Raw genomic sequence first — 220,107 nt, 5'->3', positions numbered from 1 at the left:
GAGTGCGAGTTGGTTTTGGAGTATGAAGAAGATCAAGAAGATATGAAGGTGCAAGATTGTGGATAGCTTTAAATGTTAGAAGAAGAATTTTATACTTGATACGAAAATTAATGGGAAGCCAGTGTAGCTGTTCCAGAACAGGTGTAATATGATGGATAGAGGGAGTACGAGTGATAATACGGGCAGAAGAGTTTTGAACGAGTTGCAGCTTATGAAGGGTTTTGTGAGGAAGCCCAATAAGAAGAGAATTACAGTAGTCAAGCCGGGAGGTTACTAGACTGTGAATAAGAGTGGTGGTAGATTGAGTGGTGAGAAAGGAACGAAGCCTATTGATATTTCGAAGGTGAAAGTATGCAGCCCGAGTAACATTATTTACATGTGAGGTAAAAGAAAGGGTACTATCAAAGATGACACCAAGACTCTTAACCTGAGATGAGGGAGCTATGAGAGATTCATCAATGGAAATAAGAAAATTCGAAAATTTGTTAAGCACAGTTTTTGTGCCTATAATGAGAAATTCTGTTTTATTGCTATTTAGTTTAAGAAAATTTGCTGAAAACCATGATTTTATTTCAATGAGACAATCAGAAAGAGCAGATGGAGGGAGTTTGGAATGTGGTTTTGTGGAAAGGTAGAGCTGGGTGTCATCCGCATAGCTATGAAACTTAACCTGATGTTTATGAAAAATATGTCCAAGGGGTAAAAGGTAAGTAATAAATAACAAAGGGCCAAGAACAGAGCCCTGGGGAACACCAGAGGTAACGGAAACTACAGAAGAGGTGAATGATTTTAGTTGAACAAACTGTGTGCGATCAGAGAGATATGAATGAAACCATTTCAGAGGCGTGTTGGTGATGCCAATAGTGGAAAGCCTGTCTAAAAGAATATCGTGGGAAATTGTATCAAAAGCTGCACTCAGATCAAGGAGAAGGAGGATGGATAGTAAACCAGAATCAGCTGCTATAAGCAAATCATTTGTGACTTTTAATAGAGCTGTTTCAGTGCTATGAAATGGGTGAAAACCAGATTGGAATTGTTCATATAGATTATTGCCAGACAAGTGGATATGAAGTTGAGCAGCAACAACTTTTTCCAAAATTTTAGAAACGAAAGGAAGATTAGAAATAGGACGAAAATGATTAAGGTTGTTGGTATCCAAACCTGGTTTCTTTAGAATTGGAGTTACAGCAGCTGTTTTGAAAAGAGAAGGAACAACCCCAGTGGTAAGGGAAGAATAGCTTTAGCAATAGTGTCTTTATAGTGAGACATATGTTCTGAGTACATTTCCTTGTGGACAGTAAGGCCAGTTCTTCTGAAAAGTCTCTCAAGCTGTCGTCCTTTTGCTTTTAATTGCCTGAGAAAAGGAGTGAACCAGGGTGCAGTAACAGTCCTAGTCTTAACTGGATCAAAAGTATTCAACAAATTATGGAGACTATTATTGTACTGAGAGGCCAAATTATCTGGAGTGGAACAGCTGTCAGCCCTAGGAAGACTTGCAATGCTTAAAGACAAGTTGTCCAAATTAATGTCTTTGATTTTCCGGAATGATATTACGTGAAGATTTTGATTTGAAGAGAGGAAGATCAACATTAAAGGACAGTAACAGATGATCAGTACATGGAAAAAAGTCTGCTTTGAGGTTGCCTGGAGAGACACCTGAACAACAGATTAAATCCAAAGTATGTCCTTTAATATGTGTGGGAAAATTCACATGTTGCTGCAGTGCGAAGCTATCCAGACAAGATGTAAATTCTTTAGCAAGGTTGTTGTGAACATCATCCATGTGAATATTGAAATCCCCCACAAGAATTATATTTGGTGAAAGAGTAGTTATTTCATTCAAAAAAAGCAGCAAAGTCAGGGATAAAATCCTTGTTAAATTTTGGTGGTCGATATACAGTGCTGATAATAGTTGGCGTAGAAATAGAATGGTGTCGTTGAGTGCAATAAAGTCATTTTGTTGCTGCCATGTTTCGGTCAAACAGAGAAAATCAATCTTGCGATTTGCAAGAAGATCCTGCACAAGATGCCCTTTACTCGTAAGAGAGCGGATGTTAAGAAGACCGAAACTGACAGTGCTGTTGTTGCTTGGTCTGGTAGCCGAGTTAGCCGAGTTAGCCAGGTTCGCCAGCACACGCTGACCGGCGCGGCGACCGGCGTTCCTTGGTGGGCGTCGAACAGCTGACCATAATGACTTTATATCACTTGATTTATTAAACCAGAAGTTCCGCCGAGAGCCACAATGAATATATTTCCGCCTAGGCAGATATAAGATGTCCGGATGAGCAAGCAGTACAGGAGGTATTGAGTCATATAAACACGGACGGAAACTCAAAAGTTCAGCAGCAGAGTATTGAAACAGTACTGCGGACTGTACAAGATGCAGTACAGTCCAGGCAAGTACAAGCCATAAGCAATAGATCCTCATTGTAGTCTATGCAGTGTATATGATGTTAATTATTGTTATCGGGGAGAGCAGCGGCAGCCAAGACGCGCCAGCGTTCACTCAGACCCGTGATGTGATCCCTTGTCCTGGTTATTTTAGTCTTCAAAAGAATGTCATTCCTAGTAACGGAGTCAGACCCGCTCCTTCTCTAATATAAAAGTTTTTGTATGTTCAAATGTTGTTCAAAAAGGAGCACAAATTAACACATTTTATGTTACAGCTTTATTCCAAAATTTTACAAACAATAACCCATAATGGCAATATGAAAGAAGTTTGTATAAAATCTTTGCAAATTTAGTAAAAAAAAAACAACAACAACAAAAAAAAATCACATACATATGTATTCACAGCCGTTGCTCAAAATTTTGTTGAAGCATCGTTGGGAGCATTTACAGCCTCAAGTATTTTTGAGTATGATGCTATAAACTTGGCACATGTATTTTTGCACAGTTTCTCCCATTCTTCTTTGCAGGACCTCTCAAGCTCCATTAGGTTTGATGGGGAGTGTCAGTGCACAGCCATTTTCAGATCTCTCCAGAGATGTTCAATCGGGTTCAAGTCTGGGCTCTGGCTGGACCACTCAAGGACACTCACAGAGTTGTCCCATAGCCATGTCTTTGTTATCTTGATTGTGTGCTTAGGTTCATTGTACTGTTAGAAGAAATATCCTTTGGGCCAGTGCGCTCTGGAGGATATCAAGGATATCCTGTTGCTGAAAAACATCCCCACAGCATGATGCTGCCACCAACTAGCTTCGCTGTGGTGATGGTATTGGTCAGGTGATGAGCAGTGCCTGATTTCCTCCAGACACGACGATTGCTATTCAGGCCAAAGTGTTCACATTTTGTTTCATCGTAGCAGAGAATTTTGTTTCCCACGGTCTGAGTGTCCCTTAGGTGCCTTTTGGCAAACTCCAGGTAGGTCATCATGTGTCTGTTACTGAAAAGTGGCTTCTGTCTTGCCACTCTACCATATGGGCCTGATTGGTGGTGTGTGGCAGAGATGGTTGTTCTACTGAAAGTTTTTTCTCTCTGAAAGGGAAATGCTGGAGCTCTGTCAAAATGACCACCCAGTTCTTGTTCACCTCCCTGACAAAGATTCTTTTCCCCCAATCGGTCAGTTTTCAAAGGCAGCCTGCTCTAATAAGGGATTTGGTGGTTCCAAACTTCTTCCATTTAAGGATAAAGTTTGGAACCACCAGAACTCTTCTTAGTGCAGGCTGCCTGGGCAAGCTGAACGATTGAGGGAATTTTTTTGTACCCTTTCCCAGATCTGTACCTTGATACAATCTTGTCTCGGAGATCTACAGACAATTACTTGGACTTCATGGCTTGGTTTGTGCTCTGACATGTACTGTTAACAGGGGGACTTTATATAAACAGGTTCATGCCTTCAAAATCATGTTAAAACAAATGAATTTACCAAAGATGGACTCCAATCAAGTTGTAGAAACATCTCAAGGATGGGCAGGGATCAGTGGAAACAGGATGCACCTGAGCTCAAATTTGAGTCTCAGGGCAAAGGCTGTGAATACTTAAATATAGTGTTATTTTTTTAGTTTATTATTTTTACTAAATTTGCAAAGCGTTTAAACAAACAAAGTTCAGGCTGACGCTAGACACACTGTTGCAATGCACCGACATGAGTCAGTTTCACGTCCCCTCACTTGAAAAGTTTACATTTAAGGTTGTCGATTGGCCAAAGTGGATATACCATTCCAAAAGAGGTCACATTGCTTTGGTTTGGAAACCCAGGCAGAAGAAAGTAAAGTAAAACCATTTGCTTCAGAATCTTATCATGACCAAAACACTTTTAGTCACACATTCTGGAGGGTCTGTAGGGGGTTGTGTCAGGTGGATGATGTGTTGATCTGGGGAGCAACACAGGGTGAGCATGATGATATTTTGAAGATGGTGCTATCACACCTGCAGGAGCTCCCACTGCTGCATGAACCTTACAACGACTATGCATGAGGCTAATGAGGTTCTCCTTCAGAATCTCTCATGTGGCTGGCAAAGACATTGAAACTGCAGGTGTTCTGTCAAGAGCTCCTGTCAGTGACATGGTAGAAGGGTGGAAAGAGGAGGAAATCATCCCATATGTTGACTGTCTCATGAGAAGCTTACCATATACTGAAAAGAGGCTCATGAAAATCCAAACACCCCAGGATAGCTACACCATCCTCCAGCAGCTGAAAAAGTAATACGCAGAAGAATGGCCAGATAAGTTCTGTATAAGAAGAGCTTTTCAGCCTTACCTGCCATTTTCAGGTGAGCTCATAGTTCACAATGGTCTGCTGCTTTATTGTAGTCAAACAGTGATTCCGTCATCACTCAGAGAAGACTTTCCCATCTGCATGAGGGCCATCTGGGGATAACTAAAAGCAGAGAGAAAGTTAAGCAGTTTGGTGGCTGGGCCTGAGCAAAGAGCTAACAAAAATTATAGAGGCCTGTGACATTGTTGCCCGGGAGAGAACAAACTTTAGGGAAATGTTGGTACCTACTGAATTTCCTTCAAGTATGTGGTCAACAGTAGAAGCATATCTGTTCCAGATAGAAAACGCACAATATTTAATCATTGTGGACTATTTTTAAAGTGGACAAGATGACATTCACAACATCAGAAGCTGTAATTGACTATCATCCTAGCTAAAAGGCCCAGAAACAAACTGTGGTTGATTGTCTCAGCACACTTTTTCAGGTGTCCCATAACGTGCAATGATTTATGGGACACCTGAAAAAGTGTGCTGAGACAACCGACCACAGTTTGTTTCTGGGCCTTTCAGATAGTTTGCGCAGGACTGGACATGTAACTTCCAGTCTGCAGAGAAACAGAGAGGCTGTGAGTTCAGTTAAGAGACTTCTCAAGAAATCCACAGACCCTTACCTCCTTCTCATGGCCTACCATGCTGCTCCACTAGTGAATGGATACAGTTCCTTACAGTACACAGAACTCATTGGGAGGAGATTCAGAATGTTCCTGTCATTCCATGTCAGCGCAACCCAAGTGGTGCAAACTTGAAGATGCTGAAAACCACAGAACAGAAATACGGACAAAAACTGCAACCTGGAGATCAGGGGTGAGTCTAGGATATGCTTAAGAGAGGCACAGCTGTATCATCAGCAGACATACCAAGTTCGGGCAGCCTACCCAATAACCCAGAAATAGCAGAACAGAAGAGTGGATTGCAAAAGATCTTTTGAAAAGACTATTTTTTTGTTTTGAATTGTTAATTGATTATCAGAATCAGATGAGAATCAGAATGATTCTTATTGCCAAGTATGTTTTCACATACAAGGAATTTGTTCTAGTACAGAAGCTCCACAGTGTAAACAGAATGGCATTGACAAGACATGAACATATATATATATAATATAAACAGTTGTATGTACAGTGGAAAAATGTGCAAATTCAAATATAAACATGTAAATTGAAATATAAATAAGTAAGTATGTGTTTTAAGTAAGAGCAGGAGAGCAGGGGGTTCTCCTGAAGTCCACCATCATCTCCACTGTCTTGAGCGTGTTCAGCTCCAGGTTGTTAAGACTGCACCAAACAGGCAGTAGTTCAACCTCCAGTCTGTAAGCAGACTCGTCACCATCCTGGATGAGGCAGATCAGTGTGGTGTCGTCTGCAAACTTCAGGATCTTGAAAGAGGGGTCATTAGAGGTGCAGTCATTTGTGTACCGGCAGAAGAGCAGTGGGGAGAGGACACAACCCTGAGGAGCGCATGTGCTGATGGTGCGAATGCTGGATTTTAGTTTTCCCAGTCACACTAGCTGCTGCCTGTCTGTCAGAAAGCTGGTGATCCACTGACAGACAGAGGAGCTCACAGAGAGCTAGGTTAATTTGGGCTGGAGGAGTGATGGGATGATGGTGTTAAAAGCAGACCTGAAGTCCACAAACAGGATCCTGGAATAAGTCCCTGGTCTGTCCAGATGCTGCAGAACATTATGTAGCATACACTTAATTTTTTCACTGTGTTTTTAACACAGCTTTATCCTGAGTTCAAATGTTTACATCAGCACAGGCTGAAAAGCTCACGTAAAAAGTTTTTTTTTTTTGTGGTTGTATAAGAAACATTTGTAATCTGATCATTGATTTTCATTCATTCATTTTCTACCACTTATCCGACTTCTTGGGTCACGGGGAGCCTGTGCCTATCTCAGGCGTCATAAGGCATCAAGGCAGGATACACCCTGGACAGAGTGCCAAGCCATCGCAGGGCACACACACTCTCATTCACTCACACACACACTCACTCATTTTCTACCGCTTTATCCATTTACATTTACATTTACATTTACATTTACAGCATTTGGCAGACGCCCTTATCCAGAGCGACGTACATAAGTGCTTAAATCTCTAACACTGAATACATTAATGCTGGTTCACTAGGTTACATACTTAAGATACCATGAGTTTAAAACATTTGTTCAAAGTTACAATGAAAAAGTGTCAAAGTTTTTTTTTTTTTTTTTTAAATGCAAAGGATAAGGAAAGAAGTGCTAGTTGAAGTGCTTCCTGAATAAGTAGGTCTTCAATATATCCGAACTACCTCGGGTCACGGGGAGCCTGTGCCTATCTCAGGAGTCATCGGGCATCAAGGTAGGATACACCCTGGACGGAGTGCCAACCCATCGCAGGGCAAACACACACTCTCATTCACTCACACACTACGGACAATTTTCCAGAAATGCCAATCAACCTACCATGCATGTCTTTGGACCGGGGGAGGAAACCGGAGTACCCGGAGGAAACCCCCGAGGCACGGGGAGAACATGCAAACTCCGCACACACAAGGCGGAGGCGGGAATGGAACCCCGAACCTGGAGGTGTGAGGCGAACGTGCTACCCACTAAGCCACCATGCCCCCCCACTCACTCACACACACACTACGGACAATTTTCCAGAGATTCCAATCAACCTACCATGCATGTCTTTGGACCAGGGGAAGAAACTGGAGTACCCGGAGGACCCCCGAGGCACGGGGAAAACACTCAGAGATCAAGGTGGAGGCAGGAGTTGAATCCCCAACCCTGGTGGTGTGAAGCAAAGGTGCTAACCACTAAGCCACGGTGCTCCCCTGTAATCTAATCAGTGTTAGAAAAATCATAAGCTATAGTAAGTTATAAATTTTGATATTGATTCTAACAATTGAAGTTGAGGCATTGTGACATGTTAAATATTTCAGTATAGGAAATAATCTATACAGATTTTAAATTGTTCCTATTGCTATCCATGCACCCCCAAGGAAAATTCCTTTACTTGAAAGAGGAATGTGGTATTAGGTGAAATACTGTATATACCCATCCTGGAATGCAAGTTGTGCCTTTAAGTGGAGGGTCCTGATTGGCATTGTTGTTTTGTCAGCAGTCAGCATGAACTTAAGGAAAGACAAGAATTATTTCTAATCAGGAGAGATTGAAGGAATTATTCTGTTAGTTAGGTGTGCACATAATTAATATCTGGAGGCTTATTAGTGGACACCAGACAGACACGTCACATATGATTCATCTGTGCTCCTTTTTTTTTTGACCCGTGAACAACACACAAAGATCCTACCTGGGTACTGTACACAGGTACATCTTAATGAATTAGAATGTCATGGAAGTTCATTTATTTTAGTAATTCAATTCAAATAGTGAAACTTGCGTATTATATAAATTCAGTACACACAGACTGAAGTAGTTTATGTTTTTGGTTCTTTTAATTGTGATGATTTTGGCTCACATTTAACAAAATATTACAAAATATGGTCACATGCCAATCAGTTAATCAACTCAAAACACTTGTAAAGGTTTCCTGAGCCATCAAAATTGTCTCTCAATTTGGTATTTCACTATTTGAGGTAAGTTAAAAAAAATACAATATTGTACCTACTGAATTTGATAGATCTCAATTACTTTCTTTCTCATTTTTTCCTGAATTTCTTTGGCTCTTGGCATGATGTGTAGCTTTTGAGGATCTTTTGGTGTACTTCACTTTGTCAGTCATGTCTATTTAAGTGACTTCTTGATTGCAAACACGTTTGGCAGTATTCATGCCTGGGTGGTGCAAGTGAATTTGATCTCAGGTGTAATAATCCACAGTTAAATTATGTTTTTTTTTTCTGGGTTTGTTTTCCTAAATAATAAAAACCTTCATTTAAAAACTGCATGTTGTGTTTACTTCTGTTATCTGTGACTAATATTTAAATTGGTTTGATGATCTGAAACATTAATGTGTGACAAACGTGCAAACAAATACAAAATCAGGAAGGGGACCGACACCTTTTCACACCAGTGTAAGTATAATTGTTCCTTTTGCTTATAACATCTGTAGCGATTTTGGCTCGCGAAGCAAGGTAAATATTTATAAGCAACTATAACGTGTTATAGTGACTTCCAAATATTTTAACCTAAGTTGAAATTAACGATACTGGAATTAACGTTACGCTTATTTGGTCTGTTCTTCTGCCGAACAGGCCGTGTAACCTTTATTAATTCTATGAAGGCGGTATCTTCCAGGCCAAGAAAGATTCGCTTTCCTTTTACTGTATACCGTAATTTAAATTAAATTAACTCAATAGAGCATGTAGTTCAGACCAGATATTGCAGGTACCTTAATTTGTGAGCGAGACTCAGAGACAAATCACCTGTGGCTCAAAATTATGACATTTAATGAATGAGACAAACACAACATAAAACTAACTACACAAACAAACAAAAGAAATAGGGAAAACGAAAATGAAAATAAAATAAAGCAAAAGAAATTAAAATTGGGGAAAGGGAGGAAGAGACTGGAAAGAAGAAACTAGAGAAAGGAAGGAAAGGAGTGGCAAGCTTAGACTTCAAAATTAATCACACCCTAACTGGGAAATCGTCACAGAAACTTAAATTCACCTTAGGATTCAATGAAAGATTCCTACTTAAAATTACGCATCTAAATTGGTTGGTAGAGGAAACGGTTACTTGCATTGGCTTACTGCACAAGAGTCCGGATGCAACAGAGAAATCTCTGAAAAGTCAGTTAGGGTGGGGTCAGACGTTCTTCCAAGTTCTCCTGAAGATCAGAGCAGTTGTCGTTCTTGGAAGTGAAGCTTGCTGGAACTTCGTTGAAGGAAGATGGAGTCGTCTTGAAGCTGTTCCGAAAGTCTGACCACGGATTAATGGTGTTTCTGACAATTTAAAGGTCGCGAACTCCACCCATCTTTGGGAAGATGACCAATACTTCGGTCAGGATTTTGAAGGGAAAAACTCCCTTTGTTTCAGGTGTCTGTGGGTGTGGTTTAGCTATCAAACTTTTAGATGACTTTAAAGTTTGATCCAGGGTGTATTAAGATGGTATGGTGCCTTTCGTGCTCAAATAAAATACACCAGTGCTTGAAAAATGAGTAACCGTTAATTTTGTGGTCATTTGGATACTAAACATGAAGGGTAATGACGGTATGAAGGCAGCGGTACATTACATACATAGATCATTAATCAAGGCAAAGATAAAGGCAAAGAAACACAAATGAAACATAAACAAGATGCACTTTCATTAGGGAAGTAAAAAGAAAACGATAGCTTCGTATACATTCTGGCATCAGACCTTAAAGGGGCATACGGCATTAGAACATTAACATGCCATGATCAGTAAGATATGATGATAGAGTATAACGGATTTTAAAATACAATGTTGTTTTCTGACACATGAATAAAATACACCCTTGTCAGGAAATTAAGGAGCAAATCATTTTAAGTCAGGCAAGCCTTAAAAGAAGAAACACATTACAAAAAGGGTTATAAGAATGAGAACCTTAGAGTACCTTATCTTCAGGTTTTATTAGTAAACGGAATGTCTCATTGTGTTGTGTGTGTGTGTGTGTGTGTGTGTGTGTGTGTGTGTGAGAGAGAGAGTTCTGTTTGCAGGCCCCAATGAGCCGCATGGGGTTATCTGGTCTTTGTGGAGACTCCAGACATTCTGGAGCCAGGTGTGGGTGTAAAACTGGGTTGCTCATCGGTTAATTGAGGAGTAGATGTAGAAATTTAGGGTGCCTGGGACATGTAATCTAAAATGACTGGTACAAGACGCTACACATCTGTACAATTTATTATAAAACTGATATGTTTAGATTTATTAAAGCATACCATTTGCAATGATGCCCATATTTATTATGTTGACCATATTTCAAGTTCACGTTCAAGTTTTGCTTTATATCAATCTTCCACATTTTCAGTACATACAGAGAATTGAAATTGCATTACTTTCAGTCCCAAGGTGCATGTGTGTGTGTGTGTGTGTGTGTGTGTGTGTGTGTGTGTGTGTGTGTGTGTGTGTGTGTGTGTGTGTGTGTGTGTGTGTTTGTGTGTGAGTGTGTGAGTGTGTCCTGCCTTGATGCCTGGAATAGGCACAGGCTCCCTGTGACCCGAGAAGTTCGGATAAGCGGTAGAGAATGAATGAAATTCAATAAAGCAGCACAAGGCATATGGCAGATAAAGTGCAAGTGCAGATGAACAGACCAATGTTACACAAAGTGACTGGTGCATGTCATCATATGTTAGTGGGAGAGGGAGTGGAAGGACCTGTGGGTGTGGGGTCTGGAGGGGTGGGGTGGGTTTATAGATCTATGCTGCCTGGGGCAGAAAAGGGAAGGGGGCAAGTTCGGGAGTGAGGCATTTGAATGTCATTCCAAAACTTAGTGTCATTACTCCCATAGCTTGAGTGTTAAAAAATTGGTTTGAGCATGCCAAAAGGTACATGAGCAGTTTGGGAAAAGTATAACCTGACTGGTCACATGACAATTTATCTTTAAGCTTATATTTTAAAATCAGTATACCCTGTCCTAAAATCATGGAACTGGTATCTTTAGATTCACTGAGGCATACAGAGTCAAATTTCAAACTACGTTAACCATTTGTGGGATCAGTGATTTTGAATTGTGTGTTAAGATGTTGTATTTCACAAATACACTGAAGTACTATTATGAAAGTGGCAAGGGCCCTGCAGGATCACATAGCCAGGAGGTCAGCGAATGGATAGGGGTGGGGCACGACAGGTTTACCACCATAATTTCCTTAAACCATGGAGAGAGGTGGGCCCTGTGGCTTTGCTTTTTCTGGAGAGGCAGGACTTGTGTGCATATGTCAATTAAGTGGGATAGAACTGGTTTACTCAAATGACTGTACTTCATGATTGCCTGCTCAGAATTACTCACTGAAAATAATAATATGTTCAAAGACGCTGTCTTTATGTGGTTCTATGTGTTCATGCAGATCTATCCCAGCAGAATGCACCACCAAGTGATGAGACTAGAAGCACCACATCTCTCCGTTTCACATGTATAACAGGTTTGCTCTCCTCAGTGAAGCACCTGCTGAGAAACCTGAAAGAACTCTTGATATAGCATGTTAAAGCACGTGAAATTAGCTCAGCCTTTAGGGGCTCCAGCAGCACTGGTTGGTGTATTCCGGGAGCCAGGGCACCGGACATAGTAGGTAATCTTAGGGTCTTAGGCAAGCATAGGTACTTGAAGGTAGTTTTCCACATATGAGCTAACGGTATACACCTTCGTCAGTCAGAGATTACTAAGAGTAATATTGTAGAGGTGTGTAAATTAGTGAAGGTGATGTCCGATGCTGTAGTATGCTCTGGCCCCATCCCAATGCAGTGTGGCGATATAGCTTACAGCAGGTTATGGTCGCTGAACTGCTGGATGTCCAGGTGGTGCTCCGAAAACAACATGGGCCTCATAGATAACTGGTGCACTTTTAAGGGCAAGTCTGACCTGTTAGGAGGGACGGTGTCCATCCCACACGGGTAGGTGCTGCTCTCATTTATTGGAGCATAGCACATAGATTAAGAACAGGCCTAGTTAATCAGTGACAATCCAGAGCCAGGGTCAGGGAGCAGACAAGAAGGCTAATCCGACTGTCTGCTAACTGCAGTGAGTCGTCACCCAGGGTTCACAATATTGAGACTGTGTCTGTTTCCTGAGCTAAACAAAAAACTATAAATACTCAGAAAATCTTAGTAACCTTATTAGCATAAAATTAGATCATAGTGAATGCACAGCCAGCACTTTTGAGCTAAAGCTAGGACTGTTAAATATCAAATCTCTTGCATCTAAAACTCTTATGGCTAATGAATTGATTACTGATCAGAAGTTTAGTTTTCCGTGTTTAACAGAAACATGGATCAAACCGTTTGTTGCATTAAATAAAGCTTGTCCACCCGGTTATATCAGCCACACCTAACAGGCAGGGGAGGAGGTGTCACAGTTATTCATGTTGATAATCTTGATGTCAAGCAAGAATCTAGACACATGTTTAACTCATTCGAAGTACTTTACACACACACACACACACACACACACACACACACAAATATATATATAGCCACAAAGATCAGTCTACTGAGTTAGTTTCTCTTATTGTTATTTAAAGATCTCCTGGACCATATTTTGAATTCCTTTGTGAATTTGCAGATTTCATTTCAAACCTAGTTGTTTCTTTAAAATAAGCAGTAATTGTTGGATACGTTACTATTCATTTTGATAAGTTAGAAGATCATCTGAGAACAGCAATTGTTTCCATCTTAGTTTCGGTAGGCGTTAAGCTGAATGTAATAGGAGCCACTCATAATTAAGGTCACACTCTTGATCTTGTTTTAACCCTCTGAGTAAATATAGAAAATATAGTCACAGTGCCTCAATCAGAAGCTTTCTCTGACCATTATCTCATGTCAGTATTTATCAGTACATTATCAGTATTTTGATTAGCATGGAAGGAAAGCCTTCATAGCTACAAAAAATCTCTTCGTGTTGCTAGGTCAGTGTATTTCTCTAGCCTTATCAAAGATAACAAAAAATAATTTTTAATACTGTAGCAAAATTAACTATGAATAAAAACATTGTTAGAAAGTGCACACCATCTATTTGTAGCAGTAATAACTTCATGAGTTATTTCAATGGAAATATTGATAACCACAGGCATAAAATTCAGACAATTATACCAAACAAATTGATACTGTAGATAACATTTCTGTTTTTGATCAGTATTTAGACCATTTTAATCCCCTTCAAGAGACTGACTTATTTTTACTGATTTCTTCTTTAAAATGATCAACCTGCATACTGGATCCCTTACCCACTTGTTTCCTTAAACAGATAGTAACAGTAGCTATCCAACCCATTCTAAAGATAATAAATTCTTCCCTTAGCACTGGCTATGTGCCGAAATCTTTTAAGCTAGCAGTTATCAAACCTTTAAATAAAAAACCTGACCTTGACCCGACCCAGCTGTCCAAATATAGACCAATATCAAACCTCCCCTTTATCTCCAAGATCCTAGAAAAGGTTATAACTCAGCAGTTATGCTTATACCTACATATGAATAATAATAATATGAAATGTAACAGTCAGGATTTTGGCCTCATCATAGCACAGAGACAGCACTGGTTAAAGTTATAAATGACCTGCTACTGGCTTCTGATCAGGGTTGTGTCTCTGCTAGTTGTACTTGATCTTAGTGCAGCTTTTGATACCATTGACCATTCTATACTACTTGATAGGCTAGAACAGGGGTCGGCAACCTGCCGCAAGTGGCTCTTTCATCCCTCTGCTGCGGCTCCCTGTAGATTTGGAAAATAAATATTTAATACATTTTTTTTATTTTTTTAGTTAGTTTTTTAAAAATGTAATTCTAAATTCTAAGATTATGATGCTCTTGTAACATTAAAATAAACCGTGTTTAATTTGTTTGTCCCTCAAAACATGCGTCATAACTGCTGACTTTGGTTTGCTGCAGCCGGCAAGTTAAAATTTTGATGTAATGAATACGAAGAAGACTCAATTAGACATTTAACATTTTATTTGAAAGTAATGTTCAACCCAGCTTTTTTTTGTTAAGGTTATATCAAACTGTTCAAAATATTTTTGTTTGCCTGCAGAAATAAAATTTTGTTTACTCGGTAGCAGTTCATTGATTTCATAAATGCAACACACTACAGTTTTTCTATACTTTCCATAAAGGTAAAAAATATATATGTAATATATAAAGATATATGCAGTGTTATCTTCATTTTAGATGTCAAATAAGTTTTGTGGCTCCCTGTGTTTTTTTTTTCTGTGGGAACGAGTCCAAATTGCTCTTTGAGTGTTTAAGGTTGCTGACCCCTGGGCCAGAACATGTTGGTGTTAAAGGGACAGCTCTGTCCTGGATCGGGTCTTATTTGTCAGATCGATATTTGTTAGTAGACCTAAATGGTGACCACTCAAAACAAACTAAGGTAATGTTCGGTGTTCTGCAAGGTTCTGTTTTAGGCCCATTGCCTTTCTCCCAATATATGCTAACCCTTGGTGCAATTATTCATAATCATGGTATTGGCTTCCATTGTTATGCTGATGACAAGCAGCTATATGTTTCAGCTAAGTCAGATGTGAGTCACCATTTTAATAAGATTGAAGATTGTGTGAAGGACATTGGACAGTGGATGCTTACTAACTTCCTCCTGCATAATTCGGATAAGACAGAAGTGCTTTTACTAGGTCCACAGGCAGCCAGAAGTAAGCTTTCTGATTACAGAGTAACTCTGGATGGTCATTCGGTTACATCATGTACAGCAGTAAAAGTCCTCGGTGTGATTATTGATACCAGTCTCTTATTTGAAGCTCACATAAATAATACCACAAGGGTAGCCTTCTTTCATCTCAAAAATATTGCTAAGATACGAAATTTGATATCATTACATGATGCAGAAACACTAGTTCATGCATCGGTTACCTCTAGGTTGGATTACTGTAATGCTTTACTGTCTGGATGTACCAGTAGGAGCATAAACAAGCTCCAGTTAGTCCAGAACGCCACAGCTAGAGTCCTAACCAGAACCAGAAGATATGAACACATCACCCCTATCTTAACCTCATTGCATTGGCTTCCAGTCAAGTTTTGCATCGATTAAAAATACTATTATTAATCTATAAAGCACTTAATGGTCTCACGCCAATGATCCATCACACCTACTTTGATCAAAAAGTGCAGGCTATTTGGTAGTACCTCAAGTAAAAAAGGCTACAGCAGGGGCAGAGCTTTTACTCACAGAGCCCCAGAGTTATGGAACAGACTTCCAATTAGTGTTTGGGACTAAGACACAGTCTCGGTATTTAAAGGTAGGGTATTCGATGTTTTTCCAGCTTTCCAGCACTGGAGAGAACTGAAGGAGTTATTGACTCGGGAAACTCAAATCTGTGAATATGTGGCCAACTTTACTTAAGTCACCACGGTTGCTTAGGTTACGTATGTATGTGTGGGCGGAGCTATCATTACAGAGGTGGGACCCATTTGGGTTAGGGGCGTGTTTGTTTTGGTGATTTCAAATGTCAACACTGGCTTTCAAACAAAGGAGTCCCTACCATTAAGTACTAGACTATATAACTGCCTGACACAACATTGGCATGACAGTCTCCGAGGGCTTCGGTGGCTTCGAGACACTGGCTGACCAGTGTTAAAAATGTTAAAATTTTGCAGAAGAAATCAGTGAAATTAAGTCAGTCTCTTAAGGGGGAGTAAAAGGTTCTAAGTACTGATCAAAAACATAAATATTATCTATGGCTTTATCTATCAATTTGTTTTGGTATTAAATTAATGGCCTGAATTTTCTGCTTAATTTATCAACTGAAATGAAATTGATCAATTTATTAAAAACAAATAAATGGCTTTTTGACTTTTGGCTGTTTTTATTCCATTTTAATTTTGCTACAGTATTTAATAAAAAATTTGGATTATTTTTATCTTCAATTAGGCTGGAGAAATACACTGATCTAGCAGCACGAAGAGATTGTTTTGTAGCTAAGAAGGCTTTCTTTCCATGCTAATCAAAATACCGATAATTTAGTTTGACGGCATTTTCATTCTAATTTCATAGCTGATCGTTTTAAAGTTTGTCTGTTGTCATTGTACCATGGTGCAAGTTTTTTCTCTCTAATTACTTTCTTTTAAGTGGAGCTACAATATCTTGGGTGAAATGAAACACTGACTCTAAATGGTCAGTGACCTGATCAAGTTCTGTGGGGTCAGATAGTGATCCAAATATCGATGGTAATTCTGGGAGACTGTTGGTAAATTTCTCTGCAGTAGCAGATGTAAATGTACGTTTAACACGGTGATGTAGCAAATTGCAAATATTGTGTCTGAAGCCCAATTTAAAAGAAATGAGAAAATGGTCTGTGATAGCTTCTGATTGAGGCACTGTGACTATATTTAATTCGAGGGTTATAACGAGATCAAGAGTGTGACCTCCATTATGGGGGGTCCTATTACATTCTGGTTAACCCCTACCGAAACTAAGATGGAAACAATTGCTGTTCTAAGAGGATCTTCTAACTTAACAAAATGAATAGTAACGTATCCAACAATTACTGCTTTGTCTAAAAAACAACTAGGTTTGAAATGTAATCTGCAAGTTCACAGAGAAATTCAGAATATGGTCCAGGAGGAAACCTACAGTAGCCAAATCAATGTGTATGCCAAAGCTATGTCTTCTGGAATCAGCTGTTAAGTAACACTGGGCACAAAAGACGGAATGCCCAATGACTGTAAGCTGCATATCTGAATAAGCTGCATATCTTTTGTGCCTATTGGAGAACATTTTGATACAACTGAATTAATCCAGTCGCTCTTAAATTTTGAAGTGGTCATAAACTGTTAATATGAGCAGGGGACAAACAGCCAGCAACTTGTAACAGGGCCATCTTCCCATTAGTAGTTGAGCTTGTGACAGACCCTCAGTTGGTATAGATCTGTAGGTAAGGAGTGCAAGATGTTTGTTTTCTGCTTTAATCCAAAGTTTCTTAACAGTCTGGACTCATATCAGGCTCTGTCTGATAATGAGAATGTTATCCATGACACTTATGGCACCACTGATGCCTTCAAGCATTTCATGTATTATATGCCACTTTGCCACTGAGCACATTTTCTTGTGAAATTGTCCACTATCACTAATTCTTCTATGACAGTATTACTGTATTTGATAGAAAGATCTACTGCAGCTACATATTTTAGCTTGTGCTTAGAGTATGTCTGAGGTACTCAAGCACAATGTACATTTTAATTTCACAAATATGCATCAGTAGCTACACAAAGTCAATGTATTACCATTTCCTCCAGTATCTATTTATCTGAATGGCACTTTCCAGAACAAAATTTTCCAAGTTTTGTGCAGCAAACTTAAAAAAAAAAGAAAAGCTAGCAAACTTTATTTGTCTCTTATAAGATCTGCAAAAGATTATGGAAGTATAGCATATGGTTCAACAAGCAAAACAATTCTGGAAAAATTTGAGCTGGGGCAAGCATCTAGAACCTTCTCTAAAAGTACCCTGCAAGTGAAAATGGGAGGAATGCCATTAGAAGGATGTAAGCAACTAAAAATGGTATAATAAAGCATCATTTAGGCAGCATATGAAATTATCTACGGGTTGCCGTGCCGTGCACAGCACGGAAGTCAAAGTGACCACTAGGGGATGACCCAGAAACAAGCTTCAATTCATCTTTAAAGCATCAAATCCTCCAAAAACACGAAAACCTATTTACCTAGTAAAGTTTATACTCTCAATATTTTTTTAAGCCCACACACAAAACATAATATGATTCACAGCCTTCATACTATTAGAAAAATGTTTTGGACAAAACTGACCTAGGTGGCGCTAGACCAGTTTTTCCCTTACCTTTAGACGTGTCCCTTTCTTCACTGGGGTAATATATTCCAAAACAAATAATCCACAAAAATCCACACAGGTCCAAGGAATTGAAATCTGTAAGCCTTTTAAGCCTTTTGTGGTCGCGCCGCAAATATTCCGTTAGTGTTCTGAAAACTGGAAACAGTAGTGCGCCATCATCTTGTTTTGCCGCTCTAACTTCTCATTGGGGTATTCAAAAATTCTAAATTTACGTCATATTTATAGCCCAGGTCCTAACAAATCAAACAAGCCCTCATTTGAGCCAATCGGTGCTTGTATGGCAGAGATAGACGGCTGAGAAGACAATGATGGCATGACATCATTTTTTGGGAACCCGCCTTTGACTGACAATTACTCCTTCCAATAGCAATGAAATGGGCCAGGACCTATACAGCTCTTTAGCCAATAAGCAGACGATTCCAACGATATGCGACATGCCGTGTGTTCTTTGGCAGTGTCTGCATGAACAAGCTGCGCAGAAGAATTCTTGCGTAATCCTTGACCTTTTGTCCCTCTCACAGCTCAGGGTGTCAAGTTACAGGCCTGTTTTCACACCAGAGTGATAGAGAGAGAGTCTCTGCTTGTTTATGGCCTTTCAGACTGAGCATGCAGCCTTTTAATTCAAAGTTATACAGTAAACAAGTACACAAAAACGCTGCACCAGACGACCATGGCCGTAGAAAAATATTCATATAAAATCCAGTTTTGAGTCTTTTGACTTGAATTTTTTTTTGGTGAAAGCCAAGACATGTGGCTATGACCCTCAGGTGTTATTTGGTCCCTAGTATGTTCCAGAAAAATAAGATTAATCAGTTTATCAGGTAAACAACCCAGGCGGAAATGAAAACCTTCCATTCTAGCCTCTGTAACTTTGTGCCAGTAAGGCCTAGAATCAATTTCTAGAAACTAGTTTCTGAAACTAGAGAATCTCTTCTTTCCAATGAGACCAGGCTCACCCCTTTGTGTCAAAGTATGTGGGAGCTGTACCATTTTTTGTTGGGTAAGTCATGTAGGCGAAAAACATGCAATAGGGGGCGAGATCCTTAAATCATTATAAATTATAGTCATACATGTCTAGTGTCGGCAATCCCATCTTGGATGTTGGTAATGCCTATTATTAAGCATTTATTGGTATTTATAAATAGTAATTTATAACAATATAAGTAAAGAAATACAGAGATAAGACAAAATATATACAGATGGCTCAAAATATCTTGAATCTAAGAAAACAAGACTAGCAGTATTTATACATTTGTTTTTAATGAATTTTTTTTTACAGCTGAGCATTTGGGGGTTAAGGGCCTTGCTCAGGGCCCATGCAGAGGCAACTTGGTGAACCTGGGATTCAAACTCACGATTTACCGAGCAATAGTCCACCGCATAACATAGCATGTCTTTCATCTTCTCTGCACACTCTCCTTACCTGCTGTTCCTCCCAGCTCTGCACACCTGTTCCTTATGTGGGCAGAGCTGGGAGGAAAAACAAGGGCAGGGCAGACATGTGACACAGAACAAAAACAAACGCACATAGCCAAAGTCCGGGCTGGATCCTGACAGAATGCTTTCCTGTACTTCCGTGTTCCACTGTTTCCTTAAATTATTGAACTTCTAGATGACACACCCAGCACCCTCCTACCCATCTTTCTGATCACTTCCTCTGTAGTTTCCCAGTCATCTGGAAGCTCCTCTGGCCACCCAAAGCCTGTCTCAATCTGAATTCCTTATGACATTCTTCATTTTTCAACTTCCACCACTTGGTCTTCTTTTCTGTCTTTCTTCTCCTCTTCTTCCTGACCACCAGAGACATCCTACACATAACCATCCAATGCTGTCCGGCTACACTCTCTCTTACCACTACTTTGCAGTCACTAATCTCTCTCAGATTGCTTCATCTACATAGAAAGTATTCTACCTGCATACTTATACCTCCACTCTTATGTAGCTCTATGTTACTCTCCCTTCTGGAAATAAGTATTAACTACAGCCATTTCCATCTACTTAGCAAATTCCACCACCATCTGTTCTTCTAGGTTCCTTTACTTAACACCAAACCTGCCCATCACTTCCTATTCACCTCAGTTCCCCTCACTAACATGCCCACTGAAGCCTGCTGGAATCACTACTCTCTCCCATCTGGGAATACTCTCTATCACCTTTCTTCTCTCTATCATGTCTGCCAGCTCTCTACCTTTCCCTGTCATTGTACCAACATTAAGAATCCCTATTCTCAGACCTATACTCAATAGTTCAATTTCCGCTAACACCCTGTAGGTCAACAGCACTGTTCGTTGTTAACCTGGGCCTCGATCAATCTGGTATGGAATAGAATTCACACTGACGACTCACATGTTTAAATTTAGCATGTTTTACACCGAATGCCCTTCCTGGCGCAACCCACTATATTTATCCGGGGCTTGAGACCAACACAGAAGTCACTGGCTTGCAAACCCTGTGGCTAGATTAGTATTTAGACCAATACATGAGGTAGTTATTAAATAGAGAATAGAGAAATAGAGATAATTTATCTGCATTTATTGTCAGGGCCCTATAATGGTTTTATAGAAAGAACAGAACAGAACAGAAAAGAAAAGAAAAGAAAATAAAAGAAAAGAAAAGAAAAGCAGTAACATGTTGAGATTCTTTGTTCACTTTCAGCCAAAACAGAAGCAGAATTATTAGGAAAGCTCTGATTGTCAGGTGACACGAGGTAAAAAACGGACCCAAATGCAGGATAGCTAAAATAAACGGGGATTTATTAACAAAAAACACGACATGAAGACACGACAAAACAACCAGACTTGAAGACAATAGGATTCCCCGCTGCACAAGGCAACGCGGCTCAACTAAATAATGCTGATAATCATGACACATGATGGACAGGTGTGCAGAGGCTGGGAGGGAAAAAGGACAAGGGTGGGGCAGACACGTGAATACCAAACATAAACAAAAGGCACATGGCCAAAGTCCAGGCTGAGTCCTGACAGTACCCCCCCCTCGAGGCGCGGCTCCCGACGCGCCAATCTGTCCTGACAGTCCCGACGGGGTCCAGGAGGAGGGAGCAAGGCACACGGCGAGGCAGGTGGCGGGAGCAAGGCACACGGTGAGGCAGGAGGGGGGAGCAAGGCACACGGCGAGGCAGGAGGGGGGAGCAAGGCACACGGCGAGGCAGGTGGGGGGAGCAAGGCACACGGCGAGGCAGGTGGGGGGAGCAAGGCACACGGCGGTGCAGCCAGAGAGGGCCGAGCGACGTCCACAGCCGAGCTAGAGGGCCAAGCGACATCCACAGCCGAGCTAGAGGGCCGAGCGACGTCCACAGCCGAACAGGAGGGCCGAGCGACGTCCACAGACGAAAAGGAGGGCCGAGCAACGTCCACAGCCGAACAGGAGGGCCGAGCGCAGCCCCGACGCACCGCGGCCAGACCCACCTCTTGGGAACCAGGAAAAGGGGAGGGAGGACGGGGAGAAAAAAAATCCTCCACAAAACAGAAAAGTCGACAAAAATAAATAAATAAATAAATAAAAAATTCATGGAGCAAAACACGGGCCTGCAACACCCCCCGCAGACAGGAAGTGGGGCGGCGTCCTCCACGGAAACCGGATGTGAAGCGACGCCCCCCACCGGACAGGTGCGGGGTGATGTCACAGGACACCGAAAAAAAACAAAAAACAAAACTCGGGCTGGTGACATGGCCCGCAAACAGGAAGTGAGGCGGCATCCCTGGCGGAGAAACCGGAAGCGGAGCGGCATCCCTCACCGGAAAAATGCGGACCGATGTCACCAAAACCGCGATGTCCAGGGAAAAAAAATCCCATAAGAAAAAATAAATAAATGCTCCCAAACGGCTGCTGCTATCCTGCTGGGTCCTGGTCTGGCGGAATCCTTCTGTCAGGTGACGCGAGGTAAAAAACGGACCCAAATGCAGAATAGCTAAAATAAACGGGGATGTATTAACAAAAAACACGACATGAAGACACGACAAAACAACCAGACATGAAGACAATAGGATTCCGCGCTGCACAAGGCAACGCGGCTCAACTAAATAATGCTGATAACCATGACACATGAGGGACAGGTGTGCAGAGGCTGGGAGGGAAAAAGGACAAGGGCGGGGGAGACACGTGAATACCAAACATAAACAAAAGGCACATGGCCAAAGTCCGGGCTGAGTCCTGACACTAATAGAATCATGGCAATACCTGTGGAATAAGGAGGAGATGGACAGGCAATTTTACAGAAATCCAAAGGTAAATCCAAAATTATGAGACTGAATTTATGAGTTGAGAAGACTTAGTAATAACAAGAAACAGAATCACACATATTGAATTACATGGAAACCTTTAAAGAATCAAAAACATCCCCCTAGATTAAGTTGACTTTGTGGAAATGCTGAACAAATTGTACTGCACTGTACTACATATAACAGTAAACATTTAACAGATGAGCACATATAACAGTAAACAGTGTTAAGTGTTAAAAAAATATTTTTAAAAAAAAATTAACAAGTAAGCAGCAAGGGATAGAACAGAAAAGCTTTGATAAATTTCAATCTTAAAGAAACAGGAAATTATACAAGAATATAATTGTAGTTAATTTTAATTATCACTATTACAAGATTATTAGGGCCCAAGCACCGACTGGTGCGAAGCCCTATTGTTTTTGCTCGGGTTTATTAGGACCCGAGCAAAGACTGGTGCGAAGCCCTATTGTTTTTGCTCGGGTTTATTTATTTATTTATTTATTTATTTATTTATTTATTTGCACACATTGGCCAATTGGGGTCCCTTAACATGCTCGAAAACTCTTGAAATTTTGTCACACACGTCAGAGTCGTGCGACGCTAGGCTCGGGCAAAGGTTCGAATACGGGCGTGGCAGGGGGTCTCTGTTGTGCCCCCTGAAATGCAAAAACAAACATTTGTGCACAGATCGGGCAATTATGTACGCACATGTATGAGAGTTGGTACGCATATAGATCTCATTGACCCGAACAACTTTCGTGCTCTAAACTATGAGCTCCACCCAACAGGAAGTCGGCCATTTTGGATTATTTCATAATTGCATGCGGTGAACTTTTAAATACTCCTCCTAGGACATTCTTGCGATTGACACCAAAAGTGGTCAACATGATGCAGAGACGTTGCACTTGCTAAATTGTGAAGGGATTTTTGATATCTCGAACGGTGCTGCCATGGCGAGGCGACTAATTTATGGCGAATTCAGAGAAACAGGAAATGTCTAATATCTAAAGCAAAAAATGTCTTATTGGGATGACACTCGGTGTGTATGTTCGGTCAAGGATTCCGATCGCATTGATGTGCCTATTGTGAATCTCGGACATAGCGCCACCAACAGGCACCAGGAAGTGTGTCAGTCACAATAGGAGCATGTGGTGAACTTTTAAATACTCCTCCTAGGACATTCATGCGATTGACACCAAAAGTGGTCAACATGATGCAGAGACGTTGTACTTGCTAAATTGTGAAGGGATTTTTGATATCTCAAACGGTGCTGCCATGGCGAGGCGACTAAGTTATGGCGAATTCAGAGAAACAGGAAGTGTCTTCTATCTAAGCCAAAAAATGTCTTATTGTGATGACACTCGGTGTGTAAGGATTCCGATCACATCGATGTGCTTATTGTGAGTCCTGGGTATAATGCCACCAACAGGCCCCAGGAAGTGTGTCAGTCACAAAGGTGGATTTTTTTCACAGTTGTATGCAATGAACTTTTAAATAGTCCTCCTAGGGAATTCATGTGATTGACATCAAACGTGGTGAACATGATGTCGAGACATTGCACTTGCTAAATACTGAAGGGATTTTTGATATCTCGAACGGTGCTGCCATGGCGAGGCGACTAAGTTATGGCGAATTCAGAGAAACAGGAAGTGTCTTCTATCTAAGGCAAAAAATGTCTTATTGTGATGACACGCGGTGTGTATGTTCGGCCAAGGATTCCGATCGCATCGATGTGTTTATTGTGAGCCCCGGGTATAGCGCCACCAACAGGCCCCAGGAAGTGTGTCAGTCACAAAGGTGGATTTTTTCACAGTTGCATGCAATGAACTTTTAAATACTTCTCCTAGCGGATTCATGCGATTGAATCTAATGCGAAATTGTGAAGGGATTTTGAAGACGATCTCAAACACCGTTGCCATGGCATCGTGTCAAAGTTATAATCTTATTTCAGGCATATTTAAGGCTTTTGGCATGCTTAGATTAACTTGAAATTTGACACATACATCACATTCGTTGGCTGTTAAGTGTGGACAAAAAGGTCGGACAAAGGTGTGTCTTTTAAGTGGCTCACTAGCGCCCCTGTTTGTCTAAAATGTGGGGTTTCATTTACCTACAGTCCCCAAATGGGTCAGTAACAACATAAAATAGTGCACTGATATTTACCCACTTGATGCACTTGCCCACCGTGCAGAGAGTTGGTACGCATATAGATCTCATTGACCCGAACAACTTTCGTGCTCTAAACTATGAGCTCCGCCCAACAGGAAGTCGGCCATTTTGGATTATTTCATAATTGCATGCGGTGAACTTTTAAATACTCCTCCTAGGGAATTCATGCGATTGACATCAAACGTGGTGAACATGATGCCGAGACATTGCACTTGCTAAATCGTGAAGGGATTTTTGATATCCCGAACGGTGCTGCCATGGCGAGGCGACTAAACTATGGCAAATTCAGAGAAACAGGAAGTGTCTTCTATCTAAGGCAAAAAATGTCTTATTGTGATGACACACGGTGTGTATGTTCGGCCAAGGATTCCGATCGCATCAATGTGCTTATTGTGCACATTATAATTATGGCATTATCCTCTCTAGGGCTATTGTGCAATACCTAGGGTGTAGAAGTCATATATTTTAATTACTCTTTGTAGTGCACATACCTAGAGAGAAGAGAGGCCTTTGGGATTTTGACAGTTTTTAAACAAGATCTTTAAATCGAACAATGCCCAGTATTGTTGGTGCCTGTAATGGACTGTGGAGACTTTAAAAAGAGATGGAAAACACTTTCTCGTGGAGGAACAAAGGCATGTGTGTTAAAAAGAGTTGGAACTCATCTCTCTCCTTCCACCAAGAAACTTTATTCTTTAAGGAAGACTAATTAAAGTAATTTATATTTGTGAAAACAGCCACTGTTCACATGAACCGCACTGTACATATTGTTTATACACCTGTATGTATTAAACTTTGCTACACCATGCAGTTTCATGTTGCTGTGCATTTTAATTATTTTAGTGTCTAATGACTTATGCAGGGTGCGGAGTATAAAATGTACATGTATATTATGTAAGTATGTAATATTTGAGTCATCAGAACAATTACTTTAAAAAAATCAAATAAATAAGACATCATGATTGACCAGCAGATAGAAATATATGTTTACTGCTTGTGGTTGCAAAAAGCACCATATATCCAAAACCCAGACACTGCTTGTTCAGTAAGTCGATTGTTATATTCACTACACACAAACACTGTGGCATTAGTTTAATTCCACATGCAAAAAATGTAATCTACCTGGCTTCTCCCATTCAGAAATGTGTCCTTTGCATTTTCTCCCATTGTAATATTCATCTGTTTTCTCTCAATGTAATATAAGTCACAATAATCAAGTTCAACTAAATAAGAGCTAGGGAATAAACACAAATAAAAAAAAGACAAATTGCATTTCACATAAATTTTATGAAAATAACACAAACATCTGCTTAATTTTAATTTGTGGGGTCCGTGGTGTTCACATTATAACATTGTATATCTTATAAAGTAAACACTTACTCTACTCAACTTCCATATAATTGCAAGATTTAGAACACAAACTGATACTGAAACTAAACATTCAGTGAGTAACTCACATCCTGTAGTGACTTGACCCTTAGTCCTTAGTCAAAAATAGCCTTCACCCAATAAGTGATAAAGTTTGACTATGGCATCTGGAACAAACAAAATAAAAATGTATCATATCAAAGATCAGTGGCTGTTTGTGTATGTATTTGTAATGGGAAAAAAACAAGCTTTATAATTGGTGAAGGCACATACTCATAACCCACACACCCTGAACCCAGTGAACCTGTGCCTCCCTGCCCTGGAAAAGTCCAGTCTATTTCAGCAGAACTTTTACAGTTATATTCACAGCCAGCAGATCAGAGTGTTTGTGTTTAAAATTGGATTGCTTAGTGGATTACTGTCAAAAAAGGACTTTTTATTGGCAAAACAAAATTGCCATAAACTCTCAGATTTACAGATATGAAGGAAACCAGCCCTAAAATCCAGCCATGACAACAAATTTGTTTTTGCTGGTGTACAGGAGGTTTATTCTGTTACAAACATCCAGAATGATGGGTGAACAGACTGAGCCATAGACCCAGTTTTATGCAAGTGGCTTTTCTGGCTTTGTATGTTGGCAAATGTCATGTAAATATTGATTTTAATGTATAAAAGCAATAAGCAATGTCATTTATATAGTTAATTTATATTTAGCCAGGTTATCCATTCTTCATGTCATGTTCATTTTTCCAATCACAGGTACAGAACAGTTAAAATTGAACAGCAAATCTCTATTATGACACCAGGGAGAAAAGAGACACGTTTTCCCCTGTGCTTAATCAGGGCTTTTTATAAAATTGTAATTAGTAGTAAACACCAATGTGACAAGCACAAACAGTGATGCTGGTGATTTTTTATTGGCTTTTCCATTCATATTAGAAAAATATTTTCTTGTTTGATCCAGAGAATTATATGGCTTCTGGTTAAGCATTCTGAAATATTTATTAGAACTCCTACACGAATGCACACACACATTCCAGACATCCCAAGTGTTATGGAAGTTCCGGGAGTCTCTCGCATATTGATAGCTGCTCCCTGATGCCTGCAAATTAGTTAAAATCTCCCGGAATCTAGAGAGAGCGAGCAAGAGCGCACATGCGCGACATAGACAGAGAGCATCCTGATTGGCCTGTTTCGGAATACCTTCCGGAATTGAGTTTTTTGCAGGTTAGGAGGGATGTCTGACATTCATGCACACACCACCAGCATATAACACTATCAAAAAAACGAGCAGAAGTTGGCGTGCTCATCACCAGACCTCACCTGTCTCTCAACTAAACTCCCAAACATGACTGCTTTTATGTACGCACATGTACGAGAGTTGGTATGCATATAGATCTCATCGACCCAAACAACTTTCGTGCTCTAAACTTTGAGCTAAATCAGTATCAGTTTGTGTTCTAAATCTTGCAATTATATGGAAGTTGAGTAGAGTAAGTGTTTACTTTATAAGATATACAATGTTATAATGTGAATAACACGGACCCCACAAATTAAAAATAAGCAGATGTTTGTTATTTTCGTAAAATTTATGTGAAATGCAATTTGTCTTTTTTTTATTTGTGTTTATTCCCTAGCTCTTATTTAGTTAAACTTGATTATTGTGACTTATATTACATTGAGAGAAAACAGGTGAATATTACAATGGGAGAAAATGCAAAGGACACATTTCTGAATGGGAGAAGCCAGGTAGATTACATTTTTTGCATGTGGAATTAAACTAATGCCACAGTGTTTGTGTGTAGTGAATATAACAATCGACTTACTGAACAAGCAGTGTCTGGGTTTTGGATATATGGTGCTTTTTGCAACCACAAGCAGTAAACATATATTTCTATCTGCTGGTCAATCATGATGTCTTATTTATTTTATTTTTTAAAGTAATTGTTCTGATGACTCAAATATTACATACTTACATAATATACATGTACATTTTACACTCCGCACTCTGCATAAGTCATGAGACACTAAAATAATTAAAATGCACAGCAACATGAAACTGCATGGTGTAGCAAAGTTTAATACATACAGGTGTATAAACAATATGTACAGTGCGGTTCATGTGAACAGTGGCTGTTTTCACAAATATAAATTACTTTAATTAGTCTTCCTTAAAGAATAAAGTTTCTTGGTGGAAGGAGAGAGATGAGTTCCAACTCTTTTTAACACACATGCCTCTGTTCCTCCACGAGAAAGTGTTTTCCATCTCTTTTTAAAGTCTCCACAGTCCATTACAGGCACCAACAATACTGGGCATTGTTCGATTTAAAGATCTTGTTTAAAAACTGTCAAAATCCCAAAGGCCTCTCTTCTCTCTAGGTATGTGCACTACAAAGAGTAATTAAAATATATGACTTCTACACCCTAGGTATTGCACAATAGCCCTAGAGAGGATAATGCCATAATTCTCTTCAATACACTACAATAAAAGCCTGGCATTTTATTAGACACAAAAATAAGGCACAGATGGAAGGAAAACAAACAAAACAAACAAAAAAAAAAAACTTAAAAAAAAACAAAATTATCTATCAGCACACCAGTTTAATTTTGGCTTTACAACTGCTGAAACAAAAGCTCAGCACATGTATTGGGACACTATACAAGTTTTTGCTGAAATACAGACATCTAACATCATGTCAACATTCGTATGGTTTATTACTTAAGACTTGTAGAGTATGATACTTTTAGTGCAATATAAAGATATCAAACAGTACCTTTGATTAGCCATAGATTAAAACAGTTTTATGTTTAATTATTTAGTGTTCTAACATTAAGGTCTGCATTGTTGTGACTCTGGATGATTAGAGGAGAAAATAAATATATATATATATATATATATATATATATATATATATATATATAGATATATATATATATATATATACACACACACACACACACACACACATATATATATATATATATATATATATATATATATATATATAAATCAGCCATTTGTGGAAATATGGGGCTGTTTTTCTGAGAACAGTTTTCTAATTGTATAATGGGGCAAAAATCTTTTTAAATATAAATAAAAGACTATTTCAAAACATTAGCTTCCCAACCTTGCCCTATACATTTTAGTGTTTTCCCTTAAAACATTTTCAACTTAAAAAGTGCTGACAATTACATTAGTTGAATCAGCTGTGTTGAAAGCAAACACTATAATGTATAGGAGAAGGAGAAGTAGTGCTTTTACACATACAGTATCATCAGATACACATTTTAATACAGGATCGAAATATCTCTGGTTATTTAAAATCTAATGATGTGGTTCAAGAAAAATGTTCCTCTTCTTTTTCATAAAAAAAAAATCCTGGAATAAACCTTCGCACAAAGAAAGAAATACTCACAATCCTGCTAATGGCTGAAGAAAAGACAAATGAGTGAGGCACTTCCAAGCTTCCAAATCACATCACATTTTGTTCATTTAGTAGTCCACAGGACTAACACTGTTTCACTCCATTAAACTAATTTTAGCCCCAAAAGACCCAGAAATCTCAAGAACATGGAAGCTTGAGCTCCACTTACAGGATCATGAGTTCAGAAAAATAGAAGGGGACTGGTGACCGGTAAATGTCTACAAGCACTGAGGACAGAATCACGTCTTTCTGTTCCAGTTTAGATCAGGGCTGGGCTTTGTGGGTTCAGTGCTTCTGTCCAGGGGTGAGAGAGACTCAAGCGGGGATTTCTGTGCCTGAGGAGAGCGCGGGTCCAGCAGCGGAGGGGGTTTGTCTGGGTGAAATGGCCGGTAATGATCATGCCCCGGAACACCGCGATGATCAGGCATTCTACGGAAGTCTTGATTGTAACATCCTCCACCACCTGCCTGGTGGTAATTTGCAGAGCGGTAATCATCTGAGCGTCTTCTCTTCGCGTCTAGATGCCTGGAGAAGAGATAAGGGGGATTAAGATATTTTCTATAGTCTATATAATGGTTTTCCCAGTATAACTATTCGATGCTTATTTATTTACCTACCTACCTACCTACCTATCTATCTATCTATCTATCTATCTATCTATCTATCTATCTATCTATCTATCTATCTATCTATCTATCTATCTATCTATCTATCTATCTATCCTAATGATAATGTTCACTGTCTCTGTGAAAGTATTATATCTGTCCATATTCTTTAAAAGATCAGAATATCTTAAAATTTATACATACATTCACAAGACATTTTAAGCGTCAGCATCTGATTACAGACTTTGATTAGGCTTATACTAGGCAAACAATGCAAAGAACTGCCCAACAATATACTTTTTTTTAATTAAAAAATAAATGCATAATGCAAAGTCTAGCTTTTTTAGTCTAAGTTATTTTATAATGATAATGATCTATCAGCAAAGTCTTTCAATGTGTTTAATGTTGCTTAAAAATTAAACTTAAATCCTGACTTATTATCAGAGGTATTTAAGGAAATGTTTCATACCTGTCGTAATAGTCACGGTGAACACGGTGGTCTCGATCATTGCTATACTGATCATACACCCGCTTACGGGCGGAGCCTGGGTTCCGGAAGCCACAGCTGTGGTACAAGTCTGTGTGTGCCCGCCGGTTGCTATAGTGATGCTCTTTATACCTGTGCTGGTCGTAAGGGTAATGGCGGTCACCTTGCCATGGCTGGTTACTGTTTCCTGGGTAGTTATATTTACGTTCCCTTTGCCAATCACCCCGATCTGCGAAAGAAGCATAATTCATACCATTGCACTTAGGAAAATGCAAACACTTTATATAGAATTCAGATACACCAACGCAAACTATTCTAAAGTAAAATTTAGAAACTTTCTAAAGAAAAAAGAACAATACTGGAAAACAAACATTTTGCATGATTTATAGCACCCTCATATTCAATTCTAGACCCAGCTTATCCAGCAGACAATCAGATCAGATTATTCAGTCTTGTTCTTGTTCATTAGTTGTCACAATCTTTAGAGAACTGGCTCTTTTACTGGTTGTAGGACTCACGGTGGTGTGAGTGAGATGGGGGTCCTGTTGGGTGATTTTGTGGTGGGTGTGATTTCGATGAAGGTTGTGTGCCAATAGAGTCCCGACTCGATCCAGAAGGTTCTGGACGAAACAGCTTCTTTTTGGTTGGGTCATCTTTTTTCTTGTGCTCTTTCTAAAAGTAAAGCACAAAGTGTAGTATATGAGCAATGGACAAGTTTATTGTGATAAAAAATGAAGTTCCTTCAAGTTAGATAGATCATGATTAGAAAAAACAAACGAACATTAAGGCCTTGTAACTAATATCAAAATCTTTAAAAACAGGGATTACAAGTGACCGTCAGATTTTTACATCACTTACAAATAAAGTTGTAAATCAGATCCATAAAGCTAAAGCAAATTTCTTTATTGAGATAATTAAAGGGACAAATGGAAATGGAAAATTAATATGGGAAAATTTAAATGATCTGTTAGGACTGCAACTTCAAGTTAATGGTATGCTAACTGATAATTTAGACCTTATCGTCACTTATTGTCAATAGCTTTAACAGATTCCTTATTAGCTCAGTTGAGGATCTGACAATGCATTTTAAATGCCCAGACATCCCATATAAGCCTCTAGATGCTAATAAACCAATATTTTAGACAAGTTCTAAAATTTTAGACATATAGCTGTCCCTGACATCATAAAAATAATTTCATCTCTAAAATGTTCAAAAGCCAGAGATACTTTTGGTTTTACTAATGATCTTTTAAAACTCCACAAAAAATGCTCTTGCAAGCCCAATTGCACACCTGATAAATCAATCTATAAAACAGGGAATAGTGCCCTCAACATGGAAGACAGCTAGGGTTATCCCAGTCTTTAAGGCCGATGATAAAAGAATAGCAGAGAATTTTCGCCCAATAAGCATTCTACCAATAATTTCAAAAATAGCTGAAAAATGGGTTGCCTCACAGTTAATTGAACACTTAAACTTGGTGATACCCCTCCCCATCCAATTCGCAAACACCACTCTACAGAAACGGCTACTTTTTTGAAAATTTAAAAAAGCCTGTTAGACCAGGGCGGCTTTGTAGGGGCTGTTTTTCTAGATTTGAAACGAGCTTTTGATACCATTAATCATAATGTGCTTCTTGCTAAATTGACTTATTTTAATTTCTCTGAAAGAGCACATTGTTGGATGCAATCATATTTGTAAATCATTTTCTCATTGGATGTCTGTTCATAGTGGCCTTTTAACTTCGATGTGACTGCTGTTTACTGTACTTAGTCTTTGTTGTTCTGTGTAACATGTCTACATGCATGTTGTGTTTGTAAGTAATTTGTATTTTGTGTTTTAGGATACCTGCCTTAGGACAACGGATGAGATTTAGTTATTGTGCTAATTCCGGCATATTTACACTGATGCTCATTGCTGATTCGTTGATTAATGTGCACTGTCCTAATTTAAAAAAAAAAAAAAAAAAAAAAAAAAAAAAACCTACAGTGATAATTACAGTAATAAATAGTTACAACTGCATATTTTCCCCACAGACTTACCGCCTCCTCTTGGGAGCGCTTCTTTTGAGCCATTTTGTATAGCCTGTGCAGTTTCTTAGCTCCAAACTCCGTGAATTTAGACACAAAGATCCATAGATTTCTAGATGAAAGTTGGAAACGAGCAAATTCAGAATAACATCTTCAGTGGAACAAGGTGTTAAAGTCATATAAATCACTAGCTGGCACTACATATTCATATATATGTATATATAACACACATATACACACACACATATACATATATATATACATATATACATATATATATATATATATATATATATATATATATATATATATATATACATACATATACATATATATATATATATATATATATATATATATATATATATATATACATATACATATATATATATATATAAATATATATATATATATATATATATATATATATATATATATATATATATATATATATATATATATATAAAATTGACCTGGAGTAATGGAGTAACAATTTATAAAAAATATTTATGCAACAGACTCAGTGTTCATTTTGGAGAGACCTGCGCCAGGTTTTGACATGTTCTGGGTCATTGTAGGCTTTAAGGCACTCTGTGATTCGGTCTCCAATCTTCAACAGGCAGGCACGTGTGTGCTGCAGCTGTTCCTGCACTGACAAACCTTCATCAGGCTTATCCAGCTGTTTAAGAGCCTTCTTGACAGGCCTCATCCGCTCTTTACACTAAACACACAAAGGTTAAATTGTTTTGTTAAATTGCCCTTTAACAGAAATGGGATGCGTTTCTTTGAGCGAGGGAAAAAAAAAGCTTTATTGAGCTATTTCATAATCTCGTCACAGTAGCCTGTGTAAATTCTGCCATTTTTTAGTTTAATAAATAGAATTTAAGACCATATGCCATTTACAAAAGACTTTTTAATCCAATCAAGTTTAAGAATTTTTAAGGAACTGTAGAAACCCTGGATAAGTAACGTATAAAAATAACCACAAAGAAAAAGACAGAGACAAGGGAAAGACTCACAATACTGAAGGTTTCCTGGTCCAGCTCATCATCCTCCTCTCCAATAGGAACTGGGTCACTGCCTGCTGTAATGTGCACAGGGCCCTGAGCTTTCTTGCCTTTCCCTCCTGATTTAGTCTGAAAAACAAATCCCCAAAAACAAGACAACTCTGCTAGGTACATACGTTTTTCAATCTAGAGAACCTTAGTAATTCATATGTTAAAGAAGAATTCTTACAGTTGAGCTTAAAAGTTTGCAAACCCTAAAATTGTTGAACATTTTCATTTATATGGAAAATATGACTGATAATGTAAAAGAATATTTTCTTAATTAAGGACAGTCGTCAAATGAAATAATTATCAAATAGTTTTTTTTTTACTCCTTTTAAAAAATTATAATTGAAATCACCTAAACAACCCTGATCAAAAGTTTACATATCCTTGAATGTTTGTGCCTTATAAATACACAGGTTGAAAACAGAGGCATAAATAGCTATATTAAAGGGAAATTTCCACACCTCTTTCTCCTTGTAATTGTAATTAGTGTCTGTGCATAAATAGCCAGTGAGTTTCTCAGTTCATGAGATGATGCACTGACTTGGCTGTATTCTGCAGCATCGGGAAGACAAAAGTACTGCCAAAGGATCTGCGTAATGATGTAGCTTAAAGGTAGGGTTTTTGAAAGCCAATGTTGACATATAAAATCACCAAAACAAACATGCTCCTAAACCAAATGGGTCCCACACCTGTACTGATAGCTCTGCCCACAGATACATACGTAACCCAGACAACTAATGGAAAGAAATGTGTCTATCATACCTGAAGGGAAGAACAATACGATTGCAGATAAACAAACAAGCAAAAATGACACACAAGCATAATCATGCAAAGGACAGCATATATTAGTTCTGTGAAACAAAGCAAAACCAGCGTTACTCACCAATCGAGAAGGAAAAATCAACCTCGGCGACTTAAGTAAAATTGGCCGCATATTCACAAATTGGAGATTCCCGAGTCAATAATTGAATAACAGCTAATGTTTAACATTAGCTTTCTGCTAATAATGTCAGACATGCGCACATGCAGAGATGTTATTCTGAATTTGCTCATTTCCAACTTTCATCTAGAAATCTATGGATCTTTGTGTCTCTCTTCGCCCATATTGACAAGACCCACCCATTTCTGCTCATTGGCTACACGTTTGTTTTGGTTTTTGTTTAGTTTTCGGCCCGAAACGGATATTATAAAATCTCACCACTTGAAAATGCCAGTCAGTACTGTTTAAACTCTGATAAAGAGGTGGGAAAAAAATTTGTTCTGTTGATACTAAGCTTCAGTCAGTTAGACCAATAAAGATTTTACACACTGCTGACAGAAGAATTGTTCAGGACTGTAAGAAATTACAAATTGTATGCACCTAGGTTACACTCCAAGATACACATTGGAAAGAGTTAATTCTAAAAAAGGCTTAAGTATCACAAGGTAATATGTTTAGAACTCTAAATGAATAAACTTTGATGATTTACATCATGCTGGACATCAAGGACCGCCACTAACAAAGGGTATGTGACCATTTGGGTGATAACTGTAAAGGTGTACATGGCCATGATTAACATTTAAAGACATCTGGCTAGATTATGTGTGACCCTTCCATTTGGGAGACACTCAATTCTTACACTCAATACACATTTAAAGGGAAACCCCATTTGAACTACAAAGAAGAAAAACAGTATAAAATGCTTGAGCAGGATTTGTCCTGCGTTGTTCTTGACTCAGATGAACCCAAAATACTTTATCTATTTTGTCATTGCTACGTTGGAATAAACTTCTTGTTTTTCATTAAGATCTTTGCCCTCATCTTTTTATTTTCTTATGTTTTATTTCTTACAGGACACCAAGAAAAACCTGTAGCACAATAAGGAGGAACTTGAACACCAACGACCTGCATAATCGAGTTACCAGGAGAAAGCCTTTACTGCACCAATGCCACAAAAAGGCCAGCATTCAGGATACCAGGCAGCACATAGACAAGACTTACAGCTTCTGGAGCAGAGTCATTTGTAGTGATGAGACGAAAATTAAACTTTATAGTCACAACCATAAATGCTATAAAGGTTCACAGTCACATGTTCACTCAATATCATTGAGCCACTTTGAGATCTCAAATGTGCAGTTTGTGCAAGACAACCAAAACATTTACAGAAACTGGAGGAATTTTGCCAAGACGACTGGGCAGCTATACCGCTTGAGAGAATTAAAGACCTCATGTCCAACTATTACAAAAGACATGCATGCCATCATTGATGCTAAAGGGGTTCAATAGATGATATTTAGAAGAAAAAGTATGCAAACTTTTGAACATGGATTTTTCCTTATGTTCTTTTTTTATTATGCTTTGTTTGATGATTGCTAAATTATGTCCTATAAGAAATTGTTTTGCCTTCTGACTCATAATTTCTTTAAAGGGGGGGGAGGGGCATGCAAACATTTGAGCACAACTGTATGTGTAAAGATAACTCAGGAAAAGCTGAAAACCTTTTCTTTCCTGAGCTTTGTGCGTTTTTTGTCCTTGTCCCCTTCTTTGTCTTTCTTTACAGAGCCCTGCTTCTCTTTGTTCTCTTTGTTGTCCTTCTTCTGTTTCTTCTTTGTGGGTTTTTTTTCAGCTTTTTCATCCTGGAACTCATGCAAACAAATTTTTTAATTTAATCTTTTCTTTAACAGACTGGTTGACAAACCTAACAGCAATTGCTCTCCAAATTGTACACTACACATTACAATGTTTTGTTTGCACTTCTGCTTTGATATGCTGCCTGCACATGGGAACATACCTTTACTTCGCCTTCCTCTGAAGTATGTTCAGAAAGATGAGGAGAGGAGATTTCACTGACCAGTTCTTCTTTTCGGATCCTGTCCTTCTTTACTCTAGGTTTTCTCTTCTTTACCTGGTAAACAAATCAATCGATAGACTCTTGATGGATTCTTAAGGAGGAATTCCTGTTAACTTACCGTAAATCCAGCTGTTTTTGTAACAAATAAGTAATAAATTACTAACATTACAGCTAACAAATTTTATTATTTATGTGTTATAAATGAATCTAAAAACACAACAGATTTTGTGCACTAAAATGTTGACATTTTAGAACTAGACACATTTTTTTTCTGTCAAGCTGCTCAAGCATAGTTCAGCATTAAAAATGGTAAAAATTCCCAGTCTATCAGGAATTGAGTCAGATTGTTACTGAGTACCATCACCAAGTTTTCTATTAGATTTGGTGTTTAAAAACTGATAAAAGGTCTGGTTTGCATACTAATATTTTTTTTTATTAGTAAATACCTTTGAAACAGTTGTTTTCTTATTATTATTTTAAGATATGGCCTGTGACAATAATCAGAATGGTATATAAAGTTTTAAAAAGAAACAGGGCATGTCAGTGTATTAAACACTGATATACATAACCTCACTAAACATTATACAGTTAGACTTAGAAATCTAACAGGATTATTTTTTTCTCTGACATACATGCAAACGTCTAGCAAATGCTGCTTTTACATTTTTTTAGTATATACAGTATCTCAGACGTGAGTACACCCCTCAGATTTTTTAAAATCCCCGGATAAGCGGTAGAAAATGGATGGATGGATGGATGGAAATCTTTTCATGTAACAACACTGAAGAAATTACACTTTGCTACAATTTAAAGTAGTAAGTGTACAGCTTGTATAACAATGTAAATTTGCTGTCCCCTCAAAATAACTCAACTTACAGCCATTAATATCTAAACTGCTGGCACCAAAAGTGAGTACACCCCTAAGTTAAAATGTCAAATTGCCCAAAGTGTCAATACTTTATGTGGCCAACATTATTTTTCAGCACTGCCTTAACTCTCTTGGGCATGGAGTTCACCAGAGCGTCACAGGTTGCCACAGGAGTCCTCTTCCACTTCTCCATGACAGAGCTGGTGGAGGATACCTTACGCTCCTGCACCTTCCATTTGAGGATACCCCACAAATGCTCAATAGGGTTTAAGACTGAAGACCTGCTTTGCCCTCAGCTTCTTTAGCAAGGCAATGGTCATCCCGTGGGTTTGTTTGGGGTCGTTAGCATGTTGGAATACTGACTGCCCAGTCTCCAATGGGAGGGGATCATCCTCTGCTTCAGTATCTCACAGTACATGTTGGCATTCATGGTTCCCTCAATGAACTGTAGCTCCCCAGTGCCCGGGAGCACTCATGCAGCCCCAGACCATGACACTCCCACCACCATGCTTGACTGTAGGTAAGGCACACTTGTCTTTGAGACCTCACCTGGTTGCTGCCAAACATGCATGACACCATCTGAACCAAATAAGTGTATCTTGGTCTCATCAGACCACAAGACATGGTTCCAGTAATTCATGTCCTTTGTCTGTCTTCAGCAAACTATTTGTGGGCTTTCTTGTGCATCATTAGAAGAGACTTCCTTTAGGGATGACAGCCATGCCGACCAATTTAATGCAGTGTGACAGGCTGACCACCCACCCCTAGAACCTTTGCAGCAATGTTGGCAGTATTCACATGTCTATTTCCCCAAACACAACCTCTGGATATGACACTGACCACATGCACTCAAATTCTTTGGTTGACAATGGCAAGGCATGTTCTGAGTGGAACCTGTCCTATTAACTGGTGTATGATCTTGGCCACCATGCTGAAGCTCAGTTTCAGGGTCTTGGCAATCTTCTTATAGCCTATGCCATCTTTATGTATATCAACAATTCTTTTTTTTTAGATCCATAGAAAGATCTTTGCCATGAGGTGCCATGTTAAACTTCCAGTGACCAGTATGAGAGAGTGAGAGCGATAACACCAAATTCCCCACACCTGCTCCCCATTCCCACCTAAGACCTTGTAACACTAATCAGTCACATGACACCATGGAGAGAAAATGGCTAATTGGGCCCTTTTTTTTATTAATTTAGAGGGGACAGCAAATTTAAACAGTTTTACAAGCTGTACACTCACTACTTTACATTCAGTGTTGTCACATGAAAAGATATAATAAAATATTTACAAACATGTGAGCGGTGTACTCACTGATGAATAGGCTATGGACAAGATATACAGTTTGGGTGCTATAGACATAATATACAGGGTGTTATATATTAAATTGACATAATATACAGGTGCTATTGAGTTCTATAAGGAGACAGCTCTTTTCCCAGAGGCTCCTGGAGCAGTGCTTGGTGATTTCAACCTCTCCTCTGACAAGCTTAAATCTTCTTCCTGACTCTTCTCGACTCATTTGCCCTGACACTCAACAGCTACATCCCCACACACAAAGGAGGCAAAGTCCTGGACCTGGTTTAACAATCGAAGAGAGCTATCATCAGAGAGAAAGTGGAAGAAATCACAACTTGATGCAGATCTTGATTCTTACCAAACACTCCTGGCCAAATTCTCCTAAGATGTGACTTCTGCCAAGAGATCCTTCTACAAGGAAAAGCTTGAAGCTTTGTCACATGACCACAACATCCACAACATATTCTCTTCTCTACTCAACCCCCCAGCTCCACCTTCTTCATCCTCCCTGACTGCAGAAGACTTTGCTTCTTTCTACCAAGAGAAGATTGCGGAAATCTTCCGGACCTTCACTTCAGCCCCAACTGCACTTACATCTCACAATATGGATTCCCCCACTCCTTTGTTGTCACATGTCTCAACTGTAGCAGCAGAAGAGATTTTACAACTCATCCAGTCCTGCAATCCTACCACCTGCCCATTGGATCCACTCCCTTCCACTATTCTCCAGACCATCTCACAAGACCTTCTGCACTTCATTACCATTATCATCAATAGATCCATAGCATCTGGTCAGGTACCAGCTACTTTCAAAAGAACAAGGGTTATTCCCATCCTAAAGAAACCTGCTCTGTATCCATCGGACATCAGTAACTACAGACCGGTATCACTTCTCTCGTTTCTTTCAAAAATTCTTGAATGCATTGTCTATAATCAACTGTCTCTCTCTCTCTCTCTCTCTCTCTCACAGAACAACCTCCAAGAACCCAACAAGTCTGGCTTTAAAGCAGCTCATTCCACTACATGTTGCTAGATCAGCCAAAGTGTCATCCGTCCTTATCCTCCTTGACCTTTCTGCAGCATTTGATATGGTCAACCACAAGACTGTCTTGTCCACCCTCAGAAGTCTTGGGATTTGCGGATCAGCTTGGGAATGGTTCGCTTCCTACCTGGAAGGACGCTCATATCAGGTAACATGGAGAGGAGTGACATCTGCCCCATGCAGTCTCTCCATTGGTGTCCCACAGGGCTCAGTACTTGGTCCTCTTCTTTTCTGCCGGTATACTCACTCTCTTGGTGAAGTTATTTCACCACATGGGTTCTCTTACCACTGCTATGCTGATGATATACAACTTCTCTTCTCTTCCCCACCCTCAGATAGCACAGCTTCTGATCGGATCTCAGCATGTCTGGCAGAAATTTCATCATGGATGACTGCTCATCAGTTCAATCCTAGCAAAACTGAACTGCTGTCCATCCCAGATGATTCATCCCCAGGTCATGATCTTGCTATATCCTTGCACAACGATCTGATCACCCCTTCAGCCACAGCTCGCAACATTTGGGTAACCATGGACAATCAACTGTCCTTTCCCTCTCATGTTGCTAATGTGACTCGCTCATGTTTAGTCTCAGTTTCTTCTCTACAACATTAGAAGGATTCTGCCATTTTTGTCCACACAGGCTGCTCAGGTACTTGTTCAGTCTCTTGTCATTTCTAGACTGGATTACTGCAACGCACTGCTGGCAGGTCTACCTATGAATGCAATTCGTCCTCTTAAAATAATCCAAAATTCAGCTGCACGGCTTGTTTTCAACCTGCCTAAGTTCTCGCATAACACTCCGCTGCTGCGATCACTCCACTGGCTTCCGGTAGTTGCACGCATCAGATTCAAAACACTGATGCTGGCCTACAAAGCCCTCATCACTCCTCACACTGCACCCCGCAACCTCCGATCTACCAGCACTACTCAACTGGTTCCACTATCTCTCAGGGTAAGAGGCAAGTATACTACAAGACTCTTCTCTGTTCTGGCACCAAGGTGGTGGAATGAACTTCCTCTAGGGGTCTGGACAGCCGAGTCACTGGCTATTTTCAAACGGCAGTTGAAGACCTACTTATTCAGGAAACACTTCAACTAGCACTTCTTTCCCTATCTTTTGCATTTAAAAATCAAAACAAAAAAACACACAACCTTTGACACTTTTTCATTGTAACTTTGAACAATGTTTTAAACTCATGGTATCTTAAGTACGTAACCTAGTGAGCGAGCATTAATGTATCCAATGTTAGAAATTTAAGCCCTTATGTATGTCGCTCTGGATAAGGCCACCTGCCAAACGATGTAAATGTAAATGAAGCAACTACCGGAATGAAGAGGAACAAACAGTCTATGGGCAGGGTGACAGGAATCTTTAAGAATGCTGCAAGCTAAACACAGACAGCATTTCTTTGGACATCCTCAATGGCTGGAAGTAAAGTTCCTGTGATGCGCTGGGCAGTTTTAACCACCCATTGCAGTGCCTTGCAGTCTGTGGCTGTATACTTCCCATACCAGACAGTGACACAGCTGGTCAGAATGCTCTCAGTTAAACAGCAATAAAAGGTCACCAGGATGGATGAAGACAGGTGATGTCTCTTCAGTGTCCTCAAAAAGAACAGGTCCTGGTGACCTTTCTTGACCAGGCTGGAGGTGTTAGTGGTCCAGGACAGGTCTTAAGAGATATGGATCCCCAGGCACTTGAAGCTGGAGACACATTCAACAGTGAACACATTAATGTGGATGGGGCTTGCATGTTTCCTCTCTCCCTCCTGAAGTCCATGAAGAGCTCCTTTATTTTGCTGGGGTTAAGGGCAGGTTGTTGTCAGCACACCATGTGGCCAGATTGTGGCCAGATATTGTACCTCTTCCCTATAGGCGGTCTCATCGTTGTTGGTTGATGAGCCTAATCACTGTGGTGTCATCAGCAAACCTGCTTATAGAATTAGATTCATCACAGGCCTGCAGTCATGAGTAAAGGGGGAATAGAGGAATGGGCTCAGTATGCAGCCCTGTGGTAAACCCATGTAAAGGGTGATGGTGGGACTGATGTGGCCTGACCTGACATGCTGAGGGTCTGTTGGTCAGAAAGTCCATAATCCAGTGACAGAGGGGGGTGTTGATGCCTAGATCCCAAAGTTTGGTGATTAACTTGTTTAAATGCATAATGCTTAATTATGTATTAAATGCTGAGCAAATGTCCACAAACAGCATTCTTGCATGTCTGTTGTTATTGTCCAGGTGTGTGAGCACAGAGTACAGCACTGAGGAGACTACGTGCTACTATTGCTGCCCTAGGGAAACTGATGTGGGTCCAATGTACGTGGCAGGCAGTTCTATAGGTGTGCCAGGACCAGTTGCTCAAAGCACTTCATAATAATGGGTCTGAGTGCTATTGGGCAGTAGTCGTACAGGCACATCGGGTTTGAGTGTTTCGGAACTGGAACGATGGAGATGGATTTGAAGCAGGTTGGCACAGTCACAGTCGAGCTGTTCTGCAAATGTTCTAAGCCCAGGGATTCCATCTGGTCCAGCAGCCTTGCATGCATTGGTCCTGCCCAGTGCAGCAGAGACATCAGAGAAAATGAGTGTGAGGGGTTGGGGAGTTTTAGAGGATCTCTTGTTCTGTATAGCCATGTTTCAGTGAAAATCATAGCATTACAGTCCATAAGTTGTATATCCATTTTTTTCACAAGGGACCGTACATTAGCAAAGAAAATGCTGGGTAAGGAAAGCCAGTGTGGTGTAAGCATTAGCCTAGCTTTTATCCCTCTGTGCTTCCCTCGCCACTCCGAGCACTTTCACCCCACCAGGTGAAGTGCGTATACTCCGGTGTAATGGAGGTGTCTGGGGTGAGTCGAGGATTGGTGATAAAACTGTCAGAATGGTGGAGAATGATATCAAAAATTTCTGTCAGATGTACAATGATGAAGTAAATCTGTTCTGTATGAACAGACTCAAAATGAGCAAGAAGATTACTGCAAAATCTGAAGAGTCTCCAAGCCTCACAATGCGTTTGTGCCACTAACTTGATGCCCAATGGCCTTGCTCAGGGTGGCAGGCAGCAGTGGCAGCCTGTTGAACCAGGGATTTGAACTCACAACCTTCCGGACAGTAGTCCAACACGTTCACCACTAAACTACCACATCCTGTTTTCATGTTATATATTATGTAACTATGTATCATGTAATATTCTGGAACTGCATATGAGCATCATCAAAGCAGAAGGAAGAGATACAAAGCCTAATTTCAAATTTACATTTATATTTATCCGTGAAATAATCAAGCTAGAGGCAAAAGTGGCAAGGAAAAACACTCTGAGACGATATGAGCAAGAAATCTTCAAATGAACCAGGATGAAAATGGAACCCTTCTTCATTTGGGTGACACCAGGGAGTATGATTAAATCATTTTCTTAATTTCCTCTAACCAGAAGCTTAAGTGAAATGCGTGGCATACTTTCAGCCTCACCAAAACCTGGTCATCAATGAAAAAAATGGTAGCCACATAGAAATGTAAACTTTGTGAGTGTCTGTGCAACAATTTCCGACTGACTACTACAGTCAGTGAAGTGGCAGAGACCATATCATCCGGTGAAAATTGTGGACACTTCGTCCTATGTCAAGAAAGACAAATCTGGGAGAAGACACTGTGGACATTCCTTCAAAGAAAGAATTATGAAAAAATAGTTTGTTTAGGAAGTTTGATAAACATGAGTCAGTTTGGACTTGGTCTCCAAGTTCACAATATGATCAAGCACCTGTAGGATGTGATTCATGTTAATACATTTTTATTGCTATCAAAATTTCAGAGTAGACAAAAATACTTCCTCTGGTACCTCTTAGTTTCCCTTGTCAGAGTGGATGTTGGATGTCCAATATTAAAGTAAAACTGTTCTGTAAGAACAGACTCAAAACAAGCAAGAAGATTACTGCAAAATCTGAGACTCAGCCTCACAATGCGCTTGTGCCACTAACTTGGTCTTGGTCATCCAAAGCGACTTAGAATTTACAACTTTTCAATTTATACAATTGAGCAGTTGATGGTTAAGGGCCTTGCTTGGTGAAAAGGTGATTTGAACTCACAACCTTTTGATCAGTACTCCAACAACTTCCACTGTGTGATCCATTTTAATATATTTTTACTGCTATCAAAATTTCAAAGAAGACAAATTACATTCTCTGGTGACTCTTAGCTTCCACCAAACAGATAAAGCCACAAATAATGTTCAAAACCTGATACCACTCACCTCTTCTTCTGCTTTGAATACATCTTTACTCTCCTGTTCCTTCTTTAGTACCTTCAACAAGTAATCGGCTCTCATTTGCAGCTGCTTTGCCTGTGGCTTTTTGTCAGGGTTGTCTGTAAGAATCTACACATAACAGCAGTTAGATCTGGCATGATGTAATATTAGCAGCATGCCTTAAGGCACCAACACATTTATCCTGTATTCTCATAATCATCTAGGCATGCAGATTAGGTCAGTTTAGCTAATCATAACTTGATTATGAGTAACAACCAGGCTGCTTGCACCTTGTCCAAAAGTTTCAGCTCGGGATCAGTCTTGATCTGGTCCCAATTACCATATCCATGCTCATAGATGCCCAACAGCAGATGTGTGTCATCCTGCACATCCCATTCTACATCAAAGTGTGGCATCTTCACACGACAGCTTAGCTGAAATCTAGAAACAGAAAGGACACAGTTAATTACTGCTGCAACATGTTACCCAGTGCTTTTTTTAACAAAAAATAATCTTATATTTGGATTCCTTAAACAAATAAAATTGGAAATGGTTTAGTAAGTTAAAAAGTTATTTTGAACATACTTGCTCCTCTCAACAGGATTAGAAGGCACAGCCTTGTGCAGAGGCTCAAAATCTTCCTCATGCTGGATGATGGATTTAGCATTTACCTGAACCCCAGAGATCTTGATGTTAATGCCACGCCTTTTTCCTGGCCCTTTAGCTACAAAGCAAACATCAAAAAACCTATGAATGAACACATATTCCTTTTTAATCATTTAAGATAATGAGTAAAGGTTACATTTTATTTCTATTACATATTTTCAGGTTTATCTGAATACAGACATGGCGAGAAGGCGACACAAATGAGGCAAGAGTGGAGGGCTCTACGCTAGCCAACCACCGCTACCTAGCCTCCTGCTAGCAAATGTGCGGTCCCTAAAAAAACAAACTGGACGAGCTATGAGCTAGGATTACAAATCAACGGGAAATCAGAGAGTGCTGCTCCCTGCTTTTCACCGAGACCTGGCTCTCATACAGAGTGCCAGAGGACGGCATTCAGCTACAGACTCACTCTGTTCACCGAGGCGACCGAGCCGTCCTTATTATCTACCAAGGGAATTTACTGCTGTGTTTTTGGCCGCAGTTTACATAACCCCCGTGAGCTAACTTTACGGCAGCACTCAGCAAACTCCATGACATCATCAGCGTGTTAGAAACGGCTCATCCTGATGCTGTTTTATTGGTGCTGGTGACTTCAACCAGTGTAGTTTACGGACTGTATTCCCTAAATACCACCGGCATTCCCACTCGTGATAAGAACATTCTGGACCATGTTTACAGCAACATACGTGGTGCATACAGGGCTGCACCCTGCCCCCACTTCGGACACTCAGATCACATCTCTTTGTTCCTGTACCCTGCTTACAGACAAAGACTGAAATAAGCACACCCTGTCACAAAACAGGTTAAACTCTGGACCCCAGAGACTGAGAGCACCCTGCAAGACTGTTTTGCTCTGACAGACTGGGATGTGTTTAAAGCTGCAGCCACTCTGGAGGACTCTTTCGTCAGTGTACAGGATGATGCTGAGTATGTGACTGGGTAACATCAGCACTTGTGTCGATAACATCGTGCCCACCATACAAATCAAGAAGTTTCCAAACCAGAAGCCCTGGATAAACAATCAGGTACGTCACATGCTCTGTACTCGCTCTCTTGCATTTAGATCAGGCAACGAGGCCGAGTACAAAGCTGCAAAGTATGGACTGAGAAAAGCCATCACAGCGGCCAAGAGGCAGTACAGAGAGAAGCTGGACAGCTGACTCGGGGCAGATGTGGCAAGGCCTGCAGCACATCACAGACTACAGGACCACCACCAACATCATCACCTCAACAGACAGCCTGCCAGATGACCTCAACAAATTCTACACCCGCTTTGAGGCCCCCAGCTACTCTGCAGAGGGGGGGCTCACACACACCTGGACAACCCAACCCCCCTCCCCTCCACCAACTGTCTGAACAACCCTGGTACACAAAGCTCTGATGAAGATCAACCCCCGCAAAGCAGCAGGACCAGACGACATTCCTGGGCGGGCCCTCAGAGCATGTGCCAACGAGCTGACTGATGTTTTCACCTTCATCTTCAACCTCTCCCTCAGCCAGTGCATTGTTCCTTCATGCTTTAAGACCACGACCATCATCCCCATGCCTGAGAAGAGCCCACACACCTGCCTGAATGACTACAGTGCCAGTGGCACTCACTCCAATCATCATGAAGTGTTTCGAGAGAGTGGTGCTGGCCCACATTCAGAGCAGCATACAAGACACTATTGACCCCCTGCAGTATGCCTACCGGCCCAAAAGGTCCACCTCCTATGCCATTGCTGCTGCCATCCACTAATTCCCTTTCTCATCTGGAAAATAAGTACTCATACCTAAGGATACTCTTCATCGACTACAGCTCCGCATTAAACACAGTTATCCCCCACAAACTGTCCACACTTGGTCTGCACCCGACCCTCTGTGACAGGCTCCTAGACTTCCTGACTGGCAGGCCTCAGTATGTCAGGATTGGTAACAGGACTTCAGCCAGTATCATCACAAACTTTGGAACTCCACAGGGTTGTGTACTCAGCCCCATCCTCTACACCCTGTTCACCTACGACTGTGTCGCCTCCCATAAGGACAACATCATCCTGATATTTGTGGATGACACTGCAGTGATAGGACGCATCGCTGGCAGTGACGAGGCAGCCTACAGGAGGGAGGTGGCCAGACTGGTGTCATGGTACGCAGACAACAACCTCACCCTCAACACGGACAAGAGGAAGGAAATGATAGTGGACATGAGAAAAGAGAGGAGAACGCATCAGCCACTGTTCATCCGGGAGCTTGAAGTGGAGAGGGTGAGCAACTTTAAATACCCGGGTGTCCACATCAGTGAGGACCTCACTTGGACACCTCACATCATGCAGCTGGCCAAAAAGGCCCAACAGCGACTGAGAAAGTTTGGCATGTCGCCCAAGATCCTCAGCAACTTCTACAGCTGCGTCATCGAGAGTGTCCGAACCAACTGCATCACTGTGTGGTATGGCAGCACTACTGTCATGGACCGCAGACGCCTGCAGAGAGTGGTGAAGACTGCGCAGAAGATCATCAGGACTCCACTGCCCTCTCTGCAGAGCATCTACCACCACAAAGTCCAAAGGAGAGCTGCTTCCATCCTCAAAGACCCCTCCCACAGACTGTTCACACTTCTACCCTCAGGACTGTTCAAACTTCTACACGGACTGTTCACACTTCTACCCTCAGGACGGAGGTACAGAAGTGTGAAATGCAGGACCTCAAGACTGAAGAACTCTTTCTTCCCCTCTGCCATCAGACTCCTAAACAGCTGACCGGAGTTTGCAACCATGGACATAACTGTTTACATGGACAAAACTGTCTACATTGAATTACATTTTTGCACATTCATTTTCTCAGAACTGCACTACCTCACCAAGAACTGCACTACCGCACTTTATTGCCTTATTTGGCGCTGCACTACCTCACTTCTTATTGCCTCTATTAAGAACTGTACCTCACCTTTATTGCTTTTATTGCTCTTATTTATTTTGCTCTTATTTTTATTCCATTTTATTTTTTACTTTACTGTATGACATTTAGTGTGGACAGCAAAGTAAGAATTTCATTGTGCAGGGAAACATGCTTTCTGTCTGTGCATATGACAAACACTTTGAACTTGAACTTTATCTTGTTTTTTATTTTTATACTTACATTTTACCATATATATTGCTATACTGATTTTGTTTATTTTCTAAATGGGTATTAAAAGATCTCACATGCTCTCTCTCTCTCACTCACACACCTTCAGTGGGGTTCTCCTTCATTTGTTCTTCATGCTCCTGTACTGCAGCTATGCAAGTGGTATGCACCAGCTCTCCGAGTCTCTTTAAATCTGCTATGGATTTGTCCACTAGTTCAGAGTCACGTGCGATGGCCTCCAACCTGGAAACAAGAGAATCAATCAGAACCACAAATTTATAATCAAGCATTAAAAGATAAAAAGGTAATATTTTTCATTTGTAAAAAAAATATTGAATGAAAATGTATTTTGCTTAAATTTTATATTTGCAACATTTAATTCTGTACTAGTGACACAAATAGCAATACCTTTCAAGTGGAGCGCCAAATTTCTTATAAGCTTTTATGAACCTATTGAAACAAAGCTGAATTTCAGTTTCATTATCATTAAATGACAGTTTGAAATACTCAGTGCTATTTTGATGAAATGTAACTGAATGTTACCTCCGAATCTCAGCATCTGTGAAGCCCTCCACATTGTTTTTGCGTGCACGTGGCCGGCCTCTCCGCTTGGGCTTCTTATCATCCTCACTTTCATCTGTCTCACTCTCTGAACCTGATGAGTGGCTCTTCAATTTGAGCTTCGAGCCAATATCACTGTCACTGTCATTTGCTTGTACCTGAGGAGAATGATAAACAGTGCAAGTGGAAGCATGCTGATACCAACTAAAAAGTATAATTAATTTTGTACATACTCAAAATAGGTCATATTATTTTAGGAAATATGTGTATTAAAAAATATCTTGCTGAGTAACCACCAAACAGTTGTCAGATCACATGGAAAAAACTACACATGCAACAATCAATAATAACACCTGCATAATACCCACAAGTCCTCTAAATATTTGATGTGGTACAGTATCTAGCATAAAGACATGCCAGACCAAGATCCTCCGAGTCCTGTTTGTCCCACTCACCCCACAGTGTGGCAAGATGCATAATCCTGCCGAAAAAACTGCTATACTACTGTCATTAAGGAATACAGTTGCATGAAGAGGTCAGCAACAACATTTAGGGTAGGTGATATCTGTCAAAGTAACACATGAACACCAAGACCTAAAAATAATCTATTTTATAACATTGCCCAGAACCATCACAATACCTCTTTCAGCAGTGTAAACTCTGACCACTTTGCGGCTACACAGCCCCATTTGCAGCAAGATTGCAATATATTGTGTTCTGACACCTTTACTTTATTTTTAACTTTTTATTCACGCTATATACATATTAATTAATCAGTGGCACAAGCACGTGCAGTAGCACGCAGCAACCACCCTGGATACAATATGGTGCTACTTTTGTTTTCCTTTTAGAAATCATGCAATAACCAAAACTTCATGTTGTTGTGTTGGAAAGGATTTGCGACCTTGGTTTGCTGTGGAAAGCAACCCTCCAGTCCTTTCCATCGCTGATACCGGTGACCAGGAGAGGGGACATTGAATGCAGTGTTCAAGGAAGCGGGTGCACATGCTAGGCTAAAAATAAACCCTAGCTGGCTGGCTCTCCCATCCATTCTACTTTCAAATGTTTACTGAACAATAAATTGCGCTACATCTGACTCGAACGCACTACACAGTGAGAGTTTAGAAACTGCTGCTTCTTCGTTTTCAAGGAGACATAGCTCAGCAACAGAGTTCAGGATGCTGCCATTCAGCTAAACGGGCTCACCTCGTTTAGTGACATGGTAGGTAAGGCTCGTGGTGGTAAAGTGTGTGTTTACATCAACACAGAATGGTGCAAGAGACTTTTAGATGCAGAATATTTTATTTACTTTTTTAAATAAATTATAAATAAAAGTACTTTTTCCCAACATCAGAGAGGCTCCAACAAAAGGCGATTCGGTCAACTTGGAGGGGTACATAGCATCAGTGACCAGCTACATTGGCAAGTGCATTGATGACGTGACTGCCCCAAAGACCATTACCACACACTCCAACCAGAAGCGGTGTATCAATGCTAAAGTGAATGTGCTGTTGAAGACTCGAGATCTAGCCTTCTGAGCAGGAGGCAGGGTGGCCCTTTGAACAGCAAGGGCCAAACTGTCCCGAGTCATCAAAGAAGCAAAGCGTGCACATGCCCAGACAATCCAACGCCACATCTTTAACATTTCCCTGAGCATCACTGTCATTTATACATGCCTTAAGACAACCACCATTGTGCCAAAGAATAGTCCCTTCGCACTCATAGCCATTATAAGACCCAGTTGCCACCCTCACTGGAACCCCTGCAGTTTGGGCGTCACCTAAGGTCGACTGAGGTGCCCTTGAGCAAGGCACCGAACCCCCAAACTGCTCCCCGGGCACCGCAGCATAAATGGCTGCCCACTGCTCCGGGTGTGTGCTCATGGTGTGTGCGTGTGTTCACTGCTGTGTGTGCGCACTTTGGATGGGTTAAATGCAGAGAACGAATTCTGAGTATGGGTCACCGTACTTAGCTGTATGTCACGTATGTATACTATGGTTATACATACTCTTCCCTCTATCATGGACATTTAATCAACATGCTGCATCCACAAAGACAACAGCAATGTGGATGACCCCACGCACCAGTATCGAAGCATTTGGGCCCTCATGACCAGACTGTGTAACACAAGCCATCAGACTCCTCAATAACTGAACTTAACTGTACTGAACACAACACACACATGCACACTCAACTGTATGGACTGCACTGACCTACAAAAATATACATACTCTTCCAATATACATCCATGTACATAGCACCAGCCATATCAAACTGTTTACATGCTGATTTTGCTTTTTTTGCACATGCTGTCTTGCACATTTCAGTCAATTGCTGTTTTGCACAATACAGTACCTCATAACTGCTGCTACTATATTAAGTGTTTATTCCAGTAAATCTTCTGTTTACTATAGAACATACACTATGTACACTGGTCAGTGCTGCTTTTGTGTAATGTCCTGTATTGTTTTAGGTTTGCACCAGGTTGCACAGATGCACTTTATGTGGCTAGGTAGGTAGCACCATGGTCCGGGAAAAATGGTCTCATTTCACTGTGTACTGTGTCAGATATATATGGTTGAAATGACAATAAAAGCTTCTTGACCTGACTTGACTAGTAGACCTGTGTGATTTGATAACACAGAATACACTCCTCTCCCTAAGTGGATCAAAGGGCCTGTTTGATAGTCAACAAATGTACATCCTTCAATAACTTTTGGTAGGTACTAACCACTGAATACCAGAAACCCCAAACATGCCCTGTCATTTTGTAAATACTCTGACCCGGTCTTCTAGCCATCCAAATTTGGCCCTTATCAAAGTCACTCAGATCCTCGTGCTTGATCATTTTTCCTGCTTCAAATGTGGGAATATATATTGTGCTGTGTCAACATTACCTATGAGTTTAGATACTAAAGAACGATATGAATAAAGATAAAAATTACAATTTGTGAATTTAGAAAAGTAACACAAGCTTTCATAAAGAAATGGGAAGGCCAACCTAAACTAAAACGGAGGAGTGTTAACCTAGGGAATTATTTATATAACTGAAATTATTTATATAACTGTATATATGGAAGAGAAAGCTTATACTTCAGATGACTTACTCTTTTGTTTGAGCTTCTGCTGCGGGGCAACATGTAAATGTCCTCCATCTCCTTCTGTTTCTCCTCCTCCTCCACCCGCTGCCTTTGATCTTCTGGAATTATCTCATCCCAGTTCCGCATGGGCCTCTGCTCAAGCTCTGGTGTGCTTTCATCCATGGTGAAGTTAGCCACCTACCAGAGCAAAAAGTTTTAAACTTTCAAAATACTTTAATTGGTCAAAACCCAGATAAATGTGGTAATATACCTTAAACTGGGACAAGAGTTCATCTGTGGCACTGGAACCTTGATCACTTTCCCTAGTTTCAGCTAGCCTCAAGATCTCATCAATGTCCATTTCCTAGAGGCAGAGTGAGGTGTAAATGTCAAGTATAATGTCATAAGTATAAATGTCTAAGCTAAAAAGCTAAAATGGTATTAACCAAAACAGGCATAGTAGAACTTTTTTTTGGTGTGAAGCTGACAATGATGGCGAGCAGGAGCAGTTTCGCAAACAATATTCAGAGGCACACTTTGGATGAGGTGCGAGAAACCTTTGGTCAGACATTTTAGCATAATGTTGCTTCCACCCCATTTTTAAATTATTAAGCATGTAAGAAATGTAAATGTAATAAATGTAAGAGCAGTCATGTCACAAAACACTAAGGCAAGCCCTTGAAAAGTGAGAGTAATCAGTACTCTGGTCTTTCACCAATATTTTTCCATTATTAGGCATAGTGTTAGTATTAGACATATTGAGTAATGTAGGACACTCAAACACAGGAAGAGATGACCCAAATATTGATCCCAAAAAGCCATCAAGAATTATTCAAGGCAGCTCAGACTGAGCATCCCAGACAATAATCTGATGACAAGGCAGCTAGGATGTGAAGAACAAAAACACTAAATCAACTCATCTTCTTTTTCAACTGGTATTGAGTATCAGCTGTTGAATCAGCCGGCCACTTTAAAGGCCCCTGTTGTCAAGCCCTCATGGAGTACGAGAAGCCCTGCAAGCAAGAGTTTTCTTCATTAAGTTATTATACTGAAACAAGCCTTGCAGCATTCTAGACATTATTAGGGAAACTGGGAGGAGGGACTTTTGATCAAGTTAAAATTAACCCTTGACTAAAAAACTAACTAATGAGTCTAAAACTGTTCTTGTTCGGTTTCCCAAAATCATATCTTAATCTCACTTTTGGTTGACTGCAGACTTGAGCCTCAAACCCATCTCTGTGGTCACCTCTTAAAAGACGTTGATGCTTTAATCCGCAGAGAGGAGGTCCCATTTCCAGTACCCTTCTCATTTGTCTGAGTCTCAAACAGTGGGGGAAGTTGGGCTCTGAAATTGCCAGTCTGCAGAAAGAGACCTGATATCCCCACATAACACTGCTACACTGGATGCTCCATCCTTCCTATGCTTTTTCTCATTCACCATAAGAAACAGGCAGGGGGTGGTACTGGTCTGCTGTTGATAAGGAGATGGTGTTTCAGACGTCTCCTCTTGTCTCATTTAACTACTTCTTCTTTTGTATTTCATGTTGTTCCAGTTACCTCTCAAATTAACCATGTCATAATTAATGTGCTTGCAAAGCAAATTCATATTCTCTTGCATACTTATTATTATTATTAATTTGCTTGCTAAAGCACATTCTTATTCTCTTGCATACTTATAATAATAATAATAATAATAATAATAATAATAATAATTATTATTATTATTATTATTATTATTCCGGACACTTTTTCGTCGCGTAACTTGTCCCGCAGCTTTTGTCCTAGACCCATAAATGAGGTGTCAAATCGACCGGCTCATTGAGGAGAGGTGTGCTATCTATTTTGTAAGCGATCAGAATTCCAGAATTCCCAGTATGGAAGTTCAAAGGGGTGTTTTTTCCCCATAGACTTGAATGGGGAATCTCTCTGTAGATGTGCTAACATCCAAAAGAGGGCAGCAGACACCAGTGAATCTGTCAGATCACACACCGTTGGAAGTACAGAACTAGGACGGAAGTACATTTTTCTGTCAGAAACGCGTTTTGGATTAAAGCGTTTTGGATTAAAAGGCTTACATATTCCAGTTCCTTAGACTCTTGGGGATTTTTTACAAGCATTTGTTTTGGAAAATATTACCCCAGTGAAGAAAGGTAAGCGCCGCCAATTTCCGGTGACTATCAACTTCGATTAAATTAGTATGATGGCTATAAATCATATTATGCTTTGTGTGTGGGCTTAATAAAATCCCGAGAGTCTAAGCTTTCAAACACTATAACATTTAACCGTGTATTTAATGCTTAAACCTAGTGCTGGGGTGACTTGGACAGCACGGCGGTCACATATGTTGTTGTTTCTGCCATTTGTATAACGTTTTGTTGTTTTCAATTATCAGTGTAGTTTTTATAAGTTTTTATTTCACTTTAAACTAATGCCCTTTTAAGAACATCAACGGCTCTTTTAAGAGCCACCCATTAATTAAAATTAAGCGCATTTTTTCTTTGTCTCCTCACATTACATAATTTTTTTTTTTTACATGATATGACACGTATATCACAAAAAATGATAAGAATGTCTTTAATATAATAAAGCTTAGGTACTATTAGACGCGCCATTCTTCACATTAGTGAATTAATACATAAAACCGCAAAGGCTTTCTTGTGTTCCTAGATGGCGTAGTGGATAGCGAATCCGTTTAGCATGCAGAGATTCAGGGTTCGAATCCACTGTCAGACAGTTTTTTTTTTTCTAAAACTTTATAATAAAGGTTCATTAGTTGACATTAGTTACCACATTACTTAACATGAACTAATAATGAACTGCACTTCTACAGCATTTATTCATTTTGTTCATGTTAATTTCAACATTTACTAATACATTATTAACACCTTGTTAACATTACTTAATATACTCTGAACTAACATGAACAAAGAATAGAAGAACTTTATTTTAACAAAGATTACTAAATACATTTATTGCTCATGGTTAGTAAATGTCAGTTAATACATTACGTTTGAACTAATGATCCTTATTGATCCTTATTGTAATGTGATTATATTTTTTCCAGTAGTTAATATACTGTGAACTAACATGCACAAAGAATAAACTTTATTTTAACAAAGATTACTAAATACAATATTTTATTGCTCATGGTTAGTAAATGTTAGTTAATACATTACATTTGAACTAATGATCCTTATTGTAATGTGATTACATTTTTTCCCAGTAAAATCTCTGATTGATGCTTTAGGTCAAGATCTTCATGGCGCTTGTTTCAGGAAAAGATAAATGGATTTTCAGGTGTGCTCTTTTGTTGCAGGTGAGAAACTAGTCTGCAAATATAACCATAGTAACTGTGTAGCCATACCCTAGCAACCATGTAGTGCACCATAAGAACCAGATTGAAATATAAAGAAGCCATATCTCAGTTACACAACATAGAACACTCAACACGATGAGGGGAACTGACGTCACGCGTAGCCCCGCCCCCAAAATAAGCGAAATCAAAAATTTAGCACAACATGGACATGTGACGTATCAAAACACTCAGCACGATGAGGGGAACTTGCCACGTGCAAGCACATTCACATTTTCTTTAGGAAATGTACCGTTCTAGTTATCATTTACTGTCCTACTGGTCCCCTAGGAGACGTCATGGAAGAAATGGCCACACCGCTTTCCCTTCCAACAGCACCCCTCTAGCAGTACTAGGTGATTTCTATCTCCACTCTGACAAGTTTCAGTCTTCTTCCTGTCTGATATTCAACAGCTGGCTCCCCACACACCAGGGAGCAAACGTCCTGGACCTGATATTCCACCTTTCTTTGCCCAGCTACAGACAGCTTCCCTACTTTAAATCTCTGATCACCACCTAGCATCCTTCACTATCACTCTCCCTATCCTACCTAAAACCAACTTATCCTACCTATAACCTACACTCCCTTCTTCTATAGGTTCTGGCACTCTTTCATTTCTTCCTGACCCTTTCTCCTCACTACCCTGTGGACTGCCACAGACACTTTCCTCTCCTCTCTTTACTCAACCATGGACCACCACTGTACTCCACTTTTTGTTCTGCTCCTTGGCTATCAGATATGATGAGCAGCAATCAAAGAGAGCTAAGATCAGCAGAGAGAAAGTGTAAGAAATCACAACTCGACGCAGATCTTGCCGCTTACCGTATACTCCTGGGCAAGTTCTCTTCAGCCAAGACAACATTCTCCCAGAAAAAGCTGAAAGCTTCTGCACAAGACCCTCATAAGCTCCACAACATCTTATCTTCACTCTTTAGCCCCTGGCTCTACCCGTTTCCTCCTCCCTGATGGCTGAAGACTTTGCTTCTTTTTAAAACAAGAAGATTAAAGAAAAACTGCCAGACCTCCACTTCAGCCCAGACTGCACCCACATTTCACAGGCCGGATTCCCCTAATCGTTCATTGTCACATTTCTCAATTGTAGCAGCAGAAGAGATTTTACAATTCATTCAGTCTTGCAATCCTGCCCACATGATCTACTCCCTTCCACTATGCTCTAAACCATAAGAACCTATGCTCTAACATCTGGTTATGTACAAACTACCTTTAAGACATCAAGGGTTATTCCCATCCTGAAGAACCCTGCTCTGGATCCATCAGACATCAGTAACTACAGACAGGTATCACTTCTCTCTTTTCTTTTAAAAATTATTGAACATATTGTATATAAGGGTGCTTTCACACCTATAGTTCGGTTCATTTGGTCCGGACCAAAAGCAAATAAATGATACATTGTAGCCTTTTGGCAGTTTTGGTTCCTTTTCACACCACACTGAACGTTCTGTTCCGCACCAGTTGAAACGAACCAAAATGCAGTCATGTGATAACATCCACATCACTCATATGCCACATGTCTTTGATCGTATTCCCTAAACTGCTTCTCGATTGGTCAGAATAAACGTGCGGGAAATTTCAACGAAACTCCGGAAGTAAACAAAAAGATGAAAATACAGCATACAGTACACCATGGAGAGACGACTGCTCACTGCAATTATGTTCGTGGTTGTAATCTACTACATCGCTTGTATACAGCATTCTATGCAAAGTCTTAATTTTCAGAATGAAGCGTGAATGTGACTTGAAAATATCATTTTAATGCACTGCAAACGGCGAAGACGCATCGCAAGAAACTTCCGAAAATATTGCCAACGACCCACTACGGCAGCTGGTTTAGTCCAAAATTCACAATACTTTTTGCAGTTAGGTCTATTCGATCCAGAGTTCGTTTGAAAGCGTACCGAGACCACCTCTTCAAGGAGGTCTCGGTACGCTTGTTTGGTCCGTTTTTGTGCGCACCAGAGTTTGAATGCTGCATTCTTACCTGCCCAAACGAACCGCACCAATCGAGCAATTGAACTCTGGTACGATTCAACCGAACTAAACAAGGCAGGTGTGAAAGCACCCTAAGAAACTTTATCTTGCATAAGAACTTCCAAGATCCAAACCTTGGAGAGCCCAGCGGCTTTAAAGCAGCATATTTCAGAAACTGCCCTTTTTCATCATCTATCCCCACCCTCCTCAAACTTTCGATAGAGTTTGATACAATTGGAGGATCAGCATCGGAGTGGTTTGCTTCCTACCTGGAAGGTCACTAATATTCAGGTAACATGGAGGGGATTAACATCTGCTAGACACAGACTCTCCACTGGTGTCCCAAAACCAGTTTATTCTCTTTCCCTAAACTGTTGGAGAACATTATTTATATTTATATTATTTCCTGTGTCACCCAAATGAGGATGGGTTCCCTTATGAGCTTGGTTCCTCTCAATGTTTCTCAGAGTTTTTCTCTTGCCACCAATGCCTATGGCTTACTCATTAGGGATTTTTTAATTATGTTCTATACTTCTGTAAAGCTGCTTTGAGACCATGTGAATTGTTAGAAGAACTATACAAACTAGAACGGTACATTTCCTAAAGAAAATGTGAATGTGCTTGCACGTGGCAAGTTCCCCTCATTGTGCTGAGTGTTTTGATATATGACATGTCCATGTTGTGCAAAATTTTTGATTTTGCTTATTTTGGGGGCGGGGCTACACGTGACGTCAGTTCCCCTCATCGTGCTGAGTGTTTTATGATGTGTAACTGAGATATGGCTTCTTTATATTGCAATATGGTTTGTAAGGTGCACTACATGGTTGCTAGGGTATGGCTGCACAGTTACTATGGTTATATTTGAAAAGCCATTTATCTTTTCCTGAAACAAGCGCCATGAAGATCTTGAACTAAAGCATCAATCAGAGATTTTACTGGGAAAAAATGTAATCACATTACAGTAAGGATCATTAGTTCAAATTTAATGTATTAACTAACATTTACTAACCATGAGCAATAAATTATTGTATGTAGTAATCTTTGTTAAAATAAAGTTTATTCTTTGTTCATGTTAGTTCACAGTATATTAACTAATGTTAACACTGTGTTAATAATGTATTAGTAAATGTTGAAATTAACATGAACAAAATTATTAAATGCTGTAGAAGTGCAGTTCATTATTAGTTCATGTTAAGTAATGCGGTAACTAATGTCAACTAAGGAACCTTTATTATAAAGTGTTAGAAAAAAAAATACTGTCCAAGGGTGGATTCGAACCGCGAAACTCTTGCATGCTAAACAGAATCGCTATCCTCTACTCCATTCAGGAACACGAGAAAGCCTTTGCAGTGTTATGTATTAATTCACTAATGTGAAGAATGGTGAGTCTAACAGTACCCAAGCTTTATTATATTAAAGTCATTCTTATCATTCTTTGTGATATACATAATTATGTAATGTGAGGAGACAAAGAAAAAATGCGCTTAATTTGAATTAATGGGTGGCTCTTAAAAGAGCTGTTGCTGCTCTTAAAAGGATATTAGTTTAAACTGAGATAAAAAATTATAAAAACTACACATAGTTGAAAACGACAAAAAGTTATACAAATGGCAGAAACAACATGTCAACTAATGAACCTTTATTATAAAGTGTTAGAAAAAATACTGTCCAAGGGTGGATTCGAACCGCGAAACTCTTGCATGCTAAACAGAATCGCTATCCCCTACTCCATTCAGGAACACGAGAAAGCCTTTGCGGTTTTATGTATTAATTCACTAATGTGAAGAATGGCGAGTCTAACAGTACCCAAGCTTTATTATATTAAAGTCATTCTTATCATTCTTTGTGATATACGCATCATATGTTTAAAAAATAATTATGTAATGTGAGGAGACAAAGAAAAAATGTGCTTAATTTGAATTAATGGGTGGCTATTATAAGAGCCGTTGCTGCACTTAAAAGGACATTAGTTTAAACTGAAATAAAAAAATATAAAAACTACACAGATAGTTGAAAACAACAAAAAGTTATACAAATGGCAGAAACAACAACATATGTGACCGCCGTACTGTCCTCAGCACGCCACCACTAGTTTTAAGCATTAAATCCTCTAAATACACGGTTAAATGTTATATTGTTTGAAAGCTTAGACTCTCGGGATTTTATTAAGCCCACACACAAAGCATAATACGATTTATAGCCATCATACTAATTTAATCCAAGTTGATAGTCACCTGAACTAGGAGGCGCATACCTTCAAACGTTTCCATTTCTTCACTGGGGTAATATTTTACAAAACAAATGTTTGTAAAAAATCCCCAAGAGTCTAAGGAACTGGAATATGTAAGCCTTTTAATCCAAAACACTTTAATCCAAAACGCGTTTCTGACCGAAAACTGTACTTCCGTCCTAGATCTTCAATTCCAACGTTGTGTGATCTGACAGATTCACTGGTGTTTGCTGCCCTCTTTTGGATGTTAGCACATCTACAGAGAGATTTTAAGAATTCCCCATTCAAGTCTACACACAAAGCATAATATGATTTATAGCCATTATACTAATTTAATCCAAGTTGATAGTCACCTGAACTACGCGGCGCTAGTCCAGTTGTTTACTTACCTTTAAACAATTCCCTTTCTTCACTGGGGTAATATTTTCCAAAACAAATGCTTGTAAAAAATCCCCAAGAGTCTAAGGAACTGGAATATGTAAGCCTTTTAATCCAAAACGCTCCCCTCACAAATATTACGTTTCTGACTGAACAAATATGTTTCTGACCGAAAACTGGAAACAGCAGTTCACTTCCGTCCTTTGTTTCGGCTCTCACTTCTCCTAGGAGGCTTATAAAACTACACTGAGGCGTCAGATTTGTAGTCCAAAACGCTTTAATCCAAAACACTCGCCTCACAAATATTACGTTTCTGACTGAAAACTGTAAACAGCAGTTCATTTCTGTCCTTTGTTGTGGCTCTCACTTCTCCTAGGAGGCTTATAAAACTACACTGAGGCGTCAAATTTGTAGTCCAGGGCCTAACAAATCAAACAAAAATCATGAAAATAGGGGGGAATCTCACAATATATATATGAAATGAACCTGAAAGCTCATCAATTCTAACTGTGAAATATAGCAACAAGCTTTAAAGACCTTTACTAGATCTTTACTTCCAACATTGTGTGATCTGACAGATTCACTGGTGTCTGCTGCCCTCTTTTGGATGTTAGCACATCTACAGAGAGATTTTAAGAATTCCCCATTCAAGTCTATGGGGAAAAAACACCCATTTGAGCTTCCATACTGGGCATTCTGGAATTACGATCGCTTATAAAAACTATAGCACACCTCTCCTCAATGAGCTGGTCGATTTGACACCTCATTTATGGGTCTAGGACAAAAGCTGCGGGGCAAGTTACGCGCCGAAAAATTGTCCGGAAGAAGAAGAAGAAGAATAAGTATGCAAGAGAATAAGAATGTGCTTTGCAAGCACATTAATAATAATAATAATAATAATAATAATAATAAGTATGCAAGAGAATAAGAATGTGCTTTAGCAGGCACAATAATAATAATAAGTATACAAGAGAATAAGAATGTGCTTTAGCAAGCACAATAATAATAATAATAATAATAATAATAGTAAGTATGCAAGAGAATAAGAATGTGCTTTAGCAAGCACAATAATAGTAAGTATGCAAGAGAATAAGAATGTGCTTTGCAAGCACATTAATAATAATAAGTATGCAATATAATAATAGTAAGTATGCAAGAGAATAAGAATGTGCTTTGCAAGCACATTAATAATAATAAGTATGCAAGAGAATGAGAATGTGCTTTAGCAAGCACATTAATTAATTGAAGTGAAAGATCTGATATCCCTTTTTTGGTCATGTCAGTTTCTTCTTTACAACATTAGAAGGATTCTGCCATTTTTGCTACTCAGGTACTCATCATTTCAAGACTGGACTACTGCAACTGATTTCTGGCAGGTCTACCTATGAACGCAATTTGTCCAAATTGGTAGTCTTTGGCCAAGTCTTTTTAGCACAAGTAGTGGGCCTAAGACATGCCATATTGCAGCCCAAACAATTAACAAACTGATCCACTCCTGTGATTCACTCTGGGTATGCAACAGTGAGGTTTTTAATATCTAGCGATATTAAGGACTTAAACTATGACATGTTTGACCAAACTCAGGTTTATTGGGTACGATGGAAGCAAGACGTCTTCAGGGCACAAATACTAATGCTTAAAGGTAAGTAACTTAAGCAGTAGCTGTTTTATCGTAACTCATTCACTGTACAATATAAACAAATGAGTGATATATAGTTTTGGTTCTTATTTTGTTATAATAATTTTTCAGAGAATGAAGAAGACATAGAGCAGGAGTTGTGTAAAGGCAAACGACTCCGGGTAGCAGCTCTTTAAAAAACATGGCCACCACATACTACTTGTTACTCGCTAAAAGAGAGAGCAGAAGCTAAGACCGAAAATGTGTGTTGTAAAGGTTATATTGTGTAACATTATTTGTGCACATGTGTAAATTACAGTGTGATGGCAAATGTCATTGTCCTATAAATATTTTAAACAAACTTATGAAGAAAGCCATGTAAATGGTAGGAATATCCAGAATGTTTTTCTTTATTAAAAAGTGAATTGCAATTCTCTAAAAAATTGTCTTGGTCTTTATTTAACTATGAATATGCACTAAGAAATGTGATATGTAACAAATGGGATTTGTTGTGGTCTTGCTGGGATTATACTAGCATCCAAAAGACAACATGTGTTGACCAGCACACCAGCATCCCAAGCTGGTCGGCCAGCACACCAGCATCCCAGGCTGGTTGGCCAGCACACCAGCATCCCAGTCTGGTTGGCCAGCACACCAGCATCCCAGTCTGGTTGGCCAGCACACCGGCAACCAGCACCTAATGCTGGACCAGCATACCACCATCCCAGGTTGGTCGGCCAGCACACCGGCAACCAGCACCTAATGCTGGACCAGCATACCACCATCCCAAGCTGGTTGGCCAGCACATCAGCATCCCAGGCTGGTCGGCCAGCACACCAGCAACCAGCAACTAATGCTGGACCAGCATACCACCATCCCAAGCTGGTCCCAGCATGCAAAACATACCTTATGCTGGACCAGCAATGCTGGGGTTTTTTTTAGCAGGGAAGTCCTTAGCCCTGTCTTTGTTTTATGTAGTACCATGGTCCTGGAGAAACGTTGTCTCATTTCACTGTGTAATGCAACAGCTATATATGGTTGAAATGACAATAAACTAAACTCAAGTCACTAATTTACTGATTTTTGTCTCAACAGAATCAGAGGAGACTTGTGCCTTCACTTCAATGACTTGTCAATTTAGACTCCATTCCTTTGATTTGGAAAACCCTGACACATTTTCAAACCAAAGATAAAGTGTACATTTAACAGTGTGTAGTGGATTTATAATTTTTTTTCCCAACAAATTAACATGCTTTATTAACAAGGCTGATATACACCTCTCAATCTCAGACAACAAAAGCACTTTTTCCCAGTGATATAGCCGTTGTTTTAAAGATTCAGTAGTTTGAAACATCAGCAACAACCAAAGCAACAACTTGGCAAAAAAAAAAATTGCAAAAAAAAAAAAAGATTGTTCCCAATTTGATATCATGTGATGAGATATATTTTTTAAATATAAATAAATGAGCAAGGTATCAGAATGATACCATACTTGATGTATCCCTAGTTTACACACAAAACACACAAATGGATACCTGTGGTTCTGATTCCTCCCCTTCAGGTTCTTTAAACAGATCCTCTGCACCAAACTTCAAGATAGCTGCCAGCTCCTCCTTGTTAAACGGATTTGAACTGGACATAGTTCAGATATAGTTCAGTACTTTATAATCTAAGTTATAAAATGTGCTATTCTTAATAGTTTGAATTTTTGTTATTGAACAAAATAAAATAATAAAATAAACAGCTCACTTTGAATTGCCCGAGTTGTTGTCTAGTATTGTCCTTCCAGTGGTATCCATTCTCTGTATGACAAGATGGTCAAGCACCATCTTCTTCTTTGCCCTTTCAATAATATCCTCCTCCACAGTTCCTTTCGTGACCAGACGATAAATATTCACCTAAAGAGGCAAATAATATACAAATGAGTGTACTAACACCCCCCAGTGTCTCTCTCAATAACGTGTCTGTGAGCTTAATGGCTAAGAAATATTACTTGTTTTTTCTGGCCAATTCTGTGAGCTCTGGCCTGGGCCTGCAGGTCATTTTGAGGGTTCCAGTCAGAGTCAAAGATGACCACAGTGTCAGCTGAGGCCAAATTAATGCCCAGACCACCGGCACGGGTGGACAAGAGGAAACAGAAATCCTAGAGAAGAGAAAAAGTAATCATTAAGTGCACAGTAACAGCTTAATGATATTAAATTAGTTAGAGGCTTTCTTCCTAGCCTTTCATTCATGCATTTTCCAAGCGTAAATCAAAGTTTATAAAAAGAACTGAAAAATCGCATTGCCACTTAAAACTGTGTGAAACAATATCCAGTACATACCTCAGAACCCTCTGCATTGAAGTGGTCAAGTGCTTGTTTTCGGAGCTCTCCCTTGATGGAGCCATCCAATCTCTAAACATATGGAAAATACGAGCCAATTAAAAAAAGGGGGGGGGGTGTCAACACCATCTTAGAAAGCCTCATATAACTAGAGTCTCAAATCACCCACTTTGTGAAGTTGGGGTATTTGTTCCCTAAATAATTGAAAATAAATAGATAAAATTGGGAAAAAAGTGGTATCGAATGGCAACTAATACAAGTGTTGCCCAGAACATTGATAGTGCACATTAAAAAATAACCAGTGGATACAAATAGAGCAAGTTTCAAGATATTTTTGCAAATCTGACACCTGAGTCTTACCAAAATTCAAAATCCAGCCCAAGTAATTCATTCATGATATAGAAAGTTAGATAACCAAAAAAAAAAAAAAAAAAAGGATTACTACAGACAACAATGGTTTGTCACACAAGTTCAAATTTAATCTACTGGAGAAAAAATTGAACACTATCCACAATGTTTTTTAATACCTGGAAAGGACAGCGTTTCATGGCCAGATAATCAGCTAAGATATCCAGCATACGGACCATCTGAGAAAATATAAGCACACGATTGCCTCGTTCTCTCAGTCTTGTTAGCAATTTATCCAACAGCACAAGCTTTCCACTGCCACGGACCAGTGCCTGCCCCGGAACAAAATGAGTTAAAATTAGAATAAACCTGAATAAAGTCTAAAATAATTTATGGATTTCAAGCAGACTGCCCTCCTAAGATTGTCTTACCTGCAAGTGCTCCTGAGGATTCTCATTTTCTCCCTCATCTGGGTGTTTGATAAGGAACCCATGATTACAGCATTTCTTCAGCTCCATGACGATGTTGAGGAAGCCTGAGGAACTGCCTCTGGTGCCTTTAGATAGGGCTTTGTAATTCCTTGTGAGAATCCACCTTAAATAAAAACGAATAAAAGAGAGCACAGACTAGATGAAATAAAAACTTAAACAGCCAAAAACAGCCATCAAATGCAAAACTTGTTTTTCCAGTGTATACAATGAAGGACCTACTTGTAGAACTGTTTCTGCTGGGCAGACATGTCCACACGGAGGATCTGCTCTACTTTGGCAGGCAGGGATTTCTCCACGTCCTTTTTTACACGACGCAGAAGGAAGGGCTCAAGCACTTTGTGCAAGCTCTGATAGCCATTGTCCCTGCCCTTACCATGCTCATCTTCAAAATCCTCCCACAACTCAAACCTGAAACAAAGCAAACACGAATGCATCAACCATCTAAACCTTATATTGACATTTAATTTGGATCAATTTCTTGACAACACACATTTTCTTTACAGTGTACGTAGACATTTTTCATGTAGCTAGTAAAACTATAACCTAGTTAAGAGCACCACAGAAGCAGAGCAAGACCTACTTGTCAGGCATAAGAAAGTGCAGGAGAGACCACAACTCTTTCAATGAATTCTGCAGTGGTGTTCCAGTTATAAGTAGCCTGTGGTTTGACCTGAAATCTATTAGTGTTTTATACAGCAGAGAGTCGTCATTCTTCAGCCGATGAGCCTCATCTACCCCAAGAAATGCCCAGTTTATGTTTCCCAAAACACTCTGCAGTAACAAGAACAAAAACTGACATGTTTTCAATGCATTGACAGGATACAGCTACAGTACCTAAATACATATAAAGGTGTGCAGCACTTTAGTGCAGAGAATAATATCTCTTATCACCTTATCCTTTAATAAAATTTCATATGTGGTCAAAAGTGTGTTGAACTTTATTCGTTTGGTCTGCTGGTGAATCCATTCATAATCACGAATCTATAAGATACAGAGATTGGGGGGAAAAAATCAGTTTAACAAAAAACATACATAATCGAATTATACACAAAACCAAGATCCATTTTGACATTCAAGTGCACTTTTACCGTCTTTCTGCTCAAAACATCCCCCAGATAGACCACAACATTCATATCAGGAGCCCAAGTACTGAACTCGCGCTGCCAGGAAGTTAGTGTGGAAAGGGGCACAACCAAGAGGAAGGGGCCATATAGCTGGTGTTGATGGAACAGGTAGGAAAGGAATGAAATGGTCTGGATGGTCTTCCCTAGGCCCATCTCATCAGCTAATATAACACTGTTACACCTAGACAACATGAGCAACAACATTAGCAATTGACACAGACAAATTAATGTGACAAATTGAGTGCCCTATTATATGTATGTATGTACAAATGTATTTTAAAAACATGTCAATGTTTGCTATTTTAAATGAAAGATTATTTATACATTAAAAAACACTAAAGCACATAATGTAACAGCCTTCATATAGAATATATCTCTAAACACTAGTGGACACCTGATCATCACACCCTTATGCGCCTGTTGAATATCCCATTCCAGATTTGGTCCCATCCTCTGTAGTTATAATAACCTCCAATCTTATAGGAAGGTTATCCACTATTTAAGTGTCTGTGTGAATGTGGCTGTGGTGATTTGTGCTCATTCTGCCAAAAAAAAAACATTAAAAGTTGGGCACTGATGTTGCACAAGAAGGCCTGGCATCAATGTTCCAAATAATCCCTAAAATACTCAGTGGAGTTAAAATCAGGGTTCTGTGGAGAACACTCAACTTCTTGCACACCATGAAAGGAAAACATGCACACTGGCACTGTAATACTGCAACAGGTTTGGAATAGGATTCTTGGTTTCAGTAAAAGGAAATCTAGACAGTTGTGTGCTACGTTTGTGTGCACCTGTTTGGGTAAAGCCCATATGTAGATGTAAAGGTCAGGTCACCACACACCATTAAGCAATATTGTTTAGATAATTTGAGAGTATCTTAAAAGTAAAAATGTTAAAGGTATTCATGGGGCAAAGGTTAAGTTACATATTTGAGGTAGATTGAACATTAAGGATGCTTAAAATTACACAAAAAATTGTTCAAGCGTTTAATTTAATAAGCAAATATAATACAGAAAGTATAATAAAGAAGTACACTTAAAATACCTGCACCAAGAGTGTGCAAGCCAGTTTAATCCATCTAACTGGTAGTCTCTCAGCTCCAGGTTCTCATCTCCAATATAAGAGGGCTGTTTCTTTAGAGCCACAAATCTTGGCCTCTGTTTTAACACCTTCAAGGAAGTTAAGAGAAAGAGAAAGTTAAGAAAAGACTCAATTCTGAACTTCCACAATAAAAGTTGATTAGATGCAAACTAAGCAGCAATTACCCATTTTAATAAGTTTAAGACTTTAATATTAAAGTCACATATTAATAACAGAAAAGCAGTGAAAAAAATGACAACTGATTTGAAAAATTGCTTAAATAAGCCTCTTACCTTACAGTCTTTGGAGGGCATAGTCTTCGAGACATTCCTGTTGTTGAAACTGTCTATGCAAGACTGGAACTTTATTCCTATTAGGGCACCATCTTCCCAAGTGCACTCTGCATAGGGCAGACCCATCCACTTACATAAGTACTCAGGTTTGTTAGACGTGGTCTTATGAGCTGCATCAAGGAAGGTAAATGGTCAAAAGGATTTGTCTAAGGGCATTAGTAAAAGTCACTTTTGTTTTTTTGATAAATCCAGCAAGCAATGTGCAAGGAGTAACTCTACTACAAACATGACTTAAATTCAAATTAGATCTAGTAATATGTAGTCAGCTCTGTGTTGTAATAAATCACTTTAGATTTTATGTTTCCTTCAAACTTTAGTAACTAGAACATAGTGAATTAAAGTGAAGTAAAACGTACTTACAGGGAAAATCAGAGGGCACCTGTGATTTCCCGGTTTTCATAGCTGTAGAAGTAATAAAGATGTTATTCAAAATTCAGTAATTAAAAACTGAGATATTCAGAAAAGTAAATCATTTAAACATAAGCTTTCATTCAAGAAGCACCTTGTGTACTTACCAATGACTCTCTCTACTATCTGAAACTGCTTGTTCAGATCAATGGTTAACTCTTGTTGGCAGTTGTAATATTCCAAATCCTCTGGTGAGGCTTTTTTCAACCTATGAGAGGCCAAATTCTGTCATTTAATTAAAATGTTGTAGACACTTGGAGGTTATATATACAAACAAGAATTATAATTTTAACATGACTATCCCATAATTTTAAAATGACTGAACCAAAGAAAAGAAATTAGAGTACTAACCATACTATAGTCAAATCTGACAGTTTTATGACATTCATAGACGAATATGCATGCTCAAATCTCCTTACCAAGCACTGAGCTCGTCATTTTTCTTCCTAAAGTTTTCCAGTTTTTTCATCCCTTTGGCCTTTTGCTGAGTGAGTGAGTCCACACTTTCCCATGTATTGTGGATATAGGACCATCCCTTCCATTTGATAAGAAACTGAGTTTCACCTTCTTCCTTGTCAGGATCAAAATCTGCCATAGGGTCCCCGTTGGCCATTACCGCATAGAGTGTGGTGGCTACTCCAGTAGCTGTGTAAAGGACAAACCTTCTCTTTTTAACAGCATCACAGCATTTATACACAGGCAAAAACAATGGTTGGACAATATTACACTATATGCTATAGTTTACATTTACATACTTATAAGTTAAATTAAAAAGTATTGCTGTTATAAAAACTCAAAAGAGTTTGGGAAGACGATAGTTTTATTGAAGAGATAAAATGTGTTCCTTTTTGGAAATGCATATAGTTGTAGTCAAGTTTCGACACAGGTTGCAGAATCTGCAAAATAATACTTAAAAATGTTCAATATGTATTTATTTATTACTGCCCTGGGTAAGCTATTTTACATAACAGGCAGTTCTATGTAGTCCACTTGACAAAAGGTAACATTCACAAAAACAGTTCAAAGATTTTAATACACTTGATGCTGAATACTGTTTTGTTACCAAGATGATCAATGACTGTTTTTAAGTTTTGTGATAGTTGTTCATGAGTCCCTTGATTGTCCAAATCAGTTTTCCCACCATTCTTACAAAAATACTCCAGGCACTGCAATTACTTTGCTTACCAGCACCCTCTGCATATTTGAATTGTACACTTGAGCAAAGCTCTGATGTTTAAAAAAGACGGAAGTTTCTCTGGTTAAGATATGCCAAATGCCATTAATTTTTATGTAATGCAATTCTTCTAGTTGAGCTGAGTTGTTTGATGTGGTGATTAGGTGATGATGGTGATATGATTGATAAGGTGAGGCAAGGATAATCTGGGCTATATTGCAAGGGAAGAATTACTTCAATGGCAAAACTGAGAACATCAGGCAGAAACTCCAGACTATTAAAACAAACAAACAAATAAAACAAACAATGAAAAAACAATTTGATAGCTAATCCTGTAGACAATGATAATCACGGTTTATGATTAGCACTTAGAATGGTTAACTCCCCATTGAGAGATCCATTTAATTTCACTGAGGATCCTGAGACATCTATCAGCTACACTTTGACTTTGCTTCATGAAATAGTTGGGCATACGAAGAGGAGATGCGAACTACATGCGGTGTTTGAGGACAACAACCTCCTCATCAATACAACATTTGTATATTTATTTACATTTGTAAACATTTGTAGATTGTATATTTATAAATCACACCCTCCATGTCAACCACATAAGGATGGGTTCCCCTTTGAGGCTGGTTCCTCTCCAAGTTTCTTCCTTTACCATCTAAGAGAGTTTTTCCCTTGCCACAGTCACAAATAACACTCATGAAATGTATCAGTCAGGATTTAGGCCGTACACCATAGAACAGATTTGGTTAAAGGGTAAATTACCTGTTATAGACCTATGATTTGTGTTGTGTCTTCTTGCTGGTGTGGCTTGGCCTTACTGAAGCATTTGGCACAAATGATCAAACTATGGGGCTTTTTTCTGCGTTTATGCATTTTCTGTGATCAGGGAGCTATCCGATCGCAAGAAGACCAGGTCTAAATGCCCTCTGAAACGTTTTCGAGACGGATATAAATCCGATCGTTCAAACCACTTCAGGAGGTGGTCGTAGACGCATTTCAGATGAAACTGGACAGGTGTAAATGAATGTGGTTGTTCAAGCCACATACGTCAGTGCTATACTCCTCCCAAACGGAAGTACGTCACTCGCAAGTGATCTTTCACCCAGGTGCATGGAACAGTTTTAACAAATCAGATAGCTGATCGGATCAGAGAAAACATATGAAGTGACCAGGTGTAAAAAGGCCCTTAATTACTTGATAGGCTAGAGCATGTTGTTGGTGTTATAGGAACAGCCCTTTCCTGGTTCAGGTCTAATTTGACTGATTATTATCAGTTTGTGGACGTAAATGATGACTTCTTTATGCATACTAAAGTTAAGTTTGGTATTCCACAAGGTTTAGTTTTAGGCACACTGCTACAATTATGGCATTCAGCGGATGCCCTTATCCAGAGCAGAGTACAAAAGTGACTTTGAAGTCTCTATAATTGAACACATCAGCACTGTTTCACTAGGTTCACTAGTTAGGGTTACCAACAACTTAGTACTTTAATTGTTTCAGGAGGTGAAATGTCTTCACCAGTGACTGAGCTGTTCACACATCTATGGAAACTTAATTCCACCAACTTGGTGCAGGAACAAAATAGAGTCTTACGGTACACCTACCTCGTACCCAGAGAGATCAGTCGAGCAGTACTTTTGTGTTTGTTTTTGTAAGCCCTCCCAACTACGTCTCTTCCCCGTGCTATTGGCTGGATGGGCATTTCTGGCAGATATTTAAACCTAGTCAGCGAGAGCTTCAGGAGGGAGCCAGTTTTGAAATGTTGTGAGTTGTGGTTTGAATGGCATGGAACATAGAAAGATGAAAAAGTTTTATTCTTGGACAAGAATCTGTATGCTCACTAGAGATGTTGCTCCATCATGATCTGGGATGCTTTTTCCTTCAATGGGAAAATGGAGATTCAGGTTGTGCAGAAGCATCAAACAGTGGCTGGCTATGTAGACATATTGCAGAAGGCATAGTTTTGACTGAGGGCCCTTGTCTGTGTAGTAATGGCTGGTCTTTCAACAGGAAAATGCTGCAATTCACAATGTCTGCCTGACAAAGGACTTCTTCCAGGACAATAACGTTACACTTCTGGACCATCCTGCATGTTCTCCTGATCTAAATCCCCTTGAGAATGTTTGGGGATGGATGGCAAGGAAGGTTTACAAAAACAGACATCACTTTCAGACTGTGGATGCCCTTTGTGAAGCCCTCTTCTCCAAATGGATTATCAACCAACCTCCAGGAAACAGTTGCATCAAGCATGCCAAAACAAGTGTTTGAAGTTATCAAAAAGAACAATGGGGCTATTCACTACAGAGTCCTTTTTTGACACTTCTAGTTCTGTTGTGGGCTTTTAGTTATGTTATGGGCATTTGTTCTTAAACTTTTGATCAGCTTTTGAACAGCCTGTTTGAGTTTTAAAGCCGTCTTTAATAAATTGCCAATTTCTATTTTTTTTGTCTCGCTCCTTTTTCTTCTTTTGACATTTTGAAGCAGTTCTTACAACATGGTTAAGTGCTACCAGTGTGAAATGCAAATACTGGAATGTTTTCCCTGGTCTTAAGATTTTGTTCGGGAATCTCTCTCTCTAATTTTTATATTATATATATATATAATACAATACATGCATGTTTATTACAGAATATCCCTGGTGCCACTCACTCCTTGTTAGCTTAGAGTAGCTAGATTGCTCAACTCCTCGAGCATGGGCAACAACAGGAATCAGGCAGTTAGTCAGTGAAATCAAAATTCTAAAAACATTCCTTAAAAGGAGATAAGGAACAAGGTGGTGATATACAAGCTTCCAACCTGTTTAATAATGGATACAATCCTGAAACAAGAAAACCTCACCTCCTTTCTTGCCAATCCTGGCATCCATGACTTTTTCAATGGTCTCACTGTCATCATCTTGCACATCTTCTGTTCCCTCTGCCATTTCAATCAGGTCATCAGAGTCTGTTTCAAAATCATGCTGGTCCTCCTTATAACTGCAGTCAATAGAAAATCACTTAAAAAAGCCTCCACAAATAATATAGCTAACATATCTTAAAGAAATGTATATACAGTTGCAATCAGAAATATTCAACCTCCAAAGAGTTTTAAGGATTTATGAAAAATCTTTTCAAAGTGTGGGATTCTGCTTTGGATGACTTCTTTATGAGTTAAGCGATGCATAAAATCAATGCAGAAAATGTATGATGTAGTATTTGTGTGTAACAGTATATTTAGTTAAGATAGCCATGTCACAATTATTCAACCTCTATATAATAGTTATTTTTAAAGATTTCTGAAAGTTTTTATGGCCTGAAGTGGAGCTGAAACATCATTAAGCCTTTGGGAACTCTATAACGATCCTTCATTTGCTTCAGCTGTGATGCATATACAGTATAAACCCCAACCATGAAGGTGTTCAAGGTGAGTTGCAATCATGGGAAAGACAAAGGAGCTTCCACAAAAGAGAGAGGAGATTATTTCATCACATCAACGGCCTTGGGTATAAGAAGATTTCCAAAATATTTAACATTCCAAGAGACACCATTGGGAGCATTATAAGGAAGTTAAAAACTTATTGAACAGCTGCAAACCTTCCTGGCCGTGGAAGAAAGCCCACAATTTCATCAAGGGCCCTTAGCAACTTAGTCAGGACAGCTAAGAAAACCCCAGTGTGACTGCAAGAAAGCTACAGGATGACCTGATAAGAGCTTGTACAAGTGCTATAAGACGTGCACCGAATAATTAAGGACTTCATGGCCGGACCACAAGACGCACTCCACTCTTAACCTCACGGAACATCAGGAGTCGACTAGAATATGCCAGGAGGAATTTGGAAAAAACTAGAGTTCTGGGAGACAGTTCTATGGACTGATGAAACCAAACTGGAACTTTTTGGACATATGGACCAGCGGTACATCTGGCGTGCAAAAGGTCAGGCTTGTGACCAAAAGAATACCATCCCCACGGTCAAGCACGGAAGTGGGTCATTTATGATGTGGGGCTGTTTTTCTGCAGCAGGAACTGGCGATCCTGATCATGTACCTGGCAACATGAATTCCCAGAAATACCAGGTCATTTTAAAGAATAACGTGATGCCTTTTGCTGACAAATTAAACCTTGGTGATCATTGTATCTTCCAGCAAGACAATGATCCCAAACACACATCCAAATCAACTAATGCTTGGTTGGGGAAAAGATGCTGGAGCGTCCTGAAGTGGCCTTCTCAGTCACCAGATTTCGATCCAATTGAAAATCTTTGGTTGGATTTGAAGAAGGCACGTGCAGCACGGTAGCCATCAAACATCACTGAGTTAAAGACTTTTGCATGTGAAGAATAGGCAAAGATTCCAATCGAGAGGTGTAAGATGCTTGTCAGCACTTATGGAAACCGTTTGTTAGAAGTTCTAAAAAATAAAGGACACTCCACAAGGTACTGAAAAAAAAAATGCGGCCTAGGGCTTTTGAGCCACATGCACCAAATTCGGATATGTCGGATAATCCCATAATGACTGCAGTATTGACATGAAATGTCCAAACCCTCAGTAGCCACTTTTTGCCAAAAGTATTGGCACCCCACCGGGTATTCTGGTGACGTCACTCGACACCACATGACATCACGTGTAGCCCCGCCCCCAAAACAAGCGAAATTGAAAATGTGCACAACATGGACATGTCCATCCATCCATTTTCTACCACTTATCCGGGGCCGGGTCGCGGGGGCAGCAGTCTAAGCAGGGATGCCCAGACTTCCCTCTCCACAGACACTTCCTCCAGCTCTTCTGGGGGAATACCGAGGCGTTCCCAGGCCAGCCGAGAGACATAGTCCCTCCAGCGTGTCCTAGGTCTTCCCCGGGGCCACATGCCCGGAACACCTCCCCAGGGAGGCGTCCAGGAGGCATCCGAAACAGATGCCCGAGCCACCTCAGCTGACTCCTCTCGATGTGGAGGAGCAGCGGCTCTACTCTGAGCTCCTCCCGAGTGACCGAGCTCCTCACCCTATCTCTAAGGGAGCGCCCAGCCACCCTGTGGAGGAAACTCATTTCGGCCGCCTGTATCCGGGATCTCGTCCTTTCGGTCATGACCCAAAGCTCATGACCATAGGTGAGGGTAGGAACGTAGATCGACCGGTAAATAGAGAGCTTCGCCTTGTGGCTCAGCTCTTTCTTCACCACAACAGATCGGTATATCGACCGCATCACTGCAGAAGATACACCAATCCGCCTGTCGCTCCATCCTTCCCTCACTCGTAAACGAGACCCCAAGATGCTTAAACTCCTCCACTTGAGGCAGGAACTCTCCACCAACCTGAAGGGGGCAAGCCACCCTTTTCTGACGGAGAACCATGTCCTCGGACTTGGAGGTGCTGATTCTCATCCCTGCCGCTTCACACTCGGCTGCAAACCGTCCCAGTGCACGCTGAAGGTCCTGGTTTGAGGAAGCCAGCAGGACATCATCATCTGCAAAAAGCAGAGACGAAATCCTGTGGTCCCCAAACCGGACTCCCTCCGGCCCCATACTGCGCCTAGAAATCCTGTCCATATAAGTAATGAACAGGACCGGTGACAAAGGGCAGCCCTGCCGGAGTCCAACATGCACCGGGAACAAGTCTGACTTACTGCCAGCAATGCGAACCAAACTCCTGCCATATAGGGACCGGACAGCCCTTAACAGAGGGCCCCGGACCCCATACTCCCAGAGCACCCCCCACAGGTCACCACGAGGGACACAGTTGAAAGCCTTCTCCAGATCCACAAAACACATGTGGACTGGTTGGGCAAACTCCCATGAACCCTCCAGCAACCTGGCGAGGGTATAGAGATGGTCCAGTGTTCTACGACCGGGACGAAACCCGCATTGCTCCTCCTGGATCCGAGGTTCGACTATCGGCCGGATTCTCCTCTCCAGTACCCTGGCATAGACTTTTCCGGGGAGGCTGAGGAGTGTGATCCCCCTATAGTTGGAACACACCCTCCGGTCCCCCTTCTTGAACAGAGGGACCACCACCCCAGTCTGCCAGTCCAGAGGCAACCTCCACGCGATGTTGCAGAGGCGTGTCAACCAAGACAGCCCCACAACATCCAGAGACTTGAGGTAATCAGGGTGGATCTCATCCACCCCCGGTGCCTTGCCACTGAGGAGCTTCTCAACTACCTCAGTGACCTCAGCTTGGGGAATCGACGAGTCCACAACTGAGCCCCCGCCCTCTGCTTCCTCAGTGGAAGACATGTCGGTGGGGTTGAGGAGAACCTCAAGCCAACCAGGCTCGATAGGACTCCTTCAGCTTGACGGCATCCCTGCATGGTCCAGTGAACATGGTCCACTCGGACTCAGTGTCTCCAACCTCCCTCGGGATCTGGTTGAAGCTCTGCCGGAGGTGGGAGTTGAAGATCTCTCTGATCGGAGACTCTGTCAAACGTTCCCAGCAGACCCTCACAGTACGTTTGGGTCTGCCAAGTCTGTCCAACTTCCTCCCCCGCCATCGGATCCAACTCACCACCAGGTGGTGATCAGTTGACAGCTCCGCCCTTCTCTTTACCCGAGTGTCCAAGACATACGGCCGGAGGTCAGATAAAACAACCACAAAGTCCTCCTTGAACCGCCACCTTATTGTGGTAGAGGGGTTTGCGTGCCTGAATGATCCTAGGAGCTACGTTGTCAGGTCCTGGGTGACAGGCCAGACAAAGAACGGTTCAAAAAACCCTTATGAGTAAAGTAAAATCAAGGTCCGTGACGTCGCTCGGTAAGGCGCAACCGGGGCCCCGCCCTGGAGCCAAGCCCGAGGTTGGGGCTCGCATGCGAGCGCCTGGTGGCCGGGTCTTGAACCACGGGGCCCGGTCGGGCTCAGCCCGAAAGAGCGACGTGGGGCCGATCTCCTGTGGGCCCACCACCTGCAGGAGAAACCGTAAGGGGCCGGTGCAATGTGGATTGGGTGGCAGTCGAAGGCGGGGGCCTCGGCGACCCAATCCCCAGACACGGAATCTGGCACTAGGGACATGGAATGTCACCTCGCTGGAGGAAAAGGAGCCTCCTGAGCTGGCGCGGGAGGTTGAGAGATACCGACTAGATCAGGAGTCGGCAACCCGCGGCTCCGGAGCCGCAAGTGGCTCTTTCATCTCTCTGCTGCGGCTCCCTATAGATTTGGAAAATAAATATTTTATTTAATTTTTTTATTTTTGTGAGTTAGTTTTTAAAAAAATGTAATTCTAAATTCTAAGATCATGATTCTCTTGTAACATTAAAATAAACCGTGTTTAAATTTTTTTTTTTTTTGGTCGCTCAAAATATGCGTCATAACTGCCGACTTGCGAAATCCGACACACAGAAGCAGACCCATTTTTGGTTTGCTGCAGCCGGCAAGTACATGCAGGGCGTTCAAGTGTCACGCATTGAGAGTGACAGTCATGCATTTGGGTCTTTTCTCACGCTCTCCCGCCGCGCATCATATTCTCACATATTCTCACGCTGTCTCTTCTGTGGAACCGGGCAGGAATCAAGCACATCTCAGTTCTTAGTCGAGCCTGACACTTATCAGCCAATAAAAAAAAGAGGCTACACAATAGCTAATCAGAAAATAGCACTATCGGGGAATGATTTAACGCAACATCCAATGAAAAAAAGCGAGGGGTTGGAGAGGTCATGCTTGCCTGTCTTCAAAACTTGAGAGCCCTGGTCATGAATATGAAGGACTCAATTATATATTAAACATTTTATTTGAAAGTAACCTTCAACCCAGCATCTTTTTTCTTAAGGTTAGATCAAACTGTTCACTGTTTAAGGTTGCCGACACCTGGACTAGATATAGTTGGGCTCACCTCCACACACAGCTTGGGCTCTGGAATCCAACTCCTTGAGGGAGGCTGGACTCTCTACTACTCTGGAGTTGCCCATGGTGAGAGGCGGCAGGCTGGTGTGATCTTGCTCATAGCCCCCCAGCTCAGCAACCATGTGTTGGAGTTCACCCGGGTGAACGAGAGGGTCGTCTCCCTGCGCGTTGGGTCGGGGATAAGTCTCTCATGGTTATTTGTGCTTATGGGCCAAATGGCAGTGTAGAGTACCCGACTTTCTTGGCGTGTCTGGAAGGGGTGCTGGAAAGTGCTCCGACCGGGGACTCCGTCGTTCTACTGGGGGACTTCAACGCTCACGTGAGCAGTGACAGTGACACCTGGAGGGGCGTGATTGGGAGGAACGGCCCCCCCGACCTGAACCCGAGTGGTGTTCTGTTATTGGACTTCTGTGCTAGTCGCAGTTTGTCCATAATGAACACCATGTTCAAGCATAAGGGTGTCCATTAGTACACATGGCACCAGGACACCCTAGGTCGGAAGTCGATGATCGACAACATGGACATGTGACATATCAAAACACTCAGCACAATGAGGGGAACTGCCCCACGGGTATTATGGTCACGTCACATGCTCATGTCCGCTCACCTCCAAAAGTATTGGCACCCTAGCGGTCCAGTAGCTTTCACAATCTTTCTGTCCACTCGCCTCCAAAATGCACCGGCCTTTGCGAATACTTGCACCGTCAAAACCAACATCAAAGGTTGTCACGACAAACTTTACAAAACTAGTTATTATGTTGGCTTTGTAGAAGCCAACATTCTGATTTCCGTTATAAGCTTATTATTATGTTGGCTTTGTAGAAGCCAACATTCTGATTTCCGTTATAAGCTTATTATTATTATTATTATTATTATTATGTTGGCTTTGTAGAAGCCAACATTCTGATTTCCGTTATAAGCTTATTATTATTATTATTATTATTATTATTATTATTAGACAAAAATGTATTTAAAAAAAATGCGGCCTAGGGCGTTCGAGCCACATGCACCAAATTCGGATATGTCGTAGACCCTGGTCTGAAGTTTGTTGCTTCTATTTTTCTAAGCGATCGGAATTCCGGCATTCCCGGTACGGAAGCTCAAAGTGGCCTTTTTCCCATAGACTTCCATTATAAACTTTTGAGGTTTATAACTCAGCAAGTTTTAGAGCGATTTACACCGAACTCGGACAGGTTCTTTAGGACCTTACTCCGGACGAAGTTTTTATTTAGGAGTTCCGACGGAATTTTCGGTTTTCCCGTAGTCGACGATCGAACATCCCATAGACTTGAATAGGGAATTCCGAAAAGTCCTCTAAGCTCTCACACACACAATACATCCAACATTAAGAATTGCATGTACTGTTCTATGCAGTATAATAAGTAGAATCCCATAATGACTGCAGTATTGACATGAAATGTCCAAACCATCAATAGCCACTTTTTGCCAAAAGTATTGGCCCCCCACCGGGTATTCTGGTGACGTCACTCGACACCACATGACGTCACGTGTAGCCCCGCACCCAAAACAAGCGAAATCAAAAATTTGCACAACATGGACATGTGACATTTCAAAACAGCACAATGAGGGGAACTGCCCCACGGGTATTATGGTCACGTCACATGACGTCACGTTATGTCACATGTAGCCCCGCCCCAAAAACAAGCTAAATTTAAAATTTGCATGACATGGACCTGTGACATATCAAAACACTCAGCACAATGAGGGGAACTACCTCACGGGTATTCGGATCATGTCACATGCTCATGTCCACTCACCTTCAAAAGTATTGGCACCCTAGTGGTCCAGTAGCTTTCACAATCTTTGTCCACTCGCCTCCAAAATGCACCGGCCTTTGCGAATATTTGCACCGTCAAAGCCATCAAAGTTTGTCACGACGAACTTTACAAATCTAGTTATGATTGCAACTGTATTTTTAAATATGCATAAAAATTTATAATTCAAAGCTATAATTGTTCTACTTCCTTTCAAGCTTGCTGCTTCACAAACAGACACTTAAACAAGTTAACCATGAATACAATACCTAATTTTAGTAGCTGCTCTTCGCCGTGTCTGTCTTTTTGGGGTATCCCCTTCTTCATCATCGTCATCTTCATCAGATGTTTCCTGCTTCCTCTGTTTCCGTCCCTTTTGAGACTGATGCTGCTTGGTTGAGGATGATTTGGGCTGTGGCCTAAAAGCAATCGATAAAGTAAACATGCAGAGCTTATTTTCAACCACCACTCTGGGTCACTTGTAAATTTTTGCTTCCCTATTGCCCTGTAGAATAGTGTAGTGACTCATCGGCCAGTGACATTGAAACAGCTTTCACACACTGTCAACAACAACAAAAAAAAAATATCAGAATTTTCACAAGTTACTAATTACAGATCTATAATACGTATGACCCAAGGCACTGTATTTAACCTGAATGTTCTGCTTTTTACTGCCCAGTAGTGTATGCCCCACTACTTAAATCATAATATTTTTTATTTAATAAAATACATACACTTAATTACCACTTTATTAGGTCTACATTTGCAATTACTCACTATAGGCACAAGAGTGTACACAGCCATGGTCAAAATGATCTCAAGATGTTTTACTGTTGGGATAACAACAAAGTGACTGATGGTAGACCTCACTTTTTATAGTTCTCAGCAGTACAATCAATGATGGCAGAATATCTGTCCCTGATGCTTTTTTAAAAGTGACTTCCTTGCCTCCCCTCTTGACACCATGCCATCCTACAAAATTATTCGTCTTACTGTGCATGCATATGCACTCAAACCTGCCTGCTGCTATTCCTGAAAATTAGTTAATATTTGTCTCATTTTCAAAATTCTGGCCACACCTGTAAAGCCCATCTATGGAAGTTTGCACTTTAAAATCCCATGCCATACCCATCTATAGCTTGGAGCTCAAGAAGAAAGACTGTAGGAGTCTATGATCTTATGTATAAAGAAGAGGGTGTTAAATTGCGTGTTAATCTGCCCTGTGTTGGATCTTTGGCAGCAGTTAAAAAAAGCTAGAGTTGGCTTGTGCTACATAGATCAGAGTAAGCCAAAAATGCAAGAAAATTGGGGAAGAAAAAATAAAATAAAATAAAAAATAAAATAAAAAATGGAAAATGTGAGAACCAATGGGTCAGTCATTAAAAAAACACTTAAACATGCCTGGTAATGTGAAAGTCAACATTAATACCACAATTATTGTACGTAAAATAGATGAAACTTAATACTACAGAGCTAGCAGAACAGAACATTATACCTAATCCTTGCAAACATCATGCACCAAGAATTAAGTCGCTTAGGTTAACTAACTAACTAACTAACTAACTAACTAACTAAATAACTAACTAACTAACAAATCTTTGACAGTATTTTTAACAAAGAATGGCTACTGAGAGGTATATGCTGATCCATGTATTCATACAAAGTTATTAACAAACATTGAGGAGCAAAGTATGAACACACTCTAAATTTGTCATTTTCATTTTTTAAAAATGTCTAGTTAGTCATTTTCATTACACTGAAAATGAAATGTTACCTTACTTATATATATATATATATATATATTAAATAACCCACCTGTCACAATGGTCACAACTATATTTAGAAACTACTGCTTATTACTTGAAGAGGAAGGCTGTAGCGTATTCCATCCAGTACATTTTAATTAATATTTAGATAATGAAGACATACAGTGGTGTGAAAAAGTGTTGGCTCCCTTCCTGATTTTGTATTTTTTTGCATGTTTTTCACAATTTAATATTTAAATTTGTTTGATTATTTGAAACATTAGTCAATTCAACCATTCAGGTGAGTCGTCACTGCGCTCTTGGGATAATTTTGGTCGGCCTGCCACTCTGGCAAAGGCTCACCAATGTTCCATATTTTGCCATTTGTGGATAATAGCCCTGACTGTGGTTCGCTGGAGTTCCAAAGCTTTAGAAATGCCCTTATAACCTTTTCCAGACTGAAAGATCTTAAATACTTTCTCTCTCATTAGTTCCCAAATTTCTTTGTATCTTGGCATGATGTGTAGTTTTGAAGATCTTTTGGTCTACTTACATTAAGTAGACATGCATGCCAAAAAAAATTAACACTTTCACACCACTGTATGCTTACCACAGTTCTACACTAGATTTACACATAATAATCATAGGCTTCAGATGATAGCATTGTTGTTTTGAATGGCTATCATTTTGTTTTTAGGAGCCAGGAGTCACAGCAGTAGAATGCATTTCACAGATCCACTTCAAATCCAATATGGTGCTATTCATGTCTTTAGCCTGACTTGGTAGCCTCATGGTACATGGGCACCAGAGAAAGCATTGCTCACACATTTGGACAATAAGGACCCATAAGTACAAAGGTTGTTCATAGACTTCAGCATTCAACACAATCATTCCTCAGCACCTGACTGAGAAGCTGAGCCTGCTGAGCCTGAACACCTTCTTCTGCAACTGAATCCTGGACTTTCTGAATGAGAGAGCTCAGTCAGTCCAGATTGGGAGCAGCATATCCAACAACACCACACCGAACAATAGGGCTTTTCATTTGCTTTCCACTCACATGCATTATTGAAACATTTTCATTAATAAATAATGGCTGGTTTATTTGATTGGATTAACCTTTTTACCCTATTTTTACTTAACCTATTTTTAGAACTTGGTGTGTTAATCTGATGATGTTTTGGGTCACATTTATGCAGAAATATAAAAATTCTAAAAGGTTTACAAGCTTTCAAGCACCACTATACCTGTATATAAACTGTGTGCACAATTATTAGTGAAGTGAAGTGAAGTTTTGGCTTTCTTAAGAGAATATGTATATGTACACCGTTATTAGGCAACTATTAGTGTGCAGAATTATTATGCAACTAAATGAAAAACAAAGATTTTCCCATCACACTTGTTTATTTTCACCTGTTAAAGTGAGAATAATAAACAAACTCAATTTACAAATAAACATATTTTTTTTTAAAAAACCCTCAGTGACCAATATAGCCAAGCTTCCTTTTGATAACAGTCACAAGCCTTCCATTCATGGAGTCAGTCAGTTTCTTGATCTGGTCAGAATCAACTTTTTGTGCAGCTGCAACCACAGCCTCCCAGACACTGTTCAGAGTGGTGTACTGTTTACATTAACTGTAAATTTCCTGCTTAAGAAGGACCCAAAAGTTCTCAATAGGGTTTAAGTCAGGTGAAGAAGGGGGCCATGTCATTTGTTTTTCATCTTTAAGGCACTTACATGTGATGGAGCGTTTGTCTTGCATAAAAATCAAAGTCTTCTTGAAAGTTGCAGACTTTTTCCTGTACCACTGCTTGAAGAAAGTGTCTTCTAAAAATTGGCAGTAGGTCTGCGAGTTGATCTTGAGTCAATTTTCAACCCGAAAAGGTCCAACTAGCTCATCTTTAATAATACCTGCCCATACCAGTACCCCACCTCCACCTTGCTGCCGTCTGAGTTGAAGTGGAGCTCTGTGTCCGTTAGTGATCCAACCACGGGCCCATCCATCTGGTCTGCCAAGAGTCACTCATCTCATCAGTCCACAAAACCTTTGAAAAATCTGTCTTAAGATATTTCTTGGCCCATTCTTTACATTTCAACTTGTGTCTCTTGTTCAGAGGTGGCCGGGTATCAGCCTTTCTTACTTTGGCCATGTCTCTGGCAATAAAGCTGATTCTGAACACCTCATACTTCGACACTCCAGGTAGGTTGCAGTTGTGGAATATGGCAGCACTGGAGGATAAGGGATTCCTGGTAGCATCAGGATGAAGATTCTTCTCAAATCTTTGGCGGTTAATTTGCGCCTTTCTTCTCGACACAATTCTTGCGAACCTGTTGACTATTTGCAACAAAACTTTTGATGGTTCTGTGATCACGACCCAAAATCTTAGATATTTCAAGAGTGCTGCATCGCTTTGAAAGACATTTTACAATTTTTGACTTTTCAAAGTCAGTTAAATCTCTTTTTTGGCCCATTTTTCCCAGAGGAGAAGAATCTGCCTAATAATTATGCACACCTTGACATAGGGTGTTGATCTCCTTAGTCAGATCTACCATGCTTATGAATAGACATTAGGTTATTTTCTGGATAATGCTCCATCTTTTTACACTAAACCCACCTTCAGCATAAAATTTCAGTGAACATTTGTCTTATTTTATCTTCTAGGATGCTGATGAATAATTAGAATTTGTCCTCTGTAGCACCACATAGTTAGGCCCCAGTGAAACATCAAGTCATAAATGACAGCTTAAGATGAACTTAAAATTAAAACATAAATGAAAGCATGCTTCTACATTTCATTAACAAGAATACCAAAAGGGTGCCAAAAACTGACGTTTTATAATAAATATTTCTTTTTGATAAAGCTGTTTTTTTTTTATTATACCAGAATTGTTGAATCATAAATACAAATTAACTAATTCAATTTATAATTTACCCACTAATATCAAGCATCAAGAAAGAATGTTGGTCGTGACAAGACAATGTGCTTCTATGCTCTTTATTAACAGTCAGATTAAAATGAAACATTTTTACCCATAAGATCCTCACTGTTGAAATTTCATGACAAGTGGAGATACTAATTGAAATTTTATGCATCATGCAAGAAAATAACTTAATTTTCTAAATTAAATTCTAATTAATGTTATTCTGAACTCAAGGGATTAATAAAATGATAGGTTGAAACTCTTCAATGAAAATTTAATCACAGAAATTTTTTCATTAAGGCCTGACCAAACTGCTCATTGTGTAATGTTACATGAGATGTCTGAAGGCCTAATTTCACTACATTCTTACCTTCTAACAGGAAGTCGTCTGGATCGAACTTTTTTCCCTTCCTGCTCAATCTCTGAACTGCTGGCTTCTTCCTCACCATCCTCTTCATCATTAGAGTCATCTTTCCAGGCATTTCTTTTAAGACAGAAATACCAAAAATATTCACCGGCTGGGTCTAGAAATAGCTTTAGCTATACTATTACACTGTTGAAGGACCATCATCATTCAGCAGCAACATAAAACAACTCTTGTGGACTGACTAAAAGTACTTACCACATGCATGTAGAAATCCTTATTACACAGAATGTATTAAACATCTGTCACCACTCTACTCACATTATATGTGGCCAAAGGTACCCAGACACCCTCTCTAATTAGTGGATGTGTCCATTTAATCAACACCTGTCATATTAAATTTACTAAATTAACTAACAGAAAATCATTAGCAGTGAACACAATCTGAGTGACTTTCTTCATGTTACCATCAAAGAAGATCTTTGCAACAAATCTGTTCTAAAGCTCTACAGCTTTCCTTTTAAATAATAATCAATGTTTTCAGTGTAAAATAAAACAGCCCATATGCAAAATAGGTAGAACTCCAAGAACATTCATAGAGCAGAAAAGGGATATTTTAAGAAATGGTTTGAACATGTAACTGGCAGGCACTGGAACATTTCCTTCTAGCTTTGGGCCCTAAGCTTTGCCTATGAAAACTACATTTGTTGTTTAAATGGATAAGCCAACATACAGGTAAAAAAAAAGGACAGCCATTTGGTAGTTGGATAAAATCAGGAAAATCTATGAGCGCTTTGGATAAGCATTGGATGATACAACAATCTGGCAATCTACCACAGGTGTACTAAAAAACAAACACTGAACAGCTCGGCCAAGCAAATCAATCATAATGTGGAAAAAGAAGAAATATGCTTATGACTTATTCAAGCTCAACTTTGACTTCAAATTATGTCTCCACCATGTTTCAATCACCAGGCATAATTTGATTGTGCATTTCGGCTAAGCATTTTATTTCACAATTTACAGCATAAAATTGTTGGCACCCTTCCATTAAAGAAAGAAAACCCACAATGGTCACTGAAATAGCTTAAAAATGACAAGTGTAATAATAATAATTATAATAAATTTACTGAAAATTGAGTTATGAAAATCAGACATTGCTTTAGAATTGCGGTATCAGACGCAGAACAAACAACACTCCACTGCAAAGTGTGTTTAAAGTCTGTTGCTAGCAAAGGTAGCAGTACGACTAATGTACTGCAGCACCTGAAACAGAGGCATGCTGTCGAGTGGGTTAGATGATGTGCACTGCAAAATGAAAAAGACTGCTTCAGCACAAGCACACCCACCAAAAAACAACCTACCGTCTTAGATTTACAAACTGTATCCAGTATAATAAGAAGGGGGCCCATTGGAAAGCGATCACGGATGCAGTCGCAATGTATATTGCTAAAGATATGGTGCCAATATATACTGTGGAAAAGCCAGGGTTTATTCACATGCTGAAAGTTTTGGACCCCAGGTATGTGCTACCAACCCGCAAATATTTGTCTGAAGTTGCCTTGCCTCAACTATGCCCCAAAGGGTTATCAGAATCCCAGAAGAGAAAATAAAACCAAAAAGTTAAAACTTATTTTGAACAATTTCTTTGCAATCTGCAGATTGATTTTTCAATAGGAGGGGGAAAATCAATTTAAATTGTAAATCAAAAAATCAATTAAAGTTTATTTGTATAGCGTTTTTACAATAGACTAGAATAGATTGTCTCAAAGCAGCTTTACAGAACAAACATAGAGCAGAAGGTAAACATAAGGAATAATAAAAGAAATAAGGAATAATAAAAGAAAAAGAATTAACAGAATAAAAATTCAAGATTATTATTAGATATATATAGTTCACAATGTATGTATTTATCCCCCTATGAGCAAGTCTGAGGTGACTCAGGCAGAAGTGGCAAGGAAAAACTCGCTTAAAATGGTAAAGATAGAAACCTTGAGAGGAACCGGACTCAAGGGGGACCCATCCTCATATGAGTGACACTAGGGGTGTGATTGTAATATACAGTCAAACAAATGTTGTATTGGTGTAAGGATCATGGACTTCAGATCTCCTTAGTATCACAGAGTCTAACTGGAGATGTCTCAGGATTCTTAGAGTCGGCCTCGGCTCAGTGGAGGTCCAAAGGCTTCGTCCCACAGAGGACGTTGGGAGCTGGTACAATGTCTGGATGCCTCGGGATGGGTACAAATAGAGAAGCATTGGAGGGGGAGGGGTCAAAAAAAAAAAGCGATTCAATTCTCCTCTTGTGGCCATGTCCAGGGAGGTTGGCTGCAGTCCCGTAGACCTTAAACTTCTAAATAATATGTGGAACTATAGTCACAGGAACATCAAGTTGCTTGGAGATGACTTAAGTTTAAGATGTCCCTATGATAATTTTTTTAGTCTTCTAAGGGTACCATAATTTTTGCCCCGGCCATTTTGATTAGTTTGTTTTTTAAATGCTTCTGTTGAACCACAATTCAAAAGAAATGTCTGCTTTTCATTAGTCAATGTTCAACAATTTTTTATTTATTATTATTTTTGTCAGTTTCAAGTTATTTCAGTGACCATTGAGGGTTATTCTTTCTTTATTGGAAGTGTACCAACAATTTTGTCCATGTGGGTATATCAGTCGAGCAGTGCTAGAAGATCTGAGGGAGCATGCTGCAATGTGAGTAGTGATAAGAGCTTTGAGGTAAGAGGGTGCTGGTTCATTTTTGGATTTGTAGGCAAGCATGAGTGTTTTGATTCTGATGCTTGCAGCTACTGGAAGCCAGTGGAGGGACCACAGCAGTGGGGTGGTGTCTGAACATGGGTATTTTCAATTATATGCAAAGGCTGAAATGCATTCAGATATTGACCTGTCAGCAGAGAGTTTAAGTAGTCCAGTCTCAAAATGGCAAGAGACTGAACAAATACCGGAGCAACCTGTATGGATAAAAATGGCCAAATCCTTCTGATACTATAAAGAAGAAACTGACATAAGCATGTCATGTTAGCAATAAGTGAGGAAAAGAATAGTTGATTGTCCATGGTTACCCCAAAGTTGTAAGCAGTGACTGGAGAGATCAGAGAGTATGAACAAATATACAGGTCTACAGAAGGTTATGTGCTGTAACAAAATATATGGTTAATACTATAAACAGTAATTTACAGATATGTATGATCTATGAATATAATATTCAAATGAATATATATGTACTATGAATATAATGTACAGATGCTGTTTTTTTTAGTTGGCTATTCCTACCAGAGGGCAGAAGTGAAAACAGTCCATGGGCAGGATGAGAGGAGTCCTTAAGAATGCTGCGAGCTCTACGCAGACAGCGTTTCTTGCGGATGTCCTCCATGGCAGGAAGTGGAGTCCCTATGATGCGCTGGTGTGGTTTTCACCACCTGCTGCAATGCCTTGCGTTGAGCAGCTCCCATACCACACTGTGACACAGCTGGTTAGGATGCTTTCTATTGCACAGCGGTAGAAGTTCACCAGGATATCAGAGGAAAGCTGATTTTTCTTTAGTGTCCTCAGGAAAAAGAGGTGCTGGTGAGCCTTCTTGACCAGGCTGGAGGTGTTGGTAGTCTAGGACAGGTCCGCCGAGATGTGGATCCCCAGGAACTTGAAGCTGGAAACGTGCTCAACAGCCATCCCCTTGATGGGGTTGTTGTCGTGCATGCCTCCTGACTCTTTCCTGAAGTCAACAAAGCTCATTTGCTTTGGAGGTGTTAAGGAGCAAGTTATTGTTATAGCACCATGTGGCTAGGTGCTGGATCTCCTCCCTGTAGGCAGTCTCATCATTGTTGGTGATGAGACCGATCACTGTGGTGTCATCTGCAAACTTGATGATGGAGTTTGATCCATTCACAGGCCTGCAGTCAGAGGTGAAGAGGAAGTAGAGGAAGGGGCTCAGCACACAGCCCTGTGGTACACCAGTGTTGAGTGTGATGGTGTTGGAGCAGATAGAGCCCAATTGAACCTGCTGGGGTCTGTTGGTCAGGAAGTCCATGATCCAGTTGCACGTTGTGGTGTTAATGCCCAGATCTACTAATTTGGCTATAAACTTGGATGGAATGATGGTGTTAAATGCTGAGCTGAAGGCAACAAACAGCATATGTGCATAGGTATTCTTATTGTCCAAGTGTGTGAGCACAGAGTGCAGTGCCATGGAAACTGCATCTTCTGTGCTCCTATTGCTGTGGTAGGCAAACTGGTGAGAGTCCAATGTGGATGGCAGAGAGTCCTTCGGGTGTGCCAGGACCAGCCGCTCAAAGCACTTCATGACAATGGGTGTCAGTGCTACAGGGCGGTAGTCGTTCGGGCACGTTGGGCTGGAGTGTTTTGACACTGGCACAATGGAGGTGCAATGAAAGTAGGAACAGCTGCTTGGGCAAGAGACAGGTCGAAGATGTCCGAGAAGACCCCAGCAAGCTGCACAGCACAGCGGCTTTGTGTACGCTGATCCGGCTCAGTGCATTGCAGACATCTGTGGAGGAGTGTGAGATTGGAGGGTGGTCAGCCGAGGTTTTGAACTTGGTGGCAGTCTCTCTGTTGTCTTTCTCAAAGCGAACCTAAAAGACATTAAGCTCATTCAAGAAGAGGACATCAGTGTCAACAGGGGTGGAGAGGGGGGATTTGTAATCACTGATGACCTGGATGCCTTGCCACATGTGTCGAGGGTCAGAGTTGGAAAAGTGCTCCTCTATCTTCCGCTTGTAGCAGTGCTTGGCCTCTTTGATGCCCCTCTTCAGGTTAGCTCTGGATGTGCTGTATGCCTGTGCGTCACCTGATCTGAAGGCAGTATTTTGTGCCTTCAACAGGAGGAGCACCTCCTTGTTCATCCATGGCTTCTGATTTGGGTATGTGATGATCTGTTTCTGAGTAGTAACACTGTCTATGGTGGTATTGATGTAATCCAGTACAGAGGTGGTGTAACAGTCAATGTCCATGTGAGTGTTGCTGGTTCCCTGAGATGCAAATGTACTCCAATCTGTGTGTTGAAAACTTTCCTGGAGTGTGAAATCTGCTTCTGCGGGCCAGACCTTCATGGTTCTTACTGATGGCTTCACTCGATTGATGAGGGGTGTGTATTTGGGGGTGAGGAACAAAGAAAAATGATCTGACTGTCCCAAGTGGGGGAGGGGGGTCACAACGTAAGCCCCAGCCATGTTTGTGTATACATGGTCTAAGGTTTGTTCCCTCTGGTGTGACAGGAAACATGCTGGTGATATTTGGGAGCACTGGTTTTAAGTTTGAGTGATTAAAATCACCCGCAACAATAAACACAGGTTCTGGATGAACAGTCTGTTGTTTACTGATGGCTGCATAAAGTTCTTTCATAGCAAGCTTAGCACCAGCATCAGGGGGGGGGGGGGGGAGATTGGGGTGTAAGCTGCAGTTATAATGGTAGAAGTGAACTCCTACGGTAGATAAAACGGTCTACATTTAACCGTGAGAAACTCCAGGTTAGCTGAACAATGTCACTCAACAATAACAGAGTTCGTGCACCAAGCTTTGTTAACATAAATGCACAATCCACCGCCTCCGGTCTTACCGGAGCCATCTAAATGTTCTATTCGCCTGGAGTGTGTGTCGTCCCGCTAGCTCAATAGCGTTGTCCGGAATGCCGCTGTGCAGCCATGTTTCTGTGAAAATCATCACATTGCAGTTCAATAGTTTCTTGTTGAGAGTGATGCTGAGTCGAATCTCCTCCATTTTGTTCACCAGCGAGTTAGATGCTGGGTAAAGAGAGCCGGTGTGGTGTTAGCTTTAGCTTAGCTTTCGCTCCACCACGAATCCCCCGCTTTTGTTTACGGTCTTGACGGCGCCTGCGAGCACTTTCGCCTAGACGGGTAGAGTGAGCGGCCTCGGGTGTTCTGGCTATCTCAGGTAGGAGTTGAAGATTGTCAATAAAACTGTCGGAAAGTCGCAAACCAATATCCAAAAGCTCATGTCGGGTGTACGATGTATAGGCACAGCTGTTCTGAACAAACAGACCCGATATAAGCAGCAGAAATACCGCAAAATTGCAGATTCTGGAGAGACCTTGAGCCTCGCGATGTGCTCACGCCGCTATCTTGGTCTAAGATCACCAGAAAGACACCAGAAACAAAACTGTAGACCTGCACCAGGCTGGGAAGACTGAATCTGTAATAGGTAAGCAGCTTGGTGTGAAGAAATCAACTGTGGGAGCTGAGAAATTATTAGAAAATGGAAGACATACAAGACCACTGATAATCTCCCTCGATCTGGGGCTCCACGCAAGATCTCACTCCGTGGGGTCAAAATGATCACAAGAATGATGAGCAAAAATCCCAGAATCACATGGGGGGACTTATTGACTGACCTGCAGAGAGCTGAGACCAAAGTAACAAAGGCTAGCATCAGTAACACTCTACGCTGCCAGGGACTCAAATCCTGCAGTGCCAGACGTGTCCCCCTGCTTGAGCCAGTACATGTCCCTGGCCATCTGAAGTTTGCTAGAGAGCATTTGGATGATCCGGAAGAGGATTGGGAGAATGTCATACGGTCAAATGAAACCAAAATAGAACTTTTTGGTAAAAATTCTACTTGTCATTTTTGGAGGAGAAAGAATGCTGAGTTGCATCCAAAGAACACCATACCTACTGGGAAGCATCGGGGTGGAAATGCTTTGGGGCTGTTTTTCTGCAAAGGGACCAGGACGACTGATCCATTTAAAGGAAATAATAAATGGGACCTTGTGGAGACTTACAGAAAACATTTGATCTTTTGTTATTGACCAAATACTTATTTTCCACCATAATTTGCAAATAAATTCTTTAAAAATCAGACAATGTGATTTTCTGGATTTTTTTTTCTCATTTTGTCTTTCATAGTTAAAGTGTACCCATAGATATATACACTAGATGTCGCCTTGTATAGGGTAGTACATTGGAACGAATGCGTCAATTGAGCCGCCATCTTGGTACAGGGGGACCCCCTCCTCTTAATGTATCAGCGTCAAAGGCAAAGAAATAAAATCACCATAAATCGTCATGAATGCAAGAACTTTCTAGTTTTTTTTGGTCATTCCAACAGTCAGACATGTATTTATAATTAAGTCCAGAGAAAAATTAAGGTTTTAATATTAAGATAATCTACTTTTTCACAATATAATGCATAGTGCTACTAGGTGCAAGTTTATTACTTACATTCTTCCACTTGAGTAAACTTCAAATGAACAATCACTACTTACCTTATAGACTACTGAATGCAACACTGCTACAATGGTGTGACTATACATGTTCATTTAAACTGTATTGGTTTATTAAATATGATACACAAAGCAATTTGCAGGTGGAAGCAAATCACAAATTTGAAAGGAACATAATGTGAAAGTTGAGGTGCCAAAGACTTCAATTTCTTATTTATTCCTTTCCCGCAATACTTTTGTAACATTAAATAAGTATGTAATAAAGTCACATAAACCAAAAAACAAAAAAGTTTGACTTTGAGGCTGAACTTGTGTTACACTGCCAACCTAACTGGTGACATCCTTCCAGGACTGTCAGCAGAGTTAACCATTTAAAAAAAAAAAAAAAAAAAAAAGTGTCCCTGCAACTTGTCCATGACTGACGTCTCTGTTTATCACTTGGGAATCTACAAACAGATTCAGATTCTGATTATTTTATTTAATGCCATGTCAGCAATCAAAAGCTATTTTCATGGCAAAAATTCAATTACAAAAAACCAAATATCATATAAATACAATAAAAACAAAACAAACAACAAGTCATATTATACATTTTTTAAAATTAACATAAAATAAAAAAATCCAAAACTTAATGTCATTAAATATGTCCTTAAGTGAAGTAACTTGATAAAAGAGCATTCTGCTGGTGTTAAGTCCAGGACAATCTAATAAAATCTGTTTGACAGACAAGGGAATCTTACAAAACATACATACAGTTGGGTCTTCACTTTTAAGCAAAAAAAGCATGGGTCAATTTTTATTGTCCTTATTAAGAGCTTCGGAATCTACAAACATTGTTGGTTTTCCTAACTGTCAAAAACTAATGGGTAACTAGCATGGATTAGCTGCGCTCATTAACCAAGGACTAAAACAAACCAACGTCACCAGAAATATAATTTTCTAACATTCAATATCATAAAAAACATTCTCACTTGTGAAATGTAATCCCCTGCTGTCTGTTTTTTATTTCTTTCGTTTGAACATCCAAACACAGTACAGAAGTCCAGCATCGTCCATGAATTTAAAGTACAAGAGCACTGTACAAAGACGGCGGCGGTTTTGATGCATTTTTAGGACCCCAAGGCGACATCTAGTTATCTATGAAGTGTACCTATGATAAATTATAGGCCTCTCTCATCTTTTTAAGTGGGAGAACTTGCACAATTGGTGGCTGACTAAATACTTTTTTGCCCCACTGTATCTATACAATCCAAACCAAATTCTAACAATATTCACATCCACTAAGGCAACTTTGACAACATAACTATGTTGGTTTACTAAATATCAGTAATGCCACTTGTCTTTTATTATAAAAACAGCAAATAATACTGAAAAAAAAACAAACAATACAAGCAATACAAATATAAGCACACACATGCTCCATTCTGTCTGTACTCACTCTTTCTTTTTCGGTCGTGAAACTTTTCTTTTGTGGCTTTCAGTCTCAGACTCACTGCTGCCCTGTAAAGGATTTAAAGAGACATTTTATGTTTTAGTTAACAAAATTGTAAAATTAGAGTGAGATTTTGGTACTCTAACCACAATACTTTCAAAAGAACAGTTCACCCTCTTGCAAGCAATAGCTTTTTTTATATCTATAAACAATAATGATATTTTATTTTTTGTTTATTTAAATTAAATTCTGCAATATTTCTTCAAAATGTCACTAAATGAATAGGATGCTGAAACAAAAACAGCTATTTTATATTGGTGCTGTAAAATCATTATTTAACATCACAAGCTTTTCAACCTTCTAGAACTAAAATATCCATGCATGTTTTTCCACATACAGTATGGTACCAATTGGTAAAAAAATCTTAGTCCAGATAATGAACAATACAGGACTAACAGAGGTCCAAAAACTATGTAAAAATCTCTATGTATATACATGCAGCCTAGATATACTACAGTAGAAACTAGTTTGTGGCATGAACAGTATGTAAATGAACAACATAACATTATGACTCATTTCAATTATAACTTCAACTTCACTTGCATTTTGATTAAACTTTAATTCATATGCCTGATTTACTAAATCTATTTCATCAACTACTTTTTGTTCATTTCAACCCTTTTTGAATAGCCTCTTCTACCAAATTTGTTAAAGGTTATAAAAAAAAACACTGTTGCAAAACACAACCTGTGGGTATCAAGCACAATTAAAAAATAATATCCCCAGTGACCAGTTCTTGCCTAGTTCCACAGAACACTAAAGAACCATAAATAAAAATGATTTGTGGCTGTAAAATGCCTGCTGAAATCTGAAATCTGCCTTATATACCAAAAATCAGAAACATAATTTTTGACAAAGAAAAGCAATTTGGACTTAACACCACCCATAATAAATGATCACATCCCAAGAGGTGCATCATGAGTTACAAATTCTTTACGTGTACAGCTTTGATTAAATTAAGCTCTGCCCAGAAGCATTGCCTATATGTGGAGGCCAGCTTTTAAAAATCTCAAAACATTTTTGATAATTATTTAGATTATCAAAGACTCTCAAAGGGGATAAGATCTGAACTACGAAATTATAAACACTTTTGTTTTTGCCCCATTTTTCATGAGGTGAACTCAAAGATCTAAGACTCTGTGTAAACAACTACCTCTAAACAACTGTGTAAACCTATTTCTCTCAAATAGTGTTCACAAATCTGTCTTAATCTGTGATAGTGAGCACTTATCCTTTGCCGAGATAATCCAACCACCTCACAGTTGTGTCACGTCAAGATGCTGATTAGACAGAATCATTATTGCACGTGTGCCTTAGGCTGGCCACAATAAAAGGCCACTCTAAAAATGTGCAGTTATCACACAGCACAATGCCACAGATGTCGCAAGTTTTGAGGGAGTGTGCAATTGGCATGGTGACTGCAGGAATGTTGCCCGTGAATTGAATGTTCATTTCTCTACCATAAGCCGTCTCCAAATGCGTTTCAGAGAACATCCAACCGGCCTCACAAACGTACACCAGCCCAGGACCTCCAAATCCAGTATAGTCACCTCCAAGATCATCTGAGACCAGCCACCTGGAAGGCTGCTGAAACAACCGGTTTGCATAACCAAAGAATTTCTGCACAAACTGTCTCAGTTCAAAACCATCTCAGGAAAGCTCATCTGCATACTCGTCGTCCTCATCGAGGCATTTTGAATGCACAGAGATACTGTGACGAGATCCTGAGGCCCATTGTTGTGCCATTCATCCTCGACCATCACCCTGTGTTGCAGCATGATAATGACCGGCCACATGCTGCTTGCACAAGTTGAAATCATCCCAGTTCTTGCATGGCCATCATACTCACCAGAAATGTCACCCATTGAGCATTTTTATGATGCTCTGTATTGGCATATACGACACTGTGTTTCAGTTCCTGCCAATATACAACAACGTCTCACAGCCACTGAAGAGGAGTGGACCAACATTCCACAGGCCACAATCAACAACCCTATCAACTCTATGTGAAGGAGATGTGTTGCTCTGCGTGAGGCAAATGGTGGTCACACCAGATACTAACTGGCTTTTGGACCCCCAATACAGTAAAACTGCACATTTAAGTGTGGCCTTTTATTGTGGCCAGCCTAAGGCACACCAGTGCAATAATCATGCTGTCTAATCAGCATCTTGATATGCCACACCTGTGAGGTGGATGGATTATCTCGGCAAAGGAGAAGTGCTCACAAACAGATTTTTTTTTTTAAAATTTGAGAGAAAGAGGCCTTTTGTGTTCAATGTCTTAGATCTTTGAGTTCAGCTCATGAAAAATGAGGGCACAAACAAAAGTGTTGCGTTTATAATTTTGTTCAGTGTATGTCACAGCCAATACACTTGTAAAAACAATGTCTCATGCTCCATGAAACACACATTTTAGTCAGAATCATGGTGTTGTCATCTTGGAAATTCTTTGAATATGTCATCAGGGAAGAAAAAAATCCATGGATGGAATAATCCTAGACATTCAGTAGATTTAGGTAGTCAGCTAGTCATTTTTGGGCGTTGAACCTAGAACTAGCCAACTGAAGACACCCCAGATCATAACACTGCTCCAACAGGCTTGTATAGAAAAGTTTATTATATATAAACTTTATGCTCCCTAGCAAACTGAAGCCTTTTTCTCTGATCAACCTTAGTAATAAAATTGGTTCAAAATGAATTAAATTCATTATTTTCCTCAGAATTCTACAAACAATATCCCATAATGACAACTTGAAAGAATTTGGTATCAAAAAATAATAATAATAGTAAAAATAAATAAATAAAATCACGAATTTAAATATTGAGCAATACTTAGGTACAAGTGTGAGTATGATGCTATATGCTTGACACACCTATTTCTGGGCAGTTTTTCCCATTCTTCTTTGCAGAACCACTCAATCTTCATCAGGTTGAATTGGAAGCATTAGTGCATAGACATTTTCAGATCTCTCCAGAGATGTTGGCTCTGGCTGGGTCACTCAAGGACACTGACAGAGTTGTCCCGTACCCACTCCTTATCATCTTGGTTGTGTGCTTAGGGTTGTTGTCCTGTTGGAAGATGAATCTTCACCCCAGCCTGAGGTTCAGAGCACTCTGGAGCAGGACTTCATCGAGAATGTCCCTTTACATTGCTGCATTCATCCTTCCCTCGATCCTGACTAGTCTCCCAGTTCCTGCCGCTGAAAAACATCCCCAGAGCATGATGCTGCCACCACCATGCTTCACTGTAGGGATGGTATTGGCCAGTTGATGAGCAGTGCCTGGTTTTCTCCAGACATGACACTTTTTCAGGCCAAAGAGTTCAATCTTTGTTTTATCAGACGAAAGAATTTTGTTTCTTAAGGTGTGAGAATCCTTCAAGTGACAAAACTGCCATCATGTGCCTTTTACTGTGGAGTGGCTTCCATCTGGTCACTCTACCATACAGGCCTGTTAGGTGGCATGCTGCAGCAATGGTTGTTCTCCAGGAAGGTTCTCCTCTGTCCAAAAAAAAAAAAAAAATTCTGAAGTTCTGTCAGTGACCATCGAGTTCTCTGTCTCGAGGTCCTTTTACCACGATTACTCAGTTTGGCCAGAAGGCCTGCTCTAGGAAGAGTTCTGGTGGTTCCAATCTTCTTCCATTTAAGGATGTGGAGGCTACTGTGCTTATTGGGACTATCAATGCTGCAGAAAGTTTTCTGTACCCTTTCCCAAATATGTGCCTCATTACAATCCTGTCTCAGAGAACTACACAATTCCTTCGACTTCATGCCTTGGTTTGTACTCTGTGGGAACTTATATAGACAGGTGTGTGCCTTCCAAATCATGTCCAATCAACTGGATTTACCACAGGTGGATTCCAATTAAGTTGTAGAAATATCTCAAGGAGGGGGGCACGGTGGCTTAGTGGTTAGCACGGTCGCCTCACACCTCCAGGGTTGGGGGTTCGATTCCCGCCTCCACCTTGTGTGTGTGGAGTTTGCATGGGTATTTTTAATAAATTTGCAAAGAAACGTCTATCACACTGTCATTATGGGGTATTGTTTGTAAAAAGTTTAAGTAAAATAACGAATTTAATCCATTTTGGAATAAGGCTGGAACATAAAGAAATGTGAAAAAAGTAAAGCACTCAATTTTTTCTGGATACAGGTAATGCAATCACACATCTCACCATGTGTACTTGATTGATCTGTATTAATTGGTGACCCAATTCAGCTCACTGAGTGAAAGGCTTCATTCCTCTTAGGTTCCTCTTAGGTTCAGATGACACCACATTGCTTTGATGTGCGACATTAAGATGTTTAATCAATTCCACCTATGTGAAGCTGATCGAAACTATCTACAGGTGGAATGCCCCTTATTCCCAATGTTTGTATTTGAGATAAATGAATGAAGATGGAGTTATGCATTGTGCTATGGTAATAGGAAAGTCCAGAGTGGTTCCTATTAAGTTTACTACCATCCCTAGATTAGAGCCAACATCCGCTGTTGTATTAGTTGCATAAAGCAATATCTTAAAAGAGAAGCTTGGCTTTACAGTCATTGATAAATACTTTTGATATTGATGCCTTTCATCCAGAAACATCCAGAGATCTTTCCAAAAAATCATCACATTACTAAAATAACATCAGCTCATTACCATCAGCAGATCAACATCAAGGGAAAGGTTTATCCATCAATGAAATCAGATCAAAAGTGTAATGAATTCCAGGGATCAACATATAGTTGCAGGATACTGTACATGCATCAGTGTGTTAACTGTTGGAAACTAAGACAATTACCTGAAGAACAGTGAAAGGCAGATCTGCCACCAGACTGTGGAGATCCTTCACCATCATTCACCTACTGTAGAATGAACCGTTTTGGTCCATTTTCCACCAAGAAAAGGCACAAGGTATTCAAGCAATACAGCCTTATTTCACGTCTTTCCTGTTGAGCTATTCACACTGAAATGTTAGAGGACATCAACAGCTGAATAAATTAATGGCTTTCATTCCTTTACTGCCATAAGAGGAGCAGTACAACGAATATGGTGTGACAAGGGAAGTAATTTAATTGGAGCTATGAACTAACTGAATGTTGTAATAAAGCAACTGGACTCTAGTCATTTTTGTCTGAGAAGCAGTGTGACTTCAGCATGAATGCTCCCCATGCAATCGATGTGGGAGGTGCTTGGCAGAGGCAGATTAGAACAGTAAGAAACATTGTACTCTCTCACTCTCATCAGGCAGTCTTGATGATGCCTCTCTCTGGATGTTTTTCTATGAAGCAATGGCTTTCACTCACAGTCGATTACTTGAGGGACCTAGGCAGTCTCCAACCATTAACGCCAAGTTAGCTAATTCCTATGAAGCCAGTAGCAGCATTACCACCTCCTGGCAGATTCATCAAAAAGGACCTGTATGCTTGTAAGTGGTGGCGTCAGGTTCAGTATATCACAAAGCAATTCTGGAGTCGTTGGAAAAGAGAGTCTCTCTCTAACATCCTGATCTGATAACGTTGGCATGCTCCAAGTAAGAATCTGAAGGTTGGTGACAGTCATGGAGAATAGACTTGTATGGATAGTAAAGATTTGTTTTGGAGACCAGAAGATTAAAAAGGCTGGACAATGTTATGGCAAGCCATCTGTCATCAAACAAGACAATAAAAGATTGAGAGTCACGAGTTTGATTTTGGACTGTTATTTAGTCAGGATGCACACTCATACTTATATGTTGCTCAAAAGTGCCTGGTTCCACAACTCAAGTTCCACATCTCAACACAGTTTCAGAAAGGTCATTATTTAAAATCACATCCTCTTGTGTTTCCAAGATGAAATTTGGTTCTCTTTAAGTCTCTTCTCAAGGTTTTTTCCTCATATCTTATAAGAGAAATTTTCCAGGCCACCATTAGCCCTGGCTTGCTAATTATGGATAAATATAAATTTTAAACTTTATGATTTTTATATTTCTGTAAAACTGCTTTAAGACAATGTCCACTCAAAAACAATATACATATACAATGTTATTGAATTGCGCTCAAAATAATGGACTTATTTTGTAATGTGTTCTCTGGCCAAGAAAGAGAAAAACCTGAGTGTTACCAGCATAGTTTGAGACTGTATTAGTGCCTATGCCATGGTAACTTGTTTATCTGTAACTTGCATATAGGACACCATTAAACCTAAGATATATACTAAGACAACCAAGCTTTTTAAACACAATGGTAAGCCACATTCTGAATGGTTAAAATCAATGACTACAATGGGAGATAGTGGTTCTATTAGAAAGGAGAACTAACATTTAATATCAATCAGCTGCTCAACAATGAATAAATACTAGGCACAACACTCTTGTATGCACAGAAGTCTTCTCAAATGTTTTCAAACCAAACATATGGTGTTTTTGACAACATATTTAAAGAGAGTCAAAGCGGAAAACCCTAGAAGTGGTTCTGACAATAAAAAGAGTAAAGCAGTGCAGACATCCCATCATATAGCAAAGCTCATACATTGCCCAAAACTAAAGAAATGCCATGATGTCTTAAGAAAATAAATCAGATTTCATGGTCAGATATTACAGCTGAAATAGGAAACAGGATGATGTCTCTCATCAACTGGTTAGACATATCCTGATTTGAGAATCCCTTGTATGCCCTACAGTTGGATTAATCTCCATATACTGCAAATCTTTCTAAACTACTTGCTTATTTAAGTTATGAATATGACAGAATTATAAGATTTTCTATTCTTTAATCCATTAAATCAATCAATTGCCATATTAAATATTTAAAATAAATTTGTCTGTGACCATGTCTCTAACACACAGAGGTAGAATGCTTTTTCTGAGCAGATTGATTGTCTCTTCAAATTATACAACAAAGCACAATGAAATGAATGAATGAATGAATGAATGAATGAATGAATGAATGAATAAATAAATAAATAAATAAAACAAAAAAACAATAAATAATAAAACTAACCATTTGTACCACCTTTTGAGTGGCTTGCAAACTTTAACATCTTGCATATTTTCCTTAAATAAAATAAAAATCCCAAAATAAATAAATAAATAAAAATTGGCATGTGGAGTAGGCTTATTTGCAAATCAAACTTTAAATTTGTCAGATATATTTGCCAAAATTATAATCAGCCTTGATTGCAAAACAAGGCTGATGGGCATCCAAGATTTGAAGAGTGAGCTGAGAGACTGCTTTCCAATTCCAGATGTACAGAAATCCTGGATTGAAAATCCCTTAATGAACCTGGGTAAAGAAGACATGCAAAGAGTGAGGTGTAAACACAAAGCAGCAATGCAGCCTTATTGACCCATCGTGTGATGGTTCTTTAAAATGAATCTTTTCACAGAAATCTTGAAAAGATTTTCACAGAAAACTTGGGGCAGTGAGTTGGACACTGGCCTGTCCGAATCTTTGTGGACAGGAATTATGGCTAGAATACATTCATTTTCCATTAATAGTAGACACCATATGATACAGTTTAAAGTCGTACACCGCCTTCACTACTCCAAATCCAGGCTACACAGTATTTCAGCCCAGTGTGACAGGTGAATTTCAGAAGGCATCCTGTCACACACGCACTGCTATACACTGACAGAATACTGGTCAGACAACCCCTCTTGGTTTTCTAATGGATATGGACATTAGTCCACATTCTGAAATAGCAATCTGTGGCTGTACTGAATGTACATTATGTCTGTCTAAAGCCTTACAAAATTCCTTGATGCTTGGCTTGAACACAGCCAAGAGACTCATTTTAACAGACTGAAATCTCATTCTCCCCATCTTTACAAAGTGGTTGACAGAAATGCTGTCGATTTTTCAGATTAATTAAGGTACACTGATTCTCTGGGAAAATTCAACCATATTTGGGGTATACAGCATCCATGATTGGATCCGGCAAATGGCACCTTGGTAAAACATTAATAAGCACACCTTACAACACACTGCTAAAAAATTATTAAGTAAATGACATTTAACTAAATTAGTTGTAATTCAAGAAGTGCTGCTAGATCAGCATCTCTCTTTATCCTAACTGAAGATAATGAAACTAATCCTGAACTGTTACTTAATACTAAATCAAAAGTAACAAGGAATAAACCACCACAAAAACATGCACACCATCAATACATGAGACAAAAGACTTCATAAATTACTTCTATGGCAAAATAGTAAATATCATGGCTCTGGGGGAGAAAAAAAAGTGATTGCTAACCCTTTAGACAGCTCCTTTGAAGCTTATGGACATATCATCCGGAAAAAACGAATGGCCTGAAAATGGCTGTGCACTGACACTACCCATCCAACCTGAGTTTGAGAGGACCTTCAAAAAAGAATGGGAGAAACTGCCCAAAAATGTGTGTATAAATATAAGTTTATAGCATCAGACTCAAAAAGACTTGAGGCTGTAATTGCTGTCAAATGTGCTTCAACAAAGTATTGAGCAAAGGCTGTGAATACTTATGTACAGTACATGTGATTTTTTTTATTTTATTTTTTATAAATTTGCAAAGATTTGAAACACACTTCTTGGACAGTGTCATTACAGCCTTTTATTTTTAGAATTTTAAAGAAAATAATTAATTGAATACATTTTGGAATAGGGCTGTAACATAAGAAAAATGTGGAAAAAGTGAAGTGCTGTGAATACTTTCAGGATGCACTGTATTTACAAATTACTTTATTTGCTGTAACTCAGATGAGGATCTGAGATGAGGACCCTTTTCAATCAGGTTTCCTTTAAGGTTTCTTCCTAATATTGTCTTATGAGATTTTCCTTAACACCTTTGCACCTTTGACTTGCTTGTATGAATTTATCATTATTCATTATTATATATTATCATATATCATTATTTATACAATTGTGCTAAAAAGGTTTGCATACCCTGAAAGACTGTTAAACATTTGCATCATCAGTCATATTTTCAAACAAATGGCAAAGAGTTTTTCTTATTTAAGGATAGTGGTCACGTGAAGTCATTAATTATCACAAAGTTGTTTGACTCCTTTTTAAAACCTAATAACTGAAATAACAAATAACCCTGATTAAAAGTTTATATATACTTGAATGTTTGGCCACATTATAAACACACAGGTTGACACACAGAGGTTTAAAAGGCTATTAAAGGAAAGTTTCCACACCTTTGGATCACTGTAATTGTAGTTAGTGTCTGTGCATAAATAGCTTTAGTGTTTAGTGTTTTTTTAGCTCATGAGATGATGCACTGAACTTGGCTGGATACTGCACCATGGGGAAGACAAAAGAATTTCCAATGGACCTGCGTAATAAGGTAGCTGAAATTTATAAATCAGTAAAAGGATATCAAGATAACACTGAAGGCGGGCTCACAAAAAGGCCTTCAGTATGACCATTATGTCTTCTGACCTCAACATCATTGAGCCACTTTGGGGGGACCTCAAACATGCACTTTGTGCAAGACAACCAAAAACGTATCTGGAACACATTAAGATCATGGAGTGGCCTAAGCAGTCTCTAGACCTTAATCCTAAAATCTGCAGAAGAAGCTGAGACCTCAGGCTGCCTCAAAACCTTTAGGATTTAGAAAGTATCTGTAAAGTAGACCAAAGGCCCTCCTGAGATGTACACAAATCTGGTGACCAACTACAAGAAACACCTGACCTCTGTGTTTGCCAACAAGGGTTCCCACTATTTATGGCCATACAGAAAAGAGAAAGACATCATTCTAAACTGCAACAGGTCTACTTCTACCTCCTGCCTATCATGCAAACTGCTCCATGGACGATGCCATTGCCACAACCCTTCATCGGGCCCTCAACCACCAAGATAAAGTACATACATAGGAATGCTGTTCATATACTTCAGTTCAGCATTCAACATCACTCAGCATCTGAGCAAAAAGCTGAACCTGTTGGGCCTGAACACATCCCTTTGCAACTGGATGCTGGACATCCTAAGTGAGAGACATCGATCAGTCCGGATCGGGAACAGCATCTCCAGCACCACCACATTGAGGCCTGAAGCCCCTCAGGGCTGTGTGCTTAGCCCACTGCTGTTCACTTTGCTGACTCACGACTGTGTAGCAATGCACAGTTCAAATCACATCAAGTTCACCAATGACCCGACCGTGGTGGGTCCCAACAGCAAAAACGATGAGTCAGAATAAAGAGGGAGATGCAACAGCTAACTTACTGGTGTAGAACCAAAAACCTGTCTCTGAATGTTGATAAAACTAAAGAGATGGTGGTTAACTTATGTAAAAAGCACAGAGTGACCACTATCCACTGAAAACACGCTGCATCTGCAAAGTCTGCAAATCATTGTGAATGATCCAACACACCACTCACACACTTCACCCTCATGCCATCTGAAAAAGGTAACAAAGCACATTCAGTCCCTCACAACCACATCTTTGTAACAGTTTCTTTCCACAAGCCATCACTCCTCAACAACTGAACTGAACTAAACTGAAATGAGCACAACACATTTACACATGTACACTCTTCCAATATACATCCATGTCTTCAGCTCCACCCACCCACGTTTACATACTTTTTTGCACACCGTCTTCGCTATCTTTGCACATGCTGTCTTGCACATTCAGTCAATTGCTGCTATTATGTTAAGTATACATTCCTATATTTTTGCACATCTACTGTAGAAAATTCAGTATGTACACTGGTCGATGCTATGGTGTATTGTCTTGTAGTGTTTGTTTGCACTGTCTTTTTACAATGGACTTTGTGTCAGGACTAACATACTTTTAGTCATTAACTCTTTGTTGTTCTATATAGCTCAGTTTTTGTTTAATGTAGTACCATGGTCCTGAAGGAATGTCGTCTCATTTCACTATGTACTGCATCAGCTATATATGGTTGAAATGACAATTAAAGCTTCATTGCTTGACTTGAAATGAGTATAGGTTTAAGGAAAAACACTAAATTCCATGTTCTGTTTTTAATTTAATACAGGTATAAAGAAAACATACAAATCATTCTGCATTAGCATTTGTCCAGCAGACCCATTGTGATTTTATAGCTTTTGGACTGGGTTATACTCAAATAACCCATTAAATAGAGATCATAGTGAACATAAAATGTGGATGGCTAACCTCTACCCCAATGTTTAGACGAGCAGGCTCCTGTCTGCTCCGATTGGACCTTCTGACACCATAAACATCTGGATGTTCCTCCCACATCTGACAAATAACAAAACAAAAGCACTGACTTCAAACAGTACAATAATTATAACTCAGTTACTGCAGATTTAATAGGATATCTAGCACAAAGTAAAATAAGCATCCAAATGCTGTTACACCAGGATTAATTTATTATGGTAAAAGCCTAATTTTATAATATATTTAATATAATTTGATATAACTAAAACCCTCGCCATCAACTGACTACTGCATAGGTTTTTCTCATCAGCACATTTCCACATATCCTTTACCTTAGAAGATGAAAGACAATTTTTTTAAATCACACAAAACAGTTCAAAAGTTTTCATATTTCAACTTGTTAAGATGTTACTCTGATGCAGGGAGGGTTAAGGGACTTAGGGCTTATTTTGGTTGCTAGGTAATGCAGTGTTCAGGGTCTAAACAATCTTCTGATCATTAGGTCAGAATCTTATGAGAGCCACCACTGCTTGCCATTATGGTCACTGGACTTGATGATGATACTGGATCACTGCTACAGGCAGTCCATGGATGCATAGGTCCAGAAGAGAGTCAAGAATTTCTGTAATTCATCAACTAAAAAGCTTTCTGTCTTGATATATTCTTGAAGCAGGGAGGGTCTCAATATTATCTCTAAGCAACACATCTTTAAAAAAAAAACAAAAAAACCACAATTTTGATGTCTTCCCTTACCTTTTTCACGTCGGCCAGATCTCGCTTTTTGACTCGTTTCTCTTTGATCTCTGCAATGGTCTGATGTGACTTTGACCCAGCGGATTCGCTGCCTGATTCAGAGCAGCTCTCAGACTCAGATGTGCTGTTCGACTCGGAATGCTGGGAGCATGCACGTTCGCTGCCTGGCTCACTCTCAGACTGGCTGCCCGACTCTGAGCCTGAATGATTTGACACCCCTGATGCAGAGTTGCTACATCAAAAAAGGCCACAGTCAGGATTCAGCATGACAAAAAATAATTCACATGGTCAGGGTGCAAGAATATGTATACTGTGCAAATCTCTAGACACTGAAGTAATCTGTGCTATGAATCTGTATTTATGAACATGAGTATTGTTTCATTCTAACATTAGGTATTAAGTAACATTAACATACGCAAGTATTCATTAACATGAAATGTCATTGTAGCATCTGGTACAAGTCATTTACATTCCAGGTCCCAGGCACCCTAAACTTCGGCATCTAATCTTCAATCAACCGATGAGCAACCCAGTTTTACACACACAACTGGCTCCAGAATGACTGAAGCCTACACAAAGACCAGATAACCCCATGCGGCTTCTCTGATTGAACTCATAGGGGCCCTCAACCAGGACACACACACACACACACACACACACACACACACACACACAACACAATGAGACATTCCTTTAACTAATAAAACAAGTAGATAAGATACTCTAAGATTCTTATAACCCTGTTGTAATGTGTTTCTTCTGTTAAGGCTTGCCTGTCTTAAAATTATTTGCTCCTTACTTTCCTGACAAGGGTGTATTTTATTAATGTGTCAGAAAACAACATTGTATTTAACATCAGTTATACTCTAATTACTGATCATGGCATGTTAATGTATACCTGTTCTAATGCTGTATGCCCCTTTAAGGTCTGATGTCAGAATGTATACAGAGCTATCGTTTTCTTTTTACTTCCCTAATGAAAGTGCATTTTGTTTTGTGTTTCATTTTGTTTCTTTGCCTTTATAAGAACACAATATCGTATTAAAATTAGTTACCCTTTGATTACTGATCTGTGTATGTAATGTACCGCTGCCTTTATACCGTCATTACCCTTCATGTTTAGTATCCAAATGACCACAAAATTATCGGTTACTCGTTTTTCAAACAATGGTGTATTTTATTTGAGCACGAAAGGTGCCATACCATCTTAATACACCTTGGATCAAACTTTAAAGTCATCTAAAAGTTTGATAGCTAAACCACGCCCACAGACACCTGAAACAAAGGGAGTTTTCCCTCCGAAATCTTGGCTGTAGTATTGGCCATCTCCCCAAAGATGGGTGGAGTTCGCGACCTTTAAATTGTCACAAACACCACCAATCCGTGGTCAGACTTTCGGAACAGCTTGGAGAGGACTCCATATTCCTTCAAAGAAGTTCCAGCAAGCTTCACTTCCAAGAACGACAACTATTCTGATCTTCAGGAGAACTTGGAAGAACGTCTGACCCCACCCTAACTGACTTTTCAGAGATTTCTCTGTTGCACCCGGACTCTTGTGCAGTAAGCCAATGCAAGTAACCGTTTCCTTTGCCAACCAATTTAGATGCGTATTTTAAGTATGAACCTTGTTTTGTGTCTTGAGGTGAATTTAAGTTTCCGGTGACGATTTCCCAGTTAGGGTGTGATTAATTTTGAAGTTTAAGCTTGCCATTCCTTTCCCTAATTTCTTCTTTCCAGTCTCTTCCTCCCTTTCCCCAATTTTAATTTCTTTTGTGTTATTTTATTTTCATCTTCGTTTTCCATATTTCTTTTGTTTGTTTGTGTAGTTAGTTTTATGTTATGTTTGTCTCATTCATTAAATGCCATATTTTTGTGCCACAAGTGATTGTCTCTGAGTATCGCTCACAAACTTAAGGTACCTGCAACATCGGGTCTGAACTACATGCTCTATTAAGTTAATTTAATTTACATTACGGTATAAAGTAAAAGGGAAGTGAATCTTTCTTGGCCAGGAAGATACCGCCTTCATAGAATTAATAAAGGTTACATGGCCTGTTCGCCAGACGAACAGACCAAATAAGTGTAACGTTAATTCCATTACCGTTAATTTCAACTTAGGTTAAAATATTTAGAGTCACTATAACGTGTTATAATTACTCATAAATATTTACCTTGCTTCGCGAGCCAAAATCGCTACATCATACAACACCAGATTCAGTGCAGCCAATACGGCATCACTATCTAAAATGGTATTAACTTAAATATTTTTGTGTTCTGATATTATCATACAAAATTACACAAACTTAATACAGTACCACAGGATTCTGTATTTTTAACCAAAGCCTTTTTTGCTACGTCATCTTATTTAAAGCTATAGGATTTGTAATAATATTTAGATTTTAGATAAAGAGTATCAGACCTGCCAACCTTTAAGCATTTTGTGTAGCAGATACACATTTAGACATCTAAGTACGCTGATACGATTTGCCTTTGAGTTCAACTGTCTGTGCATTTGCGCACCAGGCAATGCGCCTATGGGTGTAACCGCATTGGGCAGCAACCTGATGTGTTGGGGAAAAAAAGAATATTAAATAAGAGATGTATTGCAAGGAAAACAATATTTTATGCAAGTTTTTAAAGTGGATTCTAAAAATAATGTTTTTACAAATTGCTTGTTACCATTAATCCATATGCTTTGTAAACTGTGTTAATTTTTTTTTTTTTGCAGAAATGTTTTTTTTTTTGAAGAGTGAGGGAAAGTCAGGTAATTAAGACATTTTATCTAGGGCATATAAAAATGTTTTAAGTCTAAATGTGCGGTTTCTTTGGTTCTCCTCTTTTTTGCAGATTATTGCCGAGTTCAACCGGATCACAAGTAAAAACCTCAAGCAAGAATTCTTCTCAGCCCTAGATACACATACTTCTCGGTTTCTGGAAGTTTTCGAATCAAAGAAAGGCACAGCTGGAAAAAAGCTCTCGGAGTATCTAATGCAAATGAAGTGCAGTAAGTTTTTTTTTTTTTTTTTTTGAACAATAGTGTAAGTCCATTTGTCAACTTTAAAGTGATCTGTTTTCACTGTTGATCTTGATGTTTTATGTATTATTTGTTAGAACATATTTGTAAATAATAACTTAAACATTAAAAGGATAGGGAAAGGATCTCATTTTGTTACAAACCTGTATAAATTTCTTTGTTCTGAACACAAAGGAAGACATTTTAAGGAATGTTTGAAATCAAACCGATCATGGGATGGATGTAACCGTTTTACTAAAAAATACGTTGCTATTAAATGTTTCAATGATGCTTTTGCTGAAAAGGTCCAAATTATCACAGACAATTCTCACTGAAGCCCTGTTAAATGAAGCCCTGTTAAATTTAATTGTTACTTCAAGAACTAGTAACAGCACCTTAAGCAGTTTATATTTTTAAAAGGAACATGCACTTCTTTGCATTTGCAAGAATGTATTTTAATATTGCTTTTCTTTCTTTAGGACTGTGATATTGTTGCACATCAAGTATCGAAAGGAATTCTCACTGTGGTGCCAGAGGACAGCCTGATGTCTCCACAAGGTTTGTCATTGGAGGTCACTGGAGGTCACAGCAATAATCTTGGAGGGTGTGATAGCAATGGATGCAATTGAGAATGTTCCACATGCCATGTGTCATGTTTTTGGGCTGATCTATGCTTTAAACATGGAGTACCCTTCACAGCTTAAAAACACGAGTTCATTCAAAGGGTTTTTCTTTCCCTGGGTCACAAAACTCTCAAACCAAAACTGCAATCACTAAAAAACTTACTGTTTTAATGTGCTTTTGTGTTTCTGATGGCAGAAACAAGACCATGTTACTGTAGGTCTGTTGCATTTTTTTATTTTTTGAGTTTTAATCAGTCACCTGCCAACCTGGATACAAAACCAAAACTGATTCAACTAAAAGTTTTGTAGTCAAGAATTTGTTCAATATGGTTTTAATAGCAGAAAAGACTGTATTGGGTCTATTGTTGAACCTTGGGTGTTTTATCCAGATTGATGGGTGACTGATTAAAAATCTAAAAACCGGCAACTTAAAAAAAAATGAATCTGTTTTTGTTTCTGATGGCAGAAAAAGACCATGTTATTGTTGGTCTGATGTTGCACCTTGGGTGTTTATTCCAGGTTGATGGGTGACTGATTAAAAAAATCTGTTTTATTTAAAATGTTTACTGTTTGCAGAAATAAGGATTTGTTACTGTATGTCTTTTTTTTTGTCATACATTAACTTTGGGTATAAATCCTAGAAAAGCAAAACTGTAGTTGGTCAACTGTAATTTGTCAAGATTTGTTCTTTGTATTTCTGATGGCAGAAACAAGACCGTGTTGCAGTAGGTCTGTTAAATTTCTTGGCAGTTTTAATCAGATACCTACCAACCTGGATGCAAAACCAAAACCTTTAGTCAAGATGTGTTAGTAATAACAAAGATTTAGTCTTGTTTCTATTGTTGCATTTTGAGTGTTGTATCCAGGTTGATGGGTAACCGATTAAAACAAATCCCTATGCCCACAACTAAAAGAAAAAAAATCTGTTGTTTTAATCAGATTTGACCTGATGGCTGAAACAAGACTGTTGTTGTAGGTCTGTTACACTTTGGGTGTATAATTCTGTCATTCTGGATACAAACCCTAGAAAAAGCAAAAAATGCTGTAATTCCTCCGTAATTTGAGTTTTATTTAGTAAACCGTCAGCCTGGATACAAAAACCAAAACTGCAGTAACAACTTGTTTTTTCTGTTTTTCATACGTTTGTAACGGCAGAAACAAGACTGTAGGTCTGTATTTGCATTTTTGGGTGTTGTATCCAGGTTGATGGGTGACAAATCCTTATACCCACAACAAAAATGTGTTTTAATCATTTGTGTTTGTAGTAACACAAATGTTTTATTGTAGGGTTGAATTATTATAATAAAATTATTTTAGTCACCAGTACTTAATTGTACTTGGCAATTAAGTTTAGTCTACAAATACTATTTAATTTTACCAACTTAGAAGTAATACATTACTTTACTTATAAATTTAAGGCAATCGGTTTCCTCACTAAGTTAACTCAACTTATTACATTTTACAGTGTAGATCACATCTGATGGACATCAGATTTTTTTGTGAAAAGCAGGGAAATAGAAGCAGAAAGTAGAAATGATGAGGCAGGTATTATTATGATCAGCCAGTCAAAACCATAGTGAAGTCTAGAGTCTTGCATTATTGCTGAGAACATTATCACATGTATGTGTTGTCAGATATGAAGTTACTGTTTAGTTCATTAGATATAATTTATGGCAATACATAGAGTTGTTAAAATAGTATGCAGATATTATACACAAACGATCATGCACATAGGATGACGATGTGAGTGTCTGTTGTATGTGGCTTGCAGTTAGTAATACACATGATGTCAGATGAGGATACTGACAGAGAGGGAGAGGGAAGCAAATCTAAAAAGAAGCGAGTATATACCCCTCAGAAGTTCTTGACAAACTATCAGGATAAGAGTTCTTCATGGTCTACTTGTATGTTGAATAACTAGATATGGTGGTGAGTGAGAACTATGTGCTAAGTAAAAAGTTGTGAGGAGTGAGCATGTGAACTTCAACACTGTCCAGCAAATGTGCCTGACCTCACGCTGCAGTAAGTTGCTACTCAAAAAATGTTTCCAAGGTTGGCAGGTCTGGAGTATATAACATGGGATAAAAATATAATATGGTTAAAAATTAATTCTGTGGTTTATGGTGTTATTTTAATGCAGAATTTTAAAAAGTGACTTGAGCCAGAAAATACCCTAGCAGTTGAGAATCAGAGACCTTGCTCAAGGTTCCAATAAATGCAGCTTAAATTCACAAATTTATAAATCAATAACCCAATCTTAAACATCTTAACCACTTCTCATCTCAAAATAATAAACAATCCATGAGCACTAATCCTTCATCGGCCAGCTAAAAAGAGCAGAGGTAACTAGAACGGTTTCCTAAAGAAAATGTGAATGTGCTTGCACGTGACGTCAGTTCCCCTCATTGTGCTGAGTGTTTTGATATATGACATGTCCATGTTGTGCTAAATTTTTGATTTTGCTTATTTTGGGGGCGGGGCTACACGTGACGTCAGTTCCCTTCATCGTGCTAAGTGTTTTATGTTGTGTAACCGAGATATGGCTCCTTTATATTGCAATATGGTTCGTAAGGTGCACTAAATGGTTGCTAGGGTATGGCTGCACAGTTACTATGGTTATATTTGCAGACTAGTTTCTCACCTGCAACAAAAGAGCACACCTGAAAATCCATTTATCTTTTCCTGAAAAAAGCACCATGAAGATCTTGAACTAAAGCATCAATCAGTGATTTTACTGGGAAAAAATATAATCACGTTACAATAAGGATCATTAGTTCAAATGTAATGTATTAACTAACATTTACTAACCATGAGCAATAAATTATTGTATTTAGTAATCTTTGTTAAAATAAAGTTTATTCTTTGTTCATGTTAGTTCACAGTATATTAAGTAATGTTAACATGGTGTTAATAATGTATTAGTAAATGTTGAAATTAACATGAACAAAATGAATAAATGCTGTAGAAGTGCAGTTCATTATTAGTTCATGTTAAGTAATGTGGTAACTAATGTCAACTAATGAACCTTTATTATAAAGTTTTAGAAAAAAAAAAAACTGTCCAAGGGTGGATTCGAACCACGAAACTCTTGCATGCTAAACAGAATCACTATCCCCTATTCCATTCAGGAAGACGAGAAAGCCTTTGCAGTTTTATGTATTAATTCACTAATGTGAAGAATGGCATGTCTAACAGTACCCAAGCTTTATTATATTAAAGTCATTCTTATCTTAATTTGAATTAATGGGTGGCTCTTAAAAGAGCCGTTGCTGTTCTTAAAAGGACATTAGTTTAAAGTGAAATAAAAAATTATTAAAACTACACTGATAGTTGAAAACAACAAAAAGTTATACAAATGGCAGAAACAACAACACATGTGACCGCCGTACTGTCCACAGCACGCCACCACTAGTTTTAAGCATTAAACCTCTAAATACATGGTTAAATGTTATAGTGTTTGAAAGCTTAGACTCTCGGGATTTTATTAAGCCCACACACAAAGCATAATATGATTTATAGCCATCATACTAATTTAATCCAAGTTGATAGTCACCGGAAATAGGCGGCGCTTACCTTTCTTCACTGAGGTAATATTTTCCAAAACAAATGCTTGTAAAAAATCCCCAAGAGTCTAAGGAACTGGAATATGTAAGCCTTTTAATCCAAAACGCTTTAATCCAAAATGCGTTTCTGACCGAAACACACAGCACTTCTGTCCTTTGTTTTTGGCTCTCACTTGTCCTAGGAGGGTTAAAAAACTACACTGAGCCGTCAGATTTGTAGTCCAGGGCCTAACGAATCAAACGAAAATCATGAAAATAGGGGGCAATCCCACTATATATATATATATAAATATATATATATATATATATATATATATATATATATATATATATATATATATATATATATGTGAAATGAAACTGAAGCTCACTGTGAAATATAGCAACAAGCTTTAATAAAGACCTTTACACAGATTCACTGGTGTCTGCTGCCCTCTTTTGGATGTTAGCACATCTACAGAGAGATTCCCCATTCAAGTCTATGGGGAAAAAACACCCCTTTGAACTTCCATACTGGGAATTCTGATCGCTTACAAAATGGATAGCACACCTCTCCTCAATGAGCTGGTCGATTTGACACCTCATTTATGGGTCTAGGACAAAAGCTGCGGGACAAGTTACGCACCGAAAAGTGTCCGGAAGAATAATAATAATAGTAATAAGTATGCAAGAGAATAAGAATGTGCTTTAGCAAGCACATTAATAATAAGTATGCAAGAGAATAAGAATATGCTTTGCAAGCACATTAACTACAAGTTAAGCTCTTGAAAAATTTTGCTTTTATCTGCTACTCAAAAAATGACAGTCACGTTGACACAGAAACCCATACACACCAACAAGCTTGAAATTGACCCCCACAGAGCAAAAGCTACGAGTATTGCTTCATGTAATCCCTAACAGATTCAATGATATTAAGAGCAGGGCTCTTTGGAGACCAAACCACCATTTCTTGTGGCTCCTTTTTTCTCTCTACACTAAAGATAGCTCTTAATGACATTGTATATTTGGGGTCGTTATTCAGTTGAAGAAAGGGGTCTCCAATCTTATCCGGAAAGGGCCGGTGTGGGTGCAGGTTTTCATTCCAACCAAGCAGAAGCCACATCAGAGTCTACTAAAAGCCAAGAACAGCTGGTTAAACAGGTGGAATCAGGTGTGGCTTCTGCTTGGTCGAAATGAAAACCTGCACCCAGGCCGGCCCTTTGCGGATAAGATTGGAGACCCCTGATGTAGACAGTCGTTATTGTACCACTCTCCAACCCAATGAAAAACAATCTGCCTCTGGCTACAGGCAAATATTTAAAATTTAAAATGTTTACACACACACACACACACACACACACACACACACACACACACACACACACACACTTCAATGTTTCAGATCATCAGACAAATAAAAAAAAATATCAAAAGATATGTAAACACAACATGCAGTTTTTAATGAAAGTTTTTATTAAGGTTTCCCTTAATAAAAACTTTCATTAAAAACTGCATGTTGAGTTTACATATCTTTTGATATTTTTTTTTTGATATGTATATTGTGGGATCGCCCCCTATTTTCATGATTTTCGTTTGACGGCTCAGTGTAGTTTTTTTAAGCCTCAGGGGTCTCCAATCTTATCCGCAAAGGGCCGGCCTGGGTGCAGGTTTTCATTTCGACCAAGCAGAAGCCCAAGCAGAATATTATTATTATTATTATTATTATTATTATTATTAAGTATGCAAGATCACAAAATCCAAATCCACATGGCCCTGTGTGAAAAAGTGTGAAAATGATCCAAAACACATCAGCAAGTCCACCTCTGAATGGCTGAAAAACAAAACAAAATGAAGACTTTGGAATGGCCTAGTCAAAGTCCTGACCTGAATCCTATTGAGATGCTGTGACTCGAAAAAACCCTCCAGTGTGGCTGATTTACAATTCTGCAAAGATGAGTGGACCAAAAAGAGCTGTAACAGGCTTGATACAGCTTGATACAGGGTGGCCCAAACAGTTAGGTTTAGTTGCCAAGCACTTTTATCACACAGGGCTGTGTAGGTTTGGATTTTGTTTTCCAAAACAACAACAATAATAATAAAACCCTTCATTTAAAAACTGCATGTTCTGTTTACTTGTTTTATCTTTGACTAATATTTAAATTAGCTTGATGATTTTCTGCTTTTGGGACTTATGAAAAAGTGAACCCAATCAAAGAAATCAGACAAATATACTATACTTGGTCATTTTTTATTCCGTAAAATGTGAGCCTCTAGGTTTAGTATGTAATATCAAGGTCAAATTAGAGTCCATCTGATTTCAGTCAATGAGATGTCAAATAGGTCATAACTGTCCTATATTATTTAAAAAAAACCCAGATATATCAAGTCAATATACACTCCCTGACAAAAGTCTTGTCGCCTATCCAAGTTGAAGGAACAACAAATAATAACTTGACTTCTAGTTGATCATTGGGAATAAGAAGTGGCTTATATGAAAGGTGAAGGCCTCTAGATTACACTTATTTTACCAAAATAAAATCTTATCATGCCTTGATTTTTAATTATTTAATTAGGACAGAAAGATCAGACTTTGCTTAGACAAAAGTCTAGTCACTTAACAGAAATAATGTACAGTACTGAACATAGTCATGGTGCAGTGGAAAAATAATTAGTATTGTCCATGAGCTTGGAGGACTGCATCCATAGGTCTCGGCAATAACTTATTAATACAGTAATCTGGAATGGCAAAGAAAGCATTCTTGCAGGACTTTCAGAGTTCGTCAAGATTCTTTGGTTTCATCTTCAATGCCTCCTCCATCATCTTACCCCAGACATGCTCAATAATGTTCATGTCTGGTGACTGGGCTGGCCAATCGTGGAGCAACTTGACCTTCTTTGCTTTCAGGAACTTTGATGTGGAGACTGAAGTATGAGAGTATGTGACGTCACGTGAAAATTAAAAACTTGCACAACATGGACATGTGACATATCAAAACACTCAGTACAATGAGGGGAACTACCTCACAGGTATTCAGATCACGTCACATGCGCATGCCCGCTCACCTCCAAAAGTATTGGCACCCTAGCGGTCCAGTATCTTTCACAATCTTTGTCCACTCGCCTCCAAAATGCACCGGCCTTTGCGAATACTTGCACCGTCAAAGCCAACATCAAAGTTTGTCGTGACAAACTTTACAAATCCAGTTATTATGATGTTGGCTTTGTAGAAGCCAACATTCAGATTTTCGTTATAAGCTTATTATTATTATGTTGCCATTGTAGAAGCCAACATTCTGATTTCCGTTATAAGCTTATTACTATATTATTATTAGCCATAAATTTATTTTAAAAAATGGCAGATGTTGCTTTACTGTTAATGCTAATGGCTTTGTGAACCTACATTGGCATCCAAATGTGGCGAATCCAACATGTACTTGCAGCTCCATGTAATTTGTATATAGATAGGTTGTAATCGAGAAAGTACATATTTTATCATTAACACAGAAAAAAGTTAGCCTTAGCATGTAGCTACCTACTATCATGTGTCCTGATAATTTATCATATTGCGGTAAAGTAAAAGTGTATTAAACATTAGTATACTTAAGGTACATTATCTAACAGTAGCCCCTGATGCAAGCGATTCTTAAGTCTAGACCAGCAACGTTTTGGTGCTACTTAAGAACCACTTTTCCTGGTTAAGAGCTGGTGCTTTGGCTGTCGAAAAATAAAGAACTGGTAAATTAGGCTCTGGCTCCAAACCAGCACTCAAACTGCCTTTGTGGAAAAGGGGCATTTGTTTACTTTCAGAAATGATGTGAAAATCGGATGTTTTGGGTCATATTTATGCGGAAATCTAGGAATTTAAAAGTTTAAAAAACTTCAAGCAGCACTGTGTGTGTACACACATGTTTTTTTCATGAACATTGTAATCATTTTTGCTCAACAATAGCTAAAATTTCTGAGTCAACAATTAGGAACTATACAGGCTCTTGCTTTAAATGACTAGCACATCTGCGGCCACAGGACATCACTAGTCTCACACACTGCACTGGTGTGATTTTGATCCACCCTTTTTCCGGTCTCTTCCAGTTTGGTTTTGGCCTTAACGTTGTTGGAAAGGATATTCCAGATGTTTTTTGGGTTTAGATCGGGACCTTTTCATTATTTCAATGTTTTCAGCTTTAAGGGACTGCTATACCCGTTTTTCTGTGTGACAGGCGTCATCGTCGTGCATGAAAATTGTTGGATGATTGGGTGATGAAGGCAGGGAAGGAACCACATTTTGTCAAAGAAAAGTCAGGTAATAATTTGCATCCACTCAGTCATGCACCTGTATAAGAGGACAAAACTCCTGCTGCAGAAAATATCCCCCAAACCATGACCCATCCCCCTCTACATTTCACTGAATTCTTTACTCTCTGGGTTCAGTCTTTCCCCAGATCCACAAGGAACATAATTACTCATGTTTAGTCTAGACTTTTGATTCTTTCTGCTAATGAAATGTTTAGTCAATGCAGATTGGACTTTCAGTCCAAATTCTCTAAAGTGTTGAGACACATTATGATGAGACAGATCCTTACTCTGTGCAGAGCTGAACTGGTGAGCAGTCCAAGCTACAGTGCTGAACCAATTGCCTATTGAGATTCTCCACATTATACTATCCTCTCTTGCATTTGTCTTTCTTGGATGACCAGGCTTCTTTGGGGACTTGAATGAGTTTTTGATGTTGTAAAGATGCAATTTTCTAGAAATCGCGGATTTGGAACAACCTACTTCTCTTGCTATGGCTCAAAGGGTCATATGTTTGGCCTTCATATGGACAACCAGCGGTCAGTGGGTTTCAGTCATTTTAGAATGGCTAACCATCTTGCAAAGTGTTTTATGACAGGAAATGTGATTGTCATTTATTTTGAAACTTTTGGCTTTCCATAGTTGATTTACAGTCTAAGGCTACGCCCCTTTTTGTTTCACAAGGCGGGCACTCTGGCTAGCGCAGTTTTATATAGTGATATTCCTAATACGGCTAATGTTTTATGTATATTTGCAGCCCATCAGAAGAGGCAAAAGTTCTCACGTTGGTTGGTGAGATGTGTCTTTGTATTAAAGTTCACAAAAAAAAAAAACATCAGTAAGTCTTCATCCTTGTTCGGGGGGCATGCTACAGTAAGAACTTCATGTCAGTGTGCAACATAGAGCAGCGCGTGAACGCTAACAGCAACGGCACGGAAAATGGACGGCATGGAAGAGCAAACGCATAAGCTGCGAACCGAAATCCATGAAACTAGAGCTTTATTACTTCAAGGAGATATGGATAGCATGTTAAGACAGGAGTTAAAGAACGATATTGAATGCAAATAAAAACAATTAGCCGAACTTCATAAAATGGAGGCTACTAACGAGTCATCATTAACCAAGCATTCAGAGCAGCCTAGTGTGCCAACAGAGAAAATGCTAGCCTACCAAGAAGACGAATTGATTAAAAGGCACAAGAAACTGATGAGTCTCTATGCACAATGGAAAGGGCTAATCAGAACATCTAGAGAAAGCCTAAAGACTGACTTATCAGAGCACAAGTTGTGTGAACTGGCTGATGACATTGACAAATGGTTTGAACAACATGATGAAGGTGTACAATGAAATAAGGAAGCGTATTACGCCATCCCCTGACACAAGACGCAAAATGGACTCTTGTGAAGCAGTAACTAAGGACATTATGAAAATTTTTAATGAACATATAACGGCAATAGACGGTGATTTTGATGCACATAGAGAACGGCAGCGTCTTCATCAGCTAGCGTCACAACAGTACGCCCGCTCCATCTACGGTATCGCCTCGCAGTCCAGCATCGGTAAGCAGTCAAAATTGTCTCTAGGGCACATTCTTTCGCAGTGATGAAGAGGCATACAAGGACACATGGCAAAAGCTTGACCAACGATACGGTCCACCTTTTATTGTCCAAAGAGCTTTCAGAGACAAACTGGCAAAATGGCCTAAAATAAGCTCAAAGGATGCAGAAGGTTTAAAAGACATTTTCGGACTTTCTAAATGCATGTCTCCAAGAGACACCATACGTAAAAGGCCTAGAAATACTAAATAACTGTGAGGAAAATCAAAAGTTGCTGCAGAAAGTTCCTGACTGGCTGGCAGCCCGTTGGAATCGACAAGTAACAGTTTCACTTATGGAAGGCAAGGACTTTCCCTCTTTTAAGGACTTTGCACATTTTGTGGCACTTGAAGCAGAGATTGCATGCAATCAGGTTTCTTCTTCATATACTCTTCACTCACGCAGCTCATCCTATGAGAAAAGGAACACAAAGGACTTTAATCTAAACAGATCCACACAAGTCTTCACAACGCAGGCTACAGTACAAAACAACAAGGCGAGGACAAGCAACACAAAATTAAAAAGGTACCCTGCGCATTTTGTAAAGATGAAAATCACCAGTTGTCAAAGTGCCCTAACTTTTTAGATCAGCCCTTAGAAGAGAGGCGCACATACGTTAAGGCCAATAAACTGTGCTATGGATGCTTAAAGGTGGGCCATAACGCCAAAGATTGTCAACATCGCCACACTTGTGACATTTGCAAAGGAAGGCATCCCATTTGTCTGCACAATGACAATCACAAGGCATATGTAAGGTCTCGAAGCTCCGAAAACATCGCTCCGAGCACTCCAAATGAAACCGCGACAGTCACAGCTCTCAACGTTACTAAGGTGGGTCAATCAAGTAGCACATCAATGATTGTGCATGTATGGGTGTCTACTGTTCAGCGAGCATCTAAAGAGCAATTAGTTTACGCACTATTAGACACACAAAGTGACAGCACATTTGTCTGTAAAGAATTAAGCAAACAGCTACGAGCAGACACTCACCCTGTAAAGTTAAAGCTAACTATACGATGCTGGGTGTTCACTCTACTTTTAAGAGTAACAGAGTTTCTGGAATGCGTGTGAGAGTTTATGATTCAGACACTTGCATCAACCTACCCTCCTCATACACGAAAGACTTTATTCCAGTTAACTATGACAACATACCCACTATTGATACAGTGAAACGATGGCCTCATCTGACAGAAATTGCTGATAAGATACCACCTCTTTTGAGTTGTGATGTTGGACTCTTTATAGGGTTTAACTCTCCCAGAACTTTAGCTCCAAGACAAGTTCTATTAGGAGAGGGTGAGGAGCCACATGCCATCCGCACAGACCTAGGGTGCAGTATCGTTGGAGGCTCCACACCAGCGCTCAGTGAAACTCAGTCAAGTTTGTGTCATAGAATCACAATAAAGGAATTACCCCATTACTCCCATAGATGTTATTCATGTGCTAGAGTCAGATTTTAAGAACACAGAGGCAAGTGACAAAACAGTCTCACAAGAGGATCTCATCTTTTTGGACAAGCTTAAGGAGGAGATAAGAAAAAACAAACAAGGACACTGAGATGCCTCTACCATTCAGGCAAAGACCGCACTTACCTGACAACAGAAAGCTTGCTGAAATCAGACTCAAACACTTAAAGCGAAAGTTCAACAAAGATGAAAGGTACAAAAGAGACTACATAACTTACATGAATGACATTATTGAAAGGGGTGATGTCGAAGAAGTGCACAATGAAGGAAAACAAGCTGAACAATGGTACATTCCCTATCACGGCATATACCACCCCAAAAAGCCCACTAAACTACGCATTGTGTTAGATTGTTCAGCCAAATACAATGGTACAAGTCTAAATGATCATCTTCTCCAAGGGCCAGACCTGATTAACAATCTAACAGGCATCCTCCTTCGGTTCAGACAAAATCCTATTGCTCTAATGTGCAATATAGAGATAATGTTCCACCAGTTTCACTTTCAGCATTGCGACAGAGATTACCGGAGTTTTCTGTGGTGGAAAAACGGCAACACAGAGACACAGCCACGGGTATACAGAATGAAGGTGCATCTTTTCGGTGCGACATCATCCCCAGGGTGTGCAAATTACGGACTAAGGTATTTAGCTAAAGAACTCTGTCACACACACACACACCCGGCAGGATCGGAGTTCATGGAAAGGGACTTTTATGTGGATGATGGAGTCACAAGCACAGACACAGTTGAAAAGGCAATACAGCTCGCACAAGAAGCCACAGAGATATGCAAGCATGGAGGGCTCCATCTACACAAATTTATCTCAAATAGCCCTGCTGTTCTACAAAGCATCCCGCCATCTGAATGTGCAATAGAGACAAAAACAAAGGACTTAACATTCAAAGACATGCCACAAGAACGGGCCTTAAGCATCCAATGGAACGTTGAAAGAGACTGTTCCAGATTTGACAACACTTTAAAAGGACCAACCAGCAACACGTCGAGGCATCTTATCTACTGTTGCATCCATCTACGACCCCCTTGGCTTCCTTGCACCATCCTGCAGGAAATATGTCACCAAGGTATCAATTGGGACAACACCCTGCCAGAAACACTGAGGCCAAGGTGGGAGAGTTGGCAACGGGACTTTGCCAATTTAGACAAGGTAAACATAACTCGCTGTTACTTTCCTGCTAGTTTCGGAGAGCTTAAAGAAATAGAGTTGCGCCACTTTTCGGATGCGAGCAAGAGTGGTTATGGACAGTGCACCTATTTAAGAGCCAAAAACATTAGAGAGGAGATTCACTGTTCATTGGTAATAGCCTAAGCCCGTGTTCCTCCTACCAAGCTGACTACAATCCCTAGACTCGAGCTAATTGCAGCTGTAGTTTCAGTTTCAATTAGTAACATGTTGAGAGAAGAACTCTGCTATGCTCAAGTCAAAGAGTATTTCTGGACAGATTCTAAGGTAGTTTTGGGCTATGTAAACAACGAGGCATGTCGTTTTCATACCTTTGTAGCGAATATGGTCCAAAGGATCCGCCAACTTACAAGCCCTCAGCAATGGTTTTACATGCCATCTGAACCCAGCCGATATTGCATCTAGGGGTAAATCTATTGCTGAGATTCTCTCATGTAACTGGTTCACCGGCCCCTCCTTTCTTTGGGAGAGGGACCGTCCCTCAACACAAAGAGTAGAGCTGGAACTGTCTCTTGGAGTCAGAAAAACACAGACAATGTTAAACAAAGTTACAAAGACATTCAGCCTGGCAGAACGTTTGTCCAAGTTCTAGTCATGGTCCAGAGCAGTCAAAGCTGTAGCACGCCTCATAAGAAGGGTCAAGAAAGTCAAATCAGGTGCGCCGGCTACAGTGAGTGACCAAGAAAGTGCAGTACGCGTCATCATTCATGATGTACAAAACCAAACATATGGAAAGAAAATAAAACTATTAAACAAAGGAAAACAGCTCCCACATCACCACAAACTGTTCCCCTTAGACATAAGATAAGGACTGTCAGAAGTGTATTGAATACTACTCTATCACTTGCACATGGTAGACTAAATGATGCTTCAGTAAGGACTTTATTCTATGAAGCTATGGCCATAGTCAACATCGCCCACTGACTGTAGACAACCTTAACAACCCTGACAGCTTGGAACCACTTACCCCTAACCACCTGCTCCACATGAAATCCAGCACAACACTGCCCCCACCTGGTGCCTTCTTAAAGGAGGACCTTTGTGGAGCAAAGAGATGGCATTGTGTGCAGTTTTTAACTGAACAGTTCTGGTGCAGGTGGAGGCGTGAGTATCTACACAACATTATTGCTAGACAGCGCTGTCAGTCACCAAAAAGAAACCTAAGAGAAGGTGATATTGTGTTGGACATTGTTGACGGTCACCCAGAGGTGAATGGAGACTTGCCAGAGTCCTGGAAACTGTTTGCAACAAGGACGGACTCGTGAGAAGAGTGAAAATCTCCTTTGTAGATAAGAGACTGAATAACAAGGGTCAACGCAGTAATAAGCTTTCTAGTGTAGAGCGTCCTGTGCAAAAGCTAATTCTGATATTAGAATGTTCATAAACTAATTAAGAGAAATGTTTATTTCTTGTTGAAAATTCTTCATTGTAGTTATCTTGATAACAAAACTCAATCATTTGGAAGGAGTGTAAATAACCATAAGTATGTTTTATGACAGGAAATGCGAGTCATTTATTTTGAAACCTTTGGCTTTCCATAGTTGATTTACGATCTAAGGCTACGCCCCTTTTTGTTTCACAAGGCGGGCACTCTGGCTAGCGCAGTTTTATATAGTGATATTCCAAATACGGCTAATGTTTTATGTATATTTGCAGCCCCTCAGAAGAGTCAAAAGTTCTTACGTTGGTTGGTGAGATGTGTTTGTATTAAAGTTCACAAAAAAAAAAACATCAGTAAGTCTCATCCTTGTTCGGGGGGCATGCTACAACTGTGAAGGTTTAAGGTTGCTTGTGAGTGTTTCTGCTTATTGGAATTAAGAGATTTTAGTTTGGATTTTTTAGGGCCCGAGCACCGAATGGTGCGAAGCCCTATTGTTTTTGCTCAGGTTTATTATTATTAGGGCCCGAGCACTGAATGGTGCGAATCTCTATTGTTTTTGCTCGGGTTTATTATTATTATTATTATTATTTTTTTGCACACATTGGCCAATTGGGGTCCATTAACATGCTCAAAAACTCTTGAAATTTGGCACACACGTCAGAGTCGTGTGACACTAGGCTCGGGCAAAGGCTGGAATAAGGACATGTCAGGGGGGCTCTGTAGCGATCCCTGTAATGCAAAAACAAACATTTGTGCACAGATCGGGCAATTATGTACACACATGTGCACATGTGAGTACATGTGCGTACATACGAGGGTACGCATATAGAGGTCATCGACCCAAACATCATTCGCGCTATAAACCATGAGCTCCGGACCAACAGGAAGTCGGCCATTTTGGATTGTTTTATAAGTGCGTGCATGCGGTGAACTTTTAAATAGTCCTCCTAGGGAATTCATGCGATTGACATCAAACGTGGTGAACATGATGCCGAGTAAAATTTCATTTGCTAAATTGCGAAGGGATTGTTGATATCTCGAATGGTGCTGCCATGGCGAGGCGACTAAGTTATGGCGAATTCAGAGAAACAGGAAATGTCTAATATCTAAAGCAAAAAAATGTCTTATTGGGAAGACATGCAGTGGGTATGTTCAGCCAAGGATTCCAATCGCATCGATGTGCCTATCAGTCCACTGATATTTACCCACTTGATGCACTTGCCAACCAAGCATTGTTTTCTGGGAGACACCGTATAGCGATAAAAAAAAAACGTGCGAGGGCCCGCCATGGCTGCTTGCAGCTATATTTTTATATTAATATTATTTGCTTAGAATTTTCTAGAAGTTTGGAAAACTCGATATGCAGGTTTCTCCTTAACAACATAAAGAAAGATCTGTCCCCGTTCAGTCCCTTGTCATTTTTCAAGACGGAATTACTGACAATGCACCATGGTATTTATTAAATAATAATAATAAAAATTTTAAAAGGCACTGTCTTGTTTTCATACTGTACTAATAATTCCAACAGGGTATTTAGATTAATGGTCTTGCATTTCACTGAATTTCAATTATATGCACATTAAAGTATAGCTATTGTGACGGCAAAGCCTGCACCGCCGCAATAGTGTGGCAGTTTCCCGCTCCTCACGCTACACGGCGGAGGTGCTGAACGGACAGGACAGTGAGTAGGGCTCAGCCCTGTGGTGTTAGGAAGAGAGTGATAGCTGGACTAATATGTGTTTCTCCCTTGTTCAGAATAGGGATGGGCGATAAAATGATAATGATATGTATTGCGATAGACACGTGAATGATAGCGATAGAAAATGTGCTCGATAAAACATTTGATATTTTTTATCCTTCGTCGGAAGAAAAAAAAGGTTGCGAAGCAAGTTTCGTGGCATTAACAAAGGCAATCACTCTCTGGCAACCTTGCAACGTGATGACACGCTAACAGTGAATCATGTAAAAATATGTTTGACTGCACCATATTGTTGTCTCGTGCTGGTCTTTGACTGCACCATATTGTTGTCTCATGCTGAAAATGAGCGCCGCAGCGAGCGAGTGGCAATGAGCAAAGAGAAGAAACAAACAGGAAAAAATGACAGAAAATGTCCAAGGTTTGGGATCATTTCAAATCGAAACGTAAAGAAAACGCCGTGGCGTGGTGTCCATTGCAAGATCGAGCTGGCATGCCACAACAGCACGTCATTCCAAGTTCCAAGTTCCTGTCCATGTTTTTGCCTCTTAAATACCACAAATCATTCCAAGAAGACAGTAAAGGCTTATGTTATGCCCGAGTTGTAGATTTACAACTTGCATGACTTAAGCATGACTTAGAAGTTGCATGACTCAAAGGCAGTATTTTTGTATTATTATTATTTATTTATTTTAATGTATGCATTAGTTTTGATACTTTAAAAAAGTAATTTGAAAGTATTTTTTTTTGTTTTTGGATCTCAGAAAAGGGTTTATTTTAAGGGTTTGTTTGCATCTCAGAAAAGGGTTTATTTAAAACCCAGAATGATACCAGAAAGTACACTTAAATGTACTTACTTCTTCTCAGTCAACTTTGTCATTGTTCACAGTACAAGTACAGACAGAGAAACAATGGGTAATATCTAAATGTTTATTCGTGATAGAATATATTGTTGTATGCATTGTATACTATGCATTTAAAAAAAGTAAATTTTTCTAAAAAAGGAAACAGATTAGTTGTTCATTTTAAGAGACCTGTCTTATTTTCTCTTGTATATTTAATATTGCTCTTTAATTAAGCAAAAATACATTTTATCCGATTACTCAATGAAATTTTTTGGTAGAATACTCGATTACTAAAATATTCGATAGTTACAGCCATAATCTCAGTCTACCTCAGTTTTATTTATGTTTACAAAACACAGCACATATTTTAAAACACTTTATTCACCAGAAGGTGAAAAGCTAGTGAACTTCCTAGCACTAAATTCTCAGTTTTCTCCAGATATATATACACACTAGATGTCGCCTTGTACATGGCAGTACACTGGAACGAATGCGTCAACTGAGCTGCCGTCTTGTTACGGGGGACCCCCTCCTCTTAATGCATTAGCGTTAATGTAGGCAAAGAAATAATATCACCATAAATCGTCATGAATGCCATTTTCTAACTTTTTTTGATCGTTCCAAAGGTCAGACATGTATTTATCATTAAGTCCAGATAAAATTTAAGGTTTTGATATTAAGATAATCTACGTTTTCACAATATAATGCATAGTGCTAGTAGGTGAAAGTTTATTATTTACATTCTTCCACTTGAGTAAACTTCAAATGAACAATCACTACTTACCTTAGCCTACTGCATGCAACACTGCTACAATGGTGTGACAATACATGTTCATTTAAACATTTAAAATGTATTGGTTTATTAAATATGATACACAAAGCAATTTGAAAGTGGAAGCAAATCACAAATTTGAGAAGAACATAACGTGAAAGGTAGATAGTTGAGGTGCCAGACTGTTCAATCTTTTATTTATTCTTTTCCCGAAATATTTTTGCAACATTAAATAAGTAAAGTCACATAAACCAAAAAAAAACTTTGACTTTGAGGCTGAATTGCCAACCTAACTGGTGACATCCTTCCAGGACTGTCAGCGGAGTTAACTATTTAAAAAAAACAGAAACCTTACAGAGTTTCTCCCTGACACTTTTGCTCTGCAGTTGCAGAGTATGAATCTTTGAGACACGGTGTTGTCTCAGTTTATGAAAGGCACAGACAACCAGTGACATTAAGCTAAAGTGATGGTTGTCCATGCCATCTTGAGTCTCAACAACATGATCAAGAAGACCAAATATGTCCTCAGAGCCTACTTCTGCTTTCACAACTCTGTTTAAGAGAGACACTGGGAACTGATAGGCTGCTGAGTTGATGTTAGAGGCCCGTCGTATGCAGTGCTCAGCCAAGCGAATCACTTTAACAGTACCAAAAACACAATCATCATATAAATACAATAAAAACAAAACAAATATAAACAGCAAGTCATATTATAATTTTTTTTATTTACATAAGATAAAAATATCCAAACACTTTTCAGATATAATGTCATTAAATATGTCTTTAAGTGAAGTAACTTGATAAAAGAGCATTCTGCTTGTGTTAAGTCCAGGACAATCTAATAAAATATGTTTGACAGATAAGGGAATCTTACAAAACATACATAAAGTTGGGTCTTCACCTTTAAGCAAAAAAAGCATGGGTAAAAACTAAGGGGAAACTAGCATGGATTAGCTGCGGTCGTTAACCAAGGACTAAAACAAACCAACGGAACAAGAAATATAATTTACTAACATTCAATATCATAAAACACATTTTCTCACTTGTGAAATGTAATCCATTGCTGTCTGTTTTTTAGATTTCTTTCATTTGAACAACTTAGCACAGAAGTCCTGCATCATCCATGCATTTGAGGTAAAGGAGCACCGTACAAAGTTGGCGGCGGTTTTGACGCATTTTTCAGGACCCCAAGGCGACATCTAGTGTATATATATCTATGAGTTTATATTTAACACTTTGCACTATTTTATTACACTTTATTAAGCATTTCTTACATTTTCTTTCATTTTGCACCTTAAATGTTAAATTGCTAACTGTCCATTGTGACTTTAGACTCATGTTTACATTTTAATTATTTGAGTTTTCCTGGTTGTTGACATTTCTGTCTTAATAACTGAGGGGATTATGATCCGAGGAAGGTTAAGTTTAAAATAAAAATGTTTAAATGTAATATTTTTCTCCTGGTCCTTATTTTAAAGGGGTCATAAAAAGTATCAATAATTATCTATCGACCGATATGGAATAATGATATCATGATAAGGTTTTCAGCCATATCGCACAGCCCTAGTTCAGAATCATAATCAGAAAGATCTTTATTGCCAGGTATGTTTTCACATACAGAACAAATTTCTCGTATGTGAAAACATACCTGACAAAGTCCATCTTGTTAATCACAGAGCAACCACAGGACACACGCCAGAGCCTGCTAATGTTTGCCAGTTACCTGGGCACTGCCGCAAGCCTGCTCGGCCTCAAAACCTCCGCACAGCTCCCTGTCAGCCAGCCTCCAAGAAGCTACCCGTGACCGTACCACACCGTAACTCCCACGAAACATGCTCAATTATTTGAAATTCTGCTTAAATTGAAGAGCACTGTGAATAAATTGCACAAAGACTTGATCTGTACTTACACCTTGTGTGTTGTGTTCAGCCATTCAGAGGCTTAAGCATGACAATATTTATAATATTTTAGTATTTCAGCATATAGCCATTTATAGAGGGAAAAAAAGTTAAAAAATAATTTACTATTAGCTGACCATTTAAAATTCACCATGTATGTATAGCCAAAATTATGCATCATTTTATATGATATTAAATTATTTTAGACTGTCATTGTCAAGCATTGTTTATTTACAATTCATTAACACAGTAAACTCTATAAAGTTTACCTTGCACCCTGTATGTAGTTATGAAAATACGAAATTGGGGAGGAAATTAGTTGCACACAGTACTTCACACTGTATAGCATATTATTCTTTTTACATGTTGGAGTTTCTATATAAACTTCAGTGTCAAACATGCTGTCATATCAATTCAAGTGGCCTTTGCATTTCAGGTGCAATATTTTGCAGCCTTCACCAAGAATCTAAACATCACAAGGTTGTTGCCTATTGCATCATTGCATGCTGATAGTGTAAATTGAACCTTTTTTGCCCAAATTAAAAATCAATTAAAATTATTTAAATAAATAAATGGTATAGCTAATTTGCCTGTTTATTCTTTCTATGGATTTGAACAGTAATCTTAAAAGATAAATATACAAGTAAATAAAAAGTTTCCAAAGCCACAATCCATCATTGTAATTGTAAATTGTATATAATAATTGTATATTGTACACAGATTACTGGACATTTCTCACAGAACGTTTAGGCCCCAAAAAAGGGGTCAACTGCCAAAAAGATTTGAGTATCACTATCACAACAGTGGCTCTCTAACAGGATTAATTTAACTTATTTTAACCCAATGCAAATTAAAATTCCAGCTGAAAATCATGGCCTGTTTCAACGAAAATCTAAATCTCCTAATACATTACACTACTAATATATAGTACTAATGTTTATATATAGTATAGATATTGTACCAAATTTTTAAATGAATAAACATCTCATAACCAGGAAATATTACTCATCGAATAATATCAAAAGTGTAATAATTTGGAAGTACTAATATTTTAGGTTTAATATAATAGTTTCTAAAATATAAAAAAGTAATAAGTAATAACTAATTGCTTCAGTTTCATGGACAAAAATGATATTTAGCACACTGTGTGTCCCCATAGCAAGCACTGCAACTGCTGACAAAGCAGCTAAGAAGGACAGACTGTCCATATATGGTGCATGACGTCATAGGGGAGGTGGTGCTGGAGCTCTTAATCCCTCTCAACCATGAGTGGCTGCCTTGTTACTAGCCTGGAAAGGACCAATCAAAATTCAGCTAAATGAACTTCTGCCCTAGACAGTACTTCCTAGTTTCTCTTCCTGTAGTTCCATGCACCTTTTATGTAATTCTGTGCAACTCCGAGCTATGCAGCACAAAGCAAGAGCCATTTTGTGGTGCTCAAATGATCATTTAGCTATTTAATGATTAAGTTTATACATCAAGAAAATTTAATACATTTATGATATACAATATATAAGTTGTGATAAACTCATATCTTTTAAATACAATCATTTAATTTGTCATATGTCAAAACTAAATTATGTTTAAATTTAGAGATGCAGAAGAATGTGCTGAGAAAATGGCTGCCAAGAGCCTACTACCGCTCAAGGTCAAGCACCCGACCAATTGCTCTCTTCTTAGATACTAAGATGTCATGGTATAGATACTGTTTATTATACATAGGCACATACGCTGTGTAATAAAATGGATATAAATATACACAATAAATATGTGCCTATTTATAATGTAGCCACAATATCAAAGATCATACGCCACACACACAAATACACACTTTTTCCACACATATTCAAGTCGAAAATCTTTACTTATATACATTGTGTAATTCATTGAATAAAAAAACGATGTTTAAATGGTCAATATAAACCTAAATCAAGCAATAATTTAAATTACAGACTGATCCAGCTTGCATGAATTTCATCATTGCAACCCATAATGCAAGTAAGTAGTGTATGGCCCCCATGTGCCTGTATTCGTATCTGAAAATGTATAGGCATGTTCCTGATGACAGTCCTGGACAGTCTGTGGTGCTACTTGGTGGCTTCAGATGCTCTTGGATGAGGTTGGGTATTGTAATCCACCAGGAGGAACTCAGGGCCCACTGTACCTGTATAGGGTCTGACAATGGCTCTGAGGTTTTAATTCCAGTATCTAACAACAGTAAGAGCAGTAAGGGTACCACTGGCTAGCATGTGTTGGTCTGGACATTCCTCCCCAGATCGTTACTGACCCACCACCAAAACTGGTCATGCTGATGATGTGGCAGACAGCATACCGATCCCCCATACCATCTCAAGACACTTCCACATCTAACAGGTGTTTAGTGTGAACCTGCTCTAATCAGTGAAGAGAACAGGGCACCAGTGACCAACCTGACAATTCTGGCAACTCAGGCAAATGATAATTTAGGTGCACTGCACTGAACTATTAGCACAGATCCCACAAAAGGATGTCAGGCCTGAGATCATTATGTACTTATCTGCCTTTCTATAACCCTGTCCTGCTCTCCTCATGTAATAATCTGTCTCCCGGTATCTACACTATGCTCCTGAATATGGGATGAAAGACACACCAAACCTCCTTGTGACAGCATGCTCAGATGTGTCTTTCTAAAGGAGCTGGACTACCTGTGCAACCTGACTGGGTTGTAAGTAGAGTACAAGTAGTGACAAAGACAAAACACGAATATGAAGAGTGCAAATGTCTGTGGCCACCAGCTACAAACCCAGTCCATTTTTGGGTGGGTGTCTTGCTTCCCAGTGCACCTGTTGTGACTTTCATTTTGCTTCAAAGCAGGTGAACTGATTTACAATCGCTCATTCTTCTTATATAGAGAGATTGTGTTCTTAATTAGTTGAGCAATGCATTTGCAGTTCAAGTAAGATTTCTATGAACCTAGAAATAAGAAAAATATATTGATTTAAGAAAAAATCTATACATATTGCTACTATTTCATTATTTAATTATAATCACTGATTAGCTTAGGAAAACACTAGACTAAACATATATTCTATAGGATAGGGAACTTGGACTTGATATGTAACTTGGAGTTGATTTAGCGGAAAAACAGGATCCCTTATATATTTATCAACATCACTCAATGAGTCCTTTGTTTAATCTAGTTTACAGCATTCACATTTCTGCAGACGTATAAAACCAGCCTATATCAACTTCACACTGTGTTCCAACCTACATTGGGATTGCATATTATGCTGTAACATAGACCACTAAAATTATGCAAAACATGTTCTGTTTACCATTTTAATATACGTGCATTTTTAATTAAATAACCTGAAAAAGTTTTTATTTTACTTACAGAAATGTGTGTTTCCTTCAATCCATGTTTAGCATTATCTGTAGCAATGTCATGAACAGGAATTCATAATATTCCTTATTACCTAGTGAGGTGACAAATCTACAAACTTTGGGGTATAATGTTTTCAAACTGTCAGCTGCAGAATCTGAAATCTGCATTACTTTAAAAAGGATGAACTATAGCACTACAGCACAATTTATAGCAGCATACTGTACAGTTCAAATTTCAGTCATTCTATTGTTATAAACTAAATCCCCAAGACAACCCCTCAACCCCACCCCTACAATGTATAGGGGTTATGTGGGCAGGGGTGAATAAATGTAATATATAAAATAAATACTGCAGACTACATTTAATAAACATTTATTAAGTTGGTTAAGTTTGGATTTCTCCACATGACTCAACATGTAATGCACAGAAGTAAAAAGATCAAAAGACCCATCACCATGAGGTCTGAACAAGGACAATGTACAACTCCTTAACTGTACATTTAAAAAACTAAATCTTTACCGGCGAAACATACACTACATCTATATTTGTGTGCTCTTCCTAAAATGCATGCAAGAAAACTAACTAAATACCCATTGGTAGTGAGCAAAATTTAAAACAGTCATTAGAGTCTGACAGAATTATCTGTAAGGTAGGTATGAAAGGTATTGACTGGGTGCAGTGAAAACTTTTAGAAGTACAAAAACTATAAAACCTTAAAAAAGGTTCTCAAAATTCATCTCACTTTAAAAGGGACACTGACATTTCAAATTATGCAAAGGGTTAACTGTGTAATATTACTTGCATTATATTCCTTAAATATGCACACATCTTATTAAGTTTGGTCAATTTTGTTCCAAAGTATGTTCAATAAAAGAACAGCCAGAGATTTAAGACATATCAGTACAAAATGTGCATTGTCTAAGATCATTTGATAATAAGGCAAATGTCAATCTAAATCACTGTTTTGAGAACAAAAACTGTTTATATAGCACAAGTGGTGCAATGCAGTGCAATGTAATCAGACAAGGTCATAGCCCAAAAGAAATAAAAACGAGAACCCTTGTAATTTGACTGCATGTAAAATGTAGATATTGGATACACTGACCCTGTACACAGGCCTAAACAGATGAGATTCACTATTAGAAATGCCACAAAAAAAAAAATTCAGGGTGTGGCTTTTCAAGTATGCCAAGGTCAGTGCTGTGAAACCATACGATTTCATAGAAACTGGCTAAAATCATTGCACAGGTGACCAGCCATGCCTATCAAAGTAAACAACAAAGACAATACATGAAGAAAAATTCATGAAAACATGTAGAATCGTACCTCGAAGCATTGCTTTTAAGCGAAGCGTCGTCTCCTTCCTTCTTGTCGTTGTTCTTCAACATGTTTATATTGTTTGTGTGTTAAGGATGATCTTTAATCTATGTATTAAACTGTCTAAAGTTGAGAAGGGGTGAAACCATCATGCAAGTCCGATAAGTCCTGCTTTGCTTTCAGGACTGCAAAAAGTCTCCCGTTGCCTCGTAAGGAAAAAAACAAGCAACCTTGACACGCTTGGCGAAAAAAGCGTAAATTTAAAAAGAAATTATATGAGATAAAAAATGAGAACGAAATGATACCCTTTCGGTGTCACAAGCAACAAACGAGTTCAGACTTTTAATGCAATAGATCCCACATGCAAAAATTCTTACTGCGTCATCAGAACAAAGGACGACCGAAAACATCTTTAAGAATCAAAATAAAACCGATCGCACGTAAACCTGCAACGTAAACATACGTATTCCATAGACAGGTAGGGAAATGCATGAAGTGAGGAGTAACATCCACAGCCGGAATAAAAATATCGAACTTATTACTCCGTCAACGAAAAGAAAAATATACATAAATTTCGGCAAATCCAGATAATACAATTCGAAATATTACTTATAAGGAAAAAAAATCCGTAAAAAAAAAAAAAAAAAAAAAAGCAACAATGGCCTTTTGAATGGAGAGCCGAGTTTCTAAAGAGCCGCGCGCAGCGCACTAAAAATGGTGGACAGCCATGGCTGCCTGCGCGAGGCACAGAAAACAACGACTACGCTAAAGCAGTACACATTTTCTCGACGAAATAAAAGAGCAAAAATTACAGGGCGATATGTTAGCATTTACATACAACATTAATTAATATATTGTTTTAAAATATATGGCCGAATGCGAGAGCTAAAGTTTTAAAGAGAACTGTTGTCGACAAGCTCTACGGGTTCCCCTTCCCAAGGCTCATCCGCCATCTAAACCTCCTTCCCAGCTCGCGCAGGCTTTAGCCTTTGATTGACGTTCTCTCGATTTAACCCAGACTCAGGTGATGTACAATAAGGCCCACCCCTTTTATTTTATATAAAATCAGTCTTCGACGTATTCAGTCTATGTATTAAATGTACTCTTATACTCATTCATACACATTTTATTTATATATATATATATATATATATATATATATATATATATATATATATATATATATATATATATATATATATAATATTATAGATAGATAGATAGATAGATAGATAGATAGATAGATAGATAGATAGATAGATAGATAGAGAAAGAATGTGCAAGTGAGTAATCTTAAACTTTATTAATCTGTGTTTTCAGGGGATGGGAAAATTTCAGGACAGAATCACTTCCTGCTCAGACAGGAAATCAGACATTGGGAGCCATTTTAGAGCTTTGGACTGTGAAAGACACCATTTTAGGACATCTATACACAAGCTTGTCTTAAAAGACTAAAGCATTGTGAGCATAGTTTGTACCATTAAAAAATTATTATTTGCACAGCCACAAATATATTGTTTAAATACAGCGCTATAAATCTAAAAGGGACTATACTTTCTCAGGTGAGTCAAAATTAGATTTTAAAATTAAATAGTAAATTAAAAGTTTGTGATTGTAATGCAATAACTATATAAGAGGATTGTCAGAATGCAAAACAGAACTTTTTTTTAATTTGTGAAGACTTGCTAAACCATTATCCAGGTGAAAATGACAAACCTCAAAAACAACAAATATTAATCATAACCATTTTAATAAGAAAGCTTAACTCAGATTTTAAGACACATTTCCCCAATTAAATGAGAGAAAATCAATATCGTTCAAAACTATTTTTATTTAAATATTAAATGATGTATTCAACTTAGAATAATAATACAATTAATAGCTGAAAGAAAAAAACACCAACAAAATTGTCAAATAAGGGGGAATTAAACACATTTACCAGCAGAATACAACTGCAAAAAAAAGTTACATTAAAAACAAAACCAAAAAGTTATTTTGCAAATTCAAAATCAAAAATCAGAGCCGCCATCTTCCCGACAAAGCTGTAGTCTCCACTTGTTTGTCCAGTAGGGGTCTTAATGAAATCAAAAAGGAAAAGGGAAAACATGTAAGCCCCAAATGAATGTATCTACATAAAGCTTAAAATGAAAAATATTAGCTTGAAGATAATGTTACACTTGACTGAAAGTATACTGAATTACTTCTATCGGTCAATCCACTTGAATAAGGGTGGCTTGAATAATCTTTGTACAACAGTACTAGATCACCAAATCCCTTGAATGGAAACATTTTCACAGCAATATATTACATCCAGCCAATTCCGTATGTAATTTTAGGAATTTGCACCATACCTTATTCAAACAATGTAGTCTTGATCCAGTTTTACTAAACACCAATTACTAAATTCAACAAGATGCAACAACAAAAACAGCAAAAAACAAACACTTTCAACTAGCTTTTCATTGCTAGCAATCACTGCAGCTTGGAATTTAGCTTTATCCAATGAATATATTAATTCTTCTATCATATTATAACACACCTGGTTTGCGACATGTTGTGTGTAATTGGATTTAATAAATTATTTTCTATGAAGATTTTTTATATGAAGGGTCACTGCCATGATACTTAGTTAACAGTTACATAAAATTTCTGAAGACAGACCATGTCAAGTTTCTCAATGTAGTATGTGCAAGTGTTTCCAGTCATAAATTGTCAATGATCATAATTACTAATAACGTTGTAAAAACTTAAAATGCATTCTTATTTTGATAAAATGGATGTTTTATTCAGTATAAGACTACATTTATGGCATTCCTTAAACAACATTATCTGACTTTCATTTCATTGCTCAGGGGACCTGCAGTGGCAGATTGGTGGTCCAGTAATTCAAACTGTCTGCCTCCCGATCAGTAGTCCAACACCGTAAACACTGAGCTAACGTTTCTTAAATTTGCTATTTGAACATTAACACCTTATTTAAAAAAAATAAAATAATAATAATAAAGTTAAGTCATTAAGGTTTATTTAAGCTATATCTTTCCAGAATACTTGACTGAAATTTTATTTGTGTTATGTTTCCTAAGTTAAGTCAGTTAGCATATTTATTATAATAAGAGGTCATTTCAAAATAACATTTAAGACACAGATTTATTCCAATGTTGATATCAGATTTTCAGTAGGTTTAAATGTTTAAACATAGTTAAAGCATTTGGTGTCATTGCATGATCTTGCATCAAATGATAGGGGTAGCCTTCCACTAGTTTTTAAATTTACTTATCAAAACATTTGCCTGAATGACTGGTGTAACAAGTGCATGGACATCTTTGCCTGGACATACTTCTATCTACAAATTGTTATGGATTCAAGGTTTTATGATGTACACACTTTGGTCTGAAATGTTTAGATGAACCCCAATACAACAACAAACAAACTGGTGAAAGGGTTTGAACAATCAGCTACCCAAGCTTGTTCATCACAGAGAGTAAATGTATGACTATCTGGAACAGGGTAGCATCTGTGTGGTCCTAGGCTTATTATTTACCATACAACTGCTTGTACAAATGCTTGTGGTACCTTATGTTTTTTTTGGAAACTGCTAATTAGCAGGAACAGAACTTGTAGTTTTTTGGGGGTTTTTTTTTTGGTCTTGGAAAATTTGCTTGGATTCTTCCATTATATCAAAGGCAAATATGCACAGAAAGAGAGATTATAAAGGATGGGCATTTTTCAGTAACAAGTGCACTTCAATTTAATTCTGAATCACCACAATGTCTCAATTATAGGCTTACAAAATCATTTATGGACTCTTCTAGAATGTTTTAAGAAACAGTCAATTTAGTGTAAGTAAACTTCACTATAATCCTCATATAGTGAATTAAAGCTGAAATCAATGTCTCTATAGGATTGTTTTAAAATGACCTCTGTGAAATTCAAACTTATCAATTTATTATATACCTAATCAAAAATAAACATAGTAAAATGAAATGCATGAAAGAAAGGGAAATTAATTATCTATAGTCTAGTTGTATGTAATCTTTTGGCCTCAACTCAAATTATAAAATAGTAAAATTTAATAACGATAAAGCAATATGGTACTATAATTAAAGAGTAACATAACAGTTGACTATAATTTAAGTACCTGTTAGCACAAGTGTTGTGACAGTAACAATTCTGACTTTGTATATAATTAGGGCATATAATGTATACAAAACATTGTTTGGCTATTAAATGTAAAAAACAGGTGCCTGAGTAATTTTTACATTGGACTTGGATTATTTGGTTCAACACCCAAAAATTCATCACTAAATTCACAATATTTAGCCAATTACAGCCAAATTAACTTCCATTAGCATAAACTTCATAGGTCTTTTAATTAGTGTTAGCTGCTCATGAAGTTTTGAATTCCATTAAGTTAGATTCCCCCCACACCCAAAAAAAATCATAAAAAGAATATAAAATTCACAATTAGTTTTTTTTATTTTTTCCTTAACTGAAGCATGTCTACTTTTTCCTATGGTAGGTTTAGCAGAAACCACTGCCCTTTCCAACAACAGACATATGATGCAACAAGCCGCATGGACATGAACAAGAACAAAGACTTACCAAGCAGTATTCTTTTCCCAGCAATCTCATGACAACGCCCACAAACTGACAGATGCTAAGGGAAATAAAAAGCAATTACTCTCCGTTAGGCTGCTGAGAATGTAAGACTATATAACTTCAGTGACTAGGTTGTGTATTTGCAAACATAGTTGTCATGGGCTCGCAAGGGTGTCTACCTTAATTCTTGCATGTAATATGAGCATATTCAGTAAAGGGCAGTGCCACATTTACCAAACCAGAATTTACAAGAAACAAAGTAAAGGACGAATATCGCAGTGTGTTCTGTATTGAAACAGCAGTACTGCAACAACAGTGGACAACAGTGAGTAGCTTACAGTAGGGCTCAATTTTGGGCACCCCAGGTAAAAGTTTGAATTAATGTGCATAAACGGAAAAATCTCCAAAAGGCATAAAATTACAGATTAAACATGGTCAGTTAGATTTTAATTTCCATCATTTACACTTAATAACAAAAAATAAAATAACAGAAAACAAAGAAATGGTGTCTGCAAAAGTTTGGGCACCCTACAGAGTTTATACCTCGTACTGCCCCCTTTGGCAAGTATCACAGCTTGTAAAAGCTTTTTGTAACCAGGCAAGAGTCTTTCAATTCTTGTTTGAGGTATCTTCCCCCATTCTTCCTTACAAAAGTCTTCTAGTTCTTTGAGACATCTGGGCTGTCTGTCACGCACTGCTCTTTTAAGTGAGTGAGTAAGTAAGTAAAGTTTATTTATATAGCACCTTTCACAGATAAAATCACCAAGTGCTTTACAAAATAACAATAAAACTTAAATGTACAATAAAACAATCTTAGAGTAAAAAGAGAAATTTTAGAGAAGAAAAAACTTCAACTCTAAAATAATAAAACACACTACAATAGGGATGAAACCATAAAAGCCCAGTCAGCTAAAAGCTTGTCTAAACAAGTGTGTCTTCAGTTGCTTTTTAAAGGAATCAGCAGAATCAGCCACATGCAGAGACTGGGGCAACACATTCCACAGTCTGGGGGCCACAGACTTAAAAGAAAGATCCCCCCAAGTTTTAAAATGGGTTTTAGGGACCAGAAGCAGATTTTGACCTGATGACCTCAATGCTCTCGAAGAGCCATAAGGGGTCAACAGGTCAAAAAATGTACCCAGGAGCATTCCCATGAAGGGCTCTATAAGTGAGGACCAAAATTTTAAAATCAATTCTATATTTGATTGGTAACCAGTGAAGAGAGTATAAAACTTGTGTGATGTGAGATGATCTGCTGGTTCCTTCTTCTGTAGTCCAAACGTGAAGAGATAAACGCATGTATAATCATCTCTAAATCTACATTGGACAACATTTTCCTCATTTTAAAAAAACATTCCGTAAGTGATAAAAACAGCTTTTAACTATCTGTCCTGAATGTTGATCTAAAGACATGGATTGATTGCTTGTCTATATGTTCATTTGCAAACTTCAAACGCTGATTTTTGTGGTGAGGACATAGAGGTTTTCTTCTGAAGACTTTTCCATGAAGACCATATTTGTACAAGTATCTCTTATAATGGAATGGTGTACCACAACTCCAGTGTCTGCCAGATCTTTCTGGAGGGATCGTGCAGTTAAACTTGGGTTTTGACTTGCTTTTCTCACAATCCTGTGTGCTGTACTGTCTGATATTTTTCTTGGTCTTCCAGATCTTGCTTTAACTTCCACTGTTACTGATGACTGCCATTTCTTAATTACATTCCGAACAGAGGATATTGGCATCTGAAAACGCTTTGCTATCTTCTTATAGCCTTCTCCTGCTTTGTGAGTGTCAACTATTTTCAGTTTCAGTTTTCAAGACAAATGCTTAGAAGAACCCATGGTGCTGATTGTTGGGGCAAGGTCAGATGAGTCTGGGCATTTAAAAGCTTTGAGATTGACATCACCTGGTCTTTCCAAACGATGATTGAGAACAATTCATGACACTGTCAGGTCTCAGCTTTCCAAAGGGGGCGGTGCATGCTATAAAATCTGCAGGGTGCCCAAACTTTTGAAGACACCTTTTTTATTTTTTCAAAATGAGGGAAATAAAATCTAACTTTTTTTGACATATTATAAGAATGTTTAATCTGTAATTTGATGCCACTTTCAAGCCCCACTGTAGTTCACTGTAGTGCTATCGTCTGATGCCTAGCTTGCTGCTAACAATAGCAATAATCTAGCCAGCCATCATTTGTAATAAAGCCATTGTTCTATATGGAAAGGGACAGTTAGGCTTGGTTTATTCTTCTGCATCTAAACTGTATATTTGCAAACTTGCATAACCTCACCAGTGTCTTTATACTTGTATGTAATTTACATGTAATTGTAGGCAGGGCTACATCTACCAAACAAGGAATTGTTTTTCAGGAAAAACAACTATACTATAATAAGTTTACAAGTTGCAATAAAGTATTTTCCCACTTCAGCATGTTTGATGTGGAAAGTGGGGGGGGGGATTAATTCTTCAATGAAACCATGTAAATATGTAATCATAAAAAGGTACTACAACTGCATGTTTACTATTATAGGCCTGCTGGTGTGTCTACTAAGTGGCTTGAACTCACTAACACTGTTATTAAACTCAGTACAGTAACTAGCATTCTTACCAACATACATAGCTGGCAAGCTGACAATTAAATTCCTCATAAGAAGTTCATTTTTTCAAGTTGGGAAATCAGGTACATTAAAGTCAGACTGATTGGAGTAAGACGCAAGTGTTTCTTTTGTTAATTAACTGCAAAAAAATGTGAACAACAAAGAATGCACATCAGATTTGCTTTATATTTTGTTTTGAATAATTTTAATACCACTATAAATGTTGTCTTTATAAATACCATAATCAGACAATTTCTCTGTTTAACAAAATATGTCAGTTGTTGAAATGGCCAATTGAACTACAGTCAGGTCCATAAATATTGGGACATCGACACAATTCTAACATTTTTGGCTCTATACACCACCACAATGGATTTGAAATGAAACAAACAAGTTGCGCTTTAACTGCAGACTGTCAGCTTTAATTTGAGGGCATTTACATCCAAATCATGTGAATGGTGTAGGAATTACACAAGTTTGCATATGTGCCTCCCACTTGTTAAGGGATCAAAAGTAATGGACCAATTGGCTTCTCAGCTATTCCATGGCCAGGTGTGTGTTATTCCCTCAGTATACCAATTACAATGAGCAGATAAAAGGTCCAGAGTTCATTTCAAGTGTGCTATTTGCATTTGGAATCTGTTGCTGTCAACTCTCCAAGATGAGATCCAAAGAGCTGTCACTAACAGGGAAGCAAGCCATCATTAGGCTGAAAAAACAAAATAAACCCATCAGAGAGATAGCAAAAACATTACGTGTGGCCAAAACAACTGTTTGGAACATTCTTAAAAAGAAGGAACGCACCGGTGAGCTCAGCAACACCAAAAGACCCGGAAGACCACGGAAAACAACTGTGGTGGATGACCGAAGAATTATTTCCCTGGTGAAGAAAACACCCTTCACAACAGTTGGCCAGATCAACAACACTCTCCAGGAGGTAGGTGTACGTGTGTCAGTCAACAATCAAGAGAAGACTTCACCAGCATGAATAAAGAGGGTTCACCACAAGATGTAAACCATTGGTGAGCCTCAACAACAGGAAGGCCAGATTAGAGTTTGCCAAACAACATCTAAAAAAGCCTCCACAGTTCTGGAACAACATCCTATGGACAGATGAGACCAAGATCAACTTGTACCAGAGTGATGGGAAGAGGAGTATGGAGAAGGAAAGGAACGAAAGTATAAAAAAAAGTGAAAGTTTGATTTATGATTATTATTATATGTCCCATTACTTTTGGTCCCTTAACAAGTGTGAGGCACATATGCAAACTGTTGTAATTCCTACACCGTTCACCTGATTTGGATGTAAATCAAATTAAAATTAAAGCTGACAGTCTGCAGTTAAAGCACAACTTGTTCGTTTCATTTCAAATCCATTGTGGTGGTGTATAGAGCCAAGAATGTTAGAATTGTGTCAATGTCCCAATATTTATGGACCTGACTGTTTACTGACTGAGCACAGAGTTTCTGAGATGGGGAATCAGAGTAAATTGTATATAGTATCAGAGTAAATCCAGTAAATACATACTTAAATGCAACAAGCTATCCTGTGAACAATAGCAGGTAGTTTTATTATGCTAATATTTATTGTTTTAAATTATGTGAATTTGAATGACTAATCAAACATTCATATCATCTCCTACTGCTGTCTGACATCCACCTGAAATGCACAAGCATGTTGCACTTACTAATTTAATTATACAGATACACAAACAATTGTAAATTTGAGTATATTTGTATTTAAGTCTGGTTACACAGCACTTGCTTTTGAAACTAGAGTGTGATTCACATCAAGCCCAACATGAGTGTGTTATTTTTAACCCATGTTCCAGACAGTGTTCAAGCCAGACACAGTAGAAAAATGGCATGAAAGTATATATATATATATATATATATATATATATATATATATATATATATATATATATATATGGGAGTCCACAAAACCCAAGAAAACTTCTTGTTCTGTTCCTTGGCTGTCCTGTGTTGTGCAGCAATTGAAGAGAACTAACAGTACAGTATGTTCCTGGCCAAGCTCAGATGTGATTTCTACCAAGACGTCCTTCTACAATCAAAAGCTTGAAGCTTTTGCACAAGATCCTCATACGCTCCACATTTTCTCTTCATTGCTCAGCTCCCCCGGCTCCACTTGCCCCATCCTCCTTGATGGGTTAAGACTTTGATGCTTCCTTTCCCAATGAGAATATTGAGAAAATCAGCCAGACCTTCACTTCTGACCTTTCACTACATTTCACAGCCAAGATTCCACTATTCCTTCATTCACATTTTTCAACTGTAGCAGCAAAAGAGATTTTACAACTTGTCAATTCTCGCAATGCTACTGCATGGATCCAAACACTACCACTATGCTTCAGACCATCTCACAAAGACCTTCTGCCCTTCATCACCATGATCACAATAGATCCCTAACATCTGGTCATGCATCAACTACCTTAAATTTATTTACATCCTGAAGTAAGCTGCTCTGGCTGTAGTTATCACACTGTATCTACAGAATGGTATCACTTCTCTCTTTGCTTGGATACATTGTGTATAATCAATTGTCTGTCTCTTGCCGAACAACCTCCAACATACCAACCAGTCTGGCTTCAAAGCAGCACACAGAGACTGCCATTTTGGTGGTCTCAGAGAAACTACATGCTGCTAGACCAGCAAAGCGGTCATCTTAGTCCCCATCGTCCTCAACCTTTAGGCAGCATTTGATATGGTCAACCACAATACTCTCTTGCCCACCCTTAGGAGTCTTGGAATTGGTGGATCAGCATGGGAATGGTTTGCTTCCTACCTGGAAGGTCACTCATCAGGTCACATGGGGGTGCAATGGCATCTGCTTCACTCGCACTTTCCACTGGTGTCCCACAGGACTCAATACTTGGTCCTCTCCTTTTCTCTCTGTATACTCACTCTCTTGGTGAAGTTATTTCCTCACATGACACATTTCATTCTCCTTCCCTCCCTCAGATACTATGGCTTCTGCTGAACTCTCAGCATGTCCGACAGACATATTGTTGATGACGGCTCATCAGTTGAAACTCAATCCAGCAAAATTGAACTGCTGGTCATCCCAGGTGATTCATCCCCAGGGCAGGATCTTGCAATATCCTTACACAACATCTCCCCTTTGGTCATGGCTCACAACATTGGGATAACAATGGACAATCAACTGTTTTTCCTCGCATGTTGCTAATGTGACAATTTCATGTCCGTTTTTCTCGTCATTTTTATCCATACAGGCTGCTCAGGTACATGTTCAGTCTCTTGTCATTTCAAGACTGGACTATAGCAACTTGCTGGTGCCAGGTCTACATATGAACACACTTCATCCTCTGAAATGATTCAAAATGCAGCTGCCCAGCTTGTTTTCAACCTGGCTAAGATACCACATACCATTTGCTTGCCTACAAAGCCAAAACTGCACCTCGCTCCCTCAAAGCTACTAGCAGTGCTCCACCGGTCCCAACATCTTTTCTGTTCTGGCACCAAGGTGGTGGAATGAACTTGCCGCAAATGTCTGAACAGCTGAATCACTGGCTATCTTCAAATGACTGGTGAAGACCTATCTCTTCCTGAAACTTTTAAACTAGCACCTATTTTCCCTATTGGTTGTGTGTGTATATTGGGGAAAAAAGCTAACAAAAAACCCTGAACAAAGTTTTAGGTTGCTGGTATCTTAATCTGTAACCTAATTAACCAGTGTTAAAGAATTCCATAGATAGGGACTTCAAAGCAATTTTGTATGTAGCTCTGGATGAAGGATGATGTCAATCTTCATAATAACATACCATGATATCATTTATATTATATAAATAAATACTGTGTTGTTTAAATTTTATTTAATCTTGTGTGAAGTAAACATTAAATCTAGCTGGGCTTTTCCTTAAATTTCATCAAAAATGCTTTCAATACAATCTTCAAAAATGCACACAATATTTTTCTATAGTGATTTCAGTGTAACTGTTAGATATACACCTCATTTAATAATTTTAATGCCAGCCTACTCTCAAACAAAAAAATTTCTCTTTTCAATTAATGTTTTTAGTGATCACTTATAATTCTAAAAAGGTTCACATGCAGAGTCAGTACATTCAGTACACACTAATAACAAAAAAAAACTAAGCATTACTGCATCAGGCAGAAAAACAAAAACAAAAAAAAACAGAATAATGCTGCAAAATATCAAATAAATATCAAAATGTCTTTAAATTCAATGACAGATGTACTTGACAGCATAATGCAACTCCATAAGAGTTCATTAATTCCTTAACATATGTGTCTATAGGTCATTACCGTCTATAAGTAGTTAAATTAATCAGTCACAAGTTTAATACTTACACTGGAATCTTCCATTCATTCACGTCCTTTCACTTTGCATGTATGTGGAACAAATTCCTATAAGCATAAAAGTATAAAACAAACATTCAGTTATCATCTGTTCAGTTTGCCATAATGGTTGCAAAACAATAGATAACCACAATTTACACAACTTGTTAAAAAAAAAAAAAAGACACTTACATAGTTATATTATGGAACTAAGAATTCTTCCGTCATCTTTTTACCAGGGGTGTCTGCCTGTATAGAAGATTAGCAAATTAGAAGACAAGTTTATTTTTTTAATTGTCTTACCTATAGATAGACAAATATAGAACTGACAAACATTATACCAATGTTAATTAAGTGTAAATTTAATGTAATTACCCAACATAAGTTTACTTACTGAGGTTACATTAACATTGTAATATGTGGTATATTAACAAATAGAATTACACTCCCATCATCTGCAAGTGTTCATATACTTATTTTTAAATGTTAGAGAACATAAACCAAAGACACTGAATACAGTGCTATATACATTATATATGCACACATATACACACACATATACATATATATTTTATGTGGTGGCAAATAATTCAAATGGACGGTATTTTGTGTGTGGATAATGGAAGAAAAATATTGGGTAAGCTTTACTAGTAAAACATATGCATTTATTGTAAACAAATTTGTCACTTTATTTTTTACTTTTTATCTGGGGTCTAGAAATTAACTAAGTTATGTACAACCATTAAGCAGACAAAATTGAGACTAAAACAGTCTGAAATTGTTGAAGGAAATGGTGGTTTTCGGCACCACTAAGGGTTAAAAGCCAACACCCTGGTATTTCACATTGAAGAAAATTCTGAATAAACAGTAAAAGATAGTCAAGTCACATATTCTCCGCACATCTCCAAACATAGAAAGAGATATATTAAATAACTGTATATTTCTTGAATGAATACATAAAAATACAAGCAATTACATTCGCAGTGTTATTTGCATGATTACTTGCAGGTACATCTAAAGATTATATATATATATATATATATATATATATATATATATATATATATATATATATATATATGTTGTGTGTGTGCGTGTCTGTGTAAATATACGAATGCGTTCGTCTTTAAAGGCACATTCAAAAGTATAAAAGAAATGCCACTAATTTTAATTACAAGTGTTCATACTGATGACGCACATAAATACATTTTAAATATTTTGCTTTTAATTCGTTTTTTTTGTTTGTTGTTTTTTTTTTTGCTTGTTTTCACATTAAGTCCTGGCAAGGTCGTTCGTCCTTTCAAGGACAAAGCAGTCAAAATGCGTAGTCAATAAAAGTCTGCATTTTCTTCGTTGATGTACGTTATACATTCTCAACTTTCTTTCCAGAAGATGTTTTTGTTCTTATATTTCATCACATAGTTGCATAAAATATTGCACATTTAATCGACAGGAAAATATTTTCATGAATTTGCGCTGGCCCCATCATGGCCATTTTTTTTTTACAACGGTGAACCTTCTCTATTTCCACCATATTGGAATGCATTAAAAATCGTCTAAGGACGATCGTACACTCGGTAACAAATTCTTACCAAGGTCCAAAAGCGACGTCCAGCTTTGTCGTATGAACATAAATTCATCGTGTTTTTTTCGCAAAGTTTTAGTCATTTTATCACGGACCTGTAAACATCATCTGCTCGCTATTTCCCTTGGTCGCAGTCACTCTCTTTCCCCCGTTCTCCTTCTTCGTGCTCTCAGCCTGTGCTTTCTCCTATTTGAAAGGGCGGAGCATCTACTGGGACGTCAAGGGCTACAACTTCCTCTTACTGGGGCATTCTGGGTAGAAGAAGCATTTGCGTAGCTGATTTTATATTACTAAGTTTATATTGTATTGTAATGTAAACAGTAAATTGTAACAAATCGTATTGAAACATTGTTAATATATTGTTACTTGCTCTCTCTTCTATTTTTGCTCAAAATTTCATACACGCATCCGTTTCCTTAGTGTCGCGGGGCTCTCAAATTTTGAAGACAGGCAAGCGTGACATCTCCACCACACGCCCCCCACGCCCAAAAAAAAGTTGTTGTGTTTTGTAAGGATCACTGAACACACTTAACCAAATACAGAGCATTTGTTTAATTTCCATTTATTAATTTGTGTGTGTGTGTGTGTGAGAGAGAGAGAGAGAGAGAGAGAGGTTATGGCTTGTGTTATTTATTGTGTTTGTTGCCTTTTTGGACTCCTTTATCATTTGTAATGTTGCTCCCATTTAAAACAGTTTGGCTCAAGCCCAGCCATTTTTAGGGTCAGGATTGAAGACGTTTTTTTTCCATTGGTTGTAATCTTACCCAGATAGTGCTATTTTCTGATTGGCTATTGTGTAGCCTCTCTTTTTGATTGGCTGATAAGTGTCAGACTCGACTAAGATGTGAGTCGCGCTTGATTCCTGCCCGGTTCCATAGAGACAGCGGTGCGGACAGATACATTTTGGGCGCTGCGTCATATTAAATAGATGATAAATAGTCAAACAGTTTTTCTGCGTGAGAAATACGATGTGTGGCAGGAGAGCGTGACAAAAGACCCAATGCGTAACTGTCACTCTCAATGCGTGACACTTGACAGCTCTGGTGTCGTTTCCAAGTTGTTCGTTTGAGCCTCCAAACATTACAAGAAATGTTTACATGGCATGCAGATTAGGGGTGGTATAAATGTCTCAATTGGCCCATTGCTTCTCAACCAACAGCCCTTGGTTGAAATAGATGAAGTCTGGAACTCTGAAAAATATTCTGCCTGACAGTTTTTAAATTATCTATTGTGTATCAGAGTTATTAGAGAGAGGTTTTTGTAGAGGCACACTCTCTAGTGCCACATTTGGTAACACCACTGTATTTGAGTTTTATGAGCTGCCGAACTATAAAACGTAATTTAATTGAATTATATGTTGCTATAGGTGTTTATTCCATCCAAATATGACTATTTAGGGTTTGTTTTGGAATCTTAAATTTTTCTCTTGGAAAATGATCTCTATAATCCTTAAACACTAAAGGTAAGAGCAAATTTAGCGTCACAGCTGTTCGTTTTGTGTTTTTTTCTTTGAATATTGGTCAACAGTGATGATCCTTATACCAAGATTGTTTTTGTGACGACGTGACATACAGCTAAGTATGGTGACCCATACTCAGAATTTGTTCTCTGCGTTCCATCCAAAGTGCACACACACACACAGCAGTGAACACACACACACCGTGAACACACACCTTTGAGTAGTGGGCAGCCATTTATGCTGCGGCACCCGAGGAGCAGTTGGGGGGTTCAGTGCCTTGCTCAAGGCCACCTCAGTCGTGGCTGGCCCAAGACTCAAACCCACAACCTTAGGGTTAGGAGTCAGACTCTCTAAACATTAGGCCACGACTTTTTTGTGTTATGTAATGGATAATTACAGGAGTAAAATGTTGTACATACAACATGTTTACAAAGTTTTTCAGTCTGTCCATTTAACTGTGTAACATAGGTTTTGTGTTTTGTGTTGTGTTCTGGATTTCACTTCTTTTATTTTGTACTCTGTCTTGTATCTTTTTGTCTTGCTTCCCTTGCCCTCATGTTCTCTGGCCAAGATCACAGGGCAGTGGTGTCATGCATTGAGAGTGACAGTTACGCATTTCGGTCTTTTGTCATACTCTTCTGCCACACATTGTATTTCTCACACAGAAAAACATATTATTTATCCTATATTTAATATGCCACAGCGCCCAAAATGTATCTGTCCGCACCGCTGTGTCTTAGTTAACTTAGCTGTGTATTAGTCAAGAACCGGGCAGGGATCAAGCGCGTCTCCCCTGGAGTTATTAGTCAAGCCTGACACTTACCAGCAAATCAAAAAAAGAGGCTACACAAATAGCCAATCAGAAAATAGCACTATCTGATTAGATTTAACGCAACAACCAATGAAAAAAAAAAAACATTCATTAGCGACGGTATTTTCAATGGTCAGTTTGAACAAAACCTCAACATGAAACAGCTTGTCTCTGGATGATAATCATGACACTAAAAATGGCTGGGCTTGAGCTGAACTGTTTTAAATGGGACCCAACATTACAAATGATAAAGGAGTCCAAAAGGGCAAAAAAACACTTACAATAAACTTGTGCTGCACGATTAAAATCGCACAGGCTTGATATCGCGATTGCGATATGATTATATCGCAATCGCGATATCAAGCCTGTGCGATTTTATGAAATAAATAAATAATAAATAAATGCATGTGTGGACATGACAACCCATTCTCTCTGAAAGCTGTTTGCCTATTCCATACACTACACCGCTATCCGCTAATAAAAAAAGAAAGACCAGTGAGTTTCAGTTTTAAGGCAGTGGCACTTGTGGCGCGTATGGTCATGTCAGCGCGGAACGGGTGAAGATGGATGCCGAGCAGACGGACACTGAACTGGTGTCCAGAAAAAATGCTACCTCTGTTATATGTAGTGTTAATTTAGTCAGACGAGACGATACAAAATATGTTCGTCAACAACCTTTTTTTTCATGACTAAGACGAGACGATGACAAGACTGCACCGCTGTTCAAAAACGCTGACTAAGTCTAAATTAACATCCATTATTGTTGACGAAAAAAGTCGAGACGAAAATGTTTTGTATAAAATAAAAACGAAGATAAAATCTCTCTTCCTTTTCGTCTACAATTGTCTCTGCTTTTTCATCAGCTGTTACGCCTTTAAAATATTCAGAACGAGTTCGCGGCTTCGCGCTGTTGCTTAAGTTTACAGGTCTCATACGCCTGTGGCTGCAACACGAAACTGCTGTTGTATTGCTTCCGCTAAAGAAAATAGTGCGCTCTGTCTCTACGGATAGAATCCTGTGTGTCCATTCAAACACTCTGTTTTTCATGACAACGGTGTGTTATAGTTAGCAGCGGTCTGTTATCAAGAAATAAAATAGTGTGTGCGTTGAAAAAATTCGTCCACACGCCGCTCAAAAAAAAAAAAAAAAAGTCCTGAGCGCAAGTCCACCGTCTAGGCGGCTTTTTGTGTTAAATTATATTTCCTGTCGCTGCGCAGGCTCTTTTATTGTACATGACAGTTTATGTCCCGAAGACCGGTCTTTGCGGTCTTTAAAAGCAGTATAAATAAAGTAAAAAAATGTGATGTGCAGTCAAGTTCGAGTGTATGCACTGTTTAAACGAGTGTTCTCAACTTCCAACCCAGTCTCACGGCAGTTCGTGAGACTGGGCAACTTCTCACTGATACTTTTATGATTCGTGGAGTTTTGACAAGTTTTATAGCCTTGATATTGTTTCTTATTCAAAAGTGTTGACAGAAAAAACTCTTACCCCCAACCTGAAACCTCTTCCCACGCCCCTGTCAGAATCACATCATAATCAAAATTAATAATTAGGCTTAAAAGCAAATGTATATGTAAGGGAATCAAGTTTAACAATTACAACATGTAATATTGCTCCAAATATCATATAATCAATAATGGTATGTGCAATACCATGTATAACTTGCATTAAGTCGGTAATTTACTTTATATAATGTGTGTGTATACACACACACACACACACACACACACACACACACACACACACACACAGCATTAATGTGTTATTTTATATTTGAAAACGTTTTGCATTTGTTTGTTGTTGTTGCTAGTTTGAGTTTAGAAATACAAATTTCAGCATTATCAGCAATCTGTCTGTGCATTTTCCTTGAGAACCCAGCAAGTTGACTCATGATACCATTGGTTTATTATATCGCTATCGCAATCGCAATATTGACCTCAATAATCGCAATATGACATTTCCCCTAAATCGTGCAGCCCTACAATAAACAGCAGTCATAATCTCTCTCTCGCTCTCTCCCTCTCTCTCTCTCTCTCTCTCTCTCTCTCTCTCTCTCTCTCTCTCTCTCTCTCTCTCACACACACACACACACACACACACACAAATAAATGGAAATTAAACAAATACAATGTATTTGGTGAAAATGTGGTCAGTGATCCTTACCAAACACAACAACTCCCCGATTATTTATTTAATTATTTTTTCAAAACTTTATTTTATTTATTTATTTATTTATTTATTTATTTATTTATTTATTTATGTGGGGATGCTGCGGGCTTGGAGATGTCACGCTTGCCTGTCTTCAAAACTTGAGAGCCCTGAGATCATGTTCTGATTGGTTGTTGTTAGTCATGTGTACCTGTTCTCGTTTGTCATTGGGTCCCCATGTGTATTTAACCCTGGATGTTCTTTGTTGGTTGTTGTCCTTTATGGCTGTTATGTGTGTTTGTGTTTCTTGTTCCATTTTGTCACTGGGTTCCATGGATTACTTGCTATTGGAATAGTTGTTTTGGTGTGCTGGGTGTGTATATAAATTTTTTATGTTTGTAGAGTTATATGTTTATGAACCTGATTTAAATATTAAGCTCCTCCTTGCCCCCTCCTTGGTACCAGCAGCTCTCAGGTGGAAGGGGAGGAGATTTCAGTCAGTAGAGTGACAATCAGGTTTCCATGAATGCATTATTTTATTTAAAGAACAGAGATGTATCTGATGTTCATGCTGTGTGTTTGTAGAAGTAGATCATGGCAAAAACAAGGGAGATTTCTGAGGCTGTGAGAAAAAGAGTTATTGTTGCTCATCATGCTGGAAAAGGTTACAAAATCATCTTGAAAGAGTACAAATGGAGGAAATTTAAGACAATTGCTACCCTCAACCAACAGAAGAGGTCAACCAACAAAGATCACTCTAAAAGCAACACATGTAAAAGTTTGTTGTGTCCAAAAGGAACCCAGAGTAACTTCTAAGCAACTAAAGGCCTTTTTACTTTGGCTAATGTTAATGTTTGTGAGTCTGCCATCAGATGAACACTGAACGACCTTGGTGTACAAGGCAGAGTTGCAAGGAGAAAGCAACTACTCTCCAAAAAGAACATTGCTACCCATGAAGTTTGCTAAAGAACATGTGGACAAGGCAGAGGACTATTGGAAAAGAAAACTAGTGGAGGAATGAAACCAAAATGAAACCTTTTAGTGTAAAATGAGAAATATATGTATATATTTGTGACCCAAATATATTAAATATATTTTTCTTACTTACTAAGCACTGTGAATGTTTGTTTTAGGTTTCTTATGCGTGTTTATGCTTATTGGAATTAAGTGATTGTATATTGTTATTTTTGGTAATATTATTTGCTTAGTAGTTTCTAGAAGTTTGGAATATTCTACGGTAATCTAGTTAGTGGTGCTTGCTATGCAAAGCACAGTATTATTATCTAAACTACTTAATAGTGGTGCTTGCTATGCAAAGCATTATTATTATCTCACCGACTTATTAGTGTTGCTTGCAATGCAAAGCACACTATTACTATCTCACTATGGAGTGATTTTAGTACAAAATGAAAAAGGAATTGCAAATTTTATTTATATTAAATTATATTTGCAATTGCATTTCCTACTTGTCATTATAAAAACTGATATTATTCAAACACATAAATCCGTTTACGCAAATGCACAAAGTATGCCAAATTGCAAATGGAAAAGCAAAGTCCAAAGTCCATGAATTTCCTATGTATTTCGAGTTACAATTCTGCCATATTTAATCTCAATAGCAATTCCCCATTTGCTGTTTACTTCCTCTAGCATTGTGTATGGAGCCTGCCAAACTCAAATGCAATCACAAATCCTTTTGCATTTGCGTTTCCAATGGCTGCACTTAAACCTGTCAATCTGTCACAAACTACGAGCCGCCACCTGAGCGTCTCCATAGAGACGCGTCTCCGGAGTACTAGCGCGCTTCCAGACTACACCTCCCATCCACCACCAGCCCAGCTCATTTTCACCGCCACCTGTTTCGTATCCCGCTCCGACTACCACCGGTCCGCGCCTCGCCTTCCCAGAGAAGTTTAACGGCGATCTGGGAGGCTGTCGGGGTTTTTTGATGCAGTGCTCACTTTTCGTGGTGCAACAGCCAGCTCTGTACCCCACAGAGAACAGCCGCATCGCCTTCGTTTGTTCGCTGCTCACCGGCAAAGCACTGGATTGGGCCACCGCGGTGTGGGGAGAGAACGCCTTTCCGTTATTTGAGAGCTTTCTCATGCAGTTCTGTGCGGTCTTTGATCACTCCGTCACCGGAGAGAGAGCGGAGGAGCGCTTGCTGGCCACATCACAGGGCGATCGTACCGCGGCTGAATACGTACTGGCCTTCCGCCTCCGTCTCTGCCTCTACTGCGGTGAAGCTGGACACCGTCTACCAACCTGCCCGACCAGACCATCGCGAGGGCGACCCAACCTGGTGAGTCAAAGTTTCATCATTCCGCCGTCACAGAGCTGCGCTCAAATCCGCGTGCGCCTCCAGATTCGAGGAGAGAGTGTCAGTCTCTACACACTTATTGATTCGGGTGCAGCTGGAAATTTCATGTCATGGAGCTTCATTCGATCTCATGATGTTTCAGTAATACCGTGTGTGTCTCCTTTAGCAGTGGAGGCGATAGATGGAAGGCCACTAAGAGAGGGATGCATCACACACCTCACTGGAGATCTCAGCCTGCACATCACCAGCTGGGGCGACAGATGTTCCGACCGCCGGGACCCGGAGGAGCTCTGTCAGCTCAACACCACAGACGGCACACCGATATCCGCCACCATTCCCGTTCTACCACGTGAATACCAAGCCCTTGGGGTGGCGTTCAGTAAAACCAAAGCCTGCCTCCTCATCGTCCCTGTGACTGTGTCATCAACCTCCTACCTGGTGTAACGCCACCTAGGGGGAGAATCTTCCCACTCTCGCAACCAGAGGCCGCAGCCATGACTGAGTATATCCAGGAGGAGCTGAAGAAAGAGTTCATCTGCCCCTCTGTGTCTCCAGTGTCGTCAGGGTTCTTCTTCATCAAGAAGAAGGACAGGGGGCTCCAACCATGCTTATGACCCTCAACGACATAACCGTAAAGTTCAGATACCACCTTCCACTCGTACCATCAGCCCTGTAGCAACTTCGCCGAGCGCGGTTTTTCACAAAACTTGACCTCCGCTGCGCCTACAATGTTATCCGCATTAGACAGGGGGACGAGTGGAAGACCGCCTTCTCAACCCAATTAGGTCACTATGAATATTTGGTCATGCCGTTTGGCTTATCGAACAGTCCGGCGGTCTTCCAATCATTTATCAACAATGTTTTCCAGGACATGCTAGATCGCTGGGTGATCATTTACATCGACGACATCTTCATCTACTCTGAGAATGAAGAGGAACACGTCAAACACGTGAGGGCGGTGCTACAACGCCTCATCCGGCATCAGTTATATGTCAAAGCGGAGAAATGTGAGTTTCATCAGACCGCGACGGCCTTTCTGGGGTACGTTATTTCAGCTGAGGGGGTGGCCATGGATGACACCAAGGTGCAGGCAGTGTTACAGTGGCCCAAACCACAGACCCTCAATGCTTCATAGGCTTTGCCAATTTCTACCGCCGCTTTATTCGTGGCTTCAGCACCATCGCCGTGCCCCTCACCTCAATGACGAGAAATGCACCAAGCCACCTCACCTGGTCACCAGAGGCGCACTCTGCATTCAGCCAGCTCAAGGAGAGCTTCACCTCAGCACCTATTCTCCACCACCCTGATCCATAAGATGTTTCCCTACTGTTGCCTACTTTTCCCGCAAACTGTCTCCGACAGAGTGAAACTACGATGTGGGAGACGGTGAGCTGCTGGCCATGAAAGCAGCGTTCGAGGAGTGGCGGCACTGGTTAGAAGGAGCATGGCATCCCTTCACTGTTCTCACAGACCACCTCAACCTGGAGTACCTGCGCAAGGCCTGACGCATGAACCCATGCCAAGCCCGGTGGGCTATGTTCTTCACCCGGTTCCAGTTTTCAGTGACCTACAGACCGGGGAGAAAGAACACCAAGGCTGACGCCCTGTCACGACTGTATCGGGGGTTGGACCAACACGCCCACTGAGCCCGTCATCCCTGAGAGGCGGATCATCGCACCCATTCAGTGGGACATCGAGACCGAGATCGCCCAAGCCAAGGTTCTGACGCCGTCACCAGACGAATGTCCGATCGCCAAAACATATGTGCCTGAACATAATATACAACACAACACAAAATACAAGCCCGGCCTCCGGTCACCCTGGGATTACAGCCACGACCCACCTGGTCCAAAATAAGTTCTGGTGGCCAACTCGGACACCAACAAACATGTCCGAAGCTGCACGGCATGCCTAACGTCCAAAGCCTCGCACCAATGCCCAGCTAGCCTGTTACTACCACTCCCAGTGCCACAATAACCCTGGTCCCACATTGCCCTGGACTTTGTCACTGATCTGCCTCGTTCCAACAATTACACTACCATTCTAACTGTCATCGACCGGTTCTCTAAAGCCTGCCGGCTGATTCCGCTAGCCAAGCTCCCTACCGCCTTCGAGACAGCAGAAATGCTTTGTACCCACGTCTTTCGCTACTATGGTCTGCCCGAGGACATCGTCTCAAATCGAGGTCCCCAGTTCACCTCGCTATTTTGGAAAGCCTTCTTCGAGCGTTTGAATGTCAACGTAAGCCTCACTTCAGGGTATCACCCACAATCCAACGGCCAGACAGAATGCCTTAACCTCTTATGGACCTCCGCCTATATCCATTGTCCAACAAAAAGTGGTACAGCTCCCACATACTTTGACACACAGGGGTGAGCCTGGTCCCATTTGAAAGAGATTCTCTAGTTTCAGAAACTAGTTTCAGATTGATTCTAGGCCTTACTGGCACAAAGTTACAGGGGTTTGAATGCAGATTTACCTGTCCGCCTGGGTTGTTTTTCTGATAAACTGATTAATCTTATTTTTCTGGAACATGTTAGGGACAAACCAACAACTGAGAGTCATAGCCACATGTCTTGGCTTTCACCAAAAAAATTTCAAGTCAAAAGACCCAAAAATGGATTTTATATGAATATTTTTCTACGGCCCTGGTCGTCGGGTGCAGCGTTTTTGTGTACTTGTTTACTATATAACTTTGAAATAAAAGGCTGCAGGCTCAGTCTGACAAGCCATAAACAAGCATAGGCTCTCTCTCTATCACTCTGGTGTGAAAACAGGCCTGTAACTTGACACCCTGAGCTGTGAGAGGGACAAAAGGTCAGGGATTACGCAAGAATTCTTCTGCGCATCCAGTTCACGCAGACACAGGCAAAGAACATACGGCATGTCATATACCGTTGGAATCGTCTGCTTATTGGCTAAACGGCTGTATAGGTCCCAGCCCATTTCATTGCTATTGGAATTGTCAGTCAAAGGCGGGTTCCCAAAAATTAGGTCAAGCCACCATTGGCTTCTCAGCCGTCTATCTCTGCCATACAAGCACCGATTGGCTCAAATGAGGGCTTATTTGATTCGTTAGGACCTGGGCTATAAACGTATAAACGTATAAACGCTATGACGTAGACTTTTTGAATATCCCAATTAGGAGTTAGAACGGCAAAACGAGATGATGGCGCACTTCTGTTTCCAGTTTTCAGAACACTAACGGAATATTTGCGGCGCGACCAGAGCATTTTGGATTAAAAGGCTTACAGATTTCAATTCCTTGGACCTGTGTGGATTTTTGTGGATTATTTGTGTTGGAATATATTACCCCAGTGAAGAAAGAGACGCGTCTAAAGGTAAGGGAAAAAACGGTCTAGCGCCACCTAGGTCAGTTTTGTCCGAAATTTTTTTCTAATTGTATGAAGGCTGTGAATCATATTGTGCTTTGTGTGTGGGCTTAAAAAATTATTGAGAGTATAAACTTTACTAGGTAAATAGGTTTTTTCGTGTTTTTGGAGGATTTGATGCTTTAAAGTTGAATTGAAGCTTGTTTCTGGGTCATCCCCTAGTGGTCACTTCTACTTCCGTGCCGTGTACGGCACGGGGCCCGTAAGAGGTTAAACATGAATTCATCCGCTTCCTTCGTATGTACTGTCAGCACAAGCAGGACGAATGGAGCAAGTACCTGATGTGGGCCGAATATGCCCAGAATTCCCTAATTAAACCCACCACCGGCCTGATGCCCTTTCAGTGTGTCCTGGGCTACCAGCCTCCCTTATTCCCCTGGTCTGACACACCCACCGACCTGCCAGCCATCGATGAGTGGTTTCGCCGGAGCGGGGAAACGTGGGATGCAGCGCACCGACAGCTACGGAGTGCCGTCAGGGCACAGAAAACGGTGTTCTGATTTCCTGGTATTACTCTGTTTCCTGTTTCTGTCTCTTCTGTCTGCTTTCTGCCTGCCCCGACCTTTTGCCTGTTCTCGACTCTGATATTTGTACCTCTGCCCGTGATTATTGCCTGTCTGACCTCTCTTCTGATTATCATTAAACTAAGCTGCAAATGGATCCACAGCCGTATGCCTCCTCCTTACACAATCATTGGTGGTTATAGAATTACAGAAAGCCTTAACAATTAGCAGCATTAATAAAGTTGTTTTCACCAAACTCAGGGAAGCGAATGAAAGGCTTTCTGACTGCATTTTGAGACATCTGTTCTAGAGCTGCTGCAGCTGGGAGACTTTACCATTACACTGTGTTTGTTATTATTGATTTTAAAGGATCCTAACATCAATCAGAGGTATACTGAATAAACAAAAGTGAAATTCAGAAACAAGAATATATAAATTAAAAAGAGCAAAATATTACATAAATAACTAAAGTCAAGCAAAATGTGAAAATGTTTACAGATTGAAGTACATTTTACAGATTTTTTATTACTTTAACCCAACTATGTATTTAAATATTGTTGAATTTCTGCTTTTAAACTTTAAAATGTCTACCCCAATTTACATTTATAAATACTAAATTTAGAAAAAAGAATTAGCAAGTTAGTTAAGAAATATTCCTTATGATAACATTTGGCAAATTAGAAAAAGGCAAATAAAACATTTTTAAAGTTGGCAAGACATGGGGCAAGATATGTGTTTTTATTGGGGAATAGGAGAAAAAAATGCGACCAATTTCACATCAGTAGCATTTAAGGAGTATGCAGGAGGCTGAGGGCAGGTGTTTTTAAGATGAACCTTTAGACCAAAGGGAATAGCATTCATAACAACAGCATAGTCTTTTGGAGAAACTAGAATACTATATTTAGACGGTAATTCAGAATAGGCTGCCAACAACATTGTGTTAAAGTGTAAATAAATACCAGCGGGATTGACATATTCTATTCGGGCCGGCGGTCAACTGTGAATGATGTCATATCCAGATACAAACATGCCCCATTCTATAATCCAATAATATAATCCCAAATGGACTTTGCTTTTCCATTTGCAATTTGGCATACTTTGTGCTTTGCATAAATGGAAATGCAAACGGTTTGCATTTGTGTTTGAATTATGTCACAGTTTTCACACGGACAGTTAGAAAACACAATTGCAATTATAATTTAACAAATATATAATTTGCAATTCCTTTTAAATTTTCTCTGCAAAATGACTCCATATCTCACCAACTTATTAGTGGTGCTTGCAAAGCACATTATTAACTTCCCAACATCATTATTTGAGTGAGATTATACATGTGTTTCATGAATTAGTAGGTCTTTAACCGTCGTTTGAAAATAGCCAGTGACTCAGCTGTCCAGACCCCTAGGGGAAGTTCATTCCGCCACCTTGGTGCCAGAAAAGAAAAGAGTCTTGTAGTATACTTACCTCTTACCCTGAACGATGGTGGGACCAGTTGAGCAGTGCTGGTAGCTCTGAGGGTGCAATGTGCAGTGCTAGGAGTGATGAGGGCTTTGAGGTAAGAGGGAGCTGGTCCATTTTTGGCTTTGTAAGCGAGCATCAGTGTTTTGAATCTGATGTGTGCAGCCATCGGAAGCCAGTGGAGTGGGGTGGTATCTGAGAACCAGGCTGAAGTTGTGCAGCTTAATTTTGGATCATTTGCAGAGGACAAATTGCATTCATAGGTAGTGAGTTGCAGTAGTCCAGTCTTGAGATGACAAGGGAACCGCCTGTGTGGACAAAAATGGCAGAGTCCATGGTTACCCCCAGGTTGTGAGCTGTGACTGAAGGGGAGATAAGATCGTTATGCAGAGATATTGCAAGATCATGACCTGGGGATGAATCACCTAGGATGATCAGCAGTTCAGTTTGGCTAGGATTGAGCTTCAACTAATAAGCAGTCATCCATGATGAAACGTCTGCCAGACATGCTGAGATCCGAACAGAAGCTGTGGTAACTGAGGGTGGGAAACAGAAGATAAGTTGTGTATTATCAGCATAGCAGTGGTAAGAGAACCCGTGTGAGGAAATAACTTCATCAAGAGTGTAAGGGCTGTCTCTGTCAAATGTGCTGCTTTAAAGCCAGCCTGGTCAGCCATGACCAGGATGGCGGCGCGAGTACATAGCGAGGCTCAGGATCTCTCCAGAATCTGCAATTTTGTGGTATTTTTGTTGCTTATCTTGGGTCTGTTCATGCAGAGCAGCTGTGCCTATACATCGTACACCAGTTTTATTGACAACCTTCAACTTCTTCCTGAGATCACCAGAACACCAGTAATGATCGATCACACGATCGTAAACAAAGGTGGGGGAAGCGTGGTGCAGTGAAAGCTAAGCTAAAGCTAACACCACACTGGCTCTCTTTACCCAGCATCTTCATTGCCAATGCCACTGGTGAACAAAATGGAGGAGATTCGACTCAGCATCACTCACAGCTTGAAACTTTTGAACTGTAATGTGATGAACGGAAACACTGCTGCACAGCGGCATTCCAGACAAAGCTATTGAGCTAGCGGGATGACACAGACTCAGGGCGGATAAGACATTAGATGGCTCCGCTAAGACCGGAGGTGGTGGATTGTGGATTTACGTTCACAGCGTAAGTCTGTTAGTGCACAAACTCTGTTATTGTTGGGAGACATTGTTCAGCTAACCTGGAGTTTCTCATGGTTAAATGTAGACCGTTTTATCTACCGCAGGAGTTCACTTCCACCATTATAACAGCAGCTTACCCCCCCCCCCCAAAAAAAAGGCAGTGCTCCCCAAATTTCACCAGCATGTTTCCTGTCACACCAGAGGGAACAAAACCTTAGACAATGTATACATAAACATGGCTGGGGCTTACGTTGTGACCCCCCTTCCCCATCTGGGGCAGTCAGATCATCTTTCTTTGTTCCTCAACCCCAAATATGCACCCCTCATCAAGTGAGTGAAGCCATTGGTGAGAACCATCAAGGTGTGGCCCACAGAAGAAAATTTCACACTCAAGGAAAGGTTTCTACACACAGACTGGAATACATTTGCTTCTCAGGCCACCAGTGACACTCACATGGACATTGATTGCTACATCTCCTCTGTACTGGATACTACTCAGAAACAGATCATCACATACCCAAATCAGAAGCCATGGATGAACAATGAGGTGCACCTCCTGTTGAAGGCATGCATTACTGCCTTCAGATCAGGTGACACACAGGCATACAGCACATCCAGTGCTATCCTGAAGAGGGGCATCAAAGAGGCCAAGCACTGCAACAAGTGAAAGATAGGGAAGCATTTTTCCAACTCTGACCCTCGACACATGTGGCAAGGCATCCAGCCCATCAGTGATTACAAATCCTCCCACTCCACCCCCGCTGTCACTGATGTCCTCTTCTTGAATGAGCTTAATGACTTTTATGCTCGCTTTGAGAGAGACAACAGAGAGACTGCCACCAAGCTCAAACCCTCAGCTGACCACCCTCCAATCATACTCTCCTCCACAGATGTCTACAACGCACTGAGCCGTATTAGTGCACACAAAGCTACTGGACCAGAAAACATCCCTGGACACATACTCAGGGCATGTGCTGAGCAGCTCACTGGGGTCTTCACTGAAATCGTCACCTCCATTGTGCCAAAACACTCCAGCCCAACGTGCCCAAACGACTACCGCCCTGTAGCACTGACACCCATTGTCATGAAGTGCTTTGAGTGGCTGGTCCTGGCACACCTGAAGGACTCTCTGCCATCCACATTGGACTCTCACCAGTTTGCCTACCATACCAATACAGTAGGAGCACAGAAATGCAGTTTCCATGGCACTGCACTCTGTGCTCAAACACTTGGACAATAAGAACATTTACGCACCTATGCTGTTTGTTGATGTCAGCTCAGCATTTCATTCCATCCAAGTTAATAGCCAAATTAGTAGATCTGGGCATTAACACCTCCACTTGCAACTGGATTATGGACTTTCTGACCAACAGACCCCAGCAGGTTCGACCAGGCTCCATCTGCTCCAACACCATCACACTCAACACTCAACACTGGTGTAACACACACTTCCTCTTCACCTCCAACTGCAGGCCTGTGAATGGATCTAACTCCATCATCAAGTTTGCAGATGACACTACCGTGATCGGTCTCATCACCAACAATGATGAGACTGCCTACAGGGAGGAGATCCAGCACCTAGCCACATGGTGCAATGACAATAACTTGCTCCTTAACACCTCCAAGACAAAGGAGCTCATTGTGGGCTTCAGGAAAGAGACCACAAGCACACATGACAACATCCACATCATTGGGATGGCTGTTGAGCACGTTTCCAGTTTCAAGTTCCTGGGGATCCACATCTCAGCGGAAATGTCCTAGACTACCAACACCTCCAGCCTGGTCAAGAAGGCTCACTAGCACCTCTTTCTTCTGCACTCTAAAAAATGATTCATGGGGTTAGTTTGTAAAACTTGAAATAAACAATATTTTCAGCATAAAATAATTAAGTTTGTAATATGTACTTGTATTGATGAGTTGATAACTCATTTTAGTAAGTCTTTCAAAATTAAAATAAAGAATACTGTCTTAACTTAATTATATATCGATTTTGAACACACACTTTTACCTTCTCGTAAAAACAGAAAAATATTAAGTAAAGGCGGAATTTGCCCGGACGTGTTTTTCTGCCAGAGAAGGACTACTAGGAGCCGGAGAAACAGGAGAATCAAGGCTATATAGGTAAGTTAATATTTTTGCTTTGTTTTAATCTCAGCAGCTACCAACTGTATGCACAAAAAATCGTTGACTTAAGTAAAGTTGTCCGCAGATTCACAGATTCGATTTTCCCGAGTCAATAACTCCTGAGCTAAACGCTACACCTCTTTTCTCTCGTAGTAATGTAGTGAGGCGGCTACAACCGCGTTTTCCTCAAAATCAACTTTCCTCCACGGTGGACAAAATACATATAAACCTAAATATGAAACAAAATGAATGCGGCAAACTTTACTTAAGTAAATCATTGTAGTCACACACTAAACTGAAAAGACAGTTTGAGCTAAGCTAATTCATCGATTCTAAAGATAATAGACGTTTAGCTAGCTAGTGTGTTCAAAAAATTATGTTTTGTTTTACAGTGGCAGCTAATTGATGTTAATTGATATCGAACATGTTTAGTGTCGTCCGAATTTAAAGTTTACACTGGGTTGGTTAAGACTTACACACACACACACGCACACACACACAAACACACACACACACACACACACACAAACACACATATACACACACAAACACACACATATATGCATACATGCATATTCATACCTGCATACATACACACATACAGTATGTATACATACATACATACATACATACATACATACATACATACATAAACCTGTAACAAGTTAAATAGTTAACTAATAAGCAAGTTAATTTAAGCACAATACCTAACATGACAATGTGTGTGCACGCCATCTTTATCTGCTGTGACGTTTTCACAGTTGATCCATCTTGTAACCTTGTAAACCTTAAGCATTTTGTAAATTTGCCATTACAACATTTGAGTTTTTATTTTTCTTTTATACACAATCTGCAGCATTGTGTATGATGGTTAGGCAGCTGACACATTTCTTTAAGTTTGCAATTTTTCATGTGTAGTAAGTTTTAACTCCTAAGATTTAACTCATGTGTCTAATGTCCTGTTCCTTTCCTTGACTTAAAACACTGACATTGATTTTGATCTACTTAGGATGATGAGGTGCCACAAATTTTGACCCAGCCAACGCCAGTATTATTATTGAGGGAACGGAAGTCCTGCAAGACCTGGATGTATCCAGAGCCTGTGCCCCGCTAGGGCTGGTATATGCTCTTAACCTCAGCTACCCAAAGGAACTAAAAAATACTTTTGAGGTGTTTCAGAAAATAATTCTTGAGCTGGATGGTCTGAAAGCTAGGCCAAAGGTAATGTCTTTAAACAGTAAACTGTTGTATTCCTGAAATGTTACATGTAAAAGTTTTGCTGTGCATACACATACAGAAGCTATAATTTTGACAATTTTTTACATGAAGGTTACAGTGTTGTATTTGTTTGAGACTTTATGGCGGCTGTAGTTTATGTGATGAAGGTAAAATAAAAAAAAGGAAGAAAACTTTTAGTTTCAGCTAGGTGGACCCAATAAGCTGGCAATTGTGTCTGTTGTAGGAATTCATTTTCCATGTTCCTTGTGATTTATTGTTATTATTTTATTTTATTTTGTTCTGATATGTACCTACCAGAAAAATACTTGATACTTTACTTGAAAAAAATACTTTAGTCCTGGATAATTATCTTTTTGTCAAAGCATTGTTTTGTCAAAGCACTCTTCTTGTACATAAGTTGACATTGGTTTTATAATAAACCAGTTTCATCATAAAACTGGAAGTGCTGTGTTATTTCTCCTGACTGAAGTGAAATAAGTTACTTGTACTCAAAAAAATTAAGGTAACAATTTGCATGGACATATCTAAGTAGAATGGAATCAAAATAAAGAAGTTAGAATAGCTTAAATTATGTAATTTTACCACTTAATATCACCAAAACTTTGAAATTAAAATTAAGTTGTTTCAACTTAATTAAGCTCTTAGAGGTTAAGTCAAATCATGTTGGTTGTACTAAACAAATTGGGTTAGTCTAACTATAAAAGGTACATGAAATCTACTTAATAATGACTGAGTTGAAGCTACTTAAAAAGATGCATGCAAATTGTTACCTTAATTTTTTTAAGTTGAGCCAACGTTTTATTTTTTAGAGTGTGAGGACACTAAGTGTAGCTGTGTAGAAACTCCATATCTGGCATTACATGCATCGGATAAATGGTGCAGTTCCGTTCTGATGATTTTATTGAAAGCAGTTGGGTGATAACATCTTTGTATGGCAACTTCCTTAAGCCTTTGAAGACCATTTTTCCAATCCTCCCACCGTGAACATAATTCATCTGGAAGCTGATCATCCCATCCTATGCCTCTTCTACACAGTTTTTGCAGGATACACTTTCCCCACAGAATGAATGGTGAAACAAACCCTTGTGGATCATACAGGGAAGCAATGACTAAGATACCATGGTGAGTTGGTGGCTGATCTTTAAAGTTGATGTTGAATCTGAAAGTGTTTGTTGACCACTGAATTCCAAGTGCACATACACAATTTCCCTAAATTTTGGGCCATCTCATAAACTTGTCTCGAAAATCTCTTTGCAGTATATGGGATTCCCATATCTATCTTGCAAGACCTTCCAGGCACCTTGGTATTCATCCTCAGAATTTCTGTAGAAATATCCCTCCACCGCTTTGCGAGCTTCTCCAACAAGGTAGTTCTTAAGATACAACATCTTTTCACCAGGTGGGAGGGGCTTTTGATCAATAAGGGCCATGAAGGACAATTTCCAACCTATGAATTTCAAGGGATCGCCACCAAAGATGGTGGGTTCAGGAACAAGCAGTCGATGTTTGCTTAGTGAATCTGCTATCGCTTGAGCAAGAGCAACATTATCTTGAGATGGCTGGGCTTTATGCTTTTCACAGACTGCTTGCTGGGGTAAGAACAATTCAGCTTCTGGGTTTAGTCGAAATGTGGGTTCTGTCCTGTGTTCTGTACTTGCAACTGATGTAATGGTTTTCTTTCCTCTTCTGCATTTCGATCTCCCTTTGTTTTATTTCTGCAAGCATTTTAGTTTCACAAAGCTTCCAATCACTCTACATCTTATCAAGCTTCAATTGTTGATCATGGATTTCTTGCATAGCTTTAGCTTGTTCTCGTTTTGCTGCAAGTTTTGCCTCTGCATCAGCTCGTTTTCTTGAGATTGTGGAAGAAGTCTTTGATTGATTACAGGATCCATGTGATGACTCTGAAGTGACTGTGTTTGTTACTGTAAATTCAAAGATAGATCCATACGCATCTTTATTTAGCAATTGTCTCACTCTTTCCTTCACAAGCACTTCATTATAATCTTCATCTATTGTCTCCAGCAGTTTACTCACAAGATCACTGATCTCAGCGGTCAGTGCAGCACAAGCATCCATACGATTGACAATATCTGGAGATGTAGCATTGTTACGCAGTACTGGTTCATAGTGCTGATAGACTGAGTTTTGCTTGCTTTGAATGTCTTGCGGTATTCTTTCAAGATTCTCACATGAACAGAACATTTTCAGTCTCGATCTAGTCTCTTTTGCAGTCTCCTTCCAAAAGTTATAAGCCATATAGAAAGCTTTCTCTTTGCTTATTTCTACTGCTGGGAGTGACATCTCATTTATTTGTTTGACAATTCGTACAACAGTATCTTCCACGGCCTACTCTGCATTCACAGCTTCCATTATCGGGGAGAAACTTAAATAGTAAGTGATACCACTTTCATCAGACCTCTAGTATGCATGCACCCAAGAGATATTAGCAAGCAGGATAAATGCAAATACAAACAGCAGTATATGTATACAACATTCAAAGATTAGCTTGTAATAGAAATCACCAGAAAATGTCAGTTTTCACAATAGTTAACATTAACACAAAATGTAACTCTTTGAATACTCAATAGATTCAAGTTTCTTTGAGCAATGCATAAATTTTACTCAAAATAATGTATTTCAGTCTTTAAACTATACACGATAGATGTGTTGCATAGCATGAATTATTTCTTTCAACTTACACAGTTCAGGTAACTGAATGCAATATGATCTTAAACTCTCTTATAACTCTAATTCTCACTGTATCTGCGACGTAGAAATGACTAAACCGCCACCTGCCGTCCTTTGCTCTTTAAGGTTCTCCAATGACGTCACGACACCCAAGCCACTTGACTCGAAGAATGGCCATGCATGAAGACCATCTCATGAAGACGATGACAGCAGCGATGTAACAGATGCGTGGTTCCTTTAAGCGCCGAGTTTCACTGCAGCTGCCCATTGGTATCCATAAAAGAGACACAGAGAGTTTCCGATGGGTGCTTCGTTCTTTATTTCGCTCGCGAAGAGCGCCATTAAACTTTAGTTTGTGTAGCACCGTGAAACTACACAAAGAAACAACATAACAAATAAATACAACTCATATACAAAAAAATGCAATAAATAAAGTTCACATTTATGAACTTCTACCACTGCGCGATAGAAAGCATCCTGACCAGTCTGGTATGGGAGCTGCTCTGTTGCAGAGCACAGGGCATTGCAGTGGGTGGTGAAAACCGCCCAGCGCATCATAGGGACTCCATTTCAAGCCATGGAGGACATAAAGAAGAAACATAGTCTGCGTCGAGCTCGCAGCATTCTTAAGGACTCCTCTTATCCCACCCATAGACCGTTTTCTCCTTTGCCCTCCGGCAGGCGTTTCAGGTGCCTCTGGACCAGGACCAGCCGACTAAAGAACAGCTTTTTTCCTAGAGTTGTCTCTTTATTGAACTCTGCCCCTCGTTGATCCTACTGCCCTTCATACACTGTTACATCCACCTCACACTTCGTTATTGCACTAATGGACTGTTACACAAAAACTATGCTCATTTGCACACTTGCTCTTTTTTTGCATTGCTGCTCATCATTGCCTAACTTACCATTGTTCATATCCACCTGATTTCTGTTTATAGTAACAGCAATATATTATGTTCATAGTACATATCCTTTTGTATATTTCTGATTATAGTAATAGCCATATAGTTTGTTTATAGCACATACCCTTCTGTTAATTACACTTTATAGTAATAGCCATCTGTATATTAGTGTTCATAGTACATATATATTCATCTGTATATTATGTTCATAGTACATGTATATTCATCTGTATATTATGTTCATAGTACATACATGTAGCGATTTTGGCTCGCAAAGCAAGGTAAATATTTATAAGTAATTATAACGTTATAGTGACTCCTAAATATTTTAACCTAATTTGAAATTGACGGTAATGGAATTAACGTTACACTTATTTGGACTGTTCGTCCACTGAACAGACCGTGTGATCTTTATTAATTCTATGAAGGAGGTATCTTCCTGGCCAAGAAAGATTCACTTCCCTTTTACTTTATGCCATAATTTAAATTAAATTAACTTAATAGAGCATGTAGTTCAGACCAGATGTTGCAGGTACCTTAAGTTTGTGAGTGATACTCAGAGACAATCACTTGTGGCACAAAAGTTTAATGATTAAAGTTTAACGTTTAATGAATGAGACAAACACAACATAAAACTAACTACACAAACAAAAGAAGTAGAGAAAACAAAAATGAAAATAAAATACACAAAAGAAATTGAAATTGGGGAAAGGGAGGAAGAGACTGGAAAAGAAGAAATTAGAAAGGAAGGAAAGGAATGGAAAGCTTAGACTCAAAAATTAATCACACACTAACTGGGAAATCGTCACAGAAACTCAAATTCACGTTATGATTCAATGCGAGATTCCTACTTAAAATACGCGTCTAAATTGATTGGTAGAGGAAACGGTTACTTACGTTGGCTTGCGGCACAAGAGTCTGGATGTAATGGCGAAATCTCAGTCAGGATGGGGTCAGACGTTCTTCCTGAATGAAGATGGAGTCGTCTCTAAGTTGTTCCGAAAATCTGACTACGGATTGTGACAATTTAAAGGTTGCGAACTCCACCCATCTTTGGGGAGATGGCCAATACTACAGCCTGAGATTTTGGAGGGAAAAACTCCCTTTGTTTCAGGTGTCTGTGGGCGTGGTTTAGCTATCAAACTTTTAGATGACTTTAAAGTTTTATCCAAGGTGTATTAAGATGGTATGGCGCCTTTCATGCTCAAATAAAATACACCATCGTTTGAAAAATGAGTAACTGATAATTATGTGGTCATTTGGATACTAAACATGAAGGGTAATGATGGTATAAAGGCAGCGGTACATTACATACACAGATCAGTAATCAAAGTGTAACTGATGTTACTACAGTGTTGTGTTCTGACACATGAATAAAATACACCCTTGTCAGGAAAGTAAAGAGCAAATAATTTTAAGTCAGGCAAGCCTTAACAGAAGAAACACATTACAACAGGGTTATAAAAATAAGAATCTTAGAGTATCTTATCTACTTGTTTTATTAGTAAAAGGAATGTTGTGTTGTGTGTGTTGTGTGTTGAGGTTGAGGGCCCCTCTGGGCATGGGGTTATCTGGTCTCTGTGTAGGCTCCAGTCATTCTGGAGCCAGGTGTGTGTGACCCTGTGGAATGTAGCCCTCAATAAAATCGTAAAACTGGGTTGGTCATCAGTTGATTTGAAGAGTAGATGCCGAAGTTTAGGGTGCCTGGGACATGAAATCTAAATGACCCGTACCAGACGCTACATACACATCTGTAAATTACTGTTTATAGTAATAGCCATATATTTTGTTACAGCACTGTAACAAACTTCTGTAAATTCTAACTTCTGTAACTTCTGTAAATTTCAGTTTATAGTTATAGCCATCTGTATATTATGTTCATAGTACATACACATCTGTAAATTACTTCTATTTTTTTTAACATTTTATTTAACTTATTTAATGTAAACACTGTATATCCTCCACTTGCTGCTATTGCACTCTGGTTAGACCTAAACTGCATTTCGTTGCCTTGTACTTGTACATGTGTTATGACAATAAAGTTGAATCTAATCTAATCTAATCTAATCTTGGACATTGTTCTGTGAGAGATAGACAGACAGTTGAATATAGACAATGTCTTCAAGAATTTTTGAAAGAAGGGAGAGAAGTGATGCCGGTCTATAGTTACTGATGTCTGACCTATCCAGAGCAGGTTTCTTCAGAATGAGAATAACCCTTGCTCTCTTGAAGGTAGTTGGTACATGACCAGATGTTATGGATCCATTGATGATAGTGGTAATGATGGGCAGAAGATCTGGTGACATGGTCTGAGGAGGTTGAGGAAAGAATAGATGATGATGTGGAGCTTACGAGGGTCTTGTACATCTGAAAGCCAAGGAGCATAACAAGAAGTTTTCTTGGGTTTAGTGGACAGAGGGCAGAGAATGTCCATGGTTGAGGAAAGAGAGGAGAGGAAAGTGTCTGTGGCAGAGTCCAAGAGTAGTGGGGAAAAGGATTAAGGATCAGAAAGAGATGAAAGAGTGCCAGAAGCTACAGAAGAAGAGGAGCCGGACTGGAGGTTGCGGCGGGTAAGAGAAAGGTTGAAAGTTTGAGTTTTAGGTAAGGATAGGGAGACTGATGGCGAAGGATACCAGGTGATGATGGGAGATATGTAGTGGGGTAGAAGTCAGGTCTGTAGCTGGGGAAGGACAGGTGAAAACCAGGTCCAGGACATTTGCTCTTTTGTGTGTGGGGAAGTAACTGTTGAGCATCAGGGTCCAGAAGAGTCCAGAGGTTTAAGGAGGGAAGAAGATTTAAGCTTGTCAGATGGTAATTTGAAATTGCCAAGCAGTGTCAGAGGGGTGCTGTCAGAAAGGAAAGCACTGAGCAGTTTATGCATTTCTTCCAGGAAGTCTCTGAGAGGACCAGGAGGGCGGTAGACATCAATAATGACAAAGTTAATTGGAGAAGTACCTGATATGGTATGGAATTCAAAAGAGGGGATGGTTAAATGAGAAGAGGAGAGGTGTGAAACACCATCTCCTTGACAGCACAAGACCTGTACCGCCACCCCTGGTCATTTCTCATGGTGAGTGAGTGAGTAGTGGGAAGCTGAATCCAAGATAAAATTAGCTTTTGTCTGAACTTAGAGCCCGCCTCCAAGCTGACATATCACAAGGGTGATTTATACTTATAACTATAACTGTATTATCATCTACTTTAACCAAATCCTTCTAATTACACTATAATTGATATTGATGAAATAGTGAGAAAACTCCTAAGTCCTGGATGAGAATGAGCAAAAACTCCTTTATTGCAGTCAATCAGTCATCCATTCCATTGAGCTCAAGGAAAACAAAAATCACTAAGTCAAAAAAGAACAAATGAAAAACCCAAAAAAGCATTCACATGTAACCAACAACTTCTCCCTTGCAAAACAAAAGACCTGAAGTATCAGAAGAATGAAGGAGCTGCAGCATCCTAAAGATAGCTTCACTGTCCGAAAAAGAACTGCACTCCCCACGAAGTTTCCCCTCAATATATACCCTGGCACTTTCAGACAAGTTCCCATTATTTTTCAAAGTTGTTCCCTGAGGCCCCGCCTGATCATTTACATGCTTCTGAAATCCCCTTATTTCCCCGATTTACCTCATACGCCTCCTCAGTGACTTCCTATCCTGCCTTTCTGAATTCCCCTTATTTTCCAAAATCATCACCTGACCCTTACTCATATGCCCTTATATGGATTTTCCTTTCTTCTTGATTTCCTATTATTTTCAGCCTTTTTCTTCATTGTTAATAAAAAAATATGCTCAAGAGTGATTTGCTTCCTAGTCCTTTCATGACAGACGTTGTGTGGATTAATCTTTCTTCTGCTACAATGAGTAAGTTTTTCTCATTTCTTCTATTACTATTTTATATATGTTTACTGCTTATATGTTAATGATTATATGTTAACTTTATAAGTTTAACTATGTCATAAGTCCTTACTTCTACTTAGTTATATTGTATTGCTACTGTTGCTAAGCTTTGTTGCTACTTTGTATATCGCTGGAGTCCTTAATGTCGACTCTTTTAAGCCTTGCTAAATTTTTTGACCTTTATTATGATCTCAGTCTGGCCTTCAGACTGGGCTTGCTCATTGCATACTTTAAGCCTTAGTTCCTCTATTTCTTATCAAAGGCTACTCCTTTTTCCCTTAGATTCCCAACCCCAGGGTCAGCCAATCCGTTCTGGTCACACCATCTGGATTTCTTGGCCTACTCCCTATAGGAGGCCAGTTCCTGCTGAGGTTATGGCCAATTATCGCTGTTATCACCTGCATCATCTTACTCAGGAGTTCTGCTCTTTCCTGGAATGACTGTGTTCTCCTACACTCCCTGAGCAGCCTCTCATTCTCTATTACATTGTACAGATGCCTAACACCTCTGCCTCCTATCCTGGTGGATCAAAGGACACAAACTGATGGTTGTCCTCATGCTGAACCCTGTTGCCCTAGGCTGACAACTCCTGCCTCCCCTCCTCGTATCTCATCTCCTCCTTTTGCCTATATTCGTCCTCTTTCCCCCAATTTGGCTTATTCTCCCTCTAACTCTGAGCCTGGTTCCCCAGGTTTTGTCCCTTCTTCTCCTTCTCCCAGGCCTGGGTCCCCAGACTACACCCCACTTCTCCCAGGCCTGATAGCTCTGGGTCTCATTATTATTATTAAGTTCAGTTGTAATAAACTCCTTCTTTCCTTTTATACTTTCTGAGTCCTGCGTGGTTTATTTGTGCATTAGTTATATATCACCTTAATCTTATTATGACATCTGGGATCTATTCCCATGTATCCTATGATACCAATCATAATACTCTTAAAATATGATCCCTGCTTCTTTGGGGCACTTCTTATAGTGCAAAAATTTTTTTCACAACATCACTTTCCTTACTGGCAATTCCAGAGCTCACATACCACCACTGTTTGAGACTCACACAACAGAGGAGTGTAGATGATGTTACTGGAAATGTGACCTCTGCTCTGTAACTGTAACGGTCCACGTGTATGTCACACCTAAACCGTACACGATTAAATGGGGCACCACTCCCTAATACAGGTATTATACCAGAAAACAGACAGACACACCAATATAAACCAACCCAAGTGTATTATACAAAATTAATATTTACCAATATATTTACCAGCATCCATGGAAAAAGTGCACTTTTTTCTTTATCAATGAATATTTGTTCTATCTTGTAAACAAAATCTATTTACAAACACACATGCACTGTATGGACTGCACAGACCTACACCAAAATACACACACTTCTAATATATATCCATCAAACTCTTTACATGCTGTTTTGCATTTCAGTCGATTGCTCTTTTGTACAATCCTTTACAATATCTCAGGTAACTGCTGTTATAATACTGTGTTCATTCCAGTATTTCTGCACAAGAAATGTTTGTATTTACACTGGACGACACTGTTTCTGTTTATTGTCTTTTTTGTTTGCACCGACTTTTGTCCTGCACTGTCTTGTTTGTCTTGTTTGCACCAGGTTGACCAGATGCACTTTATGTGGCTAGGACTACTTACTAAGTCCTTAGCTCTGTCTTTGTTTCATGTAGCACCATGGTCCTGGAGAAACATTGTCTCGTGTCACTGTGTGCTGCAACAGCTATATATGGTTGAAATGACAATAAAAGCTTCTTGACTTGACTTGACTTTTGTTCTATTGTTATTTTGTAGTCATTGGTCAAATGGAAGTGGTTTTCTGGACCCAAGCAGGAGAAACAGCAACTCTATTTGAAATTTTAATGGTTAATTTGTTATTGCTGTTAATATGTTTGTTATAAATGGTCTGCATTTTTTTTAAATACATTTGATATTATATAATTACTACGGTACTTGGTCGGGACTACGTATGTTTGGAAGGGGACTACAGTTTTAATACTGATATTTGTATACTGAATTTGGAAATTATAACATATACTGTAAAAATGTAATAATTTACTAGTGTGTCAAAATACAGTAAGTGGCTGGAAATCCAGCTGCCAGTATTTTGCTATAAATTTAAAATTTTACAGTGACTGAACATTTTAGTATAACAGAGTTAAATATACCTCAATACACCAATAAGTAATTGGAGAGTAAACTAGAGAGTAAAATCAATCCTAACATCAAATTCACTTACAGTTTAACTTTTGCCCTGGAGAGTCAAAAACCCGGGTCTTGAAATAATGTCCTCTTCTTTACCAGTTGCTGCTGGTGAAGGTGGACAAAGTGCCGCCCATATATATATATATATATATATATATATATATATATATATATATATATATATATATATATATATGGATTGGAGGGTTTTCGATCATGAACCACCCTTTTGAGGTCATGCCAGAGTATCTCAAAAGGATTCGGGTCAGGACTTTGAATAGGCCACTCCAAAGTCTTCATTTTTTTTTTTCTTCAGCCATTCAGAGGTAGACTTGCTGGTGTGTTTTGGATCATTGTACTGCTGCAGAACCCAAGTTCGCTTCAGCTTGAGGTCACGAACAGATGGCCACACATTATCCTTCAGGATTTTTTGGTAGACAGCAGAATTCAATGTTCCATTTATCACAGCTCATCAAGTCTTCCAGGTCCTGAAGCAGCAAAACAGCCCCATCACACTACCACCACCATATTTTACAGTTGGTACTGTTTAATGTTCTTTTTCCTGAAATGTGGTGTTACTTTAAGCCAGATGTAATGGAACACACACCTTCCGAAATGTTTAACTTTTGTCTCGTCAGTCCACAGAGTATTTTCCCAAAAGTCTTAGGTATCATCAAGATGTTTTCTGGCAAAACTGACACGAGCCTTTATGTTCTTTTTACTCAGGTTCACCACTGTTCCACCAATGTTTTTGCCAGCTTTAGAAATGGCTTTATAAACTTTTCCAGACTGATAAATCTCAATTATTTCTTTCTCATTTGTTTCTGAATTTCTTTGGATCTCGGCATGATGTGTAGCTTTTGAGGATCTTTTGGTCTACTTCACTTTGTCAGTCAGGAATTAAGTGATTTCTTGATTGCGAACATCATAACAGTGATAATTTATTTTATTATAATTTTTTGAAAACAGGAAAACTCTGCTCTGAAAGCAGGAACTGTCATTAGTAGTGAACATTTTCTAAAGTCTGAAGTCATATTTGTTAAATATGACAATGAAATAATTATAATAATTGAGATGTGGTGGTTTCATATTTTGATTACTTAATTATTACTTAGTTTAATAACTTAAATGCTTGTTAAATATTGGAATTGAAATATTCTGGGGCCATTTATTAAAAACTGCTAATTTTTCTGTTGGTGCAAAAGCTTTGCAGTTTGTGGAGATTGTTATGACTCAGCCCGGACTTTTTTTGCATTTGTTTGTTTACGTTTCTCGTCACGTGTCTGCCCCGCCTTCGTCTGCTCCTCCCTGTCACCACACCTGCTCCTCATTGTGTCATCATTGTCTTTTGTATTTAAGTGTGCCACGTTGCCGATGGCAGCGCGGAATCTACTGTTGTCCTGTCCTGTCTTTAGTCCGTGTCCTGTTTAGTGTTTCTTTCGTTATTAAACCCTGTTTTGTTTTGCTATCCTGCGTCTTGGTCCGCTTCCTGCCCCGCGTCATGACAGAAGATTCCGCCGCACCAGGACCCAGCAGGATAGCAGCTTGGACCTGCTTATCGTGGGAGCATTTTGCGGTGAGGGACGCCGCTCTGCATCCGGTTTCTCCGCGGGGGGCGCCGCCTCACTTCCGAGTTGCGGGCCATGTCGCCAGCCCGAGTTTTGTTTTGTTTTTTCGGTGTCCTGTGACATCGCCCCGGTGGGGGGCGTCGCTTCACATTTTGTTTCCGTGGAGGACGTCACCCCACTTCCTGTTCGTGAAGGGTGTTGCAGGCCCGTATTTTTTGGATTTTCCCTCCCTCCCTTCTCGTTCCTGGTTCCTGAGAGGTGGGACTGGCTGCGATGCGTCGGGGGTGGCGCTCGGCCCGTCGGCTCGGCTGTGGACGTCGCTCGTCCCCCCTGCTCGGCTGTGGACGTCGCTCGTTCCCCCTGCTCAGCTGTGGACGTCGCTCGTTCCCCCTGCTCGGCTGTGGACGTCGCTCGTTCCCCCGGCTCAGCTGTGGACGTCGCTCGTTCCTCTCTGGCTGTGCCGCCGTGTGCCTTGCTCCCCCCACCTGCCTCGTCGTGTGCCTTGCTCCCCCCACCTGCCTCGCCGTGTGCCTTGCCCCCCTCTCACGGACTTTGTCAGGATTAGGATCAGAGTGCTCTGGCTGCTCCTCATTGTGTCATCATTGTCTTTTGTATTTAATCTACTGTTGTCCTGTCCTGTCTTCAGTCTGTGTCATGTTTAGTGTTTCCTTGACAGAGTTCAGAGACCGTGTCATGACAGAGTTCATGTAGAAGAAAAATATAATGAAAAACTGCAATGGAAGATGAGTTTCTGACTGATATCCCATCTTAATGATATGAATTTCACAGAGGCAGAATAAAAACTGTTTTGACCTCATGTCAACAGTGTACTAGCAAAAAAAACAGAAAGGACCAATATTGCTTCTCTGCAAACAGAGTTGACTGTCTACTGCAACATGTGTTCCTTTCCTGGAGAGGGTGATCAATCACACACGTTTTTTTCTTTATGGACTTTCAGTTCGGAGGAAATTTGGTAAGTGGTCCTCTAAGAATCAAATGTGAGTACCCCTGGTGTAGTGAATGTTTTCTATGAATATTTAATACCCCTTAACACTAAATTAGCAAAATGTATTAGCATAACAGTGTGTTACAGGTGTCAAAATTTATTTACAATACTTGTAGCACTTTAAACTGGTTACGTAAACATAATAATGAATTCACTATATTTCAGTGGCTTTCCCAGTAACATTATCTGAATCTAGCAGAACAGCTTTATGATGTAATAGAATGGGAGATTTTCGGTATGGAAATGTGGCTGAATAATATGCAGCAATGCAAGGCAATCCTGTCTACATAACGAAGAATGTTTGGAATCCATACTAAACCAATCCATGTTTAAAGCATGTCAAAAAAATAAAAAATAAAAAAAGAGTTTGATTTGTTTTCTTGTAACCACATGATCTGTGACATCAAAAGCTTTGGTTACACAGACAACCAGACAATTGCTTTTAAAATGTAAAAATTGACCATTTATAAAATTCTTTCCTATGTTCATTTGCACTCATTTCCTTATACATTGTGTAAGTAGTACATTAAGAATGATACATGATATACTAGTTATTTTTTATTGTTGTGGTTTTCAGACTACAAAGTGGTTGATTTAAAACATCAGTCAAGCAAAATATGTCTGGGTTCTCGGGGACGCAAAGACAGCTATTTGACCGTTTAACCAAAAGATGTCACTAGTGTGCACCATGTTGAAAAACTTCCAGTAATGAACCATTTCAGGCTATAATTGAGGGGAATGCTTCCGTGCTTTGCAAAGCTTCATTTTACCATCACTATCGGATGCCACCTGAATGTAAATAGCTTCAAATATTTGTATGTAGTGGCTTAAGCCACACACGACTATTTTTTGTCTTTTATTGAACATTTCTGTATTTTCTTTACTGCCACCCCTTTTGAAAAAAAAAAATTGACAAAATGAAAGTCGAAAAAGACTGGAAAATTAATAATTTTATTTTATATTAGCCCCATGTTAATAAAAAAACATAACACATTTATCCATGATTTATTCAAGTCCGTCTTTTAATTTCCTTAATGGTTTTTTCCCCATAAACCATGGGCAAAGACTTGTTTTATTCAAAGATTATATATATATATATATATATAAACCAAATAGGAGATGCTCTAGGTTTTTTACTTAAATCTTGAACATTTGATGAAAGCACATCATACAGAAAAACTCAAAAAAATCGTTTGGGAGGCTATAGCAAGATAAACAAAAACAAATATTAACAGCCATGTAATTTTAATCTTTAACCTCAGTTCTTGACAGTTACAAATATTTGGCATAAAAAGAAGTAACATGCTAGCAAAACTGGCTTGGGAGGTTTGGAACTGCCTTGATTTATCACGATGTCCTTGGTAGAGAAGGATTACTCCCTATGTACCAAAACAAAGAGTCCCAGCATGCATAGAACAGCATACTGTATAAAAACAAAATTCATTTTTAGAATGTGATGTCAAATAAAAATGCACTATACTACAATAATGTACTACTACAATATTGTTGCATCAAGATCAACAATACCTACCTTAAACTTAGGGTAGTCATTCATCAAAATTGTAACAATTCCTATGTAAGGCACAAATCTAATAAGGAAAAATTATTAGTAACAGTTGAACACCACATAAGAATGTTTGTATTAAATAAATAAACCTACCCTCTTGCCCTGCCCACCACATCCTTCTTCTCCAACCAATGCTGTCCCCTCTTGTATAGGCCTCGGTCATCCACAGAGTTATTATCTCCTTTTGTCAGGAACTTAATGTCCCCATTTTCCCTAAATAAGTCAAATACAACCAAGTTTAATTAAAATACAAACATTTAATGAACAAATAAATCAATTAAGAGTTAATTAAACTAATTTATCAAATAATTTACGGTACAATAATAATTAAATATTAGTCTTGGTAAATAATATTTTTTATACTTTAACATAAAACAACAAAAAACAAGATTTCATAAAATTTTACAGAAAATACAGACTTAACAGAAAAGAATGTAAACATGTATATAATGGCTCATAAATTAGATTTAGACCCGGGGCAAATCAGCAAACACAATCTAATGCATTTAGCAACTTAAAAAGGTATTTTTTTTTTTACCAAGTGGATCAGTGCCATTCTCCTTTTTCAGACATATATATATATATACGTATATATATATATATATATATATATATATATATATATATATATATATATATATATATATATATATATATATATATATATATATGTGTATATATATATATATAGACACGTATATATATATATATACGTGTATATATATATATATATATAAGACTGCAGAAAGAAGTGGACCATATCAAATGTTAAACTAGATTTGTAAGGTTCGTCACAACAAACTTTGATGTTGGCTTTGACGGTGCAAGTATTCGCAAAGGCCGGTGCATTTTGGAGGCGAGTGGACAGAAAGATTGTGAAAGCTACTGGACCGCTAGGGTGCCAATACTTTTGAAGGTCATCGGCCATGAGCATGTGACGTGATCTGAATACCCGTGGGGCAGTTCCCTTCATTGTGCTGAGTGTTTTGATATGTCACATGTCCATGTTGTGCAAATTTTTTATTTCGCTACTTTTGGGGGCAGAGCTACACGTGACGTCACGTGACGTGACCAGAATACCCGTGGGGCAGTTCCCCTCATTGTGCTGAGTGTTTTGATATGTCACATGTCCATGTTGTGCAAATTTTTGATTTCGCTTGTTTTGGGGGCGTGGCTACACGTGACATCACGTGACGAGACCATAATACCCGTGGGGCAGTTCCCCTTATTGTGCTGAGTGTTTTGATATGTCACATGTCCATGTTGTGCAAATTTTTAATTTTGCTTGTTTTTGGGGCGGGGCTACATGTGACATCACGTGACGTGACCAGAATACCCGTGGGGCAGTTCCCCTCAATGTGCTGAGTGTTTTGATATGTCACATGTACATGATGTGCAAATTTTTTATTTCGCTTGTTTTGGGGGCGGGGCTACACGTGACGTCACGTGACGTGACCAAAATACCCGTGGGGCAGTTCCCCTCATTGTGCTGAGTGTTTTGATATGTCACATGTCCATGTTGTGCAAATTTTTGATTTCGCTTGTTTTGGGGGCGTGGCTACACGTGACATCACGTGACGAGACCATAATACCCGTGGGGCAGTTCCCCTTATTGTGCTGAGTGTTTTGATATGTCACATGTCCATGTTGTGCAAATTTTTAATTTTGCTTGTTTTTGGGGCGGGGCTACATGTGACATCACGTGACGTCACGTGACGTGACCAGAATACCCGTGGGGCAGTTCCCCTCAATGTGCTGAGTGTTTTGATATGTCACATGTACATGATGTGCAAATTTTTTATTTCGCTTGTTTTGGGGGCGGGGCTACACGTGACGTGACCAGAATATCCGTGGGGCACTTTCCCTCATTGTGCTGAGTGTTTTGATATGTCACATGTCCATGTTGTGCAAATTTTTGATTTCGCTTGTTTTTGGGGCGGGGCTACACGTGACGTCACGTGACTTGACCAGAATACCCATGGGGCAGTTCCCCTCATTGTGCTGAGTGTTTTGATATGTCACATGTCCATGTTGTCCAAATTTTTAATTTTGCTTGTTTTTGGGGCGGGGCTACATGTGACATCACGTGACGTCACGTGACGTGACCATAATACCCGTGGGGCAGTTCCCCTCATTGATATGTCACATGTCCATGTTGTGCAAATTTTTGAATTCGCTTGTTTTGGGGGCGGGGCTACACGTGAAGTCACTTGGTGTCGAGTGACGTCACCAGAATACCCGGTGGGGTGCCAATACTTTTGGGAAAAAGTGGCTACTGAGGGTTTGGACATTTCATGTCAATACTGCAGTCATTATCGGATTCTACTTATTATACTGCATAGAACAGTACATGCAATTCTTAATGTTGGATGTATTGTGTGTGAGAGAGCTTATAGGACTTTTTGGAATTCCCTATTCAAGTCTATGGGATGTTCGATCGTCGACTACGGGAAAACCGAAAATTCCATTGGAACTCCGAAATAAAAATTTGGTCCGGAGTAAGGTCCTAAAGAACCTGTCCGAGTTCGGTGTAAATCGCTCGAAAACTTGCCGAATTACAAACCTCAAAAGTTTATAATGGAAGTCTATGGGAAAAAAGGCCAGTTTGAGCTTCCGAACCGGGAATGCCGGAATTCCGATCACTTAGAAAAATAGAAGCAACAAACTTCAGACCAGGGTCTACGACATATCTGAATTTGGTGCATGTGGCTCGAACGCCCTAGGACGCATTTTTTTTTAATGAAATTTTGTCTAATAATAATAATAAGAAGAAGAAGAAGAAGCTTATAACGGAAATCAGAATGTTGGCTTCTACAAAGCCAACATAATAATAATAATAATAATAATAATAATAATAATAATAATAATAATAATAATAAGCTTATAACGGAAATCAGAATGTTGGCTTCTACAAAGCCAACATAATAAGCTTATAACGGAAATCAGAATGTTGGCTTCTACAAAGCCAACATAATAAGCTTATAATGGAAATCAGAATGTTGGCTTCTACAAAGCCAACATAATAAGCTTACAACGGAAATCAGAATGTTGGCTTCTACAAAACCAATATAATAACTAGATTTGTAAAGTTTGTTTTGACAAACTTTGATGTTGGCTTTGACAGCGCAAGTATTCGCAAAGGCTGGTGATTTTTGGAGGCGAGTGGACATAAGGATCAGTGTTACTTTTGGAGGCGAGTGAACAGAAAGATTGTGAAAGCTACTGGACCGCTAGGGTGCCAATATTTTTGGAGGCGAGCGGACATGAGCATGTGACGTGATCCGAATACCCGTGAGGTAGTTCCCCTCATTGTGCTGAGTGTTTTGATATGTCACATGTTCATGTTGTTCAAATTTTTGATTTTCACATGACCTCATGTGACGTGACCAGAATACACGTGAGGCACTTCCCCTCATTGGGCTGTGTGTTTTGTTATACGAGATGTCCATGTTGTGATAATTTTTTATTTCACTTTTTTTGCGGGCGGGGCTACACGTGACTTCACGACACCAGAATACCCGGTGGGGTGCCAATACTTTTGGTGAAAAGTGGCTACTGAGGATTTGGACATTTCATGTCAATACTGCAGTCATTATGGGATTCTACTTATTAATATACTGCATAGAACACAGACAGAGAAGCTGTGCCTGAGCTCTGCGCATGCTGCGTGTGTGGGAGCATAGAGGAATTTTCAGAATTCCCTATTCAAAACAAAAATCAGAATGTTGGATTCTACAAAGCCAACATAACTAGATTTGTAAAGTTTGTCGCGACAAACTTTGATGTTGGATTTGACGGTGCACATATTCGCAACGGCCGGTGCTTTTTGGAGATGAGCGGACATAAGTGTCAGTGGTACTTTTGGAGGCAAGTGGACAGAAAGATTGTGAAAGCTACTGGACCACTAGGGTGCCAATACTTCTGGAGGCGAGCAGACATGAGCATGTGACATGATCCGAATATGCGTGAGGCAGTTCTCATTGTGCTGAGTGTTTTGATATGTCACATGTCCATGTTGTGCAAATTTTTGATTTTGATAATTTTGGGGGCGGGGCTACACATGACGTCACGTGACCAAAACACACATGAGGTACTTCCACTTATTGGGCTGTGTTTTGATATATGACACGTCCAAGTTGTGTAAAATTTATGAGTTCGCTTATTTTGGGGGCGGGGCTACACTTGACGTCACGTGAATACCCGGTGGGGTGCCAATACTTTTGGACAAAAGTGTATTGACTGGGGGCCAATACTTCTGGAATCATTGGATTGATAGTGTGGAGTTGATAGTTACATGTATTCAGTGTTGTAATGTAACGGTGTAAAAATACTTTGTTACTGTACTTAACTGGGGTCTAAGGGTATTTTTGGGCCTGGAGAAGTTTTGTCATACCCTGACATTTGTGCTTTTTTCAGTTGCTTATGAAGATATAAATGGCTAAAGTCTAATATCACTGTAATCAGCACAAACTGGACTACAATAATATGTGAGCAGCATGTATATGATTGTGTTTTTGAGAAAACAATGTTTATGCATGGTTAGTGAAAAATGAAAGATTATAAATCACTTGAATAAGGCCATAAAACACATACAGAATGTCGGTTCACAGGACTTTTGAGAACTGGATCTTGTATCCTAGTGTTTTTGCTTCAAAAATTATGTGAAAATCATCTTGTTTACTCACTCATAGAAAACAATATATTGATTTAAATTTTTTAAGACACTTTTTGTTTGAAAAGGGCATATGCGAGTAGGCGTCAACTATCGTGCATATTAATGTAATTCACACCTGAGAAGACAAAGGCCCGCATAATGAGCTGCATAATGAGCCTTTCAGGTAAGTGTGTAACTGAGAGAGGAGTTACAAGAAAGAATGTGAAGGCAAAATAAATGTGTATATTTTGTGTTTGTAGTTTATTTATAATATTTAACTAGTGCAAACAGTGCCAGACAAGAGATAAGTACTAAAAAAAATCCTAAAATCCACATAAAGTGCATGTGTGCCAGACAAGAGACCGAGCAAACAGACACTACTACAAGACAGATGCTTAAAATAAATAATAAAGTAACAATATGTATACAAGTAACAATATTGTATATGACCAATACAATATGGCTCTGTTAAAATCTTTAATGGAATCTTTAATGGAATCTTTTTTAATCTTTAATGGAATCTGTTAAAACTTGGTGCTTCTTATAGCATTGTTTTGGGAAATTGATCTTGTTTGCATAGCCTGCATCAGGTAATTTTCATATGAATGGCGCGCACGCGGTAGGTGGGATCACATTAGCGCTAATGAGGTCGAGACAGAAAAACTGTACCTCTCTTTACTTACATACAGATTACACAAAAAGACAATATCTTTCGATTTTAATTACCTTGTTTAAAAGTAGACATTTCAGGCTCTCATTAGACATATGTATCATGTTCGTGTGATATGATTCTAACGTTTTGCTGAATATCGTAGTTGGAGGAGCGGCTGCGCTGTTTAAGCGTTTCAGGACGCGCAGATGGGGAAAGTGCGCCGGCGCGCTCGTGAAACTCAGACAGCGCGGTTTAAAAGCATAGCTGCCTAGCATTCATCTGGCGAATCTCCACTCTCTATCCAACAAAACAGATGAACTCCTTCTGCTAACCCAGAAAAATAAGGATTTTTCGAACTCTGTTGCTCTCTGTTTCACGGAAACCTTGCTGAACGACTCTGTTCCAGACAGTGCGTTAAGTCTGCCGAGTTTTCAGCTCTTCAGAGCGAACCGCGATGCGGAATCAATGGGGAAATCATGTGGCGGCGGGACGTGTTAAAGAAGATGTGCTGTCCAGATCTTGAAACACTCTTCATTAACTGCAAACCGTTCTATTCGCCGCAGGAGTTTTGCTCGTTCATTCTGGTGAGTGTTTACATTCCACCGCAAGCGCACTTGAGCTCGGCCTTACAGACACTCGCTGATCTGATCACAGAGAGGGAGCAACAACACCCGGACTCTGTAGTAATAATTCTTGGGGACTTTAATAAAGCGATTCTCTCACGTGAATTGCCTAAATACAGACAGCATGTTACATGTCATGTCTCTCGGCTGGCCTGGGAACGCCTCGGTATTCCCCCGGAAGAGCTGGAGGAAGTGTCTGGGGAGAGGGAAGTCTGGGCATCCCTGCTTAGACTGCTGCCCCCGCGACCCGGCCCCGGATAAGCGGTAGAAAATGGATGGATGGATGGATGGATGGATGATACATGTCCTACCAGAGACAGGAACACACTGGATCACTGTTACACTACAATAAAGGATGCATATCAATCTGTCCCACAGGCAGCTCTAGGACTCTCTGATCACTGCTTAGTTCATCTGATACCGACCTACAGGCAGAAACTGAAATTAGCTAAACCTGCATTAAGGACTGTAAGAAGATGGACTAAGGAAGCAGAGCAGGATCTACAAGCCTGTTTCGCTCTCACGGATTGGACTGTTTTTGAAGCTGCTGCCTCCGACCTGGACGAGCTCACAGAGACTGTAACATCATACATCAGTTTTTGTGAGGATTTGTGTATTCCTACCAGAACTCACTTAACCTACACCAATAACAAGCTTTGGTTCACTGTGAAACTCCGCCAGCTCTGCCAGGAGAAAGTGGATGCTCACAGAACTGGGGATAGAGTCTTTTACAAACAGGCAAAATACACACTGGAAAAGGAGATCAGAGTGGCAAAGAGTAATTATTCCGAAAAATTACGGATTCAATTTTCCTCCAATGACTCAGCTTCAGTGTGGAAAGGTCTGAAAGCCATCACCAACTACACGACACCATCCCCCAGCACTGTGGTGAATCAACAACTGGCAGACGACCTGAATGAGTTCTACTGTAGGTTTGAAAAATCCCAATTCTCACCTTCTGTAACCCCCGAATCAGTCACACCTTCAATCCAGTTCAGTGAAGATGATGTGTGTCAGGTCTTCAGGAAGACCAAGAGAAGAAAGGCTCCAGGCCCAGACAGCATTTCACCAGCCTGCCTGAAAGCCTGTGCTGATCAGCTGGCCCCCATCTTCACGCGGATATTCAATACGTCACTGGAGCTGTGTGAAGTACCCTCATGCTTCAAAAGCTCCACCATCATCCCGTCCCAAAGAAACCCAAAATCACCGGACTTAATGACTACAGACCTGTGGCTCTAACATCTGGTTTTGGCTTATCTGATAGACATCATGGGACCCTTACTGGACCCCTGCAGTTTGCTTACAGAGCAAACAGGTCTTTGAATGATGCAGTCAATATGGGACTGCATTATGTTTTGCAGCATCTGGACAGAAAAGGGACTTATGTGAGGATCCTGTTTGTGGACTTCTCTGTGCCCTCCTCTGTCTGTCAGTGGATCACCAGCTTTCTGACAGACAGGCAGCAGCTAGTGCGACTGGGAAAACTCAAATCCAGCACCTGCACCATTACCTGGCGCCTCCCAGGGCTGTGTTCTCTCCCCACTACTCTTCTCCCTGTACACGAATGACTGCACCTCTAATGACCTCAGTGACCTCTAATGACTGCACCTCAGTCAAGCTCCTGAAGTTTGCAGACGACACCACACTGATCAGCCTCATCCAGGACGTCTGCTTACAGACTGGAGGTTGCGCGGCTGTCTGTCTGATGCAGCCTTAACAACCTGGAGCTGAACACGCTCAAGACAGAGGAGTTGATAGTGGACTTCGGGAGAAACCCCCTGCTCTTCCCCCACTAACCATCATGGACAGCATTGTCACAGCAGTGGAGTCATTCAGATTCCTGGGAACCACAATCTCCCAGGACCTGAAGTGGGACATTCACATTGACTCCATTGTGAAAAAGGCTCAGCAGAGGTTGTACTTTCTTCGTCAGCTGAAGAAGTTCAACCTGCCACAGGATTTGCTGAAACAGTTTTACACTGAGATCATCGAATCCATCCTCTGCACCTCGGTAACTGTTTGGTTCAGCTCGGCCACCAAATTCGACCTCAGAAGACTACAGAGGGTAGTCCGGACTGCTGAGCGAATCATTGGTACAACTCTCCCCACTCTTCAAGACCTGTACTCCTCCAGAGTGTGCAAAAGAGCAAAGAAAATCACCCTGGACCCCTCACATCCAGCACACTCCCTCTTTGAACTGTTGCCATCTGGTCGGCGCTACAGAGCCCTGAGCTCCAGAACGACCAGACATAGGAACAGTTTCTTCCCTCAAGCAATCCACCTGATGAACAATTAACACCATGGAACACACAACACATAATATTTGCACTATGTATACCTCAATTGCACATTTCATACTTGCACTCTGTACATACATGCATACATATTGTCTGAATGTTTGTTTACTTCAACTGCACATTTCACAATTGCACGTGTACATACAAATTGTATATATTGTATACTTATTTGCATATGTATATTTTGTATTTCGTTTATTTTAACTGCACATTTCACACCTGTAAATGTGTACATTCAATTTCATCTATACTACATATGTCATTCTGTTACACTGTGGAGATTATGTCACTAAAACAAATTCCTCGCATGTGAAAACATGCCTGGCAATAAAGCTGATTCTGATAAGTATTGGCAGAGTTATCAGTTCATGTTTGTAACGTGTTTCAGGAAGATGGTCAAGGAGACAGATGTCTGAATGCACACCCTGGTTATTTTCTTTATTTGCCAAAAGCACAGAGTTTTGTTGTTATTATGAAGGCAGTCAAATAAAAGTAGACACTTCACAGTTTTGAATGATGTATTACATGTATGTGTATGATTATGAATGACGGAGTATTTTAAGTGGATTTGACGTCGCGCCTTTGGACCCCAGAGGGTTAAGTAGAAATTTCACGTATCTGTACTTTACTTCGCTATTTAAATTTGTCACCTTTCACTTTTACTCCACTACATTTCCTAGATAAAATGTATACTTTTACTCCATTATATTTCCAATAAACATCTTCATTACTCGTTACTAAAAAATAAAATCAGAAGAAATGTGTGCGACAGCAATAAGGGAGGTTTGGCGAATCACTGCCCCTAGATTGCATTACGCATGTACGCACGCTCTACGGAGAAGCAGAGGCATGCGCAGCGTGCACGTGCAGTCAGAGCTGGAGGCATTTATCTATAATGGCAGCAACCAAAAGCAACCAAAAGCAGTGAAATGTCACTATTCTTTTTACCAGAGTTGATAGCACATACAAAATATTAATGCAATATCTATACTAAATGAAAATAACATTTATTGATATGGTCTTTGTCTTGTGAATATTTATTTATAAGATTTATATGCAAGGCACTGTATGTTGTTTTGCGATTTTGGTACCACATTGTTATTGTAAACAAACAAACAAATAAATAACCTATGAAATCAGAATTTTCTTAATTCTTGAGTGTGGGGCATACATACAATACTTGCTATCTTGTATAAGAAGCTGCACACTACACAAACTCTCTTGCTGGGGGTCATCATCTTTTCTTTCCTCAGCTCTCTGCATGAATATCAGCATCTCTGGCTAACATCTTGTTATAAATCACAGCTCATCAGCTGAAACTAAACACTAGTAAGATCACACCATCTGACACAGATGTTCAATGTTGAGCTAGTACAAGACAACCATCTAAGACACCATTCAATTTGTTTGTGCCTAAAATTGCTCATGCAGGCTCTACATTTCTTTGCGAATTCCAATCTGGCCTTCTGCTTCTTACTGTTGTAAAAAGATGTGTAAAAAAAACTTTAGTGACTATGATTCCTTATTATTATTATTATTATTATTATTATTATTATTATTATTATTATTAGGGGGTCAAGCACTTAAACACACTTGTTATTTTACCTTTACTTCTTCATCTTCATCCTTTGCCAACTGTGTCCCTAACAGCCCATAGAGATATTAGATAAAAAGTTATGAAATTTGGCACACGACCAATGCTCCAGCAACACCATCTGGTGAAAAAAATTCACTAATCACAACATCATTAGGAGATCATATTTTCCCATAAGAAGCCACATCAAGACTGATTCCTGAAATGCCTCCAACCTTTGCACTTCCCTCAAGGGCTCTTCTGCAACCTGCCCATGAGACTCTGCTGGGTACACATTCACTTCATTCACCATCCGTAACTAACTTCCCAAGAAATTCACTCGAGATCAACCATGCACAAGAGAAATTATGCTCAAAAAGATACAGCAAAAACAAGTTCACTTTCTTCAAATCCTCACCGAACTGTTCTATTTAATGGAAAGCTTTACAGCACCTCCATAGAACAAAAAGGCAAAATCGATGAATTAATCATTAGTTAACAGTGTTAGAAACTCAGGATTTTATTCAATATCTGTTTAGATGTTTATATTTTTTTGTGTATGTGTGTTGGATTAGTTTGTGTGTTAGAGTAGACAGATAAATTTTTGTTTTTAAGTGTCCTGTGACTCTGCTGACCTTGTTCTATGCTCATAAATTGTTTTTAATGATATCAGGATGTTATTGCTGTTCACCACAGAGATAATATTCCTCTTAAACTTAACATACATAAAGCTTAACTTATCACTGGACAAAGTGTTTATAACTTGTTGAAAAATTTAGCTTGTAAAATTTCCCCCACTGAGCTGATTTACAACTTTCACCTCAGAAATACTGCCAAGATATATTTTTTATTTAAGCAAAAGTCTGGATGAATGATGATGCATCAAAGGGTTTAATTAAATAAATGCTGCAGCAAAAGCAGAGATGTTGGCACTTTTGAAATACATATGTTTTGACACAAAGACAGTAAAAATTAGCAGCAAAGGATTTACTTACTTCTCATGAATTTTGAGCACTCTGTGGACAATAGGGATCTCTCTGCCCTCAATCCTGAACACCACAATTTCTCCAACTCTGATTGGATCTTCAACTCGATTTGTGAGAAATAGCAGGTCTCCTCTGTGAAATGCAGGCTCCATACTGCCACTGAATAAAAATGAAAAAAAAAAAAAAGCATTTTCCTCCCCCACAACAAGTATGTTGGGGTCAAAATACGATTTTAAAAAAATCATATACAGTGAATTCGGAAAGTATTCACAGTGCTTCACTTTTTTTCACATTTTGTTATGTTACAGCCTTATTCCAAAAGTGGTTAAATTCATTTATTTTCCTCAAAATCCTATAAACAATACCCCATAAAAGAGTTTGTTTGAAATCTTGCACATTTTTATTTCATTACTAAAAATCGTATGTACATAAGTACTCACAGCCTTTGCTCAATGCTTTGTTGAAGCACCTTTGGCAGCAAATACAGCCTAAAGCCTTTTGAGTATGATGCTACAAGCTTGGTACACCTATTTTTGGGTTGTTTCTCCCATTCTTCTTGGCAGGACCTCTCAAGCTCCACCAGGACGGATGGGGAACGTCAGTGCACAGCCATTTTCAGATCTCTCTAGAGATGTTAAATCAGGTTCAAGTCTGGGCTCTAGCTGGGCCACTCAAGGACATTCACAGTGTTGTTCTGATTACGTTCACCACATCCTACCACACCCACAGGCTTTACTCCCTTTTATACGTTAGCTAGAATGTTAACTAGAACGTTTCTGTCAACTTCCCAAACAGGCAAACATAAATTACTGGATATCAGCTATTAGCCCCATATTTTCAAATAAGCTTTTTACTGCAAATAACTGCCTGTCTACCTGATGACAAATGCATTTAAAACACGCTCATATTTAGAGTGTGTAGTTAATATTTGCATCATTAATGACTTAAGTGCCTCTCTCATCCACCCGCAAATCACCCGAAATAAATCAAAATGTAATTTTTTAATTACCCGACCCAACCCACCCGCGGATTATCCACAGCACCCGCAGATATAACCCCGATCTGTGCATCACTACTCTGTACATTGCTGCATTCATCTTTACCTTGATTATGACTAGTCCCTCAGTTGCTGATGCTGCCACCATTTCATTGGCCAGGTGATGAGTAGTGTCTGGTTTTCTACAGATATGGCGCTTGTTATTCAGGCCAAAGAGTTCAATCTTAGTTTCATCAGACCAGATAATTTTGTTTCTCACAGTCTGAGAGTCCTTCAGGTTATTTTTGGCAAACTTCCGGCAAGCCAATATGTGCCTTTTACTGAGGAGTGGCTTCTGTTTGGCCACTCTACCATACAGCCTGATTGGTGCAGTGCAGATAAATATGCAGAAATGGTTGTTCTTAAAGGTTCTCCTTTCTCCCCAGAGAAATGCTGGAGCTCTGTCAGAGTGACCATTGGGTTTTTATTCACCTCCCTGACTAAGCCCTTCTCCCCGATCGCTCAGCTCCAGGAAAAGTTCTGGTGGTTCCATACTTCTTCCAATTACGGATGATGGAGGCCACTGTGCTCATTGGGACCTTCAGTGTTGCAAAAATGTTGGACCCTTCCCCAGATCGGTGCCTCGATACTATCTTGTCTCAAAGGTCTACAGACAATTCCTTTGACTTTAACCACAAATGGACACCAGTCAAGTTGTAGAAACATCTCAAGGATGATCAGTGGAAAAGGATGTGCCTGAACTCAAATTAAGTGTAAAGGCAAAGGCTGTGTATACATATGTACACGTGATTTTTAAAAAAAATAAATTTGCAAAGATTTCAAACTACTTTCACATTGTCATTATGAGGTATTTTTTGTATAATTTTTAGGAAAGTAATTAATTTAATTCATTTTGGAATACAACTGTAACATCACAAAATGTGAAAAAAGTAAAGTGCTGTAAATACTTTCCAGATACACTGTATAATATTCTAAAAGTATATTTAGTTAGTTAATAATTTTAGACATGTTAATAAGGAGGAGAAGATGGTATAGGAACTAGGAGAAATTGTAAACAGAAAATCAGATTTGGAAGCTGGTAAAAATGTATCTAACTTTAGTCTCTTCACCTAGTTAGAAATAGGAGTGAATGCATCTATCATTAATGAAATCCATTGCACAAAAAACTGGGGATAGTTTGTGAGCAAAGGTGCCCTTACCCAGTATAGTGCTCCTAATAAATTGTTCAATGATGTATAAATGTACAAATAAATGAAGAAAAACAGCTGCTACTGTCTCCAGTATGTGTCCCTCTAGCACTCAATTAAATATCGTATTGTCCTCTGCTTGAGCATATTGTCATATTTTTGAAACAGTGGGTGATCCACTACCAAAGGGGTCATATTGTTGTTTAACATGTCTTTATGTAAATATCAGGAATTCTTATTTATTGTGTCATATGCATCTTTTGAGCTCAAACTGAAAAAACTTGTATAGCAAGTATAGTGATTGCACATTAATAAATGGTAAAGAGATTTCAACTATCTTTAAAACCAAAAATAAACAAGGAAAAAAACAAAGTAATTTGTTCTTAAATATACAGGGGTTGCACAATGAACCTGAAACGCTGGCAAATATAGGTTTAATTTTGAATGACACATAATTATTTCCCTAACTCCAGATTTATTCTTACAAATACATTTCATTTCAGTTATTAACTGAAAACATGTTGGGGTGTAATAACTGTTTAACAACTGAAACAAAATTGTATACACTGCATTCAGTCATCAGCATTGCCACTTTTGATGCAGAAGCAATATGAACCACAGTCCTCAAATGTATTTAAAGCAGTTGACAATTGACTTACCTGAGAACAACTACAATTGGGCTTTCACTTCCAGTCACAACCATCAGGCCTTTCCAAATCATCAAGGCTGAAGACACGATCATACCAAAATTCAGCACCTGGTAATACAACTGAAAGGCACATAAAGCTGTAAGTTATAGCCCTCTTAACATTGTTGCAGCTGATGGCAAAGATCATCGGCTAATCCTTTGGCATTCCACATATGGCACATAGTTATACACCACCTGGCTATAACTAAGCAAATAGGTAAGAGCCTTCCGTTGGATAATTACTGCAGTAATTAATATGTTTCTGCTGTAAACAAGTCACATAGCCCTAACTGATGCACATCATCTCATATCTTAAACACCCAGATAGGAAGACATCCGGTGGGTGTGAAAAAGATGTTACTCTGTTTAGAAGGGTATAATTATTGGCTTGCATTAAAATTAAAACTATTAAAATCAGGTAAAAACTGTCCAACACATTAAAACCTGGAATAATAATAATAATAATAATAATAATAATAATAATAATAATAATAATAATAATAAATCTTGAATGACTCACTTAAATCCAAGATGAATCACTTAAACATTTGGTGAAATCAAATTGTAGTAAACTATAGCAGAACTTATGGCTATATTTAATATAGAAAGTAAAAACTTTTCCACAAACACACTGTGAAGATGTGAGTTGTTCGAGAGTGATAGGTGCATCTGGGCGAGAAGAGAGGTGATGAAGTGATGCACCCATCATGCCTAATGCCTACCCTACAAGCTAGTGTTATGATCTGGGGTTGCTTCAGTTGGTCAGATCTAGGTTTAGCAAAATTATGTGCCTAAAAAATAACGTCACCTGACTATAATAAATTAACAGGTAATTCCATCAATGGATTATTTTCTTCCCTTATAGCATGGGCATATTCCAAAATGACTGCCAGGCTCAAATTGTGAAAGTGGTTCAGGGAGCATGCGACATCATTTTCATGTATGAATTAGCAACCACGGGGTCCCAATCTTAAACCCATTATGAATCTTTGGGATGTATTGGAATAGACTGTACTCAGCCTACCCACTCTCAAATCATCAACACAAGGTCTTGGCAAGAAATTAATGTAACTCTGGACCAAAAGAAATGTGACATTGAATAAGCGTATCGAAACGATGCCAAGGTGAATGCATGCCGTAACAAAAGGAAATGGGGGTCCAAGAAAGTATTAGGTTTTTTTTTATTTTGGCCAGACAGTGTATGTTAAGTTGTATACAAAGAAAACAAATAAGGCATTCAATCATCCATAATAATGCTCGTGTAAGGTAAGTAGTCGGCAAGCTTATTTTCTACTTCAAGCGAGGTTAATAATAATGTACTTTTTGCAACTAACCACCAATCATTTAAATAAATTCACTAACTTGTATCTAACAGAGAGCAGCAAGAAAACGCATGCATTGTACACAAGGGTTTAGATTTAGGCGCTGATCTGGTTAGCGATCTGCTGACGTGTTCTAAGCCATTCAGTGTATCAATACGCTACGCCGCAAACTAATCGCTTAGGTACTCACCTGGCGCTTATTCATTCGCCGAACATCGTCGAGAAAGTCTAAAGAGAGCATTTTGTCAAATATGTGTGTGTGTGTAATAAGTCTTATTATTTGTTGATATTCTCTCAAAAAATAACTAAATTATACTACTTCTATTACTGCGTCCAACTGGAGGTCGCAACTTGTAATTCCCAATATCCAAATTGTAAAAGCCAAAGAAAACGGTTCGCTTGAAATTTCTACTCGTTAACTTGTGAGAGGTAGCCTTCTTATCTACCAATTCCTTCCCCGTTGTTTTTTCGATTTCGCTGACGTCGAAAACGACGTCGTTGCAACCTGCGAATTACCACTTACGAGGTAACACAAATGCAGCATATCTCCTAGGAACGGATGACGACTTCCGGAGCGTCCGTTTTCAAAAATCTGACATAAGGGTCCGTTTTTACGTCTAAATATATTTAATACACATATTTATTAGAAAGAAAGAAAGAAATAAATAAAGAAAGAAAATAGGGAAATGTCTTTCCTAAATAACGGAAATGTTATACTTGGCAACAAGCCTATTATTTTATCTGGCGGCTCTGGAGAACAATTACAAAACAATAGTACAGCTGCAATTTGTATCCATTTATAGCACATTATTAGTTCAATCTGAATAACGAATTAGCGTGTAGGTGTCTTCAAAAAGATTACATTTAGTCATCTCATTTTGGATTTCATTTATTCTGAAAAAGTATTATCCATTTCATACAGAAAAGTTTAAAAATACTTTAAATGAAATGTAACCATAGCATGTCTGAGTGAACCTGTATTTGAAGACAAATTAGGTATTTCCACAACCTCAACATTGATTCCATCCAGGCTACACCATTAGCAGGTGTGTGTTTCTTACATGAAATAAAGCTGAATTTTGCACATAGATACCTACAGTAGATGTTGCCTTGGGTACGGGAGTTCATTGGAACGAATGCATCAATAGAGCCGCCGTCTTGGAACAGGGGACCCCCTCCTCTTTAATGCATAAGCGTCGATGTAGGCATAGGTCTAACGGAAATAAAATCACCATAAATCGTCATGAATGCAATTTTCTAGTTTTTTTGTTTCGTTCCAACGGTCAGACATGTATTTATCATTGAGTCCAGAAAAAAATTAAGGTTTTGATATTAAGATAATATACTTTTTCAAAATATAATGCATAGTGCTTGTAGGTCTAAGTTTATTAGTTACATTCTTCCACTTGAGTGAACTTCAAATGAACAATCGCTACTTACCTTAGCCTACTGCATGCAAAATTGCTACAATGGTGTGACAGATTCAGATTATTTTATTTAATGCCATGTAAGCAATCAAAGCTATTTTCATGCCAACAATTCAATTACAAAAACAAAAATATCATAAATACAATAAAAAACAAATATAAACAGAAAGTCATATTATATATATTTTTAATTAACATACAATAAAAAATCGTAAACCTTTTCAGGCATAATCTTATTAAATATGTCCTTAAGTGAAGTAAATTCATAAATGAGAACAAGCATCCCCTCAATGAACAAATATGGTTAGCAATTTCTCTTCCACATCCCCAATTTTCCTTAAAAATCCTGACCAACCGAGTGCTATAGAATTAGGTTAACAATTAGCGCAGGTGTTCTGATGACGTCACATGATGTCACGTGCAGAATCGTGACATTTCCACAACATACATGTTTGAGGCACTGAAAAAAAAAGTAACATTTAATTTTTCGTTTTCAAGTTTTTGCAATCAGTAGATTTTCATGTAAATTTTACACTTTAAAAATTAAATAAAATGTACTTAAGGAAGTTGAGAAAAATTAACAAAGTAAATAAGTACATGTAACATGGCCTGTTAAATTATGTTGAGTAGTATTTACTTACAGATCTGATGTAATTAATTGATACAATTAGGTAAAACTTTTCTCTTTTAATGAAATTTTACTTCTCTTATTCAGTGTTGTTAATTATTTTAAGTTAAATAAAACGAGTTACTGTTACAATATGACAATAGTACTGTGACAGTAAATGTGCAATCAAGAGTTATTTATTAAGATCTTCATTTTAAGGAATTATCATGCTCTTACAAATCAATGCTTAAAATTAAGAATAAATATTAACAGCTCAAGCGGCAGTAAAGTGCAATGACATTTTTGATTAAAAAAAGTTTGCTTAATATCCTAACTTACATGCAGAGGTGGGAAGTAACGGAGTAAAAATACTTCGTTACTGTACTAAAGTACATTTTTCTGGTATCAGTACTTTACTCCACTATTTATTTTTCGGACAACTTTTTACTTTTACTCATTACATTTTTACACAAATATCTGTACTTTTTACTTCTTACATTTTCAAAACGGACTCGTTACTTTTAGTATTATTACTTCTCATTGAGCGCTGTTTCCAGCCCATCATCCTATCATTGTGCGGCTTTTTCCCCATGTGACTGGTGTACTGTATTATTTACTGGCTATCAGACATAGACTAAGGATAGCGGAGCTAACAATGAGCAGCACGCCTACAAAAGGAATGGCTAATGTTAATTCAGAGGGAGTCACCGATGTTAAAATAACTAACAACGAGGACATTCCTGAACACCCATGGCCATATATGAGGGAGATGTTTGAAATAATCGGCGTCAAAAAGGATTCCTGGCGAATGCGTTGCGAATTGTGTCACCAGGGGCGGTTCTAGCCATTTTTTTAGGGTGGCTTCAGCCCCCAGTCTGTAATCTCAGCCACCCTAAAGCTATAAGTATAATGTTTACTTTCATAAATAAACAATAAAAATGACGTTAAAATGCAGGACATGTCGGCGATGGGAAAGAAATTTATTTATCAGTTTGATCCAAGAGCGATTTTTTTTACTTTGCTTTTACACGCGTGTGTTGTAGTCTTTCAAAGGTGCGTCTTCAGCTGTCTGCTTTATTTGAACAGAAAAGCACAGGTATGCGCAGCATGCACGCACAGTCAGAGCTGGAGGCGTTTATCCATAACGTTAATCGGCGGAAAGACACAAAGACGGCAACCAAAAGCAGTGAAATTTCACTATTCTTATTAGCAGAGTTGTCATAATATATAATATAGAACTCTTCTTGTTTTAAATTCTCACTGAGGGCTAAACCCCCTAAAGATGGAATCCTAGAACCGCCCCTGGTGTCAACCCAAAAAACACGAAGTGCTTAATTTAATTATGTTGGTTTTGTAGAAGCCAACATTCTGATTTCCGTTATAAGCTTATTATTATTATTATTATTATTATTATTATTATTATTATTATTATTATTATTATTATTATTATTATTATTATGTTGGCTTTGTAGAAGCCAACATTCTGATTTCCGTTATAAGCTTATTATTATGTTGGCTTTGTAGAAGCCAACATTCTGATTTCCATTATAAGCTTATTATGTTGGCTTTGTAGAAGCCAACATTCTGATTTCCGTTATAAGATTATTATTATTATTATTATTATTATTATTATTATTATTATTATTATTATTAGACAAAAATTTATTTAAAAAAATGCGGCCCAGGGCGTTCGAGCCACATGCACCAAATTCGGATATGTCGTAGACCCTGGTCTGAAGATTGTTGCTTCTATTTTTCTAAGCGATCGGAATTCCGGCATTCCCAGTACGGAAGCTCAAAGTGGCCTTTTTTCCCATAGACTTCCATTATAAAATTTTGAGGTTTGTAACTCGGCAGGTTTTCAAGCGATTTACACCGAACTCAGACAGGTTCTTTAGGACCTCACTCCGGACGAAGTTTTTATTTCGGAGTTCCGACGGAATTTTCGGTTTTCCCGTAGTCGACGATCGAACATCCCATAGACTTGAATACGGAATTCCGAAAAGTCCTCTAAGCTCTCACACACACAATACATCCAACATTAAGAATTGCATGTACTGTTCTATGCAGTATAATAAGTAGAATCCCATAATGACTGCAGTATTGACATGAAATGTCCAAACCTCAGTCGCCACATTTTGCCACAAGTATTGGCACCCCACCGGGTATTCTGGTGACGTCACTCGACACCACATGACGCCACGTGTAGCCCCGCCCCCAAAACAAGCAAAATCAAAAATTTGCACAACATGGACATGTGACATATCAAAACACTCAGCACAATGAGGGGAACTGCCCCACAGGTATTCTGGTCACGTCACGTGAAAATTAAAAATTTGCACAACATGGACATGTGACATATCAAAACACTCAGCACAATGAGGGGAACTGCCCTACGGGTATTATGGTGACGAAACGTCACGTCACGTGAGGTCACATGTAGCCCCACCCCAAAAACAAGCAAAATTAAAAATTTGCACAAAATGGACATGTGACATATCAAAACACTCAGCACAATGAGGGGAACTGCCCAACGGGTATTATGGTCACGTGACGTCATGTGAGGTCACGTGAAAATTTAAAATTTGCACAACATGGACATGTGACATATCAAAACATTCAGCACAATGAGGGGAACTGCTCCACGGGTATTATGGTCACGTCACGTGAGGTCACGTGAGGTCACGTGAAAATGAAATATTTTCTTTTCATCGATGTCAATGATGTGCAATCCACTAAGGGAGGTTGTTCTGCTGAGTGCAACATATGCCATGCCTGGTTCAAATATGTGCTTTAGAGATACAACAGCACAATCAGTTGTCATTCCTTGCACTTTATGGATGGTGCATGCAAAAGCAAGCTTCATGGGAAATTGCCTACGAATGCTTCCCTTTCTTTTCATTGGTTCCTCTGATCTCTCAATGTAAACAATGTTGTCAGGTCCATCGGTTGCTTTGTTGCGGTATTTCTGCCCAGCACTCACATTATCTAGATTAAGCCCAATTATTTGCACAAATGGAACACCGTCTCTGGTCTGAATTGTTATTTTTGCTACCTTACCAAATGTGCCATTAACCAGTCCATCTTCCACATCAACATTTCTGGTAAGCATCACACGTGCACCAATAGCAATCTGCAGTTTGTCATTGAGGTCGCCTTTATCTCCTTTAAATGGTGTAGCTTTCCTTTTCATTTGACCTGTGCATGGATCTTTCCTGTAATCGTCTGCATCGATTGTAATGATATCTGAAAAACGTGAAGATATGGCTGCTGTGTTGTGATTGTCCACCTCTTTATTGGTTGCATATATGTGTAATGCATCCGTGGGACACTCTTCACTGGAGGTCCTTATGACAGATTCTAACATGCACCTATCTGCATCAGCCAGGCTCTCATGCCTCTGTTTCACTCTCAGTCGGTTAAGCAGCTCAGCACATGCAAGATCATCTCTCTGTCTCATAATCTGTGTTAGTGTAATCATTTGAAAATTATCTTTCCAGAAGTCTTGCACATGGTCCTCATAGACACACAGTGGTTTTGCTTTTCTGGGGGGGGGAGGGGGGGTGTTAACTGTTGAAAGTCTCCCACTACAAGAACAGACATTCCACCGAAAGGTTTCTGGTTTCCTTTAATCTGTTGCAGTCTCCAATTCACATAAGCAAACAGCTGTTTTGACACCATAGATATTTCATCAATGATTAAAATGTATGCATTAGAAATGTCTGCCCTGATTTCATCCAAGCAGTTCCCCAGGCCTTGATAAGGAGGCTTTAAGCTTCTTGGGAGTTTCAGAAGACTGTGCAATGTTTTACCTGAGATATTAAAGGCAGCTGTTCCAGTGAATGCTGTTAGAAGTACAGTAGGCTTGGAAATATCCGTATCCTCTCTTATGCATGGATGTCTTCGCAATATTTTGGATGCCTCTGCATAAATAGATTTAATAACATGTGACTTACCAACTCCAGCTCCTCCATTCAGGAAATATAGAAACTGTTGTGGGTTTTCACCAGAAACACATCTTTTGCACCAGTCTCGCACCGCATAAAATATGGACGCTTGTGTTTGATTCAGGCTTTGGTACATTTTTCGAATCTGTTCAGGATTCATCTGGGGTGCTTCCTTTATTGGTATAGCTGTGTTACAAACAGAGGCAGAAACTGTGTAATCAGGAACGTCATCTTGTTCATTCACATCATCAGGATCATTTGGTTCACGTTTCAAAATGCTCTCCAATCGGATCAGTTCATTTGCTGGTGCCAGTGTAGCCCATGCATCCTCAATTGGGCCATTCTGCTCAAAATCCTTGATTGCATTTTCTATGGCCTCGTTATGTTTTTCATATTTTTTACGGTTTTCGTTTACAATTACACACACATGCTGCAGTTCGTCACTGTCAGGTAGTGTTACTGATGCACATGAATAGAATGATTCATAAGTTTGGAATCTGGAGGACTTCAATTGTGTATCTCTGCGATATGGCAGGTAAAGTTTTAAGAGTGTGCCATAGTACTTTTCTGGGGTTTTTTGCTGTGAGAAACGGGCGAATCGAATAACAGCAGGTTTTCCCCTTGTTCTTTTCTGTATGTATCCCATATTTTTTTGGAGAGGCAAAACATTTTTACTTCTTTTCTGCCCTGTATAAACAATGCGGTATTCACTTGCAAATTCGGCCATGCACATGTTCTCAAATTCAGGTCTTTTTGGCCTGGCCTTGTACTTGTCAGTCAGTCCGGTCATCCAGACATTCTCTACTTCAGGGTCCATGGTCTGTAAGTACTTCATTGGTAAGCTCATCTTCACAGAACTGTCATCAGTGGGTATAAACACAACAGCTCGTGATGATGATTTTAATTTCAGACTACATGTACGAGTGACTGCTTCTTGTGCGCTGACCTCTCTGTTCTTTGAATAAGCATTCATGACCTGCTTCATGTTCTCTCGCTCAGGCAGGTTATTTTCGCTAAAGCCTTTTATTACTCTTTTCAGGTGTTCACTCATCTCATGTTCAGCTTTGGAAATATACGAAAGAATGTACATTATACAGCTGTATGGGTTAAGAATGAACTGTATATCCATGTTTGCATTCCAAGCTCTTAGTAGCAACGGATTATAACAATTAACCCAGCAGTCTAGGGCCCGACTATTAAACTTGATGCAGACATAGACTTTACATAATTCTTATAGTCTGCATAAGTCATGTTTACTTTATTAAAGAGCTGTGTGGTGTTTTCAACACTTTGAGTTGGGTCATTCAGTAGATCCCACACCTTTTGAAGCTGTGATTTTGCTTTGCTTCCTCTGTTGAGTCATCATTGTCCTCATCAGAGTCATTTACAGGAGGAGGCCTGGGGCGGGTTATTATCGTCTTGTCCAATGGTGGCTTAGGAAATCCAAATCTGCAATGCTTATTGTTTTTTCTACAGGATTTGGAATGGTTTCGGCTGTGCATCTGTACTTCAGTTACAGTTCTATGCAGTTCTGGGTCTGTGTTTGGGTCTGGTAATTTGCATGAGATATATTTATCAATGAAATCACATACAACCTGATCTTCATCGACTTCAAACTCTGGAGCATCTTTCACCCAAAATAAGCAATGAATGTATGGAGAGCCACGTTGTTGGAACTCTACTCTGTAAAAAAAGTCAATAACCTCACCAATGGGTTGAGCAGGTGACATGATTAGGTCTCTCAATAAGGCTTCAAGACGTTTTTCAAACATCCGCATGGCTGTGACTGGGTTGCTTCTTAGGATTTCACATTTTTCTGGCCAGTCTAATTCGGAGAAGTTTACAGTTTTACCTTGTTGCGTTTTAATAGCTGTTATCACTTCTTTCCATCTCATCTCTGCAGCACTAAATGTACAGAAAAATGTGGGAGTGCCCAATTGTCTCAGCATAGCAAACAAATCATGGAGGGTTCTCTCCCAGTAAGCTGGTGTACCTCTTAGCGGTTGCATGAACCTTGTTGCCTCCTTATTTTGCACAAGCATTTGTAACTCACGCTTGTCCTTCAGCAATGAACAATTTATTTTGCGACCATCACGTGTCATGGGTTTTACTTTCCTCAACTGAATAGACATGCTAGATGTTGCTTGGTGCATTTCAGTCACAAACTGTGCAAAGAAGATGTAGTTTGTATCGCATGCACACTGATTATCAACAGAGAACAGCCTTGAATTAAAGTACCTGCTGGGGGAGACACCAGGACATCTGTCAGGCTCATCAAAGGTGTTTTTACCATCAGGAAATTGCACAGGAAATGCCATAGACTCCATTTTAGGAATTTTAAAAATGCTCTCAGGCCTGTTTCTTTCTGCTGGGGCTATGCAAAATATTCCGTCATCGTAAGACAACAATTGCTGACCAAGATCTGGGGGCTGAAGACATGTGTCCAAGGCAAAACCAGAGCGCTGTTGAGCAGTACTTTCAGTCTCATCACTTGAATCATTATGCTCTGCGTTCTCATTTTGGTTGCTACTGTCCGCCTCTATTGGTTCATCAGGTTCATTGCTGACATTAGACCCTGAATGCTCGTTAAACATTTCATCTGCTGAGAGTGCAGCATTAATTACAATATCTTTATATTCTGAATGGATTTCCTTTAGTTTTCTTAATGCAGACAAGACATTGTACATATTTACAGTTTGAAATTGATAGTGACCCTGATAGCACAGGCGCCTTTTCAGTTTCACTGTAAGCAATTGTGATTCGCTTCTGGGTCTGGGTAAACAATTCACTGTTGTTTCTACTTCGGACGAAACAGAAATGACAGGTCCTTTTATAGCTCTCTGTTGACCTTTAGGAAGTGTTATAACTTTAGCAAATGGGATATACTTTGCAATAATATGTCTTTCTAGAATATTCAAATCACAAAGTTCTGGAGGAATGGGAGTAAATTGAAGCTTATTGACCACAGCAATAGCAGGTAATCGACCATTCAAAAGTGTAGTGTGGCAGCTGTGACAGATCCATTCTGTTTTCCAGTTCTCAAAGACACACTCATCAGGACAATCTGAGCAGATATGAACATAACTGCCTGTCAAGCAACATGAAACAACAGTTGGATTTTTTTTATAGGTTTCACGACAACAACCACGCACTTGATTAGAGAAAAGTGCTCTAGCACAGCATGTGCAGACATAAGTTGGACCCTGTTTTATTACATCTCTAAAAATATTCAATGCCTTCAATGCATCTAGACTCAATTCTACACACTGACTATTTTTAAACATTTCTCTCTGCTTCCGAATATGATCAATTCTTTTGTATTTTTGCCGTATATATTCCACACATTGTATTTTATGAAGTAACTTCGGTGCAGATATCCTGTTTTGAGATTTGAATAACCAGTATTCCTTGTGACGGGCCCTAAAAAGTGCATCACAGTGATACAGTTGTTTAAACTTTTCCTTTCTTTGTCCATAGAACTTCAAATCATTTTTATACCTTATTGTAAATGTGTCTTTTTGCTTTTGCCTGAAAACTAGATCTCTGAAATATCTGTCAGTGATATACTGAATATGCTGCTCCTTATATTTAGCATTATTCCTGTAATTTCTAATAACATAGTTCTTTTGTCTATCCTTAAATTGCTCATCATTTCTGTACTTTCTAATAATATAGTTCTTTTGTTTCTCCTTAAATTGTTCATTATTCCTGTAATTTCTAATAACATAGTTCTTTTGTCTCTCCTTAAATTGCTCATCATTTCTGTACTTTCTAGTAACATAGTTCTTTTGTCTCTCCTTAAATTGCGCATAATTTCTGTAATTTCTAATAACATAGTTCTTTTGTTTCTCCTTAAATTGTGCATTATTCCTGTAATTTCTAATAACATAGTTCTTTTGTCTCTCCTTAAATTGCTCATCATTTCTGTACTTTCTAGTAACATAGTTCTTTTGTCTCTCCTTAAATTGCTCATCATTTCTGTACTTTCTAATAATATAGTTCTTTTGTTTCTCCTTAAATTGTGCATTATTCCTGTAATTTCTAATAACATAGTTCTTTTGTCTCTCCTTAAATTGCTCATCATTTCTGTACTTTCTAGTAACATAGTTCTTTTGTCTCTCCTTAAATTGCTCATCATTTCTGTACTTTCTAGTAACATAGTTCTTTTGTCTCTCCTTAAATTGCGCATCATTTCTGTAATTTCTAATAACATAGTTCTTTTGTCTTTCCCTGAATTGTTCATTATTCATGTATTTGCGGATTACACTTTTTTTTCTCTCTGTATTCTTCATTATATTTATAGCTGACTTTAATGGCTTGTTTATGTTTATCTCTGTAATCCAAATTAAACCAATACTTTTTCTTCATGGCTTGCTTTTGTTTTTCCCCATATTCAGGTTTTTTGTTATAATAATTTTTTATTTGTTGTATATTATTTGTTTGTATATCTGACATATTTTGTTTCTTCAGAATAGTCAGATTTTTGTCATAAACAAAATGACGTTGTGCTACATTTTTGGGCCAATTTTTACAGTATTCTTTTTGCTTTTGAGTCTTATTCAGTTTTTTCACATTTATGTTGTCAGAAGAGGCAGAGGCATCATGTACAGGAAACTTTGCATTATTAGACTTATCACAGTCTAGGGAGATGTGTGCAGAGTCAGCATGGTTGCTATGCTGGGATGTTTTGTTCACAAATGACAAAGGTAGTAGATCAAATTGTTCCTGATCGCTCAGTTGGAAACACCCTTGAAACAACAGTAGCAGTCTCTCTATCATTTCTTCTAAATGAAAAAAAGTTAACATAACAGCAGTACCTGAACTTTCATCAGTGCCATCTGATGTTCTACAGTGGGAATCAAAATAACCGAATCTCCCTAACTTATCTCTGAACACAGCGACACATAAGGCTCCACAAATCAGCAGTGCATCATTTACATCAGCTGTGAGACATTGCAGTGTATTTTTTAGGTTATCATACCCATCAATGGCTGGTGTATCTCTCAAAAATCCAAACCTCTGCGGATGTTTTACAATGTTGTAGCAATGTGCATTAGTCTCAATTGTGGTTGGTAGCTCATCAAAATTAAAAAAATTATCAACATATTGTCCTTTACTTTGCAAATTCTGTTGGACGCTAGTGTATAGAGCATCACCTTTCTGTAGAATGTGGTCTAAATCCAAACTATTTAGCTCATTACACTCATTGTGCACCGTAAGAAACATCAATGAATTGCAAGTACACTGCTGGCCTCTGGAGTAACTGCTGTACCTTGGATCGCTTTGACAGTGGGATGCTACAATAGACAAAACATATGGGTTTACATCATCCCCACCTGACTCACAGATGGTACCAGTACTCGTGTCAAACGAACCTTTTACTTTCCAGCGCTGTTTTGCCGATTCACTTCTCTTTCCTTTTCTTGGCATGTTGACTTGACAACACAGAGAAATCAAGGGAGAAAATGTAAATCACTTTGAATAAAGAAGTGTTATATATTTGATAAAGTTGACTTTACAAGTATTTGATAAACTAAACTTCAGAAATTGAATTAAAGGTAAATAACAAACAACTGACAATAATATAACTTTTAAATACAAACAGAACTGTGAGAATAACTGTAAATGGTACTCCCGGTTTCTTGCTTTCTGAAGATTCAGGTTTTTTATTTGAGGTTATGATTTGGGGTCAGAAATTCTGACAGATTATTGGGGTTTTTTTGGGTATTCGTGGGTGTTCTGGCCCTTAAGCGTTTTAAAGCTCTGCATGATGCATTCGTTTGTTTTGCGGATTTGCGTTTTGAATATTGCAGGTATGATTCATACCGCATACATTGCGGGTATATTGTGAGCAAGCAAGACAGCAAGCAGCAAGCGGAGCAGCAGCATTTTTTAGATGTTTGGGCCAGTCACCAGTATAGAAAAGAATATTAAAGCAAGGGTCAGAGAGCAAGATAAAGGTATTAAAAGCATGACACAAAAGGACAGACAAAGACAGAAAAAAACCAAGTTAATTTCATTTTTAAAAGCAAATTGACATACTAACTGATAAAATTAAAAATAAAAATACTGAATCACTAGCTGCAGTAAATGACAATTTCACCATATTGTACAGGACATTGAAAATTAAATGCACTACTGAAATCAGTGTTTCTAATATAACATATACTGTATTAATAAATGTTACTTACTCAACTTAGTAAACTGAACTTATCAATCATCATTTAATATGAACAATATAACAATAACAAATGGCTAAATGTATTAAATATGTTGTGGAAAAATACTTCTTACAGTGATTGGCAAAGACACCCAATCTGCAGAAAATAAAACAGTTATTAACAGACAAAGGCTTGTGTTCAAGTCTCAAACAAGGCAAACATAATTATAATAATTAATTAATAATAAAATATAAATTGATTTCAAAGGTGGCAGTAGCCGTTATTAATGTAAATAGAAGCAGCAAACACAGTTACTAATGCAACTGAATTTAATGTAGCTTTTAGGGCAAAAATAAAACAAGAAAAAAAGACAGAGACAGGTTACAAAAAAGTTTATATTTTCTATTGCAAATTTGTTTCTGATTATTAATATGTGAAATCTGAAAGCTTTACTTACCTCGAAATAAAACACAGCACAAAATCTAATAAAAAAACATTTTTATGAGTGAGCACAAATGTTAAGCACAATATTAATTAATTATTAATATTATTAAATGAACTACTAGAGGAAATAGACTACTATTCAATTCAATTCAATTCAAGTTTATTTGTATAGCGCTTTTTACAATAGACATTGTCTCAAAGCAGCTTTACAGAACATAAACACAGAGCAGAAGGTAAACATAATTAATGATAAAGGAATTAACGAATAATAAAAGAAATAAGAATTAACAGAATAAAAATTCTAGATTATTATTAGTTATATATAGTTCACAGTGTGTATGTATTTATTCCCCTATGAGCAAGTCTGAGGTGACTCAGGCAGCAGTGGCAAGGAAAAACTCCCTTAAATTGGTAAAGGAAGAAACCTTGAGAGGAACCGGACTCAAGGGGGAACCCATCCTCATATGGGTGACACTGGGGTGTGATTGTAATATACAGTCAGTTAAATGTTGTATTGGTGTAAGGTTCAAGGACTTCTGATCTCCTGAGTACCACAGAGTCTAACTGGAGATGTCTCAGGATTCTTAGAGTCGGCCTCGGCTCGGTGGACGTCCAAAGGCTTCATCCCACAGAGGACGTTGGGAGCTGGTACAGTGTCTGGATGCCTCGGGATAGGTACAAAGAGAGAACCAGTGGAAAGGGATTAACATATCTGCTGTTCATAAAATGTGCTGGTCTGATGTACTGGTGCATGATATTATGGGATGTATTATGTGTACGCCTGACTAAAGAGATGAGTTTTTAATCTACATTTAAACTGGGAAAGTGTGTCTGCGCCCCGAACACTATCAGGAAGACTATTCCAAAGTTTGGGAGCTAAATAAGAAAATGCTCTACCACCTTTAGTAGACTTAGATATTCTGGGAACTACCAGAAGTCCTGAGTTTTGTGATCTCAGAGAGCGTGAAGGATTGTAACGTGTTAGAAGACTAGTTAGATACATGGGAGCTAAACCATTAAGAGCCTTGTACGCAAGTAGCAGCAGTTTGTAGTCAATTCTAAACTTAACAGGTAGCCAGTGTAGAGATGATAAAATTGGGGTTATATGGTCATACTTTCTTGTCCTAGTGAGAACTCTGGCAGCTGCATTTTGGACTAACTGTAACCTATTTATTAAAGATGCAGGACAACCACCTAGTAATGCATTACAATAGTCCAGTCTAGAGGTCATGAACGCATGAACTAGTTTCTCAGCATCAGATACAGACAGGATGTTTCTCAGCTTGGCAATGTTTCTAAGGTGGAAGAAGGCTGTTTTGGTAGTATGAGCGATATGATTTTTAAAAGACAAGTTACTGTCTAATATAACACCGAGGTCTTTCACTGTCGAGCTACTAGTAACAGTACATCCCTCTAAACGGGAGTTAAGTTGTGAGAGTTTCTGTGCACTGGTTTTTGGACCTATGAGTAGTATTTCTGTCTTATCGGAGTTTAACAATAGAAAGTTGCAGCTCATCCAGTCTTTTATCTCTCTAAGGCACTGAGTTAATTTGGACACTGTGGCTATTTCATCTGGTTTTGATGAGATATATAACTGTGTGTCATCAGCATAACAATGGAAACTAATCCCATGTCTTCTAATAATGTTCCCTAATGGAAGCATGTATATAGAGAAAAGCAGAGGTCCTAGAACTGATCCTTGAGGGACCCCATAATTAACTGGTAGTAAACTGGAGGATTCACCATTTAATTCTACAAAATGGTATCGGTCAGACAGGTAGGATCTAAACCAGCTTAAAGCCTGACCATGAATACCTGTGTAATATTGTAAGCGATCTAGAAGAATGTTGTGGTCTATAGTGTCAAATGCAGCACTAAGGTCAAGTACAACTAATAGTGACATACAGTCTTGGTCCGAAGCTAAGAACAAGTCGTTTGTAACTTTAACCAGTGCAGTTTCTGTGCTATGATGGGGCCTGAAACCTGACTGAAACTCTTCAAGGATGTTGCTCTCCTGTAAGAAGGAGCTCAGTTGAATATACTATATATATATATATATATATATATATATATATATATATATATATATATATATATATATATATATATCTCATATTTCAAATATAGTTTTAACTTTTAACCTTCAACCTCTGGTTATGAATCTGATGAATTATTGGACCAGGGTGTTTTCCTGCATGGGTCCATAAAACCACTTCCATTTGAACAATGACTGAAAAATAGTCAAGTCAAGAAGCTTTTATTGTTATTTCAACCATATATAGGTGATTCAGTTCACAGAGACACAAAGTGTCTCCAGGACCAAGGTGCAACACAAAAAATGACATATAGCTACATAAAACAAAACATAAAAAATAACAGTTAGACTTAAGTCCTAGCCAAATGAAGTGCAATGTCCTAGCCAAAGGACAGTGCAAACAGACAAAAAAAAAGAACAAAACTACAATTCAAAAAAAAAAAATACACAAAAAAGTGCTGCCAGTGGGCATTATGTAGTAGCAGCATTTAAATGAGGTACTTATACATTTTGATACAATACTACAACAATTTGATGTGCAAAAACAGCAACCAAGATAGTGGTTGATTTGTACAGTTTGTTGTATGTGTGTGTGTGTGTGTGTGTGTGTGTGTGTGTGTGTGTGTGTGTGTGTGTGTGTGTGTGTGTGTGTGTGTGGTTGTGTTCGGTAACAGTTCAGTTCTGTTTGTTAAGAAGCCTGATGGCTTAAGGGAAAAAACTATTGCACAGTCTGGTTCTGAGGGCCCAAATGCTACAATACCTTTTTCCCTATGGCATAAGAATGAAGAGTATGTGTGAAGAGTGTATTCGGATGACATCACATGCTTGTATCCACTTCCCTCCAAATGTATTGGCACCCTAGTGGTGCACTAGCTTTCACATGTTTTGGCACCCTTTCTGTCCACCTGCCTCAAAAACTCACACATACCTTTCTGTCCACTCGCCTCCAAAAAGCACCGGCCTTTGCGAATACTTGCACCATCAAACGAACTTTACAAATCTAGTTATTATTATTATTCTTAGACAAAAATTTATTAAAAAAATGCGGCCTAGGGCATTCGAGCCACATGCACCAAATTCGGATATGTCATAGACCCTGGGCTGAAGTTTGTTGCTTCTATTTTTCTAAGCGATCGGAATTCCGGCATTCCCGGTACGGAAGCTCAAAGTGGCCTTTTTTCCCATAGACTTCCATTATAAACTTTTGAGGTTTATAACTCGCCAAGTTTTCGAGCGATTTACACCGAAATCGGACAGGTTCTTTAGGACCTTACTTCGGACGGAGTTTTTATTCCGGAGTTCCGATGGAATTTTCGGTTTTCCCATAGTCGACGATCGAACATGCCATAGACTTGAATAGGGAATTCCGAAAAGTCCTCTAAGCTCTCACACACACAATACATCCAACATTAAGAATTACATATACTGTTCTAAGCAGTATAATAAGTAGAATCCCATAATGACTGCAGTATTGACATGAAATGTCCAAACCCTCAGTAGCCACTTTTTGCCAAAAGTATTGGCACCCCACCGGTTATTCGGGTGACGTCACTCGACACCACGTGACGTCACGTGTAGCCCCGCCCCAAAAACAAGCGAAATCAAAAATTTGCACAACATGGACATGTGACATATCAAAACACTCAGCACAATGAGGAGAACTGCCCCACGGGTATTCTGGTCACGTCACGTGACGTCACGTGTAGCCCCGCCCCAAAAACAAGCGAAATCAAAAATTTGCACAACATGGACATGTGACATATCAAAACACTCAGCACATTGAGGGGAACTGTCCCATGGGTATTCTGGTGACGTCATGTGACGTCACGTGTAGCCCCGCCCCCAAAACAAGTGAAATAAAAAATTTGCACAACATGGACATGTGACATATCAAAACACTCAGCACAATGAGGGAAACTGCCCCACGGGTATTCTGGTCACATCACGTGACGTCACGTGTAGCCCCGCCCCCAAAACAAGCGAAATCAAAAATTTGCACAATATGGACAATTTTACTTCCATTATAAACTTTTGAGGTTTATAACTTGGCAAGTTTTCGAGCGATTTACACCAAACTCGGACAGGTTGTTTAGGACCTTACTCCGGACCAAATTTTTATTCCGGAGTTCCGACGGAATTTTCGGTTTTCCGTAGTCGACGATCAAACATCCCATAGACTTGAATGGGGAATTCCGAAAAGTCCTCTAAGCTCTCACACACACAATACATCCAACATTAAGAATTGCATTTGCTGTTCTATGCAGTATAATAAGTAGATACCCATAATGACTGCAGAATTGACATGAAATGTCCAAACCCTCAGTAGCCACTTTTTGCCAAAAGTATTGGCACCCCACCGGGTATTCTGGTGACGTCACTCGACACCACATGACGTCACGTGTAGCCCCGCCCCCAAAACAAGCGAAATCAAAAATTTGCACAACATGGACATGTGACATATTAAAACACTCAGCACAATGAGGGAAACTGCCCCACTGGTATTCTGGTCACGTCACCTGACGTCACGTGAAAAGTAAAATTTTCACAACATGGACATGTGACATATCAAAACACTCAGCACATTGAGGGGAACTGCCCCACGGGTATTCTGGTCACGTCACGTGACGTCACGTGAGGTCACGTGTAGCCCCGCCCCCAAAACAAGTGAAATCAAAAATTTGCACAACATGGACATGTGACATATCAAAACACTCAGCACAATGAGGGGAACTGTCCCACGGTTATTCTGGTCACGTCACGTGACGTCACGTGTAGCCCCACCCCCAAAACAAGCGAAATCAAAAACTTTGCACAACATGGACATGTGACATATCAAAACACTCAGCACAATGAGGGAAACTGCCCTACGGGTATTCTGGTCACGTCACGTGACATCACGTGTAGCCCCGCCCCAAAACATGCAAAATCAAAAATTTGCACAACATGGACATGTGACATATCAAAACACTCAGCACAATGAGGGGAACTGCCCCACGGGTATTCTGGTCACGTTACGTGAAGTCACGTGAGGTCAGGTGACGTCACGTGAAAATTAAAAGTTTGCACAACATGGACATGTGACATATCAAAACACTCAGCACAATGAGAGGAACTGCTCCATGGGTATTCTGGTCATGTCACGTGTAGCCCCGCCCCCAAAACAAGCGAAATGTAAAATTTGCACAACATGGACATGTGACATATCAAAACACTCAGCACAATGAGGGGAATTGCCCCACGGGTATTCTGGTCACGTCACGTGACGTCACGTGTAGCTTCACCCCCAAAACAAGCGAAATCAAAAATTTGCACAACATGGACATGTGACATATCAAAACACTCAGCACAATGAGGGGAACTGTCACACGGGAATCTGGTAACATCACGTGATGTCACGTGTAGCCCCACCCCCAAAACAAGCAAAATCAAAAATTTTCACAAAATGGACATGTGACATACCAAAACACTCAGCACAATAAGGGGAACTGCCCCACGGGTATTCTGGTCACGTCACGTGACGTACATGTAGCCCCACCCCCAAAACAAGCAAAATCAAAAATTTTCACAAAATGGACATGTGACATATCAAAACACTCAGCACAATAAGGGGAACTGCTTCACGGGTATTCTGGTCACGTCACGTGACGTCACGTGAGGTCACGTGACGTCACGTGAAAATTTAAAATTTGCACAACATGGACATGTGACATATCAAAATATTCAGCACATTGAAGGGAACTGCCCCACGGGTATTCTGGTCACGTCACGTGATGTCACGTGTAGCCCCGCCGCAAAACAAGCAAAATAAAAAATTTGCACATGGACATGTGACATATCAAAACACTCAGCACAATGAGGGAAACTGCCCCACGGGTATTCTGGTCACGTCACGTGACATCACATGTAGCCCCGCCCCGAAAACAAGCGAAATCTAAAATTTGCACAACATGGACATGTGACATATCAAAACACTCAGCACAATGAGGGGAACTGCCCCACTGGTAAAAAAAATTAAAAATTTGCACTACATGGACATGTGACATATCAAAACACTCAGCACAATGAGGGGAACTGCATCACGGGTATTCTGGTCACATCACGTGACGTCACGTGAGGTCACGTAAAAATTTAAAATTTGCACAACTTGGACATGTGACATATCAAAACACTCAGCACAATGAGGGGAATTGCCCCACGGGTATTCTGGTCACATCACCTGACGTCACGTGAGGACACGTGACGTCACGTGAAAATTTAAAATTTGCACAACATGGACATGTGACATATCAAAACACTCAGCACAATGAGGGGAACTGCCCTACGGGTATTCTGGTCACGTCACGTGACGTCACGTGAGGTCACGTGTAGCCCCGCCCCCAAAACTAGCGAAATCAGAAACTTGCACAACATTGACATGTGACATATCAAAACACTCAGCACATTGAGTGGAACTGCCCCACGGGTATTCTGGTCACGTCACGTGATGTCACGTGTAGCCCCGCCCCCAAAACAAGCAAAATAAAAAATTTGCACAACATGGACATGTGACATATCAAAACACTCAGCACAATGAGGGAAACTGCCCCACGGGTATTCTGGTCACGTCACGTGACATCACATGTAGCCCCGCCCCGAAAAAAAGCGAAATCTAAAATTTGCACAACATGGACATGTGACATATCAAAACACTCAGCACAATGAGGGGAACTGCCCCACGGGTATTCTGGTCACGTCACGTGACGGCACGTGATGTCACATGTAGCCCCACCCCAAAAACAAGCAAAATTTAAATTTTGCACAACATGGACATGTGACATATCAAAACACTCAGCACATTGAGGGGAACTGCCCCACTGTTATTCTGGTCACGTCACGTGACGCCACGTGTAGCCACGTGTAGCCACGCCCCCAAAACAAGCAAAATCAAAAATTTGCACAACATGGACATGTGACATATCAAAACACTCAGCACCTTGAGTGGAACTACCCCGCGGGTATCCTGGTCACGTCACGTGACGTCACGTGTAGCCCCGCCCCAAAACAAGCGAAATAAAAAATTTGCACAACATGGACATGTGACATGTCAAAACACCCAGCACATTGAGGGGAACTGCCCCATGGGTATTCTGGTCACGTCACGTGACGTCACGTGACATAACGTGAGGTCAAGCAAGGTCACGTGAAATATATTAATTTGCACAAGATGGACATGTGAAATTTCAAAACACTCAAAACAATGAGGGGAACTGCCCCACGTGTATTCTGGTCACGGCACGTGACGTCACATGATGTCACATGTAGCCCCGCCCCAAAAACAAGCAAAATTAAAAATTTGCACAAAATGGACATGTGACATATCAAAACATTTAGCACAATGAGGGGAACTGCCCCACGGGTATTATGGTGATGTCACGTGACGTCACGTGATGTCACATGTAGCCCCGCCCCAAAAACAAGCAAAATCAAAAATTTGCACAACATGGACATGTGACATATCAAAACACTCAACACAATGAGGGGAACTGCCCCACGGGTATTATGGTCACGTCACGTGAAGCCACGTGACGTCACGTGACATCACGTGAAAACAAAAAATTTGCACAACCTGGACATATGACATATCAAAACACTCAGCACAATGAGGGGAACTACCTCGCGGGTATTCGGATCACATCACATGCTCATGTCCTCTCACCTCCAAAAGTATTGGCACTCTTGTGGTCCAGTAGCTTTCACAATCTTTCTGTCCACTCAGTTCCAAAATGCACCGGCCTTTGCGAATACTTGCACCGTCAAAGCCCACATCAAAGTTTGTCGCGACGAACTTTACAAATCTAGTTATTATTATTATTATTCTTAGACAAAAATTTATTTAAAAAAATGCGGCCTAGGGCATTCGAGTTACATGCACCAAATTCGGATATGTCGTAGACCCTGGTCTGAAGTTTGTTGCTTCTATTTTTCTATGAGATCGGAATTCCGGCATTCCCGGTACGGAAGCTCAAAGTGGCCTTTTTTCCCATAGACTTCCATTATAAACTTTTGAGGTTTATAACTCGGCAAGTTTTCGAGCGATTTACACCGAACTCGGACAGGTTCTTTAGGACCTTACTCCGGACGAAGTTTTTATTTCGGACTTCCGACGGAATTTTCAGTTTTCCGGTAGTCCATGATCGAACATCCCATAGACTTGAATGGGGAATCCCGAAAATTCCTCTAAGCTCTCACACACACAGCATGCGCAGAGCTCAGACACGGCTTCTCTCTCTGTGATCCACACAGTATAATAATAAGTAGAATCCCATAATGAGTGCAGTATTTACATGAAATGTCCAAACCCTCAGTAGCCACTTTTTGCCAAAAGTATTGGCACCCCACCGGATATTCTGGTGACGTCACTCGACACCACGTGACGTCACGTGTAGTCCCACCCCCAAAACAAGCGAAATCAAAAATTTGCACAACATGGACATGTGACATCCGCTCGCAATTTTACATCTCTAATATAATTTGCGTCATGGTGGCCAAGTCTGGTCTCAATTCCATGAAACCCCTAGCAGTAGCATTTAAAAGTTTACCAGATGCAGCTGTCAAAAAATTCACCTTTGTGACTGACACACTTCCTGGGAGCTGTTGGTGGCGCTATACCTGGAACTCACAATAAGCACATCGATGCGATCGTAATCCTTCGCCGACCACCGCGTGTCATCACAATAAGACATTTTTTGGCTTAGATAGAAGACACTTCCTGTTTCTCTGAATGCACCATAACTTAGTCACCTCGCCATGGCAGCACCGTTCGAGATATCAAAAATCCCTTTGCAATTTAGCAAGTGCAATGTCTCGTCATCATGTTGACCACTTTTGGTGTCAATCCTATGAATTCCCTAGGAGGAGTACTTAAAAGTTCACCGCATGCAATTATGAAATAATCCAAAATGACCGACTTCCGGTTGGGTGGAGCTCAAAGTTTAGAACGTGAAAGTTGTTCGGGTAGATGAGATCTATATGCGTACCAACTCTGGTACATGTGCATACATAATTGCCTGATCTGTGCACAAATGTTTGTTTTTGCAATACAGGGGGCGCTACAGAGCCCCCTGCCACGCGTGTATTTCAGCCTTTGCCCAAGCCTAGCGTCGCCCAACTCTGACGTGTGTGCCAAATTTCAAGAGTTGTAGAGCATGTTAAGGGACCCCAATTGTCCAATGTGTGTAAATAAAAAAAAAAAAAAAAAAAAAAAATAATAATAATAATAAATATAGCTGCAAGCAGCAATTCCAGGTCAAGCCAGTCGGATGCGCTCAGAACATGTCACTGATGAACCATACCAAGTTTTGTAGTGATATGGCCTTGTTTTTAAAATCTCGTGGCCACTAGGTGGTGCTGTCAAGAAAGGTTGCATGCACCTTCAGGTCATGAGTATAATGACATTTACCAAGTTTTGTGTCGACACGCATAAGTTTTGTGAACATACAGCCTCACATCCATGTATGTTGCCATGGTATACAAGAAGGCATTGGTCTATCAAAAAGCTTTTGATAACTTTTTGTCTCGGGTGTCTCTAGATGCTACTTACCAAAGGACATGCAAATGGGACAAACGGTGTAGGAGGAGTTCGAAAAAGTAGGTTTCACAAAAAATTCAAAATAGCGGAAAGGTAATCATGACAAAAATGACGTCATATGGTGTATTCGAATCGGCATGAGCAAAGGATCCAAAATATGCAAGAACTGTGTCTCTAGGCCATAGGAGTCAGCAGTTATGAACATCAACATAATTGGATGTTTGGACTGTTGGTGGCACTAAAAGATTTGAGCTAGAAACACCAAAGTTGCTAGAGTAACTTCTAAGAATGGCCTCTACATGTGCGCCAAATTACATAACTTTAGTATGTACGGTTCTATGGGCTGCCATTGACTTCAATGGAAGAAAAGGAATAATAATAATAATAATAATAAATATAGCTGCAAGCAGCCATTCCGGGGTCAAGCCGATCATATGCGCTCAGAACATGTCGCTGATGAACCATACCAAGTTTCGTAGTGATATGGCATTGTTTTTAAAATCTCGTCACCACTAGGTGGCGCTGTCACGAAACGTTGCATGCACCCTCAGGTCATGACTATAATGACATATAGCAAGTTTCATGTCGACACGCATAAGTTTTGCGAACATACAGCTTCACGTCTGTTTTGGCGTGCTCGCCACCATGTATGTTGTCACGGTTTGGTATCGTTTGACTCAGCAAGCCTCAAGTAGTCTAACAACACCTCCTTCATGATTTTAGACTAAAGTTTGCAGTAGTTATAAGCGAAAATAGCTGTTTTAAAAATCTTGTGACCACTAGGTGGTGTTGTCACGAAACGTTGCATGCACCATCAGGTCATGACTATAATGACATACACCAAGTTTCGTGTCAACACGCATAAGTTTTGCGAAGATACAGCCTCACGTCTTTTTTGGCGTGCTCGCCACCACACAAAATGGCCGTCCGAAAACCGTTTGGTATCGTTTGAGTCGGCATGCCTCAAGGAGTCTAACAACACTCCCTTCATGATTTTAGACTCACGTTTGCAGTAGTTATAAGCAAAAAAAGCTGTTTTTAAAATCTCGTGGCCACTAGGTGGCGCTGTCACGAAACATTGCATACACCCTCAGGTCATGACTATAATGACATATACCAAGTTTTGTGTCGACACGCGTAAGTTTTGCGAAGATACATCCTCACATCTGTTTTGGCGTGCTCGCCACCATGTATGTTGCCACGGTATACGAGAAGGCATTGGTCTATCAAAAAGCTTTTTGTCTCGGGTGTCTCTAGATGCTACATACTAAAGGACATGCAAATCGGACAAACGGTCTAGAAGGAGTTCGTAAAAGTATGTTTTATGGAAAATTCAAAATGGCGGAAAGGTATTCATGACAGAAAGGACGTCATATGGTGCATTCGAATCGGCATGAGCAAAGGGTCCAAAATATGCAAAAGGTTTGTCTCTAGGACTTACGAGTCAGCAGTTATGAACATGAACATAATTGGAATTTGGACTGTTGGTGGCGCTAAAAGGTTTGAGCTAGACACACCAAAGTTGCTATAGTAACTTCTAAGACTGGCCTCTACATGTGTGCCAAATTACAAAACTTTCCTACGTACGGTTCTATGGGCTGCCATTGACTTCAATGGAAGAAGAGGAAGAATAATAATAATAAATATAGCTGCAAGCAGCCATTCTGGGGTCAAGCCGATCACATGCGCTCAGAACATGTCGCTGATGAACCATACCAAGTTTCGTAGCGATATGGCATTGTTTTTAAAATCTCGTCGCCACTAGGTGGCGCTGTCACAAAACGTTACATGCACCCTCAGGTCATGACTATAATGACATATACCACGTTTCATGTCGACACGCATAAGTTTTGCGAACATACAGCCTCGTGTCTGTTTTGGCGTGCTCGCCGCCATGTATGTTGCGACGATTTGGTATCGTTTAACTCAGCATGCCTCAAGGAGTCTAACGACACCTCCTTCATGATTTTAGACTAAAGTTTGCAGTAGTTATAAGCAAAAATAGCTGTTTTTAAAATCTTGTGACCACTAGGTGGCGTTGTCACGAAACGTTGCATGCACCCTCAGGTCATGACTATAATGACATACACCAAGTTTCGTGTCAACACGCATAAGTTTTGCGAAGATACAGCCTCACGTCTGTTTTGGCATGCTCACCACCACACAAAATGGCTGTCCGAAAACCGTTTGGTATCGTTTGAGTCGGCATGCCTCAAGGAGTCTAACAACACTCCCTTCATGATTTTAGACTCACTTTTGCAGTAGTTATAAGCAAAAATAGCTGTTTTTAAAATCTCGTGGCCACTAGGTGGCGCTGTCACGAAACATTGCATACACCCTCAGGTCATGACTATAATGACATATACCAAGTTTTGTGTCGACACGCGTAAGTTTTGCGAAGATACATCCTCACATCTGTTTTGGCGTGCTCGCCACCATGTATGTTGCCACGGTATACGAGAAGGCATTGGTCTATCAAAAAGCTTTTTGTCTAGGGTGTCTCTAGATGCTAGATACCAAAGGACATGCAAATCGGACAAACGGTCTAGGAGGAGTTTGACAAAGTAGGTATTATGGAAAATTCAAAATGGTGGAAAGGTATTCATGGCAGAAATGATGTCATGTGGTACATTCGATTCGGCATGAGCAAAGGATCCAAAATATGCAAGAACTCTGTCTCTAGGCCTTACGAGTCAGCAGTTATGAATATGAACATAATTGGATGTTTGGACTGTTGGTGGCGCTATAGGGTTTGAGCTAGACACACCAAAGTTGCTGTAGTAACTTCTTAGACTGGCCTATACATGTGTGCCAAATTACATAACTTTTCTACATACGGTTCTATGAACTGCCATTGTCTTCAATGGAAGAAGAGGAATAATAATAATAATAATAATAATAATAATAATAATAACAATAATAATAATAATAATAATAATAATAATAATAATAATAATAATAATAAGAAGAAGAAGAAGAAGAAGAAGAAGAAGAAGAAGAAGAAAACCGACAATAACAATAGGTGTCTACGGCCCTTCGGGGCTTGAACCCTAATAATAAGAAAACCGACAATAACAATAGGTGTCTACGCCCCTTCGGGGCTTGACCCCTAATAATAAGAAAACCGACAATAACAATAGGTGTCTACGCCCCTTCGGGGCTTGACCCCTAATAATAAGAAAATCGGCAATAACAATAGGTGTCTACGCCCCTTCGGGGCTTGACCCCTAATACTAAGAAAACCGACAATAACAATAGGTGTCTATGCCCCTTCGGGGCTTGACCCCCAATAATAATAATAATAATAATAAGAAGAAGAAGACGAAGAAAACTGACAATAACAATAGGTGTCTACGCCCCTTCGGGGCTTGACCCCTAATAATAAGAAAACCGACAATAACAATAGGTGTCTACGCCCCTTCGGGGCTTGACCCCTAATTAGAAAACCGACAGTAACAATAGGTGTCTATGCCCCTTCGGGGCTTGACCCCTAATAAGAAAAGCGACAATAACAATAGGTACACACTTTCTGGTGCCTGTTGGTGGCGCTATACCCGGTACTCACAATAGGCACATCAATGCGATCGGAATTTTTGGCCGAACATACACACTGCGTCATCACAATAAGACTTTTTTGCTTTAGATATTAGACATTTCCTGTTTCTCTGAATTTGCCATAACTTAGCCACCTCGCCATGGCAGCATCATTCGAGATATCAAATATTCATTCGCATTTTAGCAAGTGCAACTTCTCAGCATCATGTTGACCACTTTTGGTGTCAATCACATGAATGTCCTAGGAGGAGTATTTAAAAGTCCACCACATTCAACTGTTGTGACTGACACACTTCCTGGTGCCTGTTGGTGGCGCTATGTACGGGATTCACAATAGGCACATCAATGCGATCAGAATCCTTGGAAAAACATACACACCACTTGCCATCCCAATAAGACATCGGGTCGATGAGATCTATATGCGTACCAACTCTCGTACATGTGCGTAAATAATTGCCTGATCTGTGCACAAATGTTTGTTTTTGCATTACAGGGGGTACTACCGTTTACTACTGTTTGCAATTTCGCATTAGATTCAATTGCATGAACCCCCTAGGAGGAGAATTTAAAAGTTTACTGCATGCAGCTCTCAAAAAATCCACCTTTGTGACTGACACACTTCCTGGGACCTGTTGGTGGCGCTATACCCGGGACTCACAATAAGTACATCGATGCGATCAGAATCCTTGGCCGAACATACACACCGCGTGTCATCCCAATAAGACATGTTTTACTTTAGATATTAGACATTTCCTGTTTCTCTGAATTCGCCATAACAATGTTATCACAATGTCTTGGCATCATGTTCACCACGTTTGATGTCAATCACAAGAAATCCCTAGGAGGACTACTTAAAAGTTCACCGCATGCAATTATGAAATAATCCAAAATGGCCGACTTCCTGTTGGGCAGAGCTCATAGTTTAGAGCACGAAAGTTGTTCGGGTCGATGAGATCTATATGCGTACCAACTCTCGTACATGTGCGTACATAATTGCCCAATCTGTGCACAAATGTTTGTTTTTTCATTACAGGGGGCGCTACACTACAGAGCCCCCTGCCATGCCCATATTCCAGCCTTTGCCCAAGACTAGCGTCGTACGACTCTGACGTGTGTGTGCCAAATTTCAAGAGTGTTTGTGCATGTTAAGGGACACCAATTGGCCAATGTGTGCAAAAAAAATAAATAAATAAATAAAATAAATAAACCCAAGCAAAAACAATAGGGCTTCGCACTATCGGTGCTTGGGCCCTAAATATAGCTGCAAGCAGCAATGGCGGGCCGGAGCAATGTTTTTTTATCGCTATACGGTGCCTCCCAGAAAACAATGCACGGTGGGCAAGTGCATCAAGTGGGTAAATATCAGTGGACTATTTTACGTTGTTACTGACCCATTTGGGGACTGTAGGTAAATGAAACCCCACATTTTAGACAAATGGGGGCACTAGTGAGCCACTTAAGAGACACACCTTTGTCTGACCTTTTTGTCCACACTTAACAGCCGACAAATGTGATGTATGTGTCAAATTTCAAGTTAATCTAAGCATGCCAAAAGCCTTAAATATGCCTGAAATAAAAGTAAAATTTGACACGATGCCATGACAATGGTGTTTGAGATATCAAAAATCCGTTTGCAATTTCACATTAGATTCAATCGCATGAATCCTCTAGGAGAAGTATTTAAAAGTTCACTGCATGCAACTGTGAAAAAATCCACCTTTGTGTGCTTTAGATATTAGACACTTCCTGTTTCTCTGAATTCACCATAACTTAGTCGCCTCGCCATGGCAGCACCGTTCGAGATATCAAAAATCCCTTCCGAATTTAGCAAGTGCGTCTCGGCATCATGTTCAACACGTTTGGTGTCAATCGCATGAATTCCCTAGGAGGAATATTTAAAAGTTCATCGCATGCAATTATGAAATAATCCAAAATAGCCGACTTTCTGTTGGACAGAGCTCATAGTTTAGAGTGCGAATGTTTTTCGAATCGATGAGATCTATATGCCTACCAACTCTCGTACATGTGCGTACATAATTGCCCGATCTGTGCACAAATGTTTGTTTTTTCATTACAGGGGGCGCTACAGAGCCCCCCTGCCACGCCCGTATTCCAGCCTTTGCCCAAGCCTAGCGTTGCCCAACTCTGACGTGTGTGCCAAATTTCAAGAGTTTTCGAGCATTTTAAGGGACCCCAATTGGCCAATGTGTGCTAAAAAATAAATAAATAATAATAAATCCGAGCAAAAACAATAGGGCTTCGCACCAGTCGGTGCTCAGGCCCTAATTAGACATATTTAAATGTGTTTGTATTTATCCCCAATGATAAAGTCTGATGTGACTCGGGCAGCAGTGGCAAGGAAAAACTCCCTTGAATGGTAAAGGAAGAAGCCTTGAAAGGAACCAGACTCAAAGGGTAACCCATCCTCATATGGGTGACACTAGAAGGTGTGATTATATAGAAGTGATGTGAGTCAGTTTTTTAACTAACATTTTTATAATGAAAAATCAATTTTATAATGTATTAAAATGTGCTTTCTGGCTCAATAATTTTGCCAGATATGATGATTTTTTAGAAGAATTATTCAAAAGTGGATGATTGGATGATCTTTTTGTGAGCATAGATGAGGTCATTCTGAAGTGAGGCGGAATGTTTTTTTTTTTTAACTAACATTTGGAATTATTAAATTTATAATGGATTAAATTGTCTTCTGGTACAATTATATTGCCAGGTATGGTGACATTAAAGGGGAATTATTAAATAATTACACATTAAAACTGCTTTCTGTATAAATTATATTTCAGACATAGTGACTTTGAAGATTAATATCTTCGTAATTCTACAGTAAAATGATTTATTTTCTGGCGTGATATGTTGTGATATGTTCTCTACACAAATATAAACTGCCTAAAAGGCAGTTTATATTCTCTGTGTAGAGAACATATCACATCAACGCAGAAATTCTGGCGATCATAAACAAAAGCACGTGACAGGGGTGGTTGAGTGAATTCAAAGTCAGCGTCTCATTCTTCTTAACCTTTACAACAGATAAAATGTAAGTCTTTTTCTGTCTGCTACTCACACTGCATGAAAAACAAACAGAACACAACATATTAAATTTGGATACACTGTATCGATACTCTTATAAGCATTAACTTTAACACGTTTGCATTAAATCAAATTAAAGTGATGCAAACTCGTGTGTTTGCTGTAAGCGTAACACAATGGCTGCTGGCATAAAAGAACAAAACGGGTGCGTGCTACTTCCGCTTCGCTACTGCTCTGCTCACACATCTGTGAAATAAATCTGAAGTTAATGGGCGTGGTTAGCTTCAAATCAAAGACACATTCAACATGTGACACCACCGCGGTCGAATGAAGTGGTAACTTATACAAGTGACTGATTTATAAAGGTGTTCAAGCTCTGTTCAAGGACAACACTTTAAAAACATGGCTTGAAATATTTTTCGTCGGAGTCTTTTTTTATCTCGAGAGAAAATGTGCTTTTCGAAGATTTGGAACCAAACAACAAAGCGCTGTGAGGAAAGCTCCGCCGGGAAGAATTATCAGAACACCTGACCATTTTGAGCTGCTTGAAGATGGAAAGCGTTTTTGGAAAGGCGAGAGAGGGAAGCGCAATGCAGCGCTTCAGCCACAGCGGCAAGGCGCTTTTACCGTTGACCAGACAAATCCTGATAGTACTGTGGGAAAACGTTCGCTTAATGCTTCACGTCATCTGTTGCAGCCTTATGGCAGGTAAGGCAAATCTAACCGTAGGTTCGAATTTCAAAACTTTATTAAATCAAAATGTATTAAATAAATATGTAATAACGATAAACAGACAAAGATGGTCAGATATATAAATAGATTTATGGATGAATACATAAATACATGTATATTTGTTTTTGTCTGTCTTCAAGACTAAAACAAATATAGACTTGTACACTTGTACTGTACAAGTGTTTTTTCTTTCCACTTGTACAGTATTACATTTGCCAGGGATACACTTATAAGATGTGAATTCAGATTATTAATTCATGTACAACAGCTTGCATAACAGTGCAATTAATAATTTATCAAACCTGGGAATACATTTATTATTATTCATTTTTAGAAAAAAAAGTACAAACTTGTCTAATTTGGACTTTATTTAACAAGATCAATTTAATAAACTATATGTTACTTAAAATGTTACTTTATGTCCATATTTAAAGGTCTTTTGTTTGTTGCTAAGTTTTCCAGATGTTCAGATTTGAAGTTCACCTGCGCATCACAGATGACACAGGAGAACATATTCAGCACATGACGAATGCTCGTGGTGATACTGAAGGTTTACTACTGTCATCACTGTTTAAAAGTCCTCTGTCAAGGTTTAACAAGGATCCTTTTAACCTAAACACACATTCCAGGTCTGTTCTCTCCAGTCTTGTTAAAGATGATCTCTGCTGCTCACTGGTGGACGATTTAGTATCTCACGCAACTGAGTGTCTCAATGATAATGAAGATGTGTGTGCAGGCGAGCAGTTTGCCTGGAAGCACAGATTTGACTGGAAAGGCCTAGAGAGTAGAGTAGATGAAGAATGTATACAAAGTGTTCATGGGAAGGATGTTCATGAACAGAGTGATTCTTGTACTGGACTGGAATGTAATTTATCAAGGTTAACGCTGAAAAGTCAAAGTTCAGATAGCGAGTTCAGCTGGGGCAGCTCAGACAGTTCCTCCATAGATCGAGAGAACTGTGATGGGCTCTGGGATCTTCTTAGGTGTTCAAATGATCCCTACCACCCACTGCACTTCACAGCGTGTATATCCAGTGCAGTTACTAATAAACAGAGAACACAAGCTGGATCAAGTCAGCAAAGAAATGAGTTCCCATCAATGGCATCTAGTGTGTCATGTTGCTCAGATTCTAGTGAACAAGGAAACATGGAGATTGTCAACTCAGAAGACGAAGAGGAGGCATTGTGGAAGTCTCTGTGTCGGAATGATGACCCTTACCACCCACTGAATTTTAGAGCTCTTCTTAACAGTGCACATACATTTAAATACTCCCATGAGAAAAGCCCTAAAACATCCAGAGACCAAAGAAACACTAGATGTCCTAAGGCATTTTTTATGCAAAGGCAAATTATCAGTCACCAGTGTCCTCAGTTGTGTGTGGAAAAGCCAGCAAAAGTTCCCTGGAAAAAGCCCCTAAATAAGACTGTTGATGCCAAGATAACAAAGAAAATTTCTACTTTGAAAAGGGTAATAATAATTATAATAATAATAATGATGATTATGATGATGATAATAATAACAATAATGAATAAATCTAGAATTATATTTAGTGTAATGTAAGAGGAATGGTTCTACAGCTGCATAATCTAAATTTATACAAATAAATAATGCCATAGTTTATGTGAAAGTACTCATTTGATGGCATTAATAGATAGCATTTACTTTGTTTTGTTTTTCTTAACGATTGTGGTATATGGAGATAATGCCAATATATAAAGTCTAGTCCTGCTAAACTTTCAGGTATTTGTGT

General features: G+C 39.3%; 3 protein-coding genes and 1 long non-coding RNA gene across 6 annotated transcripts in view; 1 reads left to right on the top strand and 3 right to left on the bottom strand.

Annotated features, from left to right (window-relative positions):
* Nucleotides 1-29,235: 29,235 nt before the first annotated feature.
* On the bottom strand, nt 29,236-131,185 carry chd2 (chromodomain helicase DNA binding protein 2). Of its 3 annotated transcripts, none has more exons than XM_047822303.1 (38): nt 130,255-131,068; nt 103,245-103,476; nt 102,486-102,572; nt 91,345-91,406; nt 82,705-82,818; nt 77,939-78,088; nt 70,929-71,065; nt 67,327-67,552; nt 67,015-67,115; nt 66,860-66,901; nt 66,440-66,609; nt 66,111-66,235; nt 65,031-65,247; nt 64,834-64,923; nt 64,523-64,713; nt 64,162-64,350; nt 63,883-64,045; nt 63,631-63,783; nt 63,104-63,175; nt 62,773-62,922; nt 62,529-62,677; nt 62,315-62,411; nt 51,483-51,575; nt 51,239-51,409; nt 48,114-48,289; nt 47,979-48,020; nt 47,674-47,813; nt 44,388-44,526; nt 44,093-44,243; nt 43,809-43,931; nt 36,290-36,403; nt 35,997-36,140; nt 33,483-33,599; nt 33,006-33,184; nt 32,476-32,575; nt 30,954-31,107; nt 30,418-30,664; nt 29,236-29,868 (listed from the first exon to the last, which is right to left on the bottom strand). In XM_047822303.1, exons 1-38 carry the CDS (start codon nt 130,314-130,316, stop codon nt 29,583-29,585), a joined length of 5,355 nt encoding a protein of 1,784 aa, XP_047678259.1. In that variant the 5' UTR covers nt 130,317-131,068; the 3' UTR covers nt 29,236-29,582. The 3 variants fall into 3 exon arrangements, with proteins under 3 accessions (XP_047678259.1, XP_047678260.1, XP_047678261.1); XM_047822304.1 differs by having other exon boundaries at nt 35,997-36,134; XM_047822305.1 differs by lacking the exons at nt 29,236-29,868; nt 30,418-30,664; nt 30,954-31,107; ... (11 more) ...; nt 51,239-51,409; nt 51,483-51,575 and adding an exon at nt 51,581-52,224 and having other exon boundaries at nt 130,255-131,185.
* Nucleotides 131,186-131,533: 348 nt separating this feature from the next.
* On the bottom strand, nt 131,534-143,749 carry LOC113652356. The gene is made up of 6 exons (XR_003442868.2): nt 143,735-143,749; nt 143,376-143,619; nt 141,976-142,032; nt 141,796-141,852; nt 134,848-134,902; nt 131,534-132,319 (listed from the first exon to the last, which is right to left on the bottom strand). It is a non-coding gene; the product is annotated as an uncharacterized LOC113652356 (long non-coding RNA).
* A 29,471-nt stretch (nt 143,750-173,220) lies between these two features.
* sec11a (SEC11 homolog A, signal peptidase complex subunit) lies at nt 173,221-189,341 on the bottom strand. The gene is made up of 6 exons (XM_027161944.2): nt 189,025-189,341; nt 187,484-187,593; nt 184,650-184,799; nt 173,949-174,068; nt 173,820-173,877; nt 173,221-173,711 (listed from the first exon to the last, which is right to left on the bottom strand). Exons 1-6 carry the CDS (start codon nt 189,073-189,075, stop codon nt 173,661-173,663), a joined length of 540 nt encoding a protein of 179 aa, XP_027017745.1. The 5' UTR covers nt 189,076-189,341; the 3' UTR covers nt 173,221-173,660.
* A 28,185-nt stretch (nt 189,342-217,526) lies between these two features.
* ppp1r15b (protein phosphatase 1, regulatory subunit 15B) overlaps nt 217,527-220,107 on the top strand; it is a 5,582-nt gene continuing 3,001 nt past the window's right edge. Inside the window, exons 1-2 of the mRNA XM_027161206.2 lie at nt 217,527-218,333; nt 218,812-219,824. Coding sequence (XP_027017007.2) covers nt 218,177-218,333; nt 218,812-219,824 — 1,170 coding nt within the window. The 5' untranslated portion in view covers nt 217,527-218,176. The remainder of the gene's footprint in view (nt 218,334-218,811; nt 219,825-220,107) is intronic.

Source organism: Tachysurus fulvidraco, chromosome 13, assembly GCF_022655615.1.
Source record: "Tachysurus fulvidraco isolate hzauxx_2018 chromosome 13, HZAU_PFXX_2.0, whole genome shotgun sequence".
Taxonomy (NCBI): Eukaryota; Metazoa; Chordata; class Actinopteri; order Siluriformes; family Bagridae; genus Tachysurus; species Tachysurus fulvidraco.
This window is presented reverse-complemented; position numbering and strand designations above follow the sequence as displayed.

What these genes read in the sequence shown, in the direction of transcription:
- chd2 (XM_047822303.1), bottom strand. Translation starts at nt 130,316, where the DNA reads ATGTTGAAGAACAACGACAAGAAGGAAGGAGACGACGCTTCGCTTAAA. An exon ending in CACTTTCTTATGCCTGACAA is followed by an intron (nt 64,351 to 64,522) that starts GTAGGTCTTGCT and finishes GCTTTGTTTCAG; the next exon opens with GTTTGAGTTGTGGGAGGATT. An exon ending in TCAATGCAGAGGGTTCTGAG is followed by an intron (nt 62,923 to 63,103) that starts GTATGTACTGGA and finishes TCTCTTCTCTAG; the next exon opens with GATTTCTGTTTCCTCTTGTC.
- sec11a (XM_027161944.2), bottom strand. Translation starts at nt 189,075, where the DNA reads ATGCTCTCTTTAGACTTTCTCGACGATGTTCGGCGAATGAATAAGCGC. An exon ending in CCAATTGTAGTTGTTCTCAG is followed by an intron (nt 184,800 to 187,483) that starts GTAAGTCAATTG and finishes ATTTTTATTCAG; the next exon opens with TGGCAGTATGGAGCCTGCAT. An exon ending in GTGGTGGGCAGGGCAAGAGG is followed by an intron (nt 173,878 to 173,948) that starts GTAGGTTTATTT and finishes TTTCCTTATTAG; the next exon opens with ATTTGTGCCTTACATAGGAA.